We start from the raw sequence: 288358 nt of genomic DNA on the forward strand, positions 1-288358 counted from the left end.
TCTGAGATATCCAGTGTATGTTTTCCAATGGGCGCCACAAATGCATAAAACAAATTTTTTGGGATTTGAACGCGGAGTTTATTAATAGGTCGGAGCCGCTGATGTGGCTAATAAGTTTGATACGTTCGAAAGGCTGCCGCTCAAGCAGCCTGCAGGGCAGCACAAAGTGGCAGTCAGCATTTTCCAGCAGCTGGATATCCGGTTATCCCGATTACCGACTTTCCCAAAGTTTCAGGGGGGGCTCAGCCCCCCCCCCAGCCCCCCCTGTGGCTTCGCCCCTGGATGTAGCTGATGATGCAGAAGTAATCTAGCCCCACCCATAACGTCCCATCTAACAACATGGGTGGGAACAGAAGTGAGATTCTCCCCCCCATCCCAAACTACACTGTTATGTGATTAGTCATTCGAACTGATAACTGGTTGAGTAACGGAATAATCAGATATAGCAGCTCTTTACAAAATGCAAAAATCTGTGCATGTGATCCTGGCTTGCCCTGGTCAAGCCAGGATCACATGCAAGTACAGTATTGAAAGTTGCGTAGAATTAAAGTGATGTTATTTAGCAATTGAACCACAGATGATGTGTTTTCCGTTGTACTTATGTAGTGTCAACGATTCAGAGACAGAGTTTCTCGGAGGCACCTTATTAACACCTTTCACGGTCTCGTCCACACACTCTCCACAGTTACTTAGCCGAGCCCGTACACAACCCTAACCGTCAAACACTGACGGCGCTGAGTGAGATAGCCAACAACTTCCAGCCACCCAATATCTAGTGAAGACGGCAGTGACAAAGGCGGTGAGACGACGGCTATGACGAGACGAGTCCACTCCTCAGAACCGGCAGCCCTTAGCTCCCGCTCTCAGCTCCTTTTATACTACCAGCACGGCATGGCTCCGCCCTGACCGCGCCTCCATTCTCGAACCTGCTAGCAGGTTCCAGGAGCCTCCAGATGGGGTCCTCCGTGACCCTTACCCCAGTTCCTCTCCTCTGCACACACAGTACTCTCCGTCCACCAGTTGCCGCTGCTGTCCACCAGCCGGCGCTATGACACTACACTTACAAGGTACCTCATTCCATTGCTGGCAGAGGGGCCTTCACTTGAGTGAATTCTGGAGGGCCTCTTAAAAGTTATTTGGCCATTTCATCCTCTGGCCAGACGAATTTGAAGAGGTGCGAGTACTAACACTTTACTCTGCCACACGCAAGCTGCCGATCGACTGCTGTACCCATGTTTACTGCTGGCTGGACAGAGGTGGTGGAAGGGATTTCAGAAACTCGCACCTTCGTTTCAACTTGCACTGGAAGATCAAACCGTTAACACCGAGGTTACAAGTCAAGAGTGTTGACCATTGTGCCATGGCATCATCCCCATTTCTATTATTTCCAAGTGAATACAATCATTTAGGTATAAAATTATAAAAGCTTATTTGAATCGGTGCACTCCATCAGATATCCAAATCAATCCTCTTGGTTATTAATGGTTGGAATATCTATGAAACACATGAGGTCAACAGTCTTGGTGTCCGACCAAACTTTATCCTTTCATACTCTTTGGTTCTTTCGGTAAAGCCACGTAGGTTTAAAATTAAATCACGACGTTTTAGGCGCAACACAAGCGTCTGTCATCAGGTGGGACAACCACCGCAAGAAACAATTGCTGAAGCAGGCAAAAGGGCTGCTGTAACAAGAGGCTATATAGGTATGGATCCCTGCAGTCACGAAAACTTAAAATCTAGATTTATCCTTTCAGTCCCATGTCAACAACCGTGAGAACCTTTTTTTTCACAGAAGAAATACCCCGGCTCCATCACATCCTTAACATTGAAGACACTGAAAGACATCCACGCATTTGTTTTTCCTGGCTTGACTACTGAAATGCCCTGCTTTTTGGAACCCCGAGCAAGTTCCTAAACAGGCTGCAGTATGTTAAAAATGTGGCTGCCAAGTTAAGAACTGGTACAGACACCCTTTATCACATCACACCTGTGCTCCTGTCCCTTCACTGGCCCCGTCTGTCCCCGTGTTGATTTTAAGTTTCTCTCGCTGGTATTCAAGGCCTTGAGTGGACTTGCACCTCCCTATTCATGACCGACAGCCACGAATATTCCATCAAGATCATTCCGGTCCTCGGATTGTGCATTGCTCACTGTCCCACGGTCTCGGCTTCACACATGGGGGTGAAGGCGCCTTTGCAATTGCGGCACCTCAACTCTAACTCGTTGCCCTTTGAGGTCAGGACTTCCAAGACACCGCAAATGTTCAAATCTCGACTAAAAATACATCCGTTTAAAACTTTTCTCACTTTCCTTGGTTGTTAAACTACTTCCAATTTTCCCTGCATAGCCCCCTGTGAACGGGTAAGGGGCGCTTTGAATTTTAATTTTTAAAAAAGTGCCGTGCCAATTTTGGTGAAACGCTTCCATGAAAAAGCTTTTCTTTTATAACGCTCCCAAGGCACGTCGATAATGCACATGGCGTCACAATCCTTCCACAAAACACTCAATTGTCAGAAGTGCAAACTCTCCTGGGCACTATTCAACCAGTGGACCACGCTTCTCAAAGTATGCTTGTCCTCAAAATGTTGTTGATGTTTTGTATTACTACTACACGTGTTTACCCAGGAAAGCCCCACTAAGTTTCCGTGACTGCAATGATCCATACTCTTTAGTTCTTTCGGTAAAGTCACGTAGGTATAAAATAAAATAAATCACATTTCGGAAGCAACAAAAGCTTCCGTCATCAGGTGGGACAGCCACAGCGAGAAACAAATTGCTGTAGTGGGCAAAAGAGCTGCTTTGTGACGAGATTATATAAGGTAAGAGGGGGGGTGTGGAGTGGATCTCTGCCAACTATGGAGCTCTGCCAACTGTGCGGTTAACGCTGCTGGTGCGACAATGGCATGGGGGGCGGGGGGTAGAAGGCTGAAGAAACTGGTATAAAAGCAAACTAACGCAATTAATTTTGCTTTCATACCCGCATCTCCATTTTCTTCAGCCTTCTTACCCCCCCCCCCCCCCCTAGGCCCGCTCATTGCCCAGCTCCGGCATTGTGTCGCACCAGCAGTGTTAACTCCGCAGTTGGCAGAGCTCCGCAGTTGGCAGAGCTCCACAGTTGGCAGAGCTCCACAGTTGGCAGAGCTCCACAGTTGGCAGAGCTCCACAGTTGGCAGAACTCCCCCCACCCTCTCCATCTCTCCTCCCCCCCTCTTACCTTATATAATCTCTCGTCACAAACATTTTGCCCACTACAGCAATTTGTTTCTTGTTGTGGCTGTCCCACCTGATGACGGAAGCTTGTGTTGCTTCTGAAACGTTGTGATTTGATTTATTATTTTATTTTATACCGACGTGACTTTACCGTAAGAACTAAAGAGTAAGCCCCCACTGAGTTCACTTTTTCAGGAGGGTCGTGCTAAGTTTGTGCAGTCAGGGGGTAATGGTTGCTTTGGAGATTCCAATTGAATTATTTACGTGAAATTTTTCACACTGGTCAAGTTTGCGGACTATGATACCGGGTCAATAAAATGAGTACCACTGTGGGGAAGTGGACAGTTGGTTGTCCTATGGATCGATTCGCCCCCACCCAGAGGAATTGGGAATTTCCATCACGGACTAAAGAGCTGTTCACAGGATATGAGCACTGCCTCAATGCCCCATTTAAGCAAAAAAATCACCGACGTTCGCGATGGCCATTAATCGAACTTGGATTCCCAATTTCACGGTCCAATGCACTGAGCCACTGTGTGACTGCTCCACTTCAACGTTTCAGCGTTATATTCGGCAAAAGATCCTGCCATCAACTCCGAACAGCAAGTTACCCGCAGTCCTGTGCCACGTTCCAGTAATTACTTAAAACACATTTAACCCCCAACTACCAAACAATGCAGTGACAAACTAGCTGCGTGTTGCGCATGGAATGTTAAAGAAGAGATGGAAACAGCATTTTGAATATTTGTAGTTTATTTAACGACTTTAAAAATAACGTTTCGTACCATGACCGTTGTGGAATGATCACCTTAAAAACACGCACGTGTGGACAAAACTCATCGCGCGCCGAGTTTAGCCACGCACCTGCCACAACAACACTGCAAGGGCAGCACGACTGCTGCTGCCACGAATACCGAGGGATTCAAACACTTTGAATCAATAGCGGAGCCAGGATTTTCAGGTCGGGGGGTTGGGGGCAACCCCTCCAGCAATGAAAAATGATAGTTGTTAGTAAGGACTTGTCCCTTGCTTTTTATTCGACGCGTGTGCGGCGATGGCGCAGCCCATCGATCGAGGGTCCAATTCGAACCGCGTTGTGTGATCGGCATCGCGCTCGCTGAAGGTGATGATGCCTTCAGGGAAGTCGTGGACTGTATAAGCAACCGCGCACAATTCTGAGTCACTTATAACTGCTTTGCCATTACTTATTGCCAATTATGGACTCAGACTATTGTCCTATCATCTCATAGAGTCCCTGGCATATGCTGCACAGTGGCAGTGGGGGTCGCAAAATGCCGATTTATTACAAAACCCCAATGATCCGATCGAAATTATGGATTTCGATCGGATCATTGGGGAGGCACGTGCCACCCCCCCCCCCCCCCCACTGGCTCCGCCAGTGCTGTGAATCGGCGAATTAGCACCTATTATTATCACTGTCTTACCAATTGAACACACCACACGTACGTTAGGCAAAGAACAGTTTAAAAATGCTTAAGAGCAGGGGTTTGATTTTAGAAAAAACTGCTACATTCAATGATAAAAGTCGTGAAATGGAGCAAGTTCTCTTATTGTTCATATCAAATCCAATAATGCCATCGGCGTCACTCCACGAGACGAGCGATTTCCATTCGCAGAATGCACTGCACCACCTTGTGTACGAGTGGCCGCGGAAGATGTTAGATCTGCTTTGGAAGGCCATTGAACACTTTTTTTTTAAACTGACAATAAGGATCCACCTTAAATATTCCCTGCAAAGAGTTTTCATCGTATGGCAGTAAAACAAAACAAATTTTGTTTCTCAGGGCTGGAATATGCGTCGCTACAAAGTCAAAAAGTGTGTTTTTTTAGGCCCAGCTTTTGTGTGACTAGGCTGAAAACATCCAACTCGCTATACTTGTGAATCCAATTTTAAAAAGAACAGCTAAACCCCAGATTGGGAACCTGGGTCACAGCAGAGCTAGCTAAACGCTCTGAAGTGGTGTTCATGTCTCGAGTCACCCGATTTCTGCAAGTTTTGTGAGTGAATTGTAGTCGTGTTCTGGCATAGTCTGCACCCATTACACACATTAACATAAGGCTCTGAAAACCTCTCTTCACTCCATCAAAATCACATCAAACAGAAGTTACTTAAGCTTAGTGCATTTTAAAAATGTAATACTAATTATAAACTCACAAGTGCCTGGTTGTAATAATGGATCGGCTGTATGTTTGGCAATATGCTGCATTTATTAAATTTGCTCTTGTGTGCAGCATTCAGTTGATAAATTACACTACTTAAAACATCTTGTTACAATCATTCAAATATTGGCATCTTACAAACTGCACACGAGGACATTTTCAGTGATTTTACCTATTCTTTGGGTCTTTCGGTAAAATCACGGAGATAGGGTGAAAGAAAATTACAAAAAACCGACCCATCGACGTGACTTTACCGAAAGAACCAAAGAATATGAATTCCTGCAGTCACAAAAGCTTCAAGTCATGATTTACCTCGTTTCTACATGCGAGCCATGTTCTTGAACAGCATCATTTCAGCTCGCTGCAGAAGGGTTCGGGGAACGTGTACGCTTGGAATAATAATGCTCAATCCACTGCTGGATGAAGGCCTGAACCCACTGCCATATCATCATCCTTCAGATGTAATTTAACATCCTGAAATGTATTTATAACTTATGTAAATCTTAATAATCGGTTCAGTGAGGTCCATACGAACAAAGGTATTTTTTATCGATTAGTATGGATGGAACACCATAGTCAAAGTAAATGAGATTCAGTGTTCTACAATGCACAACACAGCAGCATGAGTGACAATGCACTTAATCCATCACAACTATAGAGAACGCCTGTTGTGAACAGAAAACTGCATCGGGCAATGCGTCATTAAATGCTGCCGAGTACAAACGCAACAGGACAAAGTACTTTTATAGAAATGTAAAATCGTATGTAAGCATAACTCTGTTCTGCCTCCACACAACAAAATGAATATTGGTTTTAGTCCAGCAGCCTACTAGCTTTCTCAACAAATATCCAGCAGCATTTGTTCAAGCAAACAAACTGGACCAGTTTCTACTATTTTATTTAAATGAAGAGGCAACATGCAGTTCTGCTTAAATGCTTTTTACCCATAATGCTCCACAACGTGTAATGAGTTTGCAGAAAAGCGCAATCATTTTGTAGTCTCAGGCTGTCCAACTTGGGTTTCAAGCATAATCGGGAAAGTCCTATTAATGTTGCAGTTACATTGCACAATTACCGCACCGCCTTGCTGTCACCGCTGGATTGTTTTGATGCCAGTGCAGTCTATGGGGCACTTTGGTAAGGGGAGTGCGCTGTGGTTTTAAATCCTTCAAGCAATGAAACCTCAATCTCATGTCGGCCAGCCGAGGAAGGCAGTCTAGGTGCATAGCTATGAGAACTGCTCATTTGATGAACTGGATCTCTAAAGAAACATTTTTATATGCCTTCGGGATGCCGGTCAAGGTTATTTCACATTTGAGTGACATTTACTTGCGACGGAACTAAACGTGGTAATCTTCGCCTGCATCGTGGAGTCGCCAGCGTCAGAGTGACACGACGCTTACGATGCAGCGTTTAATCCGCACGTGAACAGAGCGACACTACTGCTCAACGACAGATCCAGCGATCTTCGAACTGCTTTGTCTTTAGTTTGTTGTCCTTCCGCCGCACCTCCGATCAGCGCAATTGGCCACGTGCGGTGTGTCAACGCAGTGCAACATATACACAGAGCGTTTTACATATGCCAAGTGACTTGCATCTCTATCAACACGTTTAAAAGTGCACCCCCTCTCCCCCCCCCAGTAGCCACTGTTCCTTTGTGGCACAAGGTGACTCAGGCACCTGGTCTGCAAGCGGGCAGTAGTCTACCGGTCAGGGGTAACGATTGCTGCTGTGCATAATCCCAATTTGGGTAACGTTAGCTTTCTTTGTCGTATTATCAACGATTTACAGGTCAACGAGGTGACTTGATCACTCGAGTTAATGTACGGCCCCGTTTTGTCAATCTGCTGCTCTGTGATTGCCTCCCCCACAACTCGTCGATTGTGAAGGCTGTTTGACTGTACTTCACCACACTTGTCAGTGCGGGTTGGCAAACGTTGGAGTGGGTGCACAACAATGGATTTTTCTGCACTGCCCCCCCCCACTACCCACAATGCCTCCTTCCCCAAAGTCTTTTGCACATGGCGGGTCGCCCATCCAAGCGCTATCCAGGCTCAAATCCTGTTTTAGCTTCTGAGATCTTAGGGAAACGGATGCACTCATTTACGTGTTAACGCTGTTGTGCCAACTAAGAGTGTGGATTGCTTCGTACGTCCATACAAGAAAAGGCCATAGCACAAACCCGAGCCTTAAGCCAGCAGTCTCCTCTTCAAAGATGTTACATTTTTCTCTGCACACCTTCCATCTGGAACAAACGTCATCAACAGGCAGGCAGTCTTACAAGTTTCGATTTAAAGCTTTCGTGACTGCAGGGATTCATCTTCTTGGTTCTTTTGGTAAAGTCACGTAGAATGGAAATAAAATATTTTATTAAAGTCACGTAGAATGGAAATAAAATATAAATAAAATATTTTATTAATATTTTATTAATAAAATATTTTATTTCCATTCTACGTGACTTTACGGAAAGAACCAAGATGAATCCCTGCAGTCACGAAAGCTTTAAATCGAAATTTAACTGTCTCTACGGGGAGGGATTCCACATAACCTTGAGATCCTTCAACAAACTCCGGGATAAGAAGGCTCAGCTAATAGAGTCTTACAAGTGTCGCTCTCCAACTCAAATTAAAATCACTGTTGCCGGTCGACTTTGCAGAGCACCGTGTAATGATGTGTGTAATGATGTGTGGAAGTTCGTAAATTACGCTGGGAGTTGGAAGCAGTCGCCCTCCAGCAACAAAGGAGGATAGAGAAACGATGCTCACGACAACAAGCGGAGCTCAGGGCGTCTAAAATGCAGTTCGCACAGCGGGGAGCACAGTTGGTGCATCTGCCAGCCATCTTCGTCAACCCACGGTACCTGGGTCTGTTCCGTGACCTCCTGCCTGCCGGCTTTACATACTTCACGTGGCCTCAAAGTGCACCTAGCATGGCACAAGCGCTGTGGTGATGTCACCGCCACTTAGTGGTGAACGGAGATTGTTGTCGCAAAGTATAAGAGTTAGCAAGCGCCCTCTGCAATGGCACCATAACATCTACCAGGTTTCGTTGCTGTAGTGCGAAGCTGATCAAGGCGAACTCGCATACAAACATTTCGCCCGCCCCGTCAACTTTATCCATGTGAGCGGCGTGCAGAGAATACTGCAGTCCCTTGAAATGAAGGATTTGTGAGCACCACAGTGCATGACGTAGACACTGAAAAAGGATGCAGCAACCAATCAATAGCCCTAATAATTCCATCCCCGACCCTGTCACCCCCCTTTTATCCCCATACACGCACGCACCCACGATCACATCCTTCTGCAATACTGAATCCACAGGTGACCGGTTCGATCTCCCGGCGTGGCAGTTGAAGGAATCGGCGCATTTCTTAAATCCGCCTCCTGTCAACCCGGGAGTATAATATGGGTACACCAGTTAGTCGACCGGCAGGTCACGTGTGGTGGGTTAAAGTGTGGGTACTCCCACCTCTCCTCCAAGACGTCCGGATGGCGTGAGAGTACGCCAAAAAAATACTCTAAAAGCACTCTCGCTGGAGCTCCCTCTAGTGGCGGCCTTTTGGCAGCAGCGACACGAGCAAACACTTGCAACGGCTGCACCTCTACCACGTGCCGTGAACCCTGAAGCCAATATCGTTGAACGGCAGCGGCTGTATATAGCGGAGCAGCAGCAGCCCCGCCGCTGCCGCCGCCGCCGTCTTCGCGGTCGTACACGTGGACTAACTGCCGTCGTCGTGGCGTGGGGGTTTCGCCGAGGCGGCGCCGGGCGCGCTCCTCCGCCGCAGCTGCTGAATGTGGGGCCCCAAGCGCAGCTCCATGCGGTGGCGCTCGCCGGGGCCCGCGCGGCGCAGCGCGGCGCGGAACCTCCCGCTCACGTCGTCGGCGCGGGCCCAGGCGGCGCGCGCCGCCGCCGCGCTCCCGCACAGCTCCTGGCGCCGCCGGAGAGACGCGAGCGCGCCACCCTTGTTAGTCAGCGCACCGCCACTCAACACCAGGCACGTGTCGTGTAATTATAATAGTTGCGATTTATTTGATAGGCCCATCCTGCTTCGTGGCGGGGACATCTCATTTCTTTTAGAACTGCTTTTTTGTATTTAGTTTGTTGTCCTTCCGCCGATTCGTGCGGTTGGCCACGCACGGTGGGAAAGAAGTTCAACATAGAGCGCTTTACATACGCTAAGTGACTTGCATCTCTATCTCGACAAGTTTGAAAGGGCATCCCCCCTCCCCTTTTCCCCAGTGGCCGCTGTCCCTTTGTGGCACAAGGTGACTCGGAACCCGGTCTGCAAGCAGGCAGTAGTCTACTAGTCAGGGGCAATGATTGCTGCTATGCGTAATGCGAATTTGGGTAACGCGAAGCGAGTTTCTTTTTGTATGACAATTGCAAAGGCCCAAAATGACAACCGGCGAGCAACAAACAGTTAAAGTGGTAATCTATACAGTTGCGGTAGTATCTGGTCACTCATGTTAAAAGCTTCACCTTGGATGCAGTTACCACCGCAACTATATCTGGCAACAAAGGAACGTTCGCGCATTCGACCTGACGAGCGATGGGAATCAGACAGTGGAAACCGGTCCACAGTTTTGCTGGCTAAACAAATTCTTTAAAACATCCACTATCGCGGTTTGGATTTAGATCGACTATCTATACATTTACCCGAGTTGCCTGCCTCTCGGTAAAATGTGTGAAAGGACCAACAGGGAAGCGCATGATCGTATTCTCGTGAAACAATGCACATGCCAGCTATGTTGGATCAGTGACCACCAATTAGAACAGTTTAGAACAGTTTATTTAGAATTGCCCTGTGAGCTAAGAAGCTCTTGAATCGGGTTTCATCAACAAAACCAAAAAACTGTCAAATTAATAACACGTTTGCAACAGGTCGCATAAAAATTATAAATACAATACGTACAGCAATGAAAAAAGTCAATTTATAAAATGTACAATATATTACTTCATTATAAACCCTGGTTGCCATAGACAGCTGTGGGGCTGTGATTCTTTGTGGGCACCAGAGGATAGTGAAGCAACATACAAAAATGTTCTACCGGTAGTCTATCAAAAGTGGATCCAGATAATACTGTAAACACGCACTCATTTGGGAAAACACGCTTGTCAGCAGTCAACTTGTCAAGGCTTTTTCTCGACCTCACGTCAATCACTAGTGACAGCAAATTCCCAATATCAATCTATACTATTTGTTATTTTACCAGGTAAGGCCCACTGATCTATGTAGCTCCTTTGCACAAGTCACCTGGGAGAGCATTGACAAAGGAGCCGTGCATGTGTTTATGATCTAGTTGAGGTTGCTTTGTACCGCCTCTGCAGGTTATTGTAGCTCAGTAGGTTAAAAACGTGAATTTCCACAAATCTTTGCAGATTTATTGATATAACTCAAACTACATTTAAAACTAAACTATTTAGTTTTTTTTATTTTACCAGGTAAGGCCCACAGAGCTACACAGCTCTTTTTCAGCAGTGACCTGGCCGCAAGTGATAGCTCAACAAAGTGTGGCATCTCATGTGGAAGTTTACAGCTGCCAAATAACTTAAAACTTAATCTTGACCGCCGATCCTCAGCGTCTAGCGACATCCTGTTTGTGATCAAACTCCCATTTTTAAAAATCAGAAAATACACTACACACCTTGAGATAACGTAGCATTTTCACACTACGTTAACATAAACGTCTGGAATAAGCAACTTTAAAAGCAGGTGCGTACGGGGAAGGGCGGAGGGTTTGAGATTGTGACAATGGATATTTTGGCAGTAAATGACGGCTATGCGGATATATTTAAGCAGCAAACCGGGGTACGTTTTGCCAAACTCGTGTGTCCAGTTTCACTCCCCACCCCAGACCTACGCCTGATGCAAGAACTGGAAATGCAGCCGTGACACCATCAGCGCCATGAAAGCACCATGTGCAGCCTGCCAAAAAAAACTGACTGACCAACTGCTCAGAAATGCTTGTGTACACGTGTGGCGTAGATGTTATCTCGCCCGGTATACAGCACGTCGTGGGTTCGATCCCGATCCTAACTCCTGTATATGTGGGGTTTGTGTGTTTTCTTTCTCGATGTGGTCGCGTGGATTTATTTCTCCGGGGTCCTCCGCTTAATTCCCTCCAGACTTAGAAACATGCGTTTAGAGTTGATTTGAAGCTTTCGTGACTGCAGGAATCCATACTCTTTGGTTCTTTGGGTAAAGTCACGTAAGGTATAAAATAAAATACGACGTTTCGGGCGCACACACAAGCGTCCTGATGACGGACGCTTGTGTTGCGCCCGAAACGTGATTTATTTAATTTTATACCTACGTTACTTTACCGAAAGAACCAAAGAGTATGTTTGAATTGATTACTTCCGCCACGTGGTGGCGCCTGAGACACGTGGTGGCGAGGCGTTTTTTTTACCGACCCAAATAAATATTGAATTAATAAGCCGCCCATACAAAATGTTAATTGCTTTAAAAGAGCCAATTCGTTGATTAATTGATGCCGATTTTTATACAGGCACGCATTGTCACCGCATCTGAGTACGTGTGGAAAATTTTGGAATTAACTGGACAACAGGAAGTAGACAAAATTTTTATGACAAGATTTGACCACGACACACAGAGTCAAGTGAAGTAAAACCCGTTGATGAACAAAATAGTTTAGTTTACCTCGCCTGGTTATTTGGTCACTTTCTGTACGGCCACGTCCCGGCCAAGCAAGCAGTGAAGTGTGGTTACCACGATAAGGTTTCTTCAGAATTAAACAACTATTATAGCTTCATTTTGGCGATTTCGAAAACGTTTTGGTTTAGCCATATTTGTTTGTTGTAGTACAGAGTTAGACTGATAACTTTAATCTAAATTGTCCTATGGTTGTTATTGTTTGACTTGCATCCCACTGGGATTTTTGTTACACAGCGTTGGTATACGGTGGCTTTTTCTGGAAGACTTTGCAGTTTTTTTCCCTGGATTTTTCTGTTTTGCGCGTCGTCACTTTAAGACGTTTTCCTTGTTCATGTTTTTGTATGTTGCGGTTGCACCCGATTCAAGAGCCGAATGGCTCACAGGGCTACATACCTAATAAAAGAAATGAACTTAAATATGTGTAACTGTAAACGGCTGTATCTCGCTTATCACGATCCGCTGCACCCCCCTCTGCTGCAAGAGTCAAACGTGCCGGGAGTGGGGAAGGATATCGCGATAGGAGATGGGGAGCGGTGGGCGAGTTCAGCTCGCGTGCAAGGAGGAGCCGGGTGGGTTGATAACCATCGCAAGAAGGGAGGCCTTCATCCAGCAGCGGATCGACCTTGACGATAAAGCATTACTATTCGTGACTATTTTTTTTGTTCAGATTAGGACCACTTGAACTATGTAGCTCTTTTTTCAGAAGCGACCTGACCGCAAATGATAGCTCTGTATCACCTCTTGTGTGTTCAGAGATGATATAAACTCTGAACACACAGAGATGATACAGAGCTATCATTTGCGGTCAGGTCGCTTCTGAAAAAGAGCTACATAGTTCAAGTGTTCAGAGTTTATATCTGAACACACCGCAGGCGCCAAGGGTCTGCATGAACTCAAGACGTCCTTACTCTTTTGATGCTTTCTCGTCTGATGACGGACGCTTGTGTTGCGCCCGAAACGTCGTGATTTATTTTCTACCTACGTGACTTTACCGAAAGAACCAAAGAGTATGGATTCCTGCAGTCACAAAAGCTTCAAATGAAGACCAAGACGTCCTGTATACAGGGCGAGGTTAGCGATCACCTCCGCGCCCAACAAAACTCACCGCCTCCTCCACGTGCCTCTTCACCTCGGCGATCTCGTCCAGCAGCGAGTCGACGTCTCCTCCACAGCGTCCACGGCAGCCGCCAGCGACACCTCCACCACCTCCACCACCACCGCCGCCGAGTCTCAGCGCGAGGCCCGGCAGGAGGAGCAGCCGCGTGGCCGCGCCGACCCCGACCCCTCCTCCCTCTCGGGCCGCGCCAGCCGAGGAGGCCCGAGGCAGGCGAAGAGACAAGGCGAGGCGGGGGGCCCGAGCGCGGTCGCCGTGAGGCCGCAGCGAGAGCGACAGCGAGAAGGAGGAGAGGTACGAGCAGAGCGACGAGGTGGACGAGGCGGCCGAGGTGGACGTCGAAGGGGCCGAGTCTCCACTTCGCTTGCGGGGCGGACGAGGAGGACGGAGCAGGCGGCAGCGGAGCAGCGCCGAAGCGGCGGCGGGCGACGGCACGGACGCCATCGGCGGGGGGGAAGAGGCGAATCCGATTGCTGGGGGGAGACGCCTTGGCTGGGCGGGACGATTCCACCGCCGATGGAATCTCTCTTGTCGTGAGGAGCCCACGGCAGCACGCCGATCGATGCTTTCGCTTTGTTGCAAGGCCCGCGGGCCCCTGGAGGCCACCTTGAAGTGTGGGACCACCACCACCCCCCACCACCATCCACCACCCCCCACCACTGTGGTGCTAACGTTAAAAAAATCGCCACTTTTTTCAAATTTTCTTGCTGTGGGTTTCACACCTGATGATGATTGCTTATGTTGCAGTCGAAACGTCGTGATAATTTTATTGTTTTATATTTGTATTATTTTATTGTTTCCCTTCTACGTGGCTTTACCGAAAGAACCAAGAATATGAATCCCTGCAGTCACGAAAGCTTTAAATCAAAATCACTGAATAACTTCTATAACAACACTGAATTCTTTCTACAACACGGAATAACTTCTGTAATAACACTGAATAACTTTTTACAACAACACTGAATAACTTTTATAACATCACTGAATAAGTTCTGTAACAACATTGAATGACAAATAGATTATTTTAATCTAATCGTGCCACGAAAGACGATAATCGAATCGGTAAAGTCACGTAGGTATAAAATAAAATAGATAGAACCAAAGAGTATTGATCCCTGCAGTCACGCAAACTTCAAATCTCGATTGATAATCGAATCGCAAAGAGGGGGGGGGGGCTGGCTGCTGATTGGCTCCGAGCGTTCGGCGCTCTCATTGGCTGAGTGAACGTAAACAAAGATGGCGGTGGGTGTGGGGTGCGACAGGGATGTCCTCTGGCTCACACATTATTTAACATCTATTTTGACCACGTAGTTCGTGCAGCCTTCAATAGCTGTACCGGGGGAATCTCCATTTGGTACAGATATAATGGGAGGCTGATCGATGCCCGGGTGCGGTCAAGGGATGGCTCCCTATTGCTCAACCACGTTATGTATGCCGATGATTTGGTAATAGCTGCTCATTCAGAGGAGGAGTTGGAGACGCTGCTGCTGAGACTGGAGCGTGCCACTAAGAGATGGGGCCTTACCATCAGCCCCACCAAAACTAAGCACCTGCCTGGGTATTTTGTACCATCGGACACTCCACCCCCACAACTCCCAATCAGTGATGGGGCGGTTGTGGAGCGAGTGGAGAGTTTGCCATACCTGGGCAGTGTGCTTATGACCGGCTCCAGTTTAACAGCAGAGGTCTCACTCCAAATCAGTCGAGCGGCAATATCTTTTCATCGGTTGCGTAACACTGTGTGGAAGCTACCTGGTCTGTCACTCCGCACTAAGCTTCAGGTCTCGGCCATGGTCATTCTCTCCCTTCTCTACGCTTGCGAAACGTGGACCCCCTTAATGGAACATCTTCGCCGGTTGGAAACATTTAGGCTAGCCTGCCTACGATCCATCCTGGGTTTAACCAGGCTGGATTGTGTGAGGAGCTCACAAATCCTTGAAAGATCTGGGCAAGGTCCCATCGGTGAGCTCCTCCGGCAGGCAAGGCTGCGTTGGCTGGGTCATGTAGCCCGCATGCCCAGCCACCGCATGCAGAAACAGCTTTTGTTCGGCCGGATCGAGGGGACTAAACGGGCGGGGCACGGGCTAGAGAAGAAATGGAGTGATGTGGTACAGGAGGACGTGGAGCTGAGTGGACTTGCCGATGACTGGTACCAGCGGAATCAAGATCGGCCTCTGTGGAGGAGGCTCGTGAAGGACGCTACTGGGCAGTTTGAGGCAGTCGCCCTTCAACAACAACGGAGGGCGGAGGAGCGATGCTCACAACAACGAGCGGAGCGCCGGGTGGCTAAAGCACAGCGGGTTGGCACAGCAGGGGGCACAGGTGGTGCATCAGCCAATCATCTCAGTCGACCTGTGGCACCTGGGTCTGCCCCGTGACCTCCTGCCAGCGGACGTTCGACACTTCACGTGGCCTCAAGGTGCACATGACCTGGCACAAGTGTCGTGGTGACGTCACCGCCACTTAGTGGCGAATGGCGGTTGTTGTGGCTGCGCTGCTGCGATTTTTTTTTACTATTAACTCACTGTTGTATCCTCAAATCTTGCAACTCAATTTTAACCCACTTCCCAATGTGGTATTGACTGCAAACTTGGTATGCTTATGTCATACTGATGACAATACTATATTCTATCATAAAAAAATAAAAAAACATTTTAAAACATTCTTTTTTGAGATGTTATGTTATGGCTTGGCTCTAATTGTCCACGGTCAACGGACGTTGGCTGTAAATCACCACGGTCCCTTACGTTGTGGCAAGCTTCGGGGCCACTTCCTGGAGTCGTGGAGTTCTTACATTACTAGTACGGTACATTTCATTAAAGCGTGTATAAAAAAAAGTTTTAAAAAATATTACTTATTCTTGCTCGTGTAAGCTGTTTTCATACAGCGCAGCACACTAGCATATGTTTGGATTTTTTTCATATTTACATACATTTTTATTTATACAAAATTTCGTTCAAATATTCTCCCTTGACAAAGCGCAATAACGAATCGGCGTTCTACTCGGGTCGTTCTAAGCGAGGTCTGACTGTTAATTGCGTGGCGAATTTTCGAATTTTGCCAAATGTTGGACCTCCATGTAGATCAGTTGGGCTCCCAAACTCATTTGGCTGTAAGATAACCAGGTGGTGGCAGTACACTGAGCGTGTTCATGCACCTATCTTTGTGGACCTTTCAGTGTCAGGGGTTCATATGTTTGAGATGTCTCTAGCTAATCCACTTTTGTCCAAAATCCAAGGCAAAATTGGCAAGGCTTTCTCAAATACATAATATACACCATGAGCTCATAATGTTATATGTGGGTTTAAAGCTTTCGTGACTGCAATGATTCATCTTCTTTGGTTCTTTCGGTAAAGTCACGTAGAATTATAATAAAATAATAAATTGATAAAATAAAATAACACAATAATATTCTCACGACGTTTCGGCCACAACACAAGCGGCCTTCATCAGGTGAAGGGGGCGAGACTGTCTGGTAGGACAGCGCTGGAGTGAAAGAGCCACGTTCAGATACAGCCTTTAAGCTGTGTGAGAGGAACAAAGCGCCTTGACAAAGGAATTAGCATATAATTTAGCACTGAAATGGCTGAATGATTAGCTTGTGACTGGTCACAGAAATAGCTATGTTAAAAGTTAAAGCATACACACCCGCAGAGGCACCCATTGTTAAAGGAATTAGCATAGAATTTAGCATTGAAATAGCTAAGTTAAGGCATACACATCCGCAGAGGCACCCCTTGACAATGGAATTAGCATAGAATTTAGCATTGAGATAGCTGAGTGATTAGCTTGTACCTGCTGCAGAAATAGAGCTTGTACCTGCTGCAGAAATAGCTACGTTAAAGTCAGAGCATACACATTCACCGAGGCCCTTAGTACAAATCAAACAGGAGAATTTAGCATTGAAATAACTAGGCGAATCCAGCATTGAAACAACTGAGTGATTAGCTAGTGACTGGTCACAGAAATGACTACACATCTGAGCTATTCACAGTACTATATAGTGAACCAATAAAAACGAAAATATAAATTACCTTCATGTTATCAATAACTCTATATTCTCCAATCAGCTAAGCTACCAACAATAAGTCGTTATATATCACAATGCTATATGGCGAAAGAATGGGTGGATTCTTACCCTCAAATTTCAGCACCACGGATAGCTACGGGCCCCGTTCAGACGGACTGATATACTGCGACCTTTCACTGGAAAAACCACCTCTGCGGTACTAAATTCTACTCGCCTGGTATCGACAATCAAAGGCATTTCCCTGTCCCCAAACGACCTGCTTGTCAGTTTTGATGTGGTGTCCTTGTTCACCAAAGTCCCGGTACCTGACACCATCGCTATCATTGAAGACCTGGTTCATCAAGGACTGCATACTGATGTACCCCCCTTGGTGAGACATTGCTTAACCAACACTTACTTCACCTGGAATGGAACTATCTACAAACAAACTGAGGGCACCCCAATGGGCTCCCCCCTATCTCCGGTTGTAGCCAACGTATTCATGGAAAAATTTGAAACTGACGCCATCCAGACTGCCACTCTACGCCCGACCTTATGGAAGAGGTACGTTGATGACACCTTTGTCATCTGGCCACATGGCCAGCCTGCTCTAGACCAATTCCGCGACCACATCAATTCCATACACCCAGCCATCAGATTTACCATGGAGGTCGAAAAAGATGGCAAACTACCCTTTTTGGATGTCTTAATTAAAAGAAGACATGATGGTTCAATGAGCCACTCTGTCTACAGGAAAGCTACCCATACAGATGCTTACTTGAAACCGGATTCCCACCACCATCCATCCCAGAAGAACTCCCTCATCAAGACTCTATACCATAGAGCCCAATGCATTTCCGACCAGGAACACATTACCAGTGAACTCAAGCACGTACACCAGGCTCTCAGGGCTAATGGCTACTCCGACTACACAATCCGCAAAGCCATCACTCCAGTCATGAAGAAGGATCCTCTTGTGGAGCCACTCAAAACCATCACCTTACCCTACATTGCAGGGGTCACTAAAAAGATCTCCAAAATCCTGAACAAACACAAGATCCAGGTCCGATTCAACACAGTACATAAAATCCGTGATTTAGTTCCATCTGTAAAAGATGCTGTTCCAGACATACAGTACCAGGGCGTTTACAAACTAAAGTGCCTCTGTGGTAGTAGCTACATTGGAGAAACCAAAAGACATATCTCGGACCGCATCCGCAAACACAAAGCAGACTTGAAACACGGTAGGACGAACTCCTCTGCCGTGGCAGATCACTGTTATAATTCAGTGGGCTCACATGACATTGACTTCTCCAAGACGGAGGTTCTTTGCAAACCAACCGGCTACCATGAGAGATTCGTTCATGAGGCCATTCACATATACAAGCACAGAGACAATTTCAACCGAGAAGATGGATTCAGGCTTAGTAACCACTGGAAAGATGTTTTAAATCATTTCTGTTCTTAATTAATTGTATTTTTACGATGACCTTCAGACCGCAGCTCTTTCGCCAGCATTGCCTCTTAATACCTCTCACACCACGGTTAATGGTATAGTTTTACAACATGGAGCATACTAGGGCCTCGCAGCTGTCTCTCTCCCCCTCTGTTCCGACCATGGACGAACTCGTCCGTCTGAACGGGGCCCGTAGCTATCCGTGGTGCTGAAATTTGAGGGTAAGAATCCACCCATTTTTTCGCCATATAGCATTGTGATATATAACGACTTATTGTTGGTAGCTTAGCTGATTGGAGAATATAGAGTTATTGATAACATGAAGGTAATTTATATTTTAGTTTTTATTGGTTCACTATATAGTACTGTGAATAGCTCAGATGTGTAGTCATTTCTGTGACCAGTCACTAGCTAATCACTCAGTTGTTTCAATGCTGGATTCGCCTAGTTATTTCAATGCTAAATTCTCCTGTTTGATTTGTACTAAGGGCCTCGGTGAATGTGTATGCTCTGACTTTAACGTAGCTATTTCTGCAGCAGGTACAAGCTCTATTTCTGCAGCAGGTACAAGCTAATCACTCAGCTATCTCAATGCTAAATTCTATGCTAATTCCATTGTCAAGGGGTGCCTCTGCGGATGTGTATGCCTTAACTTAGCTATTTCAATGCTAAATTCTATGCTAATTCCTTTAACAATGGGTGCCTCTGCGGGTGTGTATGCTTTAACTTTTAACATAGCTATTTCTGTGACCAGTCACAAGCTAATCATTCAGCCATTTCAATGCTAAATTATATGCTAATTCCTTTGTCAAGGCGCTTTGTTCCTCTCACACAGCTTAAAGGCCGTATCTGAACGTGGCTCTTTCACTCCAGCGCTGTCCTACCAGACAGTCTCGCCCCCTTCACCTGATGAAGGCCGCTTGTGTTGTGGCCGAAACGTCGTGAGAATATTATTGTGTTATTTTATTTTATCAATTTATTATTTTATTATAATTCTACGTGACTTTACCGAAAGAACCAAAGAAGTTATATGTGGGGTTTGTTCATTTTTCAATGGAAACATGCCAATGCCAGGAATCACCATCGTCAGCCATGGTCAATCCACTGCTGGATGAAGGTCTGCCGCCGTTGCCATCTCTTACTATCCTGCGACGTAGCGATCCTCCTGGCACATGAGCTGATTCATTGCTCCATCTCCACAGTAGGTTAAACCTTTTGCGTGAATTTCCTTCCATAGCTGCCACCCCAAAGTTAGTCTCATCCATCGTCCATCATTTTTCCTGTTCCTGCATATGGCAATATGTTCAGGAGCTAAATGGCATTTATCGAGGTCTGCACGCCATGAGGGATTCAGTAGAGAGTTCGTGTAGATATTCCTATTCTACTGGAGCACAGATACAGTGGTTTACTATATGGTCCATAGTATGGACTGCATGGCCACAATCGCACCGTTGCTTGTCTTTAATGTTACATTTATAGGCTTGTTGATGTTCCGTGGTTGATGGTCCCAGCAGTGTCGATGGTTCCAGCAGTGTCTTCAAGGAATGTCAGAGCCAGCAGGTGGGATGTTTGGATTTCAATTGTGTTTATTATGGACATCATCATCTTCTCAAGAGAAGTGTCATGCCCAATCCCACTGACTTTTCACGAGTCAGAATTAGGTCTCTAACCTGCATATATTCTGTAGTCCACATGTTTCTCTTTCTGTCTCAATACAATTCCAAGCATGCATTTCAACATAGGGAATGTGCAAGGAAAGCACGGACTCGTTTGTTAAAGCCACACTTGCCTCTCCTGAGGCATAGTGCACCAAAATCCATTGTTGTACTGCCCTTCTATGTTCCCGAATTTGGGCTCAATACCTTTGGTCAAATATCCCTCATGGCCTGTGAGGTGTCGGATCAAGGCCCTCATCCAGCAGTGACTGATACAAATATTTGCATTTAAATTTGGGGCATCATCAGGACCCCTGTCGCCTGTATATTTGGAGTTTTCACGTTCTGCCCGTGGTCACATGGATTTTTCTCCGGGTCCTCCGGTTTTTCCCTCCACATTTAGAAACCTTGTTTGGCTGCTGTACTATTCCACATTATAAACTACTTTTTTGAGCGATCATCTGTGGCCAGGTCGCTTCTTAAAAATGGCTTTATAGCTTCAAGGGGAATTTTTGATTTAAAGCTTTCGTGATTGCTGGGATTCGTATTCTTGGTTCTTTCGGTAAAGTCACGAAGAAGAGAAACAATAAAATAATAAAAATATAAAACAATAAAATTCTCACGACGTTTCGACTGTGAAAACCACAGCAAGAAAATAAAAAAAAATCTTGCTGTGGTTTTCACACCTGATGATGATTGCTTGTGTTGCAGTCGAAACGTCGTGAAAATTTATTTTTATTATATTATTATTTCCCTTCTACGTGACTTTACCGAAAGAAGCAAGAATATTAGCTTCAAGGGACTTTACCTGGTAAAATAAAAAGTGTTTAGTTTTAAATAGATTTTGATTGATATCAAGATATCTGCAAAAAAAATAAATGACCTGTAGATCATGGACACGTGCACAGCTCCTTTGTCAATCCACTGCAGGATGAGGGCCTCTGCACATTGAACTTAAGATGGCCACCGGCTCAGCATGCGTGCCGTCACTCGGCCGCCGCGTCGACACTAATGACGTCATCCCGAGAGACGTATGACGTTCGAGGCGCAATGTATTATATGACGTCAACACAAACCGTTCGACTTGGGCCAGAGCATGGATCCTCGCGCGGGTAATGAAGGAACCGGGGTCGTCTCGTTACCTCGGGTTATCACCTCGTTACCACGAGTTGTTACCTTGGGGTATAACCACGTTACCGCGGGATGGCACCTCGTTACCACAGGGTATCACCTCGTTACCGCGATGTATTACCTCGTTACCGTGAGTTATTACCTCGTTACCGCGAGTTACCGCAGGGTATCACCTCGGTACCGCGAGTTATCACCTCGTTACCGCGGGATTACCTCGTTACCTTGGAGTATCACCTCGTTACCACGAGTTGTTACCACGAAGTATCACCTCGTTACTGCGGGATTACCTCGTTACCGAGCGGTTAACTCGCTTGTCATCAGGGGCCATTACCTTGCGTTACCTCATTGCCGGGATTTTCTCATCCTATAATATGGTTACCCCTTTTTGCCAGAGGTTACCTTCATAGCCACGGTTACCCGCACAATGAGAACGCGTGAGTAGTGTTATCATGCGTGCCGTCTTTGTGGCGGTGATACGAAAACCTGTACTTTTAAACTTTTGGCAAGATGTGATTAACCATGTTAAACTTCAACTGCTACTCTCCCCCCCATCCGCGGCTCCGATGTTTTTAAGGATACTCCGACTGATGCTCCTGTTGTTGTGAAGTGACTCATGCAGCCAGCTATGGCTCTAGGGTTTGGTGTTACATGTTATTCATAATAAAGGTTTTTGGGTTAGATCGCGTTTTTTTATAAATGTGTCGTAACCCTCCACCACCCGACACGGCCAATCAGCAAAAAAAGTGTCACGTTGACAAAAAGACAAATAATTCACTACTTTAGCCCACCGGTGTGTTGAAGTGAGGCAATTGCCCGATGATGCTGGATGTATTTACCAACGAAACGTCTTACTCAAACTGTAAATGTGGATTCACTCTTCAACACACCGGTGGGCTAAAGTAGTGAATTTTTTGTCTCTTTGTCAACGTGACACTTTTTTTTGCTGATTGGCCGTGTCGGGTGGTGGAGGGTTACGACACATTTATAAATAAACGCGATCTAACCCAAAAACCTTTATTATGAATAATATTGGTCGCGAAAGCCTACATGTGTTACATATTGTTTGTCGTTTATTGTGAAAATTCAGTCACAGTTCCAAAGATCACTGTTACATTGCTTGTATGGCTTTATTTTGGTGATGTCGAAAACGTTTTTTGGTTTGGCCATGTTTGTTGTAGTACGGAGTTTGACTGATGGCCTTAATCTAAGTTGTCTTGTGGTTGTTGTTTGACTTGCATCCCACTGGGATTTTTGCACACAGCGTTGGTGTACGGTGCTTTTTCAGGAATATTTTAGCTGTTTTTTCCTGGATTTTCTGTTTGCACAGTCACATAGTCACTTTAAGATGTTTTCTTGTTCATGTTTTTTGTTTGTTGCGGTTGCACCCGATTCAAGAGCCGAATGGCTCACAGGGCTATAGCAAAATAAATTAAAAACTGAAAGCTTCACCCCCCCCCCGCCATCCTGGCTCCTCCCCCTCCTCTTACCCTATTAACAGTCTGTCATATTACTCATTGTTTTTTTTCGGTAAAGTCACGAATGCAGAAATACAATAAAATTATATTAAAACAAAAAAAAGCAATCACGACGTTTCGATCACAACGCAAGCGATCTTCATCAGGTGGCAAGAACAAATCACGGAGTTAAATACAACAAAAAGATGAGAGACGAGAAATTCAACAAACCTGAAAAAAACATTCTAGATTTGAAGCTTTCGTGACTGCAAGGATCCATACTCTTTGGTTCTGTTCGGTAAAGTCACGTAGGTAAAAAATAAAACAACAAAAATCACGACGTTTCGGCCACAACACAAGCGGCCCCCAAAAACCAATGAGTAATGTTATGCAGTCACGAAAGCTTTAATACTTTATTATAGTCTGTCATATTATTGGTTCTTTCGGTAAAGTCACGTAGAAGGGAAACAATAAAATAATAAAAATATAAAACAATAAAATTATCACGCTGTTTCGACTGCAACACAAGCAATCATCATCAGGTGTGGAAACCACAGCAAGAAAATTTGAAAAACGTGGCAGTTTTTTTACGTAAAAAAAAAGCCACTTTTTCAAATTCTGCGCATAATTACATAAATTAGCATATTTCGGACAATCACGCATCTTTCCAAATTTCATTTAATTTTTATTATTTTCATCAAAATTTTCATACACAGCATATACAACAGATGGATGACCACCATGTACATCACAGGTGTTGTAGGCAGGCCGGAGGCTGGGCTTCATTGCTTCTGGAAAATGAAAACTTGTCAGCCTTGTGAGCCCAAATTTATAGGAAATTTTTACTAAAAGGCCGAATGAGTTGATCGGTTTTAATTTAAACTCTATTTTAAATATATCAGCAGGCAGGGCCCATTGAGTTTCTAGGCTCTATGTCATGGGCATCCTGCAGTTGTACAGATCCTATAGAGTACAAATATTAGTGACAAGCATGGTTGCATAGGTCAATACAAAACAAACATGACTACATTACAAACAAAAATAGAACAAAAATAAATGTCATTTGACAAAGCAAACACAATCAATTTTAGTGGAAGATTTCATCCCGTTTGTGTTAACAATCCACGTCTTCCAAATATGTTTTGCAGTTATATTAAGCAGACTGGCTCGGTGACAATTGTTCTCATTGTGAACATAACTGTGATGTCCCTCTTTGCAGATCAATAATTATCATATGAAAGGTCATCGCAGAGAGGGTAAGTCAACAAGGAAGTTTGTATTCCATTTAGAATCAACGTAAGTTTAGAGTAATTGGCTGCTATACATTTCCACGTGATAAGCCGCTAGATTGAGCTTTCATTTGTGGTGATGTCGCTTGGAAAAAAACGCTATATAGCTGAGTGGGCCTTAGCTGGTATAATAAGAAATAGTTTAGTATTCACAATCACTTAATCAATGCGTGTGGTTTTCCGAGTTAAGCCGCGTGTCGAGCATTCTCGTCCCAAGCTTTTACCACCCAAATTCTAATATCCATGGTGTCAAGGCAATTTGCTGTTCTGTAATGTTCATAAACTGGCACATATTGTTCGTAAAAATGCTGTTAACTGGAAGTCTTCTGAGGGCTTCAGGAAGCGAGGGGTTTAATTCATGCACACGGCACTTTTCGTCTTCACGATTTGTCTGCAGTTCTGCCGTGCTTTGGCTTGCGTCGGCCCTGAATCGGGATTTGAACTCTCAACCTTCCGGTTGCGAGCTGCTTGCTCTACAAATTAGCCACCCTACCCAACCACTACATTAAACAATTGGTAATTTGAAAAAGTTGTGTTCATGCATTAGCCAACAAACGGATGACGTATAATGTTGAAATTGTACTTTTGAAACAATAATGAAAATGTAACTGGCGCCTTTCAGGTTTTACTTTTACGGGAAATCGAACTTTGGACGTGGACCTGACAACCTAGACTACAATGAAATGGGATCGCGTGACTGGCACGGCCGAGAAATGGGTCGCCCTGACCGGAGGAGATACGATTCATCCTCGGGCCAGCATCACCATCCATGCGGACTGAGGCGTGACTACGGTGGCAACTATGATGCACCAATGCAAGAATTCAAGCGCGAGCATGGACAATCCCACGTGGCGGAAGATGTTGGATGGTCCTCTGATGCGCAGGGCTATAGAGGAACAGCCTTTAGGCAGGATAATTGGCGACGAGGCGGTGGGCCCTCCTCTGCAGATCCAGGCTATGCACCTGGCTTGGACAAGAGGCAACGTTTTGGAGGTCCGGATTACACCTCAAGATTGGAAGGTCCACAAGGCGGACCTCGTGTTGGTGAGTTTCCTGAATACAGCAGAGGCGCGCGAGCAAAGAGATCTATCGAGGTACAGCCACAATTAAAAAGTTCATTTTAAAAATTGAGAATATTCCCGGGTTGGTGATCATGCTGATGTGATTTTGTAGATACCGTCATTCGCGTAAAAGACGGCGCGATGATTTTTGTGACGTGCACTCCCAGGACTTGTGACAGATAATTGCTTGAGGTTTATTTTGGAGTTGAAGTCATCTTCACTTGTGTGGTGTGTGTTCTCTGGATACTATAGTTTCTCAGAGGTCACGATAAATAATTAAGCGAAATTCTCAATGGATTGAGCATCCAGATGTGATGGTAATGAGAAACTCTATTTTAACTTGATGTTTGGAGAATTCACAATATTTTAATCACTGTAGACTAGAGTCATACGAGGAGGAGGATCATGACAAAGTGGTAAGCAGAGGCATGTTATGAAGGGCACTTGAATTTGGTGGTCAAAGGAATGCATTACAGGCAAAGTAACTGAAAATGAAATACAATTGAAAATAACATGATTGGAGAGAAGTGTGATGATGGGGTGACATGTTCTAGAAAGTGCCCTACTAAATATATCATTTCCACTGTGAGTACTGCTTCTACATCATCTCTGATAACAGTGCACTGCCATGAACCCTATACGTGTTTTTTTAGAAAACATATTTATTCTGCACCCTCAACCTCAGTGCCCGGAACAGCACTGCAATCGCCAATCCAATGATCGTCCCCAACCTCCAAATTGTCCCTTGTGGTCCCAGCAAATTGTTTCTATTTCAGCCGCATCTGTAGTCGAAACTGACACGAATTGACCAAACTGACAAAAGTTAGTTGAACCAAATACCCTATCGCTGAACTTGGGCTTGCATTAACTCACCGAGGTGTGGAATCGTGATGCTGGCCTCTTGTGTGAATCCTGGCTACTTTAGTCAGGATTCACCTATTCCTCACTTGGAGAGACTATTGGTGAGGACGTCTGGCTCTATATATTTACGCTGAGGGAAAAAAGTATTTGATCCCCTGCTGATTTTGTACGTTTGCCGACTGACAAAGAAATGATCAGTCTATAATTTTAATGGTAGGTTTATTTGAACAGTGAAAGGCAGAATAACAACAAAATCAAGAAAAACGCATGTCAAAAATGTTATAAATTGATTTGCATTTTAATGAGAGAAATAAGTATTTGACCCCCTCTCAATCAGAAAGATTTCTGGCTCCCAGGTGTCTTTTATACAGGTAACAAGCTGAGATTAGGAGCACACTCTTAAAGGGAGTGCTCCTAATCTCAGCTTGTTACCTGTATAAAAGACACCTGTCCACAGAAGCAATCAATCAATCAGATTCTAAACTCTCCATGGCCAAGACCAAAGAGCTCTCCAAGGATGCCAGGGACAAGATTGTAGACCTCCACAAGGCTGGAATGGTCTACAAGACCATTGCCAAGCAGCTTGGTGAGAAGGTGACAACAGTTGGTGCGATTATTCGCAAATGGAAGAAACACAAAAGAACTGTCAATCTCCCTCGGCCTGGGGCTCCATGCAAGATCTCACCTCGTGGAGTTGCAATGATCATGAGGACGGTGAGGAATCAGCCCAGAACTACACGGGAGGATCTTGTCAATGATCTCAAGGCAGCTGGGACCATAGTCACCAAGAAAACAATTGGTAACACTTCGCCGTGAAGGACTGAAATCCTGCAGCGCCCGCAAGGTCCCCCTGCTCAAGAAAGCACATATACATGCCCGTCTGAAGTTTGCCAATGAACATCTGAATGATTCAGAGGACAACTGGGTGAAAGTGTTGTGGTCAGATAAGACCAAATGGAGCTCTTTGGCATGAAGTCAACTCTCCGTGTTTGGAGGAGGAATGATGCCTATGACCCCAAGAACACCATCCCCACCGTGAAACATGGAGGTGGAAACAATATGCTTTGGGGGTGTTTTTCTGCTAAGGAGACAGGACAACTTGACCGCATCAAAGGGACGATGGACGGGGCCATGTACCGTCAAATCTTGGGTGAGAACCTCCTTCCCTCAGCCAGGGCATTGAAAATGGGTCGTGGATGGGTATTCCAGCATGACAATGACCCAAAACATACGGCCGAGGCAACAAAGGAGTGGCTCAAGAAGAAGCACATTAAGGTCCTGGAGTGGCCTAGCCAGTCTCCAGACCTGAATCCTATATGAAATCTGTGGAGGGAGCTGAAGGTTCGAGTTGCCAAACGTCAGCCTCGAAACCTTAATGACTTGGAGAAGATCTGCAAAGAGGAGTGGGACAAAATCCCTCCTGAGATGTGTGCAAACCTGGTGGCCAACTACAAGAAACGTCTGACCTCTGTGTTTGCCAACAAAGGTTTTGCCACCAAGTACTAAGTCATGTTTTGCAGAGGGGTCAAATACTTATTTCCCTTATTAAAATGCAAATCAATTTATAACATTTTTGACATGCGTTTTTTTGGATTTTTTTGTTGTTACTCTGTCCCTCACTGTTCAAATAAACCTACCATTAAAATTATAGACTGATAATTTCTTTGTCAGTGGGCAAACGTACAAAATCGGCAGGGGATCAAATACTTTTTTCCCTCACTGTACAATGGCATTACAAGGTAGCGAGGGCATTTAAAACTCGCAGGTTACAAAGTGGTTTTAAGATTCATAATAAAGGTTTTTGGGTTAGATCGCGTTATTTATAAATGTGTCCTAACCCTCCACCACCCGACACGGCCAATCGGCAAAAAAAGTGTCACGTTGACAAAAGACAAATAATTCACTACTTTAGCCCACCCGTGTGTTGAAGAGTAAATCCACAACATTTACAGTTTGAGTACGACTTTCGCTGGTAATTACATCCAGCATCATCGGGCAATTCGCCAGAATGGTAAAGCCCTCGCTTGCTCCCGGTTTTAAATAGAGCAGCAGGGTGACGTCATCATTTAACTCATATCAGGTGCAGTGATTTGAGGCGGAGGGGGGAGTATTGTAATTATATAATAGATTAGTAATCAGTCAATGGTTATGATTAGTAATGAGTTGTAGATTAGTAATTAGTTGTAATGTGTGTTAGTCATTATATGCTATGTTAGTAATCCGTTAATTAGTATGTGGTTCCCCTATAAGGAATTGTAATGTGTATTATTTAATAATACGCTTCCAGGCCGCACTAAGCCTGTAGCTGTCAGAGCGATTAAAGTTATTTTTATTCCTCTCAATTTCAATGGATTCTCTAATTAGTCTTTGCCAGTAATAATTAGTTTTACACAACACTGCAACATTATCAAAATCAATTGAGTGTCCTTGTTGACAAGCATGTTCTGACACTGCCAACAGTTGTGTTTGAGATAATTTAATATTTCTCTGATGTTCTTTTATTCTTACGCTGATGTTACGTCCCGTCTGTCCAATATAGCATCTGCCACATAAACAATTAATCCTATATACACCTTCTGTTGATAATTTAGGTAATGCGTCTTTAGTGCAAGATACTAGTTTTTGAATTTTGTGTACTGTACCAAATCTTACTGTAATGTTTTGCTTTTGCAAAACACTGGCTAATTTGTCAGTTACTCCTGAGATATCTGGAATTTTTATTGTTTTAACAATCTGATCGCTTTCAGCAGTATTGCTTTGCGATCGTGATTTGGCATTCAGTGCTCTGTTACTTTGAGCATTATTGTAGCCATTCTGTCATAGTGCGTCTTTAACGTGTTTGATCTCTCTCACTAGACTCTCACCATCTGACACTGTTTTAGCCCGATGTATGAGCATCTTGATAAGAGAGGATTTCTGAGCTGGATGATGATGTGAATCTGCATTCAGATAGGCATCAGTGTGCATTTGCTTTCTGTAAACGCTGTGTGTTATTTTACCGTTTAGGCCATGTCCAAGCAAAATATCTAGGAATGGGAGTGTGTTATTCACCTCCATTTCCATGGTGAACTGGATGGCCGGGTTTTGTGCATTGAGATGATTTAGAAAATCATTAAGTGTATCTTTACCATATGGCCAGACAACCAAAGTGTCATCCACATATCTAAACCAAAAATATGGTTTTAACGTGCTCGAGGCAAGTGCTCTTATTTCAAAGTTTTCCATGTACAAATTTGCTATAGCAGGGGATAAAGGAGAGCCCATTGCTGCTCCTTCATTTTGTTTAAAGAAATCCCCTCTCCATAAGAAGTAAGTGTTATTTAAACAATGGTCAGCAAGTTTCGGAATATCTTTTGGTAAACCGGTATTCTTTACTAGTGTATCAAGTAATTTAAGCGATTCGTTCACTGGAACCTTAGTGAATCGAGAAATCACATCAAAACTTACCAGAATATCATCAGGAGCAAGTTTAATATCTTTAATCACATTCACAAGATGTTCTGAATTTTTTTATGAATGAAGATGTCCTACCGATGTAGGGCTGTATTTGTTTAGTTATATATTTTGCTAATTGATATGTGGCAGAGCCAATTGTACTGACGATGGGTCGTAATGGGATGCCGATTTTATGAATCTTTGGTAGCCCATAGAGTCTAGGTGGTTTTGAGGCCCTTGGCTTAATTTGGTATTGCTCATTTTTAGGGATCAATGAATTTGCAATTATTGTAGTGGTCTTATGTTCTAAAGTATTAGTTGGATCTCGTTTAATTTTAATGTAGGTACTTTCCTCTAGTAAATTTCTAATTTTATTATCATAATCGGCTCGTGACATCACTACAGTAGTGCGGCCTTTATCAGCTGCTAGGATTTGGATGTCCTTATTTACACGCAGCTCTCTTAAGGCTTTTGCCTCGTTAGAGCTAATATTTACTTTTGGAACTTTGCTATTCTCAATTATTTTGGCAACCTCATGTCTAGTCATCTCTGCCTCATTATGTGGAAGGAGTCTAACTGCTGATTCTACCTCAGCAATTATCTCATCCACTGGAATTGTGCGTGGGGTTAGTCAAGTTCATTACGGTTTTGTTTTTAAATTGTTCGTTTTTAGTAGGGATTTGTTTATTATGAAGTCTAGAAAATGTATTAACTTGGTTAGTTTTTGTTAGATTAAACACATTATCAGCCGATTGTTGTGTTATGGTATCGATTATATTCCAATAATGCATAGATACACTATTGCTTATATCTAAGTGTAACTGCTTTAGCGATTCCGAAATGTAAGATAATTCACTCCTGTTGTGCTGTATCCTCTCTATTAATAATAAATCGCTAGCTTTGTATAGTATTTGGTTAGCTTTAGAAGACTTTATGTGATGTGTTATTTTAACTGCGTTTGGTATTGGCCGTGTCGGGTGGTGGAGGGTTACGACACATAAATAACGCGATCTAACCCAAAAACCTTTATTATGAATAATATTGGTCACGAAAGCCTACGTGTTAAACTGGTTTTAAGATGTTAAAATGTGTGTACGATTACAGTACTCGGCAAAGTTTAGGTGGCTATAACCTGTCCTCGATTATCTGTGCTGCAAATATGAAACTTAACCTCATGTCTCCAAACATATCGAGGGTCCCAGTACGAGTCTCCAGTGGAAACTTGCACGAGAAGGAGAGACTGGCGCAAATAAATTCAAATCAAGCACTTCCGCTATCCAAGGGTATTCAGGTGATGAGCATCACCTGTGCGTTATTATGTACGTTGTCACAGTCTTTGTTATCCCATATGGTAAGGTTAAAGGTGGCACTTGTTGATTAAGAAAGGCAACGAAATATAATTGATAATTGAGTTATTGGGTGAGGCACCTAATGATCTGGCTTATTTTTTTCGTAAGGTTCTACCAAACACCATATGCAGCCAAACAAATTTAAATGGTTGCGTGCATACTAATGTATGGAACGGCACAAGGGGAAGCGACAATTATTGGGAGAGATGCAAGAGAGACCGAGATGTGTTAGGGGAGAATAAGGGGAGTGAAAGTTAGAGGTATGAGAGATAGGGAAACGTGTAATTACGACTGCGACGCACTTGTCTTGAGATGGCTTCTTTATTAGGGAGCCACGTGCTCACACTTGGACAGCCCCATTTCAGCAGCCCCGAGTCTCCCACATATTCCCTTTATATAAGGTGCGTGACCACGCCCCTGCCCCATGGCCACGCCCCTATTCTCGAGACTTCTCGCTGGCCCGAGACCACTTGTTCCACCACTGTCCTCTTACGTCACCTGGCTACGCCCCTATTCTCGATCATTCCCGTGGCCACCAGTCCATTCGCACTGCAGGCTAACTCCCCTGTCATTACCTCCCGTGGCCACTAGTCCACTTGCACTGACTGCGTCCCAGTCGTAATTACACATGGAAAGAGAAGGGGGGGGGTGAGATACAGTGGAGGGAGGAGAGGAACATAGAGGGAGGAAGACGTAGAAGAGGGGTCAGAGGAATAAAAAAATGGATAGAGACGAAAAAAAGTGAGACATTAAGGTAACATTTGGATAAACAGCACAGAGAAGGCAAAAGAAAGGTGGAGAGAGACCGGACTCTAAGATTAAAAGTTTGGCTGGCTGAGAAGAATGGACGGCCACATCCAAAGGATGTATGAGTTGCTAGTCGTTGCAAGAAAAACCTGTCACCTGTGTTTCGGTGAGTGACACTAGAAGAGAGGCAATGGCCGGGGCTTTATGTCATCGGCATAATCAGCTTTGTCTCACTGGACATGTCCCTTTGAGGACACCACATTTTACAGGGGCCCTTGTGTGTTCTACCACAAAAAAAGTCATCACTCAACTTAATGGACTAATCGCAGCTCTGGTCACTTTCTATCTCTCGGATTCTTGTTTCGTCATCCCCAAAGGACTTCATTATTCAAATAGCACAGAAGTTAATTAATTTCACAGATCATTAGACCTCCTTTCCCAGTACCAAAATGTAATAGTAGGGTTTTTCCCCTTTTTTCTGGCAATCAAACTGAAACCTTTTTACGAGGATTCATGTCTGCATTAACCACAATACCTGCAGTCAAAATGCAAACAAAAAAATACTTTAACACGTAGGCTTTCACGACCAATATTATTCATAATAAAGGTTTTTGGGTTAGATCGCGTTATTTATAAATGTGTCGTAACCCTCCACCACCCGACACGGCCAATCAGCAAAAAAAAATTGTCACGTTGACAAAAGATCTCAGCGTGGCTTTCTCAATCCAGCGCTGTCCTCCAGATAGTCTCATCCCCTTCACCTGATGAAGGCCGCTTGTGTTGTGGCCGAAACGTCGTGAGAATATTATTGTGTTATTTTATTTTATCAATTTATTATTTTATTCTCATTCTACGTGACTTTACCGAAAGAACCAAAGAAAATATTAAATTATCTCAAACACAACTGTCGGCAGTGGCAGAACATGCTTGTCAACAAGGACACTCAATTGATTTTGATAACGTTGAAGTGTTGTGTAAAACTAATTATTACTGGCAAAGACTAATTAGAGAATCCATTGAAATGGAGAGAAACAGAAATAACTTTAATCGTTCTGATAGCTGTAGGCATAGTGCGGCTTGGAAGTGTATTATTAAATAATACATATTACAATTCCTTATAGGGAAAACACATTAATTAACGGATTACTAATGTAGCATATCATCACAATAACACACATTACAACTAATTACTAATCTACAACTCATTACTAATCAACCATTGACTGATTACCAATCGATTATATAATTACAATACCCCCCCCCCCCTCCAGCATCAGCTGTAAATGTTGTGGATTCACTCTTCAACACACCGGTGGGCTAAAGTAGTGAACTAATTGTCTTTTGTCAACGTGACACTTTTTTTTTGCTGATTGGCCGTGTCGGGTGGTGGAGGGTTACGACACATTTATAAATAACGCGATCTCACCCAAAAACCTTTATTATGAAAAAACATACAATGATAATATATGCATTGTCCTTGAAACTGATTGGTCCACACCAAGGGACGGCTTTCTTTTGAGCCTCGACCCAATTGGTGCTCGACCAGATGACGCCAATTGGGTCGAGGTTCAAAATAAAGCCGTAAAAAGGTTTCAGTTTTGGTGCCAGAAAAAAGGGGAAAAACCCTTTAGTATTAATTTCACAGACGTTCATCAATTTTCTTTTTAAAAGTTGACTGCACAAAATGCCTGGGAAGAAAACCTACTCATTGTTTATTGTATTTTTCAGATATGTTCAGAGGAGCACATAAAACATGGTGAGTGTTGATCCCACGTGAAAATCATTACAAGTGTTTTGCAATTAGTGGTGTTTGGGCAGCTCGGAGGCTGACACTTTGATTAATGTACGTATTTTGAACTTCTTTCATCGTATGTAGCCAACCATGCTAACCGGGAACACGAACAGTGGTGCTGCATTGTTGCACTGAGATCTTTGGTATTAATCCGTACAATCACCTAAGGCGAAATTGGTTCCCAAATAGAGCCACCAAGGACTGCACAAAACCTATGGATTGCTATCGGTTTGGTACCCAACTAGGACTCGTGGTGGTTTATATCTGAGCAAACTGTTGCATAGCTAAATAGTGCAGACTATTGTCAATTTCTTTTTAACCTGGATAATTACCACGACATGGAATTATATTTTTTGCAAGGTTGTCCAGGGTATCAAGCTATGGTATAGACTATAGAGTCTTGAGGGGCATGAGATGAAATCCTGCGGTGCCATTCATTCCACAACACGACATGTGATGATTTGGGGAGATAAATTGCATCTTGAAATAGGCCAACATTTAAAAGGTTTTGCCCAAATGTATATTACCAAAAACTTTTAATTAAATCTAAGGATACTGTATGTTTTTTGTAATAGCTGTTATTTTTCAAAGATCTGTGATGGAATTATTTTATTAACCAATTTCACATTCTCTTTGGTTTTATTAGGTAAAGTCACGTATCTGTCCATGAAGCGATCCAGATATACAAACATAGACACAACTTCAACCGAGAGGATGGTTTCAAATTGAGCAACCACTGGAAAGATGTTATAAATAAAGTCAAACGTTAGCTGCCTTTTAATTGTACAGCCATTTCCACTTCTCAGTGGTTATGTCAAACATTAGCTACCTTGTAATTGTACAGCCTTTTTCGTAGTTCTCATTTTAGTTTCCAAAAGATTGGTCATTTTAGTTTCCAAAAGGTTGGTCTGTACTTGATGCCTTGCATCGCCTCCCCCCGAACCCCCCGGCAGCATAACAAAAGGGTTGTTTACCCGCTTTTGTGCAGTGCACCACCCTTCCTCCCGAACCCCCTGCAGTTTAACAAAAGGCGGCTTAATTCAGCCCTCCCACCCGCCCACGTTCCTCTCTGGCTCCTCCCCCCCCCGACCTCTAATCCAAGTCTCGGAATTGTGCACTTGACACAGATATTCTGCTGTGACTGTTCCACCTGAAGACAGAAGCTTGTGTTGCCTCCGAAACGTCGTGATTTAATTGTTTTATTTTATTTTACCTATGTGACTTTACCGAATAAAACCAAAGAGTATGAATCCTTGCAGTCACGAAAGCTTCAAATCTATAATCAATTTCACATTGGTGAAATAGTGTGTTTGCAATTTGTGCTAAAAGGAATACATCTTCAAATTATTTGCTGTGTTTTATTGCTTTCTTATGTTTTCTCATATATTAATTTATTTTCCATGTGTATTTGGCAGGATATATCGCTGCTGTCTCTGCAAATATCGTACCATACATTACCCAGATATTCAAGCACACATTGCCAGCAAGATGCACAATGTATCTCGGATGTATATCACTGACAAGGTTAAAGACGGTGCATTGGTCTGCAAGTTCATTGATGTAAGCTACTCAAGACAAATATGCAAGATTAAGTTAATGGTATTTGTTACACGGATGACCCCGTTTTAGTCGGTTTCCCGGCTATTTTTACAAGGGAGATCCGTGGTGTGTGAACAGAACAACAAAATAATAGAGGTTTTTGGGTTAGATCGCGTAAATATATAAATGTGTCGTTAAAACCCGCCACCACCCGACACAGCCAACTATTAAGGGTTGTCACGTAAACAGAACATGCCAATTCTATAGACGGAACGTAACAGTAACACTTCACAAATCTGGCTGTCGCTGATGAAGCTGGTTGTAATTACTAGCGAAACGTCATGCTCAGATTGTAAATGTTGTGGCTTGGCTCTCCAACACACCGGTGTGCTCTACTAGTGACGAATTGGTATGTTCTGTTTACGTGACAACCCTTACTAGTTGGCTGTGTCGGGTGGTGGCTGGTTTTAACGACACATTTTATATTCTTGGTTCTTTCGGTAAAGTCACGTAGAAGGGAAACAGCAGCAGCAATCACACTTCATTTTCGCTGGGGCAGAAAAGGCGGAAGCAAAATATTAAAACGTCAACAATTTTTTTACAATATTGATTTTGAATTTTTTCTCTTGTAAAAAAAATAACTGCTGTTTTATAACATACGAGCGGGAAGTAGCCGGCGTTGCCCGGGTCTTAAAAATATTTCAAAACTACTCTTAAAAATCTAACAGCAGTGCGTACTGACTGTGGTGGTACCTGCTATGATTATAGCAGTGCATACTGTGGTGGTACCTGCTATGATTACAGCAGTGCATACCGACTGTGGTGGTACCAGCTATCACTGCAGTAGTACATGCTGACTCTAGCAGTATTTATCGACTGTATAGCACAGAGTACTCACCTGACAGAGTGGCGTGGTGAGGCCTAGTCCCATGCAGAGCCTCCGGCCTTGCCTAGATTGTCCAGCCGGCCGAGGTGGCACCTTGGCAGGCTGGGGCATGGATGCTACCCCTGACCCCCCCCACCCCAGGCACAATGTCCCCGGCCGCTCTGCAGTAATATCTACGGCCTATATTAGCATCTACCGACTGTATAGTAGTAATGACGGCAAGCATCGGGGTGGGGGGGACTTGAGACAGTGAAGAATTTACCTGAGCGTTTAGTGTATTTTTATAGGATTTTTTTACGCGAAACAAAATGTCCCCCTCCCACTGAAGGCGTGCGAGTTGGTATGGTCGTGCACTCGTCAAATAAATGAGAAAACACGCAAAAATTGCACTAAATCGCTAATTAAACTAATTTAAAGTTGACGGGTGTGAAAAAGGAATAGCGCTTGCTCACCGCGGGGCTTACGGCGTGGTTCCTGCCTATTTTTTTTTACGTCAACCCCACCGTTGGAGAGCCAAGTGCGAGACCACACAAACCCCGCCACAAACCCACACACAAACCCACACACAAACAAACCCCGCCACAAACCCACACACAAACCCCGCCACAAACAAACCCCGCCACAAACAAACCCACACACAAACCCCGCCACAAACCCACACATAAACCCCGCCACAAACCCCGCCACAAACCCACACACAAACCCCGCCACAAACCCACACACAAACCCACACACAAACGCACATACAAACCCCGCCACAAACCCACACACAAACCCCGCCACAAACCCACACACAAACCCCGCCACAAACCCACTCACAAACCTCGCCACAAACCCACACACAAACCCCGCCACAAACCCACACACAACTTTTACATATATATAGATTACATGGTATGTTGTTCCTTGTGTATTTTTCAAATTAAGTTCATGATGACCGTTGTAATACTCTTAAAAGTTAAGTAACATTTTCCAGCCTTGCTGATAGTATGCAACTTCTTTATTTAGTGTTTATGACATCTAAATCTGCTTGTGTTGTGTTCTTTACCTATTTTACAGGCGTACATTGGGTGGAAGATCAACCTTGTAAAACAGAAATTTGACAAAATAACGATTCCTACAGGCGGTGGTGCTGCTTACGTTGAAAGATCCTGTGGCAGAGGTTGTGTAACCCTTTACTACTGTAGGGATGTGGGAAGCGGTAGTGTAGTGGTTAGTGCGCTGCGCTATGAACCCGGCAACCCGAGTGCGATTTCTGCTCATGGCCAACACCAATGATGACTATCTGAACCGGTCCTGGGGCTCTCCTTAGTCGACAAATGAGAACTTGGTGCAATGTGTAAAAACATTGCAACCAGGAAGATGAAGGCGGCTGGGCATGGTGCTGGCCGCCCACACCCTCGTGTGCTATTCTGGCCTTCGTAAGCGCCCACTAATAGCACCTGCCCCAACAGTCTGTTGAGGTTATACTGGGGGATCTTTGTCTTTTGTTACTCTTACAAGACTGCTTGTGTATCTCACCATCACATTAAGGGTCTGGTATGTTTTTAGAGCACCAGGGTAGCACTGTGGTAACACTTATGCCTCAGCGGGAAGTCCCGGGGGTTGAAATCCTGATTTGTGCACCTTTCTGTGCAGGCTTTGTGCATTCTAATCTTATTGTGCACGAGTTTCCTCTGGATTCTCTGGTTTCACCCCAATGCTTAAAAATATTACTTGCAAATAACTAAATTAGAATTTCACATAGCAACATTACCCCCTACTCGGAAAACCTGGCAATGACCCTTGTGAAATAATAGAGTCGGTGAGGCTTTTCTGCGTAGAGAAACAATTCAATAAAATAATTGTGTGCTTCTTCTTCTTTGGTTCTTTCGGTAAAGTCACGTAGAATGAGAATAAAATAATACATTGATAAAATAAAATAACACAATAAAATTATCACGACGTTTCGGCCACAACACAAGCGGCCTTCATCAGGTGAAGGGACGAGACTGTCTGGAGGACAGCGCTGGAGCGAACACAGCCAAGCTCAGACCGCGACCTTTAAGCTGTGTGAGAAGAAACAGAGCGCCTTGACAAAGGAATTAGCATAGAATTTAGCATTGAAATAGCTGAGTGATTAGCTTGTGACTGGTCACAGAAATAGCTGTGTTCGCTCCAGCGCTGTCCTCCAGACAGTCTCCTCCCTTCACCTGATGAAGGCCGCTTGTGTTGTGGCCGAAACGTGAGAATTTTATTGTGTTATTTTATTTTATCAATTTATTATTTTATTCTCATTCTACGTGACTTTACCGAAAGAACCAAAGAAGATGAATCCTTGCAGTCACGAAAGCTTTAAATCGAAATTGTGTGCTAGTCTTTCATATTTGCCTGGTCACACTTGCTGTGCGGTGTTGTTGAGTGACAGTAGTTTTTTTTTATGCCTGTGCATACGCAAGTTCTTTGGTGTATTGACCTCTGTGTTAACCTGCCTGCCCCGTGCAGTAGTGTTGCGGTTAGCGCGCTGTGCTACGGACCTGGTGAACCGAGTTCGATTTCCGCTCGCAGCCAACACTTGTGACGATTATCTGAACTAGTCCTGGGCCTCCCCTAGGTCGACTCAGCCTCACATGAGTACCTGGTGCGGTGTGTAAACATCGCCACTAGGGAGACAAAGGCGGCCGAGCGTGATGCTGGCCAACCACCTCCTCGTGTGCCGTAACCGCCTTCAAAGGTGCTCACTAACAGCACTTGGCCCAACAGTGTTGAGGCTATGGAGGATCTTTATCCTTTGTATTCTCGATTGGATTGACCTCTGCGTTTACCTGCCTGCCCCGTGCATATCTGTTGTCCCCAGGGCCCATATGCAAGTCGGATTTGGACGAGGCGATGGAGATAACTCGCTCCACCTGGTGCTGGGCTTGTTGCGAGCACATGGCGGAGACCCCTGCGGTGGTACGGGCTCACTTGACCTCGCCCGAACACATCAGGAATAGAACGGTCAGTTATAAACCACCAAGAGTTTTGGTGATAAATTCAGGGGTCACCTGCGGGGGGGTGGGGGGGTGGGAAGGGGAAATTCACCCTGGGCCTCACACAAAAGAGGTCCCTACCACAGGCCCTTTGGATTGTGGAAAAGAGGGGGGGCCCCACGTGGTGACATTCTCTCACAGCCATTTGGGAGCCTCTGGGCGGCCTTGTATGAAGTCACATCCACGCCTGAATCATTTGGTCGCACTACTGGGTTGCATGCAACTGTTTTGTGTGCACGTCTCTATTGTAAGTTGTGAGCAGTTGCACAACCGGTTGCTCAGCAAGCGTGGATCTGATCACCAAATGTTTTGTTTGCGACGAATTTTGTCACGTGCAGCACGTTTGCTCGCTCCGATTTATTGTTAAAAATCCTCGTGTGGGTGGTGGAGCTAACGCGAAGAGGGGTGGTGGCGAGATGTTAACTCCGTCCCCTGGTATGCAGGATGTCGTGGGTTCAATCCCAACCCTGACGCCTGCTGTATGTTTGGAGTTTGGCCGTCTCTCTCCCCGTGGTCGCGTGGATTTTTCTCCGCATCCTCCGGTTTTTCCCTCCACATTTAGTATCAATATGCGTTTAGAGTATTTGGCTGCTATACATTTCCACATGACAAGCCACTTAATTGGATAAGCCACAAATGAAATGGCTTATCATGTGAGTCTTACCTGGTAAAATAAACAGTTGAGTTTAATAATTTTTACGTGAGCTGGTTTTGATTTTCTTCGTGGTATTTTTGATTTATTACAGAAGTACAGGCATCAGCGAAAATATTATGTGCTGGGAGTTGTAAACAACATCCTGAAAGAATCGCTGTACTCCGCTTTGCTTGACAAGTTTAAAATGGTATGTATACTTTGTCAAGAGCTTTAAATGTATCTTCATGCTGGTATAACAAGTAGGCTTTCACGACCAATATCCATCATATAGGTTTTTTTTGGGTTAGATCGCGTAAATCTAAATGTGTCGTTAAACTCGCCACCATCTGACACATACAATTAGTAAGGTTTTTCACAAACAAGCCAATTAGTAAGGTTTGTCACGCAAACAGAACATGCCATTTCGTTACTCGTACAGCACACCGTTGTGTTGGAGAGAAAATCCACAACATTTACAATCTGAGAACGACGTTTTGCCAGTAATTACAACTAGCACATTTGTGGATAAATCCTCCTGTTTCGTTCCTTAAATAGAGGGATAGGGATAGATGTCTTCACGCTGTTGGTGCAGAACTTGAGTTGCACTCGTCATTTGAGTTGTTGTTCACCATTAGTATATGGACAGCAGATTATTGTGTCCCCTCCAATAAAGCTGCTTTGCAGGCAGAATAAAATCCCAAATGGTAATTTTCAGGTTCTCTTAAAATGTCGACTCGTCTGTTTCATGTCAACTTTGCTTTCATCATATTCAATAGTGTGATGTTTTAGTTTTTTTAAAACGTCGTGAGAATTTTATGTTTTATTTGTATTATTTTATTATTTCCCTTCTACGCGACTTTACCGAAAGAACCAAGAATATAGTGTGATGGTTATCAGGAATACTACGAAAAGTAATGCCTCCTTTTTATCAGTAACTTTATTTTTTAAAGAACCAATTCAACATGAGGATTTCTTGAAACATTTTAGTATTTTACATCATAGTCGCTATCCGCTGATTTGCACTAGTGACAACATGTAAGCAGGGCCAGCATTCTTATCACAGCCAAATAATTCATAGACATCACAATATCTTTTGCAAGAGCATCTTGTTCAGCTGTGTTTTTCTTTTCAAAGTGTTGGCCAGGCGGGCCAGTCTCCAATGGGCTGGAAAGATGAACATCTGTGGGTTTTGGATCCTGGGTTTTTCAGTGGATAAGGCGGCACAGTCCATCCAAGCTGTTGTGTGTGTGATTTCTAAATGTCCCGGGCAGACAATGGTGTTGTAGGAGAATTTCAGCCCATCTGGTATGTCATTCACTAACATTCCCAAGAATGTACAGTATTGCAAATTACATGAAATTAATAGTTATTGAGGAAAATAGGTATTACGTTGTGATCCTATGGTCTTGTACTGCTGTCTTGTATTCATGTATGTTGAACTTCTTTTACAAAATAAATAGCCAACGGTGGTAATCTTGAGATGCTGAGCTCTATGTTGATTCACAACATGTGTTGGTGACGTCAGCATGTCTATATGCAATATACCAGCACAATTATTACATTAGGAATATTGAATGCATGTTACTACCCTTCCAGTGTGGAAGAGTAGACCAAAGTACCCTCAGGAGGAGCTCCAGAGCGCCCCCTAGTACAGACCCTTCTGCCAGCAGTGGCTTGAGCAAGCGATTATAGGGTTTTGATTTAAAGCTTTCGTGACTGCAGTAATTCATATTCTTAGTTTTTTCGGTAAAGTCACGTTGAAGAGAAACAACAAAATAACAAAATATATATAAAACAATAAAAAATTCTCACGACGTTTCGACCATAACTCAAACGGTCATCATCAGGTGTGTCGGTTTGCATAAATTTATTTTGAAAACGGCATATTTATTTATATATATATAAAAAAATAACGTTTGCGTCACGCGCAACGATGGCAGTTTGCCAGGACTAGTCCATCTATTTTTTTTTTGAAAAGAGGAGGGGGGAGACGAAATTTGTTTTTATGTAAGCTGTCTGAAAGGCACTGTAAGCGTGAACAATCAATCAAGAACTGAAATGATTTATCAAATCTTTCCAATGATTGCTAAGATAGAATCCATCTTCTCGGTTGAAATTGTCTCTGTGTTTGTATATGTGGATAGCCTCATGAACGAATCTCTCATGGAAGCCAGATGGCTTACAAAGAACCTCCGTCTTGGAAAAGTCAATGGCATGTGAGCCTACTGAATTAGAACAATGATCTGCTACGGCCGAGGTGTTGGTCCTACCGTGTTTAAGGTCTGCTTTATGTTCACGAATGCGGTCCGAGATATGGCGTTTGGTTTCTCCAATGTAACTACTACCACAGAGGCAACTTAGTTTGTAGACACCAGGGTATTGTATGTCCGGAATCACATCTTTTACAGACGGAACCAGATCACGGATTTTATGTAATGTGTTGAAACGGACCTGGATCTTGTGTTTATTCAAGATTTTGGAGATCTTTTTTGTGATCCCAGCAATGTAGGGTAAAGTGATGGTTTTGAAAGGCTCCTCAAGAGGGTTCTTCTTCATGGTTTGAGTGATAGCTTTGCGGATTGTATAGTCGGAGTAACCATTAGCCCTAAGAGCTTGGTGTACGTGCTTGAGTTCACTGCTTATGTGTTCCTGGTCGGATATGCATTGGGCTCTATGATACAGAGTCTTGATGAGAGAATTCTTCTGTGATGGATGGTGGTGGGAATCCGGTTTCAGATAAGCATCCGTATGGGTAGCTTTCCTGTAGACAGAGTGGCTCATTGAACCATCAGGTCTCTTTTTAATTAGGACATCCAAAAAAGGTATCTTGCCATCTATTTCGACTTCCATGGTAAATCTGATGGCTGGGTGTATGGAATTGATGTGGTCGAAGAATTTGTCTAGAGCAGGCCGGCCATGTGGCCAGATGACAAAAGTGTCATCCACGTACCTCTTCCATAAGGTTGGGCGCAGAGTGGCAGTCTGGATGGCGTCAGTCTCAAATTTCTCCATGAAAATGTTAGCTATAACTGGAGAAAGGGGGGAGCCCATTGGGGTGCCCTCAGTTTGTTTGTAGAAAGTTCCATTCCAAGTGAAGTATGTATTGGTTAAACAGTGTCTCACCAGGGGGGGTACCTCAGTGTTTAGTCCTTGATGAACCAAGTCTTCAATGATTGCAAAGATGTGATTCCGGACATACAATACCCTGGTGTCTACAAACTAAGTTGCCTCTGTGGTAGTAGTTACATTGGAGAAACCAAACGCCATATCTCGGACCGCATTCGTGAACATAAAGCAGACCTTAAACACGGTAGGACCAACACCTCGGCCGTAGCAGATCATTGTTCTAATTCAGTAGGCTCACATGCCATTGACTTTTCCAAGACGGAGGTTCTTTGTAAGCCATCTGGCTTCCATGAGAGATTCGTTCATGAGGCTATCCACATATACAAACACAGAGACAATTTCAACCGAGAAGATGGATTCTATCTTAGCAATCATTGGAAAGATTTGATAAATCATTTCAGTTCTTGATTGATTGTTCACGCTTACAGTGCCTTTCAGACAGCTTACATAAAAACAAATTTCGTCTCCCCCCTCCTCTTTTCAAAAAAAAAATAGATGGACTAGTCCTGGCAAACTGCCATCGTTGCGCGTGACGCAAACGTTATTTTTTTATATATATATAAATAAATATGCCGTTTTCAAAATAAATTTATGCAAACCGACACACCTGATGATGACCGTTTGAGTTATGGTCGAAACGTCGTGAGAATTTTTTATTGTTTTATATATATTTTGTTATTTTGTTGTTTCTCTTCAACGTGACTTTACCGAAAAAACTAAGAATATGATTATAGGGTTGTCGCCTAAACTTTATTTCACGTGTATTATTTTTTTACCTGCATCATTTTTTTTTCTCTCAGAATCCAGACGCGGGTCAAGAAATCTTCCAAATGTTCCACGCGGAGTCAAAGGGACAAGGTCCAAAAGACAAAGCAAGACCACAAGGCACGGAGGAGGCGTTGGGGAACAGTGATTCTGCAGCGGAGGAATCGGTCGAAGCGACGGACGACGACAAAGTGGTTCCTCAAAAAGTTGACCATAACGATCCAGCTAAATCCTGCAGCGTTGACGACGCAGCCGAAGAAGGCGCCGTTGATTTAACGGAGAAGGGAAAGGGCCAGGAAGCAGGTGGTACTAGCGTTGAGAATTTTGAGAGTGAAGCAAAAGGGGTGAAGAAATACGTGGAAGTAAGTGATTCAGAGTCCACGATTGATTTTGAACATGGGGTCGTTGTACACCATGATGAAAACGAGACGGCCAGTGATCCACAGAGTGATCGAGAGGAATGTGAGGAGCTGGATAATTATGATGATGATTGTGATTATGAAGCTGGGGAAGTTGTGCAGATCGATGATGACGTAGAGTAAAGAGTAAATACGCTTCATCTCTTGGTGAGTTTATCCTAAATATCTAGTGCTAACAGAAATGGAACAATTTGGAATAAGTTTTCTGTCTTCCAAGTTAATATTGTAACTGGCTGACCCGCCCCTACTTGACATTTGTGAAAAAGAGCTTCATAGCTTATTGAATTGCTCCAGTTTTTTTTTTATAGATTCTGATAATGTTTGGATTATAAACCTCAAAACCACAAATCCCTGAATTCTAACTACATTTTTTCTTGAGCCGAGTTACCTTTCAGCCCCAAAATGTTCTACTCTCCAACAACGTTTTATCACGTGAGAAATAACAATTCCCAGTGTAAAATAAGTAACAAAACATCAAATGTAATACTTAACATACGTGGAGAACCGCAGTGCTTACAAGGTGCTTCTCAGCGTCTCCAATGGATTAGTGCCCCCCCGCACCGTTCCTACACCCGTGACAGTGCCGGCACCACACAGCACAGCTGGTAAACAAACAACTGCAGGCCGCGGTGCGCCCCCTGCCGCCACAGAACACATCTGATCGCTCTTTACTCATTGCGCGAACATTCGCTCGTTTTGCGAACAACTTAGTCAGAATTGAAATTGCTCTTTTTGGCGAATTCTCGTAGAAAGAAGGCTCGTTAAGCAAGACGTGCCGTGATGTTTAAGCAAGCTTCAACATCATTCATAGCACAATTTATCAGCAATTGTATTATCCCCTTACACCGCTGCGCATCGTTAATGTCGCTGCATACCATTATTACAGCGCGTGATTCGTCATGTTGCCTTTGCTGTCTGAAGGTTTCCCGTCATTCCACCTTGTTTTTTGACCTTTGCCACATGGTTATGTTTTTTAGTGGATGGCATTGTTAACTTTGCTCCTTCAACTTTATTATTTCAATAAGGCGATTTACCTGTTGTTATCCCTGAAGGGCTTGGGCTGAAAAAAAGATAATTGTAGCCTGAAAATGAATACAAAATAATAATCACGAAGTTTCAATAGCGTCCTTCATGCAAAACAGCATCCCCACAGTTATACCCTCTTAAAGGAGGTACGATAGTTTCAAAATGCAAGCTTTGGGATAAGGCTTGGAGTAAAAGATGTGTTTTGTATTGATTTATATAATCTTGGAAAACAAGGAACTGATTAAAGTCAAAATTTTTTTTTACTATTTTGAGCTTGTAAGTTTTCATAATTTGTCAAGTGAGGATTCGAGGGTATTGAAAATGTTTTTGAGATTAACAATGTAACATTGGTAAATTTAAATTGTGACTTAAAACTTTCGTGATTGCAGGAATTAATATTATTTGGTTCTTTCGGTAAAGTCACATAGAAAAATAATGAAAATAAAGTGAATACAAATAATAAAATTGTACACGTATTCTTGGTTCTTTCAGTAATAAAAACAAAAACCACGACATTTCGATTGCAACACAAGCGGTTGTCATCATGAAAATGGGGATTAGCCTCTAAAGGCAAACTGTTTATAAAGGTTTAGAGATGGGCGTAGCCCAAGTGTGTCAGCAGCATGGGCGGGGCAGCTTATGTTAATGTAGGAGAAAGCAATGCCAGCACAATGGGTCTACACCAATCAAGGCCGCCAGGCAATCTTTGCACCTCGTTCCACATCCACACTGCTGACGGTGGAGGTTGACAAGAAAACAAATCAAGTCATGACCCAAAGTGGTTGATGACATATTTCCAATGATTGCCGAGTTTATAACCATCCTCTCGGTTGAAATTGTGTCTGTATATATGGATGGCTTCATGAACTAATATTTGTTGATAGCCAGTAAGCCTGCAAAGTACCATCGTCTTCGAGAAATCAATTTCGTGTGAGCCAGCCGCATTAATATAATGATCAGCCACGGAAGAAGTATTGGTCCTACCGTGTTTCAAATCTGCCTTATGCTCATGAACACGGTCTGACAGGGACAGCAGATTCTTGGCTGTTGTGGGCTCGGCTGAACCGCTTGCACCGCTTCCTTTCCTCGCCGCAGGATGGTGCTCGAGCTAGCCCTCCTTGAGCTCAGCCCACGACTGGAATGTCGTTTCTTGGCCGCTCGTGTCTCTGCTGCCCGACCAGACGGCCCCACTGAAGCCCACACAGGGGACTCTTCATTCACCACCCTTGGCCGTCTTGACGATCTCCGTGAAGTTTTCCAGGAACACAGCTTGGGGTCCGTCGCAATGTTGCCTTGGCAGGAACACAGCTTGGGGTCTGTGGCAATGTTGCCTTGGCAGGAACACAGCTTGGGGTCCGTGGCAATGTTGCCTTGGCAGGAACACAGCTTGGGGTCCGTCGCAATGTTGCCTTGGCAGGAACACAGCTTGGGGTCTGTGGCAATGTTGCCTTGGCAGGAACACAGCTTGGGGTCCGTGGCAATGTTGCCTTGGCAGGAACACAGCTTGGGGTCTGTGGCAATGTTGCCTTGGCAGGAACACAGCTTGGGGTCCGTCGCAATGTTGCCTTGGCAGGAACACAGCTTGGGGTCCGTCGCACTATTAACTAGGCCTTACTCAGGCTGCGCCAGGTGCACTGAAACAGTAAAGCTATTTTGACCATGTCACCCAAACTATGTACCCTATAATTAACCCGTATAGACTTATAGTGGTACAAAACTTTCGTGACTGCATGTAGGATTGTGGACAAGTCAGAGTGAGATTGTAAATACATGCTTCTGCAGCTAAACCCATGTTGGAATGTGTTTAGAGAAGCCACGCATATGGATACGATTATTCCTTGCTATTCCTTGATACGATTATTCATCACAGGTGGCCTGGCCGAAATGACGAGAGATTTGGAGAGGATATTCTAAACCCATCTGACCAAAAAGATTGTTGAGAGGGACAACTTAAATGTCTGAATATTATTGGTTCTTTTGGTAAAGTCACGTAGATAGAAAATAGAAGTAATAAAATAAAAATATTTTACGCCGCACAGGCTCTCCTCCTCCCAGCTCTCGTCCCCCGCCCACTAACTTTGGAAGCCCTTATAAGTAAATTTCGATTTAAAGCTTTCGTGACTGCAGGGATTCATCTTCTTGGTTCTTTCGGTAAAGTCACGTAGAAGGGAAATAATACAAATAAAACAAAATAAAATTCCCTTATAAGTAGTTGTAATTGGAGGCTTGTCCCCTCTTTTCGCTCCGCCTGTTGAAGACCGATTGTGTTGCGATGGAAACGTCGTGGGTTTTTTGCTTTTATTTTAAATTTATTATTTTTATTTTCTATCTACGTGACTTTACCGAAATAACCAAGAATATAAATTACATGTAGTCACGAAAGTTTTAAGTCAAAATTCAATGTCTGAAGTTGGACATGCAGTCTGGTGGAACGCATCATGTTAGCAACACCATCAAATCAATGCGGATGTCTGGAGATCATAAGTTTAAGCTGTTGTTGATCCACTTTTTTATTCTTGAGAATGCCCCAATCTGTACAGCCATAATTTTCACTTTTAAATATGTTCTGATTTTATCCATATTTCCTTAACAAGTGTTTGTGAAAAAATAGGAAAACAATAGTATTTGCTCAGCATGTGCTGAAGATTGATTTGGAGACTAATAAGGAATTTGTACGCTTACTATGCATGCATATACTTGTGCGTATTCCATTAGAGCAGTGATTCTCAAAGCGTGGTCCCAGGTAACAGTGCTGAAGGTCAAATCCGGCAGGTGGTCACATGGATTTTTCTCCGGGTCCTCCGGTTTTTCCCTCCACATTTAGAAACCCTGTTTGGCTGCTGTACTATTCCACATTATAAACTACTTTTTTGAGCGATCATCTGTGGCCAGGTCGTTCTTAAAAATGGCTTTATAGCTTCAAGGGGCTTTACCTGGTAAAATAAAAAAAATGTATTTAATTTTCAATTTATTTTGAAAAACCTCATGTTTTAACCTACTGAGCTACAATAACCTGCAGAGGCGGTACAAAGCAACCTCAACTAGATCATGGACACGTGCACAGCTCCTTTGTCAATCCTCTGCAGGATGAGGGCCTCTGCACATTAAACTGAAGAAGGCCACCGGCTCAGCATGCGTGGCGTCACTCGGCCGCCGCGTCGACACTAATGACGTCATCCCGAGAGACGTATGACGTTCGAGGCGCAATGTATTATATGACGTCAACACAAACCGTTCGACTTGGGCCAGAGCATGGATCCTCGCGCGGGTAATGAAGGAACCGGGGTCGTCTCGTTACCTCGGGTTATCACCTCGTTACCTCAGGTTATCACCTCGTTACCGCGGGGTATCACCTCGTTACCACGAGTTGTTACCTTGGGGTATAACCACGTTACCGCGGGATGGCACCTCGTTACCACAGGGTATCACCTCGTTACCACAGGGTATCACCTCGTTACCGCGGAATGGTACCTCGTTACCACAGGGTATCACCTCGTTACCGCGGGGTATCACCTCGTTACCGCGATTTATTACCTCGTTACCGCGAGTTATCACCTCGTTGCCTCAGGTTATCACCTCGTTTCCTCGGGTTATCACCTCGTTACCGCGAGTTATTACCTCGGTACCGCGAGTTATCACCTCGTTACCGCAAGTTATTACCTCGTTACCTTGGGGTATCACCTCGTTACCGCGAGTTGTTACCACGAAGTATCACCTCGTTACTGCGGGATTACCTCGTTACCGAGCGGTTAACTCGCTTGTCATCAGGGGCCATTACCTTGCGTTACCTCATTGCCGGGATTTTCTCATCCTATAATACGGTTACCCCTTTTTGCCAGAGGTTACCTTCATAGCCACGGTTACCCGCACGATGAGAACGCGTGAGTAGTGTTATCATGCGTGCCGTCTTTGTGGCGGTGACAATGAAACTCGTGCTTTGTCTGTGTTAGTGACACAGTGACACCCGTGTTGTGTCTGTGTTAGTGACACAGTGAAACCCGTGTTGTGTCTGTGGTAGTGACACAGTGACACCCGTGTTGTGTCTGTGGTAGTGACACAGTGACACCCGTGTTGTGTCTGTGGTAGTGACACAGTGACACCCGTGCTGTGGTGGTGATAGTGACACAGTGACACCCGTGTTGTATCTGTGGTAGTGACACAGTGACACCCGTGTTGTGTCTGTGTTAGTGGACAGTGACACCCGTGCTGTGTCTGTGTTAGTGGACAGTGACACCCGTGCTGTGTCTGTGGTAGTGGACACAGTGACACCCGTGCTGTGGTGGTGATAGTGACACAGTGACACCCGTGCTGTGTCTGTGGTAGCGACACAGTGAAACCCGTGATGTGTCTGTGGTAGTGGACAGTGACACCCGTGTTGTGTCTGTGTTAGTGACACAGTGAAACCCGTGCTGTGTCTGTGGTAGTGACACAATGACACCCGTGCTGTGGTGGTAGTGACACAGTGACACCCGTGCTGTGTCTGTGTTAGTGGACAGTGAAACCCGTGCTGTGTCTGTGATAGTGACACAATGACACCCGTGCTGTGGTGGTAGTGACACAGTGACACCCGTGTTGTGTCTGTGGTAGCGACACAGTGACACCCGTGCTGTGTCTGTGGTAGTGACACAGTGACACCCGTGTTGTGTCTGTGTTAGTGACACAGTGACACCCGTGTTGTGTCTGTGTTAGTGGACAGTGACACCCGTGATGTGTCTGTGATAGTGACACAGTGACACCCGTGCTGTGGTGGTAGTGACACAGTGACACCCGTGTTGTGTCTGTGGTAGTGACACAGTGACACCCGTGCTGTGTCTGTGTTAGTGACACTGACACCCGTGCTGTGGTGGTAGTGACACAGTGAAACCCGTGCTGTGTCTGTGGTAGTGACACAGTGACACTCGTGTTGTGTCTGTGGTAGTGACACAGTGACACCCGTGCTGTGTCTGTGGTATTGACACAGTGAAACCCGTGCTGTGTCTGTGGTAGTGACACAGTGACACCCGTGTTGTGTCTGTGGTAGTGACACAGTGAAACCCGTGCTGTGTCTGGTAGTGACACAGTGACACCCGTGCTGTGTCTGTGGTAGTGACACAGTGACACCCGTGCTGTGTCTGTGGTAGTGACACCCGTGCTGTGTCTGTGGTAGTGACACAGTGACACCCGTGCTGTCTGTGGTAGTGACACAGTGACACCCGTGTTGTGGTGGTAGTGGACACAGTGACACCCGTGCTGTGTCTGCGGTAGTGACACAGTGAAACCCGTGCTGTGTCTGTGGTAGTGGACACAGTGACATCCGTGCTGTGTCTGTGGTAGTGACACAGTGAAACCCGTGCTGTGTCTGTGGTAGTGACACAGTGAAACCCGTGCTGTGTCTGTGGTAGTGAGACAGTGACACCCGTGCTGTGTCTGTGTTAGTGACACAGTGACACCCGTGCTGTGTCTGTGGTAGTGACACAGTGACACCCGTGCTGTGTCTGTGGTAGTGACACAGTGACACCCGTGCTGTGTCTGTGGTAGTGACACAGTGACACCCGTGCTGTGTCTGCGGTAGTGACACAGTGACACCCGTGCTGTGTCTGTGGTAGTGACACAGTGAAACCCGTGATGTGTCTGTGGTAGTAACACAGTGACACCCGTGCTGTGGTGGTAGTGGACACAGTGACACCCGTGCTGTGTCTGCGGTAGTGACACAGTGAAACCCGTGCTGTGTCTGTGGTAGTGACACAGTGAAACCCGTGCTGTGGTGATAGTGACACAGTGACACCCGTGCTGTGTCTGTGTTAGTGACACAGTGACACCCGTGCTGTGGTGGTAGTGGACATAGTGAAACCCGTGCTGTGGTAGTGACACAGTGAAACCCGTGCTGTGTCTGTGGTAGTGACACAGTGAAACCGTGCTGTGTGGTGGTGGTGGTAACAGTGATACCTGTGATGTGTTTCTGTGGTGATGGCGCAGGGATGGAACTGGAAGAGAATGCTGCATCTTTAAATGTGGCCTGCTCGCTGCTGGATAAGATGTTGACGATTATTAAGTCCAATAAATCGGATGTTGTCTCTGGTATGCATGTATGCCTGTTGATGAATTTACTACTCACATCCGTTTTTTGTACTTTAGATGCACGTGTGAAAGTGATTGTGATTGGTTTCATACTAAGCTATTAAAACTTTTAAACTTTTGTTTAGGTTCATAATTCAAGCCCATTCTTGAGAATCAAACATACACACTATATACATTCATAATATAGGTTTTTCTGGGTTCAACTTGGTCGCGAAAGCCTACGTGTTAAACTGACAATATAGACACTTGGTTTTTTAGGTTGGCCTTCGTAAGCCTCCCTGCCCATCAAAAACCCATCCATGGTAACATGGTACATCTATTGGCCTCTTTACACTGTCCGGTGTTACATTCCTTCCCACTGTTAATGCTTAGATATTATATTACTTTTAAAAATTACAGTTTTGCTTGGAAATTGGTGATATCAGCTGTTTACATTACACCAGTTTCATTTTAAAACATTTAATTGCCTTGTCTATTTGGTTGAGATACCAGGTTACATGAGTGTAATAAAATTAACTGTAATGTACCTGATCTCGCCAAGTCGCTGAAGCTTAAGCAGGGCTGAGCCTGGAGAATGCTTGGATGGGTGACCACCATGTACATCACAGGTGTTGTAGGCAGGCCCGAGGCTGGGCCTCATTGCCTCTGGAAAATGAAAACTTGTCAGCCTTGTGAGTCCAAATTTATAGGAACTTCTTACTAAAAGGCTGAATGAGTTGATCGGTTTTAATTGATTTAGATTTGAATTATATCAGCAGGTAGGGCCCAATGAGTTTCTAGGCTCTATGTCATGGGCATCCTGCAGTTGTACAGATCCTATAGAGTACAAATATTAGTGACAATCATGGTTGCATAGGTCAATACAAAACAGAAAGTATCAGTATACACTTGAAACGTTACAGGATTAGATAATCCATTTTCTTTGGGTCTTTCAGTAAAGCCACGTAGATAGAAAAAATAATCAAAATTATAACAATATCACGACGTTTTGACTGCAACACAAACAATCGTCTTCAGGTGAAAAAAGAGATTAGGGAACTGGTCAAAAACTCAAAACAAACATGACTACATTTTTTACGAACAAAAATAGAGGAAACCAAAATAAATGTCATTTGACAAAGCAAACAATCAGTAACCGTTAACCCTACACACAGTACGATTCATGCAGACTTGGGCTTACGCTTCTCTGCCGATTATTTATTGCATCCACATCTACGAAGGAAATTGAGTTTCAAGAGTGAATTGAGGATTCTTTTCGACGAATTATTTAATTCCCACATCTAATGCGAAAGCATTCCAAAATGAGGGAGTGGCTACCGTGAAATATTTTTTTTTCCTACTTCAAATCAAACCTGGGGATTTTTAAGATTAAGTTGGGAGGAGCTTTGTTTATATTATTTTGGGATGAACAAGAACCGTCTAGTATTTTGCGGATTCATTGCCATTACAGATAAGTTATCTGTGAAATAAAATTTGAGTGGATGATTTCATCCCGTTTGTGTTAACAATCCATATGTCTTCCAAATATGTTTTGCAGTTATATTAAGCAGACTGGCTCGGTGACAAATGTTCTCATTGTGAACATAACTGTGATGTCCCTCTTTGCAGATCAAGAATTATCATATGAAAGGTCATCGCAGAGAGGGTAAGTCAACAAGGAAGTTTGTATTCCATTTAGAATCAACGTAAGTTTAGAGTATTTGGCTGCTATACATTTCCACGTGATAAGCCACTACATTGAGCTATCATTTGTGGCGATGTCGCTTGGAATAAAAAGCTATAGTTTAGTGGACCTTAGCTGGTATAATAAAGAAATAGTTTAGTATTCACGGTCACTTAATCAAAGCGTGTGGTTTTCCGGGTTAAGCCGCGTGTCGAGCATTCTCGTCCCAAGCTTTTACCACCCAAATTCTAATATCCATGGTGTCAAGGCAATTTGCTGTTCTGTAATGTTCACAAACTGGCACATATGGTTCGTAAAAGTTCTGTTAACCAGAAGTCTTCTGAGGGCTTCAGGAAGCGAGGGGTTTAATTCATGCACACGGCACTTTTCGTCTTCACGATTTGTCTGCAGTTCTGCCTTGCTTTGGCTTGCGTCGGCCCTGAATCGGGATTTGAATTCTCAACCTTCCGGTTGCGAGCTGCTTGCTCTACCACTGAGCCACCCTACCCAACCACTACATTAAACAATTGGTAATTTTAAAAGGTTGTGTTCATGCATTAGCCAACAAACGGATCACGTATAATGTTGAAATTGTACTTCTGAAACAATAATGAAAATGTAACTGGCGCCTTTCAGGTTTGACTTTTACGAGAAATCGAACTTTGGACGTGGACCTGACAACCTAGACTACAATGAAATGGGATCGCGTGACTGGCACGGCCGAGAAATGGGTCGCCCTGACCGGAGGAGATACGATTCATCCTCGGGCCAGCATCACCATCCACGCGGACTGAGGCGTGACTACGGTGGCAACTATGATGCACCAATGCAAGAATTCAAGCGCGAGCATGGACAATCCTACGTGGCGGAAGATGTTGGATGGTCCTCTGATGCGCAGGGCTATAGAGGAACAGCCTTTAGGCAGGATAATTGGCGACGTGCCGGTGGGCCCTACTCTGCAGGTCCAGGCTATGCACCTGGCTTGGACAAGAGGCAACGTTTTGGAGGTCCGGATTACACCTCAAGATTGGAAGGTCCCCAAGGCAGACCTCGTGTTGGTGATTTCCCTGAATACAGCAGAGGCGCGCGAGCAAAGAGATCTTTCGAGGTACAGCCACGATTAAAAAGTTCACCTATTCCTCACTTGCAGAGACTATTGGTGAGGACGTCTGGCTCTATATTATATTTACAATGGCATTACAAGGTAGCGAGGGCATTTAAAACTCGCAGGTTACAAAGTGGTGTAAGATGTTAAAATGTGTGTACGATTACAGTACTCGGCAGAGTGCAGGTGGCGATAACTTGTCCTCGATTATCTGCACTGCAAATATGAAACTTAACCTCATTGTGTCTCCATACATATCGAGGGTCTCAGTACGAGTCTGCAGTGGAAACTTGCACCAGAAGGAGAGACTGGCACGAAGAAATTCAAATCAAGCACGCTCATTAACCAAGGGTGTACAGGTGATGAGCGTCACCTGTGCGTTATTGTGTACGTTGTCACAGTCTTTGTTATCCCGTGTGGTAAGGTTAAAGGTGGCACTTGTTGATTAAGAAAGGCAACGAAATATAATTGATAATTGAGTTATTGGGTGAGGCACCTAATGATCTGGCTGTTTTTTTTCGTAAGGTTCTACCAAACACCATATGCAGCCAAACAAATGTGAATGGTCGCGTACATACTAATGTATGGAACAGCACAAGGGGAAGCGATAAGCAGTGGGAGGGATGCAAGAGAGACCGAGATGTGTTAGGGGAGAATAAGGGGAGTGAAAGCTAGAGGTATGAGAGATAGGGAAGTGTGTAAAGACGACTGGGACGCACTTGTCTTGAGATGGTTTCTTTGACTTAAAGCTTTTCGTGACTGCAGGAATTCATATCATTTGGGTCCTTCGGTAAATCCAAGTAGAGAGATCAAATAATTCAAAATAATAAAAATAATAACAATAGTTATATTTTATATTATTACCGAAAGACCCAAAGAATATGGTTTCTTTATCAGGGAGCCACATGCTCACACTCAGACAGGCGGAGACCCCACTTCAGCAGCCCCGAGTCTCCCGCCTATTGCCCTTATATAAGGTGTGTGGCCACGCCCCTGCCCCATGGCCACGCCCCTATTCTCGAGACTTCTCGCTGGCCCGAGACCACTTGTTCCACCACTGTCCTCTTACGTCACCGGGCCACGCCCCTATTCTCGATCATTCCCATGGCCACCAGTCCATTCGCACCGTGGCGGGTGGGGGGGGTGAAATACAGTGGAGGGAGGAGAGGAACATAGAGGGAGGAAGACGTAGAAGAGGGGTCAGAGGAATAAATAAATTGATAGGGACGAAAAAAAGTGAGACATGAAGATAACATTGGGATATACAGCACAGAGAAGGCAAGAGAAAGGTGGAGAGAGACCGGACTCTTAAGATTAAACGTTTGGCTGGCTGGCTGAGAGGAATGGACGGCCACGTCCAAAGGACGTATGAGTTGCTCGTCGTTGCAAAAAAAACCTGTCACCTGTGTTTCGGTGAGTGACACTAAAAGAGAGGCAATGGCCGGGGCTTTATGTCATCGGCATAATCAGCTGTTTCTCACTGGACATGTCCCTTTGGGGACACCACATTTTACAGGGGCCCTTGAGTGTTCTACCACAAAACAGTTATCACTCAACTTAATGGACTAATCGCAGCTCTGGTCACTTTCTATCTCTCGGATTCTTGTTTCGTCATCCCCAAAGGACTCCATTATTCAAATAGCACAGAAGTTAATTAATTTCACATTTGGTCATTTATTTTATTAACTCACTTTGTTGTTAATGTCGGTGTTGTTGTATCAAATATTGTAACTCAATTTTAAGCCACTTCTCAATGTGGTATCGACTGCAAACTTGATATACTTATGTCATACTGATGACAATACTATATTCTATCATAAAAAATATATATTTTTAAACATTATTTTTAATATGTTATGTTTCGTCTTGGGTCTAATTGTCCACGGTCAACTGATGTTGGCTGTAATTGACCACGGTCCCTTAGGTTGTGGCAAGCTCCGGGGCCACTTCCTGGAGTCGTGGAGTTCTGCCATTACTAGTACCTTTCATAAAAGCGTGTTTAAAAAAAAGTTTTTAAAAATATTATTCATTAAAAATTAACTGCACGAAATGCCTGGGAAGAAAACCTACTCATTGTTTATTGTATTTTTCAGATATTTTCAGAGGAGCACATAAAACATGGTAAGTGTTGATACCACGTGAAAATCATTACAAGTGTTTTGCAATGAGTGGTGTTTGGGCAGCTTGGAGGCTGACACCTTGATTAATGTACGTATTTTGAACTTCTTTCATCGTATGTAGCCAACCATGCTAACCGGGAGGTGCGTACAATGGTGCATTGTTGCTCTGAGATATTTGGTATTAATCCGTACAATCATCTAAGGCGAAATTGGTTCCCAAATAGAGCCACCAAGGACTGCACAAAACCTATGGATTACTATCGGTTTGGTACCCAATTAGGACTCGTGGTGGTTTATATCTGAGCAAACTGTTGCATAGCTATATAGTGCAGACTATTGGAAATTTCTTTTTAACCTGGATAATTACCACGACATGGAATTATAATTTTTGCAAGGTTGTCCAGGGTATCAAGCAATGGTATAGACTATAGAGTCTTGAGGGGCATGAGATGAAATCCTGCGGTGCCATTCATTCCACAACATGACACGTGATGATTTGGGGAGATATATTGCATTTTGAAATAGGCCAACATTTAAAAGGTTTTGCCCAAATGTAGATTATCAAAACATTACTTTTAAAATCACTTTTTTCTTATATTTAAGGATACAGTATGGTATTCTAATAGCTGTGATTTTTCGAAGATGAATTTTTGTGACCTGAAGATCTGTGATGGAATTAGTTTATTAACCAATTTCACAGTGAAATACTGTTTGCAATTTGTGCTAAAAGGAATACATCTTCAACATTATTTGCTGTGTTTTATTGCTTTCTTATGTTTTCTCAAATATTAATTTATTTTCCATGTGTATTTGGCAGGATATACCTCTGCTGTCTCTGCAGATATCGTACCATTCATCACTCAGATATTCAAGCACACATGGCCAGCAAGATGCACAATGTATCTCGGATGTATATCACTGACAAGGTTAAAGACGGTGCATTGATCTCCAAGTTCATTGATGTAAGCTACTCTAGACAAATATGCGAGTTTAAGTTAATGGTTTTTGTTATACGGATGACCCCGTTTTAGTCGGTTTACCGGCTATTTTTACAAGGGAGATCCGTGGTGTGTGAACACAACAACAACATAATAGAGATTTAAAGCTTTCGTGACTGCAGGGATTCATATTCTTGGTTCTTTCGGTAAAGTCACGTAGAAGGGAAACAATAAAATAATAAAAATATTAAACATTAAAAGTCTCACGGCGTTTCGACTGCAACACAAGCAATCATCATCAGGTGTGAAAACCACAGCAATAAAAGTTTGCCGTGGTTTTCACAGCAATAAAACCACAGCAATACAAATTTGCTGTAGTTTTCACACCTGATGATGATTGCTTGTGTTGCAGTCGAAACGTCATGAGAATTTTAATGTTTCATATTTTTATTATTTTATTGTTCCCCTTCTACGTGACTTTACCGAAAGAACCAAGAATATAACATAATAGAGGTTTTTTGGGTTGGATCGCATAAATATATAAATGTCATTAAAACCCGCCATCACCTGACATAGCCAACTAGTAAGGGTTGTCACGTAAACAGAACATGCCAATTCTATATAAGGAACGAAACAGTAAGACTTCTCAAATCTGGCTGTCGCCTGATGAAGCTAGTTGTAATTACTAGCGAAACGTCGTGCTCAGATTGTAAATGTTGTGGCTTGGCTCTCCAACACACCGGTGTGCTGTACTGGTGACGAATTGGTTGCGAAAGCCTACGTGTTAAACAAAAACAACAGCAAAAACAACAACAAAAGGCAAAAACGTCAATATTGCAGAGAATAAGTACAGGGTCCATAATGATCATTGCACAATAAACCAACGAGGTGTTTAACCGTCATGAACACAATTAAAATAACAATTAAAAAACGTCAAATATAGCGTAAGAGCAATAGGTGAGAGAAAGTAGTTTCTAAATTTTAGTCTTAGTTCTTTCCTCTGTCCAGCTTGTGATGTTCCATTAAAATACATGCAGTTGATTTTTTGTCACGAGCACATCCGTGGCTATGTGTTAAAAGAGAGGAGTTTGAGAACCATTCAGCCCTTGTGCTAGTTGGTTTCACGGTATCTTTCTTGCGTTCCTCCCCAAATTCCCAACTCTTCTCTCAAGTTCTGTCCCTCATCTAAATCTGCACTCATTTTTCCTGAAGCTCTTTTCTGCATATACATCTGTCACCCAAATTGACCAGGTAAGGCCCACCGAGCTATTTAGCTCTTTTTCAGAAGAGACCTGGCCACAATTGACAGCTCAACGAAGTGGCTTTCATATGGAAATACATAGCAGCATGATTCTAAATGTGGAGGGAAAAACCAGAGGACCAAGAGGAAAATCCACGTACCCACGGGGAGAACATGCAAATTTCGAATATACAGGTATCTGGGTCGGGATCTAACCCACTACCTCCTGCATACCAGGCGAGGGAGTTAACATCTCGCCACCGAGGTGCCCCCTGTGTACATATGTGTGATTGCGCAAGAATGCAGGAATGTGCATTTATATAAATGCTGCACCTGCTGATGGTAATTTTAAATTCAGCCAGATCAATATACACTCATTTATGCATCAATATTCTACATACACGGGGGGTCGTTGTTGGTGAAGAGGGACGTCATTGCAGCCACGATATATCGCTGCCGCGATGACGTTACGTGCTGCTGTCAATCGGCAGGGTCTGTGGGATACTGGAAGAATTACAGATTATATTTTAGTATCACGAGGGCGCAATGTTTCACACGGCTGTAGTCTGCCAGTAGTGGGTAACGTTGCTGATTGCTTTTTACCACATTTGCTGGTAAGTTTTACAATTTGGACAAAGACGCCCGCGCACATGGCCTAAGCTTTTTAGCATAATGTCATGAGATCTTCAGCATCCGCTGTGACGCAGATGGCGCTTAGTGCCTGTGTTTAAGTAGTGCGCAGCAGCGATCACACTTCAATTTTTTGCTGTAGCAGAAAAGGCGGAAGCAAAATATTAAAAGGTAAACACATTTTTTTAAATATTAATTTTTTAATATATACTCTTGTAAAAAAAAATGCTGTTTTATAACATATTACTTGGTATGTTGTTCCTTGTGTATTTTTCAAATTAAGTCAATGATGACCGTTGTATTACTGTTAAAAGTTAAGTGACATATTCACCAGACTTGATGATAGTATGCGACTTCTTTATTTAATCTTGATTTGAAGCTTTCGTGACTGCAGGAATCCATACTTTTTGGTTCTTTCGGTAAAGTCAGGTAGGTAGAAAATTAAATAAATCATGACGTTTCGGGCGCAACACAAGCGTCTGTAATAATTTGTATTCTTTATTTAGTGTCTGTGACATCTAAATCTGCTTGTGCTGTGTTCTTTACCTATTTTACAGGCGTACATTGGGTGGAAGATCAACCTTGTGAAACAGAAATTTGACAAAATGACGATTCCTACAGACGGTGGTGCTGCTTACGTTGAAAGATCCTGTGGCAGAGGTTGTGTAACCCTTTACTACTGTAGGGATGTGGGAAGCGGTAGTGTAGTGGTTAGTGCGCTGTGCTATGAACCCGGCAACCCGAGTGCGATTTCTGCTCATGGCCAACACCAATGATGACTATCTGAACCGGTCCTGGGGCTCTCCTTAGTCGACAAATGAGAACTTGGTGCAATGTGTAAAAACATTGCAACCAGGAAGATGAAGGCGGCTGGGCATGGTGCTGGCCGCCCACACCCTCGTGTGCTATTCTGGCCTTCGTAGGTGCCCACTAATAGCACTTGCCCCAACAGTGTTGAGGCTATGGAGGATCTTTATCCTTTGTATTCTCGGTTGGATTGACCTCTGCGTTTACCTGCCTGCCCCGTGCATATCTGTTGTCCCCAGGGCCCATATGCAAGTCGGATTTGGACGAGGTGATGGAGATAACTCGCTCCACCTGGTGCCGGGCTTGTTGCGAGCACATGACGGAGACCCCTGCGGTGGTACGGGCTCACTTGACCTCGCCCGAACACATCAGGAATAGAACGGTCAGTTATAAACCACCAAGAGTTTTGGTGATAAATTCAGGGGTCACCTGCGGGGGGGTGGGAAGGGGAAATTCACCCTGGGCCTCACACAAAAGAGGTCCCTACCACAGGCCCTTTGGATTGTGGAAAAGAGGGGGGGCCCCACGTGGTGACATTCTCTCACAGCCCTTTGGGAGCCTCTGGGCGGCCTTGTATGAAGTCACATCCACGCCTGAATCATTTGGTCGCACTACTGGGTTGCATGCAACTGTTTTGTGTGCACGTTTCTATTGTAAGTTGTGAGCAGTTGCACAACCGGTTGCTCAGCAAGCGTGGATCTGATCACCAAATGTTTTGTTTGCAACGAATTTTGTCACGTGCAGCACGTTTGCACGCTCCGATTTGTTGTTAAAAATCCTCGTGTGGGTGGTGGAGCTAACGCGAAGAGGGGTGGTGGCGAGATGTTAACTCCCTCCCCTGGTTTGCAGGATGTCGTGGGTTCAATCCCAACCCTGACGCCTGCTGTATGTTTGGAGTTTGGCCGTCTCTCTCCCCGTGGTCGCGTGGATTTTTCTCTGCATCCTCCGGATTTTCCCTCCACATTTAGTATCAATATGCGTTTAGAGTATTTGGCTGCTATACATTTCCTCATGACAAGCCACTTAATTGGATAAGCCACAAATGAAGTGGCTTATCATGTGAGTCTTACCTCAGTGAGCCTTACCTAGTAAAATAAACAGTTGAGTTGAATAGTTTTTCCGTGAGCTGGTTTTGATTTTCTTTGTGGTATTTTTTTATTTCTTACAGGAGTACAGGAATAAACGAGAGTTTTACGTGCTGGAAGTTGTGAACAACATCCTGAAAGAGTCACACTATTCCGCTTTGCTTGACAAGTTTAAAATGGTAAGTTTACTTTGTTAAGCGCTTTAAATGTATCTTCATGCTGGTATAACAAGTAGGCTTTCACGACCAATATCCATTGTGTTAGATCATGCAAATATAAATGTGTCATTAAACCCGCCACCACCCGACAAAACCAATTCGTAAGGTTTGTCACATAAACAGAACATGCCAATTCGTCACCAGTACAGCACACCGTTGTGTTAGAGAGCAAATCCACAACATTTACAATCTGAGAAAGACGTTTCGCCAGTAATTACAACTAGCATATTTGTGGATAAATCCTCCTGTTTCGTTCCTTAAATAGAGAGATAGAGATAGATGTCTTCACGCTGTTGGTGCAGAACTTGAGTTGCACTCGTCATTTGAGTTGTTGTTCACCATTAGTATATGGACAGCAGATTATTGTGTCCCCTGCAATAAATGCTGCTTTGCAGGCATAATAAAATCCCAAATGAAAATTTTCAGGTTCTCATAAAATCTTGACCTAAAGCTTTTGTGACTGCAGGAATCATACTCTTTGGGTCTTTTGGTAAATTTCGATTTAAAGCTTTCGTGACTGCAATGATTAATCTTCTTTGGTTCTTTCGGTAAAGTCACGTAGAATGAGAATAAAATAATAGATTGATAAAATAACACAATAATATTCTCACGACGTTTCGGCCACAACACAAGCGGCCTTCATCAGGTGAAGGGACGAGACTGTCTGGTAGGACAGCGCTGGAGTGAAAGAGCCACGTTCAGATCACGACCTTTAAGCTGTGTGAGAGGAAACAAAGCGCCTTGACAAAGGAATTAGCATATAATTTAGCATCGAAATGGCTGAGTGATTAGCTTGTGACTGGTCACAGAATAGATAGGGAAAATAAATAAATAAAACATGACATTTTGATTGTAACACAGGCAGTCATCTTCAGGTTAAAAAATACAGCAGGCGAACTCCTGAGGCAGGAGAAATATAGTGAGAGAGCTACTGCATCAAGAGGTTTTATAGGTTTGAGATGGGTACAACCCAAGGGTAGAGATGGAATTTACAAGTAATATACCTCGTCGTCTTGGTTCTTTCGGTAAAGTCACGTAGAAGAGAAATAATCAAATAATAAAAATAAACCATAATAAAATAAAATTCTCACTACGTTTCGGCCACAACACAAGTAGCCTTCCTCAGGTGAAGGAACAGAACTGTCGGAAAGACAGTTCTGTTTCTTCACCTGAAGAAGGCTACTTTCTGACAGTTCTGTTTCTTCACCTGAGGAAGGCTACTTGTGTTGTGGCCGAAACGTCGTGATCATTTTATTTTATAATGTTTTATTTTTATTATTTTATTATTTCCCTTTTACGTGACTTTACCAAAAGAACCAAGAAGATGAATCCCTGCAGTCACGAAAGCTTTAAATCGACATATAATATACCTCGGTCATTGTATTGCTAGAGATTAGCATGTCAATCTGTTAATGTAACCCTACGACTACGGTGCTGAAGAAGCCATTGTATGGCTAGAGATTAGCATGCCAATGTGTTAATGCAACCCCATGGCTACAGTGCTGAAGAAGCCATTGTATTGGTAGAGATTAGAGATTAGCATTTCAATGTGAGATAGCTCCCGCAGCAGCGGCTGTGTTAATGAGAAACATTCAGTCGATTAAACAACGAGAGCCACCGCCACATTGAGGAAAAGGGAAGCAGCGGAAATAACCGCTGACAATGGCAGGTAGGATGGAAACATCAACCACCAGTTAAGGCTTTACCTGGTTAATAACGTCCTTCCAATTTATTCTTGGTTCTTTCGGTAAAGTCACGCAGTCTTTACCGAAAGAACCAAGAATATGAATCCCTGCAGTCACGAAAGCTTTAAATCGAAATTTGTCCTTCCAATGATTGATCAATTTGTACCCATCTTCTCGGGTGAAGTTTTGTCTGTTTATATATCTGGATGGCTTCATGAACAAATCTTTGATGGATGCCCGAAGGTTTGCAGAGTCCCTTGGTCTCGGAAAAAACAATATCGTGCGAGTCGACAGCGTTATAACAATGGTCAGCCACAGCAGAGGTATTGGTTCTGCCGTGTTTCAAATCTGCCTTGTGTTCGCGAACACGGTCCAAGACATGTCGTTTCTTTTTCCCAATGTAACTGCTACCGCAGACACAACTTAGTTTTGTAGACACCAGGGTATTGCATGTCAGGAATCACATCTTTCACAGATGGGATCAGGTCACGTATTTTGTGTACTGTGTTGAATCGAACCTGGATCTTGTGTTTGTTCAAGATTCTGGAAATCTTTTTGGTAACCCCTGTTATGTATGGCAAGGTGATGGTTTTGATTGGGTCTTACCCATGTTATATATTTTTTCTCTGCATCTTTTTTTTTTTCTCTCAGAATCCAGACGCAGGTCAAGAAGTCTTCAAAACGTTCCACGCGGAGTCAAAGGGACAAGGTCCAAAAGACAAAGCAAGACCGGAAGGCACGGAGGAGGCGTTGGGGAACAGTGATTCTGCAGCGGAGGAATCGGTCGAAGCGACGGACGACGACAAAGTGGTTCCTCAAAAAGTTGACCATAACGATCCAGCTAAATCCTGCAGCGTTGACGACACAACCGAAGAAGGCGCCGTTGATTTAACGGAGAAGGGAAAGGGCCAGGGAGCAGGTGGTACTAGCGTTGAGAATTTTGAGAGTGAAGCAAAAGGGGTGAAGAAATACGTGGAAGTAAGTGATTCAGAGTCCACGATTGATTTTGAACATGGGGTCGTTGTACACCATGATGAAAACGAGACGGCCAGTGATCCACAGAGTGATCGAGAGGAATGTGAGGAGCTGGATAATTATGATGATGATGATGATTGTGATTATGAAGCTGGGGAAGTTGTGCAGATCGATGATGACGTAGAGTAGAGAGTAAATACTCTACATCTCTTGGTGGGTTTATCCTAAATATCTAGTGCGTACAGAAATGGAACAATTTGGAATCAATCTTGATTTGAAGCTTTCGTGACTGCAGGAATCCATACTCTTTGGTTCTTTCGGTAAAGTCACGTAGGTAGAAGAATAATAAAATAAAACAAGCAAAAGTATATCACACCGTATCGATCGCAATACAAGCGGTCGTCCTCAGGCGAAAAAAATAATCCAGCAGTGGAACTTCATAGCTTATTGCATTGCTCCAGTTTTTTTTTATACATTTTGATCATGTTTGGATTATAAACCCCAAAACCACGAATCCCTGAATTCTAACTACATTTTTTCTTGAGCCGAGTTACTTTTCAGCCCCAAAATGTTATACTCTCCAGCGACGTTTTATCACGTGAGAAATAACAATTCCCAATGTAAAATAAGTAACAAAACATCAAATGTAATACTTAACATACGTGGAGAACCGCAGTGCTTACAAGGTGCTTCTCAGCGTCTCCAATGGATTAGTGCCCCCCACGCACCGTTCCTACACCCGTGACAGTGCCGGCACCACACAGCACAGCTGGTAAACAAACAACTGCAGGCCGCGGTGCGCCCCCTGCCGCCACAGAACACATCTGATCGCTCTTTACTCATTACGCGAACATTCGCTCGTTTTGGCGAATTCTCGTAGAAAGAAGCAAGACGTGCCGTAGTGATATTTAAGCAAGCTTCAACATCATAGCACAAATTATCAGCAATTGTATTATTCCCTTACACCTCTGCGCATTGTTAATGTCGTTGCATACCATTATTACAGCGCGTGATTCGTCATGTTGCCTCCGCTGTATGTTTGTTTATGCCCTTTGCCACATGGTTGTTTTTTTAGTGGTTAGCATTATTAACTTTGCTCGTTCAACTTTAGTTTTCCAATAAGGCGATTTACCTGTTGTTATCCATGAAGGGCTTGGGCTGAAAAAAAAGATCATGATTGTAGCCTGAAATTTCGATTTAAAGCTTTCGTGACTGCAGGGATTAATCTTCTTGGTTCTTTCGGTAAAGTCACGTAGAATGGAAATAAAATAATAAAAATAAAACATAATAAAATAAAAGTCTCACGCCGTGAGAATTTTTCGAACCAAGAAGATGTAGCCTGAAAATTAATACAAAATAATAATTACGAATTTTTAATGGCGTCCTTCATGCAGAACAGCATCTCCAGGTTTTTATATATTGCCGTTATACCCTCTTAAAGTAGGTCCGGTAGTTTCAAAATGTAAGCTTTGGGATAAGGCTTGGAATAAAAGCTGTGTTTTTAATGAATTCTATAATCTTGGAAAACAATTAAATCAATACAAATTTTAAAAACTATTTTGAACGTGTAAGTTTTCATGATTTGTGAAATGAGGCTTCTATGGTATAGACAATGTTTTTTAGATTAACAATGTAACATGGGTACGTATTTGTAAAATACCCAGTGGGAATGTTTTTCAACACCGTTATACACATATCCTTTTTGTGGTTTACCTGCAGTTATTTTTATTTCAGTGTTAGATGCGCAGTACTGTTATTCGGTTATTCTACATGTGCGGTAAGTATGTTCGCGAACAATTATCTGGTTTATTGTGGTCACCTCGGATCGAGACAATGGGTGCGCTCGGTCAGCTCCTACCTGGTTAAATAAGGGAAAACTTATTTTTGTATTTTCCCCAAATGAAGATTACAATAATTGGTCAGGTTTTTATATATGGCTGTTGTTTCCACCACCTTTCTTGATGCTCATACCACTTGTCAATCCATCCACGTTTTTTTCACAGACCAGCATGCACTAAAAAATTATCTGGTGTGTTGTGAATTAAAAAAAAATCGGCATATCCGCAAGAGTTCCGCAGACCACTTCCCATGGCCTGGTGGACCACCAGTGGCCTGTAGACCGTAGGTTGGCAACCACTGATGTAGTGTATACCAAAAAGCCTTTCGCTATAGTCTTAGTCTAAAGTTAGAACTGGGTCTTCATTATTTTTGCCAATTTCCCCCTTACACCATGATTTTGCTATCAGTGTCGCGTACTGAACAAAAGTATCCGTTCATATCTCTCGCAGAACGGTCACTTCTTTGCTTTGGAGAACGGCCAACAAGAAGCGGATATCACAGAACTATGTTTGAGATCCCTTCCAGTGGTGACCTCTGCTCCGGATTGTAGAGGGCAGCAGACCTGGTTCCTGAGAACTCCCAAAATGTAAAACTTTTTTTTATTCATGTGTAAAGCACAAAGTCGGTCACTTGATGAGCGTGCAATGCCATTGAGTACTCGAGGGTTTTTGTTAAGACGCCTAGGATCCAAATGCCATTCAGTCGGTAGTTGGATCCTAGGGAACGCCGAGCCACAGTTTGAAAGTGCCGCTCTCTGGCTTTGTACATTATTGGATCGGCGGTGAGACGTTCACGACTTCGCCCGGTATACAGGAGGTCGTGGGTTCAATCCCGACACTGACGCCTGCTGTATATTTGCCATTTTCTCTAGGTTCTTCGGGTTTTCCCTCCATCTTTCGAAACACGCGTTTAGAGTATTAGACTGCTGCTTTAAATTTCCACGCGATTGAGCCACTTCGTTGAGCAATCATTTTTGATAGCCCGGTCCCTTCTGAAAAAGAGATTTTCAGCTCAGTGGGCCTTACCTGGTCAAATTTAAAATATTTCATAGAGTAACGGGAAAACCCTTGAGCAACCAAAAATGTATTCCTAAACAAACTGATTGGTATTAAAATTAATTTATTGCAAATTGCATTATGGGTATCCCATTTTTCAATGAGGTCAGCAGATGTCTGATTCTGATATGATACCGTGCGGTACAATACACGATGAGCCACTTTCTTGAGCTTTCATTTGTGGCCGCTTCTGAAAAATAAGCAGCTCATTGGGCTTTACCTGGTAAGAATAAACGGTTTAGTTGTATTTGTTTATGTTTAAGTTATTTGTTTACCTTCCTATAATTTGCACTCCGTGTTTGTATTGTTTGTTGCAACGTTCTGACTCCGTTGCCCCCCTTACTGGACATGTGTGAAAAAAGAGCTTCTTAGCTCATCGGATTCTTCCTCCTGCTGCTGCTGCAGTCCAAATCCAAGATTCTCATTGTGACATCACGGCTGTTGACAAACCCCACTATCTTTTGATTTAAAGCTTTCGTGACTGCAGTAATTCATATTCTTAGTTTTTTCGGTAAAGTCACGTTGAAGAGAAACAACAAAATAACAAAATATATATAAAACAATAATGATGACCGTTTGAGTTATGGTCGAAACGTCGTGAGAATTTTTTATTGTTTTATATATATTTTGTTATTTTGTTGTTTCTCTTCAACGTGACTTTACCGAAAAAACTAAGAATATGAACCCCACTATCGTTCAATTAATGACGTCACGCGCAGGGGGGGGGCATGCGTGACATCATCTGCCAGCGGGGTCTGCGTGACGTACCCTTCAGTGGCGGGTGAGCGTGACGTCATCCGCAAGAGGGTTGTGCGGATGTTTTACGCAGAGAGTGAGTACGTGACGTCATCCGCATTGAGTGGAGGGGGCATTGATTGGGTGTGCGTGACGTTACCCGCACGTTTTCTTTCGATCGCTTCGCTTCGACGTCACTTCCCGTCCACCACCGCGCGCGACCTCGCTGGCTCGCTCAGGCCTGGACACGACAAAATGGAGTTCCCTCGCCGCGGTGAGATAGCTCACTGCCCTCACACTCTGCACCTGCCGTTGTTTCGTTGCGTCTCTGTTCAAATCCTGTGCTGTTGGTGAAATACCGTCGTTTCTGTTGGTGTTGGTACAGCAAATGCACTGGGGTCGTGGTTAGGGAAGGCCCTCCCCATCAGCCAAAGGGATTCCCCACCCCACTCCCTCCCAGTCCTTCACTCTGCTTGATGAAGCTTACTCTTAAACACTCGCGACGGGTTTGCTCTCCTCCTTTGCGAGCTCGGGTGGCCGCTCCTACAACAACAACAGCAGCGGCAGCAGCAATATCTTCGTGAGGCGATGGACGTGAGGCGAGACAGTCGTAGCTGCGACTCGTGGCTGGCCATGTGACCCGAAGTGGACGTCTTGACTGAGACATCTGTGGTGGGGGGTGTTGGTGGGGGGGGGGGTAGAGACAGAGCGCTTGATAGCTCATCGGATTCCACCGGCAGTACAAATAAAGATTGTGAAACTGTGACGCGTAAAGCCAGCCCGAAGACGTAGAGACCCGTTTATACGGAGAGACTGATAGAGATACACAGAGACAGAGAGATGCACAGAGACCCATCGAGATGCATGGTGATGCATTTTAGACGAGCCACAGTAAAGAGATTTTGGCCATGTCACCCAAACTATGGACCCTATAATTAACCCGTAGAGACTTATGGCGATACAAAAAAAACCCACAGAGATAAGTTAAAGGAGTAAGATTGTGGACAAGTCAGAATGAGATTGTAAATACATGCTTCTGCAGCTAAACCCCATGTTGTAATGTGTTTAGAGAAGCCACGTATATGGATACGATTATTCCTTGCTCTTTGTCATCCAGGTCACAGGTGGCCCGGCCGAAATGACGAGAGATTTGGAGAGGATATTCTAAACCCATCTGACCCAAGAATGTTGAGAGGTACAACTGCAATGTCTGAAGTTGGACATTGCAGTCTGGTTGAACGCATCCTGTTAGCAACACCGTCAAATCAATGCGGTGGTGTGGAGTTCATAAGTTTAAGCTGATGCTGATATACTTTTTTTATTTTGTATTCTTCGGAATGCCACAATCTGTGTATTGTGATTTTATACATATTTCCTTAACAAGTGTTTGGGAAAAAAAAGTAAATGATGACGTCACCCTGCTCTATTTAAGACCGAGAGCAAGTGAGTGCTTTACCATTCTGGCGAATTGCCCGATGATGCTGGATGTAATTACCAGCGAAACGTCGTATTCAAACTGTAAATGTTGTGGATTCACTCTTCAACACACCTGTGGGCTAAAGTAGTGAACTAATTGTCTTTTGTCAACGTGACACTTTTTTTGCTGATTGGCCATGTCGGGTGGTGGAGGGTTACGACACATTTATAAATAACGCGATCTAACCCAAAAACCTTTATTATGAATAATATTGGTCGCGAAAGCCTACGTGTTAAACTGAAAAAAAAGTATTTGCTCAGCATGTGCTTAGGATTGATTTGGAGACTAATAAAGGATTCGTATGCTAACTATACATGCATATAATTGTGCGTATTCCTCTCGAGCAGTGGTTCTCAGCGTGGTCCCTGGACCACCGGCAGTCCGTGACGCTTCTGGTGATCTACCAAGCTGAGATTCTTGAGTTTGTTTAATTTATGTAGTTTGAAATATGTATTTTTTTTTAAACATTTAATGTGCTTATTCCACTGTTGTATTCTGCAGGAGACATGGGGCCACAGAAGGGAGGTAAAACATACACTAAGGCTGTGAAGCTGCTCGAAACGATGCTGGAGATGGTGCAGTCTGAGTGTTCAAACAAACCGCCTGGTATGACCCATTCCTCCCCACGGTTCAATCATCTCGAGGGACTGAGCAGTGCTAATTGACCGTATTATGGGTTGGTATACATTACGTTGTTCACATTATAAAGTATTAAGCTCTTTAAAAATATAGCCTTTGTCCACACTTTGGATATAACAGTATGAGAATAGCAGTATCGTTCACGCATTGTTGTGAAATCCAATAATGTTTTTTTTAAGACGGCCTCTGGTAATTTGTTCCTCTACGTATGGAATTTATGAAATACTGAAAGTTTAAAGACAACGATAACACTTCTAAAAGCCTCAACTACTTTCTCAAACCTTTCATTTCACACCAGTAGCATTTCACATGGGGTGTACGCTTCCAAACCTCACACTCGAAGACACCAGGGGCCTGAACATATGACTTGAGAAACCATAGCAATTTCCTAAGCTCTATCTCCATATATATAAAAGGCAAAGTTGTGATTATGTGTGTCTGTTCAAAATGTTTAGTGTACTTCCCGACATGCAACAAACTGCAAATTTGCCATGTGGGTACTTTCCAGACTGTACACCATGCAAAAATGATAAAAATACACTTTTTTTGGGGGGGGGGGAGGGGGAGAGCTCAATGCATATATTTTTTGCATGGCAAGTGAGCTGTGACGTCAAATTTGTCATGTGACCCTCGCATGTGGAAGCGTAACGCATTGTAGTGTAGTGGTTAGCGCGCTACGCTACGAACCCGGCGACCCGAGTTCGATTCCCGCTCACGGCCACCACCGGTGACGATTATTTCAACCGCTCCTGGGCCTCCCCTAGGTCGAGTAACTGGTGTGGTGTGTGAACATCGCCACTGGGGAGACAAAGGCGGCCGGGCGTGGTGAATCCAAGTCGCGGGCGAAGCCGGGTTGTAAAGCTAGTTAATAATAAGACTTGCCATAGCTGCGAATACATATGTAAGTGAAGATATTGGGCATACTAAAGTGAGTGGAGATGTTTGTGGTAATAGGAATCTTTTTTTAAATAGGAGAAATCGGAGGCACTAAGTTATTTTTCACAGATGTCTAGTAGTCACAGATGTCCAGTAATAAGGACCACTCGCCAATTATAACCAATATTAACAAAGCATGATGACAGCATTAATTTTAATAGCAATAAAATCATTTATAACATTGATGAAATCTAGAATTAATAACAAACATACTCAGCCACAGACCAGTGAAGGAAATTGATTGATTGATGTCAAACTGGCCATGTTGCATGGGATTTGTCTCCCTGGAAGCTGATTGGCTGGTGTCGTGGGAGTGGTGATGTAATCCCAAACGACAGCTACTATGTGAGCGAGAGCTGCGATCTCACTGAGAGATCCCATATTTACTTTCAATTATGATGCGTACACCTCTTCAGGGATTCAGGATAATACTACAGTCGCAGCCTGCCAGATTTATGATACATATTGAGAGCAGGCCCCGGTCTATTATACCAAACGACATGACGCTGGCTATACCCATCTGTGAGACAGCATCTTTAATGTTATTCTTTGCGTTGTAAGAACAGCTCCAAAACCAAATGTACACGTTTATTTAATTGTTTACTCAGATCTTAATTATTTTTGTTCCGTTACTCACATTTCCTCGGTATTTTTTTTTCTGCCTGAGATTTTTGTCTCTGTAGAGGAGACGCATCATTATGAGTATATCACAAACGTATTATACGTTATGTTTGTTGTATTGCACGGCACTTTTGTCGAATATATATTTTTTCACGAGGTCATTCATCGGCTAATGTCGTCCCCTGTTTGCAGGTGGAGGTGGACGTGAAAGGTCACCTCACAGAGGGTAAGCGATGACATAATCAAGGCTAAGGTCAGAGGTTGCAGACGAGATGAATTATGGTGTTGAGGAATGTGGGTCGTCTGGAGAGACCTTCATCCAGCAACAGATAGAAACTGGTTGATAAAGATGATATTCATGAAGAAAAAATGCTCCGAGTGCATTGGCTTTGTACTGTTTGCCTTTTGGTGTTCTCTGGTCTGACACTGGTAAGGCTAGACCCTAAATAAAGGATGTTTTATTTTTTACCTACGTGACTTTACCGAATAGAACCAAAGAGTATGTCTGGTGTAGGCCAATCAGTTTCAAAGACAATGCATATATTATCAAAGAATGCTTGCATGTTCACAAGTACGTGTGGTGAATGCAGACTTGATTCCTTGCAAAAGGTTTCTATTTGGTGTTTGAACATCTTAACACCTGTTTTATTGCCAGATAGGGTAAAACCTATTCTTATTTTTTTCATTCTTTGATACTGCTAAAAGGTCCCATTTTGAAGATGATATATACATGATATATATAGCATATGTAAGTCCAGATACAAACTTTTATCGGCACAGATAAAAAAAAGTTTAAATGTAAAATGTTGGTTTTTGTATCATATCGGTACAGGTTTGTGAAGATGGATCCAAGGAGCAGATAAGTATTGCTACTGGTTCATAGCGCAGTGTGCTAACCACTGTCACCGCTCCATCCCGATTCAGCCAATTAAGGTATACGTAAGGGCTGTCTTCCCAGCTGAAGAAAATTTCCTTCCTACGCAATTGCAACATAAGCTGAATATTATCGTGATTATATACTTCATGGAAAAGAACACGAGGAAAGAAAAATAAATCAAGTGTACGTAGGCGGGAAGACCCAACAACTCCATGCATAAATGGCAGTGGTGCAAGAGCGACCAAGACTGATGCCAGCAAGTCTGATGGTGGTTGATAGTCACCAGGGCTGGTGTCGGTGGTTGCAGGTGGTCACTGAGCTGGTAGGAGATGTAACTATCCCCTACACTCGTGGAAAATCAACGATTGCCCATGGTGCGAATGTGGTCGCCAATTGCTAACCATGGACCACATAGGGCACTGTCCGCTTTGGACACTCGCTGGCAGCGATTCGGATATTCGCCAGGAGGTTACTGCTGAAGTCATCTACTGGCCGACTGCTCCCTCGCTAACCTCGACATGAGCATTGAAACCCCGCCGGTCAACTTATCGCCGTATCAACAAAGACTGGACTGGCGTTGGTAGTCACAGGGCTGGTAATTGTCGTCGTGGGTGGTCACGGGGCTGATGTTGGTGGTAACGGGTGGGCCGGGCTTTGTGTAAAGCCCATGCAATGGTGGCGGTGGTCCTTGCGGTTATATAGACTGGTGGCCCAGTTTGCAGAAGTCCCCGATGACAACAGTGAAGATTATTATGAAGTGAATATTCTTCTCTTGTGGCACCAACAACAATAACCGCCATGCTCCATTAAGTGGCGGTGACATCACCACTGCGCTTGTGCAATGGTGGCGGTGGTCCTTGCGGTTATATAGACTGGTGGCCCAGTTTGCAGAAGTCCCCGATGACAACAGTGAAGATTATTATGAAGTGAATATTCTTCTCTTGTGGCACCAACAACAATAACCGCCATGCTCCATTAAGTGGCGGTGACATCACCACTGCGCTTGTGCCAGGCTATGTGCATGTTAAGGCCATATGAAGTGTTGAACGCTCGCTGGCAGGAGGTCACGGGATAGACCCAGGTGCGATGGATCGACTGCCCCTTACTGTGCCAGCTTTCTGTGTTTTAGCCACCCGGTGCTCTGCTCGTTGTTGTGACCGTCGCTCCCCTACCCTTCATTGTTTCTGGATTGCAACTGCTTCCAACTGTCCAGTAGCCTCCTCCGCACAGACCTCCTCGAGCCTCCTCCACACAGGCCGATCTTGATACCACTGGTACCAGTCATTGGCAAGTCCACCCTGCTCCACATCCTCCTGTACCACATCACTCCATCTCTTCTGTAGCCCATGCCATGCCCGTTTAGCCCCCTCTATCCAGCCAAACAAAAGCTGTTTAGGCATGTGGTGGCTGTCCATGCGGGTTACTTTGACCCAGCCAACGCAGCCTTGGCTGCTGGAGGAGCTCACTGATGGGACTTTGTCCAGATCTTTCAAGAATTTGCGAGCTCGCACAATCCAGCCTGGTTAAACCCAGGACAAATCGTAGGCAGGCCTGCCTAAATGTTCCTAACTGGCGAAGATGTTTCATTAGTGTGGGCCACGTTTTGCAAGGATAGAGAAGGTAGGGCATGACCGTGGCCGAGAACACCCGAAGCTTCATGCGGAGCGACAGATCAGGTAGCTTCCACACAGTGTTACGCAGCGTTGCAGCACCACCTCCGCTATCACAGCTACCGAGGTGGCCTTACCATCCAACGTCTCTCTTGCACCAGCGTCCGCCCTGCGCGCTTTTCCACCGGTCCACGTGCCGCCACCTCTCCACCGGTCCACGCGCCGTGGTGGAAGCAGCGCGGGGTATGCTGCTTCGTTTGCTCCAGACAGCTGTTGAGCAGGGCTCAGGTTACGGTGCTGAAGATCAAATTCGGCAGGTGGATCATGGGGGTGGGAGGGGGGCCTCCATGAGGAATTGGTTCCTCCTTGACATCCTGGTGGTGTGGCACGTGAGTCCACGGTGGGTGCCGTTAATGACAGGCGGCCAGCAGGAAAACTGAAGATATTTGACGGGCGGTGGAAGACTTGCGTTGGCGTGAATCTTCAGTAGTTTTCTAGTCGCAGCCTCCCGACATTTTTGTGGAGGGGCGAATGTGTAATTTTAAAAAGTGTCAAGTAGTACCGTTATTTTTTTGCCTTTCCAAAAAAAAAAATTTGGTTATGAAATTCTGCTACTTTGTTTAAAAACTGTTCATTGTAAAGGATCAAACAAACTCTTTAATGTTTTTTTTTCACACATTTTATATGATGCATGTGTCGTGAGCATTAGATTCCAGTTGAATGGATTAATCAATAATTTTTGTGATATTGAATTATTAGTTTTCTTTGCCATCATGTAGCTCAGTCACAGGACTTGATGGGCATTTTGTAAAAACAGACTTTTATCATACAATATTAGAATTGGCTGCTATCATACAGCATTGCCAGCTTTAGCAGTTGTTTACAACTGAGGCCCTGTAATGGTTGTTTATTTTTTGACACTTTGAAATGTAAATTTTGATTTTCAGACACAACTCAAGTGAGTCGTTTGACTCCAGGCCAAGATTCAATGAACCCAACCCATTCATTCAGCAGGGCACAAGAATGAGTAGTTGTAACCGTGACAACTTCAGAAAGCCTCAAGAGCATCCTCATATCCAAGGCAACAGTTATGATGACAAGTATAATGTTCCTGCCTGGGCAGAATATCCAGACCACCAAGAAATCGGAAGACCAAGTAGAGCGAAAAATATTGGAAGGCCTTCCAATGATCAGAGCCATGGGAGGGATAGCATTGCTGATGTGCAAGATTTTCAAAGATACGCCAACAAGCAAGGTTTAAAACATCGGGACACTGAACTACTTTTTGTGAATTCTGATCGCGATCCAAATTTAAAAGATTCGGAAAACAGTATGCCATTTGAAGGTCGAAGCAGACATGGATATGTGGGATTCAACACAAATCCAAGTTCTCACGGTCCAGACTCGAGGCCAGGATTACCAGAGCCAGTTGATAAGAGAGGCTTTAGAGGTCCAGATGACAGGTCTCGTTTTGGAGGTCCACAGGGTATGTTAGGTTTTGAAGGGCCAAAAAGGTCAGGCAGTCAAGGTCCAGGTAACAGATCAGGTTTTAGAGGTACAGATGACAGGTCACAACATAGAGGATCACACAGCATGTCACGTGTTCATGGTCCTGAAATTAGATCAGGGTTTATAAGTCCTGCCTGCACATCAGGCTTTGGGGGTTTGGATGACAGATCAGGCTTTCAAGGACCATATGAAACCTCTGGCTTTGGCAGTATGGATGTCAAGTCAAGCTTTCAAAGTCAAAATGACAATCCTGTTCGTCCAGGTGTTTTGACTGGATTTGCAGGGTCACAAAAAGGATTGCTGTTTCAAGGCCCTGACAATAGACACAGCCATGAAGGCTCAACTGGCAGACAAGACATCAAAGGTTTAAATGACAGGCCAGGAATTCCAGGCCTTGGGTGCATACCAAGCTTTGGAGGTTCAGACAATAGGGAAGGATTTGGTGGTCCAGACCTAAAGCAAGGGTTTGTAGATGTCGGTGATAGGTCAGGCCTTAGAGATTCCAACAACAGGCAGCGTTTTGAAGGTGCAAACAGCCAGTTGGCCTTTGGAGCTCCAGATACTCAGTCTGACTTTAGAGTTTCGGATAACAAGCTGGGATTTGGAGGTCAAAATAACAGACCAGGCTATGGTAGTGCAGACACATCAGGTTTTGGAGGTCCGAAAAGCACTCAAGGCTTTGGAGGTCTGGACAGTAGGCCATACCCTGGAGGTTCAGATGACCGGCCAGGTTTTGGAGGTCACGATGACCGGCCAGGTTTTGGAGGTCACGATGACCGGCCAGGTTTTGGAGATTCAAATAACCGGCCAGGATTTGGAGATCCAAATAACCGGCCAGGATTTGGAGATCCAAATGACCGGCCAGGATTTGGAGGTACAAATAACCCACCAGGTATTGAAGTTACAAATGACCGGCCATGTTTTGTAGGTCCAAATGACCGGCCAAGTTTTGGAGGTCCAAATGACCGACCGGGTTTTGGAGGTCATAATGACCGACCAGGTTTTAGAGGTCTAAATGACCGACCAGATTGTGAAGATACATCTGACCGTCCAGGATTTGGAGGTACAAATGACCGACCAGGTTTTAAAGCTCCAGATGACCTGCCAGGTCTTGAAGTTACAAATGACCGGCCAGGTTTTGGAGGTCATGATGACCGGCCAGGTTTTGGAGGGCCTAATGATCGACCAAGTTTTGGAGGTCATGATGACCAATCAGGTTTCGAAGGTGCATATGACCGGCCAGGTTTTGGAGGTCATGATGCCCGGACAGGTTTTGAAGGGCCTAATAATCCACCAAGTTTTGGAGGTCATGATGACGGACCTGGTTTCGGAGGTCCAAATGACCGACCAGGTTTTGTAGGTCTAAATGACCGACCCGGTTTTGGAGGTCTAAATGACCGACCAGGTTTTGGAGGTCTAAATGACCGACCAGGTTTTGAAGGTCTAAATGACCGACCAGATTTTGAAGGTACAAATGACCGACCAGATTTTGAAGGTACACATGACCGGTCAGGTTTTAGAGGTGCGAATAACCAACCAAGATTTGGAGAACCAAATGATCGGCCAGGTTTTAGAGGTCCAAATGATCGACCATATTTTGAAAGTATAAATGACCAACCAGGTTTTAGAGGTTCAAATGACCGACCAGGATTTGGAGAACCAAATTACCAGCCAGGTTTTGGAGATCCAAATGACCGGCACGGTTTTGGAGGTCCAAATGACCGGCATGGTTTTGGAGGTCCAACTGACCAGCAAGATTTTGGAGGTCCAACTGACCAGCAAGACTTTGGAGGTCCCAATAACAGGTCTTGGGTTCGAAGACCAAATGTAGAGCCAGGATTTGGAAGTCGAAATGTACAGCCTTTGCTTGAAGGCCTCCATGACTGTCCTGGGTTTGGAGGTCCGGTTGTACAACCAGGTGTTGGAGGTTCCAACGAGCAGTTACGATTTGAAGATCCATACGTACAGCCAGGGTTCGGAGGTCCAAAGAACCGGCAACATTTTAAACCTCCAGGGTTTGGACAACGTGGCATCAGAGGCTCTGGTCCAAGCGGTATGCAGCATTTTGGAGGTCGAGGAGATGGGCCAGGGTTTAGAGGTCCATACAATAAAAATGCTGGGTTTGTTAAGATTCAAAAGAAGCGCAGTCGCTCACATAAACTTATCAGCAAAACATGGACTCGTGGGAAAAGACTGGGTCCTCCTGTCGTTGAAAAAAAACACCTGGATTCTGTGAATACCAAGAGCAGCACCCCTTTAGCACCTTCAAGGGATCCAAAATCCCATCACAAGCCATCCACGCCAAGTGACACTGCAGTAAGTATGAAATTATTTTCGTTACGTCTCCTATTTTGCTCACGATGCTAATTTGAGCAAAAGGGTAAATGATCCGTAACTGTATTTTGTACAAGATCACATTCGGTTTATACCATGTGTGCTGCAGAGTGGCACGGTGGTAACATTTTTGCCCTAGGGCAAAAGGTCCTGAGTTCGATTCCTGTCCCATGTACTCTTTCCGTGTGAAGCGTGCATGTTCTCCCCACCCCCGCCCTACACTGCATGTATTTTTTCTGGCTTCACAGTGTCCTGCCATATCTAAATGTGCCTTAACAGTGTCATTGGTGTGGCCAAAAACATTCCAAGGCAAGACCTTGCTGAAAAAGTTCTAATTACTCCATGTTGCTTTGTTCCGTAGATTAGTAATGATTATATTTCCACATGACAATCTGATGTATTGCAGTGATTGTACCACTTTTAGCACATTGCCTACACACTGCCAATATACTGGATAATATTTCCCTGGGTAATTTAGGTCTTGGGCAAATTAATGTTACTGAAAATATTTCGGACTCGCTGTGAAACACATTTTTGTCGTAGATTAAAATAAAGTGCATTTGGTGTTTTTGCCACTTTGTATGGCTGAATTTTATTGTTGGGTCCTATTTGTGCCTTTGCAAATAAAATGTAGTTATTTTTTTTGTTTTTATGAAAACAAGTTACTGCCATTTGTCAATCCAATGCTATATAAAGGCCTCCCCACACCACGTCAGTCATGGGGGTTTTCTTTGACCATACTTCACCACGCTGGTCAGTACAGGACAGTGAAGGAGCACCGAGGACCACTCGCCACTGATGTTAGCCGTGGCCAAAAATGGAACTCGGGGGGGTAGCTGGGTTCACAACGTATTGTGCTAAACAATGCACCACCACTCGGCGCCTGTATAAAGTAGATAAAATATAACTGTTTAAGCGTCAAGGAATAAAGCTCCACTTAAAAGTTAGTTTCCAAATGAACAGTAGGGATAGGATACTGGAATGTGCGAATCATTTTCAGAAAAGACAAGTATAATGTGTAATTTTAGGGATAAGTTTCAGACTTAAACATTTCACACTCTCGTATTTTTTTTTACCATTTACCCGTGGCACACCAGAGGAAGGGAGTAGAATGAAGCAAATACGGTGGCTGGATGTGAACTACCTCGCCTTGTATAAAGGAGGTGGTGGGTTCAATCCAGACCCTGACGCCTGTTGCATATTTCTATAAATCATTGAAAAAAATTGCAATCAGTATGGTACATTTTCAGAGGTGTTCTATGTTTATGTCCTTACAATTTAATTAAAATTAGGGCGAAAATTTCATTGACAACATTCAGGGTAAACGTTGTTACAATGACGGTACGTTTGTTTTACATTATGTCACATTGCAAAAGACCCAACAGAAAAATTACGAACTATTAATATTTTGTAAACTTACATTCAACCTCATCGATTATTACGAGCATCTACTCATAGCGTTTGTTTTGCGGAGAAATCAAGAATCATTGTCCTATTAATATATAATTAGACCCCACCATAGGAATGAGGAATTTCCGCCAGTGGCTCTGCAGGGCTGTCAATTAAGAAATTTGCCGGTAGAATTGGTAAAATTAAAATGTTTTTCGTCCTGCTATTTTTGAGAAGCAGAGGTCAATACAGAAACCAAGAAGGAATAAAAGTCATGCATAAATGCACGAATACTGTAACACTGATCTCATGAGTGAATGCGTGTACTGCCTGCTATGGCGTCAGAAACGTGGAGAAACAACGTAGAAAATTGGCAGTGCGCAAAACGTGGGGGAGGGTGTGTGCTTAGAAGCACATCGAGAGACGGAAAGAGGAACGGGTGGACACGTGCGTTGTTGATGATACCGTCAATATTGCATTGCGTGCGTTGTGGTTTCTCAACGTTTAAGGTTGGCGCCGAGGCAAAGAAAGCAGCGACAAAACCTGTGCAGGACGCAAGTTCCCGCCCGCAAAAACTCCCCGACGCTGGGAAAGGTAACCCCACGCTTGTAAACATGTGGCCACGCGTTCGTAATCTATCGTCGTGCGGATGTGACGGCAATCATGTTGCCGTACGGGCGGCGGTGGCTCCGCATGTGACCTGTAATCTAGCAACTGGAGGTAGTGAGGGTTGGTGGGTTACTTTAAAACAATAACTTTATTTTAACAAGTAATCCCCACTGAGCTATGTAGCTCTCTTTCAGAAGCGACTTGTGCCATCACAAACGATAGCTCAATGAATTGTCTCGTTCAAATTTATAGCAACCAATCACTCCAAATCACATCTTCTTAAATTTGTAGGGAAAATCCACCGGTAGAATATGCAAACTCCAAATATACAAGCGCCAGGCTCGGAATTGAACTCACGACCTGTACACTAAGCGAAAAAGATAAAATCTCAACATTGCGGCGCCCCAGATGTCGACACCAATAATCAAAGACTTTCTAAGTACAATGATGTACAGGGAGACACTTTGATATATTTTATTCAATGAAATAATTGAATAATGACGACATTAACAACGCGCCAGATTTTTCAGACACGTCAACTCGAAGGTGCAGAGCCAAGCTCAGGGCTCCTCGAAAGCCCGACCCAAACAGAGAGGGATGTGCAAAGGGATAGGGTTCGCATTGGTTAGCCGTGCGAGCTGTGCAGCATGAAGGCCTGATATTTGTGAATGTTTGCAATGTAATATCTTAACAGGCATTGACAGACCACCGATGAGTGTTGTGTCACCGTGGGCTCGGTGCTGACACGTTTTATATGTATCGCTTGCAGACAAGAAAACTAAAGTCAAGCCCGCTCAATGTCGGTGAGTGCGAGTTCAGACTGTTCAAAATGAATGACTGGAAACGAGAGATTTTGTAAGACGATTCATTTGCTCTCGGCGACAGTTCATGAGCAAGCTCGTAGGCTCACAATCCGGTACAGCGTTGGCCAAGCTACCAAGCTACCAAGCAAGGGATCCATTCTCGTGGTCTCAACGGGCCCTGAAATCCACCAGAAAGCTGTGACCAACGATTACCCGCATGGATTTAACTGCATAATATGTAGACATAAAGTACTTGTGTAAACTACTTGTGCCCATTTATTGGAACAAGTTATTATATTCGTGTGCTCATGGTGGTGTTCTGATTTGTCCTGGGATCCACAACAAAATGTGGGTACAGTAAAACCTTGGATTGCAAGCATAATTCGTTCCGGAAACGTGTTTGTAATCCAAAGCACTCGTATATCAGTTGTGATCACGTGACGCTCGGCAGACAAAGCGTGTGTACGTACTACGCGCATTGCAAGACCTCGCTCGTTTATCAAATTAATATTTATTTTAAAAAAAATTGTCATCTTGCAAAACACTCGCAGACCAAGTTACTCGCAATCCAAGGTTTTACTGTACTCGAATGGTCGTGTGCAAAAAAGAGTTGTCAAATTGCCCCCGATCAACCAACTGCGATGGCTGTGACGTGGGCTTGCAGTGGCGCGTTCACCGCTTATTCAAGCGGCCTCGTAGCATTTTGATATCGCAGCACAAGGTAAATTTCCAGGAATTTTACATGGGGTAATGGGAGCGGACGTCTGCATGCCACGACTGTGTCTTGACAGGTACAACTACGCCTGCTGTTTGTGCAAAGTCACGGCTCAAGCGTGTGCCGAGATGGATTCCCACATGGCGAGCAAAAAGCACAAGCAGCTGATGAAGCAACTCGTGGCACTCTGTCCCGACGGAGAAACCCTCTCCAGTTTCCTTCAAGTAATTTGCACTACATTTTCTTTTAGATGTAAATTATTTTATTTAGCAATAGTCTTTTGATTAATTATTGAAGGTGGCAGGATGTTGGGGTGCCCCGGTGGTGAGATGGTATACAGGCAGGCGTAGATTCGATCCTGGTATACAGGCAGGCGTAGATAGTATACAGGCAGGCGTAGATTCGATCCCAACCCTGACGCCTTTATGCAGTGAGGGAAAAAAGTATTTGATCCCCTGCTGATTTTGTACGATTGCCCACTGACAAAGAAATGATCAGTCTATAATTTTAATGGTAGGTTTATTTGAACAGTGAGAGACAGAATAACAACAAAATCCAGAAAAATGCATGTCAAAAATGTTATAAATTGATTTGCATTTTAATGAGGGAAATAAGTATTTGACCCCTCTGCAAAACATGACTTAGTACTTGGTGGCAAAACCCTTGTTGGCAATCACAGAGGTCAGACGTTTCTTGTAGTTGGCCACCAGGTTTGCACACATCTCAGGAGGGATTTTGGCCCACTCCTCTTTGCAGATCTTCTCCAAGTCATTAAGGTTTCGAGGCTGACGTTTGGCAACTCGAACCTACAGCTCCCTCCACAGATTTTCTATGGGATTAAGGTCTGGAGACTGGCTAGGCCACTCCAGGACCTTAATGTGCTTCTTCTTGAGCCACTCATTTGTTGCCTTGGCCGTGTGTTTTGGGTCATTGTCATGCTGGAATACCCATCCACGATACATTTTCAATGCCCTGGCTGAGGGAAGGAGGTTCTCACCCAAGATTTGACGGTACATGGCCCCGTCCATCGTCCCTTTGATGCGGTGAAGTTGTCCTGTCCCCTTAGCAGGAAAACACCCCCAAAGCATAATGTTTCCACCTCCATGTTTGACGGTGGGGATGGTGTTCTTGGGGTCATAGGCACCATTCCTCCTCCTCCAAACACGGCGAGTTGAGTTGATGCCAAAGAGCTCCATTTTGGTCTCATCTGACCACAACACTTTCACCCAGTTGTCCTCTGAATCATTGAGATGTTCATTGGCAAACTTCAGATGGGCATGTATATGTGCTTTCTTGAGCAGGGGGACCTTGCGGGCGCTGCAGGATTTCAGTCCTTCACGGCGTAGTGTGTTACCAATTGTTTTCTTGGTGACTATGGTCCCAGCTGCCTTGAGATCATTGACAAGATCCTCCCGTGTAGTTCTGGGCTGATTCCTCACCGTTCTCATGATCATTGCAACTCCACGAGGTGAGATTGCATGGAGCCCCAGGCCGAGGGAGATTGACAGTTCTTTTGTGTTTCTTCTATTTGCGAATAATCGCACCAACTGTTGTCACCTTCTCACCAAGCTGCTTGGCAATGGTCTTGTAGCCCATTCCAGCCTTGTGTAGGTCTACAATCTTGTCCCTGACATCCTTGGAGGACTCTTTGGTCTTGGCCATGGTGGAGAGTTTGGTATCTGATTGATTGATTGCTTCTGTGGACAGGTGTCTTTTATACAGGTAACAACCTGAGATTAGGTGCACTCCCTTTAAGAGTGTGCTCCTAATCTCAGCTCGTTACCTGTATAAAAGACACCTGGTAGCCAGAAATCGTTCTGATTGAGAGGGGGTCAAATACTTATTTTCCTCATTAAAATGCAAATCAATTTATAACATTTTTGACATGCGTTTTTCCGGATTTTGTTGTTGTTATTCTGTCTCTCATTGTTCAAATAAACCTACCATTAAAATTATAGACAGATCATTTCTTCGTAAGTGGGCAAACGTACAAAATCAGCAGGGGATCAAATACTTTTTTCCCTCACTGTATTTGGAGTTTGCATGTCTCTCTCTCCCCGTGATTGCGTGGATTTTTCTCCGGGGCCTCCGGTTTCGTCCCCTCCACATTTAGGATCAACGTCACCCGTTGAGAGTATTTGGCTGCTAAAACATTTGCACACGACGATCAGCCCCTTCGTTGAGCTATCATTTGTGAGTTTAACACGTAGGCTTTCGCGACCAATATTATTCATAATAAAGGTTTTTGGGTTAGATCGCGTTTATTTATAAATGTGTCGTAACCCTCCACCACCCGACACGGCCAATCAGCAAAAAAAGTGTCACGTTGACAAAAGACAAATAATTCACTACTTCAGCCCACCGGTGTGTTGAAGAGTTAATCCACATTTACAGTTTGAGTACGACGTTTCGCTGGTAAATACTTCCAGCATCATCGGGCAATTCGCCAGAATGGTAAAGCCCTCGCTTGCTCCCGGTTTTATATAGAGAAGCAGGGTGACGTCATCACTTAACTCATCAGGTGCAGTGATTAGAGGCGGAGGGGGGGGTAATGTAATTATATAATCGATTAGTAATCAGTCATTGGTTATGATCAGTCATTGGTTATGATCAGTCATTGGTTATGATCATTTGTGATGGCCAGGTCGCTTCTGAAAAGAGCTACATAGCTCAGTGGGCCTTGCCTGGTAAAGTAAAAAATGTCACGAAAGATGAGCAGCAATGCCTCATTGCTCATCTGAGCACGATCTCCCTTGTACTTATTTTGAGTGTCTTTTGAAGGCTGCCCATTCCTCCCTTCTGTCAGGCGTACATGGACTGGAGGAACGCCAGAGTGGCGAAGCTCGGCGGCGACGTCACCCGCCCCTTGGAGGGGCACCCGACTGCCTCGTCAAGCGACTCGAACAAAAGTTGGTGACTCCCGTACGCACGTTGACATGTCGCCTGCTTAGTCTGCGTGTCGGGCGTGTATCCTGTGTTGTCGCGTTTACCACCTCTTACATATTTACAGAGCCGCTTTCGCTCGGCGCTCTACACGGTTAAACGATTTTGAGTGATTTAGATGGAAAGGGGCGTGCAAGGGCCGAGGAATGAGTGACCGTAAAAACGGAGGTCTCGCAGGGCTGCAGGGGAGGGACGGGAAGCAGTGGAGGGATGAGGGGAGGGAAGAGAATGGGCAATTGAGAAGAGGCGAGGCTTTAAGAGAGAAACGTAATGAGGGGGCCTGCTCAATGTACAGCCGTGCATGCCATGTTGCGCTTGCAGTTCCGTCCCATGTTGGCACCGTGTGTTTGAATGTAGCGTGTCTGCTATTGTCGCCCTACATTATGATCCCGGAAAAAGGGTTGGAAGTCCGGTGTGCAATCCATTACACCGCTGTGGCAGCATCGCCTTTTATTCCTCAACATCAGCATTTTATTCGCGCGAGTCTTTAGGTCCAGGTGTTTTGCGCGCACATTTTGCCGCTATCTGTTGCCTGCCTCGTTGTTCATCCCCCACGCGTTTGTGCGCGTGCGTGCGTCCGTGCCCACCTTTGCGTGCGCGTGTCAAGAAGCTGAAGCAGCGCTGGACGAAGCGCTGGAGGCGACGCGCGTTGTGTGGTGCCACGCGTGCCGTGTGCACGTGCCCTACGTCTCCAAGTGTCTGAAGGAGCACATGTACTCGGAGTTGCACATCACTAACAGGAAGGTCAGTCTGCCCCCCCCACCACCCCCCGTTGGTTTTTAATACGAGTCGTTTGAGTACGCTTTGGTCACTGTTCTCAGCGGTAGAGCGAGCGGCTCGCAACTCGCGACCCGTGGGTTGCGAGTCCAAATCCTGGTTGGGTTGGCGGGGGAGGGGAGTGGGTGAGGATGACCGAGCCATCATCTGTCTGGGGTTGGTTAAACGGGGGGTACCGCTTTGTGGGGAAGGCAACGGTGGTTGTCCTTTGGAGACATTTACCCCTGCCATAGGAATGTGGAATTTCACAACCACTGGCTCGGTGCTTAAATAGGAGGCGAGCGTTACCTCAGCGTCTCTTATTAGCGGCATAGTTTGATGATGCTACATCGGGGCAGTGGTGCAGAAGCACAATCGACAAAGACCCTTCAGCGTTCGTCAAAATGCACCGCCTTCAAACGAAACAACAGAGGCGACGTTTCGGTTCCTTGCACATAAATTGAGCGGAGGTAATGACTCTCTCCTGTTGCCACCGCTGAGTTCCACGGGAAACCCCGCTGCCGGCGCTCGCATTACCCGTTCAAACGTGCGCTGAAAAATCACCTCGTTTTTTCATGCGTGTCCCCTTCTTTTCAGGTGACCATGAAGGAGAGAACGACCAACGTGGTGGACATATTGAAGAGCTTAATGCAGCTGCCAAAAAGCCTCGCTTTGTTGGAGTCCTTTAAAAAGGTTTGCAGTTCCACTCTTCGTGGTCTGTGCCGGTGTGTGTTTGGAGAAACAGTCAATGCCACCACCTTCAGCCTCCAGAATTTTTTTTTTTTTCCCCCCCGTGTTAAATTGCTGGATTTTATATTTTTTCCGCCTGAGGACGACCGCTTGTGTTGCGATCGAAACGTCGTGATTTATTTTATTTTATACCTTACGTGACTTTACCGAAAGAACCAAAGAGTATGGATTCCTGCAGTCACGAAAGCTTCAAATCAAGATTGTTTTGATGAACACAGGTGTAGAAACAGAGGACTGCTTTCTTGGTATTACGTGTCATCGCACGGTCTGGTTCAATATTCGATCTCATAAAAGTTGAGTGGATTAACTATTTTTTTCTGCTGCCACGTAGGGCCCACTGAGCTGCATAGTTCTTTCTTTCTGAAGCGCGCACCTGGCCACGAATGATGGCTCAACTAGAGGTGGCTTATCAAGTGGATATTTACAGCGGCCAAATACTCTAAACACGTGATGTCGATTCTAAAAGTGGAGGGGAAAAACTGGCGGACTCGGAGAAATACCACGCGGAGAGAGACACGCAAACTCCAAATATACAGCAGGCGTCAGGGTCGAGAGAGAACCCACAACCTCCTGTATACCAGGCGAGGTAGCCTTGTAATGACGGTTCACCACTACAAAGTACGACGAGTTTTTACATCACTCATTTGGACGATGAAAACGGGTTCGTGTACGGATTTAATCCCTACCACATCAGCCACACAGTAGAACTTTGTTAATCACATCAATTAGGTGTAGCGCAACTTTTTTTATGAACGTTCCACGCGTTGTGACCAATCACTGTCATTCGCACACATTACATTGACGGGTCTTATTTTTGTTTTCTCCTCATCTCTTTCCTTTCAGGGTAAAGATCCGTTCACAAACGTAACCGCCTTCATCGAGGAGTGGGAATTCAATCCTGAGGACAACGTAAAAGAGAAATCCGCCGAAGCGAGTGCCAAGGTTGTGACGCGTGAAGAGGGCACTTCCGGGCAAAATCAAGTGCCCGTTGTGGAGCTTCTGAAGAAGTGTAGCCAGCCCGATTCCGCTCGCTCGTCTGCTTTTGAAAGGGCCAAGGATGGCGTCCCAGCTCCGGTGAACATGGAAAAGCAGATTAAGCTGGTGGGTAAGGAGATCGACTTGGCTAAGAAGAAAAGACCACACGTTCCTGCCAAACCTCCCAACGTTAAGAAGGAGAGAATCGACGCCCCTGCTAAAACTTCCAACGTTCAGGAGAGAATCGACATCCCTGCTAAACCTCCCAACGTTAAGAAGGAGAGAATCGACGCCCCTGCTAAAACTTCCAACGTTCAGGAGAGAATCGACGTTCCTGCTAAACCTCCCAACGTTAAGAAGGAGAGACTCAACGACGCTCCCACTAAAACTTCCTCCATTGCATCGGCAGGTGCGAGTGTCACAACGGCACAGAAGGAAATGGCGAATGCTCACTGGGCCGATGTTGACGACCGTGCGGATGGAGGCATGGGGGAAGGAGGAGGGTTCGAGGGAGATATCGAAGGGGGCTTGGAAGAGGAGGGCATAGTTGTGCTCAACATGGATGAGGACTTCAAGCTGGATGATTTTGACGATGAGGATTATGAAGCTGGTGAAATTGTGCACATTATGGCCGGGGAATAGACCCGAAGAGCAAACGTGGCAGCATCTGTGGCCTGGTTGCGACTACGTTAAGTGCGAGACCCTGCCGATTTGCTAAATGTCTTGTTTGTCAAACATAAAACAGGCATTGTTGTGATTCAACAGGCATGGACGTGGCACAATATTAATTCTTTAAATGAAAAATCCTACAGGGGGCTAGCAGTTCAGTGCCGGCTCACACCTTCTAACGCGAAGCAAAGGTGTTTAGCCCCCAGTTCGCGCACTGTAGATTTTGACACTGTTTTTTTACGCTGTCGTTAATACATTTATTTTTACGTCTTAAAAGTCATTGCGAGACACGTGTGATCAGCACGTATCCGCCATCTAAATCATTCTATCCTGCACATGAGATTTCAACGTACGTTAATAACTTATGGATTTGCCCTTAAGCCCAAATTAATAATCTCCAGTTCAAAATCCACGTTATTGCCTCTACAGTACAGTAGTTGCATATTTTTACAACAGTGGTGTTCATAGGCGTGGCTCTGCTGTCTGCTTAGTGGGCTGATTCTTCTGCACGGGAGCGGGAAAGTGCCATCACTGACCACGCGCATTCGATTCTTTACAACAAATTTTTGTTTTGTTCATTAACAAACTCAACTTTTTTTTAACTTAAACATAATTAATACCTATATTCGTGGCTGTTGGCATAGAGAGCTGCGGAGAATAAATTATCCGCAGCCATCCTCCCCGTCGTTAGTGCGGACAATCCGAGAGTCTTCTGTATATTAGAAAAAAAAGTTTTGCTGGCTGGTGCGCGGGCAGTGACGTCACTGCACGATGCCATCACAGCGTTGATCCGGTTTCATTCGTCGCGCTGATGTCATGCAGCCCCTCTTCCCCCCCCCGCCATCCATCACGGCCGTGTATCCCACTCAAATGCGTGGGTCAGTGCTGGTGTGATGTAGAAAGTGTCGTCTGAAAACCAAAATGTTGACCTCAAGTTGATTTGATTACCTAGATCATAATTGGTGAGGGTTTTAGGTTACATATGTAATGGGGTTATACGGTAGGAGTTTTATTATTTCCCCTTACTATCTGGACACTGTTACAAAAGTAAAATGAAAATAAATTTTTTTACAGCTTAAACCGTTCACAGCATGAACACATTTTTGAAATGTATACGGTCATGCTATTCCCAAGACCGGATGATTTTATCATTTCCTGAACCTGCATGCGATACAAAATCCAGATTCTGTCGACCAGTTCCCGGAACACATTCCTGCAGAGGGAGCTGGTAGGAACGTTGGGTTGCTCGGTCAATGGCCAGGGTCAACGGCACCACGTGGTGTATTCCGCAAATATGCCCGACTGTGAGGACGGGCACAAGCTGGCGTGAGTAGATTAAACGTTGAGTTTTATAAGGGCACCACGGGGTGACCAGCCCCTCCCCACCCAGCCCCACCCCTTCCAACCCCCACCCAGCCCCACCCTCCCCACCCTCTCCCCACCCTCCCCACCCAGCCCCTTCCCACCCTCCCCTCCCCACCCACCCTCCCCTCCCTACCCTCTCCACCCAGCCCCACCCCTCCCATTTTTGGATGCACGACGGACGGACAACAATCCCCTGTGGGCTGGTGTAACCAGGAGGTTCCTACCAGTATAATATGTATTTATACTTGAGGACTCTGATGAGCTATAAAGGTTTATTTAATAGATGTCCAGTCCGGGCATGGGGTAAGAACGTTACAACAAACAATACAACAATACGATAGGAGTGCAAAGTACAAAAAAGGTTAAAAAAATCACTCAAACACAGAGAAATAAATCATCATCCCATCTGGATTGCGCAGAAATAATCGCCCCCAAGTGTGAAACTACTACGGAGTATGAAGACTGACTATTTTTGTGATAAACTTGCGCTATATGAATGGTGTCAACAGCAACTGTGCTAAATAGTTATTTACCCGCTTTGTAAACATTGTTAATGCACGTTTGACTTGTGGTTGTATAATTTGTATACTTTAAAATCAAATAATCACGGCTGACATTCCGCTTGTCTGTGCAAGGGCCCTGTTTAATCATGCGTCAAAATCAATGTTTTGGTGTCTTGCACAAGAACAAACTTGCAGAGATGTTGGCGCGGCACAGAGGCCTGCTTGTGTACAGGCTGATGCACTCCCAACTCCCAGTGGGAGTTAGAAGTGGGCATATTGGTCAAGAGCGGGGAGACGTTTTGTTGTCTCTTATAAAACTGACGGAAGAGCAACTGTTTGGGTATATTTATACCTTGTTGTTTTCCAGCACTGTTTTTATTTTATTACACATCACGACTTTTAATTCCACGACCGATCAATACAATCCCTGGCACGGCGAGTTATCACTCGGCATGTGCTTCAACAAATGAGCTAAAACAAATCACCCAAACCCACCGCCCCCCTCAATTTCCGTCTCAGGCGAGCACCAAATTTTGCCGGTTGCGGAAAATTCTGATACCTGTCCTTCGGGCCCCCCAAAGCCGTTGTTGCCTCCGGACACTCGGAGAGGTGATAGCTTCACGTGCTCGAGATCTCCAGAGCGGTTACAGCTTTACGTTCAGAAAGCCGACCCATCGAGAAAGTTCGAGCAACCAGGCAGCCCCACGGCCGCATGGGGTAATTGTACCAAGTTGATGCCGCTCTGTTATTTTATATTGCTCATTGAATGTCTGGTCAAACGTTACGACAAATACAAACTTGCGTGGGAAAGCTAAGCGCGTCCTTCGCCATAAGCGAACTTTAAACAACCCACACCCACCCAAGCCGACTCACCCTTATTCATCCCCCACTCGCCTATATCCATCCCCTACTCACCAATATGCGGCCCCTTCTCAACCATACCAATCCCCTACTCGCCAATATGCATTCCCTACTAATCCACACCCAACCAGCCACCCCTTACCCTACCCACTGCTCAACAACATCAACAGTCAATGTTCGTCACTCAGGCTCGGGGCACTTTGAGGCCACGTGGAGTGTCGAAGGCTGCCTGGCAGAAGTGTTCGCGACAAGGGTTGACGTCACGCACCTAGGGGGGGCGGGGCGTCAGACATTTGTGACGATGTGTGACGAGGGGGGGCGAGGTTTGAGGAATGTGACGTCACATCAAAATGCGCAACTTTAAATAAATATAGACAACACGTTCTACTTAAAGACGTTTTAATGTTTTCTACAACATCAGAGTGCAGCGCCACATTAAAGACACGACAATGACAATAGTTTAAAACGATTTGAAGCATGGGGTTTTTTTCAAAATGGAAATGTTTTTTTTTGGGGGGGGGGGGCAGAGCTTTGTGACGTCATATTTGAGGGGGGGTCTGACTATGTGACGCCGTGTGACGAAGGATCGCGTGACGTCATTTATGGACGGCCCCCGACGGTTTTGACTGGCAGATGCGATTTAGCCGCACGCGGCGCTCCGCTGTTTATTCAGCGTCGCTCCTCTGAGCCCTCCGTGGTTGTTGTCGTGAATGCGACTACCCGGCCTGCCCACTCGGCAAGCCAGCCACAGGCGAGCCAGCCACAGGCGAGCCAGCCACCCGCCCCTTGTGCCCCTCCCTCGCCCCGCACTCACCACCCCACGCGGCCCGGCTCTCGCGGGTCACGGTTGCGAGGGACGCGGCGAGGAGGAGGAGGAGGGAGAGGGGAGGGAGGAGGAGGAGGGAGGGGGAAGGGAGGAGGATTAGGGAGGGCGAGAGGTGAACCCGGCAAGCGCATTGCCTCCGCAGAGTTACTCAGAGCCAGCAGCAGGTGAGTATCACCCCGTCTACCCGTGTACGCTCACCGTCTGCCCGTGCGGGGAAATGTGCAAGGATTGCAGCTGATGTCTAGTTATGACTCGAGGAAACACGCCAATGTTGACAACGTTGGACACTGTTGGACCATCGTTCCGCGTTGACTGGCGGTCTGTGTTGGCACCCTCCGCTGTGCGTTCTGCTGGCTGGCAGGCTCTATCAACGCGAGGGGTCGTCTTCGTCAGCCACTCAGCCAGCCACCCACCCAGCCAGCCAGCCACCTAGCCAGCCACCCAGCCACCCAGCCAGCCAGCCACCCAGCCAGCCAGCCACCCAGCCACCCAGCCAGCCAGCCACCCAGCCAGCCACCCAGCTACCCAGCCACCCACCCAGCCAGCCACCCAGCCACCCACCCAGCCAGCCAGCCACCCACCCAGCCACCCAGCCACCCAGCCAGCCAGCCACCCAGCCAGCCAGCCACCCACTCAACCAGCCACCCAGCCACCCAGCCAGCCACCCACCCAGCCACCACCCAGCCAGCGACCCAGCCAGCCAGCCACCTAGCCACCCAGCCAGCCAGCCACCCAGCCAGCCACCTACCCAGCCACCCACCCAGCCACCCAGCCAGCCACCCAACCAGCCACCACCCAGCCACCTACCCAGCCACCTACTCAGCCACCCACCCAGCCACCCAGCCACCTACCCAGCCACCTACCCAGCCACCCACCCAGCCACCCAGTCAGCCAGCCACTCACCTAGCCAGCCACCCACCCAGCCACCCAGCCAGCCACCTACCCAGCCACCCACTCAGCCAGCCAGCCACCTAGCCACCCACCCAGCCACCCAGACAGCTACCCACCCAGGCACCCACTCATCCAGTCAGCCAGCCAGCCACCTAGCCACCCACCCAGCCACCCAGCTAGCCAGCCAGCCACCCACCTAGCCAGCCAGCCACTCAGCCACCCACCCAGCCAGCCACCTACCCAGCCAACTAGCCAGCCACCTAGCCACCCACCCACTCACCCACGCCTCCATCCTCTTCGTGTCGTTCCCGTCGGACGGATTCGCCCTCCCAAGCTCCTCTGCCACATGCGGGGCGCCGGCGAGGAGGATGCCGAGAAGGCCGAGGCGGAGGAGGAGGAGTGGTGGGGCGACGGTGACGGCACCCCGCCGACAGCGCCGCCGCTGCTGGGGGTCGCGGTGGAGCGCCTGGCGCTAGCGATGCAGGGCGCGGGGCGCGACGCCGCTCGCGAGCGGCTCCTCGCGAGGAGCCCCGGGCGCCACGCGTGGCTCCACGCGATCATCGGCGCAGTCGCGTCAGCCGACACGAGGTGAGCGCGGTGGTGGTGGTGGTGATGGTGGTGGTGATGATGGTGGTGGTGGTGGTGGTGATGGTGGTGGTGATGGTGGTGATGGTGGTGGTGGTGATGGTGGTGATGGTGGTGATGGTGGTGGTGGTGATGGTGGTGATGATGGTGGTGATGATGGTGGTGGTGGTGATGGTGGTGGTGGTGATGGTGGTGGTGGTGGTGGTGATGGTGGTGGTGATGGTGGTGGTGGTGATGGTGGTGATGGTGGTGGTGGTGGTGATGGTGGTGATGGTGGTGGTGGTGATGGTGATGGTGGTGATGGTGGTGATGGTGGTGGTGGTGATGGTGGTGGTGATGGTGGTGATGGTGGTGGTGATGGTGGTGGTGATGGTGATGGTGGTGGTGATGATGGTGGTGGTGATGGTGGTGATGATGGTGGTGGTGGTGATGGTGGTGATGATGGTGGTGGTGATGGTGATGGTGGTGGTGATGGTGATGGTGGTGATGATGGTGGTGGTGGTGATGGTGATGGTGGTGATGGTGGTGATGATGGTGGTGTTGATGGTGGTGGTGATGGTGATGATGGTGGTGGTGATGGTGGTGGTGATGGTGGTGGTGTGTAAACGTCGCCACTGGGGAGACAAAGGCGGCCGGGTGTGGTGTTGGCCACCCACCCCCTCGTGTGCCGTGCCGGCTTTCATTGGTGCTCGCTAACAGCACTTGCCCCAACAGTCTGTTCAGGCTATACGGGGGATCTTTGCATTTGGTGATAATGATGATAATGATTCTATTTATTATTGTACATGATGGCAGCAGAAGCAGGAATGTGGACGTATTGGCGGTAACACCGGTGCAGCATAGCACACCGCTCCTTTATAAAACAGCCTAGAATCAAAACGTGAATCGGCAAATCTGTGCATCGGTCTTGAAGTGATCCTGTGGCCAAGCTTGAAGCGATTCGACGGTTTGTTAAGTTTACTTAGACTTGCTACTAAAGGTCAACATTGACCGCGACCATCGATTTGGGTCCGTTGAAGTCTAGGGCACGAGATATATCGGTCAGCGTTGCCTTTGGGACGCGGAGCAAGCCAATCGCCACGAGGCTGGGTACCGCTGTTCGGCAACAGATTGCGAAGCTTCGTGTGTTCAGACGCTCCGACAGACGTTCCGTCTTCCGACCGCTTCGAGATCACGAGAACCGATGTTGACTCGCACCACCATCACCACCACCAGCTCCACCACCACCACCTCCACCACTACCCCCGCAATATTTCCTGATCGGGGTTGCGAATCGCGCGAACGTAAACAATTATTGTATCATTGCGAGAAAAAATAGTAAAAAATATACCGCGTACCACCGGTGTACCGCCAATACGTTCAGGGGTTAAATGCCGTTGTCGAGGTCTGCTGCTGGCCACGGCGAAGAGGGCTTCAGGCGAGAGAGAGAGAGTTCGCGTCCTTCTGCTGTTCGCTCTCCGTTGAAGGAGCGCGTGGACTGCAGTGGTTTGCCATGCGGGTCCACAGTTTGGGCTGCATGGCCGTGGTTTGTTCTCGGTGCGAATGCACGGGTCTCGCGTGGGTCTGTGTCGGTCGTGATGATGGATTCGCGTTGTTTACACCTGCAGCCTGAAGTCCATCATCCGAATGCAGTGGCCTCATCCAAGGCATGGGGCGATTGGAGCAGTCCCCAATATTTTTTTTCAAATCCTGGTGGGGGTGGGGGAGGGGGTGTTGACTCACCCCATCATCCATTCCCGGAGTCGATAAAAAAACTACCACTTTGTGGAGAAGGCACCGGTGCTTGTCCTATGGATAGATTGCCTTGCCCTCCCCATCGCCATAAGAATGTGGAATTTCCACCACCGGCTCTGAGGGTTCTAAAGAGGAGATGATGCTTCAACGCTCGATTGAGCAGCAAATCGCAGAGACGTTCTCCTTTAGGTGCATTGATTTGTTACTTCTCAATGCTCCCTGGAGACCCTGATGATTCATATTTAGAGATAGGGAGCACAGGAAATGCAATAAATGTTTGTTTTTACGATTAATGTGGGATGGGGGGGCAATGCGATTTCGGTTCGACGCCCCCCTTGGAAAGTTTCTCTGCAGGGCATCGGCATGCAAATTATTGCGACATTCAAAAAGTGACACCGCCAAGCAACTCAATTGGGATTATACCCAGCAGCAGTAGCAGCAGCAGAAGCAGCAATGATCTCCCCCTCAAGGCAGACTCACGGCCCACGTGACCAGTGGAGATGGGACTCATCCTGGTCCTAGTGATGACGTGTGATTCCTGGAGATGACGTGTGGTTCTAGAGATGGCGTGTGGTTCCTAGAGATGGCGTGTGGTTCTAGAGATGACGTGTGATTCCTGGAGATGACGTGTGGTTCTAGAGATGGCGTGTGGTTCCTAGAGATGGCGTGTGGTTCTAGAGATGGCGAGTGGTTCTAGAGATGGCGTGTGGTTCCTAGAGATGGCGTGTGGTTCCTAGAGATGGCGTGTGGTTCTAGAGATGGCGTGTGGTTCCTGGAGATGACGTGTGGTCCTAGAGATGGCGTGTGGTTCTAGAGATGACGTGTGGTTCTAGAGATGGCGTGTGGTTCTAGAGATGGCGTGTGGTTCCTAGAGATGGCGTGTGGTCCTGGAGATAGCGTGTGGTTCCTAGAGATGACGTGTGGTTCTAGAGATGGCGTGTGGTTCCTAGAGATGACGTGTGGTTCTAGAGATGGCGTGTGGTTCTAGAGATGACGTGTGGTTCTAGAGATGGCGTGTGGTTCTAGAGATGGCGTGTGGTCCTGGAGATGGCGTGTGGTCCTGGAGATGGCGTGTGGTCCTGGAGATGGCGTGTGATTCCTGGAGATGACGTGTGGTTCTAGAGATGGCGTGTGGTCCTGGAGATGGCGTGTGGTTCTAGAGATGGCGTGTGGTTCTAGAGATGACGTGTGGTTCTAGAGATGACGTGTGGTTCTAGAGATGGCGTGTGGTTCTAGAGATGACGTGTGGTTCTGGAGATGGCGTGTGGTCCTGAAGATGGCGTGTGATTCCTGGAGATGACGTGTGGTTCTAGAGATGGCGTGTGGTCCTGGAGATGGTGTGTGGTTCTGGAGATGGCGTGTGGTCCTGGAGATGGCGTGTGATTCCTGGAGATGGCGTGTGGTTCTAGAGATGGCGTGTGGTCCTGGAGATGGCGTGTGGTTTCTAGAGATGGTGTGTGGTTCTAGAGATGGCGTGTGGTCCTGGAGATGGCGTGTGATTCCTGGAGATGACGTGTGGTTCTAGAGATGGCGTGTGGTTCTAGAGATGGCGTGTGGTTCCTAGAGATGGCGTGTGGTTCTGGAGATGACGTGTGGTTCTTAGAGATGGCGTGTGGTTCCTAGAGATGGCGTGTGGTTCCTAGAGACGGCGTGTGGTTCCTAGAGATGGCGTGTGGTTCCTAGAGACGGCGTGTGGTTCCTAGAGATGGCGTGTGGTTCCTAGAGACGGCGTGTGGTTCCTAGAGATGGCGTGTACGTCGGTCTCTCGCCCGGGACCCCGGGGCGCTGCTGTGTGAAGGAGGGAACGTCGAGATGCACACCAGGCGATGCCTCGTGCGGGAACCAGCGGTGCCTCGTTTCAGCTGGAACAGTTCGATGAACGGGAATTATGTTGGCGCGCCACATCCAGCTCGCCTAATTTTTCTTCCTGTCACAGGGATATCGGACACGGCAATATGGGCGCCGCAATGGCAAGATGTTAACTACCTCGCCTGGTACGCGGGACATCGTGGGTTCTATCCCGACCCTGACGCCTGCTGCTGTATATTTGGAGTTTGCGGTGTCTCTCTCTCTCTCTCCCCGTTGTCGCGTGGATTTTTCTCCGGGTTCTGCGGTTTTCCCCTCCACATTTAGGATCGACATCGTCACGCGTTTAGAGTATTTGGCTGCGATACATTTACTCACGATTATAATAAGCCACTTCGTTGAGCTGTCATTTTTGGCCAGTTCCTTTCTTTAAAAAGAGCTACATTGCTGAGCCTTACATGGTATAATAAAAAAAATTGTTATAAAATAAAATAAAAACATGATAGGTAACGTTTCGGGAAATGACCCTTAATCATAGCACATCAGGCTCCTGGTTACAAGAGTTCTACTTTGTCAGCACGTGTCGTCCACACACGAGCCAGCGCCTCCCGTACACGTTCATGTTTTGTTCACATACTTTTGCACACACACACACGCGCACACGCACACACACGCGCACCTATGTTGGGCTTCTGTTTGCAGTAGCCTACAATGTAACCAGGGCCGGCCTTTACAAGAACAACAACTCCCGTATACCGCACAGCGAGCACCGCGCACACGATGATCACACCACGCGTGTCCAGCACGGCATGGCAAACGGGTAACAAGGTGTCTCCGAGTCTACGACTGTATGGAATGAACGGCGTCATTCCGTGCCTTGGGTGGTTGTCCGTGTGCTGTTGCGTTGATGGTGAAGCAGGGGAGAGATTTCGTCACGTGCACGGCCCGGATCGCCGCGCGTCCCGTGTCGGGGGCTGTACACACACCACTCGTGCCTTCAGCGGAGCGTGACACGAAACAAAGATAAGGACAAGTTGTCCCCCGTGTAGCCTTAGCAGACTGCTGGGGCAAGTGCTGTTAGCGAGCAGGACCTGTGAAGGTTGGCACGGCACACGAGGGGGTGGGTGGCCAGCACCCTGCCCGGTCGCCTTTGTCTCCCCAGTGACGATGTTTACACACCGCACCAGGTACTTATTTGAGGCTGAGTCGACCTAGGGGATGCCCGAGACCGGTGCAGATGATCGTCACCGGTGTTGGCCGTGAGCGGGAGTCGAACCCGGGTGGCCAGGGTCGTAGCGAAGAGCGCTAACCGCTACACTACCGCTCCCCACGCACCCACACACATACACACAGTCACACACTCACACAATAACAAACACATACTAACACACACTCACTCACACCCACACACTCACCCACACACTCACAACCACACACTCACACCCACACACTAACACACCCACACACATCCACACACACTAACACACACCCACACACTAACACACACCCACACGCTAACACACACTCACACACTAACACACACCCACACACATACATAGTCACACACTAACACACACCCGCACACTAACACACACTCACACACTAACACACACACACTAACACACACTAACACACACACTAACATACTTCCACACCCACACTAACACACACTAACACACACTAACACACACACTAACACACACACTAACACACACACTAACACACCCACACTAACACACACTAACACACCTAACACACACACACTAACACACACCCACACACAACAACCGCCATTCGCCACTAAGTGGCGGTGACGTCACCACGACGCTTGTGCCAGGCTATGTGCACCCTGAGGCCACGTGAAGTGTCGAACGCCCGCTGGCAGGAGGTCACGGGGCAGACCCAGGTGCCACGGGTCGACTGACTGAGATGACTGGCTGATGCACCACCTGTGCCCCCTACTGTGCCAACCTGCTGTGCTTTAGCCACCCGGCGCTCCGCTCGCTGTTGTGAGCGTCGCTCCTCCGCCCTCCGTTGTTGTTGGAGGGCGACTGCCTCCAACTGCCCAGTAGCATCCTTCACGAGCCTCCTCCACAGAGGCCGATCTTGACACCGCTGGTACCAGTCATCGGCAAGTCCACTCAGCTCCACGTCCTCCTGTACCACATCACTCCATCTCTTCTCTAGCCCGTGCCGCGCCCGCTTAGCCCCCTCAATCCGGCCAAACAAAAGCTGTTTCGGCATGCGGTGGCTGGGCATGCGGGCTACATGACCCAGCCATCGCAGCCTTGCCTGCCGGAGGAGCTCACCGATGGGACCCTGCCCAGATCTTTCAAGGATTTGTGAGCTCCTCACACAATCCAGTCTGGTTAAACCCAGGATGGATCGTAGGCAGGTCAGCCTAAATGTTTCTAACCGGCGAAGATGTTCCATTAGGGGGGTCCACGTTTCGCAAGCGTAGAGAAGGGAGGGAATGACCGTGGCCGAGAAGACCTGAAGCTTAGTGCGGAGCGACAGACCAGGTAGCTTCCACACAGCGTTACGCAACCGATGAAAAGATATTGCCGCTCGACTGATTCGGAGTGAGACCTCTGCTGTTAAACTGGAGCCAGTCATAAGCACACTGCCCAGATATGGGAAACTCTCCACTCTCTCCACAACTGCCCCATCACCGATTGGGAGTTGTGGGGGTGGAGTGTCCGATGGTACAAAATACCCAGGCAGGTGCTTAGTTTTGGTGGGGCTGATGGTAAGGCCCCACCTCTTAGTGGCACGCTCCAGTCTCAGCAGCAGCGTCTCCAACTCCTCCTCTGACTGAGCAGCTATTACCAAGTCATCAGCATACATAACGTGGTTGAACAATAGGGAGCCATCCCTTGACCGCACCCGGGCATCGATTAGCCTCCCATTATATCTGTACCATATGGAGATTCCCCCGGTACAGCTATTGAAGGCTTCACGAACTACGTGGTCAAAATAGATGTTAAATAATGTGGGAGCCAGAGGACATCCCTGTCGCACCCCAAGGTGTACAGGGAATGGCTCTGACTCCCGGCCACGTAGTTTTACCCGGGCCCGCTCACCATCATGAAGGTCCTTAATGATCGTGAGCAGAGGGTCAGGTACTCCAAAAGCACGAAGAACGACCCAGAGCCCAGGCCTACTGATGGTATCATAGGCCTTGACCAGGTCAATAAAGCAGAGATGTAGGTCTTGTTGGAATTCCCTACACCTCTGCTGTAGCAGACGGACAGAAAATATGGCATCTGTGCAGGACCGCCCTTTCCTGAAACCGCATTGGGGCTCCGCAAGCCTCTCCTCAGCGTGCCTGGCAAGGCGATGCTGAATAATCCTTGCCAGGACCTTTCCCGGCACACTGAGGAGTGAGATGCCCCTGTAGTTGTTACAGTCTGTGCGGTCCCCCTTCTTAAAAAGGGGGACCACCAGGGCATCCTTCCAATCCTGCGGAACCCGTCCAGTGGTCCAGACTGTTGTTATGATGTCATATAGGGCAGTCTGTGCACAAACGCCACCCTCCCTCAGCATTTCGCTTGGGAGATCATCTCTGCCCGCTGCCTTTCCTGGTCTCACACACACACACTAACACACACACACTAACACACACACACACCCACACACTAACACACACACTAACACACACACTAACACACACTAACAACAACAACCGCCATTCGCCACTAAGTGGCGGTGACGTCACCACGACGCTTGTGCCAGGCTATGTGCACCCTGAGGCCACGTGAAGTGTCGAACGCCCGCTGGCTGGAGGTCACGGGGCAGACCCAGGTGCCACGGGTCGACTGACTGAGATGACTGGCTGATGCACCACCTGTGCCCCCTACTGTGCCAACCTGCTGTGCTTTAGCCACCCGGCGCTCCGCTCGCTGTTGTGAGCGTCGCTCCTCCGCCCTCCGTTGTTGTTGGAGGGCGACTGCCTCCAACTGCCCAGTAGCATCCTTCACGAGCCTCCTCCACAGAGGCCGATCTTGACACCGCTGGTACCAGTCATCGGCAAGTCCACTCAGCTCCACGTCCTCCTGTACCACATCACTCCATCTCTTCTCTAGCCCGTGCCGCGCCCGCTTAGCCCCCTCAATCCGGCCAAACAAAAGCTGTTTCGGCATGCGGTGGCTGGGCATGCGGGCTACATGACCCAGCCATCGCAGCCTTGCCTGCCGGAGGAGTTCACCGATGGGACCCTGCCCAGATCTTTCAAGGATTTGTGAGCTCCTCACACAATCCAGTCTGGTTAAACCCAGGATGGATCGTAGGCAGGTCAGCCTAAATGTTTCTAACCGGCGAAGATGTTCCATTAGGGGGGTCCACGTTTTGCAAGCGTAGAGAAGGGAGGGAATGACCGTGGCCGAGAAGACCTGAAGCTTAGTGCGGAGCGACAGACCAGGTAGCTTCCACACAGCGTTACGCAGCCGATGAAAAGATATTGCCGCTCGACTGATTCGGAGTGAGACCTCTGCTGTTAAACTGGAGCCAGTCATAAGCACACTGCCCAGGTATGGGAAACTCTCCACTCTCTCCACAACTGCCCCATCACCGATTGGGAGTTGTGGGGGTGGAGTGTCTGATGGTACAAAATACCCAGGCAGGTGCTTAGTTTTGGTGGGGCTGATGGTAAGGCCCCACCTCTTAGTGGCACGCTCCAGTCTCAGCAGCAGCGTCTCCAACTCCTCCTCTGACTGAGCAGCTATTACCAAGTCATCAGCATACATAACGTGGTTGAGCAATAGGGAGCCATCCCTTGACCGCACCCGGGCATCGATTAGCCTCCCATTATATCTGTACCATATGGAGATTCCCCCGGTACAGCTATTGAAGGCTTCACGAACTACGTGGTCAAAATAGATGTTAAATAATGTGGGAGCCAGAGGACATCCCTGTCGCACCCCAAGGTGTACAGGGAATGGCTCTGACTCCCGGCCACGTAGTTTTACCCGGGCCCGCTCACCATCATGAAGGTCCTTAATGATCGTGAGCAGAGGGTCAGGTACTCCAAAAGCACGAAGAACGACCCAGAGCCCAGGCCTACTGATGGTATCATAGGCCTTGACCAGGTCAATAAAGCAGAGATGTAGGTCTTGTTGGAATTCCCTACACCTCTGCTGTAGCAGACGGACAGAAAATATGGCATCTGTGCAGGACCGCCCTTTCCTGAAACCGCATTGGGGCTCCGCAAGCCTCTCCTCAGCGTGCCTGGCAAGGCGATGCTGAATAATCCTTGCCAGGACCTTTCCCGGCACACTGAGGAGTGAGATGCCCCTGTAGTTGTTACAGTCTGTGCGGTCCCCCTTCTTAAAAAGGGGGACCACCAGGGCATCCTTCCAATCCTGCGGAACCCGTCCAGTGGTCCAGACTGTTGTTATGATGTCATATAGGGCAGTCTGTGCACAAACGCCACCCTCCCTCAGCATTTCGCTTGGGAGATCATCTCTGCCCGCTGCCTTTCCTGGTCTCAGACTCCGGATCGCCTTCAATACTTCCTCAGCAGATGGCACCTCAGCCAGCCACTCACAGGGGGTGACTTCATCCAATATTTGAGGCACCGCAGCCTCAGCAGGGTCATCCTCACTTTGTGCCACGATGTTTTCCTGGCTGTGGGATTTTCCCTCCCCCAGGACCTCACAGAAATGCTCAGCAAATCTGCGAACCTGTTCCTGGGGGTCGGAAATTGGATCACCGTTTTTTCCCCTAATGATGGTAATAGGTGTGGCGCTGCAGGTTACTTTTTTGATGGAGTTAAATAGCGATTTGTGATCACGGGCCACTGAGGCAGACTCCATCTCCTCAGCAACCCGCGACCACCACCCATCCTTGCAGCGCCTCACGGCTCTCCGAACCTCCGAGCGAAGGCTGCGGTAAGCCTCCTCATTCTCTGACGTGGGATTCTGTAGCCGATGACAGTGGGCCTGTCGCTTTTTCTCAACCATCCTGAACAACTCCTCTGTCATCCAGGGTGTCTGGGGAGGTCTGGACCGCGTACCCAAAGCAGCCATTGCAGCTGCATGAGTCACAGTCCTAAACCTCGCCCATTTACCCTCGACATCAGGAGGAGTCGGGGACGATGCCAATCCCAGCCGCAAGCGATGATGAAATTCTCGCTTGCAACTTTCATCAGATAACTGAGACCAGGCCACTTTAGGTTGGAATGGGGTCCTGGGTGTACACCCACCACCGGAGTGGAAGAATGGCAGGCGCATCTTACAGATGACTAGTCGATGGTCAGAGGGCAGATCAGCTCCACGGTAGGTCCTGGTGTCAAGGACATGGGCTCGCATTCGCTGGTCCGTCACTATGTAGTCCAGCAGATGTTCTTGCTTGGACCCGGCATGCATCCATGATGTTGTGTGGATGCGCCGATGCCGGAACAGCGTGTTGGTAATTACAAGCCCATGGGCTGCACAAAAATCTAGCAGCCTCCTACCATTGTTATTGAGCTGATCTGGCCCATGCCCTGCAATCACTCCAGACCAGGTGCCAGTATCATGACCAACTCGGGCATTGAAGTCACCCAACATGATGACTCTATCCCGAGGGGCCACTTTAGCCAGCACCTGTGACAGGAGGTCATAGAAGGCATCTGACTCATCGGCTTTGCCTGCATCCCTCCACGGATGTTCATCTTCGGTGGGGGCATAAGTAACCACGACCACCATTCCTCGCCTCCGGTTGATGGGAAGGCGAGCCCAAAGTAGCCTGGGGCTTACAGCTTCCCACACCTCACCGCCACGCTCCCACGCCCCCTTCATTCTTTTGTTCAAAAGAAGACCCACACCCTGTTGTTTGGCAGTCTGCTGCCCCGAGTAGAGGACTGTCCACCCCTCATGGTGGCAGGAGCCAGAACCGGTCCACCGGACCTCCTGAATGCCGCATAGATCCAGGCGGTACCGGTCCAGCTCCCGACAGAGGAGTGGCAGCCTCTCCTCTGCAGTGAGCGTTCGAACATTCCACGTGGCCACCCGTAGTGGCTTTTCGTTGTTTCTGGAGTAGCCCCGAGGGTAGGTATTCAATCTCCTGGCTCCGCCAATTGGGGTTTGGCCAGGAGACGTCATAGACGCCTGGCCCCCCGGGGCCTCCGGCACAAGCTTAGTTGTTACATATTTCACTTTAATTCGTGGTTTTGTGGTAATTAATTGAAGGTGGAGGGGTTACCAGCCCCTCGCACCCGTCCAGAGCCCCCGTTTAGCCCCTGTGGTGGACACATATGCCATGAGGGGAGGAGCCAATCAAAATTGGAACTCCCCCCACAGCACTGTCCACGACAGAGTTGCCCGTCCGGCACCGCGAGGAGGTAGGGGGTTGTTTTGCCGGACACACACACTAACACACACTAACACACACACACACTAACACACACCCACTAACACACACACTAACACACACACACACTAACACACACACACTAACACACACCCACACACTAACACACATACTAACACACACCCACACAACAACCGCCATTCGCCACTAAGTGGCGGTGACGTCACCACGACGCTTGTGCCAGGCTATGTGCACCCTGAGGCCACGTGAAGTGTCGAACGCCCGCTGGCAGGAGGTCACGGGGCAGACCCAGGTGCCACGGGTCGACTGACTGAGATGACTGGCTGATGCACCACCTGTGCCCCCTACTGTGCCAATCTGCTGTGCTTTAGCCACCCGGCGCTCCGCTCGTTGTTCTGAGCGTCGCTCCTCCGCCCTCCGTTGTTGTTGGCGGGCGACTGCCTCCAACTGCCCAGTAGCGTCCTTCACGAGCCTCCTCCACAGAGGCCGATCTTGACACCGCTGGTACCAGTCATCGGCAAGTCCATTCAGCTCCACGTCCTCCTGTACCACATCACTCCATCTTTTCTCTAGCCCGTGCCGCGCCCGCTTAGCCCCCTCAATCCGGCTGAACAAAAGCTGTTTCGGCATGCGGTGGCTGGGCATGCGGGCTACATGACCAAGCCATCGCAGCCTTGCCCGCCAGAGGAGCTCACCGATGGGACCTTGCCCAGATCTTTCAAGGATTTGTGAGCTCCTCACACAATCCAGCCTGGTTAAACCCAGGATGGATCGTAGGCAGGCCAGCCTAAATGTTTCTAACCGGCGAAGATGTTCTATTAGGGGGGTCCACGTTTCGCAAGCGTAGAGAAGGGAGGGAATGACCGTGGCCGAGAAGACCTGAAGCTTAGTGCGAAGCGACAGACCAGGTAGCTTCCACACAGCGTTACGCAACCGATGAAAAGATATTGCCACTCGACTGATTCGGAGTGAGACCTCTGCTGTTAAACTGGAGCCGGTCATGAGCACACTGCCCAGGTATGGGAAACTCTCCACTCTCTCCACAACTGCCCCATCACCGATTGGGAGTTGTGGGGGTGGAGTGTCTGATGGTACAAAATACCCAGGCAGGTGCTTAGTTTTGGTGGGGCTGATGGTAAGGCCCCACCTCACACTAACACACACAACAACAACAACAACAACCGCCATTCGCCACTAAGTGGCGGTGACGTCACCACGACGCTTGTGCCAGGCTATGTGCACCCTGAGGCCACGTGAAGTGTCGAACGCCCGCTGGCAGGAGGTCACGGGGCAGACCCAGGTGCCACGGGTCGACTGACTGAGATGACTGGCTGATGCACCACCTGTGCCCCCTACTGTGCCAACCTGCTGTGCTTTAGCCACCCGGCGCTCCGCTCGCTGTTGTGAGCGTCGCTCCTCCGCCCTCCGTTGTTGTTGGAGGGCGACTGCCTCCAACTGCCCAGTAGCATCCTTCACGAGCCTCCTCCACAGAGGCCGATCTTGACACCGCTGGTACCAGTCATCGGCAAGTCCACTCAGCTCCACGTCCTCCTGTACCACATCACTCCATCTCTTCTCTAGCCCGTGCCGCGCCCGCTTAGCCCCCTCAATCCGGCCAAACAAAAGCTGTTTCGGCATGCGGTGGCTGGGCATGCGGGCTACATGACCCAGCCATCGCAGCCTTGCCTGCCGGAGGAGCTCACCGATGGGACCCTGCCCAGATCTTTCAAGGATTTGTGAGCTCCTCACACAATCCAGTCTGGTTAAACCCAGGATAGATCGTAGGCAGGCCAGCCTAAATGTTTCTAACCGGCGAAGATGTTCCATTAGGGGGGTCCACGTTTCGCAAGCGTAGAGAAGGGAGGGAATGACCGTGGCCGAGAAGACCTGAAGCTTAGTGCGGAGCGACAGACCAGGTAGCTTCCACACAGCGTTACGCAACCGATGAAAAGATATTGCCGCTCGACTGATTCGGAGTGAGACCTCTGCTGTTAAACTGGAGCCAGTCATAAGCACACTGCCCAGGTATGGGAAACTCTCCACTCTCTCCACAACTGCCCCATCACCGATTGGGAGTTGTGGGGGTGGAGTGTCCGATGGTACAAAATACACACACACTAACACACACACACACTAACACACACACACTAACACACACACTAACACACACACACTAACACACACTCAAAACCGCTCTTCACTCCAGCCCGGGGCTGAGGTGCGTGGCAGCTGTAACAGCACGCGGGCGCCTCTCCACATTTGCTCAACTTGCTTTGACCCGAGCAGCGTGGACAGTGGTCATGCAGCTTTGCGAGGAGCTGTCGATGCTTTGTTTTTCCCAATGCACGAGGTGCTTCCTCTACACCTTTCTCTGCGTGCATTTTGCTTTTACCACCGTGGAGTGTTCCAGCCTGCGCTGGTTTTCCTGCCACGCCGAGTTACTCCCGTCAATTTTGGATGTCAAACACCTCGCAAGAATGCGCGAACGGCACACAGCGTCTGTGCCTATCCAAAAACAACCCGTCAGCAATTCCTGCAGAAACTGCTTTGTTAGTCATCTTGTCTCATACCTGTCAACCCCTTATCAGTGCCCTACCTTATTACTACAGACCAATTCAGACCTTACTGGTCACCCCCGTGCCCCTTATAAATCTCAACGTTCATCTTATCAAAGTCCCATCACAAGGGAGAAACACAAATAGGCAAAAGCAATAGTGACCGTTTTGAAACAGCTGCACGCCGCATGAACCCGACGACTCAATTCCCCTGCACAAGAATACGGAGCAGAACGCATGGGTCGGCAGCTTTGTTGTCTGCAGTCACCATCAATATAAAGTTGAGCAAATGTGGTCACAGGTGAGCCACAGATGGGACAACTGTGGACCGGCTTCATCCACATTTTAGGACTCATCGGCACACCACGGTGACCGGTGCTCAGTGACGAGGAGGTTCTCATCTGGAAGCCCGCCGGATGTGGAGTCCACTCACTAAAACTCCACGCACTGTCGGGGCTCATCAGCACGGCCGGCAACGCGTTTATGAATTCCACTTTTAACTCTCCTCGCACCCCCACCCTCTCTCCGCTTCTCTCTCCCAGCATCATCCTCCGTTTCTCCCACCACCCTCGCCGCCTCAAAATGTCTTCAGATCTTCTCCAACTCGGCTCTTCTCTCGCTTTTCCTTGGGAACGAATTCGGACTCGGGCAGGCACTGTGTTAGCGCCGTCGCTGCTCCTTGTCGTCTTAAAATGTCACCTCTTTTTAAAAACTTTACAACTGCCCCCCTCCCATCCACCCCCCTCCCTTCCAGTCTCCCAATTGAACGGTAAAAAGCTGCCGAGATATGTCGGCCCACCATCACCACCATCACCATCGTCATCAACAGCAGCAGCAAGCGAGTAGCGGCTGAGCCTGCTGCTGCTGCTGCTGGAAACGACGTCTTTTGTTAGCGGGGGTTCTTTTTCCCTTTGTCGCAGCCTCGCCTGGTAAACAAAAAGGTGTTTGTAGAAACTGTTTGTACAGGTGGAGCTCGAGGCAGGTAGCCCTGCTAAGTAGAGTCGGCACGCACGCGCGCGAACAACACGTGCACACAAAGACAAATATTCCCACCCCCGCCGTGTAGCCTTAACAGACTTTTGGGGAAAGTGCTGTTAACGACACACAAAGACACACTCACACACCCACCCACGCACACACACCCACGCACACACACCCACGTACACACACCCACAAAGATCCCACCCCCCGTATAGCCCTATCAGACTGTTGGGGCAAGTGCTGTTAGCGAGCAGCACTTATAAAGGCCGGAATGTCACACGAGAGGGGGTGGGTGGCCAGCACCACGCCCGGCCGCCTTCGTCTCCCCAGTGGCGATGTTTACTACACACCGCACCAGATACTCATTTGGGGCTGAATCAACCTTTGGGGAGACCCACGATCTGTTCGGATAATATTCACCGGTGTTGGCCGTGAGCGGGAATCGAACTCGGGTCGCCAGGTTCGTGGCGCGGGGCGCGCTGCCCGCTCCACCGCCGCTGCCCGCGACACCGCCGATCCACTGTCGCTCCACCGCTCCACCGCCGCTCCACGCTGCCGCCAAAGCTCTCTCCTGACCCAGACTCGTTCGAGCCGCCGGGTTCTCCCCCTCCTCGTCACCGCGGGACAAACAGCACAGCCAACAGCCAACAGCCAATTCACCCCCCACCGACCACCCCCCCTCCCCCCAATGAGCGTCGACGTTATAGGTGCTAGCCTCCCGTTCACAGCCCCCGCAGAGTCGGCGGTGGAAATTCCACATTGTCGTGACGGGGGCGAGTCCATCCGTGTGACAACGACGTTATTTTGTGATGCTGCTGCAGCTGCTGCGTTAGCTGTGGTGCACTTGTGGACTGTGACCGTGTGTCCTGGTGAACTGTGACCCCTGGTGGACCGTGACCTCTGGTGGACCGTGTTCCCTGGTGAACTGTGACCCCTGGTGGACCGTGACCCCTATTGGACCGTGACCTCTGGTGGACCGTGAACCCTGGTGGACCGTGTTCCCTGATGGACCGTGACCTCTGGTAGACCGTGTCCTCTGGTGGACTGTGACCCCTGGTGGACCGTGACCTCTGGTGGACCGTGACCCCTGGTGGACCGTGTCCCCTGATGGACCGTGACCCCTGGTGGACCGTGACCCCTGGTGGACCGTGACCCCTGGTAGACCGTGAACCCTGATGGACCGTGACCTCTGGTAGACCGTGACCCCTGGTGGACCGTGACCTCTGGTAGACCGTGACCCCTGGTGGACCGTGAGCCCTGCCCGCTGCCACTGGCAGTGCGGTCCGCCTCTCCGTGGCGTCAGTGTCAGTGAGGTTGGTCGCTCCTCTCTGTGGGTTTAAACTGTCCAAGGCGGGCCCCGCAGCTCGTTACTGCGCTTGGATCAAAAGCCAAATATTTGCAAAGCCGTGAAACTTCACAGGGTCCGGCGGTTTGATTGCGCTTGGGCTGCACAGGTCCGCGTGCCGTTGTGTTCATAGTGCCACCTCCTGCAGAGTCTGTTAAGCCAAATAAATAGTTGACTTTTGCCCTTTACAATAGCGGAGCAGAGTTCTATTTTGGTAACAGCATCAAAACATTGTGTCGCTCATTTTTTGCCAACTTATTCCGTGAGTGCAAAGCCTGCGATGAAGATTCTGCGTTCGGGGACCGCTGTGTCTTTTGAATCCGGGAGTCCGGCTGTGCTGGTTCACAGCTTGAGATCGCTTTTATTATTACGCCTTTTTCCACTGCACATCCGAGCCGTGCCGGGGCCTTGTCGAGCGGTTTCCGCTCGCGTCACACGCGGAGTGGACGAGCGGCGACGCGCGTCGGTGATACGCGGTGACAGCCTGATGGTGCTGGTTGTTGTAATTACCGGTGAAACGTCACGGTACTTGAATTGTAAATGTTGTTGTTGGTTCACTCTTCAACACACTGGTTTGCTGAACTAATAACGAATGGGCATGTTTTGCTGCATTACAAACCTTACTAATAGGCTGTGTCGGGTGGTGGCAGGTTTAATGACACGTTTATGTTTACGCGATCTAACCGAAAACAACCCTCTTATGGATGCTACCATGTTTTACGCTTCCCCTGAGCTATACTAATCGTTTTCTCCACCCGGGTTAAGTCTATCAGACACTGGCTGATTCATCTCATCCACCCGCTCAACTCACTGACACACTGACTCAATCACTCAGTCACTCACCCACCCACAAACCCAACCACTCACTCAGTCACTCACTGACCCACTCATCAACCGACAAACCCAACCACTCACTCACCCACTCACCCATCCACAAACCCAACCACTCACCCACCCACAAACCCAACCACTCACTCAGTCACTCACCCACTCACCCACTCACAAACCCAACCACCCACTCACCCACTCACAAACCCAACCACTCACCCACTCAGTCAGTCACTCACCCACTCACCCACCCACAAACCCAACCACTCACTCACCCACCCACAAACCCAACCACCCACTCACCCACCCACAAACCCAACCACTCATCCACTCAGTCAGTCACTCACCCACTCACCCACCCACAAACCCAACCACCCACCCACAAACCCAACCACTCACTCACCCACCCACAAACCCAACCACTCACTCACCCACCCACAAACCCAACCACTCACTCACCCACTCACAAACCCACTCACCCACCCACAAACCCAACCACCCACTCACCCAACCACACCGCGGGTCACGACACTTTCTGTTTTTTTTTCCCTCGCGCTGCCACTCCACTCTGGAATTCCCTCCTCCCACCCACCGCTCCTCCTTTGTCCCAAGCCCGAGCAGCGACGAACCTCGCTCAATTCACCAATGGGTACTGCGCCCCGCACACCCTCAATCTGAACCGCAACGTCGACGGTCGCCCGCTCGTGGCTGGCCCCCGCTGAGCCCTCCGCGCCCAGCGGCCGTGTCGTGAAACTGGAGGCGAACGGCCCCCGGGCTGGCTCGACGCTCGCGTTACAGCGCCGAGAAGCGGTGGCGAAATTCGCGCCGAGGTGACGCGTGGAGAGTTCACTCGAGTGGGGGCGCAGGCCCGGACTTGCCGGCCGATGGAGTGCCCCTTGCGTGTGTGTGTGTGCGTGTGTGTTCGTGTGTGTGTGTGCGTGCGTGTGTGTGTGTGTGTGCGCGTGTGTGCGCGTGTGTATGCGTGTGTGTGTGTTCGTGTGTGTTCGCGCGCGTGTGTGTGTGTGCGTGTGTGTGTGTTCGTGAGTGTTCGCGCGCGTGTGTGTGGAGGGTGCAGCGGTGGTGTAGTGGTCAGCGCTACGCTACCGCTACGAACCAGGTGACCCCGGTTCGATTGCCGTTCACGGCCAACGCCGGTGACGATTATCCGAACCGGTCCTGGGCCTCCGCTAGGTCGACTCAGCCTCAAACGAGTACCTGGTGCGGTGTGTGAACATTGCCACTGGGGAGACAAAGGCGGCCGGGCGTGGTGCTGGCCTTCACAGGTCCTTGCCCCAACAGTCTGTTAATAGGCGAAATGGTGGTGGGGGGGGGGTGTCTTTGTCCGGGAGAGGCTTGCACGGCAAATCGCCCCCCAATGACACGACACTTTCGTGCTAATCGGAGGTGGTGCGAGGCAAGGGCATCAAGCGAGACGCAGCTAAACCGTGATGTGCGTGATGTGGGGGGTGGTGGGTACGATTTGGAGGCGGTGGTACGGAGCGGCCGGTCGTGTGACTGACTGTGCGCCGTTGGGTGTGTTCCTACATCTCGAACCCGTCGTCACAGATGAATAGTGCGGGGCCCGAAAGCCACAAGTCCAAACAACACGCATACACACGCGTGTACGATACAAACAAAAAAAACAGCACACAGCCTCTGCGCTTTGTGCCAAAGGCTGCCGTGCAGTCAAGGCCCCGTCCACTCGACATTGATGCTGATGGTGGCCTCAAGGTGAGACGAGCACGAGGCGCGTTCTCTTTCCCCAGGCTGGCCAGCAACGCGACCTTCGTGCTGGGCACCGTGGCGGAGGGCGCCCGCGGCTCCGAGCTGGTGCTGCGCGTGGCGCGCGAGTGCGACGCGCAGCGGCGACTTCGTGGCGACGGTGAAGGCGGTGGCCTCCTGCAGCAGCTGAGCGCCATGCTCGGCTGGCAGCACCAGCACGACGCCGTCACCAATGCTGCCGGCACCCTCGGCACCCTGGTGGGTGCGGTGGCTAGGAGGTGTTAACGCCCTCGCCTGATGTAAAGGGTGGCATGGATTCGATGCCGACCCCGACGCCTGCTGTGTTTTTGGAGTCTGCGTGTCTCTCTCTCTCTCTCCGTGGATTTTTCTCCGTGTTCTCCGGTTTTCCCCTCTACATTCAGAATCAACGTCACGCGTCCAGAGTATTTGAACTTTCATTTGTGGCCAGGTCGCTTCTGAAAAACAGCTACATAGCTCAGTGCGCCTTACCTGGTTAGGCGCACACTGTGATACTCCACAATTCACCTGCCTCTGACTACGGGGCCAAGCAGGGCCAGGGGCGGGGTTCACGAAGCGTGACGTCGGTCGGTACGCGGTGAGGAAGCAGCTTCACCACGCGCCGCCTGCACGCGACGCCACTCGCTCATCGCGTGCGACGTCGGCGAGAGTGGAATACCAACCTGGCCCCGGGCCGGCTCGTAGGTGTCGGTGGCGACTGTCGTCGTTGTTGTTGTCGTCGTCGTCGTTGTCGTCGTTGTTGTTTAGGCCGAGAGCGCGGCGGGGAGGGAGTGGCTGCTGTCCGAGGGCTGCGCCGACGCGGTCATCGAGCAGGTGACGGCGCTGCTGGGCGGCCAGGCCGGCTGGGCGGCGAGCAACGCGGCGCTGGTGCTGGCGCGCATCTCCATCAGCGAGGCCGGGTGCCGGCGGCTGCTCGCTCACCGCGACGCCGCCGCCACCCTCCAGCGGCTCGTCCAGTCCCTCAGCGTGGACAGCACAGGTCACGTGACCCGCGGCGCCTACGCGGCCACCACCGTGACCACCGGCACCGCCGCCGGCACGCCACGTCGATGCCTGCTGCATGCGTGCACGCGTGTGTACATGTGTGCGCACGCGTGTGTACATGTGTGTGCACGCGTGTGTACATGTGTGTGCACGCGTGTGTACATGTGTGCGCACGCGTGTGTACATGTGTGTGCACGCGTGTGCACACGTGTGCGCACGTGCATCGTGTTATGAGACGGAGGCTCCATCTGGAACTGTCACAGAGCAGCGCAGTCCTTCGTCCCACGGAAGCGAATGTCACAGAGCTACCTCTGAGATCAGCTTCTTGAAGTCACACTCTGGTCCCTTCTTGAAGTCACACTCTGGTCCCTTCTTGAAGTCAAACTCTGGTCCCTTCTTGAAGTCACACTCTGGTCCCTTCTTGAAGTCACACTCTGGTCCCTTCTTGAAGTCACACTCTGGTCCCTTCTTGAAGTCACACTCTGGTCCCTTCTTGAAGTCACACTCTGGTCCCTTCTTGAAGTCACACTCTGGTCCCTTCTTGAAGTCACACTCTGGTCCCTTCTTGAAGTCACACTCTGGTCCCTTCTTGAAGTCACACTCTGGTCCCTTCTTGAAGTCACACTCTGGTCCCTTCATGAAGTCACACTCTGGTCCCTTCTTGAAGTCACACTCTGGTCCCTTCTTGAAGTCACACTATGGTCCCTTCTTGAAGTCACACTCTGGTCCCTTCTTGAAGTCACACTCTGGTCCCACACACAGTGGAGGGGGCAGCACTTTCTCACTTGCGCTGCGTACGGGAGAGAAAGGTTTGTCCCTTGACAGCCAAATCGGTGTTTGTCGATCCTCAGAGCAGCAATTTTGAACAGCACCAAATTGTAAACGTCATGGGGGATTCTTTGTGCAGCGATTGTGATGGGCATATTGTCAACTTTCTTTGAGTTGGTGGCCTCGACAAGGCGGAGAGTCTTGTGCATGCAATGTGGTGGTCACTTGGCACGCATGCAAGGCATTATGGGAAGTCGTGCCTTCCTGCCGTCTGTGAGCAGCAGCAGCAGCACACCCTTGCACGTGTTTCGCGATCGTGCTTGGACCTGAAAATCCACTGCACTTGAGAACCCAGTTTAACCGCAGTGGTGGTGTCGCCAAAACCCGGATTGGAACCAAGCATCTCGGCGATGCCGCTCGACACCCCGGCACGCTAACAGCACTTGCCCCAACATCCTGTTAAGGCTACACGGGGGACCTCTGTTGTGCGTGCGTGCGTGCGAGCGCAGGCTGCGGGATGAACGCCGCGTTTGCCCTGGGCCGACTTTGTGACCTGCCCGCCGGCCGAGACCGCCTCCTGGGTCTGGGTCAGGCCGACAGCATGGTACATGTGACTAACACGTGACTGACATGTGACTGGTGTACGTTTGTGTGTGTGCGTGTGACGTTGTTGGTTGGAGTGTCGACTGACGCGAGCACACGCAGGCGTGTTTGACAACTGCGGCAGTGCGTCGGTGAGCGCTACGAACCTGGCCACCCGAGTTCCATTCCCGCTCACGGCCAACAGCAGTGACGATTGTCTGAACCGGTGATGGGTCTCCCCTAGGTCGACTCAACTTCAAATGAGTGCCTGGTGCGGTGTGCAAACACCGCCACTAGGGAGACAAAGGCGGCAGGGCGTGGTGCTGGCCACCCACCCCCTTCATGTGCCGTGCCGGCCTTCATAGGTGCTACTCGCTAGCAGCACTTGCCCCAACAGTCTGTTAAGGCTATACGGGGGTTTTTGTCTTTGTTGCACTGTGTATGAGCGCCTGCCCACACGGAGTGTGTTCAGTAGCCACCTGTTTGCTATTAGCTGCCCGTGTTATTATGACTTTCAGCATCAGCTGTTATGTTGTCAGGGCTGGGTGTGTTTTATATTTTGCTGCACAAGCCTTGTGAATATAATTGTACCAAGAATCACAAAACACACTAAGTTCAGCAATAAAAACACGTGTTTCTCCGTGTGTGTGTGTGTGTGTGTCAGCGTGACCCACGCGCAACTGAAACCGTGTCTCTTTAAACAATTCCTGCCGGTCGTATTGTTTTAAAACGCTTCCGACACGATTCGAAATCGCGCCCCAGCTTTTACCGACCGTGTGTTTATTTTATACCGCAAATGGATTTATTGTCGGGTCAGATGCGTGAGCGCCGTACGCTCTCTTCCACCCGGCACGTCCCGTCAATAAAGTCTCCGCGTGAACGAGCGTGTGCCAGCGTACGACTGTTTCACATTTCTCGGTGCCTTCTAGGCCCGCGCTCAGCCCACGCTTGATTGCGAAAATATGAAATTGGCACCACGCGTAATAATAATAATAAAAAAAGAACAACCGAACAATCCTTGCGCCACCACCGTCTGTCTGCCTTGGCTGCTCGTGCCGGACACCGCGACACCGCGACACCGCGTCTCTCACCTCCCCCGCGCCGTGCGCAGATCTCGGCGCTCTTCGCCATGGTTTGCCACGGCGATCTCGGCTCCGGCAAGAACGCCTGCTTCGCCCTGAGCTGCCTCGCGTCGGACGCCGCCGGCCACGGCCGCCTGTGCCGCCACCGCGGCTTCCCGGCCACGCTCGACCGCCTCGCCGCGCTGCTGGAGGCCGACGAGTCCGAGACCGCGTGGTTCGCTGCAACGTACGGAAGCGCGGAGGCGGAGAGCGGGCGGGCGCGGGCTGACGACGGGGAAAACCCCCGTCCGTAGTCGTAACCGCGCGGATACCCGACGATGCGCACGTGGATAATTACTAACGCCCCTAGGAGTGCGCGACTGTGGTCATCCGGAACAAGAGCGTACGCAGTACGACGCATAGCGATGCAATGCCCCGATCCACAAATACGAAGGAGGCATCACGGCGATGCACTCTCCGCTGCTCCTTACTCGATTGTCTCGCGAACACAATTGAATGTGAAAGTTTGGCTGTTCCTCCGCGTCCACATCGGCCGTACGACAGAGGAATGCGACTGTTGTGAGCACGGAGGAGTTTTACGTTCACACGTCGCGGAAACATTATGCAAAAATCTGAAAAAGTTTTAGATATTGTCCTCTAAAATCGGACAATTTTAAAATCTGAAACGTTTAAATGCAGCGCTCATCCGAAAAAAGAATAATTGGAGAAAGGCAACGGGAGAGTTCTTGCACATGTCTGAATATGAACGTGGTTTTGACTACTGGAAAGTTGTAGGTTCCACAAGAAGCCGGCGAATTCAGTTACTTCAGCAATTTTGAACAGTTGCACGCGACCGGGCGGAGCACAGACACATAGTCACTTTAAGATGTTTTTCTTGTTCGTGTTTTTTTGTTTGTTGTGGTTGCACCCGATTCAAGAGCCGAATGGCTCACAGGGCTATACCAAAATAAATCAACTAAAACGAACTAAAACTAAACTACGCGAAGCAAGAGTTGTTGAGCGAACGTCATGGACAGAGCTGGGTGGAGGGAAGCCCACGACCGCCGCCGACGTCTTTGAGGACAGGATCGTGGCGACGAAGGAGAGGAGGTCGATAACAGCGTGGCTTGGGAAACGTCGATGTGTGACGTCCGCGCGTCGCGCGGCGACCGGCGGGCGAAGGTCCCCGGAGCGAGTGCGGCGACTCCATCATCTCGCCCGCGGCTTGTTGCGCAGGTTGCTGAGGACGCTGGCGAGCCAACCAGATGGGGTGGCCTCCCTGAGGGCTCACCCGACCCTCCAATCCACGCTGCAGGTACTTGACAACCGCTGTGACGAGAATGCGTCGCAGACCATCACAGCGCGGCGAGAGGGCTTCGTGGAAGGAGAGCAGGCCGTACACTGCGGCGCTTTACCGAGCGGCCTGCGGTGTGGGAGACGGCGGCCCCCTTCTCACGACGGGCCCCCGCCTCTTACGCGTCCTCGCGTCACCGTTGACCGCACACGGTGCGCCGTTTATCGAGGGCCAAATCGACGTCGCGAATTCGAATCCAGGTCCGGTCGCGGCGCGCGAAGAGCGGAGGCTGCGTGGGTCGCCCGGCTCGCGCGTAGGGGGAGCGGTGGCGCAGCGGTTAGCGCTCCGCGCCACGTGCCCGGCGACCCGGACTTGCTGGCCGACGGAGCGCCCTGTGCGCGTGTGTAGGGGAGCGGTGGCGCAGCGGTCGGCGCTACGCCGCGCTATGAACCTGGCGACCCGGGTTCGATTCCCGCTCACGGCCAACAAGTGACGATTATCTGAACCGGTCCTGGGCCTCCCCTAGGTCGACTCAGCCTCAGATGAGTACCTGGTGCGGTGTGTAAACATTGCCACTGGGGAGACAAAGGCCGGCGGGCGTGGTGCTGGCCACCCAACCCCTCGTGCGGCGTGCCGGCCTTCATCGGCGCTACTCGCTAACCGCACTTGTCCCGACGGTACGCCGCGGCTGCACGGGTTGGGGGCATCTTTGCTTTTGTCTCTGCCGCCCACAGCGAGTGACCGCGAGCGGGGGCGCCGCGGGACCGGAGCTCCTGGAGGAGGCGTCGGTGACACTGAGGAAGCTGCAGCCCCTCCCCCGGCCGCCCGCCCCACGGATCGAGGTGCTGGGCCCGCACGCCGTGCGGGCCTCCTGGGAGGCCCTGCAGCCCGAGAGCGGCGTCTGCGTCACCTACCGGTGAGCGAGGAGGCAGCGGCGAGGGCGGGGGGGCGCCGGTGGTTTGATGATATCGTAGTGTCTTGGCCAGGTGAGTAAAGCAGAGACGTATGTCTTAGTTGCAATTCCTGACACAGGAAATATGGCATCTGTGCAGGACCATCCTTGTCTGAAGCCACATTGGGGCTCCGCAAGCCTCTCCTCAGCGTGCCTGGCAAGGCGATGTTGAACGATCCTTGCCAGGACCTTTCCCGGCTCACTGAGCAGGGAGGTGCCCCTGTAGTTGGTACAGTCTGTGGTGATCCCCCTTCTTAAAGATCACCAGGGGCATCCTTCCAATCCTGTGGAAACCTGTCTACCAGTCCAGACTGCAGTCCAGACAGGACTGCTAGACAGATCTTTGTTGTGTGTGTGTGTGCGTGCCCGTGTATGTATGCTGAGCTTCTTTCACACCGAACTGAGCCAACCACGCTAATCGGGAGGTGCGTGCGGCGTGCAGCCTGTTTGACCGGGGCGAGGTGGCCTACACGGGGCCCGACACGAGCTGCGTGCTCTCGGGCCTGGAGCCCCACACCGCGCTCAGCCTCTCGCTGCAGGCCCTCTCGCCGGGGGACGACGGTCCCCTGAGCGCGCCCGCCGCGGCGCTCACCGACGACGGCCCGCCGGGCCCGCCGGACGACCCGCGGCTGACCGCGTGCGGCCCCACCCACGCCCGTCTCAGCTGGCGGCCCCCCCGCCGCCCCAACGGCGCCGTGCGCTCCTACGTGGTGCTGCGCGGCGACGCGGTCGTGGCGACGACGTCGGAGCTCGGCTGCCTGGTGGGCGGCCTGCGGCCCGGCGGCGCCGTCGAGCTGGCGGTGTGCGCCGTGACGGGCGCGGGCCGGGGCGAGAGGGCGGTGGCGGCGGCGACGATGCCGGGCGTCCGCGAGCACGCGCCGCGGCGTGTCGCCCTCGCCGCCGTGGGCCGGACCGAGATCTCCGTTTCGTGGGAGCCTCCGTCGGCGCCGCTCGGAAGGTTCTTCAACTACGAGCTGCGCGTGAACGGCCGGGTCGTGTACCTGGGCACGGCGCGCGGCTTCGTGGTCCGCCGGCTGGCGCCGGGCTGCGAGCACGCCTTCGTCGTGAGCGCCGTCACCAGCGAGGGGAAGTTCGAGGGCAAGGCGGCGACGCGCTGCACCCTCGGGGACGAGCACGAGGGCGCCGCGAGGTACCGGCGCTTGCCCGCAGGGTTTCCCGCGCACCGTCATACCGATAGCGGAGCTGAAGAAGAGAAGCAGCTAGCAGTAGAGAGAGCGTAACGATAGCGGAGCTGAAGAAGAGAAGTGGTTAGCAGTGGAGAGAGCATAGCGTCGGTGATAGCGGAGAGCAGAGACGAAGTAGTTGGCAGTGGAGTAAGCGAAGTGATAGTGGGGAGTGGAGAGACAAACGTGGCGAGCGAGTTGAGTGAAGCAAGGCGAGCGAGCCATGGCGACCTGGATACTGTGGAATATGGAGGACATGCGGAGAGTTGTAAATAAAGCGGTGTTCGAAGAAAGACAAAAGCTGTCCGAGTGAAATCGAACACTACACATATAATTAAAGAAGCAGATAAGCCTTTTGGGTCAAGGCAATGACGTCGTACGTCATGCACGTGACGTCGTCTCGCGTGACGTCGTCTCCCCTGACATCACACCGTCTCCCGTTATATCACATCGTCGCGTTGAAGGGGACGTTTTTCCCGTGAGCCAAATACTCCCGACAACAAACCGAGTGTTGCCATCTGTTTATTTTCACAAGCCAGGATGAGTCTGCTGACGAGTAATCCAGAATTAACTGTAATTGCGTTCATTGAAATTTACTTAAGAAAGCGATGCACGCCCGTCTTTTTTTGTTTCTATTCTCGACGTTCGTTTTTTTTTTCTCCCGTCACGGCAGCCGCAACGCAGCCGTGCAGCACCAACCGGCGGAGACAAGCGCCCGTGCCCTCCGGGAGGCAGCCAACAGCAGCGGCAGCAGCGGCGGCGGCGGCGACGAGAGCAGAGGGGAGAAGCCGAGACAATCCAAGACCCTGCCACTTCCCCCGCGGAGTCTCCCCCACGGTGGGGGCGAGGCAGTGCACACCAAGTCGCCTTGTGGCCTCGCCGACAAGGAGATGCCAACGCTCGCCCTCGTGCACAGGTCGGAGAGCCGTCCCCTCTGGCCGACCGCCCGCCCGCTTGGCCTTCGTCCACCTGGCCTGCTTGGCCGGCTTAAGCCCATTTACCCAGTCAACTGTCAAACTAATCTTCGTCATCACGATCCGTGGGTGTCCACTGCACATATCGTCACTTGTTTCCACTTTCCTCTCTGTCGTCTGCCAATATGCTCAAGATGTGCCACATCTCTCTGGCACCAGTCTCTTATGTCGTCAGGTCTTCCAAAACTAATCAGGTGAGGCCCACCGAGCTACACTGCTCTTTTTCAGAAGCTACCTGGCCACAAATGATCGCTCAACGAAGTGTGCTTATCACGTGCAAATGTATCGCAGACAAATACTCTTAAACGCGTGATGTTGGTTCTGAATGTGGAGGGGGAAAAACCAGAGGACCCGGAGAAAAATCCACACGATCACGGTTGAGAGCGAGAGAGAGACGTGCAAACTCCAAATATACAGCGGGGTTCATGCAACTTTGGGCCAACATTGGTCCAGCAGTTATAACAACATGGCAGTGTTGCCCCAGCGTTGCACATTTACGTGGGTAAGCCCATAGTACTCACAGGTAGGATGGTCAATTGGCTATTAATGGCACAAAGTGATGATAAAAGTATGAATAGTAGGTTTTATTTAAAAAAATGTCACTCGTGCAAATGAACAACTCTGAGCGCAAGACTTCACGCAGAGGCACCTGACAACCAAACGCAGGCAAGGAAGGCAGCCAGAACTGGTGCCAGCCAGTTGTGCAAGGCTCCGTGGCCCTCATTTTGAGATGTTTAGCCAACTCCTGAGATTGGGTTGCTCGTGGCCTGTCAGAATGAACTTGAGTTCCTGGAAGAAAGCACACGCACGTTGAGAGGAGAGCACTGACAGATTCAAGAATCCATTGGCTGTGCTATCTCCTGGCCTCCTCGCGGCCCACGCCTGTGACAGACGGAATTCCGATTCGTGTTAATTTTCCACGAGCATTTAGGTTCCCCGCATCATCGACATCGCTTTTATCCTTGCCGTCATCGATAGATCTTCTTTGGTTCTTTCGGTAAAGTCACGTAGAATGAGAATACAATAATAAATTGATAAAATAAAATAACACAATAATATTCTCACGACGTTTCGGCCACAACACAAGCGGCCTTCATCAGGTGAAGTCTCGTCCCTTCAGTCTCGTCCCTTCACCTGATGAAGGCCGCTTGTGTTGTGGCCGAAACGTCGTGAGAATATTATTGTGTTATTTTATTTTATCAATTTATTATTTTATTCTCATTCTACGTGACTTTACCGAAAGAACCAAAGAAGATGAATCTTTGCAGTCACGAAAGCTTTAAATCGAAATGAAAAGTCATCGATAGAGTCGCAGCAATTGTGCAGAGGATGTTGCATTCCCATTAATAACTCGGGTCTGCCTATGGAGATGAGTGGCTGTGACAAGGCCTTTGTGATGCATAATTCCACACAAAAACAAGACAAAGATCCCCGTATAGACTTAAGAGGGCAAGTTAGCAGGCACCTATGAAGGCCGACGCAGCACACGAGGGAGTGGGTGGCCAGCACCACACACGGCCGCCTTTGCCTCCCGAGCAGCGATGTTTACACACCGCACCAGGTACTCATTTGAGGCTGGGTTGACCAAGGAGGACGCCCAGGACCGGTTCAGATAATGTTCACCGGTGTTGGCCCGTGAGCGGGAATGGAACTCGGTTCGCCGGGTTCGTAACACAGCACGCTAACCGCTTACACCACCGCTCCCCGCACAACCAGTGCATGCGCAGCTGTGTGTATCTGTGTGTGTGTCTGTGTGTGTGCGAGAGAGGGAGCGGTGGTGTAGCGGTTAACGAGCTACACGACGAACCCGGCTACCCGAGTTCGATTCCAGCTCACGTCCAACACCAGTGACGATTATCCGAACCGGTCCTGGGCCTCCCCGTAGGTCGACTCAGCCTCAAATGAGTACCTGGTGCGGTGTGTAGTAAACATAGCCACTCGGGAGACAAAGCCGACCGGGCGTGGTGCTGGCCACCAACCCCATTGTGTGCCGTGTCAGCCGTCATAGGTGTTACTCGCTAACACCACTTGCCCCAACGGTCTGTTGAGGCTACACGGTGAGGGGACCATTTTCCTTCTGTGTGCGAGAGACCAAACCCCGATTGGTCTGTTCCGGCAGTGGACGGGCATCGCCCCCCCGGCTCCTACATTGTGATTGGCTCTCGCGGCACGCGTGCAAAGGCCGTGCGCCTGCCTTCAGGCCACGTGCAGCCCACGTCTCGTCTCTCGCGCCCACTTGCCCTCGACGGTGTTTGTCTTGCAGGAAACGGTCTGCAAAGTCGGTTCCCTGCAGCCCCCAGCAGCCGTGCGAGGCTCCCGCCCAGGCGACTCAGGTCAGCCTGACGTGACGTCACCACAGCCCCCCCCCGACCCCTCTGCCCCCCCCCCCTCCCAGTACTTGAACCCTATCCCCGTACTCGGAGTGGCACCTCCATGTGGTGGGAGTGGCCAAATCACTCGAAATCTCCAGACTTTCTAGTGCACCAAAGACAAAGAACACCCATATAGCCTTAACAGACTGTCGGGGCAAGTGCTGTTAGTGAGCACCTATGAAGGCCGGTACAGCACACGAGGGGGTGGGTGGCCAGCACCACGCCCGGCTGCCTTTGTCTCCCTAATGGCGATGTTTACACACCATACCAAGGTACTCGTTTGAGGCCGAGTCGACCTAGGGGAGGCCCATGATTGGTTCAGATAATTATAATCGTCACTGGGTGTTGGCCATGAGCGGGCATCGAACTCAGGTCGCCGGGTTCGTAGCGCGGCACGCTAAGCACCACTACACTACAGCTCCCCACCATACACCATCTTATTACGCAACACTCACATCAACAAGCTGCTGCAGCTACCAATAATGGCTGGAGACCGAGGTGGTCATCACTGTCGAGGGCGGTGTGACTGAGCGTGCAAGGGCGGTATGACCAGGGTGGTGTGACCAGGGCGGTGTGACCAGGGCGGTGTGACTGACCGTGCCAGGGCGGTGTGACCAGGGCGGTGTGACCAGGGCGGTGTGACCGAGCGTGTGAGGGCGGTGCCCACCGTCGGCCATCGTTACTCTGACCGCGTTGGTGCGACCGACACCAAGTGATGAAATGATGACGAACGCCCAGAGCTCTCTATTGGCAACCCACGATCACCCCCCCCCCCCCAACACCCTCCCACCCATTTACGGCAACCGCGGCCGTCGGTTCAGCGCTGATGGTCACGCGCCACTCGATCCTCCCTCGTTGAAAATCCTCTCCGCGAAGAGGTCAAAGCGTTGTGTTTCCGGCTTCTGCCGAGACCTTGGATTCGAATTCAGGTCTCCGGCATCGGCGATCGGTCTCAGCCCGGTCACCGATTGCCGCGCTAACCGCGTCATATTCCACGGGCTTGCTCAATTCCACCTCTGAGAGTGTCAAATGTTGGTTTTGTAGGCGTGCGACAAACTTCTATGCAGGGGAACGTAAGCACAGCAAAGGAAAGCCAAAACTATCGGTAGATTCCATCGGCGTGCGTTTTTGTCCGTGATAATTATCATAACAAATAATTAAAGGGCAATAACGCATTCATTATTTACCGTGAAATATAAGTAATTATGAATACAATTAATTACGTGTTAATAATTACTATTACTAATTAATTATGACCATCAAAAAATATTAAATTCATCACAATTAGGTATAATGAATTATTAATAATGATAATAATAATGATGATGATGTGGCAGCCGACGACAGCGACGACGACGCTGTGGCGAGCTGGTGGCACGTGTCGTGCCGGCGCTGCTCCCCCCACGCCGCCGCAGCTCCCACCGCACCCGCCCTGGGTGTTTGCGTTCCCTCCCTGACGCTCGTCGCTGTTGCTCTGCGCGGGGCCGACGCCTCTAATCCTCCGTGAATGCCCTGAACCCCGAGCGCGACGCTGTCGCTACGCCCCTACCCCCCCACCGGTTATTGGACTCCTGCTTCCCGCGCCCCCCGCGCTCTATTCCGGCATCGTAGTCACCGCGCACGCTCTTCGTGAATTCTCGCGTCGGGCTTCTCGCGACGCGATCGACGTTTGCGAAGAGCGTGGCGTCCGCGGTTTCCCCGTCGCCTCGGACCTCGCTCGGCAAGGGCGGATGAAGCGTCGATGATTCTCGGAGTAAATGCCGTTTTTCTTTCCCCCCCCCCCCGCCCCTCTCCGCCATGTCTTCATCTCCTGGGGCGGCAGTTGAATATTAAATCCCCGCTCCCCCCGTAGCCTCTGTCCACCGCAGCAGTGTGAATGGGTTTCGGTGCAGTTCGTCGGTTTGGCGTTGTGTGGGGTGAAGTGTGGGCACTGCCGCCTCTTTCAAGGCGTACCGTCCAGCTTGGAAGAGTAGGCAGAAAATACCCTCTCCAGAGCCCCCTCTAGGTAAGGCCCTTCCGCTAGCGGAGGCCCTGCTGCGAGCAGAGGTCGTGAGTGAGCCAACTGCAGGGCTGCGCCTTTACCTCTTACGTGAGGCCTTCCCCCCTGCACGCGGTTGAAACTTACGAGAGCCGTGAACAATCAGGGGTGTGTGACGATGCACTCCAATTGTCACCGCGTCAAGATTTCACCAAATCACTCGAGTGTAAGTAGAATGTCGTTCCGTATATGCGTGCGCGGCGCGTAAAGGGTTCACGTGACCCCCGTTAGCCGCTCGAGGCTGCTACATTCACCACAATCTTGAACGAAAAAAATGGTTGGAATATTTATGTATTGAAGCAAAAAATGCTATTACGAGATCAAACGGACTCATAAAATGACATCGCGCCCGCGAATCTTGGTCAGGCAACGCATTGCGCTGCGGGATGGTGAGGATTGTATCCCCACTCGCGGCAGCGTCGAATCGTCATCGTCCGTGTAAAGCTACCGTCATAGATGGCGGTTTGGAGCGCCGGTTGCCGCTCGTGATCGTTTGGCTGACGCGAACCTGCGGAGTCGGGCCAGGCGCGGGAGCCACGGCCGTGCACTCCGCGTGTCCCCGGCCAGGTCCACGCGAGGAGCCCGCGGGACGCCGACACTCCGCGGGATCGCCACGACGGCAAGGCTCCAGAGGGGAATGAACAAAGACGGCAGGGGTCGGCGGACGGCGGAGAGCGGGGCGGGCGGAAGGAGAGGGAGGGCAAGGAGGAGGCCGCCGAGCCGAGGCGGCGACGGAGCGAGAGCGGAGGAGCGGCGACAAAGCGCGCGGCGAGGCCGTCGCGCAAGGTGACGGCGCGCACACCGGCGGTGACGGCCGCGATCGTCCTACGAGTCCTCGACCCGTTTCCTGCGAGTCGGGGTGACGGGTCGGGGTGACGGGTCGGGGTGACGGGTCGGGGTGAAGGGTCGGGGTGATGGGTCGGGGTGAAGGGTCGGGGTGAAGGGTCGGGGTGACGGGTCGGGGTGACGGGTCAGGGTCACGGGTCGGGGTGACGGGTCGGGGTGACGGGTCGGGGTGAAGGGTCGGGGTGACGGGTCGGGGTGACGGGTCGGGGTGAAGGGTCGGGGTGACGGGTCGGGGTGACGGGTCGGGGTGACGGGTCGGGGTGAAGGGTCGGGGTGACGGGTCGGGGTGAAGGGTCGGGGTGACGGGTCGGGGTGACGGGTCGGGGTGACGGGTCGGGGTGAAGGGTCGGGGTCACGGGTCGGGGTGACGGGTCGGGGTGACGGGTCGGGGTGAAGGGTCGGGGTGACGGGTCGGGGTGAAGGGTCGGGGTGACGGGTCGGGGTGACGGGTCGGGGTGAAGGGTCGGGGTGAAGGGTCGGGGTGACGGCACGCCGCCGGCGTTTACGGTCGCGCCGCTCCCCGCGACCGATGGCACCCCCGAGTCCTCGGCCCGCTTGCTCAGTCACGGCTCGGCTCAGGCTTGGCTCTGGCTCAAGCGAGCCATCGCTCAAAGTCACACGTGGCTTGAGCCGGTGCCTATGGGCAACTCTGGTGTCGGCCGCACTCTCAGGATTTCCGTGAGCCGAGCCCGAGCCGAGCCACGGCTGAGCCGCTCGCTGTTGAAGCGAGCGGCCTCGAGTGTTCACGTTTCAAGCTGATCTTGTTTCACTGCGTGAAAACTCAACAAGCCGGGGAAAATTAACGGATTCGTTTTCCACAACAATAACACTTTGGAAATTTAACTTTCCCCAGAGTAAAAACCCAAGACAGGCACGCAGAGATCTGCATTAGCGCAGAAAAATCTCGCGGGCGCCAGTCTCATCACATTTTATATCTTTCATTTAAACTCGCTCGCACAGTACATCTGCATCTGTTGCGGCCGGATGACATCCTTAGACGACCCGGCAGTGTGTGCCATTATTTACGTATTTAGACGTTTGACTGGGTGCGATGTTCACCGGATTAAATGTAAATTAGGTATGTCGAATGCGTCTTTACGTTCGCGTTCATTGTGTCACTTGACCCCTCAGAGTCGCTTTGAAAACGAGACGTTCCATTTCCCCCGGGGACAATCCGGGAGAAATATTTGAATTGACAAATTAAATGGCCCAAAAAATGTTGCGCTGTTCCGCTCCACGGACTGTGGCATCGATGACCCCCCCCCCGGTCATTACGGAACTTTGGGGCCAACAACGTTCGTCCCAACGGCTACAGCCACGTGCCGACTTTGGCCCCGACGCCGGCACGATTACTGGGACTTTATTGTGATACAGAAATTCACCGTTGAGAGTGGTGACCTGGTTCTTGTGACCCTGAGTTGAGAGTGGTGACCTGGTTCTTGTGACCTCCATTTCAGGCAGAGCACACGGTTAGGGTTTCGGTTCACTTGCCACGCATGCGCGTGCGTGTATGAGCGTGCATGTATGAGCATGCGTGAGCGTGCGTGAGCGTGCGTGTTTTCTCAGTGGGGTGCCGTAGTTTAGAGGTCCGCACGCTGCACTATGCAGCCGGCGACCCGAGTTCCATTCCAGCTCATGGCCAACACCAGCGACGATTATCTGAGCCAGGCTGGGCCTTGACTCAGCCTCAAATTACGAGACAGAGGCAGTCAGGCGTAGTGCTGGTCACCACCCTCTCGTATGTCGCGTGGGCTTCATAGGTGATCGCGAGCAGCACTTGCCCCGACATTCCGTGAGGCTATGCGGGGGGAACTTTGTTTTCACCGTGAGTCTGTGTGTGTGTGTTGTGTGCGGGTGTTTTCTGATTTCGTTGTGTGTGGGTTTGCGTCTTGTGAGTTCGTGTGTGTGTTTTTTTCTCTGAGTATATTTCATGAGAGTGTGTGTACGTTTTTTTCTGAGTGCGCGTTCTCTGACAACATTTGTCACAGTGGGGGAGCACAGGTGGTGCATTTCAGTCGAAACTAAACTATTTTTTAAAATTACACCAGGTAAGGCCCCACTGAGCGATGTAGCTCTTTTTCAGAAGCGACCTGGCCACAAATGGTAGCTCAAGGAAGCGGCTTATCACGTGCACATGTATAGCAGTCAAATACTATAAAATGCATGTGTGTAAATGTGGAGAAAAAAACTGCAGGACCCGGAGAAACATCCACGTGACCACGGGGAGAACTTGCAAACTCCAAATATACAGGCATCAGGGTCGAGATCAAACCCACGACCTCCTGTATACCAGGTGAGGTAGTTAACATCTTGCCACTGTAGCGCCCAAGTCAGCTCGGTCAACCAAACCAAAACATCTGGGTCTGTCCTGTGACCTCCTGCCAGCGAGTCTTCCACACTTCACGTGACGGCCTCAAAGTGCACCGAGCCTGGCACAAGTGCTGTGGTGGAGCGCGGATGTATCCAACACACCCGTGCCTCTCTCTCATCTTCTCGTCTGAATGTGGCTCGTTATCAGTGACGTCACCGATCGGTCGATCGACCGGTGACGTCACTGTGCCGCTGAGTGGCGAATGCTGGCTGCGGTTGTGGCCGCCGTCGTGTGACGGAGCGGTGGCGTTTGTGTCCAGGTGGCTCTGAACCTGGCCTCGGTGCTGGACCACGGCTCTCTGCGCCGCTCTCCTCTCGTCCACCGCTCGAGCTCGGACACGAGCGACGTGGGAAGGTGACTCAGCAACCTTGAGCTGATAAATGACGCCGCACTGCAGAACCTCCATGCATAACCAGCCCAGAGCCACTGAACATCATAATAATAATAATAGCAATAATATTCTTTGGTTCTTTCGGTAAAGGCACGGAGAATGAGAATAAAATAATGAAATAAAAGAAGACAATAAAATTATCACGACGTTTCGGCCACAACACAAGCAGCCTTCATCAGGTGCAAGAACAGAACTGTCGGGACGACAGCGCTCCAATGAGCGCTCATTCTACGTGACTTTACTGAAAGAACCAAAGAAGATGAATCCTTGCAGTCACGAAAGCTTTAAATCGAAATAGCAATAATATTAATGTGAATGCTGCGTCGCCGCCACTGCCGCTGAACAGGAGTCGCTCACCCTCAACGCTGCTCATTTGAGCAGGGCTCTTTCCCTGTTTAACCTGGGAGGGTTTCTAAGGCAGGTCGCCGGACGGTGCAGTCGGGGAGCCAGGAGCCACACCGCAACGGCGCCGTGCGTAGCCGAACGATCAGCGCGGGCGCTCGCGAGACAAGTTCGACGCTCGCTTGACCCCTGCCGCGCAGGTCGCCGGACGGCGCGTGGAGGGAGGACGCCGGCCGCTCGCTGGCCAAGGTGACGCTGCTGGTGGAGAGGGGCGGCTCCGCGGTGGAGAACCAGCGTCGCCGTCGCGCGGTTGCCGCCAAGCCTCCGCGACAGGCCTCAAAGTACGCGACCCGAGGCCGCCACCGCTCCACTTTACCCGCTCGGCGCGTTCGTAACGGGTTGGTGCAGGAGAATAGTCATGAAACGTGCGTTTCAGGGTATTTGGCGGCTATACATTTCCACACGATGGTAAGCTGCACCGTTGCGTTTTCATTTGTGGCCAGGTCACTTCTGAAAAAGGGCCGTACAGCCTCCGTGGGGCCTTAATTTGGCCAAGTAAAAAACTTGTTTAGTTTTAGTTTAATAATCTTCCTCGAGTTCCCGAATCCTGCGTTCATGTGGCTTGCTGGGATTGGCAGCCCTAACCCCTAACGATAACGACGTCGCCCGACGCCACGTTACGCCACATTTTAAGCACACGGCATTAAAAAAAATAATTAAAGAAGTCTAAGACTAAATTTAGGTATGTATGCTTACCTTCTTTCGCACCGTACGTAGGCAACCGCGATATTTGGCAAACATTTGAGCAAGCCCGAGTGAAGGAGATGAATTGCGCCAACGTACCGCAGTTTAGATATGCGCGTGACGAAGAGCCATTTCTGGGAAGGAAGGTGAACGGGCTTAGGCAAGTGGAAGCGTGGGAGAGAATTCGTCCTAAGATGCGATGGAAAGTAAACGAGCTGGCGGAAGGCGAACACAACCGCGGTCCGGATCATAACGTACACAGAGGCTCCTGTCCAGGCCTCGTCGGACACTTTCCTTCGAACTCAGCTCTGCTCGGCGCGCGGTCGCGAGCCAAGAGCGATCCCGTAAGCGTGCCAACGACGTCGTAAGCAGCCAAGCGATCAGCCGCGTACCGTGCGAGAGAAGTTCAGGGCGCCACGGTGGCGAGATGTTAACTACCTCGCCTGGTATGCAGGAGATTGTGGGTTCGAACCCGACCCTGACGCCTGCTGAATATTTGGAGTTTGCGTGTCCTTCCCGCGGCCGTGTGGATTTTCTCCTGGACCTCCGGCTTTTCCCACATTCAGAAGCGCGCGTTTGGAGTCTTTGGCTGCTATATAAGTTTCCACACGATGATGAGCCAACTTCGTTGGGCTATCAGTTGTGGCCAGGTCACTTCTGAAAAAGGGCTACACAGCTCAGAAGGGGCCTTACCTGGTCATATAAAAATACGTATTTGTATAGTACAGCTCGACGCGCGTACAACGCTCGCTTGACCCCTGCCGCTTAGGTCGCCGGACGGCGCGTGGAGGGAGGACGCCTGCCGCTCGCTGGCCAAGGTGACGCTGCTGGTGGAGAGGGGCGGCTCCGCGGTGGAGAACCAGCGTCGCCGTCGCGCGGTTGCCGCCAAGCCTCCGCGACAGGCCTCAAAGTACGCGACCCGACGCCTCGCCCGCGGGGACGCCGCCGCGGCGGAGCGGTTATCGCACCGCACTTCCGGGACCCAGGCCCACCGGTCCGCCGGCAGCCCAGCGGCAATCCGTAGCAACATCACCCCCCGATGCCCACCTGCAGAGCGGCGTCGCGTTTATGTTGCGCGCCACACAGAGGCAGCTGCACTGGAGCGACTGAGGTGGGGATGCAGCGATCGATGCGGGATGTGGGCGCCGCGGCGGCGAGACGTTAACTGCCTCGCGTCAGTGTAAAGGGGTGCAGCCACAGTCGCCTGTGGGCAGGGGGTCGCGTGTGGTGGGGTAAAGTGTGGGTACTCCCAACCAAGCCAAAACGTCTGTCTGGCATTGAAGAGTCGGCTAAATATTTTATTGAGGGATATCTCGAGAGCTTCCCTCTAATGGAGGCCCTTCCACCAGCAGTGGCGGGAGCGGGCAATTTGCAGGGACTGCACCTTCACCTTTCGAGAGCCCGTGGACGAGGTGGCGTGTGGTTGGTTAAACGTGACGCTGGGGGTCACGCGGAGGGAGGGCGACCACACGTGGGGTCGTGTTCGTATTCAACGCTCGTAGGGTGCACATTCGCTCGAGGCTTAACGTTTCACGTTTTTTGGCAAAACATGAAAAGTCACTAGGAAAAAAAATCACAGGGACAAAAAGTTATTGGGAAAAAATGACATTGTCAGATTTGATTTTTGTAAGGCGCGATTGTATCACCAGTTATATTCCAGTGACGCCATTAGTAACGTCAGAGCTTTCCCTACATCCTTTTACCCGAGGGTTATTGTAAATGTCGGAGGACGGATGTGAAACTTACGCTCCGACCAAGATACTCCTGTCATTCGTGGTGTGGTGTATAATCATCACCATGAGGGAGACAAAGACGGCCGGGCGTGATGCTGGCGACCCACTCCCTCGTGTGCCGTGCCGGCCTTCATAGGTGCCGTTCGCTGACAGCAGCTGCCCCAACAATCCGTTGAAGGCTACATGGGAGATCTTTGTATAGGTTAATCGTTATGGCTGAAACCGCCGTAGAATTGCAACTATTCGATAGTGAAAAACCCGCATTGCAGACAACCCTGCACACCACACTCATGAGCATTGCGTCGCTCAAACCCCCTTCATTTCCAGCAGGGCGGCGGATTCGACGCAGAGTCTGCCGATCATCGGCAAGTCTCAGTCTCTGCACCCCAGCGCCCCCGCGACACGGCCGTGCAGAGGCAGCGGCGAGCTCGGCCTGCACGTCTACGACTGGAAGCGTACGTCGCCCAAGCGCCTCGCGCACCTTCAACAAAACACATTTACGAGCTTTTTATTTTTTATTTTACCGGGTGAAGGCCCCCGCTGAGCTACGCGGCTCTTTTTTTAAGACGCGACCTGGCCACAAATGATAGCGGCAGCGAAGTGGCATTGTCGTCGCCTGCGAATGTGTGTCAGCCAAAAAACTCTGAAACGCGTGACATTGATTCTAAATGTGGAGGGTGAAAACCGGAGGACCCGCAGAAAAATCCACGCGACCACGGAGAGAGAGAGAGACACGCAGACTGCACATACACAGCAGCAGGCGTCAGGGTCGGGATCGAACCCACGACCCCCTGCATACCAGGCGAGGTAGTTAACATCTCCTAGCCACCGTGACTCTGTATGATGTGCAGCCTGCGACTCTCACCGTCCACTCTGTCTCTCTGGTCTCTCTGTTGGTGTTCTATGAAGAGGGCCCAATGCCTGAACTGGTCGCCTATTATATATTTTTCCTTTGAAGGCCACACGCACACACACGGCGTTACTGACGAATGCTTTGAGTTGTCTTGTGCTTGCGCACCGACTGCCAAGCCCAGCAGCATCACCAATTGATGTGTTCACTCACTGAAGCGATAGTCACGAGAAACCATTAAAAAAAAAGAATCTCCCTTGCAAATGCAATGTTAAATTTACTTGGGCGAAAAAAAAACCACACACGAAACGTCTACAAAGGCTGTGGTGTAATTGAGCTTTACGCGTTGTGCTGCGTTGTCCGCTAGTGTTGAGGAGGCGTGACAGACTGGCAGAGCTCACGGCACCCCGAATGAAACACTTCAAAGACAGGTAACAGCGCAACTTCACCCGAACAACAACGGCGAGTGGGGCCTTCGTTTCCACGTGAAGTTTGTGTCCTCTCCCTTCCACCGCACTGTCCCACGGCGTGGGTTACAACTCTGATGACGCTGGTTGTAATTACCGGCGAAACGTCTCGGCACTCGAATTGTGAATGTTGTGCTGTGCTAGTAACGAATTGGCACGTTTTGTTTGCGTGACAAGCCTTACTAATTGGCCGTGTCGAGTGGTGGCGGGTCTCACGACACATTTATAATTACGCGAATCTGACCCAAAAAAACCCAACGTATTATGGTTAATGAATTGGGGCCACTGTTCTGCCTCCTTTGCTGTTTACCTTCAGCTCCTCCTCTTCCGGTTTGCTTGAGGTCCACACGTATCATGAGTTGACGAGGTTGTCACTTTGTTGTTTCGAAGAGTTTGAGACCCATTCAAGACGTTTCAGACCCCCCCCCCCCACCCCCGCATATGAATTGATGCCTGGAATATGAATTGATCCGTGCGTCAGGAGGCTACACGTACAAAACACAAGCTGACAATAATTTATATTTGGCCCACATCTGACAGGGAGGGTCCTTGCGTATAAACATCTGGCAGTTGACCAAAATTGGTTCAAGCAAGCTGCTTGGCGAGATACTGAATGTCAATGTGGATCCAGAGTGGTGCTTGCATTGATCAAATATGGCTGCCATTCTGCACTCCCAGAAACCCGTATGATCAGATGGGATGTGTTAAAAGCACTTTTTTTTTACCTGCAAGAAAAATTATTCAGCAATATTAAAATACATTGTTATTAATGTTACGTCATAAATTAATTTATCCAAAGCGTCATCACCGAGTCTTAGCAAATTTTTTTTTAGTAGGGTCCATGCATTGGGATGTTTGGTGAATTCCAATCGTGAGAGTTTGCATGTTGGAGGAAAACAGGAGCACCCATGACACATTATTGATTTACGAAAGCTCCGCACAGATGGATTAAATCCACTGCTATACCGGCCACCTTGTGCCCACCTATACCACCTGGTATTCCCAGGCAGACTGCTTTCGCAGTAAGAACTGAACTCTGTCCAGATTCGGGGAGATTTGACAAGGTTGACCACGTTCAGGGGTGATTTGGTCTGAGCCAAATATGCGACACAGACCTCACACTCCACATCTGCTAATCTGGGTGATGTGTGTAATATTTCATGAGAATGGGAAGAATGACGCTTTGTGGTTTTCTTAGGATCCCTGTCACAACCTCCACGACACCAGGGCAAGAGAATCATGACACAGGTACGCATGCATGCGTGTGTGATTGTGTCTTTGTATGTGGGGAGCGGTAGTGTAGTGAGTAGCGCGTTGCGCTACGAACCCGACGACCCGGGTTCGATTTCCGCTCACGGCCAACACTGAACCGGTCCTGGGCCTCCCCTAGGTCGACTCAGCCTCAAATGAGTACTTGGTGCGATGTGTAAACATTGCCACCAGGGAGACAAAGGCGGCTGGGCGTGGTGTTGGCCACCAAGCCCTTCGCGTGCCGTGCCGGCCTTCATAGGTGCTGCTCGCTAACAGCACTTGCCCCAACGGTCAGTTAAGGCTACACGGGGGATCTTTGTGTTTTTATCTGTGTGCACAATTGACTGGGTCATGTAGCCCGCATGCCCAGCCACCGCGTACCCAATCAGCTTTTGTTCGACCGGATAGAGGATAAAGGGGCATGGCACGGGATAGAAAAGATATGGAATTATGTGGAGCTGAGTGGACCTGCCAATGACCGGTACCAGCGGTGTCAAGATCAGCCTCTGTGGAGGAGGTTCTAGAAGGATACTACTGGGCAATTGGAGGCAGACGCCCTCTAGCAACAACCGAGGACAGCGGAGCAACGCTCACAACAACTATCGGAGCACCGGGCGATTAAAACACAGTAAATTGTCACGGTAAAGGGCACAGCTGGTGCATCGGCCAGTTATTTCACTCAGTCAACCCACGGCACCGGGGTCTGTCCTTGTAGCCTCCTGCGTTCGACAATTCACGTGGCCTTAAAGTGTGCATTGCCTGGGACAAGTGCCGTGGTGACGTCACCGCCACTTAGTGTGCACAATTGGGATGAACTCTGTTCAATTGCACATCCGTGCCATGCCGGAGCCGTGCTGAGACCCAGCAGGCGGCGTGGGTCAGGAAGCACGGATTTCACCCATCGCACACATCGCACGCGTCACCAACCCCGGCTTGGCTCGGCAAAGCGCCAGTGGAAAACCACCCATGCAGTCGTGTTGGGCCCCATACTGGCGCGGCTCGGATGTGCAAGTGGAGGGAATGGTTACGGGTGGCAGATTGCTCATGATGTGGTTGCAGACTTTGCGGTGGGTAGCGTGTGCACGTGCTTGGGTTTTCCTTGAAATATTAGCAGATGTATTGCGCTGCTGTAATCTTGGCCACTTTGTTGATTTCGTGGCCTCCATTGCAGGGGGCATGAAAATGCCACCTCTCATTGGGGCAGCTCAAGATTATTGCTCCCGATAATTATATATCGACTTTTTAAAAAATAACTTAAGAAAAACAACTTAGAGTATCCACCTATTCATGTAAAAAAATAAAACTTCGAACGTTTTTTTTTAGCTGTGTTTCCTCAATATACTTTAATTATTATTTAAAGTGAATCTGTAGGTGGCACACTGCGCACTGCCCCAGTGCCTCGCGCAGACCAGCCGGCCAACGGCATCATTGTAAACAACACATTTCCCATGTCTGCATACATACATACATAGCGCTGCACTTTCCACACCACGTTATAATGTCCACTTGTGACGCTCAGCCGCCCGTCAGCATGGTAATTCGCTCGATCCCAAAGAGAAAGAGCGCCTCAGAGGCGACGAACCACGCACGAGTGTGAAGGCAGCCAAATCTCTCCCCCGAGCTCTGCGCTCCTCTACGTATGAAGGTGTTATCGGTCAATCAGCACGTGTTCACACGTCGGCGGGAACAGCAGCGCCGGAAGGAAAACCCACGCGTGCGAGGGGGCAAACTCTCTATCCCGTACGGACAGAACAGCCGGGGTCCACATTTGCTCTGCTGCCCTCTGGCAAGCCAGAATCTGGGCCACCTCCTCGACGCCCACAGGGAAGGGAGTTGGACCAGACGGAGATTCGCCTGCACCCTGCCACTGCGAGCCAGTCCTCCTGCGCGCGTTGACGGAGCCGCGCTCCATGCCGCCCCCGCAGCGCTGCTCATGCTCGGCAGCAGGTTCGCGGACGGGCGAGCGGGGGGCAAAGGCGACCGCACGACGCTCCTGCCGGGGCTCTGGCTCCCGGAGCTCAGCAACGTGGCGGGGGGCGAGCCCAGCGCCCCGCGCTACCCCTCCGCTCAGCAGAGCGCGCGGACGCACGCCCTCGGCCGGGACGCTTCCCTGTAACCATTGGACGCTTATTTATAGCCGCCGTCAGCATCATCGGCCATGGTCAATCCGCCGTTGGGTGATGGCCCCCCCCGCAAGCCGTCGCCGCCACCTCTCGCGATCCTGCGGTGCGACAATGCACGCGGCGGCCGCACGCGAACCGACCCTCGTCGCTCCGTCTCTTCGGCGGACGTCGCCCCGCGATGCCGTTCCCGTGCCTGGATGCCGTTCCCGTGCCTGGATGCCGTTCCCGTGCCTGGATGCCGCTCCCGTGCCTGGATGCCGCTCCCGTGCCTGGATGCCGTTCCCGTGCCTGGATGCCGCTCCCGTGCCTGGATGCCGCTCCCGTGCCTGGATGCCGTTCCCGTGCCTGGATGCCACTCCCGTGCCTGGATGCCGCTCCCGTGCCTGGATGCCGCTCCCGTGCCTGGATGCCGCTCCCGTGCCTGGATGCCGCTCCCGTGCCTGGATGCCGCTCCCGTGCCTGGATGCCGCTCCGTGATCGCTGTCGACCGCCGTCCGTCGCGGGCTGCTTGCCGTCGCGCGTCCTGCTCAAGCTCGCTCGCTCGCTCGCTCCTCTAACGAGTCGGGGGTGGGGGGGGGACGTCGCGAACCTGCGTACACTCTCTCATCCCCGTGCGTACACTCTCTCATCCCCGTGCGCGTGCTCCTCTTTCTGCCTCTCGGTGCGATTCCCACAAGTGTGCGTCTCTGTCTCTGTCTCTCTCCCAAACGACTCGGTCACTCCAAAGCGCCTCACATCGTCACATCGCGTCTCGTCTCCAGCGTTCGAAGTGGCTCACCCCACCCACCCTCCAGTGCCAGCTGTCCTTGTGCGGAACAAGGTGACTCGGTGCCGGCTTGCAAGTGGGCACGCGTCTGCCAGTAAGGGGGCGATTATTGCTGTGCATTGCTCCACCGGAGTAATTTTTCATATTTGGCAAAATTTGGAACAGTGACGCTGGCACCGAATGACAGACTCTTTTTTCGAAAAACACCGTCCGTATATTGAACTTCTTTCGCGCCGTACGTAGCCAACCCGTGCCAATGACGCGTACTCACGGTCAATGCACAGTGCTGCGGTGTTGAGCAGGGCGGCCTGCCAGATTCGAACCGCGAACCTTTGCAATGAGTACCGAAGGTACTAGCGCTTGGGTTGATCACGTGATTGGCTTGCCCTATAGTGGTACACTTTGGGGGAGAAAAAATGTTGCCCTTCCATTAACTATGAGAGTGGACCTTCAACTTTGAATAACCCAAGAACACCATCAACCCTTAAAATATTATTGCGGACAATTTTGCAGTAAAAAAATTTGCTTTTTTTGTGAACAAAACAAAAATAATCGTATCTGCAATGGTCCATTGGACCTCTACCCCACGGCCTTGTATGTGTGTATGTTGAACTTCGTTTGCACCATACGTAGCAAACCGTGCTAATCGGAGGTGCGGGGGAAGGACAACAAACTAAAAAGAAAGAGCAGTTCTAAAGAAAAGAGTTTTCAATATAGATTTAAATTGCATATCTCCCAGTGGCTCCCGAATATCGGAAGGAAGAGCGTTCTAGACGGCCGCAGGAGCGAATCTGAAAGCGCCGCGCGATGCGGTGAACGCCGCCTTTGTTCGATGGCAGCAGCCAAAAGCCGCTGCTGCTGCTGCTGCTGCGAGGATGAGCGGACCTCTGCTGCGTGTGATGACGGTTCATGCTCCTTGAGATGAGCAAGGTCAGCCTTGAGGAACCACCAGTGGTGAACAGATCCCAGGTTGGGAACCATTGTCCGCTGAGTTATACAGATATCGGACATGACCATAAAGAAACTTTTTTTGTAAACGACCTGTAACCAATACCAGTACCTCATGTATGAAATGTGTGTGAATATACAAAGCGTGCGCGTGTTTATGGAATACCGAAATGTGTGCGTTGATTTGCAGACCAGGATGGGTGCAATAAAGACGTTACACGCGCTCCTTTTCAAGTTGAGGGTGATCGTGGAACTGCTGCTGATTATAAACTGGGCACGCCCGTCAACAACACTGCGGCCTCAAATAAAAACACAATTGAATCAGAGGCGACGTTTGGGGCAATGGCTCTTCAGGGCACAGAAGTATATATATATTTTTTTACACGGCACATGACCTCTCTATGTGATGTGAAGAAGGGCCATGTCCTGATAGGTCGCCGATTGCAATGCTTTTATCATGAAGGCAACAGTCCCATTGACGAATGTGTTGAGTTATTATCTACAATAGAGGTGGGGTTTTTTGGTGGTAAGATCGCGTAAATATAAATGCGTCGTGAAACCCGCCACCACCCGACACAGCCAATTAGCAACAAACATTTTTAATTGTAAATTAACAATTGTCAATGTTGTGGGTTTACTCTCCAACACATCGGTGTGCTGAACAAGCAACGAATTGGCATGTTTTGTTTACGTGACAAACCCTGATTTAAAGTTTTCGTGACTGCAGGGATTCATATTCTTGGTTCTTTCGGTCTACGTGACTTTACTGCAAGAACCAAGAATATGTGACAAACTCTCTTACTAATTGTCAGGTGATGGCGGGTTTAACGACACATTTATATTTACACGTTTTAACAAAAAAAACCCCTCCATTATGGATAATATTGGTTGCGAACTCCTACGTCGAGTTATTATTTGTGATCGTGCACCACCAGCACCACCAGCACCACCACCAGCACCACCACCAGCACCACCACCAGCACCAGCACTACCACCAGCACCAGCACCACCACCACCACAGTGTTCGCTATAACGCGGTTATTCCATTGGGGAACTCCGTTCTCACAGTGCGGAACGGGCACCGTTCTAACGCGAAACACTCCCATTATAACGCGGAGCGCCCACCTTTATAACGCGTAACACTCCCATTATAACGCGAAACACTCCCATTATAACGCGAAACACTCCCATTATAACGCGGAACGCCCACCTTTATAACGCGGTTGCTGAGTGGTCGACGGCGAACTACTTTCTTGCTCTGCGGAGTGACACAGCACGCGGAATGATACAGTGATGCGGCAGCGTACCCTCAGCCATTCGTGCGTGGTGTGCATTGATGGTACCTCGCCAAACCTTACCGCCACATTACTTACAGGGTGTGTGGGGTGGAGGGAAGAATGATTTTCCCTTCAACGCCTTTTTCCGGAACGCATCTCTAACCAGCGCGTTAAACGAGGACTCCGCTGCCATTGGGTATCCCAAATCGCAAAGGTCGAGGATGGCCACGAACTGCCACAAGAGGTCGCAATCAGTCTGCTGAGTTGTAAGTAGCCAGGGACTCTTGCGTCTGGACAGGGGCCAGCAGCAGCAGCAGCAGCTGTGTAAGTTTATATGATCTGCGTAGCAGCAAGGCGGAGGGGAGAGTGTTGGGACTCCCACCCCTCGTATATAAATCACGACACAGACACGCACACACAGTCTCGCACACACACACACCGCGATTCTGTGCAAGATAAGCGGTTCCCTCCGTGCGTGGCACTCCTCCGTAATATTGGACCTTTGCTCAATTTGCAAATTACGAAGCAGCAAAGCCTCGATTGTGTTGGCAATCTGAAGCGGCAGCCCCGTCGCAGCGTTGCACAATCCGAGTCGCCGCCGTCTCTCTCTCTCTCTCTGAGCGGTGTCGTTTTTGGTGGAGCGATTCGTGGCGTCGGCGTGTGTGGGTGGCTGGCTCACCATGATGAAAGCCCCGTGGGTGGAGGTGACTCTGCTGCACCTACTCGCAGTGACGTCTGCAGCGCAGGTGAGTGATGTGCGAGGTGATTCACAAAGACAAAGGTGCCCCCCCCCCCGTATAGCCTGTAACAGACTGTTGGGGCAAGTGCTGTTAGCGAGTAGCAGCAGCTATGAAGGGCGGGACTTGCACACCACTAACACCATCACTTTCACAACCACCACGATCACATCCACCACTCCACTCATATGAGGCTGAGTCAACCTAGGGGAGCCCCAAGACCGGTTCGGATAATTGTCACCGGTGTTGGCCGTTGAGCGGGAGTCGAACTCGGGTCGCCGGGTTCGTAGCGCAGCGCGCTAAACCCCCGCACTACCGCTCATCAGCACACGACACACGACACACACACACGACACACATACACGACACACACACGACACATGACACACACAACACACACACACGTGTGATGGTTATTATTTACACGGCTCAGCGAGTCGAGTGAGTGGCTTGCAATCTAAAGTTTGCGAGTTCCCGTTCTGGTGATGGCCTTGACTCAGCCCATCATCATCCCCTTGAGGGGGTCGATAAAATTGTTACCACTTCGTTGGCCAAGTCAACAATGATCGTCCTATGGATAGACTCATCCCTGCCGTACGAATGGAATTTCCACCACTGGCTCAGGACTGTAAAGAGTGGATGGCCACCAATGCCTCAATGCTCACTTGACCCAGGACATTACTCAGGCTCTAATCGAATTATACACATAGTTCATGGACCCCTACAAGATATTTTACTTGCTGCGTACCACCCAGGATGACATAACTTGAGTTGTATTATCGTTCCTTGGAAGTCGATCGTCCAATATAACCTCGGTAAACTTAGCACGTTATCATCAAATCCACTTTTTAATTGGGGGCACACAGAAACTCTGTTCGCCACTTGTGGTGCTGCTACTGTTGCCGGATTAGCCTCGGCCACAGCGCACTCGCATGGACCTCCGATCAGCTTGGTCGGCTATGTACGGTGCAAAAAAAGTTCGGCATACGTTCTTTGGGAAGACTTGCTGTGGAGTTAGCTTGCTATTAGCCAGGCGGTGGTGGCTGGCTGTCGAGGCCAGCACTGTGGAGGTAGCAAGGGTTGGTGGATGGTGTAAAGAATGTTGTGGAACTCCCTTCCCGTGGGTGGCGAGGTTGCCGTACCCTGGCTCGCTAGGAGAAGGCGGTGCAGAAAATGTGGACTCCGTCCGTATGGGATAGAGTGTTTCCCCCTCGCGCGCGTGAATTTGCTCCAGGTGCTCGGGTTTCCTCCCACATGTAAACACTTATTAATTTTCCGATGGCACCTTAATATGTAGAGGACCGAAGGGCTTCGACAATTGCTGGAGTCGTCCTCTCTAGGCGAGTGGATGGATACTCGCGTTTATTGACAGTGTGTTGTATCTGACCTGCATGTGTACCCAGGTCCACGGGTTCCTCTTTCCATCTCTAATTCCTGACAACGCACCTCTCCAAACCTTCTTCGCCCACTTTTCACATGTTGATCCATATTTGTCAGGGTATGGACCACGAAGCCGAACGGTGGAGCGAGTGAGCGAGCGGCAAGCAATTCAAATCTTGACCCAGGCCATTATCCCACGGTGGTCGATAAAATCCTTACCACTTTGTGGGGAAGTCACCGGCATTTGTCCTGCCATCGAAACGTGGAATTTCCACCACTGGCTCTGCAGGGGTTGTACGCAGGATGATGAGCACCAATGTCTCAGTGCTCTTTTGAGTAGCAGGAATTCACTTGGACTTAAAACCAAAATAATTAAAAGCTCCGTACAACAGGAGAAACATCATCCCCCAGGTGAGGAGGAGGTGGTGGATGTTCCAGATGTGATGCGTGAAGAAGGCACCACCACTGCCCCTCGCTCTGTGAAAAAAAAACAAAAGTATCTGGACCAAATGGAGGGGGGGGGGGGAAATGCTGTGGAAATTATCCAAGCATTGGAACCGGCTGTAAAAAAAACAACAACATTAACGGAGTCATGTTTACTCAATGTTTACGCAGAAATGAAATACCTCGTTTGGGGAACGCTGCCTCAATAAATTCTTCACTCCAACAGAAAAAAAGTGATGCGAAACTGCACTGAAGCATTACGCAAAATGATAGCACATCGGCCTCCCGTCACGTGCGTGGCAGATTACGCGGTAAGATCGTGGGGATTGTGCGACCATACTTCACCGCGATGGTGAGTATGGGGGTGATGAGAGTGGGGAGCGGTAGCGTAGCGGCTAGCGCGAAGCGCTACGAACCTGGCGACCCGGGTTCGATTCCCTTTTACGACCAACACCGGTGACGATTATCTGAACCGGTCCCGAACTTCCTCTAAGTCGACTCAAATGAGTACCTGGTGCGATTTGTAAACATCGCCACTATTGAGACAAAGGCGGCCGGGCGTAATTCCGGCCACCAAGGCCGTAATTATAATATATATTAGGGGACACATCCCCCCAAATATTCAAATATGTTCAAAATGTCCCCCCCAATATATTGCTATAAATTTTTTAAAATAAAGTAATAATAATTGCTATGCTATGTAAATAAAAACAACAATTTGCTAAACCTTGGCCACAATATCTGGACTTGTCTTCATATAAATCAATGCATAGATTTCTGTTTATATGATTGTGGTTATGGTTGTACTTTATTAATCCCTAATCTCAAACATTACATACAATGAAACAAGAAATGGTTAAAAAGTAAAAACAGAGCAATGTAATATAATACACTATTAGACATTATTGTAAAACATAAATAAAAAGTCCATCCCATGTGTTAGTGAATTTTTTAATATTTTAAGCAGGAAATTAGTTTTCAAATTTAGATGTTTTTCTGGTTTGGGACCCCCAGACCCCCTGGAAGATTTGGTCCCTCCCAATGTTGACTCCATGGCTACGGCCTTGCTGGCCACCCACCACCCCCTGTGCCGTGCCGGCCTTCATAGGTGCTCCTCGCTAACAGCACTTGCCCCAACAGTATGTTAAGGCTACACGGGGGTCTTTGTCTTTGTTGCACTGTGTATGAGCGCCTGCCCACACGGAGTGTGTGCAGTAGCCACCTGTTTGCTATTAGCTGCCCGTGTTATTGTGACTTTCAGCATCAGCTGTTGTGTTGTCATGGCTGGGCGTGTTTTATATTTTGCCGCACAAGCCTTGTGCATTTAATTGTTCCAAGAATCACAAAACACACTAAGTTCAGCAATAAAAACACGTGTTTCTCCGTGTGTGTGTGTGTCCGCGTGACCCACGCGCAACTGAAACCGTAGATGTTTAAACAATTCCTTACGGTCGCATTGTTTTAAAATGCTTCCGACACAATTCAAAACCGCGCCTCAACAATGACCGATTGGATAAATATGTCATCACCGGGTGTCCTTTCACGGGGTAAATTTGTGTGTTTGTCCTCCCGCCTCTACCAAGACGTTTGGGCCTTCGTGGAAGAGCAAACCAAATGCCCTCTCGAGTGTCTCTCTCTCCAGAGCTCGCTCTTGGCGACGTCTTTCCGCAAGCGGCTGATGTGAACAGGCAACTGCATAGCAGCGCGTGGCGCGAAACGTCGGACATCGTGACGAAACGTAGTTGCATTTTGAATGTGCTAAAGCCAAAGTGATTTCCTTCACGAATAACAATTGAGGCATTTGTCGTGGCTCATATCCCGTTTACAGCTCTAAAGCGACTGTGCTGGAAATTCCAAATTCCCATGGCAGGGGTGAGTCTCTCGGGAGGGTAACAACTGCTGACATCCCCACAAAGTGGTACTGATTTTACCGACCTCCCCCCCACGAGGGGGGTGATGGGCTGAGTCAAGCCCTTAACCAGAATTTGAACTCACGACCTTCCTGTTGCGAGCCGTTTGCTCTGCCCACCCCACGTCATCACGTGCCATACATTGCCCATAGAGGAGATTATACGTCAATAAGCAAATCAAACATTTCCGTCGTCCTGTTTTAGTGGCCATATGAAGTCAATGATGCCACTAACATTTGACAGACTGCTGTGGCTTAATAATCTCCGACTTGGCAAATGTAAAGAATTTGTCTCCGTATGAATCCAACCCTCGCTAAATCAGTCCCTGCAATTTGGCACCACTGGCTTAGGAGTGTGAACGGAGAGCCAGCAGTGCCCTTTTTAATATTCATAATTAGTTGTGGGCCCCGATATAGGGGAGTGTAAATCCTGTCACCGGTTCAGGGCCACCAACATCGTGACGCAGAGCTCATGAGTGTACGAATGACAATTTTTAAACCCGGTTTTTAATTCTCTCTTTAAAAAGAAATCAATTACGGCAATTGCTGTCCATTTGAACAAAACACAAAAAAAAACTGTTCGTAAAACTGATTAGACAGAACGATTTGCACATCCTTCATGAAAACGATTTTTTTTTGCATTAGTGGCATAAAACCCGTCACTCTGGGCGGTGACGCGGCCCGGGGCTAATAATAATAATAATCATTTACATTTATAAAGCGCCCTTAAACAGTCGTTCTCAGGGTGCGGTAGCGCGTTCGCTGCTTATTGCTGAGGTTAGCGGTTGGAATCCGGCAGGCCGCTCTGGTTACTGCCGCGGAGTGCATTTACCCTTAAAATGTGTGCAGGCTGCTTCACAGGGAGCTTCTTGGGGAGTTGAACTCGGCGCACAAATTGTTGCCGAACAACAACAACGCGGGCGAAACCCTGAAAACGCACCGGCGGGGGGGGCGGGGGGCGGGCAGCGCAGCGGTGAAAACCCACCGCACCACACGACAACACAGATGTGGAACGTGTGCTCTAGGCCTCCGGGGCCAGATAGCACCATGCCCCCCCCCCCGCCCTGTGACATTGCTCGGCTCCTCGAGGCCGCGAGCAGCTGTAGGAGATGACAGAGGCGCTGGATTGGTGGGCCAGACACGAGCGCTCAAGGCAGGGCGGGAGAGCAGAGGCCAGGGCACGTCGTGGAGTGTGGGGTCGTGGGGAGGGAGGGAGTGGAGGGAGTGGAGGGAGGGAGTGGAGGGGAGTGTGGGCAGAGTGTGGAGGGGAGACATGTTGTCTGATATGTAAGCACTATCCAGGCTCGTAGCTGATTAGTTTCAGAGATTTGTCAAGGTGTGGGGGGTCATTCTGGGTGATCTGTTCGGAGACGAGTCGTCACATCCAAAGTCAAGGCATGAGCGGAACGTAAGGGAATCGCTCCGGAAGTTGATGCCGCGGAACTACAACGGAGCGTCCACCTTCCGCGAACCCCGTTATACGCAACTCCTGCTATCCGCTTCGGGAATCTCTCCACGGACAACTCGCATTATGGCCGGGATGGAGACCTCGAAGTGATCAAATCGTTGTGCGTAAGGGGAGTCAACTCAGAGGCGACGAGGGTACCACAGTGCTTCTTGCGTCACCTCAAACCGCGCGGGTCCTACCCCCCCCTCCCCAACATAGCAGACGAGAATGTTCCCCTACAGCGAGAAGTCAGCAGTCGTAGCCTGAAGTCTGTCCCCACTGCCACCGTCCGCCCGTGTGCGGCAGGCGCCTAGCTCGGTCACAAGTTTGAGTCGATGGACTTGATCGACGAATTGTCGCGGCTATCAGGGAAAGTCCTCTGAGCTGTACAGATATTTTTTTCAGAAGCGACCTGGCCACAAATGATAGCTCACCGAAGAGGCTTATCACTCGCGTGAACATTTATAGCAGCCAAATAACTCTAAACGCGTGACGTTGAGTCTTTATGTTGGGGGGGGGGGGGAAACCGAAGGACCCGGTGAAAAAAAATCCGCGCGAGCACGGGGAGAGAGACACCGCAAATTCCAAATATATTGTGTTTAGTTTCTTATCCTTTCCCCGCACCTCCGATGAGCACGGTTGGCTACGTACGATGCGAAAGAAGTTCAACGTACGTACATTCAGGCGTCAGGGACTGGATCGAACCCACAACCTCCTGTATACCCAGGGCGAGGTAGTTAACATCTCGCCGAATGGAGAGGGAGAGACGGAGGGGTGGGTACTGTGTGGTCCAGTGTCGGGTGAAGCTAGTGCGGGGCTTGTAGCATGATGTTATTAAAGGGCCCTAAATAAAAAAAAACACGTAAATATTAAAACACAAATGTTAACCTTGCACAGTGAAGTAATTGTATTTTTTTCATTTGCTATACAGCCAGATAATACGACAAATCGCTAACCTTAAACGCCCAGTCGTTCATAAAAGTTGAAGGCGGTATAGTACTATAGTAATAGAGCAAGTGCAGAATCACTGAACCGGAATTGATATCTTGAAAGCATTTAGCGCGGGGCCCTTGAAAGTGCGGGGCCCGTAGCATTATGTAGCTACTTGTGCTACTAGGGTCATCTGGGTTGGGGTCGTGCGGGGCGAAGAGCGAGCGGCTCGTTTCACGCGACACGAACCGACGGACGCATCGCCCACAACCTGCGGGAGACACTGAGAGGGTGAAAGAAGAAGCCGAATTGGAGCGCGAACATCCGCCGGGTTTCTCTCGCTCTGCTGCCCCGGCCATCGACGCCCGCGTCCCCCCCCCCCCCCCCCCCCCCAAGTGCTGCTCTTGTGCACGATGGCAGCGGCAGGGGATACCCTCAGCAGCTTGAATGGCAGTGATGGAGAGGTCCTGCCGCTGGCCACCACGAAGGTGGCTTCAACAGGGAGAGAGAGAGAGAGAGTTCGTGTCGTTTTACTGTCCCTGCTGCTCCTCGTGCTCCGTCGAAATGGGCTCAGACTTCAGTGGTTCATAATGAAGTCCACGATGTAACTGTAATTTTCCGGAGCTGTTCACAATCCCCGATTTCTTCACACACACGCACGCACGCGGTTTTGTGTTAATTCTGTCGCGTTAAATTCGCTTCTTTAGCCAGTGTTTAACGCAGGTTTGCGATTTAAATTCTGACCAGGTAACAAATTCAGTTCAGCGTGCAAACCAATTCACTACTGCTCCATTTAGAATGTTTTTTTAGCGATATATCGTATCCTTTCGTATACATAATGTTCTTTTAAGGCCACGGTATTGTTATTGACGAATGCCATGAGTTGTTGTTGTTAATTGTGCTTGTGCACCAGTGCCAACTCAGCAGCAGCAGCGTCACCACAGAATTTTTTTTTCACATCATGCGGTGAATCGATTGCACAGAGTACACGCTCGCACGCGACCACATTATATAATGCTTGAGTGTTAATCCCACCGCCGTGCAACGTTATTAATATATATTTGTTATCTAATTTAAACTCAAACGCTCTTTGGAAAGTGTTTTGTTGGCAATCTTGACGAAACAAAAAAACGACTCACGTATTGGGAGATGTCTTACCGCAGGAATTATTATTAATTGTTGCCGTCGCTTCTTTTGGGTTAGATGGGCACGTGGGTGTCACGTCACGCGCTTAGCATTATCGCACCTCCAATGAGTGTCTGCGTGCGGTGCGAAAGAAGTTCGACATACGTGTATAGATATACTTCGTACAGTACGGGATTTTTATTTATTAATTCGAGCCCAAACGCCTGAGGATTTTGTGTTCAAAGAAAATGTCTACAAATTATCCATGAGGGCTGTTGCTGGCAAAGAATTACATCACATTTGGCGCAGAGTTGACGGGCGTTTCTCTGGCGTTTGATTCAAAGGCCATTTAATCGATGGCAGCGTTTACACAGAAGAACAATGGCATGACCAGCGCTGCTCAGGAGCCTATCGCCACCATCACCACGATGAGCGGTAGCCGAATGTGGTGGTGGCTACTCACGTGGCCTGAAATCCGCCGCTATGGAGGCAGCGAGGGTTGGTGGTTCGCGCAAATGTGAGAGTCAAGGAGAAGCCAGCCACCCTTGGCTCGCCGTGAGTAGACCCTACAGCGAACGTGGTACGAATATACATCTGTACGGGGATCGAGTGTTGCCCCCTTGCACACATGGGTTTTTATCAGTGTGCTCCGGTTCCCCCCCTCCCCCCCACATGTATTGACACTCATTAATTGGCTGAAAACTCCTTGTTAATGTATATATATATGGAAGGACCGCAGAGCTTGGGCAATTGTTGGCTCCGGCTCCTCCCTACCTGGCTGCCGCTGTGTTTGCGCTCGTCTGTGACTGCTTCTCACGCCTCGAAGTCGTCATCGTTGGGAGTGAGTGGACAACGTGCGGTGGCGCCCTTAAAGTTAAACATTACTATTGTGATTACCACCACGATGACGGGCACACGGCCACAAAGAATAAGATCCCCCGTATAGCCTTAACATATTATACGGGCAAGTGCTGTTAGCGAGTCGCACCGATGAAGGCCGGCACGGCACACGAGGGAGTGGGTGGCCAACACCGCGCCCGGCCGCCTTTGTCTCCCTCGTGGCGATGTTTACACACCGCACCAGGTACTCATTTGAGGCTGAGTCGACAATCACCACTACCGCCTTCATAATCACCACCACCACCACAAACAGTGACCATTACCAACTGGCATGACCTCAATTACCGCAACCGCAACACCACTGCCACCATCACCACCAGCACCTCATCACATTCACAGCCACCACAGCCACGATCACACTTACCACTACTGCCATCGTCACAATCAGCCACCACTAAATCACCATAACATCAATCACCACACCATCATCATCACCACCAGCACCTCATCACATTCACAGCCACCACCACCACGATAACACTCACCACTACTGCCATCGTCACAATCAGCCACCACTAAATCACCATAACATCAATCACCACACCATCATCATCACCACCAGGACAAAGACACTCCGTATAGCCTTCACTGACGTTTTTGGGCAAGTGCTGTTAGCACGGCACATGAGGGGGTTGGTCGCCAGCACCATGTCCGGCCGCATTTGTCTCCCTCGTGGCGATGTTTACACATCGCACCAGGTACTCATGTACACATCGCACCATCCGCAACAAGCACCCTCACCATGATCATCACTACATTCACCACCACCGTTGTCAGAACCACCTTCACTACCAATATCACCACATCCCAACCATGACCACCACCACCGCCATCATCGCGGTGGCTACAGTCTGAATGTGACGGTTATAAGCTATAGACTAAAAACTAAACTATTTTTGTTAGTTTTACCACGTTTCAGGGCCGCTGAGCTACACAGCTCTTTTTTTAGAAGCGACCTGGGCCACAAATGATAGCCCAACGGAGTGGCTTATCACGTGGCCAACCGTGCTTCATCGTAGGTGCGGGGGGGGACATCAATCTAAACACACAAAGCAGTTACAAAGAAATTTGTTTTTTTCTTCCCAATCTAGATTCGGGAAATGCGTTTCACTCGTAAGGCTTAGGCCACAACGTTCGCAGAGGGCCGCGTGTTTGTACAGCGCCGCGTGGGCCACGCGTTGAGTTGTGGGAGAGGAAATTATTTCCCGCGACGTCGGGGCCGGGAGACCCGAAGTGCCCCCGAACGACAGGGACCCCCACGCTCTCTCGCTGAGCTTGGGGTGGAGCGAGCGGCCTAATTGAATGGAATGCCACTGTCGGAACATCGCAAACGCCCACGACGTTCATCCCGCGTGGGCGCGCGCGTTCATCACGCGTGCCCTTCTGACCGCAGCGCCGCTGGCTGAGTAATTGTAAATCACCGTCTGGTCTCACTTCCTGCAGCTCCCTTCGCGCATTTCTGGGCGATATGGACACTGCGTTGCACACAGGACGTGCGCCGTTAATGCAATTGCCGCTTTGGGTGGCGTGGCAAGCACCACGGCCGGTCCCATTTGCTCTGCAGTTCTCTATAATAATAATGTTAAGATTGTTCCTTCCAATTAGTGAGCGTTTATACACGTGGGAGGAAACCAGAGCAACCCGGAGAAAACTCACGCACGCGAGGGAGCAACGCTCTATCCCACACAGAAGGGACACACGATGTCAGTCCACGCTTTCCTGCCCCGCGTTCTGCTGGCGAGTTGCGGGCATTGCATCCGAATGCCGACGGGGGAAGGGGGGAGTCTCGCGACATGTCGTCATTCGCCCTGTGAGCCACCGATTCACGCTGGTGCCTCCACAGTGCTGGATTACGGGCGGACACGTGGAGTGGCCAAATCTAATCAGCGATACGGGGCAATAAGCGGAGTGCCTCGTCCATGACGGCGGTGGCGGCTGGACGTTTGTCAGCGTGGCATCGCCGCGCCCGCTGAGCCGCCGCTGACTCGATGAGGTTCGCGACCTCTGCGGATTTAAATGGTCCAACGTGATTTCGCTCCCGCTCCGAACATGTCGCCCGGCGATCGGTTTAATGCGGTAATGGCACGAGGGAGCGCGCGCGCGCGCGTAGCGTTCAGAGGGCGGGGAGGTCGTGGGGGAAGCGACCTCGCTACAAAATGAACCAACGACTCCTTGGCGATCTCGTCAAGGAGGATAAACCACTCCGACCGTCATCCTCGCAGCAGCAGCAGCAGCAACAGCGGCGGCGGCTTTTGGCTGCTGCCATCGAACAAAGGCGGCGGTCAGCGCATCGCGCGGCGCTTTCAGATGCGCTTCTGCGGCCGTCTGGAACGCGCTCTTCCTTCCGATATTAGGAAGCCACTGGAGACACGCACTCTGAATTTTTGAAATTTGGCTACGTATGGTGTGTTAGAGAGCAAAGCCACACCATTTACAATCTGAGTACGACGTTTCGCCAGTTATGACAACTAGCTTCATCCAACACACCGGTGTGCTGCACTCGTAACGAATTGGTATGTTCTGTTCACGTGACAAACCTTAAGTAATTATATATTTACGCGATTCAACCCCACAAAAACCTGCATTATGGAGGCAAAGAGGTGGTCCGCGATGCTATAGATCGTCCCCTAGGTGCGACCGTGCGAGACAAAATCAAACATTGGTGGCGGGAGTGGGGGGTGGGGTGGGGGCACCTGACCGATTGCCGTCCCGAGGAAGACTCACGGCGCGCAGAGCCGTGGCTGTGTGCGGGATGAGGTGCTGAGTCTTCCTCGGGACGGTCGTGGTCACGGGGGAGCTAAGCTTCCTCCCGGTGGGGGGCCGGTGTCACCGCGGGGCGCCGTGCACCCCCCCCCCCCCGGGGAATCTCAGTGGGGAGGAGGAGGAGGGAGGAGGAGGGAGGAGAGAGGAGGAGGGAGGAGGAGGACCGTAAATCCACGCGATACAAATGGGGGGAGAGGAGGGAGGCAGGGAGGGCTGCTGAGTGTGGGGGTGAGGTTCTTATGAACAGAGAATTGGTTGGGAGGTGGGAGGGAGAGGCACGGCAGAGGAGTGCGTGAGCGAGGAGTCAGGGGAGGTGGGGAGAGAAGCCGAATAATAAACAGGAGAGGGGGAGGAGCGTGAGTTTCTGCTCCTCTTGTTTGCCAAGGCTGCGTGGAGTGTAGGGGCAGTGCCAGTGGGCAGTGGAGCTGAACGCTGGGGGGGAGAGAGGGAGGGAGGGGAACGCAGCAGACGGGATCAGAGGCTCCGCGTCTGTGGACGGTGTTGTCTTTCTCTCCCCGTTCTGCACCACGCTGAGATAGACTCGACTTGGTGTGACACACACAGCACACTACAAAAGTTACACCCGCACACACTGAGATAAACTACACACACACACTACAACATGCTATATACACACGTACACCGAAATAGACGAGACAAATAGTGTCACGCACTACAACAGGCTACACACACAGCATCATATATACACACACACACTACTACAGGCTACATGTACACACACACTGGCAGACTCACCACACGTCCACATATACAGGACATTGCAGACCCCTTGCCTACACACAAAGGCGCATACACCAGCACTGCGAAAGTATACTGAGACGTACACAACGGCGCACACGAACATTGGGAATAGACTCCACCATACGCAATCGCTCACACGAACTCTCGATTGGGCCACACAGGCAATTAACATACAGGCCGCCAAGCCATTGCGCCTCGGGTACATACACACACACGTGCACTTAGACATGGCAAATGATTACAAGCACACATGAAGAATATGCGCATGTATCATAACAGTCTCTACTGCACTCGTAACATATGTCGCGTGACATTGCAGTAGGTTGTTGATATATATATACCGGATAGGTACACTGCCTATGCAATCGAAGGCACACAGGTCTCATTGCACATACATGGGCCGTGCATAGGTTACACACAACAGGGTACAATAGAGGCAATACATACATGACACACACTCCCATACCTAGCTGATATTAAATATACAAATGTTTACGTTTTCACACGTACAAAGGAAATATTGACAGGCACACACAATTGACAGCAGGTCACGTACATGCAGCTACACGTGCATTGTCACAGATGCGTTGAACGCGCATGCACATAGTTTGAGATGCGTGCATCACACACAGAGTTTCATTACACGTAGTATTGCACGCATACACAATATTGTGTCAAGCGTATAGTGTTATACACGTACACATAACGGACGTACGACGTTGCTTTACATACCTTGACAAGCGTAGGGCGAACACACAGACACATCATTCGGCATCGTTACGCATGGTCACGCTGAAACACGTAGCAGTCGCACACGCGTATAAACGCTCTTTAATCGGCTGAAAACATCTCAACACATAGAGGACCGCAAAGCTTGGGCAAAGTGTTGGTTCGCCGGATCACCACCTGCCCGCCGCCTTCCAAGCCCGTCTGTGGCTCCTCGGCGATTGCGATACGCGATCTGAACGAGCGTCGATATGCAAGACCGCGGATGATCATCGCCGGCATTCGCACGCTTGCCCAGAGAGCTGTGCACGCGACGCACACTCAGCGACGGTGCACGCGAGGCTCCGTCGCGCGCGGCGCACAGAGCCGGTGTGCACGGGAGCCCTGCTGGTCGGGACCTTCTCGGAATAAGATGCGACCACCCCCCAGCGCGCCGCTCGCTGCTCGTCGGGCCCCGCCGCTGCTGCTGATGCCGCTGCTGCTGCCGCTGATGCTGCTGGCGATGTCGGCAGTGCCAGGCCGCGCCCAGCCCGCGGCGGATGGGACGGCCCGGACCTCGACGGAGGAGCTGGACGCCGACTCCACGCCGCGAGTAAAACGTCCACCCCGGGTTACCGCTCGGCACGGGAATTCAGGGACCTGGTTACCCTGGGGACTCGGTGACCTGGGGAGCCAGGCGGGGGGCGGGGGGTGTGGGGTCCTGGTTACCCTGGGGACCTCGGGAGCTAGGGATGTTAACTTTGCAAATAGAAGTAACGTGCTGATGCTGGACAGGTGCAGGAGGGCTTTGGGTTAAAGTTTGAAGTCGCTTTACCGCACGCATTGCCGTAAAAGTTTTTTTTTTTATTCCTCAAAGGTCACTGAGGTCGACCAAACGACCCCAAAGTCCGCAAGTGCTCGCGACGGTCATTCCGAGACTGCGTTTGTCAGAGTTCGCGCGCGTCTGTGGAAATATTGCACAGCTTGCGAGTACGTAGTTTCCTGCTCGCACGAGTATTGAGGCGGTGCTCATCTCCCGTTTACATCCCTGAGGCAGGATGGGAAAATTCCACATTCCCGTAGTGGGGGTGAGTCCATTCGTAGGACAACCACTGTTGACCTCCACTAAAAAGTGATGCTCATTGTATCGACCCTCCGAGGGATGATTGGCTGAACTAACGCCCCCACCCCCTCCCCAACCTGGATGTGAACTTGTCACCGTCCGATTGAGAGCCGTTCGCTCTGCCCTCTAGCCACCTGGCCGGGTTATGCAGCAATGCGTCGATTCCAAACGTACGTTGAACTTCTTTCGCACCATGCGCACGTAGCCAACCGCGCTAATCGGAGGTGCCGTAGCCAACCGTGCTAATCGACCATGTGAGTGATCTTTGCTCGACTGAATTACAGTCCTGTAAATGTTATTACATTCCGACGATTGTACGTTACCCAATTCCCTTGCAACCAATAAGTCTGCGATGGGCACTCGCCTCCTTATCACTCAACTATTGCTAGGACAACGTTTGCCAGCTTCATGCTCCAAATTTGAAAGTAAAAAAAATAATTGCAAATTTACTGTATTGTGCAATTATTTTAATGTATGCGTACTCGAGCGAAGTCAGTGGAGTGAAAAGTGGTTCAAATGTCTGGGCTAAAAAAAAAAAATTGACGATGCAAATAATCCCATTTAGATGATGCCTTTATACAGACGCGGGGATGAAACTTCTGTTTCCCATGCCGAGTACAATAGAGTGAATGACGGCATTTCCCAATTAAAAACACGAACAAAACAACTTGGGATTGTGAAAACAAACGCCCGTAATTTGCAGGGGCTTCGTGCCGAATCTAAGAACAATTGTAGGAGACATTTGGCAGCGATTGAATGAAGGATAATGGAGCGGCTCATTTGGAAGACAAAAAAAACCCTAATCAAATTAAATCCCGATCTGGTCAAACATTACATTTTTTTTTACGTCATATAAAACAACAACAACAACAACAACGTCTACATGTATATCCCTGTTATCAGTCTACTTCTGGATGAGGGCCTCTCCCATAAAATGCGATTCGCGGGTGATTTATACGTTCACTACGTTGGCCAGTGTGGGTTGTTGAACGCGGACAGCGTAGACGTTTAAGCGTAGTCCAATACAACAGCGGCTTTTTTGCTGCACTCGCTGCGCGCTGGCAACGTAGGCCCGCAGCGGCCCACGGGGCCTATGGGCCCCGCGGGGCGGACGCTCATCCCGCGTGCCATGCTGGCGCGACGGGCGGCCGTCGTGTCGCGGTGCTGGAGACACTCGCGGCGGGCCTCGCAGCAACACACGCCTGGGTTCGATTGCCGACTCGGGCGCCTTTCTGCTCGGCTGTGGGAAAGCGTTCTTCCCCTGTTCTACGTGGGGTCTCCTACGGGTTCTCCCATACCCAAGTCACAAACACACACATTGTAACCGGTATCGGACCAAACAATCTCAATGCTGCAACATGACTCGATTGGGATCAAAGACAAAGATGTACCCCGTATAGCCTTAACTGACTGTTGGGGCAAGTGCTGTTAGCGAGCACCTATGAAGGCAGGAACGGCACACGATGGGGTGAGTGTCTAGCACCACGCCTGGCCGCCTTTGTCTCCCCAGTGGCGACGTCTACACACCGCACCAAGTACTTATTTGAGGCTGAGTCGACCTAGGGGAGGCCCAGGACCGGTTCAGATCATCGTCACCGGTGCTGGCCGTTAGCGGGAATCAAACTCGGTTTGGCCGGGTTCGTAGGCGCAGCGTAGCGGTAACCGCTACACCGCCACCACATTTGGATTACGCAGCAGCAGCAGCACAGCAGCAGCAGCACAGCAGCAGCAGCACAGCAGCAGCAGCACAGCAGCAGCAGCACAGCAGCAGCAGCACAGCAGCAGCAGCACAGCAGCAGCAGCACAGCAGCAGTAGCATCGCCCGGTCGCTACTGCGGGAAAGCTGAACAGGAACCCTCCTGAACAAGAAGAGCATCGGAGACCCGGCGAGGCTGTCCTGGGCAGACAGGCGTAGCGGACGCACTGATGATCGCCACGGTTCTTGCTGTGTCGGCTTCCGAGGGTGCCAGTGGGGGGTGGGGGCACCGTTAACCGGGGTGATTTGGTTCGAACGAAGGGTAGAAAAGAGGGCTCCTCAAAATCAAACGTTCGCTTCTGGTTGTATTTTCACCACGATAAGCGTTGACGTTTTGAGAGAATGAGATCTCGCGTTTCGCAGGCGTTAAGTGGGCACATCCTGAGAGGTCAGAGAGGGAGAGAGGGAGGGAGGTTGTTGCAGCCGTGGCGGATGGTGCAAAGGTTATGGGCTCCTCAGGGTGCAGGGGTTAGCAAGGGTTAATCCTCGTGGTACGAAAACACGTTTAACAGCGCTAACAAGTGAGGGCGACTTTCCAAAAGCCCCTCAAGGGAAGCTCTTGACAAGGGGCATGAGCTCCTGCCAGCGGAGTGATTAATCTATCGTAACTTTCACTTCTAATCCAGATAATCTGTGTTGTGCCTGCCTATGTGTGCCTGCCTGTGTGTCTGTCTGTGTGTGTTTGCCTGTGTGTGTCTACTTGTATGTCTGTCTGTCTGTCTGCCTGTGTGTGTCTGTCTGTGTGTGTCTGCCTGTGTGTGTGTCTGCCTGTGTGTGTCTGTCTGTGTGTGTCTGCCTGTGTGTGTGTCTGCCTGTGTGTCTACTTGTATGTGTCTATCTGTCTGTGTGCCTGTGTGTCTGCCTGTCTGTGTGTCTGCCTGTGTGTGTCTGCCTGTGTGTGCCTGCCTGTCTGGGTGTCTGCCTGTGTGTGTCTGCCTGTGTGTGTCTGCCTGTGTGTGCCTGTGTGTGTCTGCCTGTGTGTCTACTTGTGTCTGTCTGCCTGTCTGCTTGTGTGTGCCTGTGTGTGTTTGTCTGCGTGTATGTGCTCGCTAACAGCACTTGCCCCAACAGTCTGTTAAGGCTATACAGGGGGATATTTTGTCATTGTGTGTGTAGCGGTGAGCGCTACGCTGCCCTGCGATTCCTGCTCACGGCCAACACGAGTGACGATTATCTGAACCGGTCTCGTGCCTCCCCTAGGTCGACTAAGCCTGAAATGAGTACCTAATGTGGTGTGTAAACATCGCCACTCGGGAGATGTGGTGCTGGCCAACCACCCTCGTGTACCGTTCTGGCCTTCATAGGTGCTCGCTGACAGCACTTGCCCCAACAGTCTGTTAAGGCTACACGGGGGCTCTTTGTCTTTGTGTGCCTGTGGGCGTGGTATTGGCCACCCGCCCGCTCATGTGCCGTGCCAGACTTCATAGGTGCTGTTCACTACTTGCTAGTAGCACTTGCCCAACAGTCTGTGAGAGGCTGTAGGGGGGGTCTTTGTCTTTGTGCCTGTTTGTGTGTGTGTGGCATGTGGGGAGCGGCAGTATAATCGGTTATCTCACTCTAAGTACACTGCGCTACGAACCCGGCTACCCGAGATTGATTTCAGCTCATGCCCCGTGAGCATTTGGTTTTGGCTGCATTTACAAACAACTTTAGGAGACGCTACTTCATTGACTTCATTCTTAACGCTCTTCAAAGTGACGCCGAATTTGTACTCTTTCGTGTCATCCATCTTATATTTCTGCATCAAACCGGGACGCATTTCTAAACAGCAAAGGGCTCCTTCATTTATGACCATCTGGCAGTTCACCCACCAAGGCATTGGTTCAAGCAAAGCTTACTCTCATGGCGAGAGACACTAAATGTCAACATCGGTCCAGAGGTTTGTTTGCGTTGAACCAGTGCTGCTGATGAGTTGTGCACCCAGAAGGCTATGCAGCCGATCGGTTGTGTAACAAAAAATTGCTTCCATTTTTTGTTTGTAACTCGGAGAGACAAATACAGGGACTCATCTACTTATGAACGAGTTAGGTTCCGAAGGTCTGTTCGTAAGTCGATTTGTTCGTAAGTCCAACTTTACTCCTGTCGATTCCAAACATGTACGGCATGTACACCAAACACAGGAATGGCTTTAAAAGTTGTATTATCTCCTGTAGTTCTAGATGCCACTGGTTCTTCATGATCTGCAGATATAGATTCCACTGGTTCTTCATGTTCTGAAGATGTAGATACCACTGGTTCTTCATGTTCTGCAGATGTAGATGCCATTGGTTTTTCACGTTCTGCAGATGTAGATGCCACTGGTTCTTCATGATCTGCAGATGTAGATGCCACTGGATCTTCATGATCTGCAGATGTAGATGCCACTGGTTCTTCACGTTCTGTAGATGTAGATGCCACTGCTTCTTCATGTTTTGTAGATATTGATGCTACCGCCGCCATCTATTGCGCGGCGGTTGAACTTAAGACTCTAGTTCCGACAGTTCGTAAGTCGAATGTTCGTAAGTAGAGGATATTACGTGCGGGATACGGTTCGTACTGGATTTCATTACAGTCCTAATCACACTCTTATCTGAAAATGTAAAAAAGTGCAATTATTGGCCCTTATAAAACGTAACCTTTTATTGGGTGTAGTTTGTAACGAAGACATTAAGCGTAAACCACTGGAATGTTATTCCGCAAATAGTAATGGGCCAAGCCCTGAGCTACACTGATGGAATGTTAGTCCGATAGGAGGGTGCCGGATTCGAAGAGCCAGCCTCCTATCTGTCCGATAATCTGTAAATGAACACTGCCTCTGGAAACAAACACGTGGCCCTTGTTGCTAAGTCCGCAGGATAATAATTGCGAGATTTTATAGTCACTGGGTTAAAGGTTTTTTTTTTGTCAGGTAAACATGAGGTTAATCGAATAGCTCACAAAATATATACTTTGCTAACGTGGTGGCGATCACGTTTCGTTTCAGTATTTTATACGTCTAACCTGTTGCGAGAGATATAATGCTTACTCTAATTGCAAATTTACTGTATTGTGCAATTATTTTAATCTATGCGTACTCGAGCGAAGTCAGTGGAGTGATAAGTGGTTCAAATGTCTGAGTAAAAAAAAGAAATTTGACGATGCAATTCATCCCATTTAGATGATGCCTTTATACAGACGCGGGGATGAAACTTCTGTTTCCCATGCCGAGTACAATAGAGTGAATGACGGCATTTCCCAATTAAAAACACGTAGATAGAAATGTGAATAGAGCACGACGTTTCGATCGCAACACAAGCAACCGTCATCAGGTGAGACAAACACAGCAGGAGAACCGCTGAGCAGTTCTCCTGCAGGAGAAATAACATTTTCTATCCACGTGACTTTTTACCGAAAGAACCAAAGAGTATGGATTCCTGCAGTCACGAAAGCTTCAAATCAAGATTGATATAATGCTTGATAATTTATTTTTGGGGTCAGGTCGCTTGAGTAAATTGCATCGTAAACTATCGTCCATGAGACACAGCCAATTAATACAGTTGTCACGCCAATAAAGGTGACAATTTATGACTCCTTCGGCAGTGTTGGAGAGCCAACCACACCACTTACCAATTAATAAATGAAGAATCACTGGATTAAAACATTTATTTCCCTTATTTCTTGGTCGATCAACAGAAGACGAAGATTTGGAATTGGTCCACAAACGTCACAACTCGTAACGTGGCCACCGTCACGTCAAGCGAGTATGCACATAACTCCTCTTATCCGTCTTTATACGTGGTACCAGTATCGCCAATCCTGGAATCCACGGGGTTATCCGCGATTCGACTCGACTTATCCGCAGGAAAAACAATCGCAGATAATCGCGGATTATATTATTGGAGTGATTTGACACTGAATTCCTCTTACCCTGCGGAAATATGGAAAAAGTCGCGAATAGTAGCGGATGATAGGAAGGAATATGGCGCGGGTAATTGACGTTTTTTTTTTGCGGAATCTACTGCTGCTCTCGCAGACAATAGGAGCCGTGGGTTATAGGGTCGCGGATAGGAGTTCTTCCGTAAATAATTTTGCAGTCAGAGGGATGGAATTTGCAGATGAGTAAAAGTCCTCTTGTCCGTGCCCTCGTTATCTACTAAAGCGGAATTGATCCACGCACAAGGCACGTTCATTATCCGTGCACTGCGGGGGCCCGGTGGAAATGTGGTGCGTTTGTCGAGGCGTTCCACGAGTGAATTACGGTCATCCAAGGGCACACACAGGCAGGGACGGGGGAGGGGCAGCGGCTGATGCGCCTCTTCAGTGACCAGGAAACAAACGTGCAGCCCCCACATTTAACCCCGTGGGCCATTTAGGAGCGAGTGCTGTTGGCGAGCACCTCTCGGGCTGCCCGTCGCGTTACTCGCAGAGGCGAGCGTCGGCGTGGGTCTGCGCCACAGGTGACCCAAGCACTGTTGGTCTCCCCGGCGATGCTTCCGGTCACACCGCTGCAACCGGTCAACCTAAGGGAGGCCCGGGTCCAGTTACGGACGAATTTCCCACGGTGACGTTAGCGGCGGTGGGGGTTTGAGCACTCTCTTTTGCCGTTGCCGGGATTGCGGCGTCCTTCGTGCGGACCACCGGGCCCACGACTCCTCCGCGCACCGGAATGGCAGCACAACGGACGCTTACAATGCGCCGCTTGTGCACGCGCGCAGCACGCACCGGGGGCGCGAGTTTGTTTCGCATTACAACATTTTGCCTCCGTAATTTTGTATTTGTGTTTATGCCTTTTTTTGTTTGGGAAAAATGATCTCGATTGTTGCTGAGAATGGCCTTGGTGAGAGCGATGTCTCTCCCCCTGTAGTTGCCCGCTCTGCATGAAATGTCAGCAGCAGCTAGCAGCAGTACCTTCTTCTTTTTTGGATGCACTTGACGCGGTTTGTATTTGAGGTCTTCGCTGCTGAGAGATTTGATGACTGCATCAGTTTCGAGTCAATCAAACAAGGGCTCTCCAGAAGTTATACGAATGCATAGCGATGAGTTTTTGGACGGTGACGTTTCAGATTTAGGATTTTGAAGGGGGCAATTTCGGATATGCACTATGTTGTTTTCCTTCTTCAGACTTTCAAATAATTTCCACTCTGCGTCTTCGTGCTAACTATAGTGACGTCAGGCAACGCCACTGTTCGCGGGGACTGCGCGGAAGTGACCTCGTTTTGGGTGACTATTTTTGGGCGACTGTTGCTCCTGACCGATGGCTGTGCACGAAGCGCAAAGTGACTAAACGACTCAACACACACGTCAAGAACACCGCGTGTGTGGGGAGCGGTGGTGCAGTGGTTAGCGCTGCGCTACGGACCCGGCGACCTGAGTTCTATTCCCGCTGCAGGTGAATTTGGACAGCTCCCAGGCCAGATGCTCTTTGGTCAAGGGAGCCTCGAGGCATGAAGTGAAACAACAACAAAACCCATGTATTCTATAATAACAATAATAACGAACACATGTACTTTTCAGTGCAGTATTGTGTTATTTAACACTTCCACATACATATTGGCACGTACGTGTTTGCGCCCCATCTCGGTGAGTGGAACAAAGAGAGAGGCACTCTTGGGTGTGCATTGACAATCCATGCGGAGGCCGAAATACCATACCCCTCGCAGCACTTTGGAGACGTTCCCGGGTGAACTGACAGGCCTGCACCTGTATCGGTGACGTAATATTTACAACAGGTAGCACGGTCGGTTTTTTTTAGGTTGTCAAAAAAAACGACGGTGTCGTATAGCTTAGGCCGCGCTATGCAGGGGGACTGGGTGAAACTGTGAAAGGACACGGATGATCCGGTCCTGGGCCTCCCCTAGGTTGACTCAGCCTCAAATGAGTGCCTGGTGCGGTGTGTAATCATCGCGTGCCGTTCCGGCTTGGTGTTACTCGCTAACAGTGCATGCCCAGAGTCTGTTCAGGCTATACGGGGGATCTCATTGTCTTTGGCCTTGAAATCAAACAATGTAAAATAGGCAACGTTTCAGACATTGGCCATTCTGCATAATCAAAAAAAGAAGGGCCATTGCCCGAAACGTTGGCGATTATAGCCACGGTGCTAATGATGAATGTGTTGAGGTTATTTTTCTCATGTTAGCGATTTCACTGTCAGTTGTCGGAAAAATAAAAACAAAATTAACGGGTTTTTTTTTTCTTTAGCAGATCGTCCAAACTTTCGTGTTTAGGCCTGATTTTCGATTTTTTTCTGATTAATCTGAAAATCAGGAACACATGCCGAAAGTTGCACGTTCTCTGACGAAACGAGCTGTGTGTACACGCGAGGAGTACACGCGGTGCTATCTTCTGTACGCATTGTGGAACATGAAACAAGAAAGAAACTCTCGCGTTGAGGATTTCGCATGCAGACGCAGCCTTTGAAACGGTTTTTTGAAGTGCGGAATTGAGCACACACACTCGTGACAAAATACACACAATCAGGGCACATGGCCACACTGCTTAAACACAACCCCCACGGACTCAAACACTCACCCAGGGCTTCACCCAATCAGGGTTCAACTCATCCCTCTCCCCACCACGAGATGAAACGCTACCTACTGTCCAGCACTACCACCAATGCCACCACCACCATCATCCACCAATACCACCATAATCACCACCATCATCATCCACCACCAATACCACCATCATTACCATATTCCACCTCCAATACCACCATCATTATCGTCTTCACCATTATCCACCACCAATATCACCACCATTACCATCATCATCATCCCGTCACCAATTCCACCATCATTACCTCATCATCGTCCCACCGCCAATACCGCTACTGCTACTACCACCATTATAACCGCTACTCACTTCCACCACCACCATCATCTTAACCACAACCGCAGCCACCGGCACCACCACCGCTGCAGCCATGACCTGCGGATTTGCAGATTTTCCAGCACATCAGTTACCTGGACAAGAAGACAATTCGGAGAAAACCAGGGCAGGGAGGTGACAACCCTGTACAGTACTTGACAATCCCTAGCAATGGATTTGTCATCATTCTGAAGAGCATTGCCATTGCAGTGAGAGAAATTAGCAATGCCTTATTTTGTTTTCATTCAGGTGAAGTTGGCCACAGCTCCGAGGCCAGATGTTGTTTTGGGCAAGGGGCCTCTAGGCATGAAAAAAAAACCACTCAAGGGCATCGCAGATAAGAATTAAAGTGAAACAAAAAAACACACGTGTACTCCATGATAATAACAAGAATGAACAAATGTTCATTTCAGTGCAGTACTGTGTTGTTTAACACTGCCACATAAACATTGGCACGTACGTGTTTGCGCCCCATCCAAGCGAGTGGAACAGAGAGAGGCACTCTTGGGCGTGCATTGACAATCGAGGCGGAGGCCGAAATACCATTCCCCTCGCAGCACTTTGGAAGCGTTCCCAGGTGAACTGCCAGGCGCAGGCCTGCACCTGTATCGGTGACGTAATATTTACAGCAGGTAGCACGGTCGTGTTTTTATTTTCGGAGGTTGTCAAAACACCACTGTATCGCATAGCTAAGGCCGTGGCTATGCAGGGGGACTTGGCGAAACTGTGAAAGGACACGAACGAACGTGTTGCCTGCTCGCTGCGGACTGAGGCGTTGCCTTCAATTGGCGCCACGGTGGTTAGGAGATGTTAACAACCTCGCCCGGTACGCAGGAGGTTTCATGGGTTCGATCCCAAACCCCGACGCCTAGCCGTGCATTGGGAGTTTTCGACATTGGGCGCCGCGTTGACCTCAGATGCTAACGACCGCTGCCCCCCCCCCCGGCCCCCCCCCCACCGTGCGCGCCCCCTCCACCCCCCGCGTGCAGCTGATGTCGGAGCAGCCGAACCTCGTGCGGGCGCAGGCCGAGGGCGGCAACTGCCGCTGCAAGTGCGTGGTGCGCCCGCTGGGACACGGCGCCTGCGAACGCCTGCGCGCCGCCTCCGCCGCAGGCAGCGGTGGCCGCCCCGTCGACTCGTACGCCGTGGAGACGGTGACGGCGGGAGGCAGCGACTGCCGCTGCGCCTGCTCGGCGCCGCCCGCCTCGCTCAACCCCTGCGAGGCCGAGTGGAGGCTCGACCGCCTGAAGGCGCGCTCGCCCGACCTCGCCAAGGTAACGGCGGGAAGCGCGGCTCCGGACGAGAGGTCACCCCCATCCACCCCACCCCCCACCCCCACCCCCCACCCCCACCCACCCCCCCCCCCGCCGATTCGCTACACGAAACATTCCGCGGCTTTTTTTTTATAAATTATTTGACCAGGTAAGGGCCCAACTGAGCTTGCGACGAGAAATGACCGCGCGACGAATCGGCTGATCGTGTGGAAATGTGAAGCGTCCAAATACTCTAAACGTGCGGTAGAGGAATCCACGCGACCACGGGGAGAGAGAAAGAGAGAGACACGCAAACTCCAAATATACAGCCGTCAATGGCCAGAGATCGAACCCACGATCTCCTGTATACCGGGCGAGGTAGTTTGCATCTCGCCACCGTGGCGTCTCCGGTTGTGAATGATCAGGTGACTCGGATGTTTGATCAGCGACGTCTTAAGTCTTGTAAAGATGTGCGGGTGGGAGTCATGGGGGGGCTGAAGGAATGGCTCGCCGTCGGCTGTGGTTTGTCGTGAGATCTACGGATCAGTGGCGGCTTGTCACGGCACATTGCAGGGTGGGCGATGACCAAACTGGCAGCAGGATTACATGAAACCCGTGCCACGACTTTCCGCAATGCGGGATAAGCGATGGATAGTGCTCAAACCGAAATAAAAACCGGCGTTAAAAATCCCGTCACGGGCGTTGTGTAAAGTGTACGCCGTGCGTGGCGTGAAAACGGTGAAAGTCTTCTTTCGTATGGCAAAGTGACGTCATGTTACCGATGTCACGCTGCCCTTTTCCGAATAACCCAAAGAGATGGTTACTTTTCAAGTCTTCTGAAAATGTTGTACATCTAAGGCTTGATATATTTTTTATTCCCTCAAAATCGGGAACGCATACATAGATCCTGCATCCGCGTTGCCACTCACGCATCGGGAAAACCAGCACCTCCAGTCGTCACGATCCTGTGCCATCGGTGGGACACGTAGACATGCACACAGACCCACAGACTCTCACAGAGACCGATATGTGAGTCTGTGGGTCTCTGTGTCAGTCTATACACATCTGTGTCAATGCATAGATCTCTGTGTGAGTGTATGGATCTCTGAGTTTATGGGTCTCTGTGTGAATCTCTTAGTCTCTGTAAATCTGTGGGTCTCTGTGAGCCCGTGGTTCTCTATGTAAGTCTACGGATCTCTGCGTGGGTCTACGGATCTCTGTGTGAGTCTACGGATCTCTGTGTGAGTCTACGAGTCTATGTAAGTCTACGGATCTCTATGTAAGTCTATGGATCTCTGCGTGGGTCTACGGATCTCTGTGTGAGTCTACGAGTCTGTGTGAGTCTATGGACCTCTGTGTTAGTCTACGAGTCTGCGTGAGTCTATGGACCTCTGTGCGAGTCTACGGATCTCTGTGTGAGTCTACGAGTCTGCGTGAGTCTATGGACCTCTGTGTGAGTCTACGGAGCTCTGTGTGAGTCTACGAGTCTGTGTGAGTCTATGGACCTCTGTGTGAGTCTACGAGTCTGCGTGAGTCTATCGACCTCTGTGTGAGTCTATGGACATCTGTGTGAGTCTATGGACCTCTGTGTGAGTCTATGGATCTCTGTGTGAGTCTACGAGTCTGCATGAGTCTATGGACCTCTGTGTGAGTCTATGGACCTCTGTGTGAGTCTATGGACCTCTGTGTGAGTCTATGGATCTCTGTGTGAGTCTACGAGTCTGCGTGAGTCTATGGACCTCTGTGTGAGTCTATGGACCTCTGTGTGAGGCTACGGTGTTCAGAGCCATCAGCGTGAAGCTCTTCCCAAGTAACCCCAACAGGCGTTCTTTCCCTCTGTATCTTCCGGCTGCAGCGATCAGTCGTCGTCCCCCTCTTGCGCGTTTCTCACCCTCTCGTGTCCAGCAGAACGCTCGCCTCACCCTCCGCCGGCGAGCGGTCAATTAGTCACGGGCAGAGAAATCCTAGGAGGCGGCGTTCTCCGTTGACGGACGCTAGCAAAAGGTTCGCTCGGTTTGCCGACGGCGCTGCCTCTCCGTTGAGCTCTCGTGCCACGGCGAGGAATGCTCAGGATGCGTCTCGGCCCTCTGCGCTGAGCGGCTCCTGACCCTGTTGCGTTTGCCAGCGCGATTGGCCAAAGTCTCAGCTCCATACGACGGTGTGCAACGTGCCGTTGCTCGGCAGAGCCTTACCCCTCATCTCTCATAGGAGCCTTACTCATCTCACAGTAGGAGTCTTACTCCTCATCTCTCAGTAGGAGCCTTACTCATCTCACAGTAGGAGCCTTACCCCTCATCTCACAGTAGGAGCCTTACCCCTCATCTCACAGTAGGAGCCTTACTCCTCATCTCACAGTAGGAGTCTTACTCCTCATCTCACAGTAGGAGCCTTACCCCTCATCTCACAGTAGGAGTCTTACTCCTCATCTCTCAGTAGGAGCCTTACCCGTCATCTCACAGTAGGAGCCTTACCCCTCATCTCACAGTAGGAGTCTTACTCCTCATCTCACAGTAGGAGCCTTACCCCTCATCTCACAGTAGGAGCCTTACCCCTCATCTCACAGTAGGAGCCTTACCCCTCATCTCACAGTAGGAGCCTTGCTCCTCATCTCACAGTAGGAGCCTTACTCCTTATCTCACAGTAGGAGCCTTACCCCTCATCTCACAGTAGGAGCCTTACCCCTCATCTCACAGTAGGAGCCTTACCCCTCATCTCACAGTAGGAGCCTTACCCCTCATCTCACAGTAGGAGCCTTACCACTCATCTCACAGTAGGAGCCTTACCCCTCATCTCACAGTAGGAGCCTTACCCCTCATCTCACAGTAGGAGCCTTACCCCTCATCTCACAGTAGGAGCCTTACCCCTCATCTCACAGTAGGAGCCTTACCCCTCATCTCACAGTAGGAGCCTTACCCCTCATCTCACAGTAGGAGCCTTACCCCTCATCTCACAGTAGGAGCCTTACCCCTCATCTCACAGTAGGAGCCTTACCCCTCATCTCACAGTAGGAGCCTTACTCCTCATCTCACAGTAGGAGCCTTACCCCTCATCTCACAGTAGGAGCCTTACCCCTCATCTCACAGTAGGAGCCTTACCCCTCATCTCACAGTAGGAGCCTTACCACTCATCTCACAGTAGGAGCCTTACCCCTCATCTCACAGTAGGAGCCTTACCCCTCATCTCACAGTAGGAGCCTTACCCCTCATCTCACAGTAGGAGCCTTACCCCTCATCTCACAGTAGGAGCCTTACTCCTCATCTCACAGTAGGAGCCTTACCCCTCATCTCACAGTAGGAGCCTTACCCCTCATCTCACAGTAGGAGCCTTACTCATCTCACAGTAGGAGCCTTACCCCTCATCTCACAGTAGGAGCCTTACCCCTCATCTCACAGTAGGAGCCTTACCCCTCATCTCACAGTAGGAGACTTAGTCCTCATCTCACAGTAGGAGCCTTACTCCTCATCTCTCAGTAGGAGCCTTACTCATCTCACAGTAGGAGCCTTACCCCTCATCTCACAGTAGGAGACTTACTCCTCATCTCACAGTAGGAGCCTTACCCCTCATCTCACAGTAGGAGCCTTACCACTCATCTCACAGTAGGAGCCTTACCACTCATCTCTCAGTAGAGACTTAGTCCTCATCTCTCAGTAGGAGCCTTACTCATATCACAGTAGGAGCCTTACCCCTCATCTCACAGTAGGAGCCTTACCCCTCATCTCACAGTAGGAGCCTTACCCCTCATCTCACAGTAGGAGCCTTACCCCTCATCTCACAGTAGGAGCCTTACCACTCATCTCACAGTAGGAGCCTTACCCCTCATCTCACAGTAGGAGCCTTACCCCTCATCTCACAGTAGGAGCCTTACCCCTCATCTCACAGTAGGAGCCTTACCCCTCATCTCACAGTAGGAGCCTTACTCCTCATCTCACAGTAGGAGCCTTACCCCTCATCTCACAGTAGGAGCCTTACCCCTCATCTCACAGTAGGAGCCTTTCTCATCTCACAGTAGGAGCCTTACCCTTCATCTCACAGTAGGAGCCTTACCCCTCATCTCACAGTAGGAGCCTTACCCCTCATCTCACAGTAGGAGCCTTACTCCTCATCTCACAGTAGGAGCCTTACCCCTCATCTCACAGTAGGAGCCTTACCCCTCATCTCACAGTAGGAGCCTTACTCCTCATCTCACAGTAGGAGCCTTACCCCTCATCTCACAGTAGGAGCCTTACCCCTCATATCACAGTAGGAGCCTTACCCCTCATCTCACAGTAGGAGCCTTGCCCCTCATCTCACAGTAGGAGACTTACTCCTCATCTCTCAGTAGGAGCCTTATCCCTCATCTCACAGTAGGAGCCTTACCCCTCATCTCACAGTAGGAGCCTTACCCCTCATCTCACAGTAGGAGCCTTACCCCTCATCTCACAGTAGGAGCCTTACCCCTCATCTCACAGTAGGAGCCTTACCACTCATCTCACAGTAGGAGCCTTACCCCTCATCTCACAGTAGGAGCCTTACCCCTCATCTCACAGTAGGAGCCTTACCCCTCATCTCACAGTAGGAGCCTTACCCCTCATCTCACAGTAGGAGCCTTACTCCTCATCTCACAGTAGGAGCCTTACCCCTCATCTCACAGTAGGAGCCTTACCCCTCATCTCACAGTAGGAGCCTTTCTCATCTCACAGTAGGAGCCTTACTCCTCATCTCACAGTAGGAGCCTTACCCCTCATCTCACAGTAGGAGCCTTACCCCTCATCTCACAGTAGGAGCCTTACCACTCATCTCACAGTAGGAGCCTTACCCCTCATCTCACAGTAGGAGCCTTACCCCTCATCTCACAGTAGGAGCCTTACCCCTCATCTCACAGTAGGAGCCTTACCCCTCATCTCACAGTAGGAGCCTTACTCCTCATCTCACAGTAGGAGCCTTACCCCTCATCTCACAGTAGGAGCCTTACCCCTCATCTCACAGTAGGAGCCTTACTCATCTCACAGTAGGAGCCTTACTCCTCATCTCACAGTAGGAGCCTTAGTCCTCATCTCACAGTAGGAGCCTTACTCCTCATCTCTCAGTAGGAGCCTTACTCCTCATCTCACAGTAGGAGCCTTACTCATCTCACAGTAGGAGCCATGCTCCTCATCTCACAGTAGGAGCCTTACTCATCTCACAGTAGGAGCCTTGCTCCTCATCTCACAGTAGGAGCCTTACCACTCATCTCACAGTAGGAGCCTTACTCATCTCACAGTAGGAGCCTTACTCCTCATCTCACAGTAGGAGCCTTACCCCTCATCTCACAGTAGGAGCCTTACTCATCTCACAGTAGGAGCCTTACCACTCATCTCACAGTAGGAGCCTTACCACTCATCTCTCAGTAGAGACTTAGTCCTCATCTCACAGTAGGAGCCTTACCCCTCATCTCACAGTAGGAGCCTTACTCCTCATCTCACAGTAGGAGACTTACTCCTCATCTCACAGTAGGAGCCTTACTCCTCATCTCACAGTAGGAGCCTTACTCCTCATCTCACAGTAGGAGCCTTACTCCTCATCTCACAGTAGGAGCCTTACCCCTCATCTCTCAGTAGGAGCCTTACTCCTCATCTCTCAGTAGGAGCCTTACTCATCTCACAGTAGGAGCCTTACCACTCATCTCACAGTAGGAGCCTTACTCATCTCACAGTAGGAGCCTTACCACTCGTCTCTCAGTAGAGACTTAGTCCTCATCTCACAGTAGGAGCCTTACTCATCTCACAGTAGGAGCCTTACCCCTCATCTCACAGTAGGAGCCTTACCCCTCATCTCACAGTAGGAGACTTAGTCCTTATCTCACAGTAGGAGCCTTACCCCTCATCTCTCAGTAGGAGCCTTACTCCTCATCTCTCAGTAGGAGCCTTACTCATCTCACAGTAGGAGCCTTTCTCATCTCACAGTAGGAGCCTTACCCCTCATCTCACAGTAGGAGCCTTACCCCTCATCTCACAGTAGGAGCCTTACTCCTCATCTCACAGTAGGAGCCTTACCCCTCATCTCACAGTAGGAGCCTTACCCCTCATCTCACAGTAGGAGCCTTACCCCTCATATCACAGTAGGAGCCTTACCCCTCATCTCACAGTAGGAGCCTTACTCATCTCACAGTAGGAGCCTTACCCCTCATCTCTCAGTAGGAGCCTTATCCCTCATCTCACAGTAGGAGCCTTACCCCTCATCTCACAGTAGGAGCCTTACCCCTCATCTCACAGTAGGAGCCTTACCCCTCATCTCACAGTAGGAGCCTTACCCCTCATCTCACAGTAGGAGCCTTACCACTCATCTCACAGTAGGAGCCTTACCCCTCATCTCACAGTAGGAGCCTTACCCCTCATCTCACAGTAGGAGCCTTACCCCTCATCTCACAGTAGGAGCCTTACCCCTCATCTCACAGTAGGAGCCTTACCCCTCATCTCACAGTAGGAGCCTTTCTCATCTCACAGTAGGAGCCTTACCCTTCATCTCACAGTAGGAGCCTTACCCCTCATCTCACAGTAGGAGCCTTACCCCTCATCTCACAGTAGGAGCCTTACTCCTCATCTCACAGTAGGAGCCTTACCCCTCATCTCACAGTAGGAGCCTTACCCCTCATCTCACAGTAGGAGCCTTACTCCTCATCTCACAGTAGGAGCCTTACCCCTCATCTCACAGTAGGAGCCTTACCCCTCATCTCACAGTAGGAGCCTTACCCCTCATCTCACAGTAGGAGCCTTACCACTCATCTCACAGTAGGAGCCTTACCCCTCATCTCACAGTAGGAGCCTTACCCCTCATCTCACAGTAGGAGCCTTACCCCTCATCTCACAGTAGGAGCCTTACCCCTCATCTCACAGTAGGAGCCTTACCCCTCATCTCACAGTAGGAGCCTTACCCCTCATCTCACAGTAGGAGCCTTACTCATCTCACAGTAGGAGCCTTACCCCTCATCTCACAGTAGGAGCCTTACCCCTCATCTCACAGTAGGAGCCTTACCCCTCATCTCACAGTAGGAGACTTAGTCCTCATCTCACAGTAGGAGCCTTACCCCTCATCTCACAGTAGGAGCCTTACTCCTCATCTCACAGTAGGAGCCTTACCCCTCATCTCACAGTAGGAGCCTTACTCCTCATCTCTCAGTAGGAGCCTTACCCCTCATCTCACAGTAGGAGCCTTACTCACTCACAGTAGGAGCCATGCTCCTCATCTCACAGTAGGAGCCTTACTCCTCATCTCACAGTAGGAGCCTTACTCATCTCACAGTAGGAGCCTTGCTCCTCATCTCACAGTAGGAGCCTTACCACTCATCTCACAGTAGGAGCCTTACTCCTCATCTCACAGTAGGAGCCTTACTCCTCATCTCACAGTAGGAGCCTTACCCCTCATCTCACAGTAGGAGCCTTACTCATCTCACAGTAGGAGCCTTACCACTCATCTCACAGTAGGAGCCTTACCACTCATCTCTCAGTAGAGACTTAGTCCTCATCTCTCAGTAGGAGCCTTACTCATATCACAGTAGGAGCCTTACCACTCATCTCACAGTAGGAGCCTTACTCCTCATCTCACAGTAGGAGCCTTACCCCTCATCTCACAGTAGGAGCCTTACTCCTCATCTCTCAGTAGGAGCCTTACCCCTCATCTCACAGTAGGAGCCTTACCCCTCATCTCACAGTAGGAGCCTTACCCCTCATCTCACAGTAGGAGCCTTACCCCTCATCTCACAGTAGGAGCCTTACTCCTCATCTCACAGTAGGAGACTTACCCCTCATCTCTCAGTAGGAGCCTTACTCCTCATCTCTCAGTAGGAGCCTTACTCATCTCACAGTAGGAGCCTTACTCCTCATCTCACAGTAGGAGCCTTACCACTCATCTCACAGTAGGAGCCTTACTCCTCATCTCACAGTAGGAGCCTTACCACTCGTCTCTCAGTAGAGACTTAGTCCTCATCTCTCAGTAGGAGCCTTACCCCTCATCTCACAGTAGGAGACTTAGTCCTTATCTCACAGTAGGAGCCTTACCCCTCATCTCTCAGTAGGAGCCTTACTCCTCATCTCTCAGTAGGAGCCTTACTCATCTCACAGTAGGAGCCTTACCCCTCATCTCTCAGTAGGAGCCTTACTCCTTATCTCACAGTAGGAGCCTTACCCCTCATCTCACAGTAGGAGCCTTACTCCTCATCTCACAGTAGGAGCCTTACCACTCATCTCACAGTAGGAGCCTTACTCATCTCACAGTAGGAGCCTTACCACTCGTCTCTCAGTAGAGACTTAGTCCTCATCTCTCAGTAGGAGCCTTACCCCTCATCTCACAGTAGGAGACTTAGTCCTTATCTCACAGTAGGAGCCTTACCCCTCATCTCTCAGTAGGAGCCTTACTCCTCATCTCTCAGTAGGAGCCTTACTCATCTCACAGTAGGAGCCTTACCCCTCATCTCTCAGTAGGAGCCTTACTCCTTATCTCACAGTAGGAGCCTTACCCCTCATCTCACAGTAGGAGCCTTACTCCTCATCTCACAGTAGGAGCCTTACTCATCTCACAGTAGGAGCCTTACTCATCTCACAGTAGGAGCCTTACCCCTCATCTCACAGTAGGAGCCTTACCCCTCATCTCACAGTAGGAGCCTTACCCCTCATCTCTCAGTAGGAGTCTTACTCCTCATCTTTCAGTAGAGACTTAGTCCTCATCTCACAGTATGAGCCTTGCGCTCATATCTCGCACATCCTGGTGTAACATATTCGTCGCTTGGTGTTGCTGGATATGGTCTCCCTGAGCCCGCTGAGCTGCGTAGGGGAGAGAAAAATGGTGCATGGCATCAAACAAGTGAAGTTTTTAAAGAGCCATACATTTCCAAGAGGCGACGTGTACTTAACAAACCCGTGGGAAACGTTCAATCCGCAGCTCTCTTCCCTGTCGGAGATCCTGGAGGGGGCTCTGTACAGCGTTGACCTGCTCAAGATCCACTCGTTCGTGACTCGGCTTACGCAGCAGATGACCAAGCTGGAGGAGGTGAGACAGATCCCCCCCCCCCCCCCCCCCCCCCACGTGGTGGTGTGCCACCGCACGCACCGTGCGGTCTGACACCCCAGCGCGTCTGCGTGCGTGTGTGCGCGCACGTGCCCCGACACCCCCTCGTGTCTGCACGACACCCTCGTGGCCGCGTGCCTCGACGTGTGAGCGAGCAGTGTGTCAATTCTGATCATACCTCCCCCTAATGCGCCACGCTTACCTCCATCGGTGCTCATGAACGGCGCTCGCCCAGCGTTGTCTGCAATGCTAAAAAAAGAAGTTATTTGATTGCGTACCGTGCGCGGTTTGTGCACCCGTAAAAAAACACACGAGTGTATCTGTCGTGCGTGTGCCCGTGCGTGTCTTGTGTAAGTGTGTGTGTGTGAGATTGTCATCCTGTGCTCTTGTACAATATGCATGCTCAGAATAAACATGTTTATTCTTGTGCACGAGGGCAGCAGCAAGATGTTCACGAGCTCGATGCCAATGACGAGGTCCTGCTAGCTGGCCGCGACGAGGGGGCTTCAGGAGAGAGAGGTGGAGAGAGTTCGTGCCGTTTTTACTGTTCCTCCTTGTGGGCATGCCACCAGACCGCGGACCGCGCGGTAAAACCACCGCAGTCTGCGCTCCTTCACCGGCGGTGGGAGACGGTAGCCTTGCCGCGGTGGGCCACCCGCGTCGCACGTTTTCACGTCACCATCGACGCAGCTAATGCCGTCAACTCGGCGAATTTGGACGTCGCTCAGTTGGAATCCAGAATGAGAATGAAAGTAATGACACAGCCCTTTGGAAATCCAATCCTTGACGACGGCCTCTCGGTGCCGTGCCGATCGTGCGGGGGTTGTTTCACCATACTTCACCATGCTTGTTGGTGAAGAGGCCTCCACCACCAGGATGAATTCACGTCACCCGCCAGTCACGCGTAGCCCTCGCAGGGAATGGAACTGAGGTCGGCGGGTTCATGGCGCCGCCACCGCCGCTACCCCCTCACGTGTGCCGAGCGCTCGGCTTTTTTTCGCGTCCTCGTAAACAAAGCTCCTTGGGACATTTAGAACCATATTAGGGTGTAGGGATAAGATAAACACGACTTGATGATTATTTTTTAAAGCAGTTTTTTTTTCACGAGAGCAAAGGGAAGGCTTTCCCTGGTCCGCGGGGCTCCCGGCGTGCCCGCCGACGCAACAGAACGGTGGGTGATCCGATCGCAATTGGCGGTGGAGGGATTCTACGAGAGGTCGTGAAGGTGGATAAATTCTCTGGCGCGTGTCGTGACGGGCGCTGGAAGATCCCCGACCGTGTCTGTCCAGCGCACGCCGAGCTGCATTGTGTTCCGGTCGCCGAACGAACACGTGATAAGGGTACGCTTCGTGACGCACAAAGTGCTTGGCCACAAATGAAACGCAATATCTCGCAGATCTCGTCAAGGAGCGTGAACCATCGCCACGCGGCCACGTTCGCAGCGGCGGCTTTTTGCTACCTACCGAACGAAGGCGGCGGTCACCGCATCACGCGATTTCAGATGTGCGTCTGCGGCCGTCTGGAACGCTCTTGCTTCCGATATCAGGAAGCCACTGGAGCTGTGCACTTTTAAATCATCATCTAGATTGAAAACGTATTTCTTTAGAACTTATTTTAATATTTAGTTTGTTGTCCGTCTACACCTTCGATTAGCACGGTTGGCTGCGTACGGTGCGAAAGAAGTTCAACAAATTAGCCTCCCACCCCATTCGACCGCACCCCACCCCCTCCCCACATTCCCGGGGGATTTCGAGGCAATAAAATACACATTCATTCCAGACCCTTAAAAAAAAAAAATTTTACGAGCGCAATGTGGATCTGTGTCTCTGGCGACCACTGTGTCCGATCCTGGTTGGTGTCTCGCGTCACTCACGCGTGCACACACGTGCACATTGTTGGCACGCGTGTCACATGCACGCGAAAGTAAGACTATTAAAGTCATATTCTTGGTTCTTCCGTCAACGTGACTTTACCGAAAGAACCAAGAATATGAATCACTGCAGTCACGAAAGCTTTAAATCAAAACTATTGAAGTCGTAAAAATATTTATATTTTTAATTGTAGCAGGGAAGGCTCACTGAGGTAGCTCTTTTTCAGAAGCGACCTGGCTATCACAAATGATAGCTCAACGAAGTGGCTTATCAGTGTGGAAATATATAGCAGCTAAATAGTCTAAACACGTGACGTTGATTCTAAATGCGGAGGGGAAAACCGGAGGACCCGGAGAAAATCCACACGACCACGGTGAGAGAGACACGCAAACTCCAAATGTACAGGTGTCAGGATCGGGATCGAACCCACGACTTCTGTATACCAGGTGAGGTATTTAACATCTCATAGCCATCGTGATGCCCATGTAATGTTATGATCCACCCAGCACCTGCACTTGATGGATTGGCTGTCTGCTGTAGTGGAAGGAATTTACAATCCCCACGTGTATGACCATATTGTGAGGCACGCGTACGAGCATCTGCAGTTCAAATGAGATTTTCTTGGACATCACTGATGGAGGCCCACAATACTTTAGCCATGCACAGTCATCGGCCGTGATCAATCCACTGCTAGATCAAGGTCTCAAGCCGCACCGCCATCTCTCAAGATCGCTGCGATGTAACAATCCACCCAGCCCCTGAACCGATTTAATCCGCTCCATCTCCCCCATTGGACGTCCTCTTGGACGCGTTCCATTACTTGGCTGCCACTCTATTCCGATTCTTGAACCTCGGCTACTGTCCAGTGCAGTCTCCTTCCCAGGCCCAGCCACTCACTTTATTCAGCGGTTCGCTGTAATGTCTTCGATTTGTATTGTGTTGTCTGTCCATGGGTTCCTTTTGCTGTCTCACAGGGTAAAGCTTCTCCATGACTCTCTGAGCACTTTTTTTGCTTTTGTTCCATCTAAATCGTGACCGTCCATTATTTTTTATTGACCCAGAGGGGGTCATCTTCATATTCGGTGACGGCTGCTCCGTCTCCGTTGGATCGCTGTGTTGGGGCAGCTTCCGTTGATGGCTGAGCAGGCCAGTCGCAGATGCTTCTCAGCAGGGGACTTTTCACTCAACTCAGTCACTCACTCACCCACTCAACCACCCACCCACTCACTCAACCACCCATTCACTTAATCAACCATCCACTCACTCACTCATTCAATCAACCACTCAATCAACCACCCACACACTCACCCACTCACTCAACCACCCATTCACTTAATCAACCATCCACTCAATCATTCAATCAACCACTCAATAAATCAACCACCTACCCAACCACTAACCCACTATATCAACCACCGATTCACTCAACCACCCACCCACTCACTCAACCACCCATTCACTTTATCAACCATCCACTCACTCATTTAATCAACCACTCAATCAATCCACCACCCACCCAACCACTAACCCACTATATCAACCACCGATTCACTCAACGACCCACTCACTCAATTAACCACACAGTCAACCACCCCGCCGCTTAATCAACCACCCTCTCATGTGTTAACCCCCCCCCCCCCGCACTGGAGTATTCCGAGGCAATAAAACGAATGGAAGGACTGTCTGCTGTGTCTCAAGGAAAGGCGGAGTTGGAGTTTACCACTGACTCAGGGCTGTCGATGGAACACCGGCGGGGGGGGGGGGGGGGTAAAACCCTCCTGGGATGGCTTCTCCATGAATTCACAGCTCCCCGTGGCCTCTCTCCCCCCCCCTCCCCGCCCCCGCTCCCTCCCCAACTGCGACCGCAGGCCGTGAACGTGAACCTGACGAGGGAGAACGAGGTGATCAAGGAGAGCATCGGGCGCCTCAACGGGCAGATGCACAAGTACGAGAACTACACGGACATCATCCTGGGCATCAAGAAGGAGATCTCGTCCATCGGCCTGGCCCTGCTGCAGAAGGACTCGGCCAGCACCCAGGACGTCCGAGCGCAGGCACGGGCCGGCAGTGGGGGGTGTGGTGGGGGGGGGGGGGGGTTAGGCACCTGGCTCCCGGGCACCCCCACGACCTGCCCAGGTCGCCGGCTCGATTCCGTGTCGCAGTGCAGCGAAATCCGCTGCTGGGTGCGAAGGCCGCCGCACAATGATGGTCTTCTTCTTTCGTATGCCATTGTGAAAACAACAGTTTTTATTTTTTCTTAATGATCGTCATGAATGAATGCAAATGTTCCTCGTCCAGTCCAATGATGTGGGGTTGACGCAGCGTGGATGTCAGCGATACCGCCAGGATGTGCGTGGATGGAGCGTTCATCGGTGATGTGCTCGATGGCTTAGACTCCTCCACAGTCGCAGTTGGGCGATTCTTAGATCTTCCATTCAGGGAACGTGCACGCGCATCTGCCGTGCCGTGTTCGAGCGCGGCTCAGCGTGGTCCGTGGTCGTCGCGGAAGAGAGAATCCCGGTACTTCCACCGTCGGATCGTGATTCAGACCATGACGGTCACCGTGGTTGATTGGCCAAACTGCACGGAGGGTCGGTGCAGGGCCGGGTTCAGTGCAGATGCCACTCGCCGCTGACGTTGGCCGTGGCCGGGAATTGAACCCGGGGTTCTGGGTCCACGGCGCGCGTTGTGGACCAACCAGGGCGCCGCTGCGTCACCCCCTTGACCGATCGCTGCGGCGCGGCTCGCCTCCATCCCTGCCTCCCTTGTTTTGCTTTGTTTCGTTTTCCGATCGAAAGAAACGAAAACAAAAATGCTCAGTTATTCGGCACTTTGCTTCGTTCGTCATTTGTTGCTGTTGCTTTCATGGCCTCTTTTTTTTTGTTTGTTAACAAGAAACATGAACGCGGTTACTCCCTCCCTCCCTCCCTGGGGCACGCCGCCGGCCTCCCCGCAGGACGCGGCGGGCCCGGCTAAGGCGGCCGAAGCCTCCAAGCCGGCGCACGGCAAGGCGGCGGCGGCGGCGGCGGCGGCCGCCTCCAAGAAGCAGGAGGCCGCGGCGAAGGTGGCGCGGGAGAAGGAGATGCGGGGGAAGGAGACGCGGGGCAAGGAGGCGACGGGGAAGACGGGGGTGCAGACCCGGGCGGCACCACCCCGACCCCGTGCTGCCTCCGTGCCAGCCGGGAGAGCGGCCGTGCTGCGGGAGGTGAAGTACTACCGCACGGAGCGAGGGGACGAGCGGCACAGCGACGCGCGCCACCGCAGTGAGTCCCCGGCCGGCCACGGCGTGTGTACGTGTGTGTGTGTACATGGGCGTGTGTGTGTGTAGGATGCTTCTGGGGAGTTAGAGGCAGTCGCCCTCTGGCAACAGTGGAGAAAGTTGGTACATTGGGGCGCACAGATGGTGCTTTTGCCAGCCATCCAGTCAACCCATGGTGCCTGGGTCTGTTCTGTGACCTGCCATCGAGCCTTCGACACTTCACGTGGCCTCAAAGTGCACCTAGCCTGGCACAAGCACCGTGGCGACATCACCGCCTACTTACTTAGTGGCGAACGGCAGTAGTTGTCGTTATACGTGATTGCATGTGTTTATGTTGAACTTCTTTTGCATCGCACGTAGTCAAATGCACTAATCGGAGGTGCGGGGGAAGGAGTGTGTCTGTGGGGAGCGGTAGTTTAGTGGGGAGCGGCAGTGTAGCGGTTTGCGCGCTGCGCTATAAACAGGGCGTTCCGAGTTCAGTTCCCGCTCACGGAAACCCGTTACGATAATTCTCACTGATGTTAACCCTAAGCGGGAATTGAACTCAGGTCGCGGGGGTTCGTGGTGCAGTGTGAACGAACACTCCTACTCGAACACACTCAAAAACCAGACAAAGAGCCCCCACGCCCGTGACGCCTTCACAGACTGTTGGAGCAAGTGCTGTTAGCGAGTAGCACCTATGAAGGCCGGCACGGCACACGAGGGGGTGGGTGGCCAGCACCACGCCCGGCCGCCTTAGTCTCCCCAGTGGCGATGTTCGCACTCCGCACCAGGTACTCACTTGAGGCTGAGTCGACCTGTATATACACACACACACACGCGCATGCATCCAGCCAGATGGCTCAGCGGTAGAAGTGAGCGGAAGGTTGCAAGTTCGAATCTTAGTTTCGGGTGCACTCAGCCCATCGTCCCTTCTGGGGTCGATAAACCGGGTACTACTCTGCGGAGAAGTAAACAGCGGTTGTCCTACGAATAGACGTGACCCTGGCCACGGGAAGGTGGAATGTCCACCACGGGTTCCGGTGTGTAAAGCATGGTAGCGAGCACCAATGCCCCCAATGCTCACTTGAGCAGACACTCACTCGGTGATGTTCTTTGTTTATTCATTTCGAATTGGCAACAAATTCCTGGTTTCCATTTAGCACCTTCTCGTCGGGTGAGGAGCCCGTTACTCTGCGAATGGCAAGGCAAACTCTAACAGCTTGCCATGAGATACACTTACAGAGAACGGGGTTGGACAGACTCTGTGTGTGTGTGCGCGCGTTTATCTGTGATTAGACAAATAACCCCCGGCGTAGACTATAACAGAGCGCCGGAGGCAAGCACTGTTAGCGAGCACCGGTGAAGGCCAACACGGCACCCTAGGAAGGTGCTTTTGGCCAGCACCCGGCCACCGTTGTCTCCCCAGTGCTGGTGATTACACACTGATCCAGTTCACTCAGTTAAGGCTGAGTCGACCTAGGGGAGTCCCAGGACCGGTTCAGATATTCGTGGTACTTGCCACACCGCCTGCATGTACGCCATGCCTGCCTGAATAGATGCACACTGACAGCACTTGTGTCCTTGTATCTGTGTAGCTGGATGAGAAACGTTATTTTATTTTTGTGGTAAAATTTAACTTGGAGGGCGCCACGGTGCTGAGCTGTTAACTACCTCGCCTGGTATACAGGAGGGCGTGGTTTCGATCCCGGCCCTGACCCCTGAAGATTTAGAGTTTGCATGTGTCTCTCCCCGTTCTCGCGTGGATTTTTCTCCTGGCCCTCCGGTTTTTCCCTCCACATTTAGAATCATGCGTTTAGAGTGTTTAGCTGCTAAAACATTTCCACGTGATAAGCCACGTCGCTAAGCTATCATTTGTGGCCAGGTCGATTCTAAAAAAGGGCGAAACAGCTCAGTGTGCCTTACCTGGTCAAATGAAAAGTTTAGTTTTCAATTTAGTTTAGGGTAAAAATTTGAACGCCCTTCCAAAAACACTCACCCCGCTCGTAAACCAGACGAAACACGTGGTACACACTTGCTTTGTATTTTGTGGAACAAATAATTTGCTGATGTAGCCGCCGCTGCCGCTGCTGCTGCGTCGGCAGTGGTGCACAAGTACAAGCAACAGCAACTCGAGACATCCGTCAATAATAACACCGTGGCCTTAAAGAGAAAAGTGTATAAGGCGTTACGTTTCCCGCCGCGGCCCTCGTTCATGGCACAGAGGCCAGAGAGGCACTGCTATGAAGAATGGCCTTTGCTGGAAAGATCACCTATTATGTACCTTTTGTTTAAGGCTACTGTGTCATTGACAAATGTGTTGACGTGTTTTTATAATATATATAATTTGTTGTTTTAGACAATGCATTTTCCTTCTCGCCTAATTGAGAAGTTTTTCCCTCCTAGTCGACGCTCCATCCTTTGTTGTCCTTCCCCCGCACCGCCGATTAGCCACTGCTGGCTACATACGGTGCGAAAGAAGTTCAACGTACACACAAACACACACACATACACCCTCCATACACCCTCAACCCCCAAGGCAGTCCCCTCATTCAGGCCGCATTCAAATGTTTCATCAACTCAACCGGCCAGGCCGCCTTCGGCGGTGGAGCGAGCGGCTCGCAACCGGAACGGTTGCGAGTTCAAATCCTGATTGGCGGTCGACTCGGCTCATCATGAGTTACACTTTTGGGGATGTCAACAGTTGATTTGTCGCATGGATAGACTCATCCCCGCCATAGGAATATTGAACTTCCACCACCGGCTCAGGGCTGTAAATGGGAGAGGAGCACCGTGACCCTCGGTGCTTGCTTGAGCAGGAAATCATTTCGACTGGTCAGTCGAGCTCCCTTCGTTCCGCAGTCTTCGCGACGAGACTGCGGTTGACACCTGCCCAAGGTTGCCAAGCTCGCGCAAATGCCGCACCTGATGAATGTTAAGCACGGAGGCCAATAGCTCGGTGTTGTTTTCTTTAGGCCGAACAAAGTGCGTGCTGGGGGTTAGGAAGCGTGTGCAGGTTGGCAGGTCACGGTAGACAGGCCTTGGAGTGCTCTCCACGAACGCCGCCTCAACGCTCACGCGAGCCGAGTCACCGCTCGTGACGCGCGTTGACGGAGCGCGGCTGTTTTTGCATGCCTCCGTTAAAGTTTGTGGGTTTTCTGGCCGGCTTGTTGCGACATCGTCACCAGAGGCCCGGCGTGCGGGTGGACTCTGGACAAACGCCCCTTTTGACGAATAGGCGCGACGCAGCGATGGGCGGCAGCGGAAGAGGAATGCCTTGCGCACACTTGGTGGTTGCGAGTCTCAGCTCCGTGCCATTTCATCGAAGTGACCCGGAGCCGAGCTCACGGCGGTTTTCTTGAACCGTGGCTTAAGTCCACGGTCTTTACCCAACGAGAAGATTCACAGCGGCAATGTTGCCAAGTGGCTGGGCCGAGTGCCACATTTATTCTTTGGCACGATTATCACACGGCTAAGTAATAGGCAAACCTCATCCCCTCTTTTTATTTTCATTCAGAAACACACGTCTAGAGTATTTCTGCTGCTGTTAATTTCCACGCGATAGGCCACTTCGTTGAGCTATCATTTGTCGCCAGGTCGTTTCTGCAAAAATGTTTTTTAGAGCTCGGTGGGTCTTACCTGGTTAGATAAAAAAAAATTGTTTCTAGTTATATTTGTAGAATTTTTTTTAAAGTGTGTGTTTTTTTTTTAACCTTCTCTATACTTTGCACTTCTGTCATGTTTTTCTATTGTTTGTCGTTATCACATTCTGACCCCGTGCCCATACTGGACATCTGTGAACAAAAAGCTTCACAGCTAAATCGGATCCCTCCTCCTGCAGTATAAATAAAACATTCTGATTCTGATACTTCTGACAAATGATTCAACGATGGCGGTGGCGCACCATGAGCGGGCCATTCTTCACGCGCCACGCGGGGAAGACCGTTGCACGAAACGTCACCGATTGTATATTTTAATCTTCAAAGGCAGTGTTAGTCACGAAGGTGTCGAGTTATTTGAGGGTAGTGAAACATCTTATTGATTGGGCTGGTTGATTGGGCCCAGGGATGCCGCGTGGGGTGGACCGTACCTCGTGCATGCAGGAATAAACTTTCCCCACAATGCACTGCGCCGCCAGCAACCTTTTCATGAACACATTTTTCAATATAGATGAGTTTAATTAGCCGTACCATTTTTATTTATTTATTGAAAGTTTTGCCTGTTACTCAATTGCGACTAAGAGTGTAATTATTCAGTATGCCTGTTAAAAACGTCAAACTTTAATTCTAATCGGGCCCCATGGTGTAACCACTCGTATGGGCCACTCTGTCTCTCTGGCCTCAATATGGAGTATGAAAAAGGGCCATTGCCCAAAGTGCCTCCTATTATAGACATTTTGTGTGTTGCTGGCCACAGTGTTTATTCATGGCTGTGCTGAGCTTTTGAGCTTGCCGACGGAGTAATTAAAATTGCGGAGGGGAAAAAACCGGAGGACCCGGAGAAAAATCGACACGACCACGGGGAGAGAGACATGTAAACTCCAAATAAACAGCAGGCATCGTCAGGGTCGGGGTCAAACGCACGACCTTCTGTATACCAGGCGAGGCAGTTAACATCTCACCACCGTGACGCGTTCCATTCACTGTCTGCTGCTCCGTCATTATCCCTGGACAAGTCGGCGATTGGACCGCCAGTGCAAAAAGAGTTGGAAACGTGACCGGCCAATCAGGTGGCAGTGAAGCAAAGGGACGACCGTGGATTGGTTTCGTTCTCGTTTGGGCTCATCAGTGCAGGCGAGCGCCAATGGGGGTCGCCGTAGGAGTAGAGATAATAAGCCCTGTCTCCACATATGGGCTCCCGGATGCATAAGGCAGCTGTGATCTGTCATCAATGTTAACGGGTGCCTCGTGCGTCGAGGCACCCATATGTGGACAGGGCTTCTGCTTTCTTCTCCAGAGACCGCCCCCGATTGGCGCTTTGCCTATAGATAGCGATCATTCACATCCAACACGTCCCGTGACTGATTAGAAAACTCTTCGCAGCAGGAGAATGCAGCGTGCAGGCTGAGAGCCAATATTAGACAGCAGCACGGCAAAGGTGCGTGCTGCCTGCAGACAGCACGCGCAGTGGTGGGTGCTGCCTGCAGACAGCACAAGCATTGGTGCGTGCTGCCTACAAACAGCACAAGCAGTGGTGCGTGCTGCCTGCAGACAGCACGCGCAGACGTCTCCTGTTCGTCCACGTAAAAATAAAACATTGACACTTCCGCTCAGCGTGCAGGCTGAGAGCCAATATTAGACAGCAGCGCTTCCCCACACTCTGACACTTACATTCTCCACAACGACGCTAACAATTGAGCGTTGTGTAATGTACTGCATAATGTAGCATTGAACTATCTTGTTCATTGGCCGTTCACCAGCATCTGTTCAAGCGAGACTGACACTGCTGACGAGACATTGTATGTCAAAACCGGTTCAAAGCTTGCTTGTTTTGAACGAATGCTGCTGAAATAACGCACTACCAGGAGGCCGTGCGGATGACGGATGTGGAACATCTTATTTGTTTATATATTTATGCATGTATGTCCCTAGCCAACCGTGCAATATTGGCATTTAAAATATCCACACACGCACACGCAACGATGCCCTTGCTTAGTTTGTGTGCCGCTGCTCTGCAGACACTGTGCTTGCCGGAGCAGAGGGGCAACCGAGCCACCACCACCACTACGTGGGAGGCTCTGCCGGGAGAGACGAAGCGGTGGCCGACAGTGCCGGACCAACCACCACCGCTGCCACCACCACCACAACCACCAGGGCCACCACCACCACCACCACTACGCAGAGCACGACAACAACGACCCGGCCCACCACAACCACCGAGCCTCCGCCTGAACCGACCGCAGAAGGTGCAGCGCACGCAACGTACAAGTCACCACTGGTGGTGTACACACAGCGAGCTGATAGCAGCAGTGATGCAGTGACAACTATGGACCGGTTTCGTCCTCATTAGAACTCATCAGCACAGTGCAGTCACCAGTGCTCAGTGCTGCGCGTTGTGGAGCCACCACTTCCACATTACGGGTTGTGGAGACTCCCACACATCCGCAGTGAATGCCGTTTGTGTCACACGATTGTCGTTCGTGTCACAAGATTTATTATTATGAACTTCTTCTTTGGTTCTTTCGGTAAAGTCACGTAGAATGAGAATAAAATAATAAAATAAAATAACACAATAAAATTCTCACGACGTTTCGGCCACAACACAAGTGGCCTTCATCAGGTGAAGGGACTGGACTGTCCTCATTCTACGTGACTTTACCGAAAGAACCAAAGAAGATGAATCCTTGAAAGCTTTAAATCGAAATATTATGAACTTATTAATATGATGATGATGCGGGTGAAAGGCATTAATTACGCACTTCAGATGGCGATCGACCCCCCCCTCGTGATCCGTGGACTAAAAAAAGGTCACCGGAGACGCCGGAGTATGGCAGTTCAGAGCAGTTAACGCGAACGCCGTCGCAGGACGGTCACCACGTCTGGCGCTGCTTGTCCCTCGCTGACTGCGTGCGACGAACCAACGAATTCATAAAAAGGCGTCACTTATTTTGTCGAAGCGCACCCCGACGCCGAAGTCGAGGACGCGTGCCGTGTTCCGGGGTTGCCGTCAATGACCTCGCCCCCTCCGTCTCCTGCTCCTCCTCCTCCTCCCCCCGGCGCCGCCGGTGCCGCCTCAAGCGCCGTCCTCCACGTGCTACGGCACGCTGTCCACCGTGGCGGCGCCCGTGCAGCACAACAGCTACGGGCGCAGCGAGGGCGCCTGGATGAAGGACCCGCTGGCGAGCGACGGGCGCATCTTCGTCACCAACTACTACTACGGGAACAGCATCGTGGAGTTCCGCGGCCTCGACAGCTTCAAGGAGGGTGGGCGGCCAGGAGACTCTCCCCCCGGCCCCCCCTCTCTCCCCCTGAATCTAAGTGCCCTAGCCATGCCGGCCGTGCCATGCCGTGCCACCGCTCACGCCGCGTGGCTCGGCGAAATTGGACCAATTGGGCGAGTTTCAACGGGTATCAAGATTCTAAGAACAACAACAACAACAACAAAAATTATAAATTTATTTTCGAGCTAAACCGCTCGTTTGCATGCGATGCTCTCCTCTCTACATTGTCTTTGTGACATTGTTGGTTCACCACCCGTTTACAGCCCTGAGCCATTGATGGGAATTCCTCATTTCTATTTGGGGGGAGGGAGGGGGTTCGAGTATCAACCATTAGATAACCACTGTTGACTTTGCAACAAATTGGTACTACCACAGTTTCACGCTGAGTGGGAGTAGTGCTCTAATCGACGACACTCATGATTGATTACGTGTTAAATAGCTTGCGTCGAACAAGGACCCGCATCTAACAGAGAGGGCCCTCCATCCCTGTGAACATCTGGGATTTCACCGGCATGTGTTCAAGAAAAGGTTGATTCTGCTGATGACGCCGGACTGAATCAATCATAAAACCAGGACGTGAACTTGCAAACCTTGGGTTCGCGAGCCGCTCGCTCTGCCGCCTCTAGAACTCCACGTGGCCCCGCCGGGAGTCGAAACGAACTCGCTGTGATTGTTGTGCCGCACCGCTCCCTTCCCACCGCCCCGTCCAGGCCGCTGGAGCAACATCTACAAGCTGCCCTACAACTGGATCGGCACGGGCCACGTGATCTACAACGGCTCGCTCTTCTACAACCGCGCCTTCTCGCGCCACATCATCAAGTACGACCTGCGCGCACGCCTCCTCGCCTCGTGGGCCCTGCTGCCCGACGCCGTCTACGAGGAGACGACGCCCTGGCGCTGGCGCGGCCACTCGGACATCGACTTCGCGGCCGACGAGACGGGGCTCTGGGTCATCTACCCCTCGGTGGACGACGAGACGACGCGGGTGCGGTGGCGGTTGCCGCGGGCGTGCGGGCGCGCGGGCGGGGCGCTAAATAACGTCCCTCGTGTAAAGACACAAACACAAAGATCCCACCCCCCCCCCCCACCGTATAGCCTTAGAAGGCTGTTGGGGCAAGTGCTGTTAGCGAGCAGCGCCTGTGAAGGTCGGCACGGTACATGAGGGGGTGGGTGGCCAGCACCACACCCGGCCGCTCTTGTCTCCCGAGTGGGAGACAAGAGCGTCGACCTATAGGGGAGGCCCAGGACTGGTTCAGATAATCGTCATCGGTGTTGGCCGTGAGCGGGAATCAAACTCGGGCAGCCGGGTTCGTAGTGCAGGGCGCTATCGGCTACACTACCGCTCCCCACGTCCATCACATATACACGATTACACGATCGCGCACGTGAATGAACGCGTGCACCTCTTTTCCACTCGGCGCATTCTGAGCCGTGCCTAGGCCGTGCCGAGCCGGTCCGGCAAGGCTTTTGCCGGCGTTGTTTTTCCACTGCAGAAGTTGAGCCGGGCCGTGCCGTTAACGTCCACGCGCAGTGAATGAGCAGAGACGCGCGCGGGTGACGCGATGACGCCCACGTCGTCGCCACGTGCCGACCAACGGCCACTCACATGATGGATGCGTCGGTTGCCTTCTGCCTCCGGGCTTTGTTTGATCCCCAATGAAGATTCGGATGTGGTACGGGACCAGCATTGTGTGGCACGGTTTGGTTCCGGTTCATCTCGGAAACCCACTGTGAGGGACCCCACCCCCCTCCCCCCCCCATGCTGACACGGCTCAGATATGCAAGTGGCGCATGTCTTTTACGTTTATGTGCACGTTTAAGCGTGCGGATTGCACCGCGCGCGTTGTCCGACTTTCTCACTGCACGTGCCAGGACCATACCCCACTGGCTCACCGCTGTAGCCAGGAGGCGAGCGCCGCCTCGATGCTCACGTGAGCAGGAAACCACCCTGGCCGACTTGACCGTCATAACGAAGGGCCACCGCTTGAACCGACACATTTCAGCACGATACCTGTGTATGCATGTCTGTTGAGCTTCGTTTTGCACTGTACGTAGCCGTCCGCGATAACCGGAGGTGCAGGGGAAGGGCAACAAACTAAGCACAAAAAGCAGTTTTGAAGAAGTGAGTTTTCAAAGGGGCCTTAGAGAGGGATCAATACATGCAGTGCTTAATTAGCTCATATCAAACTAGAACAGTGTTTCGGGCACGTTGAGAGGTGCACGCAGCCCGCGAGATCCACGCGGTGGTGCTGATTGCGACGCGCGCGGCTCTTCCCGTCAGGAGGACGTCATCGTGCTGAGCCGCCTGAACGCGAGCGACCTGTCGACGCAGCGCGAGACCACGTGGCGCACGAGCCTGCGCCGGGGCCACTACGGCAACTGCTTCGTGGTGTGCGGCGTCCTCTACGCCGTCGACGAGTACAACCGTCGCAACGCCACGGTGTTCTACGCGTACGACACCCACACAAGTACGCAGGTGGCCATCCGCATCCCCTTCACCAACGAGTTCGGCTACACCACGCAGATCGACTACAACCCCGGGGACAAAGTCATCTACGCCTGGGACAACGGCCGCCAGGTCACCTACAACGTCACCTTCATCTACTGAGCGTCGGGCGCTCGCTTGCTCGCGTGGCCTCGGCCCCGGCCTGCGTGGACGCGGGGAGGGGTGACGGAGCGCTTCTTTCGCGAGGCTCTGGCCATGCGACGTTCGATGGGAGCTCGAAAAGCCCATCTTTGCCGCTACTCTTTCCCCAGCGAGATCGAGGGTCCCGGCCAACGGAATTTGACTCTCCCGCTCACTGTGGCGCACGACCGTGGCCACCGAGAACGGAACCATGGGACGTGTCACGTAGACTCAATGCCCGATTCACAAATACGAAGGAGGGAGGCGTCATCACGGCAGTAATTAGACCACTCCGCTACTCCTGACACGGCCATCTAGCTCAACCACCTCAATGCAAGATCATTATTGTTCTTCTACACCAACATCATCCACATGAAGGAGAAGTCACAGTGGCGGAGCCAGTTGCTCTGGGGAAGATCCCTTGCAATGGACCCCAAAGCTCATTTGGGGCCTCCACTGACCCAGATTCAAGCCCTGGGCTGCATCGGTGCCCTTGCTGTCTCCCTGGCCACGCAGGGAGCGGTACACTGTGCTGCAGACAGCCTTGGACATTGCTGATGGGGTTTAGGTGAGTGGGGCAGAATAGATGTGGGGCCGAAAACAATGTTGTGGCTTTAGGTGCCCAGTGGCCCCTTAGCCAGCGCTGTCTGTGAGGCCACTGCGGGACGTGTGGAAGTGTTCTGCCAAAGACACTCTGCAACCCAACTGCCAATGCCATCGTTTTACAGATTGCGCACTGAGATCCAGTGCGGGTTTTCTGCGTGACGCGCACGGGGTGCGAACCAACGGAATTTCGTTTTTTTTGTTTAATGAAAACAACATGCTAAAATGTAAAATCTTGCAAGTTGCTCAATTGGGATTACACAGAGCAGCAGCAGCAGCAGCATCTCGCTCCCCTACTGCGGAAACTTGGGGGAGGACCCCGCCTGAGAATGGGCCTTGAGACTCAGCGAGACTTTCCTGGGTAATCAAGCATAGTAGTAGTAATTATAATAACTACGTGGCTGACCGGCTTGTGGAGCTGGTAGCCGTGACAGGGTGCCGAGTTGGTAACTGCCGAGATCCTGTGTTCGGGCCCTGAGCCTGGGCGGGCTCTTCACTGAGGCTGATGGCCATGGTCAGGGATCTGAGCCATCGCCCCCCCCCCCACCTTCAAGCGCCTGGGTTCGTCAGGAGTCCCACTCACCGTCGTGGGAAGGGAGCAGGGCAGCACAGTGGCATCACGTGGCAGGGCGGCAGGTTAGGTGGCGCAGCGGGAGCATGTGTGTTCTTCCCCTCTCTTGCATGCTTCAGCTTCCTCCCACGGCTAACAGAACGAAAAAAAAACATTCAACCTAACTGGCATTAGCCAAACATCCCAACGCTGCAATATTACCGACAAATTACCTAGGTGAGATTACGAATAGCAACATCGGATTGCAGCTGCCCAGCCCTGTTAGTGCTGGCATCAACCTTAGAGGCCTCTGTTCGGCAGTAGATCGAGAATAGCTGCTGTTGATCCTGTGCTTTTGTTCATCTTGTGCAAGCGAGTCGCGCTGTTTCGTGCATCTTGCTCGTTCGGTTTTAGACCGTTCAGAACGAAGCACAGCCGCGGAATTGTGACCCATCATTGTTGTTTTTTCCGTGGGCCACGTTCGGCGGATCTCTCTCGTGGGCAATGCGGAAAATCTGGACTGGACTCTTCATGTGCCCTGGAATTCAAAGTTGGTCCATTATGCGGTGACTTTCGTAAAGTTGTGCTTTTTAAAGGTTCCCACATCTTTAGGGTTATGGTTTCTCAAGGGGACATCGGCTATGTATGCACGTATTTTGAACTTTTTATGCACCGCACGTAGCCAACCGTGCTAATTGGAGGTGTGGGGCAAGGACAACAAACTAAACACAAAAATCAGTTATAAAGAAATGCATTTTAAACCTAGATTTAAAAGTGCATGGCTCCAGTGGCTTCCTAATATCGGAAGGAAGAGCGTCCCAGACGGCCGCAGACACGCACACGGAAAGCGCCGCGCGACGCGGCCAACCGTTTTTCTTCGATGGTCAGCCCAAAGCCACTACGAAAGTGTCGGAGCTCTGTTCGATGCGCACTGCTCTCGCTGGACTACTACAGATCATTCAGGGACGACAGCCAGGGCCGTCCAGAGGCGGCGGAGGTGGGTAGGGGAAGCAAAAGCGGCGATTTGACCCGGGTCACGCGCAACAAGAGGTGCCCCACCAACATGCCCGTTTGTTTTGTCACTGACGAAATAAAGATAGCCCCCCACGTGGCCTCCGGGAATCTCTGGGCGGCCCTGGGGCACAGGCTAGGTGCTGTCATTGATGTTTCATTTGTTTAATTATTCACGACTCTCGTTCGCCTGTTTCACATCTCTGCTGTGCGGAAATTTTTTGCTCGGACCCACATTTGAGAGACGTTTCTCCAAGTGTCGAGTCTCTGCACGTAGCTATTTTATTGTGTTTTTTTTTTACATGCCGAGTGAAAACGTCGAAAAGGAAGCCTCGTGTGGATTGTGCAAGTGTTGCGTACGTGAGTTTTAAATGCATTTACTGTGTTCCACACGTGGCTGGGAGGCACAGTTTGTAATCGATCAAACTCGATCCAGTGCATTGGCGACACATGCATAACATCGTGTAAGTGAAAATGTTTGTTGTTGTTGTAAGGGTTATGCAAATCGTCAGTAACTTATATTGCAAATGTAACCGGCTAATGGAACACAAACCTACGAGAAAACGATGCGGTAGAGAAAGTAGAAATTTGACATTAACAAAGCGCGACGGATTGTGGGATTCCACGTCCGATCGTAGCGGGGTGCGAGAGTGTTTGAGATCAGGGGGGGGCTGTGATCGCAAATACATGTTTTTCGTCGCGGGGATGACACCAGCGTGGCCACAGCTGAGAGCCCCTTCTGGCCGCAGCGCATGCCGTTATGCACGTACGTATGTACGTTGAACTTCTTCCGCACCGTACGTAGCCAACCGTGCTAATCGGAGGTGCGGGGGTGTCGGCACGCACGGAGGGTCGTCGCACGGTCAGGAGCAGTGCTCACAACCTGTTTTGTATGCCCCCCCCCTTCACCGTTCCACGTGGCCCCCGAGATTACGAAGGCCGCAGTACACAGAGAGATCGCGTGTCCACGTCTCTAGCTAGTGCGGCATGCGTTTCGCGTTGTGTGTTGGTGTGTTTTGTGTTAGTAGGGCATGCGTTTCGCGTTGTGTATTGGTGTGTATTGTGTAAGGTATGCGTTTCACGTTGTGTATTAGTGTGTTTTGTGTTAGTAAGGCATGCGTTTCGCGTTGTGTATTGGTGTGTATTGTGTTAGTAAGGCATGCGTTTCGCGTTGTGTATTGGTGTGTATTGTGTTAGTAAGGCATGCGTTTCGCGTTGTGTATTGGTGTGTTTTGAGTTATTAAGGCATGCGTTTCGCGTTGTGTGTTGGTGTGTTTTGTGTTAGTAAGGGATACGTTTCACGTTGTGTATTGGTGTGTATTGTGTTAGTAAGGCATGCGTTTCGCGTTGTGTATTGGTGTGTTTTGTGTTAGTAAGGTATGCGTTTCGCGTTGTGTGTTGGTGTGTATTGTGTTAGTAAGGCATGCGTTTCGCGTTGTGTGTTGGTGTGTATTGTGTTAGTAAGGCATGCGTTTCGCGTTGTGTATTGGTGTGTTTTGTGTTAGTAAGGCATGCGTTTCGCGTTGTGTATTGGTGTGTATTGTGTTAGTAAGGCATGCATTTCACGTTGTGTATTGGTGTGTTTTGTGTTAGTAAGGCATGCGTTTCGCGTTGTGTGTTGGTGTGTATTGTGTTAGTAAGGCATGCGTTTCGCGTTGTGTATTGGTGTGTTTTGTGTTAGTAAGGCATGCGTTTCGCGTTGTGTATTGGTGTGTATTGTGTTAGTAAGGTATGCGTTTCGCGTTGTGTGTTGGTGTGTATTGTGTTAGTAAGGCATGCGTTTCGCGTTGTGTATTGGTGTGTTTTGTGTTAGTAAGGCATGCGTTTCGCGTTGTGTATTGGTGTGTATTGCGTTAGTAAGGCATGCGTTTCACATTGTGTATTGGTGTGTTTTGTGTTAGTAAGGCATGCGTTTCACATTGTGTATTGGTGTGTATTGCGTTAGTAAGGTATGCATTTCGCGTCATGTATTGGTGTGTTTTGTGTTAGTAAGGCATGCGTTTCACATTATGTATTAGTGTTTTTGTGTTAGTAAGGCATGCGTTTCACATTATGTATTAGTGTGTATTGTGTTAGTAGGGCATGCGTTTCACATTATGTATTAGTGTGTATTGTGTTAGTAAGGCATGCGTTTCACATTGTGTATTGATGTGTATTGTGTTAGTAAGGCATGCGTTTCACGTTGTGTATTGGTGTGTATTGTGTAAGGTATGCGTTTTGCGTTGTGTATTTGTGTGTATTGTGTTAGTAAGACATGCGTTTCGCGTTGTGTATTGGTGTGTATTGTGTAAGGTATGCGTTTCGCGTTGTGTATTGGTTTGTTTTGTGTTAGTAAGGCATGCGTTTCACGTTGTGTATTGGTGTGTATTGTGTAAGGTTTGCGTTTCACGTTGTGTATTGGTGTGTTTTGTGTTAGTAGGGCATGCGTTTCACATTATGTATTAGTGTTTTTGTGTTAGTAAGGCATGCGTTTCACATTGTGTATTGGTGTGTATTGTGTTAGTAAGGCATGTGTTTCACGTTGTGTATTGGTGTGTTTTGTGTTAGTAAGGCATGCGTTTCACGTTGTGTATTGGTGTGTTTTGTGTTAGTAGGGCATGCGTTTCACATTATGTATTTGTGTTAGTAAGGCATGCGTTTCGCGTTGTGTATTGGTGTGTATTGTGTTAGTAAGGTATGCGTTTCGCGTTGTGTATTGGTGTGTATTGTGTTAGTAAGGCATGCGTTTCACGTTGTGTATTGGTGTGTATTGTGTTAGTAAGGTATGCGTTTCATGTTGTGTATTGGTGTGTCTTGTGTTAGTAGGGCATGCGTTTCACATTGTGTATTGGTGTGTATTGTGTTAGTAAAGCATGTGGTTCACGTTTTGTATTGGTGTGTATTGTGTTAGCAAGGCATGCGTTTCACATTGTGTATTGGTGTGTTGTGTTAGTCAGGCATGCGTTTCACATTGTGTATTGGTGTGTAGTGTTAGTAAGGCATGCGTTTCACATTGTGTATTGATGTGTATTGTGTTAGTAAGGCATGCGTTTCACATTGTGTATTGGTGTGTATTGTGTTAGTATGGCATGCGTTTCACGTTGTGTATTGATGTGCATTGTTTTAGTAGGACATGCGTTTCACGTTGTGCATTGGTGTGTATTGTGTTAGTAAGGCATGCGTTTCACGTTGTGTATGGGTGTGTTTTGTGTTAGTAAGGCATGCGTTTAACGTTGCGTGTTAGTATTTTTTAGTAAGGAATGCGTTTCACGTTGTGTATTCGGGTGTTTCGTCACCGCAGCGCTGAACTGGCGTTCCCCGCGCACGTTCAAAATGTATCCTGCACGGTATCCATGCCGCAACCCAGGGAGGGTCGCCCAACAGGCTCAGAATCACTGCTTTAGATAAATAGTTGATCATGCAATCCTGGCTCCGCGTTCAGACTCTGTCAGCACTTTGAGCCTGTGTGTGTGGTTAACTTCGGAATCAATTGAGCGGACAAGGTGATTTTCTGGCACTGTGTGTGCGATTAACCTCATCTGCATTTCCCTCTGGATGCAAATGTCCCCCAGTGACGCGTGACCCAGTGACACGTGTTTTCAGTGACGCGTGACCCAGTGACGCGTGTTCTCAGTGATGCGTGACCCAGTGACGCGTGACCCAGTGAGGCGTGACCCAGTGACACGTGTTCTCAGTGACGCGTGACCTAGTGACACGTGACCCGGTGACATGACTCCGCTGCATTTTCAAGAGCACAGCCATCACAATGCTTGGCCTCGTCACCAAAGTTACAAGTTACTTGTTGAACTTCATTGCAGAAAAGCGCAACAAAGGGCTTTTGTTTATAAACACGCGTATGCACCATCGTGTCAGTAGTGTAGCAGGGCTATACCACACTGATGATGTCTAATAGACAAGGAGTTGCGTTCATACGGCTGTGATAATCATTTTTCATCACTCAACGTAGGCTACCCGCTAGGCCACGAGCCTGTGCTTGTGTATGTACGCATGTTGTTATGGGTAGTTCCTATGATGCTTTGTAGTTCTGCCATCCGTTGCCTAAGTGTACTTTATAACGTTCTGAAATAAAGGGAATTAAGATGTTTTTTGTTGCTGTTCTATCTCAGTAATTTTTGTTTACTAATTTTCCTCTGATGTCGCTTCAGCCTATTTCGCTGTAAGTTTTATGTCATTAAATTTCTATAACAGCTTTGTGTATTGTTCATTTTTAACTCGAATTTTAAAACGATTCAGGTTCACTAAACCAAAACTATTAAACTAAACATTTTTTATTTATTTTACCAGGTAAGGCAGACTAAGCTATACAGTTATTTTTCAGAAGTGACGTGGCCAACAATGATAGCACAACGAAGTGGCGTATCATGTGGAAACTTATAGCACGTCGAATCTAAATGTGAAGGCTAAAAACCGGAGGACCCGGAGAAAAATCCACCTGACCACGGGGAGAGAGAGCGCGCAAACTCCAAATATACAGCAGCAGGTGAGATCGAACCCACGACCTCCTGCACACCAGGCGAGGCAGTGAACGCATGTCGCCACCGTGCCAATCCGCACGCGCATTGCAGAGCCACGCGGGTACGTTCTTCATCCGTGCGCTTCCTGGTCGTCTTGAGCTTCGAGGAGGAGAGGCCCCCCCCCCCACTCGCCACGCTACACCTGCACCTCATCGCCAAGGAGGCCAACGACGATGCGCCGGGCAGGCCAAGAAAGGCACCGGTGGTGAGGGAGCGGCGAGCGCCTCAAACCCCTTCCCACGCCACGGCAGGCGGCACGGGCATTTCTACACCGGGGAGCACAGAACCACGGCCACTGCCCGGCGCCCTCTCTCTGTGGCAGTCTCGCCACGGCAGTGGCGAAGATTCAATGCACGCCGACCTTTAAAGGGCCCACACCTCGTTCTTGCAGTCCCAGCTCTCATCTCGCCTGCCTCTCGAGCGACCCTGCGCCTGGGCTCCGCAATATCGGAGTCGCCGTCGCACGCCCACGTCTGTGACGAATATCTGAACCGGTCCTGGGCCTCTCCGAGGTCGACTCAGCCTCGGTGTGTAGTAAACATCGCCACTGGGGAGGCAAAGGCGGCCGGGCGTGGCGCTGGCCACCAACCCCCTCGTGTGTCGCGCCGGCCATCGTAGGCGCGAACAGCACTTGCCCCAACGCTCTGTTAGAGGCTATAACGGGTGAAGGGGGCGCGGGGGGGATCTTTGTCTTTGTTTCAATTGCATTATTATCGTCATCGTTATTTCCATCAAAGCATGAAGTGCGATGTAAAATACGTAAGGAAGGATGGATTTCGTGGAGGAGGGGGAGGACGAAGCTTACGAGCTGAACCCAATAACTCATCCGGTAAAGGGAGGAAACATGGCGATGTCTAGGGGTGGGCTGCTGTTGTTGTTCGTCTATGACAGAGCGATGGCTCTGTTTGAATCTGTCTTCTGGCTCCGTGTCAAGATGACGCCTAGGAAACGCACAAAGGCACCCTTTCATTTTTGTTGTTGTTGTGTGTAGCTTTCATTGCTGTGTTGTATTTTATTATTATATATATGTGCACAAGAGGACTGAATGAGGAGATTGTTTTTGATGGCCTAAAGTTCCTGCGGGGGGTATCTCCCGGGACAGAGAGACGGCCCATGTGGGGTCCACAATTGGAGACGCGTTAATCGACGAGTTAATCGACGAGTTTAGAATCCCATAACAAGGGGGGAGGAGATTAAGAGGTCCACTGCAAGCAATAAAACTTGGCGTTGTCAATCACACGGCGGTATTGAGAAATAACATTTAGCTTTTTGCAATATAAAGCAACGGCAATAACATTTGTGAGTGAATCTGGTGGGAGTTCCGTGAAAACGCGCCTGGAGAATAGTTTATTTCTGGTTTTATGTTTTCGTTGTGGTTTTGGCTAGCATTGCTGACAAGCCAAATATCAGCATCCAGCATCCCTTGAATGTCGTCGAGTCGAATCTTGCCTACGAGGAGTCTCAATGGCCGGGGGACGTTTTGCTACGTCAGGTTTTTATTTCCCCCCCCCCCAACTCGTGCAATCAAGCGTTGAATTGTAACACTCTGTTCAGAATCTCAATAAGAGTAGGTATTTATACTGACCTCACCCACCCCTAGCCAGACCCCACCGACCCCTAGCCACTGACCCCACCCACCTCTAGCCTCTAACCCCACCCACCCCGATCCACTGACCCCACCCACCCCTAGCCTCTAACCCCACCCACCCCGATCCACTGACCCCACCCACCTCTAGCCACTGATCCCACCCACCCCTAGCCACTGACCCCACCCACCCCTAGCCTCTAACCCCACCCACCCCGAGCCACTGACCCCACCCACCCCGATCCACTGACCCCACCCACCCCTAGCCTCTAACCCCACCCACCCCGATCCACTGACCCCACCCACCTCTAGCCACTGACCCCACCCACCCCTAGCCTCTAACCCCACCCACCCCGATCCACTGACCCCACCCACCCCTAGCCTCTAACCCCACCCACCCCGATCCACTGACCCCACCCACCCCTAGCCTCTAACCCCACCCACCCCGATCCACTGACCCCACCCACCTCTAGCCTCTAACCCCACCCACCCCGATCCACTGACCCCACCCACCCCTAGCCTCTAACCCCACCCACCCCGATCCACTGACCCCACCCACCTCTAGCCACTGACCCCACCCACCCCTAGCCACTGACCCCACCCACCCCTAGCCTCTAACCCCACCCACCCCGAGCCACTGACCCCACCCACCCCGATCCATTGACCCCACCCACTCCAAGCCACTGACCCCACCCACCCCGAACCACTGACCCCACCGACCCCTAGCCACTGACCCCACCGACCTCGAGCCACTGACCCCACCCACCTCTAGCCACTGACCTCACCCACCCCTAGCCACTGACCTCGACTACCCCTAGCCACTGACTCCACCCACTTCTCGCCTCTGACACCACCCACCCCTAGCCACTGACCCCACCCACCCCTAGCCTCTAACCCCACTCACCCCGATCCACTGACCCCACCCACCCCGAGCCACTGACCCCACCCACCCCAAGCCACTGACCCCACCGACCCCTAGCCACTGACCCCGACCACCCCTAGCCACTGACTCCACCCACTCCTCGCCTCTGACCCCACCCACCCCTAGCCACGGACTCCACCCACCCGTAGCCGCTGACCCCACCCACCCCCACCACTGTTGTGCACACCCCCCCACATTCCACAACCCCAAACACCCCCCCCCCCCCACCGTGTTGTAGGAAGGGGCGCGGCCTAAACAGGAACAGGCGGAGCCTTAGAAGAAAGGGCGTGGTCTAAAAAGGAAAGGCTCAGGGTCGAAAGAGGAAGATAGACGAGAGGGTGTAATCAAGAAGCGTTGGGGCCTACGGAGCAAGGGGTGTGGCCTATCTACAGAGGTTGAACTTCCCTGCTGAGTTAGGGTAATGGCATCGAATCAAACGTATGCGACAGGCAGCATTACGGTTTTATCGGTAGAGATGCGGTTGCAGGCCAACTAGCTTCACTAGAACTAGCGTATGTGTTGTATTGACTAAACACACTTGACTATTGGGGCCTTTCACTTTCTGGAGGAGAACCCCCACCCCCAATAAAGCCACCGTTCATTTTGTATTGTGTTTTTGCTGCTCATAATTTTTTTGGCTGAAAATGAAAGGGCGGAGTGATTGACAGGGGTCAAGTGAGAGGTCACCAATGTGGCTGCCACATTTGCATTTGAAGAATTAAAAAAAATATATCTACCCCGCAAAATTCTTTACCGATCTCGGACAAGTGTTCGTGATCATCCGAGCAAGGTTTTTTTTGTTGTTGTGAGAATGCCTCCGGCTGTCACACGTGGCCCGCAGACACATCGAGTAAATTAATTCCATAGGTCACAACTTCCCTATTTCCCCATAGCGAACGTTGGTCTCGCATCTACCGCGGTTATCCCCATGGTCATCTCCATCATAAATCATCAAATTAATGATCAATTATCACCGTGAGTCATCATTACGATAAAAAAAATCCTCGCCATCTTCACGAACCATTATTTACCTTCTTCTTGTCCTGCCACCACAGTCATATGTTTCCCCGGCATCGCGCTCATGATGTGGCTAGCAGTGGATAGACCAAGGTTCGTGATGACCATGTGGCTAGCAGCGGATAGACCAAGGTTCGTGATGATCACGTGGCTAGCAGTGGATAGACCAAGGTTCGTGATGATGATGTGGCCAGCAGTGCATAGACCAAGGTTCGTGATGATGATGATAATGACGACGATGTTGATGTGGCCCAGTCTGTCGCTCTATCAAGGTCCGTGTCTCACCGCAGCCGACTTTTGCGGGCTGCCCAATTTCGTTCGAAGGTTCGCCTTGCCGTGCGAAAGTCGTCCGCGGTTGTTTGGTTGAGAGACATTGTTATTGTTGGTGTGTGTCATTGTTGTTGTTTACGCTTGTTTACCCAGAAAGGCTTCACTGAGTCTCCTTTAGGGCAACTCAGCCTTAAGTGATGTGTGTAAACACTGGGACCGGGAGGCAAAGGCGGTCGGGCGTGGTTCTGGCCACACCACCCCTTGTGCTCGCCTTAATAGGTGCTCGCAAACAGCAGTTGCCCCAAAAGTTTGTTAAGGGGCCTTAATCTAAGTTTTCTTGTTGTTGTTTGACTTGCATCCCACTGGGATTTTTGCACACAGCGTTGGTGAACGGTGCTATTTCAGGAATATTTTGATGTTTTTTTTCCATGGATTTTCTGTTTGCACAGTCACAAAGTCACTTTAAGATGTTTTCTTGTTTTTATGTTTGTTGCGGTTGCACCCGATTCAAGATCCGAATGGCTCACAGGGCTATACCAAATAAATGAAACTATGAAAAACTATGAAACTATGAGGCTCATTTTTAGAAATTTCCAAATAAAGAAGTCAAATCATGCACGTGCGTGGCATTCTGCAACGCGTGTATCCTCGTAATGATTTCATTCGGTGTAATGTAAACACATTTGAACGCATTCAGCAACAACGCCGTGACCTTAGAAGAAAATATCTATTAATAACAGACAACATTTTACCAATGGCTCTCTTCAAAGCGCACACCATTCACGATGTGAAATCAAGACAAATTCGTGGAGCTATTTTTGTAACCCACTTGTTTGATATTACCAAGTTTTGTGAAACCCTTTAATATAATTTTCTTATGGATAGCTCTCAGGGCAAGGCCCTGTCAGAACAACGCAACATCATACTTTATTCGTTCATATTCATTCATATTATAATTCATCCATATTCGACCACATTAACGATAGCTATCGTGACCACCCCCCTGCTACAGACCTAAAGCGTCGACACTTTTAACCTGGTGAGGTCGCACGTTGCAGATTGGAGGGAAGGAGAATCCCTCGGGCGAGATGGCGAGGGGGATGATACCACGATGGAAGGTCGTAGAGGGTGGCCGTGCACCCACTGCGTAGGCGGCTGCGGGATCAGGCGGCAGGGGAGAGAGCGTTGGGTCGTGTTGGTGGCGTCCAACCAACAACGGCCGTAGCCTTGATATGTTCCTGATCTTGATAGCTCAGTGGATGAAACATTGAAGCGTTTAATGCGCCTCCGATTAGCACGGTTGGCTACGTGCGGTGGGAAAGAAGTTCAACATACGCGTACGTGCATACCAAGTGTTTGCTTTTAATGATCGGGCAGAAAGCGCATGTCCTAATGCAGGTAGTTATGGTATTGTATTTGATCAAGGCACCAAGGTTGGAGTCAAAGCCGCGCACCCGACAGGCAGAGGGTGCCGGCGTTGACCGTTCGGCTTGTCCAGCTGCCTCGGACTTAAAGCCAAATGAAAGTACCGGAAAGCCGGGAGCAAAAAAAAAACCTTCCTGTTGGGAGGAAACGTTTGGCCTTCATCTAGAAAAATGTTTAAAGCTGTCGCTGCGTTCCGTCGGCTCGCGCCGTGCTTTGTGTAAAACAAAAAAAGAAGGGGAAAGAAAGAAAAACGACTTGAAGAATTAAAATGAAGAAGAATCTGTCTTGATTTGAAGCTTTCGTGACCGCAGGAATCTGGTCGGTGGCGGCTACCGGCGCTGGCGCTAGACAACGAGACCGACAGAGAGTGGCCGCGAAATTTGTTGCTGTGGTTTTTGTGGGATTCTGTGGATCGGCAAATGTTTGACAAAAAAAACACAAACGGAATTAAATGTAACTAGATTTTTTTGCTGTTCTTCTCAACTAAAATAAAAGAGTTAGATATGTGGCGTCGTGATAGGCGACACATTCTGAGCTTAATACTGGTAGGAACCTCCTGGTTTAACCTACTCACGCCGGCTTGTGCCCGCCCTCACAGTCGGGCATATTTGCGGAATGCACCACGTGGTGCCGCCGTGTGACCCTGGCCATTGACCGAGCAACCCAACGTTCCTACCAGCTCCCTCCGCAGGAATCTGTTTTGTTTTCAGCGTTTAAAAAAAAAAAGCGTTTGAAGATGACTGGAACAAGTTCGAGGGAGCTATGTCGGTCTTGCCCGCGATCGATAGACCAGCACAGCAAGGATCGCCGGCATCACCATCGCCACGATATATCCTCTGCTTGATCCATCCACTGCAACGATCCGCGATTGAGCTGACTTCATTGCTCCACATTCGCGAGTGGACTGACTCGGTAGGCACACGCTGCCGGGTTCGTCTCGAGAGCAGCCACGTCCGGCCCAACGCTAACGTTGTTTATCAAGAGTCTTCATCGTTCCGCGTGTTTTATAATCCACGCCTTCCTCCTGCTGTGTCTCCGTGTAATTACCAGAAGCAAGCGCACCCAATGTGCGATTAGACGCGCACCTTTTCAGATTTTCTTCAATTTTCGTCGGTTTCAGATGGCCAACTGGGCCCACTGATGTCGGCTGTGGCCACGAATTGGACTCGCGCGATTGTCTAGAGTCGCCTGCAATGTACGTGCGTTGAACTTCCTTCGCACCGTACGTAGCCAACCGTGTGCTAATCGGAGGTGCGCGACAGATAGTTGGGATGGAATTTTTTTCTTCTGTTCTGCTAAAAGGAAGCTCTGCAGACAGTCCCTCTTGAAATATCCACCGCTAACGCAACCGTCCACGCCGGGAGGTCGAACCGGCGACCTTTGCAAGCCACTGCCCCCCGCCGTCACACTGGCAAGCATCCCACCACCCCCCCCCCCCCCCTTGTGACCGCGCACGCAGTGCAATTGTCACGCTTTGAGAATCTCGTGGCACGCAGCCGGGCACACGCGTGGTTTGCTCCTGCGGGGGACATCGCGTCGTCGGCTTGCCTGCTGCAGGCGGCCACGGCAATGCCGCGTGGCGCTTGCGCGCACCTGCGAGTTGGCACGAGAGAATCGCCGCGCGTCCGTCACGTAGCGCCCGGATCAGTCGAGACCGCTGCATTGCTGTCGCTGTCCCCTTTGGTGGATACCTCCGGCTCGAGCAGAGCCGTGCCGATGGTCGCGCTCGTCCACAGGAACATTTGCAATGTAAATAGCTGTCCTGTTCTATCGACTGTTTTTTTGTGTGTGTATTTTTACGCATGAAACCAACCAAAGTTATTTCCTGCTCAAATGAACACTGAGATGGTGCTCGTTTCACGTAAACAGCCCTGGGCCAGCAGTGGAAATTCATCATTCCTATGGTGGGGGCAAAGTCTATCCATAGGACAACCTATTGTTACTCATTTTACCGACATCAAAGGGACGATGGGCTGAGTCAACCTCCCTCCCAACCAGGATGGGAATTGGCAAACTTCCGATTGCGAATCGCTCGCTCCTCTGCCGCTGAGCAGCCACCAGGCCGGGCGTGAATATTATTTAATATATTTGATGATATTATTATCTCTACGCATTGCCGTATTGTATTACGCTGCTGTTTCACAGTCAACCCGTTGCCGTTCGAGTGAGAAAAGTAACTTTGGGATTTTTTTTTCAAACAACGTTTTATTTTTACTCCTCGACACAGTCGAGCTGAGTGGCTCTTCCTTGGCAGACCGCTTTCAAAACGACGTAAATATTCTGCGGCGAGGCTTAATAAATATATATTTCTATCCCTCGGCTACCGTTGATTGGCCTCTGGGCCGAGGGCACGAACCGCGCGCACGCGCCCGTGTGTGAACTTTGATGAAATGTTAGAAACGAGCGGCGCTGCCTGCCTCATCGCACCACAGGGGCACAGCAAGGCCGTTAGCCCACAGGCACGCGTCCGGCCCCTGGTTTATTCTTCATTCAATCGCCTTCTCTGATCAGACATCGGTTCCCGTTGCCGAGTCGCGAAAGGATTTCAGTCGAGCCGAGTTGCCGACACTCGCCATCGTTCACGGCTTCCTCACACGCAGCGTGGTGACACAGGCCCAGCCAACCCCCCCCCCCCCGCCCAGTGCCAAATGTTTGACGTTCAGCCTCGCTCCCAAACTCTGTGGGGGGGGGGGGGGGATGGAATGAGAGAGAAAAAATGGAAGCCATAAAGTGAGCGGATTTTCAAAGCGTCGAGCTTGCCGTGCCTGCGGCGTCGCCGAGAGTCTGGTCAAGGAGCAACGTCCCCGCTCTGTTCGTCGAGACACCTCAGACTGCTTTAAAAACAAAAACGCAATCTTTTGTATTTTACCAGGTACGGCCCACTGAGACATGCAGCTGTTTTTTGTTTGTTTGTTTCAGACGCGACCTGGCTGTCACAAATGATAGCTCAACGAAGTGGCTTATCGCGTGGAAATTTCATAGCAGCCAAATTACTCTGAACGCGTGACGTTGATTCTAAATGTGGAGGTAAAACCGGAAGAGTCAGGGAAAAAAATCCACGCGACCACGGAGAGAAATATACAGGTGTCAGGATCGAGATCGAACCCACGACCTCCAGCATACCAGGCAAAGTAGGTAACATCTGGCCATTGTGGCACCTCACGTGTCCCTTGGGACATTGCCAAGTACTCCCATGGAGAGAAGAGCAACGTGGGCCTCCCGTCATTGATGTTCAAGAAAAAATAAAAATGCATTTGAGCTCCAGACGCTCGTACATGTGGCTTACAATATACACGTGGCGATTGTGAATCCCGTCCGCTGTAGCAGTCGGGCATTCCAGCGAGCCGTGAAAAAAATATTCCAAAAGGTGTTCGCGCTCATCTGGTTGTCGATAGTTGCTCGTGAAAATTGCTCTCGCACAATGTCCGTGATGCAGTAATTTTTAGTCTGTTGATGGTCGGCGATGCGGCAATCGACTCATCTCGACGAGCTGTGCACGATGATGCACCGCTACGGTGCGTACCCCGTGCGTTCGGGGTTTTCTTCGCAATCGTCCTCGCTGTGTTTCGACATCTCTGGAGTGTGGCACTGATTTCGGATTGATTGGTACCCCAGTCGCGGAGTTAAGTACAGCCCTGGGAAAAAAATAGTGTCCCCGAAATAAAATATTTAATTGTCTCGGCCATGTTGTATTATTTGTTACCCCGGGGTACCGCCATCAGATTCAACTCACCGCAGGGTGAGCTGACACATCGATAGCTGCGCGCGTTGTGAAACGCTTGGGACACGCGACAATGACATTGTTTGTCTGCGTTAGGGTGGTGGAGGGTTCTAAACAACAACAACAAACCTGGTCAGATCCTTGCGTGGGCCTGAACCGATTTTTTTTATTTATTTGCGACTCTCATTGATATCGGCTGCGAAATCGCACTGCGCAATCGCACTGCGCGTGGAGTTAACGCACCACGGGCGCCATCCCACAGTAACCGGACACGAGTGAGAAAAAAAGAGCTTCACAGCTCATCGGATTCCTCCAGTATAAATAAAGATCATTCTGATTCTGTAACGCGAGAAATGCCTACGCGGTCGCAGGCGCGGCGAGGGCCAATTACGACTCTCCCTGAAGAAGAGCCGCACGGCCTCTTCAGCCGCGGCGTTTCCCCATCTAATTGGCGAGCACCGCCGCCCTCAAAGCGCCCAGCGACGCTCCGGATCATTCTCGGCATTCACGCGATAATCCCTCGTGTTCGGTGAGCCGGGGCGATGGCGTCCGGACAAATCGAGCGGCGCTTTGAGAAATAAGATGCAGCAGCAGCAGCAGCAGCGACAACAACAACAAAAGGGTTTAATAATGAGCAGAGCGAAGCTGGGGGAACGAAAGCATGCGTGTCCGCGTGGGAGCGCTCGCGAAGGGACTGGGGAGGGGGGGGGGGGTTCTGCCTGGCGCCAGCCCTCCCATGCGCCTCCACGCGACTCTCGCCCCACCAAAGCCTCGTGGTTAACGCAGCACACGGTGGCTAGAAGATGTTAACTGCCTCGCCTGGTATGCAGGAGGTCGTGGGTTCTATCCAGACCCTGCCACCGCCTGTATATTTGGAGTTTGCGTGTCTCTCTCTCTCACTCCCTCCCCGTGGTCGTGTGGATTTTTCTCCCAGGCTCTCTGAGTTTTCCCTCCACATTTCGAATCGATCATGCGTTTTGAGTATTTGGCTGCTTTACATTTCCACACGATACGTCTCTTCGTTGAGCCCATCATGTGTGGCCACGTCGCTTCTGAAAAAGAGCTATACAGCTCAGTTGGCTTTACCTAGTAAAATAAATAAAAAAATGTGCTTAGTTTATAATGTCGAAAATGGTCTCGTTCCCCAGCGTTGGTTCAAGAAAGTAAGACTCATGATTAGATATTTAAAGTCAAAACCGGTCCAGAGTGTTCTGGTGTTGGACCAATGCTGCTACTCATGAGGTACACTCAGAGAAGGCCATGCGCCAGATGGGTTGTGTAAAACATATTTTTTAAAGTTAATTAGACGTTTATTTACGTGATGAGCTGGATTCCTAGCATGCGGTCACCGGGAATGCAACGTCAATGAATTGAACAAACTTAATGGGAGGACGAGAGGTGCGCTGCGTCGTCGTAACATCCACGTTGCTCCGCTGCGAGAACGCATGGCCCCGACTTTACCACGTGACGGTCCACGCATGCTGAACTTCTTTCGCAACGTACGAAGCCGGTCCACGCGAATCGGAGGCGCGGGGCAAGAGCAACGCACTCAACGCAACAGGCAGTTCGAGAGAAATTCGTTTTCAACTTAGATTGAAGAGTTGCATAGCTCCCGGTCGCTTCCTAATATCGGAAGGCAGAGCGTTCCAGACGGCCGCAGAAGCGCGTCTGAAAGCGCCGTGCGATGCGGTGACCACCGACTTTGTTCGACGCTACTGAAACGATGCGCTCGGAGAAGGGGCGTGTGTGCGTGTGTAGAGAGATTGATGATTTGTGAAGAAAACGAATGGTCTGCTTATTTACTCTGGGCCTGAATATTAGTTTGCCTTGCAGTCCCGGTTGAGTTTCAGAATGACCGCTGCCTTGCGACCACGAGGCGCGGTCAGCTGATGCAGCTCCCGAAGGAGCACAGCTTGGCACCGTCCTCACGTAATACTCAACGCTCATCAGCAACGCTGCGGCCTTAGCCGACTTCATATTCCGATGATGTACTGTAGGTGTACGGATTCATAGGGAGAGAGAGAGAGTCACCGCAAACTCCAAATATACAGCAGCAGGCGTCAGGGTCGGGATCGATCCCAAGACCTCCCGCATACCTGGCGAGGTAGTTAACATCTCCTAGCCACCGTGGGTGCCCTTGTCAGTGCGTACGCTGCTCGGTGTGGCGGCGTTGAAGATGTCGAGGCGGTTACTAACTGCGACAGTTACTGCGAAGTTTAACCCGGACAGTAACTGTCGAATGACTTCTTGAAGCGGCAGGTTCAGCGCTCGTCGTGCGGCCTCTTGCAACGCGCCCGCACCTGCGGGCCCTGCCTGCAAGGCCACGCGTCACAACGTCTGCCTCCCTGCCGCCTACCGCGACACCCTCACCCATTCCGCATGCCACGCTTGTTGATGCTTTTGCGACCTCTCTGCTTCCAAATTTGATGCCTTTTTTTTTAAAGAATCCCTTTTGTAGTTTTTTGTTGTATTATTTCAAGACTTCATTTACCCCCCGCCCCCCACTTTTCCCATTGTATTCACCTCTGCGTCTATTTTCCTTCTTGCGTCCCTTTATTTTATTCTCAAGGGGAGCACCAGAAGGATAAAACGACCCCCGCCGCCCGCCACCTCCCGTAATTAAAACCTCATGGTTCCTAGCAGTTTACAATCACCCAGAATCCCTTTTGCTGGAAAACCTGAACCGCGTTCCACGGCGCAGCACGCAACCAATTAGCTCCGGCCCAATTTTCGCACGCAAGCGAGATGTTTGGATGAAATGTAAAGGGATATCTTTCCCACGCGGTTTCCCAAGCCATAGTTAATGTCCCCACCCACCGCCGCTCCCCCCACACACCAACCCACAATTACTGACAAAATTATCACGGCACGCGGATTGTAAATGTAGTTGGTGGTTTTGCTCTCCGACACACACAGGTGTGCTGAACTAGTAACGAATTGGCATGTTTTGTTTACGTGACAAACCTTACTGATTGGCTGTGTCGGGTGGTGGCGGGATTAACGACACGTTTATATTTAAGCGATCTAACCCAGAAAAACACCGCTCTATAATGGTGAAGTACGGTCAAGCGTCCCCCATGGCTGGGTGTGGGAGGGCCTTGACACAGCTGTGGATAGACTAATGGCTGTCAGTTCTTAAAAATAGCTATACAGCTCAGTGGGCCTTACCTAGTAAAAATAAAAATAAATAGTTGATTAATGTTGTTTAGCTGATAGTGTATAAAAATTTATTCTGATTGTTATTATTTTGTTTAGAAGGTCAGGCTTGCAGCGCTTCCCGCTAAGCCGTTCAACGTCGTTTCTCTTTCAAGACTCGGGGGAGGGGGGGGAGATGCGCCCAAGAGCAGCGCGCTCGTGACCTCCCGTGACCTTGCATGACCTCGTGTGACCTCGCGTGACCTCGTGACCACGGCCGATGCGCGAGCCTGTCCCCTCGGCACCGCGAGATCATTACTTCCACTTTCCCAATCGCAGCCAACGCCGGGGCATGCCGTTTCACCTTGTTAGTGCGATTACGAGCTGCGCCGGTGATTATAACCTCACAGGAGTCGGAGTAAAACAAAAATAAAGCCATAATAGAGGGTTTTTTTGGGTTCGATCGCGTAAATCTATAAATGTGTTGTTAAAACCCGCCACCACCCGACACAGCCAATTAGGAAGGGTTGTCACGTAAACAGAACGTGGCCAATTCGTCACAAGTACAGCACACCGGTGTGTTGGAGAGCCAAGCCACAACGTTTACAATCCGAGTACGACGTTTCGCCAGTAATTACAACTAGCTTCATCAGGCGACAGCCAGATTTGACACGTTCTGTTTACGTGACTACCCTTACTAGTTGGCTGTGTCGGGTGGTGGCGGGTTTTAATGACACATTATACATCTACGCGATCTAACCCAAAAAAACCCTCTATTGTAGATGATATTGGTCGCGAAAGCCTACGACGTGTTAGACCAAAAAAACAAAGCGTCGGGCACAGCCGAAAAAAAAAGTCTGCTCTCGCAAATGCACGGCGAAAGCGAACGTGGAGCGCCAAGGCATTGTGGTGTATTTTTTTTCTCCCACGATGCCTTGCAACACACGCAAACACTCGTTAAAACACCCCACTATATAGAGGAGCACAGAGCTTGGGCAATTGTTGGCGCCGGCTCGTTCGCGTGGCTGCTCTGCCGTGGATCTTCACGCCTCTGAGTTGTCCTCTCTTGAGAGCGAGCGAGTGGCGAGCGCCGTGTGGTGGTGCGTTACGTAAACTCACACAAGAGACCCCGAGACTCACACCAAGATGGATATACGTTTTTATTCTTCTCACATACTGTATGTCCAGTAGGAGCGGGTCAGACCGTTACAATAGCAACACCGAACAACGATTGGAGTGCAAAGTAGAGGAAAGGTAAGCTAGTCGCTAAAGATAAATAAGCAAAGATTTTTTTAAAAAGTACAAATCGCACAAGTAACATAAACCCCTTCCGACTCTTCAACACGAAATGCAAGCTTGGGCAAGGCAGCAAGACAACGACGAAAACAAGTCCCAGACCCAGAACATGAATTCATACTGGAGGAATCCCATGAACTATAAAGCTCTTTTTCACACATGTCCAGTAGTTTCACTCCGCGCCACTGACGTTATGCGTGGCCGCGAATCGAGTCGGCTGCATAGCGAACCATCGCATCGCATAATTGAATACAGCACTTGACTTGTGCAACCCTCTCTCTCTATACATACATCCACGGCATTGTCTACGTGTACCAGAATCAGCGAATCATCGATTGTTGTAATCGCATGCCCCTCGAAAATATTCAAGTCGGCGCAATGCGTCGTCGCTTTCACGTCCCGCTTGGCTTAGTGTCAACCGCGTCCTCTCCAAATCGTCTGACCTTGGACATGCTTAAGGCCCAGTTTAGGGACACTGGTCCTTTGGGCTTGTACGGACTCTGGTTACACTTGCCTCGCAACCAGAGAAGAGTTTCCGTTTACAGCCGTGCGTCACAGCAAAAAAAAAAAGCGTTAAATTACGAGATGTACTTACAATATCAGTACGACTGTGTGGGGAAGTCAACGCTGGCTGTCCGTCGGGATAGGCTCTTCCCCCTGCCGTAGGAATGTGGAATTTCCATCTCTGGCTCTGCAGAGCTGTGAACGGGAGATGAGTACCAAAAGCTTCAATGCTCATCTGAGCAGGAAATCACTTTGACCGCGATGTGACATGGCACGCTACGATGTAAAATATCACGATGTGACAATTATCGCAATATCCGTTTCCTTGAGCTTTGTAATCGTACTTCCCATTGTTGTCATCGTCCTGGTATTGTTTGTGCTTTGATGTACAGTGCTTAAAAGTCCGACTAAAGGTGGCTTTCACAAGTGATCCCCACTGGAGTGCCCTCAGCATTGGCCTGCTATCGCTCTCGTCGTCATCGGAACGTTACGAATCGTAACGCAGCGGCACGGGCAGTCATAACGTGGTGGGCGTCATGTAACCGCAGAGATGTCCATTGATCCGGAAAACGTTGCACACCGCTAGTTTTAATAGTTGACGGATATTTTCTGTTAGAAACTTGTTGTCATCATCATCATCATCATTGTGAAATGTAGTTATTGTTACGTCATACGTATTGTGAACAATTACATTGAAAAATAGGTCTTTATTTATGGAATGAGAAGCGATATTCACAGCGTGGTCCCAGTTAAGATGTAACGTTGGGTCAAGCAACGGTGGGGTTTTTTGTGTATTCGTGTTGTTGTTGAAAATGTAAATAAAATAAATGAAGTCTCCAGCCTTGGCATCAGGAGACGTGAAGGGACGACGTATACATCTAAGACGGTCACCGCATCGCGTGGCACTTTCAGATGCGCTTCTGTGGCCGTCTGGAACGCTCTTCCTCCTTCCGATATCAGGACACCATTGGAGCTACGTGCACTTTTAAATCCAGATTGAAAACTTATTTCTTTTAAAACTTAGTTTTGTGTTTAGTTGTCCTTCCCATCGCCCCTTGGATGAGCGCGGTTGGCTTCGTACGGCGCGACAGAAGTTAAAAGACAAAGATTCCCCGTATAGCCTGAATAGGCTGTTGGGGCAAGTGCTGCTAGCGAGCAGCACCTATAAAGGCCGGCACGGCACACGAGGGGGTGGGTGGCCAGCACCACGCCCGGCCGCCGTTGTCTCCCGAGTGGCGATGCTTACACACCGCACCATTTGAGGCTGAGTCGACCTAGGAGATGCCCAGAACCGGCTCAGATAATCGTCACGGGTGTTGGCCGTGAGCGGGAATCGAACCCGGACCGTCAGGTTCGTAGCGCAGGGCGTTAACCGCTACACTACCGCTCCCCACACACACACACGCGTGTAACTCGGCTATCTGTGTCTTCGTGCTGTTGTTGTCGACAATGTGAATACAAATAATTCAAGTCCTCGGCCTTGGCCTCGTGAGACCTGAAGGGACGATTGTTCCCTGAAGCCTCGCGCACGAGACTCGAGCCCCGCACCACGCCACGAACCTCACTGCGCAGGCCAACCCGCTCGCACCGAGGGGCCTTTATCAGCGTGCGTGGGGGCCAGGGCTCCGACACCCACTCAACAACCCTCCTTCCCCCCCCCCCCTCGCGGCCCACCGACTGACCGCACTGCAGTTTCAACGGCCGCTGGCGTTCCCCACGCAGTACGTCATTATTCACCCCGCGAGTCCTACAGAATGAGTTTGGGATACGTGCTGCGTGAAAAGCCCCAAGGTCCGTATATCCCTCCCCCCGCGAAGGCTAATCCTATCGCTGGCATTATCCACGGGTCACCGCGCGCTTCGGGGTGAGGCGGACGCCGAATTGTCCCTCTAGGGCTTTGACCCCCCCCCTCCACGGTACCCCTGACGAGCACCGGTTGGCTACGTGAGAGCCCCCCCCCCCCCCCCTGGTTCGGTGACGACACGAAACACGGGCCGGCGGTGGGCCCTCTGTTGTGCGAGGCCCCGGGGCAAATTGCTGCCCCACTGTTTTTGTTTATTTGACGCTTGCCCCTTGGCGGCCCTGCGGACAATAAAACCGAAGCGTCAGTGGTCGCCACTGTAGACTCCGAAAGCCAAACTACCATCACTCGGGTGGCTACCTTCATGCGACGTGTTCACATTTCAGTGCCCACGAGGGAGGGAGCCACATGTGTGTCGATAGTGCGGGAGGTGACTGGCACGCGCAACTCTGGGCCGATGCACTCAATCCCGCGGATCACCCAGACTCCCCCACCCCTCGTGGCAGAACGCATTCGCTTCTCTCCCTCTCCAAATGGGCTCGGTCCAGGGCCTAGCTAAGTGTCCAAAGAGCCGTTTTAAGTTGCGTCTCAAGATTAAGTTTACTCCATGTTGAGATTGTGGTCGCATTTAAAAGCCGTTCTTCCATACATGGTGATGAAATTCTCTCCCTCCCCCTCTCTTTCTCAATGAGCCACATCCTTTCTCAAAGACGTGGGCGATCACGGCCCTACTTCCACTGAGCTCTTTCCATGATACCGACTCAAATCATTTTGCATCACTCCCAGCTGCGTCCAATTGTTAAAATTGCTTATGCAACTTAATTCCGCTGCCTTCCCCGGCTTCTTGTCGTACCCTCGTAACGTTGCCCAGTCAAAACACGCTTACATTCAGCGTCTCGCTTTTATCATTACACGTCCACGAAATCTCGCTGCAAAAATGTTTCCTTTGCTTAAAATTGTCCGTGAAATTCCCACGAGTGTGCGCGTTGAGCCACACAACCAAACGCCCTTCTTGAGATAGCGACCTGAAACGACACGGCGGCGAGGTTATTGGTCTAATTTAAAAATAAGAAAAAAGCAGTCAAATCCCACGAAGAAATTTCGACCAGCAGAAAGCAACGACAATGTGGGCTGTGTTTGTTGGCAAAAGTTCAGTGAAAATTGAGCCTTTGAAGCTCTCGGAGTCCCGCGCGTCGCGATAACGTACTCATAGTCCCGCGCACGCAATGCGCGCCCACCGAGGGCCGCACCCAGGGGTTCCCAAGAGGCCCAGGGCTGGATGCCACTGTGAGAGCCCCCCCCGCCTCCTTGATTCGCTGACGACACGAAACACAGCCCGTCGGTGGGCCCTCTGTTGTGCGAGGCCCTGGGGAAAATTGCTGCCCCACTGTTTTTGTTTATTTGACGCTTGCCCCTTGGCGGCCCTGCGGATATAAAAACCGAAGCGTCAGTGGTCACCACTGTGGACTCCGAAAGCCAAACTACCATCACTCGGCTGGTCACATTCATGCGACGTGTTCACATTTCTGTGCCCACGAGGGAGGGAAGGAGCGAGCGAGGGAGGGAGCCACGTGTGTGTCGATAGTACGGGAGGTGACTGGCTGATTGCAGGGACAAATCGATATTCATGCAGAGCACTTGGCCAGCACTAGTGGGCTCCTGACTCGTAGGTTTCAATTCTGGTCAATCACCAGATATCGATAAAAAACAGATTCTCATGCGGAGTGAGTTCATGGTTCCTCCATGACCTATTAAGTGCAATTACAATGACCATATCAAATATGTGGATGGCCCTCGCTGTGTTGGGAAATGGCCCAGTAAGAGAGATATCCGTGCACCTGCAGCCACCCTAGTTAGAATATCCTGCCTTCTCAGTCAGATTTTCGTACTTTGTTAAAGTGGGCAAATTATTTTAAATATTTATACTAATGTCAACGATGTACAAAGGAAATTCCTGAATCAACCTCAAGACTTATTTTTCTGGAACATCCTGTATTGTGGTGCTTCTCAACCCCCGCTCGATCTTCGCGGCACACAGAGCCAAAAAATAATTACTGTGGGCCTGGGTGGGTGTTGAGCGGACCGGGGGTGGGGGCTGACTGCCGTCTGTGCCACGCTACCAACCAATGGAGAGGGCAGGGCTGGCGACGTGTATTGCCACCTGCGCAGGTGTGCACGGCAGAGTGGTACAGGTGTGGTGAGTGATGATAGCTGAGGTCCTGGGTTCAACTTCAACACAGCCACCTGCGATTAAAGCGGGAGCTTAGGTGTAGTGAGTTGATGGGTCTCAGCCTGGCCATCAATGACTGCACGAGCATTTTTTTAAAACTTCATATGGCCAGGTCCCAGGTGTGAGAATGCAATCTCAGTTTGACAGTCATGCGATGAACGTCCCTCTCAATGGCAGAGCAAGTGGGACGGTGCAGTCCTCGGCTGTGTGTGGACCGGAGGGGGCTTAAACTTTAACAACTATAAACTATATTTGATTTAAAGCTTTCGTGACTGCAGTAATTCATATTCTTAGTTTTTTCGGTAAAGTCACGGTCATGATGACCGTTTGAGTTATGATCGAAACGTCGTGAGAATTTTTATTGTTTTATATATATTTTGTCATTTTGTTGTTTCTCTTCAACGTGACTTTACCGAAAAAACTAAGAATACTATAAACTATATTTTATTTTACTAGGTAAGGCTAACTGAGCCATATTGCTTTTTTGCAGAAGCGACCTGGCTATCACAAATTATACCTGAACTAAGTGGCTTATCATGCGGACGTTTACAGCAGCCGAATACTCGAAACGCGTGTTTCTAAATGTGGAGGGAAAAACCGGAGGAGCCGGTGAAAAATCCACGCGACTACGGGGAGAGCTTGCAAACTCGAAATATACAGCAGGCGTTAGTGTCAGGATGGAACCCACGACCTCCTGCATCCCAGGCTAGGGAGTCAACATCTCGCCATCGGGGAATTGTAGGAATCTCAAAGGTAGTTCTGTGATATGCACTTCCATGGGCTGTTCTACAACATGAAGGCTTGCACCGCTGTATAAGAGATCCAAATGGAATCTCCGTTACCATCAAATGAGAACAAGATACACACCATTTCCAATCATCTTGCACCGTGGATCTCTTTGATGACAATGACAGCCATGCGACAGTCAATTAAAACAAATCCCAGTTTGCCATGTGTGTGGAGTAGAGTGGAGTCGAGGTCACTTCACGTGATCTTGAAAATAGTTCTGTGATGTATGCTTCTGAGGACGTTTATTGTGTTTTTTTTTGCCCTGCTCTGCGAGAGTTACAAATGGAATCTTCATCTCGTGACGAGACGCAGATCGCACGGTCGGAGTCAGGCTGTCGGAAAAGCCCCCCAAAAAGTGCAGAATTGGCGAAAAGGCGAGGAGCATCAACCACCATCACGCGAAACTCCGTCCATCCTTGCTGTGGCTTTTGTCTCGCCATCGAACAAAGACGGTCACCACATAGCGCGCTTTCAGACGCGCTTCTGCGGATGTCTGCAACGCTCTTCCTTCCGATGTTAGGAAGCCAGTGGAGTTATGCACTTTGAAATTATCTCGACAAATGTTGCTTTTTTCTTTAGAACTGCCTTTTGTGTTCAGTTTGTTGCCCTGATGAGCGCGGTTGGCTACGTACGGTGCGAAAAACGTTCAACATGCACACACTCATACAGAAGTTCAACATACACACACACAGAGAAGTTCAACATACACACACACACACAGAAGTTTAACATACACACACACACAGAAGTTCAACATACACACACACACAGAAGTTCAACATACACACACACACACAGAGAAGTTCAACATACACACACACAGAAGATCAACATACACACACACACAGAGAAGTTCAACATACACACACACACAGAAGTTCAACACACACACAGAGAAGTTCAACATACACACACACACAGAAGATCAACATACACACACACACACAGAAGTTCAACATACACACACACAGAGAAGTTCAACATACACACACACAGAGAAGTTCAACATACACACACAGAGAAGTTCAACATACACACACACACACAGAAGTTCAACACACACACACACACAGAGAAGTTCAACACACACACACACACACAGAAGTTCAACATACACACACACAGAAGTTCAACATACACACACCCACAGAGAAGTTCAACATACACACACCCACAGAGAAGTTCAACATACACACACACAGAGAAGTTCAACATACACACACACACAGAGAAGTTCAACATATACACACACACGCACACAGAGAAGTTCAACATACACACACACAGAGAAGTCCAACACACACACACAGAGAAGTTCAACACACACACACAGAGAAGTTCAACACACACACACACAGAAGTTCAACACACACACAGAGAAGTTCAACATACACACACACAGAGAAGTTCAACACACACACACAGAAGTTCAACATACACACACACACAGAAGTTCAACATGCACACACACACAGAAGTTCAACATACACACACACACACAGAGAAGTTCAACACACACACACACAGAAGTTCAACACACACACACACACAGAAGTTCAACATACACACACACACACAGAAGTTCAACATGCACACACACACAGAAGTTCAACATACACACACACACACAGAGAAGTTCAACACACACACACACAGAAGTTCAACACACACACACAGAAGTTCAACACACACACACAGAGAAGTTCAACATACACACACAGAGAAGTTCAACATACACACACACACAGAAGTTCAACATACACACACACGGAGAAGTTCAACACACACACGCAGAGCGGAAGGTGCATTAGAGGAGACGGGCGGCCGCTTGACGCACGAGTCGCAGGGTGATGTCGGGAAGTCTCTGTTTACTCGGCCGGGCAGCCCAGCAGGGCGCCACTGCCCACACACAGCGGCAACCCCCACCCGCAACCCCCGGCCGAGCCTCCCGCAGGCTGACCCCTTCCGTGCGTTGCCTCTCGGCGCACGCGAGGGTCCACGTGCGAGAGACGTTCCGTGCCGGTGCCGACTCGACGGGGCTCGAACACCGCCGCCCTCGCCGAACGCATCACGGGGAGCTGCCGGTGGCAGGGAGTGGGCTCAGCGGTTCTGGCGATCGGAAGGGTCGAGAGTTCAAATCCTGCTGCGGGCGGGGTTGGCTCAGCCTGGACAACGTAACCGCTGCTACCACCAAAGCCGCGCGGGTCTGCACTCCCTGCGGGGGCAGGGGAGTTATTGGGTCTCGCACCCTCGGCCCACTTGAGGACTGACGGGCGACTGAGGGCCATTTGTTTGCAAGGACCTTCCATGTTTTGGCTTTTGGCTTTTACAGCCCGTTGCCAAACAGGCGCAAACTCTCCTCCTGTATCCTGCCTTGGGACAGGCAGAAAGGAATTTCTGGCGGAGTTATCATAGTCATATGATAACTCCGCCAGATTGGTACCACCTTGTCCGCGAGTCAGCGGTTGTTGTCTTATGGGGGTAGATTCCACCTCCCCCACCATAGAAATGTGGCATTTCTTATGATGGCACCAGGTGCTCATTTTAAGGTTGAGTTGGCCTTTGGGGAGGCCCAGGTCTGGTTTCAGATACGTGTCCCTCATGTTGGCCTCAAGCAGGAATGGAACTCGGCTCGCAAGGGGTTCGTAACGCAGCGCACTAACCGCCACGTTACCACACCCCGCACATACAAAGACAAACATCCCCCGTGCAGCCTACACAGGCTGTTGGGGGGGGGGGGGAAGTGCAGTTCGCGAGCAGCACCTATTTAAGGCGGGCACGGCACACAAAGACACACAGGCACTCGTCACACAGGCACTCGTCTCCATAGCAGCAAACACGCAGGGGCTAGCCGCCTTCATATCAACTCCACTGAATGGATATCATTGAGCATTCACACGTGCGTTTTATTTCAGGTCCAATGAATGGAATGCAATCGACGGCATGTCCACACAAAAAAGCACGAATTCTTCTTTTAAAGCAACCGATCGCTGTGGGCGGACCCGTGGGGGTATTCGGTGAGCGGACGGGGGTGGTGTGGGTGGCATTGTGACGTCACGAGGGTGGCACAAGAGAGCACGTGGGCGCACTGGGGGCCCACTTTAGCGAGGTGCTGCCGCCCGATTCTGATGAACCCGGTGGGACGTGCGAGTCAATATCATTCACCAATCTACTTGTACCATTGTATCATCATCATTATTATTATCCATAATAGAGGGTTTTTTTTGGGTTAGATCGCGTAAATATAAATGTGCCGTCAAATCCGCCACCACCCGACATGGCCAATTAGTAAGGTTTGTCACGTAAACAAAACGTGACAATTCGTTACTAGTACAGCACACCGGTTGTGTGTTGGAGAGTACACCCACAACATTTGCAATGCGAGTACTGTGACGTTTTGCCGGTAGTTACAACCAGCATCATCAGGCGCCAGCCAGAGTTCAAATCCTCTGGCTTCATTCAATTATGGACATCACCTGATGATGCTGGTTGTCATTACTGGCGATACATCACGGTACTCGAACTGTAAATGTTGTGGGTTTACTCTTCAACACACAAGCGGTGTGCTAAACTAGCAACTCATTGGCACGTTTTGTTTTCGTGACAAACCTTACTTATTGGCTGTGTTGGGTGGTAACGGGTTTAAAAACACGTTTATATTTATGCGATCTAACCCCCAAAAAATATATTATAGATAATATTGGTCGCTAAAGCCTACATGTTAAACCCATTATTATTATTATTCATTGTTATAATTGCTTACCGAAGGAAAGCCTCTCCGAGTCTCAAGATTCTTTAATTTTCAGGTAAAGTATATTTTTGTCGCATTGGGATATTTGGCCAATAGCAGTTAAATAGTATGTTTTAGTGACGATTTAGTATGGGAGGAAACTGTACAACCTGGAGGACACCCATGCAGAACGAGGGGAGAACACCTCCGATTAGCACGATCGGCCACGTACGGTGCGAAAGAAGTTCAACGTACATCCGTTAAACAAACTCGCGTCGGGAATCGAACCCAGGCCCTTCTTGCTGCGTGGCAGCGAGCGTTAGCACTGCGACACTCGGTGCCGCGTTGGCAGGACTCTGCAAGGAACAATCGTGCACTACCCTGCGTTCATTTTCCTGTTGTTTCTTCCACGGTCAGAGTCATCGCTTTCTGATAATGACAGATGACAGATGTGGATGTTTTTACAAGTGGTCCAAATGACGGTTGCCACCAGTCCGGGTTTGACCCGATAGAATTCTGGTTGATTTGTCCCAAGATTTGGTGCCGGGTCTTGTGCTGAACTTTATTCCAGCAGTCTACTGCACGGCACTGGTAGACCTAGGGCTGACTGATGCACATGTCAGGGGTTTGGTCTACGGTGGAAATGGTGGCGGTGCTACCACCCACTCAGCCACTCAAAGTCACTCAGTAACTCGCCTACTCAAGTAACTCATCCACCCACTCGGGTTGCCACCCGTCCGGGAATTGGCGTCTGTGTTTGGGTGGCAGGAATTGAATTGTTTCGAGATCTGGTGGGATGTCTGTTCAACTGTATGACAGTAAACTGGACAATACCCATAAGGGCCTCGGCTGACTGAGAAATATGTCCAAGTTTGGGCTACAGTGCAAAAAGTGGCAAACCTGAGTCTAAATGTACCGTTTGGGCATTTGGACAGTTTTTTTGTTATTTTTGTGAGCTCTTTAATAACATGAACTTATTTGCCCTGGAAAGGGACAGTGCGACGGAAAGACGATTTTTTTACGAGGGTTCTGCATTGAGATATGTGGCAGACCACCAGTGCCACATTTTGTGTTTCTTAGCTACCTGGAGAAGCCGATGGAAATCCACGCATAACTGGGGGGAGAGAGGACCTACAAACTCCGCACAGAAATGCACCCGAATCGGAAATCGACGGAGGAAGCCAGAGTGCATGGAGAAACCCCTTAGTCACAAGGAGGAACAACACCCAAAAGATATAGGTGAGTAACCTACTTGCTGTACTCACTCATACATGCATCTTGTTGTCCCGCAGGTGGGCATCAATGATTCCCCGTGTCGCCTTAACAGACTGTTGGGGCAAGTGCTGTTAGCGAGCACCTATGAAGGCTGGCACGGCACACGAGGGGGTGGGTGGCCAGCACCACGACTGGCCGCCTTTGTCTCCCTCGTGGCGATGTTTACACACCGCACCAGGTACTCATTTGAGGCTGAGTCGACCTAGGGGAGGCCCAGGACCGGTTCAGATAATCGTCACTGGTGTTGACCGTGAGTGGGAATCGAACCCGAGTCTCTGGGTTCATAGCGCAGCGTAGCGCTAACCGCTACAATCCGCTCCCCCACACACCATCTTTGGAATGTCCACCAACCCCATCTCCAAAGTTATATGATTGCAGGTGGCCACCGTCAACTACCGCTGCTGCCACAGCCAGAGAGCGTGGCAGTCGAGTGACTCAAAGTGATGTTAAAAGTCAAAGTCATTTCCTGCTCAAATGAGCATTGAGGCATTGGTGTTCATCTTCCACTCGCAACCCTGAGCCGGTACTGGCGCCTGATAGATGGCCTTTTGACTTTGTGGAGCAATAACGGAACAATTCTCAGCCGTCCACACACTCGTTATGACCACCCCAACATTGAGGACCACCCCAACATTGGGGTCCACCCCAACATTGGGGTCCACCCCAATGTGACCACCCCAACTTTGGGGACCACCCCAACCGCCACACTCACCACCACCGTGACGCCGCAGCACTCACCACTGCTGAACTCACCACCGCCGTAACGCCGCCACACTCACCAGCGCCACACTCACCACCGCCACACTCACCACCGCCACACTCACCCCCACCGCCACACTCACCACCGCAACACTCACCCCCACCGCCACACTTACCACCGCCACACTCACCACCGCCCGCTGTCCCTGCCTGTTCCTGCACTCAAGCGAGCGACGGACGCTGATCTCGTTCGATAGATCGCTCTTCCACATTTCCACGAATAATAATAATATCATCATATGACATTTTTGCGAGTATCAAAGTATATTAAAAAAAGAATGTGTTTTACCATTTCTGGAAATAAAACAGGTGTTAAGATGTTTGTTTGCATGTTCACCACAAGCAGGGCCGGATTAAGATTTGGTTGTAAGCCCCTGGGCTACAGGTACTGTGAGGCCCCCAGTAACATTCTCAAAAGGAAAACAAACAAAAAGAAAATGGATTTTTACAAGGCTAACAACAAATACAATTCAGCATTCACAAATTAAATAACTTTTCACTTCATCTCTGGAGGCCCTCCAGCTGGCAGAGGCCCCTGGGCTGCGGCCCCTGAAGCCCCTGTGCCTTAATCCGGCCCTGCCCACAGGTACTGCGTGTGGCTAATGCCTTGCAAAAGGTTTCTGTTTGGTTATTTGAACATCTTAACACCTCCTGTTTTCTTGCCAGAAAGGGTAAAGCCTATTCTTAATCGTTTCATAATAATAATTTAAATGTGCAAATGCAGATTACCTCGGTGGCACAATCACCGTTATGTAACCTGTCCTAGGCCAACGTTGGTTACGGAACATTTGTGTCGCCCAATATTCATTTGTGCTGGTGCAGTGTTTTTTTCTTCCTGTTTCTCCTGTACCGCGGTTGTTTTTGTGCCGATGTCTATTGACTTCTGGCATTTTCGGTGACCCCGCTCAAGCTTGCAAATGAGACTCTATGACACTATAAATTCAACGATTTTTTTTATTTTATTTTACCAGGTAAGGCCCACTGAGCTATATAGCTCAATATTCAGAAGCGACTTGGTCACAAATGATAGCTCAACGAAGTGGCTCGTCATGTGGAAATTCATAGCAGACAAATACTCCAAACAAATGTTTCTAAAGGTGGAGGGAAACATCGGAGGACCCGGAGAAAAAATCCACGCGACAATGGGGAGAAAGATTTATGAAAACTCCAAATATGAAGGCATCGGTCAGGCTCGGGATCGAACCCACGACCTCGTGCATACCAGGCGAGGAAAGATATCACCTCGCCACCGTGGTGTCTGTGTATGTATGTATGTTGAACTTCTTTCGCACCGTACGTAGCCATCCATACTAATCAGAGGTTATGTAAACTGTCCAGGTCCAAAAGCAGTTATAATTAAATGAGTTTTCAATCCACATGATTTAAACGTACGTAGATCCAGTGTCTTCGTAATATCGGAAGCAAGAACATTCCACACTGCCGATGCAGTCACCGTCTTTGTCCGATGGTTATCCAAAAGCTGCTTGCGAGGAAGACCGGAGTTTGCGTGAGTTCTCACCTGGGGAAACAAAGTCAACTTCAACTTAAACCATGACACCGTTGACTTCCCACAGTTCATCGCCTGAGACTTCTTGTATCACCCCTCCCGGTACGATGAGCCAATGTGACTCCTGCCCGGGATCTGAACCGACTGCCAGATTGGCGGTCATCTCCTGACCACCGGTCTCTCGTCTCCTGCATTCAAACGACCACCGAGACCTCGGGCCAGGAGACCTTCCACGGCTGTGGGAACCTCAAACCGTCGACGGCTTTCAGGAGGAAGAACGAAAGAGAGAAAGACAAAAAAACAACCGTTGCGTCCACTTCCGCAACGTGGATTGGAACAGAAAACAAACGAACGCACGCGCGAGCGAGCGAGTGAATGAGAAGCTGCCACGATTTATTTTCACGCTGGTAGGGAGGGAGTGGTCGCATTCCCGGGGGAGGGGGGTGGTCTGGGGGGAAAGAAGAACCCAGAGGTTGGCTGAGAAACAAAGTCGGAAAGAGTGGGGGGCGGTGTGAGGTTACAATGCCCCCCTTCCTCCTCCCCCCTCCCTCTCTCGGCGGGACTCCCAGAAGGCGCATTTCCTGCGCGCGCAGCTCTGAAATCACTCGGGCTCTGCTTAGCGGAATATAAATATAAACATGTTCAGCCGTGCTGCTGCTGTTGTTGTTGTCCATTACGCAAGGATCAGCCTGATGGTATAATGAGGCGAAAGAGTACCTCGGGCCGGATGGGTTAGGTAAAGGGGTTTTGGCTCGGTGACGCACGCAGATAAACAATTCGCAAAAATAAAACAACCCATCACACTCATCGACAGCACTGCGCTGGCCTTAGCGGGGATAATATAGTTGGGCCACGTCTCGGCATGAAGAAGGGCCATTGCCCAAAACGTTGCCTGTCTTCATATTTTAAGGCCACGGTGTTGTTGAGGAATGTGTTGAGTGTGTTTTGTTCCACTGCCCACGCAGTGCAGCAAAAGCGCATCTGAAAGCGCTCGATACAGTGACCATCTTTGTTCACTCACGAATGACTGATAACATCTGAATATATGTTAGACTGCAGAGCTTGTAAAATAGATATTTCGCTCAATGCCCCTACCAGCTGAAACAAAGTCCCAGTCTATGAGCCTCTATGTAAATCTATGAATCTCTGCCTAACTCGATGCCTTTCTCAGTATCTCTATGTAACTCAGAAGTGCAAAAGCGCGTAGTGAAAAGCACGCGATGTCAGCGGTCGTCTTAATCTGATGGTTAGCCAAAAAGTGCGGTTGGAAGTGAAGAAACGGTCGACTGGACATCTGTGAAAAATAGCTTTATGGCTCATCGGATTCCTCCAGTAAAAAAAAAAATAATTCTGATTCTGATCCTGTCCGGTCGAACCGATTCCTCGAGCACGGATGGAGGAAAGCAACGGGGCGAAGTTCTCGGTGCCGGTCGTGATCATGGTCAGGTGATCATGGTCAGGTGATCACGGTCAGTAGGCGCGCGATGGGAGTTCAAACGCAAACGGAACATCATCAAAGTGACATGCCGACCAAATAAACGGCGGGCGGCCTCTCCGCGGCAAAGAATGTCTCGAGTCTGTCGGCTTCGTGGGCCTTCCCGAACAATGTCGCACCGCTGCATTTGCTCGAGTGGGCAAACCGTGGACCTGAAAGAAACAAAACACGCGTAGAGACTCGAACCCCAAAATGAGATTTTGTGTTTAGATGTTTAAACAAGGAGACAACGCGCGCCTCCCTTCCCCTGTCTGTCTCTCCACATTAAAATAAAAAAAACATTTTTTTAATAAAAACATCCCAATCTGCCACGCAGGGCTCTGAGAGCACGCTCCACAATTGCTTGCTGCTGCCACTGAGGATAAATGTGCTCTTGCGCACTGGCCGTACGTGTTTGAAAGAGTTGGGACTACCCACTCTTTAACCCCACCGCATACGGCCAGCCAATCAATAACTTATCCTTGCCGGGTGGACAAGAGGCAGGGGGTGATGCCATAAACTTGCACCGCTGTTTCAACCGCCAGGGTCGAGAGATCGTACTGGTGACCTCTGTGTTGTAAGTCCAGTGTAACACGTGTTAAGGCTTTCGCGACCAATATTATCCATAACAGAGGTTTTGGGGTTAAATCGCGTAAATATGAATGCGTCGGTTAAATGTTTTAAATGTTGTGGGTTTACTCTCCAACACGCCGGTGTGCTGTACTCGTAACGAATCGGCACGTGCTGTGCACGTGACAAACCTTGCTGATTGGCTCTGTCCGTGGTGGCGGGTTTCACGACACATTTATATTTAGGCGATCTAACCCAACAGAAACCTCTATTATGGAAGCCCAGTATGGTGACCATTACACCGCTTATGGCAGTTCCCCTCTCGAACTTGATTAGGTGCTTTTAATTTTATTTTTTATTATTTCTACGTGACTTTACCGAAAAAAAAACAAAGAATAGTTCCCCTCTCCATTTTGAACCGAGCGCTGAGTTTGTGTTCAGCTCACCCAACGATAAACCCCGGCTCTCGGTTACTTTGGTAAGTTCCACGCGAATTGAAAATAGCTCCTCGACGAGATCCTTGGCGCTCCCTCGAATAGACGATGTTCGATCCGATAATGTTCCGCCGTAACGAGAAGCAGGGGACACTAACACACAACAAAAAAAAACAAAGATCCCCCATATAGCCTTAACAGTGTGTAGGGGCAAGTGCTGTTAGCGAGCACCTATGAAGGCCGGAACGGCACACGAGGGGGTGGGTGGCCAGCACCACGCCCAACCGCCTTTGTTTCCCTAGTGGCGATGTTTACACACCGCACCAGGTACTCACTGGAGGCTGAGTAGATCTAGAGGAGGCCCAGGACCGGTTTAGATGATCGTCACGGGTGTTGGCCTTGTAGAAGGCAGCAGCTGGTGGAGGAGGAGGCCTGCTGCTGGGTTGCTGCTCGGGTGGAGGCACAGAGTCGAAGAGGGGAGCGAGACGAGCGACGAGGGAGCGCGTGGAGAGCAGTAGCAAGACCATGACGAATTTGGCGAACAATTATCGCAGGATTCAAGTGATTCCGAGCCTTGACAGGAAGCCAGTGGAGAGATTGTGGTGGTGCTGGTGCTGGAGCGATGTGATCACGGTCTTGTGTCTGAGTGAGGAGCAGGGAGGGGGCAAATGGGAAATCCCCCCCCCCCCCGGTGTCTCACACATACTGGAGGAATCCGATGAGCTATAAAGCTCTTTTTCACAGTTGTCCAATAGCGGCGGGTCAGAACGTTAAAACAACAAACAATACAAAAAAAACACGGCAGGGGCGCAACGTACAATCAAGGTAAACAATCACCCAAACGCATACAAATACAACACTAAACGATATTTTTACCTGACCAGGTAAATCCCACCGAGGCATTGACGTATTTCTCAAGAAGCGACCTGGCCCCCTCTTTGTTTCAGAAGCGACCTGGGCCACCGATTCAACCGAGCCGCAGAGCCAAGTGAGGCCACAGTGACTGGTGAGACGATGCCTTGTCTACCACTGATCTCATCGCTAATACCACCCCCCTCTCCACCCCCCCCCCCAGAACAAGACTTGAAACAAACGTTCCACACAAGATGCGTTTTTTGTTTTGATTGTGCCGGGAGGGTTCTTATCCTTCTTCTTCTTCTCGTGTGACGGACATGCACTACTTGAAAAACAAATCCGCAAAGTGTAAATGGAGCTTTGTGTTAACTGCAGCGAAGATCAGCGTGCGGCCATCTGACCTTTATGCACATTCCTTCGGTGTTACTTCGATTAGCACAAAGCACAAATAACAACAACAAAAAACTCAACACATTGGTCAATAACACTGTGGCCTTAAAAATATAAATATATAATAGGTGACGTTTCGGGCAACGGTCCATTTCTGGCCTCTCTATGCGCTATGAAGAATTGCTGCATCACCACCACTCCCCACTTAACAGCACTTGGCCCAACAATCTTAAAGGCTATATGGGCCATATTTGCCCTTGTATATTGTTGTAAATGGGTATTTCTGTGCGCTTATGGGGAGCGGTGGTTACCTGGTTAGCACACTCTGCTCCGAACCTGGGGACGCGAGTTCGACTTCCACCCATGGCCAACATCGGCGACTCAACCTCAAATGAGTGCCTGGTGCGATGCGTAAACATCACCATTTGGGAGACAAAGGTGGCCGGCGTGGTGCTGGCAACCCATCCCCTCGTGGGCTGTGCCTGCCTTCATACGTGCTCGTTAACAGCACTTGCCCCATCAATCTCTTCGGGCTATATGGGGGGATCTTTGTATTTTGTCTTTGTACGCGCCATCATCCTTGTCACCAATACCAATGCCCGCCATTCGCCACCAAGTGACGGTGATATCACCATGGTGCCCGTGCCAGGGCCACGTGCACTGTGAGGCCACGTGAAGCGTCGAAGGCTCGCCGACAGGAGGAGGTCTCGGGACAGACCCAGCAGGTGCCATGGGTTGGCTGACCGAGATGCTCATCACCGCCAACATCGTCGCCGTCATCGTGACCCCGTGTTGCGCGCGGTGCGGAGGAGCGTGCAGTACCATCACGTCTCACCGACGCACACTCCACACCGCATCGGGGGCCATCGACTCGCGGCGACCAGAGAGAGTCGGGCAGACACCGCAGCGGCGTTCGGTCACGGAGACTCAGAAGCCAGGCAGGGCCCGAGTTGAATCAGCAGCAGCCGCCTTGCTCATCCAATGAGCACCCCCACCCCCCCCCCCCTTTCCCCCCCCCCCGCCCCCGAGTGCGTGAGACTAAAGAAAGAAGCTCCAATTAGGAGCTGTAACTCAAGACGGCGCCCGAAACGGAATCGCTCCGATGATGAGCGCGTGCCGGGCTCCTGTTTTTTTTCTCTTCTTCTTCTTGACCTGAGCGATGTTTTAGGTGGTGGTGCCGCGTGGAGGAGGTGACGGGATCGGCGCTGCGGGGATCGTGGGGCGGTGGAGGACGGGGGGGAGGGGCACCAGGGAGGGGTGCCGATTGGCTCAGTGGGAGGGGTGGGGAGAAAGAGCGTCTCGGTGCAGTGGAGTTGAAGTGCAGCCCTGACACCCACTGCCCTAAATCGAACCCCTCTATCCAAGCTATGCGCACCTCCAAAATTATGGGAAAAATATAAATATATATATAAATCAATAATGGCTTTGTTGCTCATGAAAACCGCACCTCAAGATAGTCCGGCAATTGGCATCTCTGTGGTGGGTGGTAGCAACTGATTTGTACAGTAGCGAGACTGGTAAGGGTATTTGTGTAGAACTTAGTTAGAGTGGACTACTGGACAGGTTTGATAGTTCTCGGCTTACCGAGAAATACCTCTGGGTTTGTTTGGTCAACAATGGAAAATTGTATGTTCTCCCACTGTGCTGCATGAGTTTCCTCTGGGTTCTCCGGTTTCCTCCCATAGCTATTAAAACGGACAATTCAATTGGTGTTCACCATTAAAAATCCTACAAAGTGATACCTATATTATCGATATTTGAACAATGCAACCTTTTGATTGAGAGCCGCTCGCTATACGACTGAGCCACCTGGCCAGATGGACCGTCACCAGGACATGCTGTTGTACATAGCCACCTGGCCGGATGGACCGTCACCAGGACAGGTGGCAACCTCGATGTCTGCGCGTCTTTGCCCGGCATGAAGGGAGAGGCGGGCGGCCCCTTGCCAGCCAGGCAACCTGGCCTGCCAAGCGCCCACCAGCTCGCAGACAAGCCGAGGACAGAAACCACTCTCGTGGCTGTCCGGTCTGCAATCGCCGACTCGCTCAGGCCGCTGTTGGTGGAAGGGCCAACGCTAAAGAAGGAGCTCTAGGGAGGCCCTCTCCAGACGGCATTTGACTTAAGCTTCCACACTGGCACGGTTGTCTTGGAAGAGGTGGGAGAATACCCACGCTTGGCCACACCACGCGCGACCTGCCGATCATTCACACCGCTGAGTGGACAGAGGCGGCGGTGGAGGGGGATTTAAGAAACTTGCACCGTTGTTTTGACCCACCGTGCCGCGAGATTTTCATTCATTCATCCATTCTCACGTAGTCGACCCCACAGCTAATGCAAACGCGCTCACGCACGCGGCATCCGTGATCGTCCAGACTCTCTGTCTGGCTCGGCACCTCACGCGCCGCTCGCATCATTCCCCTCGGGCTAGCCGGGAGGACAGCTGTCCGCGGACGTCAGCTGAACACGATTTCATCGCTTCGCGGCGTTGGCACGAGACAGCAGCAGAGGGCAGTGGCGGCGGTCGCTGTAGCGGCGGTCTCGGCTCTCCACGTCGGCCCCGCACGCCTCGACACTGCGGCGGTGGTGGCCAGGTTATTTATAGCCAGGTGAGCGCTCGGTGAAAACCACGTGGCTCTCCTTCGACTAAGCATGAAGGAGACACGTTTAATGGGCAAGGGTCGTTGATTTTGTTCACGTTGGTCATCGTGGGGTGGGGTTTTCTCGCCTCGGGTCTACGAGGGCAGCATTTTAGTTGTTGTTGTAGTAGTCGTAGCGTTCTGACCCCGTGTCCCTACTTGACATCTGTCAAAACAAGCTTCATAGCTCATCGGATTCCTCCAGTAAAAATAAATATTCTGATTCCGATTTCCCTTTCCGGGGCTAATTGTGACCCGGTCCTGGTGGCTCAGCGGCAGATCGAGCGGCTCGCAATCAGAAAGTTTTGAGTTCAACTCCTGGTTGGGGTTTCACTCGGGCCATTTCCCCTCTGCGGGGGTTAATAAAAATTGGTGTCACTTTGTGGGAAATGAACAGGAGAAGAGCACCTGCCTCAATGCTGATTTGAGTCAGACCTCACCTTGACTTCCTCAGATCAGATTCGAGCTCAAGAGTTGTGAGCGAGTGAGTCATTTCTGTTTTCACGTGATAAACATTAACAGCAGATTCAAACATCACTATATTCCTGCGCCAAACATCCACATATAGGATTATAGAGCTTGGGAAATTGTTGGCGCTGGTTCTGGCTGCTTTCCCTACGTGTCCGTGGTTTTCCCATGATTAATTGTCGCTCTAATTCATTCTCTCTCTCTCTCTCTGAATCATTCTCTCTCATGGAGAGTGAATTAAATCTGTACAAATTTTGCAATATTTATTATTATTATTCCAGGTGACAGTGCAGTGGTGACACTTTTGCCTAACAGCAACAAGGAGCTGGATGCGATGGCTAACGCAAGCGCCTTTCTGCGTGGTGTCTGTAGTTTCTCATCCCCTTAGTCTGCACGGGTTACCTCCCGTAGCAAGCAAAAACAAACAAACCATACAATGTAACCGGTATTGGCCAAAACATGCTGGAGGAAGACCTGTAAATTACTCGATTGGGATTAAATGAAGCAACATCAACCCTACCCCCTTCCCGCTACTGGAATAAAAAAAAAACCTTGGCAGGATCATCCTAAGAGAAGATTCTTGAGACTCAGCCACCCTTTCCTGGGCAAACAAACGCAGTAATTCATCTTATTGGTTCTTTCGGTAAAGTCACGTTGAATGGAAACAAAGTAATAAAAAGAAAACATAAAAAAATAAAATGAAATGAGAATTTTATTTTAGTTTATTATGATAATTTTATTTTATTATGTTTTAATTGTATCACTTTGTTTCCATTCTACGTGACTTTACCGAAAGAACCAAGAAGATGAATCCCTGCAGTCACGAAAGCTTTAAATCGAAATTTAAACGCAGTGATAATAGCAACAACAAAAAAACGTACGTATGCATGTTGAACTTCTTTCGCACCGTACGTAGCCAACCGCGCTTGCCGGAGGTGCTAAATCCCGCACCCCTGAATGATCATGTCAACGCTCAATGCAGAGCGTGTACACAGTCCGCGCACCTTTTGGCGGAACGGGAATTTAAATCCCCGACAGGCTGAGAGCGCCTCCTCGCAGAAGAAGGAGAAGCCATGACGGGTGACAACGTAACCACCCCCCCCCCGCTGGCTCTCCGCAAGAATCAACCGAGACTGGGAGGAATGCGAGGGGGCAATATTAAGTTGCCGCTGGGGCACTCTGCGAGGCGGTTGTTGCGGGCACAGCGGCGTGATAATGGATTTTTTTATCGGCGCCAAAAGATCATTCACTCATCACGCGACATCTGGGCAGCGCTTGCGTGCCCCTCGCGTCAGTCCTCACGCTTTCATGCCCCCCGTCGCACCCTCGCCGCCGGGCCGCTGTGATTTGTGGCCACGGGGGGGGGGGGTTTGGGGTAAGTTTTTTTTTTAAATTGTAATTCCACGGGACACGTGATCCTCGGCTTGCGGACTCTTCTTTTGCCGTCTCCCTCCGGAGCGTGGCAAGTGGCCTCGTCGGTGAATTCCTCGCCACGGTAGAAAGCGAAACCGTCACGGGGTGAGACGTGGCCGTGCACACTTCGAGAGATTCCAGACTGCGGGTTGCGTCCCTCTCGGCTCGTGCGGCGGCGGCGGCGGCGTGGCGGATTGGGGGGCGTTGAGCCACAAGTGAAAGGTGATTTCCTTCTCGAATGAGCAAATGAGGCCGTGCTTAAGCTCATGTTTGCGGACCTGAGCCAACAGTGGGAAATGCCACATTCCTTTGATCGGGTTGAGTCTACTGCCCCCACAGGACAACATTAATGTTGACTGCGCCCAAACAGTGCTTCTCATTTTATTGACTCCAAAGCCTGCCTGAAACTAAACTATTTGTATTCAGCCAGGTAAGGCCCACTGAGCGACCTGGCCACAAATGATAGCTGAACGAAGTGGCTTATTAAGTGGAAATTTATAGAAGCCAAATACTCTAAACGCGTGGTGTTGATTCTAAATGTGGAGGGAAAAACCGGAGGAGCTGGAGAAAAATCCACACGACCACGGGGAGAGAGAGCCACCGCAAAAGCTTCAAATATACAGCAGCAGGCGTCAGGGCCGGAGTCGAACCCACGCGCTCCTGTGCACGAGACGAGCTAGTTAACATCACGCCACAGTGGGTTAATACAAAGCAACATCAACCAGGATTAGAATTGGCAACCTTCTGATCGCGAGCCACTTGGCAATGCGTTGCTCGGCGTCATGCCCATACCAATTAGGAACTTCAAGGACTGCCATGGCGCATGACGGGGTCGTGTAGCCTGCAACAAGCCCAGCCTCCTTTGTCTCCCCGGTGCCGATCGATGTTCAAAGACCGCGGCGAATGCTCGATTAAGCGTTGAGTCAATCTAGCGGAGGTCCAGGACGGGTCCTGCTATCATTTGTCACCTGTGACCCCCTGCACGCAGTCGGAGCAAGCGCTGTTAGCGAACACCTATTAAGGCCAGCGCGATGGTGTGGTCAGCACCGCAAGATCGTTGTTTATGCACGGCACCGCGGTGCTCGTTTCAGGTCGAGTCGAGCTAGGGGAGGCCCAGCACCGGTTCCGATATTTGCTGCTGATGTTGTTGGCCCTGACCGGGGTGAATGTAACTCAGCTTGACAGGGTTCACAGCTAACCACTATGCCATCACTCCACCTGTAAAAAAAATATATATTGTCGCATTAAATTTGGCTTTCACTTAATTTGGTGAAATGTTTAATTTTATTTGCCATGCGATGTATGTATGACTTGTGTCGCACCGTACATAGCCAACCGCGCTAATCGTTGATGCAGTGGAAGGACAACAAATTATAGGCAAAAGGCAGTTCTAAAGAAATGCGTTTTAAGTATAGATTATATAAAAGTGCATAGCTCCGGTGGCTTACTAATATCGGAAGGGAGAGCGTTCCAGACGGCAGCAGAAACGCATCTGAAAGCGCGCGATGAGGACATGTTTGCTTTTATTGCCATGTATGTAATGTTGAACTTCGTTTCCACCGTACATAGCCAACCGTGCTAATCTAAGGTGTGCAAATGTAACCCCATGGCAGAGGCAGATCCCAGAAAGACCTCAACATTTTAGTACTGTATTGCTATTCACCAGAGAAAGTTCAATTTTGATTCATCAATGTAGGGGCGTCCCATTAAAAAAAAAGTTTGACAATTCTGGATCCTCTAAGGAAGTTTCTCGATCCGTGTCTGCTCCATGGCAAGGGGTCCGTGCATCAGATCTCTCTCTCTCTGTGTCTCTCTCGCGCGCGTGAGTGAAGCCACGCAGCCCACAAAGGGGAGGGGAAAAATATCTTCGAGAAAAAAATCGAAAACCTTGAGATCGTCTTAAATTGAAAGCAGATGGGGCCCTGGGTGCTACCCCTTGGCATTAGTGCGCCAGTTGCTCCCCTGGGGCTCGACAACCCTGTTAATTGGCGTGCAGAGAGAGGTCAAATGTCGTCCCTCTTGCACCGTTTATATAATAATGATTGGCAGCACTCAACGGGGGTCTTTACACTTTAATTTGTGCTGTAAACAAAAACAGTCCAATGGCAGCCGTGGGTGGAAATTTTCCGTCTCGCAGGTGCCACGACGAAGTTCCCGACGAGCTCCTCGGATCGTTCGAGAGCAGTGAAAGGAAATCGCGGTGCTGGTGAGCCGCATGTTACACTGGTTCCAGCAATCTATATGTGTAATATATATATAGACTGTTAAATTGATATTACTTGAAGGTTAATCGACAGACGGGAACTCGGTAATGTTCGATGACTGCTGGTTGAGTTATTGGTGGTCATGAAGACACACCCGCTTGAGACTTCTATGTTCAAAGTTGATTTCAATGGATATAAAATACTTATAGTAATAATTGGGCCTAGATTAGTTACGCTGGCGCTCAATCCCGCTAGCAGAGGAACTGAGGTGGGGTGTTGTGATGCGTGGAGGAGAGGGGGGGGGTGTTTCTGACCACGATTGCTGGTACCAGATGTTCGCTTGTGTGTTGAGTCGTGCAATGTGTGCGTCTTAGCCGATCTCCATGTCGCCATCACGGTCCCACAGAGGCTCGCCGATCGTTCTCAAGAATATGAAAAACGAGAATAGGCGTTACTCTTTTCTGGCAGTGAATCAGGAGTTGCGTTAAGACGTTCAAACACCAAATTTAAACCTTTTGCAAGGCATCAAGTCTGCATTAACCACACACGGTGGTTGTGGTGAACATGCAAGCAAAACATGCTCTCATAATATATCGCATTGCCTTTGAAACGGATTGGCCTACACCAGAGACAGCCTTCCTCATGGCATAGTCTCACCGGTGTCAGACCAGAGAACAACGCCAAAAGGCGGACAGTACAAAGACAATGCCACTATCAGCGCATTGACATCTCGGAGCGAGCAGCTATATCATGGGACACCTTTTTTTTGCCAGGATCAAAGTATGAAAAATAAGAATAGTTGTTACCCTTTCTACCAATAAAACATGTTTAAGATGACACAATTTTGCGAGGCATCAAGTCTGCATGAACCGCACTTTTGTTTTCAGAGGTTCGGAAAAAAAATAAACTGGTAGCTCCCTGGTTAATACTGCCAGTGAATCAACAAACCCGCGGTTTACGCCGCGCCAGTCTTCCCGATGCGCGGTGAGCGACGTTAAAGACCCCGTGGCGTAATTTGAAGCGGAGCTGCCCGTTGCGTGCCGGTGGTACGGTCGCAATTTACACCACACAACAAAAGTAATACCCGTTTATAAATGCGTTGGGGTAAAAACACACGGAGCAATATCGACCACCCGCCTCTCCTGGCAGACTTATGCCCGTCCGTGATGCACAGCAGAGCCTCCGTGTTAGCCCTAGCGCTGTGAGAGCGGTGGGAACACCAAACGTGCACATTATCACTGGCAGCGAACCCAATAGACGAATTGGTTATCCCTTACGATGGAGACAAGAACGAAGGCAAAGGCGCAGCCCTGAAGTCGCTTTCTCACGCCACTGCTGGCAGAAGGGCCTCCACCTAGAGCAGGGGTTCTTCTTCTTCTTCTTCTCCTTCTTCTTCTTCTTCTTTCTTCTTCATCTTCTTCTTCTTCTTCTCCTTCTTCTTCTTCTTCACCTGGGGTGCACGGGGGTGCGAGATGCCCCGTCTGGGGGTGCGAGACAAGCCTTGTGGTTTTAGAAGGTAAGTAATCGAAAAGACAAATTAAGCACGGGCAGTTAAGTGCAACCTACTTTGTATCATCAAACCCTCCATGTATTCATTATCATTATAAAAAAATGTAACGACTGAGAACCAAAAGGATACAACGGTTTCAGTGAAGGTTAAGAACCGCTGAAATATATCAATGTGTTACCCGAAGACTCCAGGTTAGCAATATAGCCCTCACAAAAACTAAGGTAAATGCGCATCCCTGCAATTGCTTTCTCACGCCCTTGCTGGCAGAAGGGCCTCCTCTTAGAGGGAGCTCCAGAGTGTTTACTTGGCCTACTCTTCCACATTGATCAGCCGTGTTGTGGAAGACGTGGGACGTACCCACGCTTTACCCCACGACACGTGACCTGCCAATCAACTTAACTGGGGTGCGCACATTCACAACACTGGGTGGGCAGAAGCCGTGGCGAGGAATAGAATGAAGAAACGAGCGCTTATATACTCTTTGGTTCTTTCGGTAAAGTCACGTAAGGTATAACATAAAATTAATCACGACGTTTCGGGCGCACACACAAGCGTCCTTTCCCACCTGATGATGGACGCTTGTGTTCCGCCCGAAACGTCGTGTTTTGTTTTATTTAATTTCATACCTTACGTGACTTTACCGAAAGAACCAAAGAGTATGGATTCCTGCAGTCACGAAAGCTTCAAATCAAGATTAAACTAGCGCTTGCTCAACTGAAACTAAACTATTTTTTATTTATTTTACCAGGTTAGGCCTACTGATCTACGTAATTATTTTACAGAAGCAACCTGGCCACAATTGATAGCTTAGCGAAGTGGATTATCACGTGGAAATGTTTTGCAGAAGTGAAATACTCGAAATACGTGATGTTGATTCTAAATGTGTCGGGAAAAACCGGAGGACCTGGAGAAAAATTCACGCAACCACGAGGAAAGAGAGAGAGACACCCAAACTCCAAATATACAGGAATGGAACCCACGACCTCCTCCACAGCAGGCGAGGTAGTTAACATCTCACCACCGCGGCGCCCCACCACACAACACTGCAGCAGCTCCCTCGCGTCGTGGAGATCTGGCTGACAGTAGCCGAGCCCTTTTATTAAACCTCAGTGAGAGATCCGAGGTTCACTTCACCGGAGCGCTTTGGCGCGTGAACGGGCGTCAGTGGGCCGCGTACACATTTGGCGGACTCCAAGATTTTGTGCCGGCAGTGGCCACCCCCCCACCCGCTGCCTCCCCCCGTGCCTTGCGGATCGGGCTGCCCGCACTCGCGTGCCCGTGGTGCCCGTGGTGCCCGCTGGCTGCCCTCACTCGCGTGCCCGTGGTGCCCGTGGTGCCCGCTGGCTGCCCTCACTCGCGTGCCCGTGGTGCCCGTGGTGCCCGTGGTGCCCGCTGGCTGCCCTCACTCGCGTGCCCGTGGTGCCCGTGGTGCCCACTGGTTGCGTGCCCGTGGTGCCCGTGGTGCCCGTGGTGCCCGTGGTGCCCGTGGTGCCCGCTGGTTGCGTGCCCGTGGTGCCCACTGGTTGCCCTCACTCGCGTGCCCGTGGTGCCCGTAGTGCCCGTGGTGCCCGTGGTGCCCGCTGGCTGCGTGCTGTGTGTTGGACCGACGGTGCCCCCCGGCTCACTGTGTTGGCAAAGGCGGAGTTTGTCTTCAAAAGGGGGGTTCGCTATGGTCCCTCAAATTAGGAATCGCGGGCGCACATAATTATTAATATATTTAATATTATCTGTAAACTGCTCAAAATAAATTAATAAAAGTGTCCATTTTGGGCGGGGGGGGGGGTCATCTCCCCCCCGCCCGCAAACTCGGCCCATGGGTGTCGGAGCCGTCAATCGCGACACAAGGGGAAGGTCGGGCCGACCCGGCTCGTGGCTGGGTGACAATGGCTGGGTGACAATGGCTGGGTGACAATGGCAGGGTGACAATGGCTAGGTGACAATGGCTGGGTGACAATGGCTGGGTGACAATGGCTGGGTGACAATGGCTGGGTGACAATGACTGGGTGACAATGGCTGGGTGACAATGGCTGGGTGACAATGGCTAGGTGACAATGGCTGGGTGACAATGCAGCTGGGTGACAATGGCTGGGTGACAATGGCTGGGTGACAATGGCAGGGTGACAATGACTGGGTGACAATGGCTGGGTGACAATGACTGGGTGACAATGGCTGGGTGACAATGGCTGGGTGACAATGGCTAGGTGACAATGGCTGGGTGACAATGCAGCTGGGTGACAATGGCTGGGTGACAATGGCTGGGTGACAATGCAGCTGGGTGACAATGCGGCTGGGTGACAATGGCAGGGTGACAATGGCTGGGTGACAATGCAGCTAGGTGACAATGGCTGGGTGACAATGCGGCAGGGTGACAATGCAGCTGGGTGACAATGCAGCTGGGTGACAATGGCTGGGTGACAATGGCTGGGTGACAATGCAGCTGGGTGACAATGGCTGGGTGACAATGGCTGGGTGACAATGCAGCTGGGTGACAATGCGGCTGGGTGACAATGGCAGGGTGACAATGGCTGGGTGACAATGCAGCTAGGTGACAATGGCTGGGTGACAATGCGGCAGGGTGACAATGCAGCTGGGTGACAATGCAGCTGGGTGACAATGGCTGGGTGACAATGCAGCTGGGTGACAATGCAGCTGGGTGACAATGCAGCTAGGTGACAATGGCTGGGTGACAATGGCTGGGTGACAATGCGGCAGAGTGACAATGCAGCTGGGTGACAATGGCTGGGTGACAATGCAGCTGGGTGACAATGGCTGAGTGACAATGGCTGGGTGACAATGGCTGGGTGACAATGGCTGGGTGACAATGGCAGGGTGACAATGACTGGGTGACAATGGCTGGGTGACAATGCGGCAGGGTGACAATGGCTGGGTGACAATGCAGCTGGGTGACAATGGCTGGGTGACAATGCGGCAGGGTGACAATGGCTGGGTGACAATGCGGCAGGGTGACAATGGCTGGGTGACAATGGCTCGGTGACAATGCGGCAGGGTGACAATGCGGCAGGGTGACAATGCAGCTGGGTGACAATGGCTGGGTGACAATGCGGCTGGGTGACAATGCAGCTGGGTAACAATGCGGCTGGGTGACAATGCGGTTGGGTAACAATGCAGCTGGGTGACAATGCGAACTTCACGGTCGCGTGCCAGCCCCCCAACCGCCCCCCCCTCCCCGCCGTGGCGTGAACTCTGTGGCGAGTCCCCGTGTCGCGTCTCGACTCGGCCGAGGCGGGAGTCGACGGCGGCCGCGTGACCCGTGAACGGAGTTCCACGGAGTTTTGGTTTCCAAAGGAAATTCCGGGGAGTTTGTCCAAACGGCCGCACCTGTTGGTTGGTTTCTCTGCCGCGTGTTTGTGTGCGTGTGTTGTATAGACATGTGTGTGTGTGTTGTGTAGACATGTGTGTGTGTGTTGTGTAGACGTGTGTGTGTGTGTTGTGTAGACATGTGTGTGTGTTGTGTAGACATGTGTGTGTGTGTGTTGTGTAGACGTGTGTGTGTGTTGTGTAGACATGTGTGTGTGTGTGTTGTGTAGACGTGTGTGTGTGTGTTGTGTAGACATGTGTGTGTGTTGTGTAGACGTGTGTGTGTGTTGTGTAGACGTGTGTGTGTGTTGTGTAGACATGTGTGTGTGTTGTGTAGACATGTGTGTGTGTTGTGTAGACGTGTGTGTGTTGTGTAGACGTGTGTGTGTTGTGTAGGCGTGTGTGTGTGTTGTGTAGACATGTGTGTGTGTGTTGTGTAGACGTGTGTGTGTGTTGTGTAGACGTGTGTGTGTTGTGTAGACGTGTGTGTGTGTGTTGTGTAGACGTGTGTGTGTGTGTGTTGTGTAGACATGTGTGTGTGTTGTGTAAACATGTGTGTGTGTGCGTTGTGTAGACATGTGTGTGTGTGTCTTGGAGACGTGTGTGTGTGTTGTGTAGACATGTGTGTGTGTTGTGTAGACATGTGTGTGTGTGTAGACGTGTGTGTGTGTTGTGTAGACATGTGTGTGTGTTGTGTAGACATGTGTGTGTGTGTGTTGTGTAGACATGTGTGTGTGTGTTGTGTAGACATGTGTGTGTTGTGTAGACATGTGTGTGTGTTGTGTAGACGTGTGTGTGTTGTGTAGACATGTGTGTGTGTTGTGTAGACGTGTGTGTGTGTCTTGGAGACGTGTGTGTGTGTTGTGTAGACGTGTGTGTGTGTGTTGTGTAGACATGTGTGTGTGTGTTGTGTAGACATGTGTGTGTGTGTGTTGTGTAGACATGTGTGTGTGTTGTGTAGACATGTGTGTGTGTGTTGTGTAGACATGTGTGTGTGTGTGTTGTGTAGACATGTGTGTTTGCGAAGCGTGGGGAGCGGTAGCGTAGCGGTTAGCGTGCTGCGCTGGGAACCCAGCGACTCGGGGTTCGATTCCCACTCACGGTCAACACCAGTGCCGATTATCTGAACCGGTCCTCGGCCTCCCGTAGGTCGACTCAGCCTTAAATGAGTACCTGGTGCGGTGTGTAAACGTCAGCACTGAGTGTGGTGCCGGCTGACCACCCTATCCATCCGTGCCAGCCATGCCGGCCTTCATAGGTGCTCGCTAACAGCCCTTAACCCCAACAGCCTCTAACAGGCAGCGCATGCAGATCGCTGTCGTTATGGTGGGACGGAGTGACGCGAGAGTGGGTACAGATATGGCGATGTGTTTTTTCTCGCAGCAGCAGCAGCAGCAGCAGGTATTATCTGAATCCCGTCATGGGCTTCAAATGAGAACCTGGTGGAGTGGTTGAGGCGTAATGGGGAGTGGGGGGGGGCACTACCTCCCTTGTGTGTCATCTTGCCCTTAATAGGAGCTCGCCAACAGCATTCGTCCCCCCTCTCCCCCCCCCCCAACAATTTAGCTCGCTAAACAGGGGACACAGCATATCATCTCAAAGAAGAAGAAAAAACACATTTTAGTACTGGACTCAGAATTGGAATTTGCTAAATTTCGTGAACACCAAACATGGTCGTTCTCTGTGTGTTTGCGTACAATTTCTCAATTTGTATGACACACAAGGCAGTGGTCATCGCTTTCTACCGGCAACGTCATGCCCCGGTACACTCGTGCGAACGAGGCGCATCCTGCTCCCCCGAATTTCTCAGCCGGTTCAAAGACAATCACCTTGGCACCGGAATGCACCCGTCGGGAAGACGAGTTCGCCAATGTGGCTTGGCAATCTGGCTTCATCGCAAGTTCGCCGAAGCCCGCATTCACAGCGAGGATCTCGGTACTGTCACAGCGGTCGGCTGCATCATCATGATGACTCCAGGCAAGCCACTTCCCTGCGAGTCAGCCAAGGCTGTCGTGGTGCACGCTCGCGGTGGGCGGGAGGGGTTGGTGGATTACACAGATGTCGTGACGCTCCCCCTCCGCGACGTCGAGGATGCCATAGCCATGGCTCGCCATCATTGGGGTACAGAAGAACAAAAACGAACGTCGACTCCATCCGTTCCAGCTGTTCGGGACCGAGCGCTGGCACCGCTTGGCACGCGTGGGGCTATCTCCGATTCATTGTCAGGAGATTTTCCAATAGCCCAGGGGGAGAGAGGAGTCGAGGTGAGGTGCCGGCAGGAGGCACAGTTGCAATTTTATTTCTGGACAAAGTCTTTTCGGAGGTTTGTTTTTTAATCATCGCAACTCTTCTTTATTTCTGCGGAAGTGCTAAAAACAAAAATGTAACCGGCTTGAGAAGTCCCTGGTGGGGGTGCTTCTGAGGAGACTCGCTAAGCCCCCCCCCCCTCCTTAGCATTTAAAATTCCAAATTTGGATTTATCTGAAAACCGTTTTTTTATTTTAAATAAAAATCCTAAATGTTCTGACGCAAGTTAGAATGAGGCCATTCCAACATTGCTGACTTTTGGTTGATAAAAAAAAAATACCAAAAATACCAAAAATAGGAACACATTTTACGAGGAATGTTACAGAAAAAAACAGTGGATGTGTAAAAGTTTACAGATATAGTACATCTTGATTAGAATGTCAGTTTTACTGTGCATACACTTTAACACTTCATCTTACAAGTGTTTCGGGTTTAGTTTAGAAAAAAAAAGGCTGTCCAGTGGCTCTTAGAATTTATCTGCAGCCAGGGCTTTGTATAAAGCATCAATCAGGGTGATTGATGGTCCAGAAGTCACTGATTCGCTCCAGCCACCCGCTCGCCAGCGGCGAGTCATCTCCCCATCAATCTTCTATCGCTGCCACCACGGTCACGTTTCTTCTTCTTCACTCATTGAGGACGTGGTTTATGCCAGACACTGCCTAGTTTGTCTCATCCACTGCGCTACGGTCAACTTCCACGTTACATACCTCACATTACACTTACTCACTCACCTACTTACTCACTCACTCACCACACTGCAGGTCACAACACTCACCTACTCACTCACTCACCACACTGCAGGTCACAACACTCACCTACTCACTCACCACACTGCAGGTCACAACACTCACCTACTTACTCACTCACCACACTGCAGGTCACAACACTCACCTACTCACTCACTCACCACACTGCAGGTCACAACACTCACCTACTTACTCACTCACCACACTGCAGGTCACAACACTCACCTACTCATTCACTCACTCACCACACTGCAGGTCACAACAGTCACCTACTCACTCACTTACTCACCACACTGCAGGTCACAACACTCACCTACTCACTCACTCACCACACTGCAGGTCACAACACTCACCTACTCACTCACCACACTGCAGGTCACAACACTCACCTACTCACTCACTCACCACACTGCAGGTCACAACACTCACCTACTCACTCACTTACTCACTCACCTACTCACTCACTCACTCACCACGCTGCAGGTCACAACACTCACCTAGTCAATCACCACACTACAGGTCACAACACTCACCTACTCACTCACTTACTCACCACACTGCAGGTCACAACACTCACCTACTCACTCACCACACTACAGGTCACAACACTCACCTACTCACTCACTCACCACACTGCAGGTCACAACACTCACCTACTCACTCACTCACCACACTGCAGGTCACAACACTCACCTACTCACTCACTCACCACACTGCAGGTCACAACACTCACCTACTCACTCACTCACTCACCACACTGCAGGTCACAACACTCACCTACTCACTCACTCACCACACTGCAGGTCACAACACTCACCTACTCACCTACTCACTCACCACACTACAGGTCACAACACTCACCTACTCACTCACTCACCACACTGCAGGTCACAACACTCACCTACTCACTCACCACACTACAGGTAACAACACTCACCTACTCACTCACTCACCACACTGCAGGTCACAACACTCACCTACTCACTCACTCACCACACTGCAGGTCACAACACTCACCTACTCACTCACTCACCACACTACAGGTCACAACACTCACCTACTCACTCACTCACTCACCACACTGCAGGTCACAACACTCACCTACTCACTCACTCACCACACTGCAGGTCAACTCATTCACTCACTCACCACACTGCAGGTCACAACACTCACCTACTCACTCACTCACTCACCACACTGCAGGTCACAACACTCACCTACTCACTCACTCACTCACCACACTACAGGTCACAACACTCACCTACTCACTCACTCACCACACTGCAGGTCACAACACTCACCTACTCACTCACTCACTCACCACACTGCAGGTCACAACACTCACCTACTCACTCACTCACTCACCACACTGCAGTTCACAACACTCACCTACTCACTCACTCACCACACTGCAGGTCACAACACTCACCTACTCACTCACTCACCACACTGCAGTTCACAACACTCACCTACTCACTCACTCACCACACTACAGGTCACAACACTCACCTACTCACTCACCACACTGCAGGTCACAACACTCACCTACTCACTCACTCACCACACTGCAGGTCACAACACTCACCTACTCACTCACTTACTCACTCACCTACTCACTCACTCACTCACCACGCTGCAGGTCACAACACTCACCTACTCACTCACCACACTACAGGTCACAACACTCACCTACTCACTCACTTACTCACCACACTGCAGGTCACAACACTCACCTACTCACTCACCACACTACAGGTCACAACACTCACCTACTCACTCACTCACCACACTGCAGGTCACAACACTCACCTACTCACTCACTCACTCACCACACTGCAGGTCACAACACTCACCTACTCACTCACTCACCACACTGCAGGTCACAACACTCACCTACTCACTCACCACACTACAGGTAACAACACTCACCTACTCACTCACTCACCACACTGCAGGTCACAACACTCACCTACTCACTCACCACACTACAGGTAACAACACTCACCTACTCACTCACTCCCTCACCACACTACAGGTCACAACACTCACCTACTTACTCACTCACCACACTGCAGGTCACAACACTCACCTACTCACTCACTCACCACACTGCAGGTCACAACACTCACCTACTCACTCACTCACCACACTGCAGGTCACAACACTCACCTAGTCAATCACCACACTACAGGTAACAACACTCACCTACTCACTCACTCACCACACTGCAGGTCAACTCATTCACTCACTCACCACACTACAGGTCACAACACTCATCTACTCACTCACTCACCACACTGCAGGTCACAACACTCACCTACTCACTCACTCACTCACCACACTACAGGTCACAACACTCACCTACTCACTCACTCACCACACTGCAGGTCACAACACTCACCTACTCACTCACTCACCACACTACAGGTAACAACACTCACCTACTCACTCACTCACTCACCACACTGCAGGTCACAACACTCACCTACTCACTCACTCACCACGCTGCAGGTCACAACACTCACCTACTCACTCACTCACCACACTACAGGTTACAACACTCACCTACTCACTCACTCACCACATTGCAGGTCACAACACTCACCTACTCACTCACTCACTCACCACACTACAGGTCACAACACTCACCTACTTACTCACTCACCACACTACAGGTCACAACACTCACCTACTCACTCACTCACCACACTACAGGTCACAACACTCACCTACTCACTCACTCACCACACTGCAGGTCACAACACTCACCTACTCACTCACTCACTCACCACACTGCAGGTCACAACACTCACCTACTCACTCACTCACCACACTGCAGGTCACAACACTCACCTACTTCCTCACTCCCTCACCGCAAATTACATCACATCAGTTTTACTCACCCACTCACCTTCTCACTCTCTTTCCCTCACCACCTCGAACGAAGATCACAACAGCACTCTCACTCACTCACACAGCCACTCACTAACCCACTCACTAGCTCACTCATTCACTCACCACACGCATGCCACCTCACTTCTTTTTCTGATTCTTCCCTCGCTCTGCTCCGCTGTGGAATTCCCTCCTCCCATCATCGCCTCCTTTTTTTTCATCCCCAACTAAGCTCGCGTAAAAACGTGGTTCAATTTAATAAAAAAAACTCCCAGAGCGTTACACTCTCTAACACGCTGAGTCTGTGCTCGGCAACCGCGATTTAAAATTACAAAACAAAACCCCCAGAAAAAAGCTGACAACATAACAGGTGGTGGTGGCGGTGGGTGGTGTTAAGACCGCGAATAATGTGGGAAATGCATCGACGTGACACGCTCAGCGAGACTCGCATGGTAGAGATGCGTCTGTGTTGAGGTTTGAGGCCTGGCTGGCTAATCTACCCGATGACAGGGGGGGTCTCCCCTCATGGGGCACACGTACAATGTCACGGGTGATTTTAACACGCACCCTACTTTTCCGCACCTCCCGATTATTGCGGTTGGCGACGTACGGTGCGAAAGAAGTTCCGCGCGCCATGCGTACGTGGCACGCACGGACCTCGGTGAGGGCCCGTGAAGAGTTGCACCAGGATGCCAGCTCAGCGCGTGGCCTCCCTCTCTCCGTGCGGCAGATTGATATCGAGTCGTCTGCTTGCTGCTGCTGCTGCCGGTGATGATGTTGTTTGATGTATCCCAGCCGATGCTGACATTAGTCACCAACAGCAATAGCAGTAGCGGCTGCCGCAGGCAACTTTTTTTTTCTCATCGATAGACAACGTGAGTCTTATCACGTTAGTTCCTGAAAAAACTCCCAGCGCGCGGAGTGAAACGTCGGACACCGTGCCGAACGACACGTGGCGCAACCCAAAAAAACGCATCAGAGGGCGTAAATGGTCTCCAGTGAAAATGTTTTTTTGACCTCGAACCGGATAACACAAAAAAAGTTGGTCCTCAACTGCCAGGCCCGTGGTGCCGCCTGTAATCCAGCACTGTGGAGGCGGGGGTTGGTAGATCACACGAACGTTCTGAATCTCCCTCCCCGTGGGCATCGAGGTGCCGTGCCCTGGCTGGCCAGGAGCAGGCGGGGTACAGAAAAATGTGGACTCCACCTGCTCCGTCTGTGTGGGATAGAGTGTTTCCCTCTCACTGGCGTGGGTTTACTCCAAGCGCTCCAGTTCCCTCTCACATGTAAGGACTCATTAATTGGCTAAAAACATCTCGATATACAGAAGACTGCAGAACTCGGGCAAATTGTTGGCTTAGGCTCACCGTCTGGCTGCTGATATCCTGCTGAATGTGGAATTTCCATCGCTGGCTGAGAGCTGCAAATGGGACATGAGCACTGTTTTCCATGTTCACTTGATATAATGACACATAAAAAAATTATAATAATGCCATTTATAACGCCCGGAGTATTTAGCGGAGATAAACGACCCGCGGCTCTGAGGTGCGGGGCCCAAGTTCAGCGTCGCGAGAAAACCGGGCGAGAGAGAGGTGTGTGTAGTCGCCTTCAGTGCGCCACGGTGGCTAGGAGATGTTAACTACCTCGCCTGGTATACAGGAGGGTGTGGGTTCCATCCCGATCCTGATTGCCTGTATATTTGGAGTCTGCGTGCCTCTTTCTCTCTGCGTGGTCGCGTGGATTTTTCTCCGGGTTCTCCGCTTTTTCCCACCATATTTAGAATCAACGTCACGCGTTCATAATATCGGGCTGCCGTACTTTTCCACGCGATGATAAGCCACTCCCGTTGAGTTATCACTTGTGGCCCGAGTCACTTCTGAAAAGAATGAACCACACAGCTCACTGGGGCTTTACCTGGTGAAATAAATAACAATTGTTTCTCAGAAAGAGAACACACAGTGCGACGTTGTTCCAGAAGCCAGGGAGAAACGACGCCCCCCAGGCAGTGAACGGTTCTGCTCCTTCGTATCGACAGGAGGAGGGAGGCGGTCAGTCACGCTGCAGAGAGTTACAATATATTTGTACGCGTTGTGTGAGATACGCGTGTGTACGACATCCGGTGAAAAAAAGGCAAAGTAAATAAAACGCTGAAATAAGAATGCGGCGAAACGAGAGATTAAGCGATGGAACTCACCACGCGTGGGATGGACGCGGATGGGAAGGCTGCGTTCCGCTCCCGCGGGGGACCTGCGCTCACCCGCATTTTCATAACACTGGCAAAAGGTCATCATTCCTGACCTTTCGGCCGGCTTCACCATGGCTCCGAGACCGAATTAGCGAGCGCCGCCCCGGCTGTCACCGCGGCCCTGAGCTCTGGCCACGGGGACCCTTTCCAGAGGGGCTGCCAGCGACAGCTGAGAGGGAGCGATTTATCTTGGCGGCTCTATTTGATCGGTTGAACATCGCGACCAATGTTATCCGTAATAGAGGCTTTTTGTTGAGTTAGATCGCGTAAATATGAATGCGTCGTTAAACCCGCCCACCACCAGACACTGCAAATGAGTGAGGTTTGTCACAAAGCGTGCCAATTCGTTACTAGTTCAACACACCGGTCGGTGTTTTGGAGAGTAAACCCACCACAACACTGACCATTCGAGTACGACGTTTCGCCAGTAATTACAACAGCCTCATCATGCGACAGCCAGAGTTGTGGATAAATCATCCTCCTGTTTCGGTCTTAAATCGAGGGGTTAAAGTGATGTCGCCACTTGTGAGCTCTACTAGTAACCAATTGTCGACGTGATAACCCTTCCTCATTGGCTGTGTCGGCTGGTGGCGGATTTAACGACGCATTTATATTTACACGATGTAACCCAAAATAATCCTCTATCGTGAGCTTCCATATAATAACAACCGGGGGTACAGAAGCCAGAACATGTGATGCATCGCTGGTAAACCGCTACGCACGTTCAGTTCTTGGTAGCTGTGTTTTAGTTTGTCCTCCTTCCTTGTTTGGTTTGTTGTTGGATACGTACGGTGGGAAAGAAGATCAACATACGCGCACGTACAACTGTGTAGTGGTTAGCAGCAAACTGGACTTGCAAATTGGAGGTTGCCAGCATCGATCCCACCTCGTGGCACGCCAGTCGCAACGACGCTGCAAGTTTCTAAAATCCAGACGCCTCTGAAATTGCAGGGCGGCACCGTTTCTTTTTTTTACACATTTTCACGCAGAGAAACCCTGCGGGCACGATCAACACGCTCGCATTATTAACCGGGGGCGGCGTGGTGGATTCAAACCGCGGACTTTCCCGCCGCCACCGCCACGGGTGGAGAGACGCGAGGGAGGAGGTGGGGAAGTAGGGGGCACGCGGACGCGCGCCTCTCTGAAAGCGCCGCGCGATGCGGTGATCGCCGCCTTTGTTCGATGCCAGCAACCAGAAGCCGCCGCCGCCGCCGCCGCCGCTGCTGCCGCGGGGATGACCACCGGCGGAGTTGGCGTGACGGTGGCTTACACCGCGTGACGAGATCAGCAGCGAGGTATCATGGGGGGTGGTGGGGGTGGCGGGGAACTCGCACGCACGCCCGGCGTTCGCTACGCTCACTCTCCGCACGCCGGGCCACTTCCCCGGGCCGTTCCCCCGCCCTCGGCATCCGCGTATTATGACCACCCGCCCTTGGCATCCGCGTATTATGACCACCCGCCCTTGGCATCCGCGTATTATGATCACCCGCCCTTGACATCCGCGTGCTTCCGCTGTGGCGTGAGGTCGCCACTAATTGCGCACCAAGTGCTCGTCACAAATGAACCGCGCTGCCTCGCTGGCGGTCTCGTCAAGGAGCTATGAACCATCATCGCGACAACTCTGTTCGTCATCCTCGCAGCAGCAGCGGCGGCGGCGGCGGATTTTCGCTACGCCATCGAACAAAGGCGGCGGTCACCGCATCGCACGGCGCTTTCAGATGCGCTTCCGCGGCCGTCTGGAACGCTCTTCCCTTCCGATAATAAGAAGCCAGTGGAGTTGTGCACTTTTCAATAATCTAGATAGGAAACTAATTTCTTTTGAAACTGCTTTTTGTGTTTAGTTTGATGTCCTTCCCCCGCACCTCCGATTAGCGCGGACGGCTACGTATGGTGCGAAAAAGGTTCATACATAACGCTGGCATGTTTCCACGCCGAAGTATCACATCGAGGCATGATGACAGACTTCCACGACAAGGCCCACAGTGGTTGGCCATCGCGTTGCGTTCCGAGTCGAGATCCCTTCACGTAACCAGGAGCGGAGGCATCGACCCGTCCGGGACAAGTGAAGCCGTCGCCTTATTTACAAAGGGCGTTACGAACTCGGCGACCCGAGTTCAATAATTCCTGGCCAATTCTCCACGGTCCGTTCACGAACACGCACTGTCCAGCGAGGTGAAGTATCGTTAAAGAACCCCCACAATTTCAACCGAGAAGATGCATTCTGGCTTAGCAATCATTGGAAGGATTTGATAAACCATTTCGGGTTTTAATTGATTGATCACGCTGAAGGTGACTTTCAGACCACATCCATTATTTTCGTCTCCCCCCTCCTCTTTTCCGAATATAGATGGACTCGTCCATCTGAACAAACTGTCAAATCGCTCTTCGTGGTGCTAACGTTAAAAATAACCGCCACTTTTTTCAAATGTTCTTGTTGTGGTTTTCACACCTGATGATGATTGCTTGTGTTGCAGTCGAAACGTCGTGAGAATTTTATTGTTTTATATTTTTATTATTTTATTGTTTCCCTTCCACGTGACTTTACCGAAAGAACCAAGAATATAATGCTTATATTGTGCTGGTTGCACTACAATGGCTCATGATGCAATTGTTTAAAAAAATAATCAATGTTTTTTTTACTTTACTGGAACATCATAACGGTTTTTGTTCGGTCCTTTGTCGATCCACTGCTGGATGAAAGCCTCCTCACCCCGTATTGGAAGTCGTGGGAGTTGTTTGCCAACGATGTTAGCCAGAGCCAGGAATTAAACCCAGGGTTGCCAGGTGCAGATTCACGAGCGTCTTCCCCTCTTTACTCGCGGGTCGTATCGAAATCGATCTTGGTTTCAGGAATTTCAGATTAAGTTACCAAAATATCTGTGGGTTTTTGTTCTTCTTGTTGCATTTACTCAGCAATGGAATGCACGGATGGATGCCGCATGAGTCACGGATTCCAGTCACGAATTTGTTTTTATCTCGGCGTGGATAACGGGAGGAATGAGCCGAGCAGATTTGGGAGCCACGGGTCGATTTTGGGGGACGGGCAACAGGAGCGGCGGATGATAAGAGTAGGCCCGAATGTGATCATATTTAAACTCAATTACGTTTCAGTCAAATCCACAGCAACGGTAGTTAGTTGATCGGCAGGCCACGTGCCCCGGCGGTAAAGTGTGGGCATTTACACCTTCTTCAAGGCAACTGAACAGCTGGGAAGAGTAGGCCAAATACCCGTCTGTAGGGGCTCTCTCGAGCGTTATCTGGTGGAGATCCTTCCACCAGCAGACGCACGATCCAAAAATTGCAGGGCTGCACCTTTACCCTACCCGTACCATCATTACACGATGTATCGGCGGCCTAAGTAATGAAACCAGACGACAGATTGCCCACTTGTCATTGCCACGTTTTTTTATTTAGTCATACGATACAGTGAGAGAAAAAAGTATTTGATTTCCTGCTGATTTTGTACGTTTGCCCACTGACAAAGAAATGATCAGTCTATAATTTTAATGGTAGGTTTATTTGAACAGTGAGAGACAGAATAACAACAACAAAATCCCCAAAAACGCATGTCAAAAATGTTATCAATTGATTTGCATTTTAATGAGGGAAAGAAGTATTTGACCCCTCTGCAAAACATGACTTAGTACTTGGTGGCAAAAACCCTTGTTGGCAATCACAGAGGTCAGACGTTTCTTGTAGTTGGCCAACAGGTTTGCACACATCTCAGGAGGGATTTTGTCCCACTCCTCTTTGCAGATCTTCTCCAAGTCATTAAGGTTTCGAGTCTGACGTTTGGCAACTCGAACCTTCAGCTCCCTCCACATATTTTCTATGGGATTAAGGTCTGGAGACTGGCTAGGCCACTCCGGGACCTTAATTGCTTCTTCTTGAGCCACTCCTTTGTTGCCTTGGCCGTGTGTTTTGGGTCATTGTCATGCTGGAATACCCATCCACGACCTATTTTCAATGCCCTGGCTGAGGGAAGGAGGTTCTCACCCATGATTTGATGGTACATGGCCCCGTCCATCGTCCCTTTGATGCGGTGAAGTTGTCCTGTCCCCTTAGCAGAAAACACCCCCAAATGCATAATGTTTCCACCTCCATGTTTGACGGTGGGGATGGTGTTCTTGGGATCATAGGCAGCATTCCTCCTCCTCCAAACACGGCGAGTTGAGTTGATGCCAAAGAGCTCCATTTTGGTCTCATCTGACCACAACACTTTCACCCAGTTGTCCTCTGAATCATTCAGATGTTCATTGGCAAACTTCAGACGGGCATGTATATGTGCTTTCTTGAGCAGGGGGACCTTGCGGACGCTGCAGGATTTCAGTCCTTCACGGCGAAGTGTGTTACCAATTGTTTTCTTGGTGACTATGGTCCCAGAATCAGCCCAGAACTACACGGGAGGATCATTGACAAGATCCTCCCGTGTAGTTCTGGGCTGATTCCTCACCGTTCTCATGATCATTGCAACTCCACGCGGTGAGATCTTGCATGGAGCCCCAGGCCGAGGGAGATTGACAGTTCTTTTGTATTTCTTCCATTTGCGAATAATCGCACTAACTGTTGTCACCTTCTCACCAAGCTGCTTGGCAATGGTCTTGTAGCCCATTCCAGCCTTGTGTAGGTCTACAATCTTGTCCCTGACATCCTTGGAGAGCTCTTTGGTCTTGGCCATGGTGGAGAGTTTCTAATCTGATTGATTGATTGCTTCTGTGGACAGGTGTCTTTTATACAGGTAACAAGCTGAGATTAGGAGCACTTCCTTTAAGAGTGTGCTCCTAATCTCGGCTCGTTACCTGTATAAAAGACACCTGGGAGTCAGAAATCTTTCTAATTGAGAGGGGGTCAAATACTTATTTCCCTCATTAAAATGCAAATCAATTTATACCATTTTTGACATGCGTTTTTCTGGATTTTGTTGTTGTTATTCTCTCTCACTGTTCAAATAAACCTACCATTAAAATTATAGACTGCTAATTTCTTCGTCAGTGGGAAAACGTACAAAATCAGCAGGGGATCAAATACTTTTTTTCCCTCACTGTATCATGAAAAAAATGATTGCTCGCTTCCTTCCTGCCTGGATTCCTGTCTGCCTGCCGGGCTGCAAGGGAGGGACAAACAGATGGCCACGGCCAAAGGACGTGTGGGCCGCTAGTTTTCCCCAAAACAATATTCCACCAACACCATGGATTTTGTTGTATTTATCATCAACATACAACGAACATTCACTTAAAAAAATACACTGCACAATGATAACGACGTTCAATCACCCCACTCACGAAACCGTCGGCCGCATTTCATTTTGGCAGATGTATACATTTAAAATATTGAATCCCCTAATTGTTTTCCCACCGGGATATTTGGCACCTCTCCCAACGACAACGCCACGGCGACTGCACGCGACGAAGCGGTCACTTCCCATCGCTTCCCGTCGACAACCGCGCGAATTTCCACCGGACAGCGGCGCGACGCGGCCGGCTGGAATCCGCAGACGTCGGCAGCGGCGCGGACCCCTCTCACCCCACCCCACCCCGGCCCCTCGCCCACGTGACGTCTGCCCGGACGGAGATTCGTGCCATTAATCAAAGAGATGCTCCGCAAACAACATAATCAGATGGCGTTTTAATACCGTCATCAGCAGTTTTTTTTGCTTTTATAATTTTATTATTTGTAGCAATGCTGCTCGTTTACGTAGGAAAGACTCGCTGAGCCTCAAAACTATTTTTTTGACGAGTGGCCAGCTACGTTTTCGCAGGTGAGGCGAGAGGGGGGGGTGATGTTATTGCTACGTGTGATCCCAATTGAATAATTTGCAGGTAAAGTTGTAATAATGGGACCTTTTGGCCAATACCAGTTGCGCTGTGTGTGTGTGTGTTTAGCTGTGAGAGGCAACTCCAGGACCTGGAGGAAACCCATGCAGAACAGGGGAAAAAAAGCATTCACATTCCGCACACAGAGGTGGCCGAGTCGGAAATTGAACCCAGACAATTGTTGCCATGAGGCACGAAAGCTGAACTAAAACTAAACTATATACTATTTCTATGTTACCAGGTAAGGCCCACTGAGCTACACAGTATACTTATTTCATCATGGGACCTCCTTTGCCAGTGCCAAAATATGAGAATAGGTTTCCCCCTTTTTTTTTCAACGAGCACTGGCTGAATCTGATGAACGACACCTCGGGGCTCTGTCGCCTGCAGCGCCAGCGACTTACAAGAAGATCTGGCCTCTCGTCTTGACGCATTTGTGGTTGGATCCTGAAGCCCCATCTTGTTACTCTCCTTTCTTCCATTGCCTTCCCCTGCGCTGTCGCTGGCTGTCTGTCCCTTTTCTCTCCCCTCAATGTTCTTTGCCTTTCTGTTTGTTTCCCAGGTCGTCGCCCGGGTAACAATTTGTACCCTTGTTTGTGACGGTCGTCAGGAAGCCGCTGAAAGAAAGGAAATGAATAAAATAAACCTTCATTATATAATCACGGCAATGTAAGAGCAGGCGCTAACATTACCTGGGTATTGTGGGAGATTGCTGAGTTATGCAGAGGAAGGGTGGCGCATTAGTCAGCACACTGCACTGTAAACCCAGGGTCATGAATCGATTTGTGGTGCCACGGTAGCGAGATGTTAACTACCTCGCCTGGTATACAGGAGGTCGTGTGTTCCATCCCGACCCTGGCCCATGTATATTTGGAGCTTGCCTGTTGTCTCTTTCTATCTCCTAGTGGTCGCGTGGATTTTTCCCCGGGTTCTCCGGTTTTTTTTCCCTCCACATTTAGATAGCATGCGTTTAGAGTATTTGGCTACTATACATTTCCACATGATGATAAGCCACTTCGTTGCACGATCATTTGTGGCCAGGTCGCTTCTGAAAAATATCTATATAGCTCAGTGGGCCTTACCTGGTAAAAATAAAAAATAAAATAGTTTAAAGTCGAGTTTAAATTCCCCGCCATGTCTAACATCGGTGGCGAGTGATGTCTGAATCAGCCCTGGGGCCCTCTCCGTCAATCTGCACTGACCAGCGCGGTGAAGTATGGCGAAGCAACTCCCGAGAGCGACATGGCATCGGCAGGTCTTCGAAGGGCTATACACGAATTTTTATTTGATTCTTGAACTCCACACTTTGGTTGGTTGGAAGCACGCTGAACAGCTGGTTGCGAGCCTGCGATCTCCGAGGCATGCAAGGCATGCTCGTTTTTTTTCATGATGCCTCGAGATCTGTTATGACATCGTGGTGCGTATTGTGTCAGCCTGTTCGCAATAATTTTTTGTTCTTCCTGTTTCATGGATATGATAATTGTGCTAACTTGACTCGTGTTCTCGCGATCTGTCCAGTGGAACTCTCAAGAATAAAAAAAAACGAAATGATTTTATAATCAACCAAGCATTACGTTGGTGGACGTCTCCCGTTAACAGCTCTGGGCCAGCGGTGGGAACTCCACTTTCCTATGGCAAGATCAAGTATACCCATAGGGCAGCCACCATTCACTTCCCCCAATGGTGGTACTTATTTGATCAACACCGGAGGGATGATTGGCTGAGACAAACCCCATCCAGGATTCGAGCTCGCAACCATCTGATTGCGAGCCGCTCGCCTTCCCGCTGAGGCAACCAGCTGGTTAACGCACCTCGCTGTCCTCCACTTGGCCATCAATTCTGTTCCAGCTTTGCAAAATAATGCCCCTTGTCATATGTTCTGTATGTAAACGATCTCGTTTAAAATATTTCAACTGGTTCGGTACACTCCTCGTGAACGATACAAAGCTACAGAATGCGTACATTTATATTTGACACACACAGATATATTATTGGTTCTTTCGGTAAAGTCACTTAGAAGGGATATAATAAAATATAACATGAAATGTATTATTTTCCTTCTTCGTGATTTTACCGAAAGAACCAAGAATATTAATCCCTGCAGTCACGAAAGCTTTAAATCGAAATTAACGCACAGATATGATGGTAATAACAATAAAAACCCAACACGTTCATTCCTAACACTGTGGCCCTGGAAGGAAAACATATATTACACCGCGACGCTTCGGGCAATGGCCCTTAGTCCACGTGATTTGCATACTTAATGAATAACCGAGTTGCACGCGCATGTTTCGGAGCGTGCGATCACGATTTTAAGAGTATCTTTTAGTGAGCGGGCCATGCATCGCATGTGAGACAGTGGCCTGTGAACGGTGCCCGATACGCAGCGCGAAATCGCACAGATCCGCCCGTCAGATATGCGCCCTGACTGATTAACCACCCGAAACCCAGTGCGGTGATTCCACACAACGGAACGGTAATTGCGTTGAGACGCTCACACACCTGAGCTCTCTCTCTCTCTTTTACATTCCCAGCCCGCAACCTGCATCCCCAGCGAGTCGGATACGCGGCGTCGCCCAGTACTTGAATACTTGTGTTTATACTAGCAGCACACATCCGTGCTGTCAAGCAACATCGCTCCGCCGCACCCTCCATTCACATCTAGCACGGTCGGCTACGTACGGCGCGAAAGAAGTTCAACGCACGCACGTACGTACAATATACGAATTGCACTCCGCAGTAACGCGTCAATACGAATGTGTTGGCATTCGATGAGCAGGGTTGGGCTACGTACGGCAGGTGTGAAAGAAGTTCCTTATGGGCGCATTCGCTGCTGTTACCAAGGAATGCTCATTGAGTCTCACGACGCTTTTCGTCAGCGTTTGTGCCCAGGAGTGTGTGGTCAACAGGAGTGTGTGGCCAACGGGTTTTCACTCGTGCTCCCAAAGGTCGGAATTTGTCACCAAATTAGTCGGTCGGGGATTGGTTATCGAGTAGAGCAGGACAAGCCACTTCCATCACGCTCATTCTCAGCACCTCCGAAACGATCGTCAGTTCTCCATCTTCAAATAAGTCGATCACGATAACTCGTAGAAAAGTTCAACAGAGGCCCACACGGTTCCATCATCCTCGTCGCTGTCATCACCATCGTCTTCACAGCCCGTTCTCAATCTTCCGGTGAATGAGAAACCCTCTGCATAGCGGCATCACCCCCCTCCCCTCTGGAGGACGAGGCCGCTGCAAGGTTCGTTGCTTTCACTGTCTAGCACGAGAACCCCTACCCCCCCACCCGATCTTCCGTCTGCCGTCCACATTGGAGTAAGGATGAGGACGCATAAGGCCGCAGGCGGGGCCTGGGAAAGCGGGTGCCACATGGGCTGGCTACGTTGTAATCCCAGCTGGAATGCGCCTTCACGGGCATCGACTTGACGTCGTTAAACATTTATTACACGCGACGTCGCAACATCTTCGCCACTCACTGCTGTCGCCTGTTTCCTTGTTTCCGAACTTGCCAAATGTCGACCGCAGAGCCACCAAGCTCCGGCAAGGTGGCTGGGGGAGAGAGCAAGCGGCCTCTGACCGGAAGGGTTCACTTTTAAATCCTGCTGAGGGGTTGACATCATCCCTCTAGGGTCGATAAAAGGGTTTTAACTTTGTGTATGTATGGACTGTATGTTGAACTAATTCCGCATCGTACGTAGCCGCAAGCGCTGCATCCGGGGTGCGCTGGAAGTACAGCAAACAAAGCGCAAAAAGCAGTTCGAAAGAAATGTGCTTTCAATCTAGACGATGACGATTTAAAAGTGCATAGCTCCAGTGGCTTCCGAATATCGGAAGGAAGTGCGTTCCAGACGGCATCGGAAGCGCATCTGACCGTCTTTGTTCGATGGGCAGCCACGAGTTGCTATGAGCATGACCGGAGTGCGCGTGATGATCAATGGTGCCTTGACGGCAACAAACCAAACACCAAAACGCAGTTTTAAGAGAAATGAGTTTCCATCCCTAGACACCGCGCGTCTAAAGTAAGATCCTCCTGTGTGCCCCGTTCACGGACAAAGCTTTAGAATCGTAATCGAATGAAGGAACCGCGGACACGGACAGAGGGTAAAACGGAGGCGACAATGCTCGGACCGCCAAGGGGTTAGAGGGGGCATTTCATACTTTTGTGTGGGTGCTCCGCAAGCACCTGCAGAGCCTACAACAAATCCCCCCACAGAGAATCAATTGAAAAAATAAACTTGCCCGTGACATGACACGCACGCCCCGACCACACCGATAGATTGGGACCTCCTAATGCCCTCCTAAAAGAAGCAATTACAACTTGGGACGCGCACGGCGTGCGTAGGAGGGAGGGAGAACGACGCGAGGAAGGAACCACAGGCGGACACGCAGTGATAAAGCGCCAACAATCGACCAAAGCTCCGCGGTCCTGTGTTTGCGAAGGTGCTTCTTGGCCAAGTTGACGAGTAATAATAGGGTTTTCCCCATTTTTTCTGGCAACAAAACTGAAACCTTTTTTACGATTCATGTCTGCATTAACCACAATACCTGCAGTCAAATGAAAACAAAAAGCATACAATGATAATATATGCATTGTCCTTGAAACTGAGTCGAGGCTCAAATGAAAGCCGTCCCTTGGTGTGGACCAATCAGTTTCAAGGACAATTCATATATTATCATAGTATGTTTTTTGTTTGCATTTTGACTGAAGGTATTGTGGTTAATGCAGTAACATGAATCCTCGTAAAAAGGTTTCAGTTTTGTTGCCAGAAAAAAATGGGAAAAACCCTATTATTACATTTTGGTACTGGCAAAGGAGGTCTAATGAAGTTGACGAGTGTTCGCAAGTGGGAGGGAAAACCAGGAGAACCCGGGGGATCGCATTGCACATCGGTGCAATATTAATACCCGCATTTTTGGGCATGTGCGCGCGTTAAACTTCTTTCACACCGCACGCAGCCAAACCGCGCAGATCGGAGGTGCGGGGAAGGACAACAAACGAACGGAACGCAAAAAAAAAACCAGCGGTGACTTTTGCTTGTCCGGCCGTGCGATCTTCCTCGGCTGTTCCCCCCAGAACACAGCGCGTGGCCGCGCCTGTGGGAGAGCGCGAACGTCGGACAAGCCCCATGCTGCGCACGTGCCGCACACATTTTGGCCGTGATAGTTTTTTTTTTAAAAGAGGGAAATTGTAAAAAAAAAGAAGCCAAAGTGATTTCCTGCCACTGCAAGCGAGAGCAGCATCGAGGCGCTGGCGCTTACCTCCCGTTTACAGCCCCCCCCCCCTCCCCCCACACACACACACCCGCGAGAGCCAGTCGTGGAAATTCCACATTCCTACAGCAGTGGGCGAGTTTATTTATTAGACATCCACTGTCGACTTGCACACAACCGCTGTTGACTCACGAGGTGGCACTCATTACACACAAAGCGCTCGCTACAAATGAATCGCAATACCTCGCTGATCTCGTCAAGGAGCACAAACCATCATCACGCAAACTCCTCCTGTGGTCATCTTCGCAGCAGCAGCAACAGAGACTTGTGGCTGCTGCCATCGAACTAAAGCGGTGGTCACCGCATCGCACGGCGCTTTCAGATGCGCTTCTGCGGCCGTCTGGAACGCGCTCTTCCTTCCGATATTAGGAAGCCACTGGAACTGTGCACTTTTAAATCATCTAGATTAAAAAAATAATGTATTTAGAACTGCGTTTTGTGGTTCGTTTGTTCTTTCACATGCGCTTCTGCGGCCGTCTGGAACGCGCTCTTCCTTCCGATATTAGGAAGCCACTGGAACTGTGCACTTTTAAATCATCTAGATTAAAAAAATAATGTATTTAGAACTGCGTTTTGTGGTTCGTTTGTTCTTCTTCCCCCGCACCTCCGATTAGCGCGGTTGGCTACGTACGATGCGAAATAAACTGTCCATACATACACAAAATGGAAACCCGTTTATCGGCCCTAAAGTGATGATGGGTTGAGTCAACCCCTCAGCAGGTTTTAAAAGTGAACCCTTCCGGTCGGACGCCGCTTGCTCTCTCCCCCAGCCACCTTGCCGGAGCCTGGTGGCTCTGCGGTCGACATTTGGCAAGTTCGGAAACAAGGAACCAGGCGACAGCAGTGAGTGGCGAAGATGTTGCGACGTCGCGTGTAATAAATGTTTAACGACGTCAAGTCGATGCCCGTGAAGGCGCATTCCAGCTGAGATCACAACGTGCCCAGCCCATGTGGCACCCGCGTTCCCAGGCCTGCTGCAGGAAATCATAACCGGCATCTGTCTGATTGTTATAGCCAACAGGGGATGAGTGAGCATTTGAACCCACGCGCCTGTATTGTTGGCGTGTGTGTGCGCGTGTGATTGTCTTTGTATGTGGGGAGCGGTAGTGTAGCGGGTGGCGGGTAGCGAGTTGCGCTACGAACCCGACGACCCGGGTTCGATTTCCGCTCACGGCCAACACCAGTGACGATTATCTGAACCGGTCCTGCGCCTCTTTCCCTAGGTCGACTCAGCTTCAATCGAGTACCTGGTGCAATATGCCAACCTCGCCACGAGGGAGACAAAGGCGGCAGGGCGTGGTGCTGGCCACCCACCCCTTCGTGTGCCGTGCCGTCCTTCAGAGGTGCTGTTCGCGAACAGCACTTGCCCCAACAGTCTGTTAACGGGTGCATGGGGTTAATTAGTTTTTGTACTAAAAGGCAAAGCTCGCCTGTATAGCCTTTAACAAACTGTTGGGTCAAGTCCTGTTAGCGAGCAGCACCTATGAAGGCCGGTAGCGCACACGAGGGGGTGGGTGGCCAGCACCACGCCCGGCCGCCTTTGTCTCTCCGCGGTGCTCATGTTTTTTTTACACAGCACACCAGGTACTCCTTCAAGGTTCAGTCGAACCTAGGTCCGGTGCAAATATTCACTGCCACTTTTGTTGGTCGTGAGCGGGAATCGAACTCAGGTCGCCGGGTTCGCAAGCGCAGTAGCGATCCTCCTCCAGGATCCCCGCCAAGGTTGAACGTTGGAGGGAGGCACAGCAGGCAGATACGCAGCACCGATGAGTGCACCGCGGTGCACAGACAACAACAGAGGCTCAGCACACCCATTAAGAACGCAGCCTGAATGAGAAAGCGTGCACAGTAGGCGACGTTTCGGGCGACGGTACCTTCCGTGCAGCACAATGAGAGAAGCGACTATCATCTCTCTCCTACGTGCCGTGGGGAAGGGGAGCATCCCCCACACTCTCTCTCGCTTGGTGAGACCGCACGAGCAGCCGTTGCGGAATTGTAGCGAGAATGTGAATTATTATATTCTTAGCTCTTTCGGTAAAGTCACGTTGAAGGAAAACAATAAAATAATAAAATACATATTCAACAATAAAAATTCTCACGACGTTTCGACCATAACACAAACGGTCGTCATCAGGTGCGTCGGTTTGCATTAATTAATTTATTTTAAAACGGTGTATTTATTTTTCATAATAAAGGTTCTTGGGTTAGATCGCGTTTATTTATAAATGTGTCGTAACCCTCCACCACCCGACACGGCCAATCAGCAAAAAAAGTGTCACGTGTCGGGTGGTGGAGGGTTACGACACATTTATAAATAAACGCGATCTAACCCAAGAACCTTTATTATGAATAATATTGGTCGCGAAAGCCTACGTGTTAAACTGGTGTATTTATTTATTTATAAAAAATGTCAGCGCCACGCGCAGCGATTTGGTAGTTTATTTAGAAGGACGAGTCCATCTATGTTCTGAAAAGAGGAGGGGGGAGACGAAAAATTAATGTGAATTGTGAATCAAGGCTTGCGGAAAGCTTTAATCGCGAGACGACAAAGTCTCTCTCTCGCTCGCTCGCTCCGGAGACTCAAGGGAGGCGTAAAGGGCGGAAATAATCGCAGGTGCGACGAAACGACGGGCAACAGCCCAGAATCGCGCGAGACGCACACAATAGAGAGCTAAACAATGCACCGGTCGACCCGGGCGCCGTCCCACCCGTGCGCGGGCACACGTAATAACGTAACAACATTGAGACAGACTTTGACTTTTACACAACTTTTATTGCCGCCAGCAGCAACAGCACTGGAGGCGATTCCGATACGAAATACACAAAGTCACCAGCAACACAAATAACAACAAACGCTAGAAATCCACGCGCTGTGGCGCTAAATGCACCGCGCGCAACACGAAAGAAAAGTCACGGTGACGAGCGAGCGCTTCAGAAAGTGAACATGAGGGTGCCGTCCACGCTGGTACAGAGGGCTAGAGCGGCGAGCCCACGCTAAGGGTACAACAGGAGCATAAATAAACCCGCCCGGCTTGGGACTTGCCCGCCTTCTCACACCAGGTCATGCTTACCAATGAGACATGATCATCACGAATGGCTCAATCGACTGTGTACCTTCTGATCTCCCCGGTACTCTGCACTGCTGAAGCGCTCGTCTGGTCTTGGGAAGACACTCCGTCTCCTGGTGTAATATGCGCTTCGGGGCCGTCCATAAATGACGTCACGCGATTTTGGACGATTTTTGACCCCTCCCCCCCACCCCTCGTCACACGGCGTCACAAAAAGTCAGACCCCCCCACCTCAAATATGACGTCATAAAGCTCTGCCCCCCCCCCCCCAAAAAAACATATTTCCATTTTAAAAATAATACATGCTTCAAATCGCTTTAAACTATTGTCATTGTAGTGCGTATTTAATGTGGCGCTGCACTCTGATGTTGTAGGAGAAAACATTTAAAAAAGTCTATTTAATTAAGTAGAACGTTTTGATTTAAAGCTTTCGTAACTGCAGGGATTCATTTTCTTGGTTCTTTCAAATTTTCTTGCTCTGGTTTTTACACCTGATGATGATTGCTTGTGTTGCAGTCGAAACGTCGTGACAATTTTATTGTTTTATATTTTTATTGTTTCACTTCTACGTGACTTTATCGAAAGAACCAAGAATATAAGTATAACGTGTTGTCTATATTTATTTAAAGTTGCGCATTTTGATGTGACGTCACATTTCTCAACCCCCCCCCCCCCCCAAGGCCTGACAATGCGCATGAGCCTGTTTGCCATGGTATTACTTTCGAGCTTGGCTCAGCATGTTGGATATGCAGTAGATTCCGCATGCACCTTGCTTGTTCCCGCGTATGAGCATGGTTCAAGGTAACGGTCCCTGTTCTTTCCATCGCTGGGCATCATCCGGAAAGCCTCGTTCAGGGCCAGATAGACGTAACAATGTCAACAGGGCCTTAGTTACGCGTGGGCATGCGAGGCTCTTTATAAAGACAACGGCAACTATCCCCGTGTATGGCCTCACTAATAGCCAAGTGCTGCTCGAGAGCAACTATGAAGGCCGGCCCGGCACGCGAGGGGATGGGTGGCCAGCAACCAGGCCCGGTTGACGTTGTCTCCAGAGTGGCGATGTCAACAACATAGAAACAGGTTACGGAACTCATTTGAGGCTGAGTCGACCTAGGGGGATGCCCAGGTCCAGTGAAGATATTCGCCACGGGTGTTGGTCGTGAGAGGGAATCGAAACTCGGTTCGCCAGGTTCGTCGCACGGCTAACGCCACACACACACACACACAGAGTCGTAACCCTCCACCACCCGACACAGCCAGGAAGGTTTGTCACGTTAACAACGCGCCAGTTAGTTTACTACTTCAGCCCACCGGTGTGTTGGAGAGTAAATGTACAACATTTACAATTGTTTACGTTACAAACTTTACTGGCTGTGTCGGGTGGTGGAGGGTTACGACACATTTATGTTTACGCGATCTAACCCAAAAACCTTTATAATTATTAATAATATCGGTCTCGGAAGCCTACTACGTGTTAAACACACACAGAGCTTTTTTTTATTTTTGTAAAGCTCAACATCCCAACTTTATTGGTCACGCAAACGACAAAAGAAAAACACCACAATCAAAATTACCACACCCAACACCACCCCTCCCCGCCCCGGCTCCACCGTTAGTCCATTTATAACGCACGGGTCCCATCGCCACCACGCACAGGATACATATGTCCGACAGGCCCTCTCTCAGAGCCCTTTAAACAGACCCATTAAATAGTGCTGCATCCCGCCCCTCCCCCCCCTGGACTCGCTCACAGTGAATAGGTCCCACAAGCCCCGTATGGGCGGTGGCTGGGTGGCTTGGACAACCGCACAGGGGCCTCCACTGCGGTTGCCACCTGTACTGTTTTTTGTTTGTTTTTTACCGGGACAGGTAGCTGTCCTCTTTGTGAGGAGGGATATTAACTGTCTCGGGAAATCTCTAAGTCTGCCAGGGACATTCAAAGTCTTGAGAAGGGGGTGGGGGTGTCAGTTGCGCAATGAATCACCACTCAAGACAATGCGCTTACTGGTGTCCACTGATCTTATGATTTTGTGATCTATTCATACTCCCATGATTAATATTACTTTGAAAGGACCAGTCCATCTATTGTTAGAATGATCGCTGTTGACTTCCCAACAGATGGTACTTGATTTATATACTCCAAAGCTATTATTAAGGTACACATATATCCTGACAGTCCTCGACTTGCGAACAAACAACTTACGAACATCCGCAGTTACGAACCTGCTTCCATGAAATAAATATATTTGTTATATTCACTTAGAAGGTGAACTGGCAATTCCAAACTGAATACACACTGAGCAACGGAGCTAGTTTTCAAAACCAACTTGGCCAAAAATGACAGCTCAACGAAGTGGCTAATCATCACGTGGAAATGTACAGCAGCGGTCAAAAACTCCACGTACATCACAAGACTATGGACAATGGTAACAGCTTGGGGAGGCCTTCTTTCAGCAGTGGATAGACCACGACGACGACGACGATGATGATGATGATGATGAAGATAAATTTGTCTTCTGACCGTGGTTACTGAGACCTCAACTCAGTCTCACATGAATTAATTTGGGAATTAATCCATTACAAATATAAAAAAATTGCGTTACGTTCTTCTTCTGATTACGACTCGTTTGTTTACCCCTCGCTGAGTTTCAAGACTCTTTTTTAGGAGGAGGGTCCAGCCAATTTTCGCAGGAGGGGAAAGCGATGTTGCTGCTGCTCCCGTTGCCTGTGATCCCAAATGAGTAAGTTACAGCCAATTCTTCAGCATTGGGATATTTTTTGGCCAATACCGGGCACATGGTACATTGGGTTTTAGCGATGAAACCGGAAAACCCAGAGGAAATCTCATACTGGGGGAAAAAATACCAACTGCACACAATAAATATCTATGGAACCCTTTTTTGACGGTATTAAGATGAAAAAAAAGGCTTTACCCTGTCCGGCAATAATACAGGAGGGTGTTCAGATGTTCAAACACCAAATAGACACACCTCTTGCAAGATATCAAGTCCGCATTAACCACACGCGATTGTGGTAAAATATAATGTATGTATTGTTTTGATGTAAAAGCTTTCGTGACTGCAGGGATTAATATTCTTGGTTCTTTCGGTAAAGTCACGTAGAAGGGAAACAATAAAATAATACAAATATAAAACAATAAAATTCTCACGACGTTTTATCAGGTGTGATGATGATTGCTTGTGTTGCAGTCGAAACGTCGTGAGAATTTTATTGTTTTATATTTGTATTATTTTATTGTTTCCCTTCTACGTGACTTTACCGAAAGAACCAAGAATGTGAATGTATTGTTCTTGAAAGTGATTGTGCCTGGCCTGACCACCAACTCACCAATCAATTCCATACCGTTCATTATAATGTTTATTCTTAAAACACTGCAATAATTGACCGATAAAATTAAAACCACCAACATTTTTGAGATCGGGGGAGGGGTGCGGTGGGGGTGGGTGGGTGCGCTGCTTGTTTTTACAGCAGGGGCAGAAGTAACGATATCTGGACAAATATTGTTTCAAGGCCCCCCGAGTTTGGAGATCTCTCGATAGGAATGATGGAGGCGGGCGGGGCTAGCGGGGGGGGGGGGGGGGGGTGTTCGGTCGGTGCAAGAAGCGTGGGCAGCTGTCAAACCACGCCGACACCTGCACTGCCACGCGTGGCGGAGGGGCCGTGACCGAGACGCGCTTGGTCGGATTGGTGGCTCAGAGGGCCCAGAGCCGAGACGTTCTACCCCACTGGAGGTTCGTGGCTCCAGGCGGAGGAGGCGACAAAGTCTCTGGTGATGAATTTTGCTGAGAAAGATGGAAAGTGCCGCCGGTGAATTCATCACCAGTGCTTGGTCACGCGAAGGCCTATAGGTGACTCACAAAGACCGATATATTAAAATGGAGACTAAATATATATTTTATAGAGATCTGTAGACCCACATAGAGATGCACAGACTCACAAAAACACCCGCAACGTGTTTTTCGACAAAATTGGCGGTATTTTTGAGTCCGCTTGTTTTTGACACTCTGCACTGTGACGCACACTGAGGCACACTGTGACGTACACTGTGACGTACACTGTGACGTACACTGTGACGTACCCTGTGACGTACACTGTGAGGTACACTGTGACGTACACTGTGAGGTACACTGTGACGTACACTGTGACGTACACTGTGACGTACACTGTGAGGTACACTGTGAGGTACACTGTGACGTACACTGTGAGTTACACTGTGACGTACACTGTGAGTTACACTGTGACGTACACTGTGAGGTACACTGTGACGTACACTGTGAGGTACACTGTGAGGTACACTGTGAGTTACACTGTGACGTACCCTGTGACGTACACTGTGACGTACACTGTGACGTACCCTGTGAGGTACACTGTGAGTTACACTGTGACGTACACTGTGAGTTACACTGTGACGTACCCTGTGACGTACCCTGTGACGTACCCTGTGAGGTACACTGTGACGTACACTGTGACGTACCCTGTGACGTACACTGTGACGTACACTGTGACGTACCCTGTGACGTACACTGTGACGTACACTGTGACGTACCCTGTGACGTACACTGTGACGTACCCTGTGACGTACACTGTGACGTACACTGTGACGTACCCTGTGACGTACACTGTGACGTACCCTGTGACGTACCCTGTGACGTACACTGTGACGTACCCTGTGACGTACACTGTGACGTACACTGTGACGTACCCTGTGACGTACCCTGTGACGTACACTGTGAGTTACACGCCGATCGTGCTGATGACGGAACCTGTAAAATACACGGCACCTAAGTCAGTGCACAGTAGTTGTGTAGACTGAACTTAATCATGACGTAGCAGTAGAGCTTTTATCCACGACGAAGTGGGGGGGGGGGTCGAACTTCGCGGGTTCCATCTGTAATCTACCCAGAAACCACCGGGAAGCCGTTCCCTGGTGAGACACCTCCCCCCACTCCAACTTATACAGAGTGTCCGTGCCCGTGCCTTGTACTTGACATGGCGAGCATAGGTGGGTACATCTGTCGGTCATCTCGGTCAACTCAAAACACCGGGGTCTGTCCCGTGACCTCCGGCCAGCGGCGAGCGAGCGGGTGAGCCTTTGGCACTTCGCGTGGCCTCAAAGTGCACCTAGCTTGGCACGGGTGCTGTGGTGACGTCACCGGCACTTAGTGGCGAACGGCGGCCGTTGTAGTAGGAGTACATGTAAAGTCGTAGCAGTGCATGTCAAGTGGTATTAGTGCATGTCAACTAGTAGTAGTAGTGCATGTCAAGTCGTAGTAGTGCATGTCAAGTAGTAGTAGTGCATGTCAAGTAGTAGTGCATGTCAAGTAGTAGTAGTGCATGTCAAGTAGTAGTAGTGCATGTCAAGTAGTAGTAGTGCATGTCAAGTAGTAGTAGTACATGTCAAGTAGTAGTAGTGCATGTCAAGTAGTAGTAGTACATGTCAAGTAGTAGTAGTGCATGTCACGTAGTAGTACATGTCAAGTAGCAGTAGTGCATGTCAAGTAGTAGTAGTACATGTCAAGTAGTAGTAGTGCATGTCAAGTAGTAGTAGTGCATGTCAAGTAGTAGTAGTACATGTCAAGTAGTAGTAGTACATGTCAAGTAGTAGTAGTGCATGTCAAGTAGTAGTAGTGCATGTCAAGTAGTAGTAGTACATGTCAAGTAGTAGTAGTGCATGTCAAGTAGTAGTAGTACATGTCAAGTAGTAGTAGTGCATGTCAAGTAGTAGTAGTGCATGTCAAGTAGTAGTAGTACATGTCAAGTAGTAGTAGTGCATGTCACGTAGTAGTAGTGCATGTCAAGTAGTAGTAGTACATGTCAAGTAGTAGTAGTGCATGTCAAGTAGTAGTAGTGCATGTCAAGTAGTAGTAGTGCATGTCAAGTGGTATTAGTACATGTCAAGTAGTAGTAGTACATGTCAAGTAGTAGTAGTACATGTCAAGTAGTAGTAGTACATGTCAAGTAGTAGTAGTACATGTCAAGTAGTAGTAGTACATGTCAAGTAGTAGTAGTGCATGTCAAGTAGTAGTAGTACATGTCAAGTAGTAGTAGTACATGTCAAGTAGTAGTAGTGCATGTCAAGTAGTAGTAGTGCATGTCAAGTAGTAGTAGTGCATGTCAAGTGGTATTAGTACATGTCAAGTAGTAGTAGTGCATGTCAAGTAGTAGTAGTACATGTCAAGTAGTAGTAGTGCATGTCAAGTAGTAGTAGTACATGTCAAGTAGCAGTAGTGCATGTCAAGTGGTATTAGTACATGTCAAGTAGTAGTAGTACATGTCAAGTAGTAGTAGTAGTACATGTCAAGTAGTAGTAGTGCATGTCAAGTAGTAGTAGTGCATGTCAAGTAGCAGTAGTGCATGTCAAGTAGTAGTAGTAGTGCATGTCAAGTAGTAGTAGTAGTGCATGTCAAGTAGTAGTAGTACATGTCAAGTAGTAGTAGTGCATGTCAAGTAGTAGTAGTGCATGTCAAGTAGTAGTAGTAGTACATGTCAAGTAGTAGTAGTACATGTCAAGTAGTAGTAGTGCATGTCAAGTAGTAGTAGTGCATGTCAAGTAGTAGTAGTGCATGTCAAGTGGTATTAGTACATGTCAAGTAGTAGTAGTACATGTCAAGTAGTAGTAGTACATGTCAAGTAGTAGTAGTGCATGTTAAGTAGTAGTAGTGCATGTCAAGTAGTAGTAGTGCATGTCAAGTAGTAGTAGTACATGTCAAGTAGTAGTAGTAGTACATGTCAAGTAGTATTAGTGCATGTCAAGTAGTAGTAGTAGTACATGTCAAGTAGTAGTAGTGCATGTCAAGTAGTAGTAGTAGTACATGTCAAGTAGTAGTAGTGCATGTCAAGTAGTAGTAGTAGTGCATGTCAAGTAGTAGTAGTACATGTCAAGTAGTAGTAGTAGTACATGTCAAGTAGTAGTAGTGCATGTCAAGTAGTAGTAGTGCATGTCAAGTAGTAGTAGTGCATGTCAAGTAGTAGTAGTGCATGTCAAGTAGTAGTAGTACATGTCAAGTAGTAGTAGTGCATGTCAAGTAGTAGTAGTACATGTCAAGTAGTAGTAGTAGTGCATGTCAAGTGGTATTAGTACATGTCAAGTAGTAGTAGTGCATGTCAAGTAGTAGTAGTGCATGTCAAGTAGTAGTAGTACATGTCAAGTAGTAGTAGTACATGTCAAGTAGTAGTAGTACATGTCAAGTAGTAGTAGTGCATGTCAAGTAGTAGTAGTGCATGTCAAGTAGTAGTAGTACATGTCAAGTAGTAGTAGTACATGTCAAGTAGTAGTAGTACATGTCAAGTAGTAGTAGTACATGTCAAGTAGTAGTAGTACATGTCAAGTAGTAGTAGTGCATGTCAAGTAGTAGTAGTGCATGTCAAGTAGTAGTAGTGCATGTCAAGTAGTAGTAGTGCATGTCAAGTAGTAGTAGTGCATGTCAAGTAGTAGTAGTAGTGCATGTCAAGTAGTAGTAGTACATGTCAAGTAGTAGTAGTGCATGTCAAGTAGTAGTAGTAGTGCATGTCAAGTAGTAGTAGTGCATGTCAAGTAGTATTAGTGCATGTCAAGTAGTAGTAGTGCATGTCAAGTAGTAGTAGTACATGTCAAGTAGTAGTAGTACATGTCAAGTAGTGGTAGTGCATGTCAAGTAGTAGTAGTACATGTCAAGTAGTAGTAGTGCATGTCAAGTAGTAGTAGTGCATGTCAAGTAGTAGTAGTACATGTCAAGTAGTAGTAGTACATGTCAAGTAGTAGTAGTACATGTCAAGTAGTAGTAGTGCATGTCAAGTAGTAGTAGTACATGTCAAGTAGTAGTAGTGCATGTCAAGTAGTAGTAGTGCATGTCAAGTAGTAGTAGTGCATGTCAAGTAGTAGTAGTGCATGTCAAGTAGTAGTAGTAGTGCATGTCAAGTAGTAGTAGTGCATGTCAAGTAGTAGTAGTAGTGCATGTCAAGTAGTAGTAGTACATGTCAAGTAGTAGTAGTGCATGTCAAGTAGTAGTAGTGCATGTCAAGTAGTAGTAGTACATGTCAAGTAGTAGTAGTACATGTCAAGTAGTAGTAGTACATGTCAAGTAGTAGTAGTACATGTCAAGTAGTAGTACATGTCAAGTAGTAGTAGTGCATGTCAAGTAGTAGTACATGTCAAGTAGTAGTAGTACATGTCAAGTAGTAGTAGTACATGTCAAGTAGTAGTAGTAGTACATGTCAAGTAGTAGTAGTGCATGTCAAGTAGTAGTAGTACATGTCAAGTAGTAGTAGTGCATGTCAAGTAGTAGTAGTGCATGTCAAGTAGTAGTAGTACATGTCAAGTAGTAGTAGTGCATGTCAAGTAGTAGTAGTAGTACATGTCAAGTAGTAGTAGTGCATGTCAAGTAGTAGTACATGTCAAGTAGTAGTAGTACATGTCAAGTAGTAGTAGTGCATGTCAAGTAGTAGTAGTGCATGTCAAGTAGTAGTAGTACATGTCAAGTAGTAGTAGTACATGTCAAGTAGTAGTAGTACATGTCAAGTAGTAGTAGTACATGTCAAGTAGTAGTAGTAGTACATGTCAAGTAGTAGTAGTGCATGTCAAGTAGTAGTAGTACATGTCAAGTAGTAGTACATGTCAAGTAGTAGTAGTGCATGTCAAGTAGTAGTACATGTCAAGTAGTAGTAGTGCATGTCAAGTAGTAGTAGTACATGTCAAGTAGTAGTAGTACATGTCAAGTAGTAGTAGTACATGTCAAGTAGTAGTAGTACATGTCAAGTAGTAGTAGTGCATGTCAAGTAGTAGTAGTGCATGTCAAGTAGTAGTAGTACATGTCAAGTAGTAGTAGTACATGTCAAGTAGTAGTAGTGCATGTCAAGTAGTAGTAGTGCATGTCAAGTAGTAGTAGTGCATGTCAAGTAGTAGTAGTACATGTCAAGTAGTAGTAGTGCATGTCAAGTAGTAGTAGTACATGTCAAGTAGTAGTAGTGCATGTCAAGTAGTAGCAGTGCATGTCAAGTAGTAGTAGTAGTGCATGTCAAGTAGTAGTAGTGCATGTTAAGTAGTAGTAGTACATGTCAAGTAGTAGTAGTGCATGTCAAGTAGTAGTAGTAGTACATGTCAAGTAGTAGTAGTGCATGTCAAGTAGTAGTAGTGCATGTCAAGTAGTAGTAGTAGTGCATGTTAAGTAGTAGTAGTACATGTCAAGTAGTAGTAGTGCATGTCAAGTAGTAGTAGTACATGTCAAGTAGTAGTAGTGCATGTCAAGTAGTAGTAGTGCATGTTAAGTAGTAGTAGTGCATGTCAAGTAGTAGTAGTACATGTCAAGTAGTAGTAGTGCATGTCAAGTAGTAGTAGTGCATGTCAAGTAGTAGTAGTACATGTCAAGTAGTAGTAGTGCATGTCAAGTAGTATTAGTGCATGTCAAGTAGTAGTAGTGCATGTCAAGTAGTAGTAGTGCATGTCAAGTAGTAGTAGTAGTGCATGTCAAGTAGTAGTAGTGCATGTCAAGTAGTAGTAGTACATGTCAAGTAGTAGTAGTGCATGTCAAGTAGTAGTAGTGCATGTCAAGTAGTAGTAGTGCATGTCAAGTAGTAGTAGTGCATGTCAAGTAGTAGTAGTAGTGCATGTCAAGTAGTAGTAGTGCATGTCAAGTAGTAGTAGTGCATGTCAAGTAGTAGTAGTGCATGTCAAGTAGTAGTAGTGCATGTCAAGTAGTAGTAGTGCATGTCAAGTAGTAGTAGTAGTGCATGTCAAGTAGTAGTAGTGCATGTCAAGTAGTAGTAGTGCATGTCAAGTAGTAGTAGTACATGTCAAGTAGTAGTAGTGCATGTTAAGTAGTAGTAGTACATGTCAAGTAGTAGTAGTGCATGTCAAGTAGTAGTAGTGCATGTCAAGTAGTAGTAGTGCATGTCAAGTAGTAGTAGTGCATGTCAAGTAGTAGTAGTGCATGTCAAGTAGTAGTAGTACATGTCAAGTAGTAGTAGTGCATGTCAAGTAGTAGTAGTGCATGTCAAGTAGTAGTAGTAGTGCATGTCAAGTAGTAGTAGTGCATGTCAAGTAGTAGTAGTGCATGTCAAGTAGTAGTAGTACATGTCAAGTAGTAGTAGTGCATGTTAAGTAGTAGTAGTGCATGTCAAGTAGTAGTAGTACATGTCAAGTAGTAGTAGTGCATGTCAAGTAGTAGTAGTGCATGTCAAGTAGTATTAGTGCATGTCAAGTAGTAGTAGTGCATGTCAAGTAGTAGTAGTGCATGTCAAGTAGTAGTAGTAGTGCATGTCAAGTAGTAGTAGTGCATGTCAAGTAGTAGTAGTGCATGTCAAGTAGTAGTAGTGCATGTCAAGTAGTAGTAGTGCATGTCAAGTAGTAGTAGTAGTGCATGTCAAGTAGTAGTAGTGCATGTCAAGTAGTAGTAGTGCATGTCAAGTAGTAGTAGTGCATGTCAAGTAGTAGTAGTGCATGTCAAGTAGTAGTAGTACATGTCAAGTAGTAGTAGTACATGTCAAGTAGTAGTAGTACATGTCAAGTAGTAGTAGTACATGTCAAGTAGTATTAGTGCATGTCAAGTAGTAGTAGTGCATGTCAAGTAGTAGTAGTGCATGTCAAGTAGTAGTACATGTCAAGTAGTAGTAGTGCATGTCAAGTAGTAGTAGTGCATGTCAAGTAGTAGTAGTGCATGTCAAGTAGTAGTAGTGCATGTCAAGTAGTAGTAGTACATGTCAAGTAGTAGTAGTACATGTCAAGTAGTAGTAGTGCATGTTAAGTAGTAGTAGTGCATGTCAAGTAGTAGTAGTGCATGTTAAGTAGTAGTAGTGCATGTCAAGTAGTAGTAGTACATGTCAAGTAGTAGTAGTACATATCAAGTAGTAGTAGTGCATGTTAAGTAGTAGTAGTGCATATCAAGTAGTAGTAGTGCATGTCAAGTAGTAGTAGTACATGTCAAGTAGTAGTAGTACATGTCAAGTAGTAGTAGTGCATGTTAAGTAGTAGTAGTGCATGTCAAGTAGTAGTAGTACATGTCAAGTAGTAGTAGTGCATGTCAAGTAGTAGCAGTACATGTCAAGTAGTAGTAGTGCATGTCAAGTAGTAGTAGTGCATGTCAAGTAGTAGTAGTACATGTCAAGTAGTAGTAGTACATGTCAAGTAGTAGTAGTGCATGTCAAGTAGTAGTAGTGCATGTCAAGTAGTAGTAGTGCATGTCAAGTAGTAGTAGTACATGTCAAGTAGTAGTAGTGCATATCAAGTAGTAGTAGTGCATGTCAAGTAGTAGTAGTGCATGTCAAGTAGTAGTAGTGCATGTCAAGTAGTAGTAGTGCATGTCAAGTAGTAGTAGTACATGTCAAGTAGTAGTAGTACATGTCAAGTAGTAGTAGTACATGTCAAGTAGTAGTAGTGCATGTCAAGTAGTAGTAGTGCATGTCAAGTAGTAGTAGTGCATGTCAAGTAGTAGTAGTGCATGTCAAGTAGTAGTAGTACATGTCAAGTAGTAGTAGTGCATGTTAAGTAGTAGTAGTGCATGTCAAGTAGTAGTAGTACATGTCAAGTAGTAGTAGTGCATGTTAAGTAGTAGTAGTGCATGTCAAGTAGTAGTAGTACATGTCAAGTAGTAGTAGTGCATGTCAAGTAGTAGCAGTGCATGTCAAGTAGTAGTAGTAGTGCATGTCAAGTAGTAGTAGTACATGTCAAGTAGTAGTAGTGCATGTCAAGTAGTAGTAGTACATGTCAAGTAGTAGTAGTGCATGTCAAGTAGTAGTAGTGCATGTCAAGTAGTAGTAGTACATGTCAAGTAGTAGTAGTACATGTCAAGTAGTAGCAGTGCATGTCAAGTAGTAGTAGTAGTACATGTCAAGTAGTAGTAGTGCATGTCAAGTAGTAGTAGTACATGTCAAGTAGTAGTAGTGCATGTCAAGTAGTAGTAGTGCATGTTAAGTAGTAGTAGTGCATGTCAAGTAGTAGTAGTACATGTCAAGTAGTAGTAGTACATGTCAAGTAGTAGTAGTGCATGTCAAGTAGTAGTAGTACATGTCAAGTAGTAGTAGTGCATGTTAAGTAGTAGTAGTGCATGTCAAGTAGTAGTAGTACATGTCAAGTAGTAGTAGTGCATGTCAAGTAGTAGTAGTGCATGTCAAGTAGTATTAGTGCATGTCAAGTAGTAGTAGTGCATGTCAAGTAGTAGTAGTGCATGTCAAGTAGTAGTAGTAGTGCATGTCAAGTAGTAGTAGTGCATGTCAAGTAGTAGTAGTGCATGTCAAGTAGTAGTAGTGCATGTCAAGTAGTAGTAGTGCATGTCAAGTAGTAGTAGTAGTGCATGTCAAGTAGTAGTAGTGCATGTCAAGTAGTAGTAGTACATGTCAAGTAGTAGTAGTGCATGTCAAGTAGTAGTAGTGCATGTCAAGTAGTAGTAGTACATGTCAAGTAGTAGTAGTACATGTCAAGTAGTAGTAGTGCATGTCAAGTAGTAGTAGTAGTGCATGTCAAGTAGTAGTAGTGCATGTCAAGTAGTAGTAGTAGTGCATGTCAAGTAGTAGTAGTGCATGTCAAGTAGTAGTAGTACATGTCAAGTAGTAGTAGTACATGTCAAGTAGTAGTAGTACATGTCAAGTAGTAGTAGTAGTGCATGTCAAGTAGTAGTAGTGCATGTCAAGTAGTAGTAGTAGTGCATGTCAAGTAGTAGTAGTGCATGTCAAGTAGTAGTAGTAGTGCATGTTAAGTAGTAGTAGTGCATGTCAAGTAGTAGTAGTGCATGTCAAGTAGTAGTAGTACATGTCAAGTAGTAGTAGTGCATGTCAAGTAGTAGTAGTGCATGTCAAGTAGTAGTAGTACATGTCAAGTAGTAGTAGTACATGTCAAGTAGTAGTAGTACATGTCAAGTAGTAGTAGTGCATGTCAAGTAGTAGTAGTGCATGTCAAGTAGTAGTAGTGCATGTCAAGTAGTAGTAGTACATGTCAAGTAGTAGTAGTGCATGTCAAGTAGTAGTAGTACATGTCAAGTAGTAGTAGTACATGTCAAGTAGTAGTAGTACATGTCAAGTAGTAGTAGTACATGTCAAGTAGTAGTAGTGCATGTCAAGTAGTAGTAGTGCATGTCAAGTAGTAGTAGTGCATGTCAAGTAGTAGTAGTACATGTCAAGTAGTAGTAGTGCATGTCAAGTAGTAGTAGTACATGTCAAGTAGTAGTAGTACATGTCAAGTAGTAGTAGTACATGTCAAGTAGTAGTAGTGCATGTCAAGTAGTAGTAGTACATGTCAAGTAGTAGTAGTGCATGTCAAGTAGTAGTGCATGTCAAGTAGTAGTACATGTCAAGTAGTAGTAGTGCATGTCAAGTAGTAGTAGTACATGTCAAGTAGTAGTAGTGCATGTCAAGTGGTAGTAGTACATGTCAAGTAGTAGTGCATGTCAAGTAGTAGTAGTGCATGTCAAGTAGTAGTAGTACATGTCAAGTAGTAGTAGTACATGTCAAGTAGTAGTAGTGCATGTCAAGTAGTAGTAGTACATGTCAAGTAGTAGTAGTGCATGTCAAGTAGTAGTAGTGCATGTCAAGTAGTAGTAGTGCATGTCAAGTAGTATTAGTGCATGTCAAGTAGTAGTAGTGCATGTCAAGTAGTAGTAGTACATGTCAAGTAGTAGTAGTACATGTCAAGTAGTAGTAGTACATGTCAAGTAGTATTAGTGCATGTCAAGTAGTAGTAGTGCATGTCAAGTAGTAGTAGTGCATGTCAAGTAGTAGTAGTACATGTCAAGTAGTAGTAGTACATGTCAAGTAGTAGTAGTGCATGTCAAGTAGTAGTAGTAGTACATGTCAAGTAGTAGTAGTGCATGTCAAGTAGTAGTAGTGCATGTCAAGTAGTAGTAGTGCATGTCAAGTAGTAGCAGTGCATGTCAAGTAGTAGTAGTACATGTCAAGTAGTATTAGTGCATGTCAAGTCGTGGTAGGACATATCAAGTAGTAGTAGTGCATGTCAAGTAGTAGTAGTACATGTCAAGTAGTAGTAGTGCATGTCAAGTAGTAGTAGTGCATGTCAAGTAGTAGTAGTACATGTCAAGTAGTAGTAGTAGTGCATGTCAAGTAGTAGTAGTACATGTCAAGTAGTAGTAGTACATGTCAAGTAGTAGTAGTGCATGTCAAGTAGTAGTAGTGCATGTCAAGTAGTAGTAGTAGTGCATGTCAAGTAGTAGTAGTACATGTCAAGTAGTAGTAGTACATGTCAAGTAGTAGTAGTACATGTCAAGTAGTAGTAGTGCATGTCAAGTAGTAGTAGTACATGTCAAGTAGTAGTAGTGCATGTCAAGTAGTAGTAGTGCATGTCAAGTAGTAGTAGTGCATGTCAAGTAGTAGTAGTAGTGCATGTCAAGTAGTAGTAGTACATGTCAAGTAGTAGTAGTACATGTCAAGTAGTAGTAGTGCATGTCAAGTAGTAGTAGTGCATGTCAAGTAGTAGTAGTGCATGTCAAGTAGTAGTAGTGCATGTCAAGTAGTAGTAGTGCATGTCAAGTAGTAGTAGTACATGTCAAGTAGTAGTAGTACATGTCAAGTAGTATTAGTGCATGTCAAGTCGTGGTAGGACATATCAAGTAGTAGTAGTGCATGTCAAGTAGTAGTAGTGCATGTCAAGTAGTAGTAGTGCATGTCAAGTAGTAGTAGTACATGTCAAGTAGTATTAGTGCATGTCAAGTCGTGGTAGGACATATCAAGTAGTAGTAGTGCATGTCAAGTAGTAGTAGTACATGTCAAGTAGTAGTAGTACATGTCAAGTAGTAGTAGTGCATGTCAAGTAGTAGTAGTACATGTCAAGTAGTAGTAGTACATGTCAAGTAGTAGTAGTGCATGTCAAGTAGTAGTAGTGCATGTCAAGTAGTAGTAGTACATGTCAAGTAGTAGTAGTACATGTCAAGTAGTAGTAGTGCATGTCAAGTAGTAGTAGTGCATGTCAAGTAGTAGTAGTACATGTCAAGTAGTAGTAGTACATGTCAAGTAGTAGTAGAGCATGTCAAGTAGTAGTAGTACATGTCAAGTAGTAGTAGTACATGTCAAGTAGTAGTAGTACATGTCAAGTAGTAGTAGCGCATGTCACGTAGTAGTAGTACATGTCAAGTAGTAGTAGTGCATGTCAAGTAGTAGTAGTGCATGTCAAGTAGTAGTAGTGCATGTCAAGTAGTAGTAGTACATGTCAAGTAGTAGTAGTGCATGTCAAGTAGTAGTAGTACATGTCAAGTAGTAGTAGTAGTACATGTCAAGTAGTAGTAGTGCATGTCAAGTAGTAGTAGTGCATGTCAAGTAGTAGTAGTGCATGTCAAGTAGTAGTAGTGCATGTCAAGTAGTAGTAGTACATGTCAAGTAGTAGTAGTGCATGTCAAGTAGTAGTAGTGCATGTTAAGTAGTAGTAGTGCATGTCAAGTAGTAGCAGTGCATGTCAAGTAGTAGTAGTACATGTCAAGTAGTAGTAGTGCATGTCAAGTAGTAGTAGTGCATGTCAAGTAGTAGTAGTGCATGTCAAGTAGTAGTAGTGCATGTCAAGTAGTAGTAGTGCATGTCAAGTAGTAGTAGTGCATGTCAAGTAGTAGTAGTGCATGTCAAGTAGTAGTAGTGCATGTCAAGTAGTTGCGGTGCATGTCAAGTGGTGGTAGGACATGTCAAGTAGTAGTAGTCGATGTCACGTTGTGGACGCCGCATTTATAAATGAGGGTTTGTGTTCTGTGGAACAATTTAGCTTTTTGTGTATTACGTGTAAGGGGAAACTGGCGCTACGTGATGTATAAATGGTAACAATCATTTGATTGTAACTTACAGAAAGGCAAAGTGTTTCCAGCTCTCGTCTTCTGCATGCTAATGCATTTGTGCATTCATAAGCACATCCATTTAATCAGAAATTGAGGGCACACGGTTCCTGAACAAATATAGAAGTCTATGCAACATCATTATTATCATTCGGGAAGCTTCCATAGTGTTATTGTGACGGCGCACGCATGTATGTTGAACTTATTTCGCACCGTACGTGTCCAACCGTGCTAATCGGAGGTGCGGATTACAGGCACAGGCCTGAAATCCAGCACTGTGGTAGGAAGAGGATTGGCGAATCACACAAATGTTGTGAAACTCCCTTCCCGTGAACATTGAGGTGTCATACCCTGGCTCACGAGGATAACGGCATGTGGGCCTCACCTGTTCCGTATGTATGGGATAGCGCGTTGCCCCCTTGCACGAGTGGCTTTTCTCTAGCTGCTCCGGTTTCCTCCCACACGTAAATTTATCATTGTCGGAGAACGTGGTTCATCGAGGGAGAAGCGCCGAGATGGGGCAATTGTTGGCAGCGCTGGCTCCTCGCTGCGTGGCTGCTGCCGCTGCTGCTGCCTCCTCGCTCCTCGTCTGTAGCTCATCCTTGAACTTGCTTCTCGCTCTCTCTCCACGAGATCGATGAGCCAACACCGCACGGCAGTGGCGGTGCGTTACACGGTGAAATTATTATTATGAGCGCATTGAACTTAAAACTAAACTGAACTACGCAATTTTTATTTAACCAGGTAAGGCCCACTGAGCTAGGTAACTCTTTTTCAGAAAACGACCTGGCCACAAATGATCGCTCGTCGAAGCGGCTTATCATGTGGAAATGTATAGCAGCCAAATACTCTAAACGTATGTCGATTCTAAATGTGGAGAGAGAAATCGGAGGACCTGGAGAAAATCCACACGACCACGGGGAGAAGGACGTGCAAACTCCAAATCTACAGGTGTCAGGATTGGGATCGAACCCACGATCTCCTGTATACCAGGCGAAGAAGTTAACATCTCGCCACCGTGACTTGCAATGCAGTGGTCATTGTTGTGCAATGTACAAATAGGACGGTTTCAACCAGCGGGCAAGTTACTTGTATCCCTCCGCCTCTCGAGGGGCCCTGCACTCCTTAGAACTTCATCGAGTGGGAACTCTTCCGCCAGCAGAGGCGTAGGGCAATCAATTGCCCGGTTACGTTCCTGATTTTTCTATTAATCTATACAATTCAAATGTACCCGGTTAGATATCGCATTTTTGCGTGATCGAGAAATTAATGGGTTTTTTTTTAGATCATTCTGAAGAAAGTACAAACATATTATTGAACATCTGATGCATATTTTTTGTTTGCTATTCTGAAACTCGTCGCTACGATGTGAGCTGTGTCATGCGTTGTATCCGTCTCCGACGAGCGGGTTGTGTCCTACCAAACGCCCTTTGACGACAACACGTGTTCATTGTCCGCATCTCTACTCCGTCCCCGCATTTTAATCTCCCAAAACTTCCCACACACACGCGCGCGCACACACAGAGCCACGCGCGCACACACAGAGCCACGCGCGCGCACACACACACAGAGCCACGCGCACGCACGCACACACAGAGACACGCGCGCGCGCGCACACACAGAGCCACGCACGCGCGCACACACACACAGACACGCGCGCGCGCACACACACACAGACACGCGCGCGCGCACACACACACACAGACACGCGCGCGTGCGTGCGTGTGCGCGATGGTGCTCAGGAACGCACCGTAGATGCATTCGTCTCGGGATAATGGCCCACGTGTTTTGAGTCTCCCTTGGATTCCGTAAGCTTCTTGCAACCGTTTGACTATCAAGCGGTGTTCCAATTAGCGAGATAATGTCGTGAACGCGGCGCCTCGAACATAAACACACCGCCTCCGCGCTCACCGCCGATGCCACTTAACCACCAATCACACGGACAGGTGTTTTGAATTCTACGTTAATGTTTGACCCATCAGTCACAGTGAAACAATTATGCGGGAGGTGGAAAAGCGCACGTGTTTATTTATTGTATGATACAATCACATCCGTGTGAGGAGTGGCGCTGGCCACAGCCGTGCAACGGTTCGCACACGACCCTGCTGTCGATGCAATGACCTCAAACTTTGTTGCTTGGAAGTCAACGATAGGTTCGTGTTGTGGACACGCCCCTGGTCTTTTCGAACAGTGCACTGGTCACCTGCCATCGCGAACATGAAGACAATGATCCCTCTAACAAACTGCGGGGGCAATTGCTGTTAGCCAGCACGGCACCTGGGACACTGTCGCCTCCCCAATGCCGACGTTTTAGCACCGCGTCCGGTACACATTGCAGAGAGAGAGAGTCAACGCAGGGGAGGCCCACGACCGGCACCGATTATAACAAGCCACTGCTGTGTTGCTTAAACATTCGTGAGTGGCGTCGCAGCGCAGCGCAGCGCTCACCACTGCGCCACCGCTCGCTGCACGTGGCGTGCGCCTCACTGGTTGGCGAGGTGGGAGTGGTGGGGGCGGGCGGGGGGGCATTCCTCTGGGAGGCAATTGGGGGGCAGGGTCAGCTCGTGGTTTGTTAACTATCAAATATTTTTCATTTTGCCAGGTCACCATTGAGCTGTGTAGCTCTCTTTTTCAGAAGCGACCTGGCCACAAATTACAGCTCAGCGAAGTGGCCTATCGTCATCACGTGCACATTTATCGCAGCCGAATCCTCGAAACGCAGGTTGCTAAATCTGGAGGGGAAAGCCGGAGGACGCGGAGAAAAAAATCCACATTCAAACTCCAAATACACGGCAGGCGTCAGGATCGGCATCGAACCCACGACTTCCTGTATACCAGGCGAGGTAGTTAACATCTCGCCACCGTGGCACCATGATTGGGGGGGGGGGGCATAAAAAGAAAGAGTAGGTTCATCTTCAAAGATCGCCGGGAGTTTAAGGGCCCGGCTTCCTTGAGGAGCTTCCCCAAATTTCACAATCACCACCCACCCCCCCCGTACCCTCCCTACCTCCGCGCGAACACTCTGAACACCCCACAGCACCACGAGACCATTGCTCAAGTAGGCAGCACCGCCGCTGACGTTAGAAATGGGCCACTTGCCCTAAGGGGGCAAATAACTGAGAGCAAGAGCATCCCAGCTGCCTGCTCTATCCGTGCTCTGTAGGTAAAACGTCTCTTGTCTCCTAAAGAGAAGCGGCTGGAATGGTTGAGTGTGTATATATATTTTCTAAACACAGTTGCTAAGCACAAGCCCAAAAATGCCAAAAGGCTATTAACAGACAGCACAAAGTTACTTGTGTTAGTCTCCTACGACTTTCGTTATGACTTGCTGGCTCGTGTTCTGATACAGGAGTGGGGATTTTTTAAAATTTCAAGATCGCCATCTCCCTCTCCGTCTCTCCGCCAGGAGAACGGAGACATTCATCTCGACGCGAGACTTCCAGCCCTGGGCAGTCGCTCGCGTGTCCCCTTCGTGCCGGTCACCTCTGGCACGTGCGTACAGGCGCACTGACCGGGGCGTCGTGAACTCCGGACAACTGACGCAGCCGCAGGGTTCAGACAAGACGCGCCGGGTGGCTCAACGGCAGAGAGAGAGAGAGAGCGGCTCGTGCTCAAAACGTGACTCAGCGCATCATCCCTCCTTGCTATGGGTCGGTAAAAAACAGATACCACTCTGTGGAGAGTTTAAGAATGGTTATCCTATGGATAGACTCGCCCCGGAATGGTTCTCAAGGGTGGTTCTCAACGGTGGATCTCAACAGTGGTTCTCAACAGTGGATCTCAACAGTGGATCTCAACAGTGGTTCTAAACAGTGGTTCTCACCAGTGGATCTCAACAGTGGTTCTCAACAGTGGTTCTCACCAGTGGATCTCAACAGTGGTTCTCAACAGTGGATCTCAACAGTGGATCTCAACAGTGGTTCTAAACAGTGGTTCTCACCAGTGGATCTCAACAGTGGTTCTCAACAGTGGTTCTCACCAGTGGATCTCAACAGTGGTTCTCAACAGTGGTTCTCAACAGTGGTTCTCAACAGTGGATCTCAACAGTGGTTCTCAACAGTGGATCTCAACGGTGGTTCCCAACAGTGGATCTCAACAGTGGATCTCAACAGTGGATCTCAACAGTGGATCTCAACAGTGGTTCTCAACAGTGGATCTCAACAGTGGATCTCAACAGTGGTTCTCAACAGTGGATCTCAACAGTGGTTCTCAACAGTGGTTTTCAACAGTGGTTCTCAACCTTGTTTGGCTACTGTGTGACTCACGTGTCGAATTGTGTTTCGACCCAGCAACCCCCTTGCCTGACCCAACGTAGTGCTGACAAATGCATGTATGAATAATGAACGTCAATATTTGAATCCAATTGTCCATTTTGTGGGGCATCTTAACTGGCAAGCGAATAACAAACAAAAAATCAACAGACGCTCACCGGTTACTCGTGGACACCCGCATTGTTTACGATCGATGAGTTTAAAAAGGAATTTTATAGAGTTCTATGGATTTAAATGTTATCGTCGTTATTTTGCATTGGCAGATTCATACATGATTATTAACCGACGACTCTCATGCACGACATAAATCCACACGTTCATAAATCACTTCACGTACTCCCTGGCACATTGCCACGCGTACCCTCCAGGGGTTCGCGTACCTCCCCCCCCCCCCCCCCCCCGGTTGAGAACCACCACTGATGCAGCGCAAACGGTGGCTGAGCTCCCTCGCTCGCACGCGTGTCGAGGTTCATCTCGCGGCAGCGACACAATGGCCCCTTGAGAGGCGTCGGGGTCGGAAACACCGTGGGCCTGGACCCCCTCCCCGCGCCCCCCCATCACCACCGGGGAAGCAAATGCCACCGACAAAGGCGTTGCTCACAAAAAGCGGCGGAGGCTGCTGGCAAGCCTCGCTCAGCCTGAGCCGCACACAACAACACGGACAGTTAGCCCCCCGTCGCCGCCCGGATTGTTGGGGCAAGTGCTTTCAGCAGTGCCGGATGATCCCAGTAGCACAAGTAGCTACATATGCTACGGGCCCCGTGCTAAATGCTCTCATGCTATCAATTCCGGTTCAGTGATTCTGCACTTGCTCTATTACTATAGTACTATACCGCCTTCAACTTTTACGAACGACTGGGTGTTTAAGGTTAGCGATTTGTCGTATTGTCTGGCTTTACAGCAATGGAACAAATACAATTACTTTACTATGCAAGTCAAAAATTCGTGTTTTACTATTAACGTTTTTTTTGTTGTTATTTAGGGCCCCTTTTTAACATCATGCTACGGGCCCTGCACTGGCTGTCAGCGAGCAGCACCTATGAATGCCGGCAAAGGCACGCAGCGGGGGGTGGGTGTCCAGCATCACGCACGCCCGCCCGCCTTTGTCTCCCTAGTGGCGATGTTTGCACACCGCACCGGGTGCTCATTCGAGGCTGAGTCGACCTACGGCAGGAGTCCCAGGAGCGATCCCGGTAATAATCGTCACCGGCGTTGGCCGTGAGCGCGAATCGAACTCGGGTGGTTTGGCTTCTCAGCGCAGCGCGCAACACCGCCGCACTTTCCGCTCCCCCGCAGCAGGCGCACAACGAGACGCTCACGCACAGCACGGGCGCGCGCGTGCTGTGCCGCTCCGTGCCAGCCAGCGACGTGCAATGCCAGCCGTGTCGAAATTCCTTATCCTGCTCAACCCGCACGGGGATTCTGCCGCCGGTGATGGAATTTGTCGCGCACACCGGGGCTCTGCCATCCAGATATTGTGGATTTTTTGTTTTTTTGTTGAGAAGGGACCTGGCCCCAAGTGACATCTCAACGAAGTGGCGTACCACGTAACAAACACTCGAAAGGCGTGATGCTGATATTTGAAATGCGGAGGTTTAAACATTGAACTGCGGGACCCGGAGAAAAATCCACGCGACCACGGGGAGAGAGAGAGAGGCACGCAAACTCCAAATATACAGCAGCAGGCGTCAGTGACGAGATTGAACCCACGACCTCCTGTATACCTGGCGAGGTAGTTAACATCTCGCCACGGTGGCGCCCAATTAACTGTTCCGTACCCAATTATACCGCTGGGGGGGGGGGGGTAGAGGCAGTGATGGGAGGGGGGTGGGGGTCATGAAACTCGCCCCATCGTTTTCACTGCCGCGCCGGTAGATGGAATGGAACCAGCGACCTCTGGATTGGGAAACATCGTGTGTTGCCAACCATATGAAGATAATCTTGATCCCGTGTCTCCGCAGCACTGACATCACTCTGGAGCAGTGCTTCTAAATTTTTAACAGCAGCCTTGCACCCATTTGGTTCTCAATTGTAAAAAAATAAAAATAAATGTTAATAAATACATGGATTTCATTAAACAAAGTAAGTTGTACTCACGTGCCCGTGCTTAATTTGTATTTCGATTATTTACCTTCTAAAACAATCTGGCCACGTCTCTCACATCTCCAGAAAGGACATCACGCAATCCCAGGGTGGGCGTGCACCCCCAGGTGAAGAATAAGAAGAAGTTCCACTGCTCTCGAGGACACTGCGGCTGAGGGCTTGGCCGTACATCCCAACATGGCAATATAGGGTGGCAGAGCTCGGGCAATTGTTAGCGCCAGCTCTGACTGCTTATTACAAATCCTGAATCATCACAGGAGCCCGCATCTGAGCCACGGGCGCCCACCACCCCCCCCCCCCCCCCCCCGATGATGTCCGTGACTCACTCCAAGCCTTGTCCCATTCACGTGACATCCAGCAGCGGCTCAAGATGTCCGGGTTCGGTCCCCTTCCACGGCGGCTGTAAAGCGAATCGCACCAGACCCAAGCTGACACAGTTGACGCCGCCGAGATCCAGAGGGCGTCGGCACGATTCGATCTCCCCGCGCGCGTGGAGTCGGATAGAAAGATTGGTGCGAGGTTCTGAAGATCCTCCCCGCACCTCTGTCCACCCAACGGTGTTTACTTAACTTGGCGATGTTTGTCGTGGTCAAATCTTGTAATAATTTTTTTGTCTACTTCCTGTTGTCAAATGCGTTCCAAATTTTGCACACGTACTCAGATCCGGTGACAATGCGTGCCTGTATCAAAATCGGCATCAATAAATACATTAATTGGCTCTTTAAAAGCAATTCACATTTTGTATGGATGGCTTTTTAAACTAAATATTTATTTGGAATTGCCTCGCCCAAGAAGCAGGCGCCACGTGTCTCGGGCGCCACGTATCTCGTTTAATCCGCCTGATGACGGTCGCTTGTGTTGCGATTAAAACGTCGTGATTTATTTTGTTTTATTTCTACCTACGTTACTTTACCAACACAACCAAAGAGTGTGGATTGCTGCAGTCATGAAAGCTTCAAATCAAGATTGAATCAATATGTCGTCCACTTCCCGTTGTCCAATCGACGAGTGATTTACTTTTTAGTGCACTTTAAAATAAAACCGTTGTTTTAATAAAAAAAAAACTTTTTTTAAGGAGTTTTTATTTGTTCCAACGGAAAGCTTCATTGAGTCTCAGGATGATGTCGCGAGTAGAGTTCATCGTGGGACGCTGGGAGGTCAGTTCCTTTAGCGATTTTATTTGTACGCGACAGGAAAACAGTGTCCGGAGAAACCCCATGCATACGGAGGAGATGACAGCCAAATATTCACAATGACGGCGTTTTGGGTTAGATCGCGTAAGTGTCAATGTATTACTAATCTATTATATAATTACAATACCTCCCCCCCCCTCCTCGGCCTCTGATCTCTGCACCTGATTGGGTTCAGAGATGACGTCATCCTGCTGCTGCTCTATGCAAATCGCCCGATGATGCTGGTTGATGTAATTACCAGCGAAACGTCGTACTACTCAAATTGTAAGTGTTGTGGATTTACTCTCCAACACACCGGTGGGCTGAAGTAGGAAACTAATTGTCACGTTTTGTTTACGTAACAAATCCCTTACTGAATTGGCTGTGTCGGGTAGTGGAGGGTTACTACACATTTTTAACGGCGCGATCTAACCCAACAAACATTTATTATGAATAATATTGGCCGCGAAAGCCCTACCACGTGTCAAACTGACAGCCACATATCCGTAGGTAAGTCACAAATGCAACTTTTCCGTGCCGTTTCCCGTAGGCGCCTTACCGCCCACACTTTGAACTTCTACCGCAGCCGTGTTAAGTCGGAGGTGCGGGAAATGTCTCTGCATGAATCACTTTGGCGAGCACAGCAGAAGGAGAACACGACCCCGGCTTTTGGCCTCCGTGGCTCGGAGGTTTGGGACTCGCAAGCCTGCTTTGTCTACCCCCGGGGAAGTCTCAAGACTCCCATATAAGAGGGTCCTGCGGGATATTCATCGGCGGGGGGAGCGGTGTTTGCCGGGTGGAATCCTAATTAAGTTAATTTGCGGTAACATCGTCAGCAGTTGCGATGTATTTGGCCAATTCCGGTTCCATTGTATGAGTTTTCTTGCTGTTGTTGTTGTTGTTGTTAGGGGCCGTCCATAAATGACGTCACGCGATTTTGGACGATTGTTGACCGACTCCCCCCCTAGTCACACGGAGTCACAATAAGTCAGACCCCCCTCAAATATGACGTCACAAAGCTCTGCCCACCCCAAAAAAATGAAACATGCTTCAAATCTCTTTAAACTATTGTCATTGTAGTGCGTATTTAATGTGGCGCTGCACTCTGATGTTGTAGGAGAAAACATTTATTAAAAAGTCTATTTAATTAAGTAGAACGTGTTGTCTATATAGAGACAGAGTGAGACACAGAGACAGGGTGAGACACAGAGACAGAGTGAGACACAGAGACAGGGTGAGACACAGAGACAGGGTGAGACACACAGACAGAGTGAGACACAGAGACAGAGTGAGACACAGAGACAGAGTGAGACACAGAGACAGGGTGAGACACAGAGACAGGGTGAGACACAGATACAAGGTGAGACACAGAGACAGGGTGAGACACAGAGACAGAGTGAGACACAGAGACAGGGTGAGACACAGAGACAGGGTGAGACACAGAGACAGGGTGAGACACAGAGACAGGGTGAGGCACAGAGACAGGGTGAGACACAGATACAGGGTGAGACACAGAGACAGAGTGAGACACAGACAGGGTGAGACACAGAGACAGGGTGAGACACAGAGACAGGGTGAGACACAGAGACAGAGTGAGACACAGTGACAGGGTGAGACACAGAGACAGGGTGAGACACAGAGACAGAGTGAGACACAGAGACAGAGTGAGACACAGAGACAGGGTGAGACACAGAGACAGAGTGAGACACAGAGACAGGGTGAGACACACAGACAGGGTGAGACACAGAGACAGGGTGAGACACAGAGACAGGGTGAGACACAGAGACAGGGTGAGACACAGAGACAGGGTGAGACACAGAGACAGAGTGAGACACAGAGACAGGGTGAGACACAGAGACAGGGTGAGACACAGAGACAGAGTGAGACACAGAGACAGGGTGAGACACAAAGACAGAGTGAGACAGAGACAGGGTGAGACACAGAGACAGGGTGAGACACAGAGACAGGGTGAGACACAGAGACAGAGTGAGACACAGAGACAGAGTGAGACAGAGACAGGGTGAGACACAGTGACAGGGTGAGACACAGAGACAGAGTGAGACAGAGACAGGGTGAGACACAGAGACAGGGTGAGACACAGAGACAGGGTGAGACACACAGAGAGAGTGAGACACAGAGACAGAGTGAGACACAGACGGGGTGAGACACAGAGACAGGGTGAGACACACAGACAGGGTGAGACACAGAGACAGAGTGAGACACAGAGACAGGGTGAGACACAGAGACAGGGTGAGACACAGTGACAGGGTGAGACACAGAGACAGGGTGAGACACAGAGACAGAGTGAGACACAGAGACAGGGTGAGACACACAGACAGGGTGAGACACACAGACAGGGTGAGACAGAGACAGGGTGAGACACAGAGACAGGGTGAGACACACAGACAGGGTGAGACACAGAGACAGAGTGAGACACAGAGACAGAGTGAGACACAGTGACAGGGTGAGACACAGAGACAGAGTGAGACAGAGACAGGGTGAGACACAGAGACAGGGTGAGACACAGAGACAGGGTGAGACACACAGACAGGGTGAGACACACAGACAGGGTGAGACAGAGACAGGGTGAGACACAGAGACAGGGTGAGACACACAGACAGGGTGAGACACAGAGACAGAGTGAGACACAGAGACAGGGTGAGACACAGAGACAGGGTGAGGCACAGAGACAGGGTGAGACACAGAGACAGGGTGAGACACAGAGACAGAGTGAGACACAGAGACAGGGTGAGACACAGAGACAGGGTGAGACACAGAGACAGGGTGAGACACAGAGACAGGGTGAGACAGAGAGACAGAGTGAGATACAGAGACAGAGTGAGACACAGAGACAGGGTGAGACACAGAGACAGAGTGAGACACAGTGACAGAGTGAGACACAGAGACAGAGTGAGACACAGAGACAGGGTGAGACAGTGGTCGTCTTGACGCGGGTCCGGGCCGTGGCCTCGCGCCCACGCGCTTCGCTCTCTGCGACGTCCGCTCAAGGGACCCCCCCCCACCCCGCCCCCCCCTCGCCCCACCCCGCTCGCCCCTCCCCCGCTCCCCACCCTCCGGTGCCAAAAGAAATGGGGGACAGCATTTTCATGCAAAATTGGTCCTGGGGCACCGAGGTCAGACGAGCCGCGACTGAAGGGGGCCTCCTCTCCGGCAGGCTCACAGCGGTCAGCATTGTCCGTGCCGGGGCCCCGGACACGACACGAAACCTCACTGTGGAACGCGTTGTCTGCAAGCGAGCCTGTCAGACGTCTGCCGGCGGTGATGAGTCGGTCATTTATACGTCTAATAATAATAATAACTGAAAAATAATAATGATTATTATTCAACCATTCTGAGAAATAGTTCTCGCTGGCACGTACAAAATTCTAGTTTTTTTATGGGGGAGACTGGGAGTCTGCTCAGAATGTGTGGCCCCCTTTTCTTTCCAAGCCTTTGCAAAGGAACCGGAATGCCCGGAGGAAGCCTCTGCATACTCGGGGAGAAACCTCATTTCCTGGAAATGGACAATACGACGTGAGAAACCCGATTTTTCCTGTACAGCCTCGTGTGCTCGGGAGAAATGGACGTCTGAAATTCACGAAAGCTTTCATTCGTTCCCCGAGTAACCCATGAACCCTCACCTCCAAATCTCCGGAGACCCGTCACACCGTTTCCAATGAAGATCAAACCCCCGACATATGTCTCAGTCAGCGCTAGCGCAACAACACAAGAATGGAGCCACATTTCGGTACGAATCAATTCCCTGCCGCCCGACACACAGAGCCCAATTCCTGAACTGTGGGCGCGTCAAGCCTGGACAGGTGGCAGTAAACCGACAGAACACAACCTCTGAATGAGATACAATCAAGGCGATGACTGCGAAATCAACGGGCAGCCCGCTCCCGGTTTGCCTGCATTCACATTCATCCTCTTCCACTCGTCGCGTTGCGGAGATGAGCACCGGATTTGTTCGTAACGGCGACGAGGGTTACACATTGATTGTCCAGGTACTTTAGCCGCTCGCCGTCGCCGGCTGTGAGCTGGCAGACCGCTTTGGGGGGGGGGGGGGGGTTGACGGGCGGTCCGCAGTTGACCTTACTCTGTGCTGCTCCGCTCCAAGGTCGCAGGTGGAGCCATCCTTTGTCTCCCAGCCTTCATCCATCAGCGGATTGACAACGGGCTGTCATTAAAATTGTTCTTTTTTTATATATAATATTAAGTTGGAATTAATTGTCCAGCCGTATTTGTATGGCGGCAAAGCCACGTTCTGACCGTGGGAAGATGACGGCAAACACCAACGGCAAACTCTCACTTGTAAGCAAAACAATGCAATTATAACTTTACCGTAGAATGAGAATAAAAAGAATGAAACAAAACATGTCGTGAGAATTTTATTGTTTTATTTTATTATTTTATTCTCATACTCTTTGGTTATATTGGGTAAAGTCACGTAGGTAAAAAATAAAATAACAAAAATCACGACGTTTCGGCCACAACACAAGCGGCCTTCATCAGGTGAAGGGACGAGACTGTCTGGAGGACAGCGCTGGAGTGAAAAAAGCCACGCTCAGATCACGACCTTTAAGTTGTGTGAGAAGAAAAACAAAGCGCCTTGACAAAGGAATTAGCATTTAATTTAGCATTGAAATGGCTCATTGAAATAGCTAAGTTAAAGTATACACATCCGCAGAGGCACCCCTTGACGTGACTTTACCCAATAGAACCAAAGAGTATAGATCCTAGCAGTCACGAAAGCTTTAAATCTATTTTATTCTCATTCTACGTGATTTACCGAAAGAACCAAAGAAGATATAACTTTCCCGATTGCTTCTTCCGATCGGACTATCGGCGTCTTGTCCTAAGAGACGAAGCATTGTTGTATCTAGGCCCCTTTACCATCTTAATATTAACAAGTAATTTTTCAATACATATAGATACATATTTCTATTGTTTCTTTTAATTTTAATAATGAATAAAAACACCAAACCAGGCCTCAGCATGGCATGTGGAGGTCATATTTACCTTGACCCACTAACACGATTTTGACGTTCAGAGCCCTCCCAGGGTCAGAGGGAGCAGATAGAGAGCAGAGCGCAGCGGATTGCAAAGGACTGACGTAAACACAAAGCCAGGGTCACTGGGAGGTTGCGTTAGCCTAGATCTAGTTAAGTCAAAAAAGCTAATTGGTTCTGCATTACTATTAAAGTAACTTAAAGTCGGAATTTAACGACATGGTAGGCTAAAGTTATTGATCTTCACACCCACTTCAATTGAACCCTGCCACAAGCTACGTCAATGTAACCATCACCCGTCTATTAATTTAATATGAAATGTATTTCCATGTTTTCATAATTTCTATACGACTTGACCCGAAGCCTATAACAATCAGGTTTTCCTAAGTCAACATAAATGCTCTAGCCTCCACCCATACGCAAATAATAAACAGGGTTAAAGTAAGAGTAGAGAGGGAAAGAAATGCAAGCGCACAGCAAAACTGCAACGTAAGCAAAGGGCGATGTTAAACCCAGGGTAGGAGAGAAAGGGAGATCCCGGCCGTCTTTGTATCCCCGCAGCGCGGGGTAGGAGTGTGTATACGCTTGGGGAAACACGAGTCAAAGACCACAACGGGAAGCTGACCCAGACCTTGGATTAATACAGAATCATAACTATGGAACTCTGATGAAATGAAATGTTAACTTAAAACTTTTTAACCATTTCTTTGTGCGTCGGTGAAAGTCGGAGGGAATATCGCCTCTCCCTCCAGGTGGTGCACCCAGACAGAGAGGCGCCTTCGAGACAATTTATAACAGTTGATTGTTTTACTTGTGGGTTTTATGGTAGGAGTATGACTACGGAATATACCGTGGGTGATGCACAAGGACACACACTGACACACGTACGGACACACACGGACACAGATACATACGGACAAATCCTGACACAGCAAAAATCGAAAGAAACCCCGCCTTGTGGGCAGGATCCGAGTGAAAGGATATTTGGGCATAAAAAGAGGATCCTGAGCATTGAAACCTCAGTTCGACAGGCGTGGGTCGGCTCAGCAGAGTTCGACCCGGGGGGGGGGGTCGGCTCACCAGAGTTCGACCAGTGGGTCGACTCTCGGGAGACAGTTTGACTCGGAGGTCGGAACTCGGGGAGTTCGACCAGGGGGGTCGGAACTTGGGGCGGTTCGACACGGGAGAGAGTTCGACCAGTGGGTCGGCTCAGGAGCAGTTCCAATCGGGAACGAGAGCAACAGGTCGCCAGCCGGCGAGCTGCAGAGCAGGGGGCGGCGAGCAGAAGCCAAAGTGGCCCCGTCGCTACCCACTGACGTTGGCAAGACTCGCAGGGTAGTGAGGCGTCACCTAGTGTGATTTCCAAGAGCTGAAAGACAGAGTATTGCTGAAAGTTTATTCGACAATGAGTCCAGCTGCAGAGCGACCGACGCACCAAGCAAGAGCTTCTGCAAACCAGAGCAAGAGCACGTGCGACTTGAGTCATCCAGCAGTGGAGAAAAACCTGCTTTCAGCAAACCAGCAACGAGCACGTTCGAGTTCTCCACCCAGAGAGAGGGAGCGTGCCGATGCAGCTCATCCAACAGCGGAGAGAAACTGCTGTCAGCGAACCAGCACGAGCGTGATCGCGCAGCTCATCCAGCAGTGGAGAGAGGTGTCCACTGAGCAGAACTGAGAGCGATCAAGCAACTCTCCCCCGTGGACAGAGGCTGGCTGCTGCGTGGAGGAGGGCGGCGATTCGTATGATGCACTCCCACACACCTCACCGCTCTAAAGGGAGCGAGGCTACTTCTCCTACAAGCGATGCCAACTTCAGCGTATGGCAACGCAAATAATTAATTCCAAACACTGACTATTCAAAACAATTCATATCACTCAAACATACACGGGTCCTTAACCAGAGGCGAACACTCAAGTCCGTGAACCATCTGGCTGTGGAAGCATCGATCGTGTGATAACAGTCTGACATTTATAAGTATATTCATAATTTTCCTCTTTAATATTTTGTTTTGGACTGTACTTCTAATCGCATAAGTTACCAACCGATCCATCAATACGAATTAACCCTTGGCACCTTCGCCACGGAGCTACGCTCCCGGGGAGGAATCGTGCTAAACCGATTTTCTGATCTACAATCTTATTCACGAATTAATTAATTAATCTCCCGTGAGATAACACGTTCCGCCGCATACCCTCACACTAAGCCATTTCGATAATCTTATAGTCTGTCCGGTGGATCTGTTGTTACATTTATGCCTTTGGAAATAATAACTGTTTGATTGTCTTTTTATATGAATACCGTTGCATGTTAATCAATCGCTGTGATAATGTGCTGACCATTTCAAGCATAATGATCGTTCATATTATAATGTATAAGCTTTTGTGTAGCATAGCATTTGCATGTCCTGACTCTCTCTCTCACTAACAGCAATCGCTTTATGCGGGGTCCATGTGTTATCAAAGTGAAATCGTACAGTCGTTGATGATACTGTCTTGATACCGTGTGGATACCGTGTTGAAGTTCCGAGATTGAGAGTCACATACATATTATAGTTAAGGTTTAATTAGAAAATAAATTGATTAATACAGAAGTGGTCGTGTGATTCTTTCCTGAAGTTTTTGCATAAGATCTGTATCCTGCGACGAGATATGAACTCGGGAACCTAAACTATAAACACACCAATCCACACTCATTAAACTTTAAAGCGAATGGTATGAACTTGGGACCTAAAATATGAACACTCGGGGAGTGTTAAAGCGAGAATCATTGTATTATGCTGATCAATAATACGAAGTTAGACAACGAGGCCGAATTGACACCAGCGTAACGGCACACGATTGATTGCGTTATCCTGATTGATAACCCCACCTCGTCAACGAGGCGGGGCTTGATTATCATAAAGGCTATCATTAACACAACCACACCCACTCGTATAAATTAATACGATTACCTCTCTAGCATAGTTACATGCATAATTACACGAATTAGCATAATTTCGGATTAATTATGCAAATTTCGAATTTCATTTAATTTTAATTGTTTTTCATCAATTTTCACACACCCACATATACAACAGCATCCCCTCCGCATCTCTCACAGCCCTTCGTGTTGGACAACTGCCCACGGCAGCCTCTGCTCCACACGCAGTGGAGCGCAGCACTCAACCCACTCGCTCCGCCGCAATCTCGAGTGAGCTTCGTTGCATGGCGTTTTACATTCGCATGGCTGGAATTTACCCAAATTACGCGCAGCACCAAGTCTAACGTGTTGGCTTTTGTGTTGCAGTGTGCAGTCATCGGTGACAAGGCTGAGGCTGTCAAATCACTGCACGTAAGGGCAACGTGTTAATCACAAGCGGGTTGCCTGGATTCGAACCCAGTCTCTCGGCGTTTACCGGTTCAGCGCTCGGACCTCTGAGTCCCCCGGCCACCCTCTCATTGAGTCTCTCTGAAGCGAACACGAAGCTGGGCGCAGTTCTCATGCCGACGAAACATCCCTCTTGCCCTGCGACCATCACCCAAAGTCTCTCCGCTGGGCCAAGGCAAAGTGCGCGCAGTGAAACCACGTGATCGCATGCGGTGCCGATGTCTGACACCGTGCGACACGATGTCTGACATCGTGCGACACGATGTCTGACATCGTGCGACACGATGTCTGACATCGTGTCGCACGATCCGATGTCTGACATCGTACGGCACGATCTACCGTGCACAAAAAGCAATCCCGGCGAGCTATCTCTGCAAGGCAGGCGTGCGAGATATCCAACAACAACAAAAATCTTGATTTGAAGCTTTCGTGACTGCAGGAATCCATACTCTTTGGTTCTTTCGGTAAAGTCACGTGGGTAGAAAATAAAATAAATCACGACGTTTCGATGGCAGAAAAAATAATCCAGCAGTGAAACGTCCGGCAGTTCCACTGCGGGATTATTTTTGTTCCGCCTGTGTTGCGATCGAAACGTCGTGATCTATTTTATTTTATACCCACGTGACTTTTACCGAAAGAACCAAAGAGTAAGACAAAAAAAACTACCGTCCAGCCGCCCCACAACACTCATCGAGCAAACGTTGCAGAGCCCACGGACTCCGAGCGAAATAAATCATCCTCCACCCCCCTCTCCCGTGCAAACGAGAACACAGGAGGAGGCGAGGAGAGACACCCCTCGTTGTCGAGTCGCGCCAGCCGTCATTCAGAAGCGGCCTGTGAAATTCGTGCCAGGCTGCGGCAAGAAATCCTTGTCGGACACAACGAGGGCACAATGGTAACTCGTGACTTCCACAAATATGTGCTCGTGGCGGGGCAAGCATAGCTTTTGTTTGGCGCTAAATGGGACCGTGGCCATTAACCATCCAGACTCCACCCCGCTCCCCCCCCCTCCTGCGTCATAAAGCAACCCCAGAAGTAAATTGGCCACGCGGCATTTGAATAAAACCGCTGCAGTGGCGTCAGGGATCCAAGTTCGAGCGGGATCGGCCGCTCCGGACGGTGATTCGGGTGTTTTTTTCCTTCCTCTTCTCTTCACTGTGGTCGCCGGGCACAGGCTCAGAAAACACGCACCAAGTGGCCGGCAACAATCAGCACTGTGTTGGTGTATATGTTTTTTTAGATTCGGCGTAGAGTTGGAATGACTATCGGAAACACATCCTTCATTGTTTTTCGATTCACTTAATGGAAAAAAGGCCAATTTTCCCAATCACGAAATTACGGTTTTACACCTGTTTTTTTTTTTTAAAGAACGCATCACTATCGTAAATCGAGGGGTGCCTGTACTCACTTTAAGAGCGTAGCGAACGTGATGGCGACGAGGGCGCAGTCGCGTATTTGAAACATTTGAAACTCCGGACAAATCCGGATTATGATTGTCTTCCTATGATTTTTTTTCCCGCCGTGCAAATGTATAACGTGGACCCCGTACGGGCCGTTCGGCAACCCACGTGGCGTACGTATGTATGCTGAACTTCTTTCGTACCGTACGTAGCCAACCGCGCTAATTGTAGGCACGGGGGAAGGACAACAAACTAAACACGTAAAAAAGCAGTTCGAAAGAAATTCGTTTTCTATTCTAGATTTAAAAGTGCTTTGCTCCCAGTGGCTTCCTAATATCGGCAGGGAAGAGCGTTCCAGACGACCGCGGAAGCGCATCTGAAAGCGCCGCGCGATGCGGGGACCATCGTCGTCTTCGTTCGATGGCTCAGCCAAAAGTCGCTGCGAGGGTGCCCGGAGTTCGCGTGATGGCGAATGCTCCTTGACGAGATCAGCAAAAATGCTGGATGAGGACGTCACCACGCCGTGCGGGGCCAGCGATAGATGTTTGTCCATTACGAGTGTTGGAACTTCTAGCCGCACCGCACGTAGCCAACCGTGCTAACCGGAGGTGCGGGGGTCAAAACGACGACAAAACGAACACGCGCACAAAACCTTCACCCAGCCCTTCACCACGCTTCGTCAGCGCAGGCTGACGGTGGTGGGCGGGGGGGGGAGAGTGCAGGACAAGAGGATGTCTCTGCACAGCGGCAACGCGGCACATCCGCAGCGCATGTTCCACTCGTTGCAGGAGGATGGGGGCGCGCGAATCCCAGACAATTAGTAAGGTGTGTCACGTAAACAAAACGTGTCAATTCGTTACTAGCTCAGCACACCGGTGTGTTGGAGAGTAAACCCACAGCGTTTACAATTCGAGTAACGTAACATTTTGCCGGTAATTACAACCAGCATCATCAGGCGATAGACAGAGTTGTTGGGAAATCCTCCTGCTGTTTCGGTCTTAAATAGAG

The 288358-nt window shown here is 49.4% G+C and overlaps 7 protein-coding genes across 16 annotated transcripts; 6 read left to right on the forward strand and 1 right to left on the reverse strand.

Moving 5' to 3' along the window:
• Nucleotides 1–3945: 3945 nt before the first annotated feature.
• On the reverse strand, nucleotides 3946–14292 carry LOC116953158 (uncharacterized). The gene is made up of 2 exons (XM_032973066.2): nucleotides 13173–14292; nucleotides 3946–9319 (listed from the first exon to the last, which is right to left on the reverse strand). Exons 1-2 carry the CDS (start codon nucleotides 13623–13625, stop codon nucleotides 9110–9112), a joined length of 663 nt encoding a protein of 220 aa, XP_032828957.2. The 5' UTR covers nucleotides 13626–14292; the 3' UTR covers nucleotides 3946–9109.
• A 7034-nt stretch (nucleotides 14293–21326) lies between these two features.
• LOC116953222 (uncharacterized) lies at nucleotides 21327–45291 on the forward strand. 7 transcript variants are annotated; one of them, XM_076074751.1, is made up of 10 exons: nucleotides 21327–21413; nucleotides 24106–24142; nucleotides 24798–25219; nucleotides 30727–30823; nucleotides 33357–33384; nucleotides 34836–34980; nucleotides 36905–37007; nucleotides 38682–38824; nucleotides 39603–39698; nucleotides 43417–45291. In XM_076074751.1, exons 3-10 carry the CDS (start codon nucleotides 24977–24979, stop codon nucleotides 43921–43923), a joined length of 1362 nt encoding a protein of 453 aa, XP_075930866.1. In that variant the 5' UTR covers nucleotides 21327–21413; nucleotides 24106–24142; nucleotides 24798–24976; the 3' UTR covers nucleotides 43924–45291. The 7 variants fall into 7 exon arrangements, with proteins under 7 accessions (XP_075930866.1, XP_075930865.1, XP_075930868.1 ...); XM_076074750.1 differs by lacking the exon at nucleotides 30727–30823; XM_032973188.2 differs by lacking the exon at nucleotides 24106–24142 and having other exon boundaries at nucleotides 21337–21413; nucleotides 24798–25269.
• Nucleotides 45292–47988: 2697 nt separating this feature from the next.
• On the forward strand, nucleotides 47989–64906 carry LOC116953220 (uncharacterized). 3 transcript variants are annotated; one of them, XM_032973185.2, is made up of 11 exons: nucleotides 47989–48094; nucleotides 50782–50883; nucleotides 52492–52528; nucleotides 53183–53654; nucleotides 53914–54010; nucleotides 55745–55772; nucleotides 56589–56733; nucleotides 59137–59239; nucleotides 59626–59768; nucleotides 60555–60650; nucleotides 63026–64906. In XM_032973185.2, exons 1-11 carry the CDS (start codon nucleotides 48079–48081, stop codon nucleotides 63536–63538), a joined length of 1752 nt encoding a protein of 583 aa, XP_032829076.2. In that variant the 5' UTR covers nucleotides 47989–48078; the 3' UTR covers nucleotides 63539–64906. The 3 variants fall into 3 exon arrangements, with proteins under 3 accessions (XP_032829076.2, XP_032829078.2, XP_032829077.2); XM_032973187.2 differs by lacking the exon at nucleotides 50782–50883 and having other exon boundaries at nucleotides 47990–48094; XM_032973186.2 differs by lacking the exons at nucleotides 50782–50883; nucleotides 52492–52528 and having other exon boundaries at nucleotides 48018–48094.
• A 5957-nt stretch (nucleotides 64907–70863) lies between these two features.
• Nucleotides 70864–88790, forward strand: LOC116953226 (uncharacterized). The gene is made up of 8 exons (XM_032973199.2): nucleotides 70864–70877; nucleotides 78880–78964; nucleotides 79749–79782; nucleotides 80574–80721; nucleotides 83304–83406; nucleotides 84048–84184; nucleotides 84794–84889; nucleotides 85790–88790. Exons 4-8 carry the CDS (start codon nucleotides 80626–80628, stop codon nucleotides 86561–86563), a joined length of 1206 nt encoding a protein of 401 aa, XP_032829090.2. The 5' UTR covers nucleotides 70864–70877; nucleotides 78880–78964; nucleotides 79749–79782; nucleotides 80574–80625; the 3' UTR covers nucleotides 86564–88790.
• On the forward strand, nucleotides 88254–91615 carry LOC142931176 (uncharacterized). Its single transcript, XM_076074712.1, has 3 exons — nucleotides 88254–88258; nucleotides 89761–90309; nucleotides 90507–91615. Exons 1-3 carry the CDS (start codon nucleotides 88254–88256, stop codon nucleotides 91234–91236), a joined length of 1284 nt encoding a protein of 427 aa, XP_075930827.1. The 3' UTR covers nucleotides 91237–91615.
• On the forward strand, nucleotides 91383–135217 carry LOC116953245 (uncharacterized). Its single transcript, XM_032973242.2, has 18 exons — nucleotides 91383–91624; nucleotides 109873–110161; nucleotides 110690–110921; nucleotides 112204–112298; nucleotides 113388–113584; nucleotides 114574–114652; nucleotides 115366–115547; nucleotides 116026–116733; nucleotides 117441–117683; nucleotides 120005–120074; nucleotides 122719–122937; nucleotides 125628–125722; nucleotides 126302–126442; nucleotides 127615–127755; nucleotides 128906–129033; nucleotides 129796–129859; nucleotides 131094–131143; nucleotides 133072–135217. Exons 1-18 carry the CDS (start codon nucleotides 91383–91385, stop codon nucleotides 133260–133262), a joined length of 3366 nt encoding a protein of 1121 aa, XP_032829133.2. The 3' UTR covers nucleotides 133263–135217.
• A 1064-nt stretch (nucleotides 135218–136281) lies between these two features.
• On the forward strand, nucleotides 136282–190364 carry OLFML2A (olfactomedin like 2A). 2 transcript variants are annotated; one of them, XM_032973241.2, is made up of 9 exons: nucleotides 136282–137006; nucleotides 160056–160340; nucleotides 169212–169319; nucleotides 173077–173262; nucleotides 174165–174471; nucleotides 180124–180351; nucleotides 181184–181369; nucleotides 182097–182371; nucleotides 183668–190364. In XM_032973241.2, the coding sequence occupies exons 1-9, from the start codon at nucleotides 136941–136943 to the stop codon at nucleotides 183992–183994; spliced, it is 1968 nt and encodes a 655-aa protein (XP_032829132.2). In that variant the 5' UTR covers nucleotides 136282–136940; the 3' UTR covers nucleotides 183995–190364. The 2 variants fall into 2 exon arrangements, with proteins under 2 accessions (XP_032829132.2, XP_032829131.2); XM_032973240.2 differs by lacking the exon at nucleotides 136282–137006 and adding an exon at nucleotides 148275–149975.
• The last annotated feature ends 97994 nt before the right edge of the window (nucleotides 190365–288358 follow it).

This window comes from Petromyzon marinus, chromosome 50, assembly GCF_048934315.1.
Source record: "Petromyzon marinus isolate PM22_M1 ecotype Great Lakes invasive population chromosome 50, UKy_Petmar_22M1.pri1.0, whole genome shotgun sequence".
In the NCBI taxonomy this organism is placed as follows: Eukaryota; Metazoa; Chordata; class Hyperoartia; order Petromyzontiformes; family Petromyzontidae; genus Petromyzon; species Petromyzon marinus.

Coding starts and splice junctions, on each gene's coding strand:
- OLFML2A (XM_032973240.2), top strand. CDS start 149,649: ATGATCATCGCCGGCATTCGCACGCTTGCCCAGAGAGCTGTGCACGCG. Junction 160,341..169,211: donor GCTCGCCCGACCTCGCCAAG/GTAACGGCGGGA, acceptor TTCAATCCGCAG/CTCTCTTCCCTGTCGGAGAT. Junction 180,352..181,183: donor GCCTGAACCGACCGCAGAAG/GTGCAGCGCACG, acceptor TGCCGCCTCAAG/CGCCGTCCTCCACGTGCTAC.
- LOC116953158 (XM_032973066.2), bottom strand. CDS start 13,625: ATGGCGTCCGTGCCGTCGCCCGCCGCCGCTTCGGCGCTGCTCCGCTGC. Junction 9,320..13,172: donor AGAGGCACGTGGAGGAGGCG/GTGAGTTTTGTT, acceptor CGGCGGCGCCAG/GAGCTGTGCGGGAGCGCGGC.
- LOC116953245 (XM_032973242.2), top strand. CDS start 91,383: ATGCGGGGCGCCGGCGAGGAGGATGCCGAGAAGGCCGAGGCGGAGGAG. Junction 112,299..113,387: donor TGGGTCAGGCCGACAGCATG/GTACATGTGACT, acceptor CGCCGTGCGCAG/ATCTCGGCGCTCTTCGCCAT. Junction 113,585..114,573: donor ACCGCGTGGTTCGCTGCAAC/GTACGGAAGCGC, acceptor CTTGTTGCGCAG/GTTGCTGAGGACGCTGGCGA.
- LOC116953220 (XM_032973185.2), top strand. Junction 53,655..53,913: donor GAGCAAAGAGATCTTTCGAG/GTACAGCCACGA, acceptor ATACATATCGAG/GGTCTCAGTACGAGTCTGCA. Junction 54,011..55,744: donor CATTAACCAAGGGTGTACAG/GTGATGAGCGTC, acceptor TGTATTTTTCAG/ATATTTTCAGAGGAGCACAT.
- LOC116953222 (XM_032973188.2), top strand. CDS start 21,352: ATGTATTATATGACGTCAACACAAACCGTTCGACTTGGGCCAGAGCAT. Junction 30,824..33,356: donor CGCTATCCAAGGGTATTCAG/GTGATGAGCATC, acceptor TGTATTTTTCAG/ATATGTTCAGAGGAGCACAT. Junction 38,825..39,602: donor AACACATCAGGAATAGAACG/GTCAGTTATAAA, acceptor GATTTATTACAG/AAGTACAGGCATCAGCGAAA.
- LOC142931176 (XM_076074712.1), top strand. Junction 90,310..90,506: donor TTACTCAGAGCCAGCAGCAG/GTGAGTATCACC, acceptor GCTGGCTGGCAG/GCTCTATCAACGCGAGGGGT.
- LOC116953226 (XM_032973199.2), top strand. CDS start 80,626: ATGGATTCCCACATGGCGAGCAAAAAGCACAAGCAGCTGATGAAGCAA. Junction 83,407..84,047: donor GTCAAGCGACTCGAACAAAA/GTTGGTGACTCC, acceptor GCGCGTGTCAAG/AAGCTGAAGCAGCGCTGGAC. Junction 84,890..85,789: donor TGTTGGAGTCCTTTAAAAAG/GTTTGCAGTTCC, acceptor CTTTCCTTTCAG/GGTAAAGATCCGTTCACAAA.